This window comes from Fundulus heteroclitus, chromosome 18 (genome assembly GCF_011125445.2).
Source record: "Fundulus heteroclitus isolate FHET01 chromosome 18, MU-UCD_Fhet_4.1, whole genome shotgun sequence".
Classification (NCBI taxonomy): domain Eukaryota; kingdom Metazoa; phylum Chordata; class Actinopteri; order Cyprinodontiformes; family Fundulidae; genus Fundulus; species Fundulus heteroclitus.
In genome coordinates this window covers 17,899,259-18,143,051 of record NC_046378.1, presented here as the reverse complement: position 1 = coordinate 18,143,051, position 243,793 = coordinate 17,899,259, and the positions used below count along the sequence as shown (strand labels likewise).

The 243,793-nt window shown below is 40.1% G+C and overlaps 8 protein-coding genes across 8 annotated transcripts in view; 3 read left to right on the top strand and 5 right to left on the bottom strand.

Annotated features, from left to right (window-relative positions):
• Nucleotides 1–2,455: 2,455 nt before the first annotated feature.
• Nucleotides 2,456–9,374, bottom strand: crybb1l3 (crystallin, beta B1, like 3). Its single transcript, XM_021323944.2, is given in 8 exon segments — nt 2,456–3,307; nt 5,098–5,240; nt 6,114–6,246; nt 7,356–7,474; nt 7,566–7,639; nt 9,236–9,265; nt 9,268–9,317; nt 9,319–9,374. Coding segments are annotated over 8 exon segments (759 nt in total). The 5' UTR covers nt 9,360–9,374; the 3' UTR covers nt 2,456–3,138.
• Nucleotides 9,375–12,047: 2,673 nt separating this feature from the next.
• Nucleotides 12,048–15,642, top strand: cryba1a (crystallin, beta A1a). The gene is made up of 6 exons (XM_012877370.3): nt 12,048–12,151; nt 12,470–12,536; nt 12,644–12,762; nt 12,871–13,012; nt 13,234–13,376; nt 15,114–15,642. Exons 2-6 carry the CDS (start codon nt 12,498–12,500, stop codon nt 15,259–15,261), a joined length of 591 nt encoding a protein of 196 aa, XP_012732824.1. The 5' UTR covers nt 12,048–12,151; nt 12,470–12,497; the 3' UTR covers nt 15,262–15,642.
• A 3,530-nt stretch (nt 15,643–19,172) lies between these two features.
• cpda (carboxypeptidase D, a) lies at nt 19,173–47,219 on the top strand. The gene is made up of 21 exons (XM_012877351.3): nt 19,173–19,980; nt 22,515–22,762; nt 28,340–28,482; nt 28,600–28,769; nt 31,728–32,128; nt 32,213–32,404; nt 34,149–34,316; nt 34,433–34,542; nt 35,201–35,303; nt 36,920–37,062; nt 37,151–37,320; nt 37,409–37,678; nt 37,862–38,057; nt 38,276–38,408; nt 38,511–38,657; nt 38,825–38,923; nt 39,020–39,084; nt 39,760–39,891; nt 41,260–41,445; nt 43,599–43,701; nt 44,585–47,219. Exons 1-21 carry the CDS (start codon nt 19,337–19,339, stop codon nt 44,809–44,811), a joined length of 4,050 nt encoding a protein of 1,349 aa, XP_012732805.2. The 5' UTR covers nt 19,173–19,336; the 3' UTR covers nt 44,812–47,219.
• LOC105936472 (uncharacterized protein C22orf31) lies at nt 41,514–43,592 on the bottom strand. The gene is made up of 2 exons (XM_012877354.3): nt 43,153–43,592; nt 41,514–42,947 (listed from the first exon to the last, which is right to left on the bottom strand). Exon 2 carries the CDS (start codon nt 42,936–42,938, stop codon nt 42,429–42,431), a length of 510 nt encoding a protein of 169 aa, XP_012732808.2. The 5' UTR covers nt 42,939–42,947; nt 43,153–43,592; the 3' UTR covers nt 41,514–42,428.
• A 2,153-nt stretch (nt 47,220–49,372) lies between the features above and the next one.
• Nucleotides 49,373–78,164, top strand: gosr1 (golgi SNAP receptor complex member 1). The gene is made up of 9 exons (XM_012877353.3): nt 49,373–49,491; nt 50,147–50,258; nt 51,685–51,772; nt 51,901–52,008; nt 54,505–54,596; nt 58,502–58,576; nt 73,002–73,031; nt 77,440–77,522; nt 77,689–78,164. The coding sequence occupies exons 1-9, from the start codon at nt 49,458–49,460 to the stop codon at nt 77,811–77,813; spliced, it is 747 nt and encodes a 248-aa protein (XP_012732807.1). The 5' UTR covers nt 49,373–49,457; the 3' UTR covers nt 77,814–78,164.
• Nucleotides 78,165–84,788: 6,624 nt separating this feature from the next.
• trarg1a (trafficking regulator of GLUT4 (SLC2A4) 1a) lies at nt 84,789–113,763 on the bottom strand. Its single transcript, XM_012877379.3, has 3 exons — nt 112,737–113,763; nt 86,698–86,830; nt 84,789–84,886 (listed from the first exon to the last, which is right to left on the bottom strand). The coding sequence occupies exons 1-3, from the start codon at nt 113,145–113,147 to the stop codon at nt 84,879–84,881; spliced, it is 552 nt and encodes a 183-aa protein (XP_012732833.1). The 5' UTR covers nt 113,148–113,763; the 3' UTR covers nt 84,789–84,878.
• A 3,545-nt stretch (nt 113,764–117,308) lies between these two features.
• aipl1 (aryl hydrocarbon receptor interacting protein-like 1) lies at nt 117,309–125,341 on the bottom strand. Its single transcript, XM_036150092.1, has 6 exons — nt 125,119–125,341; nt 123,621–123,800; nt 119,634–119,822; nt 119,314–119,490; nt 119,056–119,197; nt 117,309–117,853 (listed from the first exon to the last, which is right to left on the bottom strand). The coding sequence occupies exons 1-6, from the start codon at nt 125,221–125,223 to the stop codon at nt 117,654–117,656; spliced, it is 993 nt and encodes a 330-aa protein (XP_036005985.1). The 5' UTR covers nt 125,224–125,341; the 3' UTR covers nt 117,309–117,653.
• A 97,756-nt stretch (nt 125,342–223,097) lies between these two features.
• Nucleotides 223,098–243,793, bottom strand: part of abhd15a (abhydrolase domain containing 15a) — a 20,945-nt gene continuing 249 nt past the window's right edge. The window contains exons 1-3 of the mRNA XM_012877372.3: nt 243,176–243,793; nt 226,609–226,961; nt 223,098–223,864 (exon numbers count right to left, since the gene is read on the bottom strand). The exon at nt 243,176–243,793 is cut by the window's right edge and continues 249 nt beyond it. Coding sequence (XP_012732826.2) covers nt 223,228–223,864; nt 226,609–226,961; nt 243,176–243,664 — 1,479 coding nt within the window. The 5' untranslated portion in view covers nt 243,665–243,793 and the 3' untranslated portion in view covers nt 223,098–223,227. The remainder of the gene's footprint in view (nt 223,865–226,608; nt 226,962–243,175) is intronic.

The following is a 243,793-nucleotide window of genomic DNA, read 5'->3' as shown; positions in this document are numbered from 1 at the left end:
ACACCAACGTTGAAAGCAAATCATAAAAAAGCAAGAATGGAATTTGCCACAATGCATATTGACAAGCCTCAAAGCTTCTGGGAGAATTTCCTTTTGGACAGATGAGACAAAACTGGAGCTTTTTGGCAAGGCCCATCAGCTCTATGTTCACAGATGCAAAAGTAAAGCAAACCTAGAAAAGAACAATGTCCAGAATACCTGCTGACAGGTGCCCAGGTCTCGTTGACAGTAGCAGAGATGGTTTGACTGCTGTGATTGCGTCAAAAGCTATAACAAAATATCAAGTTACAGGTGCCTGTTTTTATGGTTTATGTTTAAAATGATTCTGTTGTAACACAATTCAAAAGCAATGCCTGATTTTAATTGCTTACTTTTCTGTAAAGTTTTATTAATTATTAATTTTGTCAATTTCAAGTTATGATCATTTCAAGTTATGACCATTATGGGATTTTCTTTGGTTAACACAAGGTTGTCAACAATTTTGTCCACGACTGTATATCCAGTCAGTGAAGGGGATTTCTACCCCTTTGTTGTGCACAGTTTAAGATATGTAAAACAAACAAAAAATTTACATTAGTAATGACTGATTTTTACGGTTTTGGGGGGACCTCAGGTCTGTGTTTGATCATTTAGGGTTCAAATCTGCAAGCAAGTCAAATCAGAACTGAATTATTCTTCACTGGACAGAGAAGCAATGACTTTAAGTTCCAGAGAGAGATTGAGATATTAATAAACACTTTTGATATTCCCTTTATTAATCGCCCCCTCAAAAAAACAAAACAAAAAACAAAAAAACAAAGCAAGAAACAAATATAGTAAGTCCTCTTTGCAATTGGATACTGCAGATTCATACCCTTGTGAGTGATGTCATCCAGGCTTGTTTGCAGTAGCCGCTTTACTGTTTTTCTCCAATTAGCGACCTTTTTCAATTTAAAAGCAATTCTGTTTCATCAAGCCTGCTGCAGTAAAGCATCCGCCTTCTGGAGCATAAATGATTCCTGAAGGGAACTCACAGGAATTTATTTATTTATTGTCATTTATTAAGTCAGTTGGTTAGTTATTATAATTGATAAGAGCTGCAGCAGTGATTTCAAAGATAAATCAGATGCTTTAGAGCTCTTTAGGCTGTGCAATTTGTGTGTTACGACTATTAAATAAGTAAATAAATACACAAAGTAGGCCTGATTTCACTAATTATTATTGGGTTATTATGATTATTTGTTCAGTTTGTAGCATTTTATAAGTTGACAAATGGACACATGTTGAAACACCACTAATATCGTTATGATTCACTTGACACCATCCTGGAAGAGTCTGGAAAACTCAGATTCTTCAAGACACCCTTTTTTTTTTTTAGAACTGACTTTAGAACCCCAGTTCTAAAGTCATTACACTGGCTCCCTGTATCTCAGAGAATAGACTTTAAATTACTTCTGTTAGTCTATAAATCCCTAAATGGCTTAGCACCTAAATACATCACAGACTTGTTATCAGTGTATCAACCCTCCAGACCACTAAGGTCTTCTGGCTCCAGCCTGCTCTTCATACCTAGAACCAGAACTAAAAAAGGAGAAGCAGCATTTAGTTCCTATGCTCCACTTATCTGGAACAAACTTCCAGAAAATTGTAAAGGTGCGGAAACCCTGAGTTCCTTTAAATCAAGATTAAAAACACATTTGTTTAGGATTGCCTTCAACTGTTCTAGTTAACTGAATCACCACTTTTTTGTTCTAATTTCTATCTACATTTTATTCCTACTTGCTTTTATTCTGTTTTAATTTGCTATATTTTAATCATGTAAAGCACTTTGCATTCTCCCTGTACTGAATTGTGCTATATAAATAAATTTGCCTTGCCTTGCCTTGCCTTGCCTAGAAAAAAGTAAAAAATACTAACATGGTGGGATAAAACACAAAGGATAGAATGTAGTGGCCTATAACTCGGGAGGTCAGTGATTGATGTTGATGATGGGATCTAGGAAAGGTGTTTGTGCCTCTTGGGTGTTTTATGTATTTGTGTCGTGGCTGAGATGAGCTAAAATGCAGGAAAAAGAAATGCAGAGTTTAGTTCAACTGCTTGGGTGAATCCATCATTTTGAGCCTTCTTGTTAGGATTTTAAACACTCCCTTCATCCACAGTTAATCTTTGATAGTTGATGTTTTATTTTATAAAAACGTGAAAAAGTGATAAAGCAACGTGTTGCTTATCTAGTGAATATAAATGACTTACATAAGACACTCAGATTATTAAAATAAGGCATATATGAAACAACACACTGAGACACACTGACAACCAAAACACAGCACAGATGGGCACAGATTGGTTGGAGCAGCTTCATTTTGTAATATTTAAAATTCTGCCCCCTGTGCTGTTAAGGTTTAATATGTGACCTCTTAGATCTGGCATTCAGACAAGAACATATAAACAGTTAAGCAAAAGGAAAAAAAAGAAAATGCTGGTTTTCCGATATTTTTATTTCTTTCTTTGGTTTTCATTGGAAAGTTGCTTTCCAGATGCCAGCATCCCTGAGAAAAAGTAAAATGCAAAACTTCAGGACAGCCCCATCAGTGGGCTGGAAAAAGGTTGTAGTTTCAGAACACCATAACCCAGCGCAGCCTCCTAGCTGCCAGATACCCGGGTTCATTCTTGGAGACGAGGAGACAGTGCCTCCCCCCTGCCTTGCAAGCTTACTGCAGTGCAGATCTGAGAGCTGTCCTTGGTAGAGCTCCGTACGCAGTGACATGAACTGACCGCAATAGAAAATTGGTGGATCCTTGGATACGGGGGAGCATAATCAAGTAGATATAAATTTAAATCAAGTAGATTAAATGCAAAAAAAAAAAAAAAAAAGCAACAAAAAACTTTGTAAACACATGCTACCAATACCCTTTAATCCCCCATTAACAAATAGGACACAATCGTTTTATATTTGTGCTCCGTTATGGGTGAGTGCTCCTTCCATTTTGTTTTTCTCTCTCACAAGATTCAGATTTATTCACTGACCTTCACACTTTAAATTTCTTTTTTTTCATTAGCCGTAATAAAAGAAACAAAACGAGTCTATTTTTCCTTTAGGAGAAAGTCCACGGGCAGCTCTTTTCACGTTCCTCCTGTTAACTTGCGGTCCGTCTCACTCGTCTATGCGGTGAACTCAAAGCAGCCTCGGCGGTGCGTCTGCATGTCTCTCACCCTGCGGATGGACTGGATCTGGGGGTGGTGGGCTCCCCAGTCATTCCAATGCTTGAAAGGGCCCAGTTCTAACACGTACTGATAGCCACGGTAGCCGGGGTATTGGTAACCCACCCAGCTGTGTGAAGAATTGAAGAGAATTAGATGTTACTTGCGTTCACTTTTAGGTTGTTAATTCATTTGGATTGATGTGTCTATTATGGTGCCTTGCAAAAATATTGATGCACCTCTGCCTTTTTCGCATTTTGGTAACATTGCAGCTAAAAATCTCAGTGTATTTTACAGGTGATGGACCAACATAGAGAATCATATCATTGTTAAGTGGAACATAAATGATGCATGAGTTTCTAAATGTTTTAGAAATAAAAAAATAAAACTTTGATGTACATTCGTAGGTAGCCTGCTTAACTCTGAAAATCCTAAATCAAGTGCAATAACACATATTGAAAAGAAATAGGACATTTTTTTTAATTCATTACACATATATAAGATTTACATGATCTTCTCTCAAAAGAAATACATACTTTTGCATGTATTTCATCCAAAATAAGATGATCAATTTCCTAGGAATCATGTGAAAACTATGTATGTTTTATAGAAGTAAATGATGTGTTAACATATGTTTTCCATACGTGTTTTGTGCATCTTTTTCATAGATGAAGAAAGATGATAATTGCGCAGTGCAGAAATTGGCCAGAGGTTGACTTATTAGTAATGCACACTATGTCCACTGAGCACCTCGACTGTATGTCAACTACTGAACATACAATACTGGAAATGATTGAAAAAGGGGGTGCATTCTGGGTTTCTGGGCTGATATGGAAACATCAGTGAATAAAATGTACAGTTGTTGTTGTGCAAAGCCATGTGCACTGCTAGTTATCAACATTGATGCATTTTGGGTAAAATTACAAAAGAACGGTTGTTCAGTGGTCCAAGAATCACTATAATGAACTCAGGTTATGCGAAAAGACAACCAAATATTGATATTTATTCTAAAAAGGTAATGTGCAATTTATGTAATGTGTTGATCATGTGCCAAATAAAAATTATTTCTCCAACAAGAATTGAATGAGTAGTCTTTTATGACATGCTTAAAATACTTCTAAAATATTTGGCAAAAATACTACAGTATTTTTAAAATAGTCAGCTGTCACCTGCCTTTTGTACACTCATGCATGTCCTTGTAATATCTATCTATGATGATAGATAGATAGATAGATAGATAGATAGATAGATAGATAGATAGATAGATAGATAGATAGATAGATAGATAGATTGATAGATAGATAGATAGATAGATAGATAGATAGATAGATAGATAGATAGATAGATAGATAGATAGATAGATAGATAGATAGATAGATAGATAGATAGATAGATAGATAGATAGATAGATAGATAGATAGATATTCTGTATGGGCATTGTCCTTTAGTTCAGAAGTCACCTAATTATAAAATTTTGTCTATTTGTGTGCTATTTATTATCAAAATGAATCCAGCTGTTCTTTGAAGGCCTCAGAGGTTTGAGAACATCAGTGAACAAGCAACATCTTGAAGACCACAACTGCAAACCTACCAAGACATGACAGTCCACCTAAACAGGAATGCTAACCCATTGTAATGCTTTCAGTTTTGAAGAATGTTACAAACAAAAATATTTTTCCTTTTACATTGCAATTGTGCACATATTTTTCTTGGTGTCTCATTTAAAACCTAAATAAAATGTCTTTAAGCTTTTGGTTTAAATGTGACAAAATGGGAACGTATTCAGAGAGCATCAATGTTTTTCCACCTGCACTATCTGACAAGTGCCTGAACAACAGCTAATATTAGAGCACAGATAATTAGTAGCAGTAAACTAAACAGACAAAAGCAGAATTTAAGAGAAAATCAGCGATGACCTACGTTCCACCGGTGACCTGAATGCTGCCGACACGATCCTGGAAGCCATAGGACCACAAGCTCGGGATGTCCTCATCGCACACTTCCATCTTACGGCCCTCAAAGTTTGCACATTCATACAGACAAATCTTGTGGTCTTGCGGATCCTAAAAATAAAAATTATAATAATAATTATATATATTTAAATATGGTAGATACTTTTGAGATCCGGAAAGTAAGATTGTACATTTTAAAGGTATACTATGCAACCGGGGTTGATTTTCCAGCGAGGCTCCCCCCAGAGTTTTCGCTGGAAAACAGTGCACTGTCATCTTTATGACAGTGCACTGTAAAAGTGCACTGTCATAAAGATGCTGAGCTTTTCTTGTTTCTTCGTCAAGCCAGGCGCGGTTGTTTTGAGGTTAGCAGACAGGCGAACGCAACGAAAAGTGGAAAAAATGGCAGTACAAACAATGACTAACACGGTGAAAGTATGAACATCAGGGTTTCCCGCAGCGCTATCTTGGCGAGGCGGCCGCCTAGCCAAACTCAAGCTGCCGCCTCGCCAACATAAAAAAATAAAAAAATAAAAATAAATAAATAAATAATAATAATAATAAAAAAAACTTGATATGCTTGCATGTTTATTTGACATTAACACGCGGTTCTTTGTTGTTGCTTTCGCGCGTGCATATAGTGAATGGTAGGGAAAAAACACATGGAGTTCTCGCCGTAAAGCAAGACCGACTCTCGCGGTTTTGCACGAGACTTCTGAGCCTGTGTGTGCGGGCCTATTTCCCCCACAGACCACCAGGGCGGCCGAGAAAACCTTTGTTTGACCTGAAATGACTCATTTAATCATCCAAAACGGTATGGAACAAATTAATTAACTGAAAAATGTTGCATAGTATGCCTTTAAGGCATTTCATTAAACGCGTAATGCGTCAAATAAAAATCAGACTGAAGAATAACAACAAAGGTGGTGGTGTAGATGAGGTGTCTATGACTTGAACATAAATGTTTATAAAATAGGCTGGTACCATTTGAACGGGCCTGACTGACATCATGCGGTCACACCGGTAGCTGTTGGACCAGGTATCCCAGCGGGGGTAGTCGCCCTTCTCCAGCATGAACATCTCACCGGTCATGTTCTGCTGCTCGTAGCCAACCCAGCTGCGTAGTCAGGAAGAGACACACATTAGCATGCGTTGGGAAAATCTACACTGTGTGGCCGCTTTATTAGACACACCTCTTCTGTTTCTGGTTTACACAAACAGTGAACCGGCCAATCACAAGGCAGCAGCTCAATGAATTTAGGCATTGAGCCATGGTGAAGATGACTTGCTCAAGCTCAAACTGAGCATCAGAACTGGGAAGTCAGGGCATTGGTTGACGGCGACACGGCTGCTGATACAGGATGGGAAATCCCAGTGGATCAGAAACTACTGATCTACTGGGATTTTCCCACCCGGCCATTTCACAGGTATAGAAAGCGATTTCTGAAAAACTGAAATTATCCTTGAAGCAGCAGTTGTGTGGATAGAAATGTGTCGAAGCCAGAGGGCAGAGGAGAATTAGCAAACTTGATTAGGCTGATAAAAAGACAACATTAGAGCAAATAACCAGCAGTTGGGACCACGGTATGTGGAACACCGCCTCTGAGCACAACAACACATTGAACCATGAAGCAGAGGGGTTAAGAAACACACCAGATAACACTCATGCCAGCTAAGAACACACAAGTGATAGGACAATTACAGGCACACCAAAACTGGACAACGGCAAATCAGAAAAGGATTGCCTGGTCAGATGGGTCTCAATTGCAGCAGTGGCTTTCAGACGGTATTTGGAGAGAACAGCATGAACGCATGGATCCATACAGCCCTGGTTCACTGGTTCAGGCTGGATAAGGCGGAATAACGCTGTGCAAAATCTTTTCCTGGCACACTTTGGGCTGCCTAGTACCAGCTGAGCATCATTTAAACACTGCAGCAAGTAATGTAACTAGTGCCGTTACATTCAGGCCAATAATTTAGAGCACTGTGAGAGGTGATGATAACAGGAGATTTCCACCATGAATGTGAGGTTGAACAATCTGCGGCCACAGTGTGAAGCCTTCATGTCAACATGGACTAAAATCTCTAAGGGATGTTATCCGCATTCTGTTGAATGCAGGAAGGTCTGAAGGCAAACAGGGTTCCAGCCACGTACAAGGAAAGCGTGTCTATCGAAGCGTCCTGTGGGTCAAAAGCAAAGCCAGAAATACGGCTTTGGAGACTTACGGTCCACACTCTACCCTGATGGAGCCAATTCTGTCGAAACCCTTCTCACAAAGGTTACGGCACTCTCCAAACAGGTCCATCCTGCGGCCTCGGAAGTTTTCATATTCATAGAGGTATATCTGGAGAAAAACAAAAAACAAAACAACAACAACAAATCAATAAAAACTCATCCCAACTTTGATTGTTTTTTTAGGACGATTATTTTAGTACCTTGTGATTGCGCAGGCCAATGGCAGGGTGACTGCCAATGCTGCCTTGAGCACCTGAGTGAGACATGATCAAATCTGAAGAGAAAAGGATTAACAAAAATCACTTTTACAGGCAAAAAAGGGAATAGAAAGTGGACTGTACAGTAGTCTTCTGTAAAAATCAGTATCTGTTGAAATTGGGGGCTGATAACAATGTTGTTAAACCATTACTTCCAGAAGATGATCAGGTTATTCTGGTGCATAAAATGGATAGGCTCACCACGTGGGGTACTTTGAAAAGAACCATAGTCAGCTGAGATAGATAACTACTACTACTAAAGTAAGCACCTATTAATCCATTTAAAAGCAGCAATATAAAATAAATGTTTCTTATCCTGTTAGAATTTTTGTTTTTGTAGGTATGCCACAATCACTACCAATTTATGCACAGAAGTGCTCAAACTTTAGTTTTTTTCTGCACCACCGCCTGCTAACGGTGCTCTGCTGCAGCTGCATACACACCCCGCAGAAGCAAAACATATTAATTACCCACACACAGGTTTAGCGCCTTTCCTTCTATTCTAGGCAGTGAACATTAATAAAGCTGAAAATGTTGTTCGTGCCTTCCTGAATTATGCTACACTGGACACTGCCTTTAAAAAAAAAAATACTACATTTGCTTCAATTCGCCAACTGTAACATTTCTGATGAGTTTCAGGAAGACTTTCCATTGAAGCGCAGAGAACTTAAACAAATAAAGGACAGAAATAATAGATATTCACTTGATCAAACAGGACCTTCCAGGAGTATTTTCTGCACTTGCATTTGCAGATAAATGTCTGAGACCCAAACCGAAGATGGCCAGTAATTATTGTCAGTGTGAAACGTTGAAAGTGGGTATTACTCATCCCTTACGCATATTCAAGATGTTTAGAACCGTTGAAATTACTCTATTAGAAGTGCTTCTGCATCAAAAAGGGATTTCTTAAATGTTTCCTGAACTTTCCCAGCGCATTCCCTGAAGTTTTTCTCTACTGCTTTAAAGCAGGCGCTGCAGAATCAAACTTGTCTTTCCTACCATTTAATTGCTACGGCAACAGATTAGGGTGGAATAATTCACCGCTGCACTTCATGTCAGTAATCCACCTACTGAGACCGAAGTTATCACAAAAAAGTCCGTTCCTAGGTTGGCTCTTTTAGTCCACCTACACAGTAACCCAAAATGTCCCTCCCTAAAATCCGAGCATTTCTACCAGAGACAGTTAGAAGACCTTGGTTTAGATTAGATTAGATTAGATTCAACTTTATTGTCATTACACAGGTACAGGTACAAGGCAACGAAATGCAGTTTAGGTCTAACCAGAAGTGCAATAGCAGCAAGTGCTGGATAAACAATGGTTCCATAAGTACAGGACATGGGTTTTTACTGAATAAATATAGAGATGGATACTATTATAAACATAATTTTACTGATAGATTTGTCCTATGAGTATAATATATAGATAACTAGTATTGTGAACTAAATTTACAGCTGGATATGTAGGATATGTACCGAATACAATATACAGGTGGATATTACTATGAATAGAGTTTTACAGATATGTACAATAGCATAATATACAGATGATTGTTATATGTGCAGATGGCTATTACTATAGGCAGAATTGCTTACAGTGTGGTGTGGAGACTTACGGTCACAACGGAAGGCTGAAACGGACCGACCTTGAAGACAGTGATGGACGGAGGCCTTCTGAGTGGAGATATATATATATACATTCACCTCCTGAGCCACTCTATAAAGGCGAGATTCTGACATCTCATTGGCTCACAGCTGCTGGGAGCACGGCGATGGGTCAAAGGTCATTTAGTTAATCCATTGGTGATCTGTGCTCCGTCAGCAGGAGGTTTTTATTGTATAGTCCCATTGTTGGGGGGGACCGAGGACAGCCACTGCCATCAGCAGAAAGTTGTGTGGCAAACGTTTCACACACACACAAACTCACTCTCTAACCTTTACCTTTAAGCTTTAAGGCTCTCATGCATTGGAAAACTTTTTTTCCATAACAAATTTTAACCTTCTGTCATCTTAAAAGGGTATTTTGTGATTAGATTCATATTTTTTTCGCCACATTTGTTTCTCTACATCTTTCTTGTTTGCTGCTAAGCCTTTGAGCCCCGGGACTCTAAATGTGCTGACTGTAGGAATGGCATCAGGCTGTTTTGTTCAGGGAGGGAGGGGAGTGCTGGACTCTTTCTACTGGTGCCGTTACATTCAGGCCAATATTTTAAAACGAGAAAAATATCATCATATATCAGACATATTAATTCCCACCAAAAGTGATAAAAGACAAATGACAAAAGACATTTAAGATAAAAGAAATACATGGAATAAAACATTTTAAAAAAACATCTGGTACAGTTTTTCCAGAAGACCCAAAGAAAGTCTTGAGTTATTCTATGTTATGACAGTCAAAACCTTTGTGATTATATCTCGTGAAACAAGCAAATGGCACATAAAGTTATTCATAATGTTCCTTATTAAGACATGAGGGATGAACATTAAAATGTTGCTTGTACATGTCCATTTTGAAAGCTTTTAAGTTGAGTTTCTTTTCAATGTGGCTTCATGATAATAAAGCCTTTAGTGAGCTGTATAAAAGAATGTTTAATCGGCTCTAAAAAGGGGTCCTTTAACATAATTTTTGCACAGGTAAAATTTGAGTGCAAACATCTTAGCTTGCAGGTACTATTCACAATACTGTTGTTTTATGCAATCTTTATAGCATTTGATATGGTATTTCCATTTCCATAGGTTAAAATAGCTCAGAAAGCAACACAAATGAATACCAAATGAAATATTTAAAATAATAAAGGCTTCACAGTGCAATGCATGCCTTTTAGTATCCATTTGTGAGGAATATCAATAGGTTTTATCTTTTCGGCTTTTCACGTTTTATAGCTCTACATCGTTGCTAATTTGGTTCACGTTTCTAAAATATCGGCTGATGCCGAAATTTGATCCGATTACCAAAATATTGCCACAGGCGGTACTTAAGTTGAGATCCTAGACTGTACAGATCATTCTTTAAATGTTCTTTACGATTTTCAGCCTGTTTCCCATAAACCCAAATGTCCTGTGTGAAGTTGTCGAACCCATGCACAGACAGGAGACATTGTTGGAGTGGGTTTTAAAAAACACCCACAAGGTGGCAGAGGACGCAGAGGGACTGCTGTTGAGGAACACGAGGGGGAAATACAAGATGGGTAACAGGAGGACAAAATAAAAATAAGACAGAAGACAAACCAGGAGCATAAAGACAGAGGAGGGAGATTACTGGGAGAAGGACAAGATGAGTCTAATTAAGAGAAAGAGCTGAAGCGGCAGGGAGCATGGGCTGAGGTTAAATGTGGGAGGCTGCTAGGGCAGAAAAACACAGTAAAGGAAAGAGCTTAATAAACATTAAACAAAAACATTGAGTTCTCTCCATATTTTTAGTACAAACAGAGAGATATCATCCACTCAATGCGTAGCACATTGAGTGGATGATATCCTTCCGGCCCATCTGCTCTGCTGCGCGCTTCTCTCCCACACTTTTGCTTTTGCTTGCTCTCAAATCTTGATAAATGATGATTTAATTTAAGCAAATAAATCTAAACTCCAAACCCTTCAGATCATTAAAAAGTAGTTATGTGATGTTTATTATTGTTACGTTTGGCCCTGAATTGTATTATTTTGCTGCTGGACATCAGAGGTTGCACCCAGCTGGTTGGCATGTCACTAGTTACCTACATTTGTGCTCATGCGTGCTTGTGTGTGTTTGTTTGTGTGTGTGTGTGTGTGTGTTCATGGGGAAGTGAGTGTATGACTGAGCATTCAGAGGTGAAAGGTCTGGAGAAGTATGACACGAGACAAACGTACCACAGGGGAAGAAGGACGCTTTAAGTTAAAGCAGAATTTTGTATTCTGGAAAACTTTTTTTTTTTTTTTTTTTTTTGGCTGTAGAATATTTCTTTTTTTTATATATATCTTTATTTCGAACATGCAGGACAAAGTATATACAAATAGAAAAAAACAAACAAAAAAACCCAATAAAACAATGTTTTATTGGGTTTTATTTCTTCAATTTACAATATTCATAATTATGTTGCTATATATATATATATATATATATATATATATATATATATATATATATATATATATATATATATATATATATATATATATATACATATCAAACCTGCAACGATTTCTATCGTATTTCATTGTTTTGTTTTGTTTTTCTCGACATGACCTGATCTGCTTCCTGGACTCTGCGGTGCCAGAACTCGGCCCGGCCCCTTGGACACGGATCCCCTGCAGCTTCTGCTTATTTGCACTGGGCACGGTGCCCTCGGTTCAGTCAAGCTGCATCTCACTAAAGCCCAACAGCTCAGTACCGAACAATGAAGGGGACCAGCAATGTGCTGACTCCTGCCCCGACCCGTACCGGTCCGGTTACATTTCAGCACCAGCATGTATAAAAAGCTCCCTTCAGTTTGGGTCAGGACCTATCTTTGAGAAGCTCCTGTGAGCGCTGACTTGCTATTCTTTTGGGGGTCGGTCAGGTAAGCCTTCTATCCCAGTCGTCAACTTGAAGATTATTGTCAGTTTAGGCTTTTTTTGTGCCTTATCCCTCTGCTGAGTCAGAGAAAAATTTTGACCGAAGGCAGACAATGAAGGGCACTGACATTCGGACTGTGCTCAGGCACAGACGTAGCGTTTACACACGATTTGTAAGTGTGAGGAAGATGTATAAATCCCAACATGTGGGTTTAGAGATCAATATTTATGTCTGATGGCCTCATTTTATATGAAATTGGATTGATGGAAAACCTTTCTATGACATAGCTCTAACTCTGGCTCATATCTTCTCTGCTCTGAAGGAAAATCTACACTGAAATCCACGGTAGCATGGCTCTAAATAACCCCACCCCTCTGGGACCATGGAAGGTGAGTCCGACGGTTTGTCGCCGGAGATTACCCCAAAGCGGGGTTTTGTTTTCACCGCCTAATAAATTCCCCCGTTTGTGTCACGCACCGGAAAACGTGTCGTCCAGATCACAGTGTATGACCAGGAGAACTTCCAGGGCAAGCGTCTGGAGTTCACCTCGGCCTGCCAGAACATCATGGAGTGCAGCGTGGACAACATCCGCTCCCTCAAGGTGGAGTGTGGGGCGTAAGTGGAGCGGAAACAAGACGAGTTCATCAAAAGTTTCCTTTGAACGATCTCCTTTAACGACGCATCAAACCGTGTCTGCGTGTCTGTGTGCTTGTCGGCGAACAGCTGGGCAGGATATGAGCACTCCAGCTTCTGCGGACAGCAGTTTGTGCTGGAGAGAGGAGAGTATCCTCACTGGGAGTCGTGGAGTGGCAGCAACGCCTACCACATTGAGCGGATGATATCCTTCCGGCCCATCTGCTCCGCTGTACGTTTCTCTCTCCCACGCCAAGCAGCTTTCGCTTGCTCTCAGATCTCCATAAATGACGATTTCATTTAAGAATCGCACGTCTGCACCAAACAAAATTTGGCCCTCGTTACTAAAATCCAAATTCCAAATAGCCTCGATTTGACACTTCGCAGACAAACATAAATAAAATTAAATTGCACTTTAGGTTTTGTCGCATTGACTGTTTTGTGTGTAAGCAGAACCACAAGGAGTCCAAGATAGTGCTGTTTGAGAAGGAGAACTTCATGGGCCGCCAGTGGGAGATAAACGACGACTACCCGTCCCTGCAGGCGATGGGCTGGGGCAACAATGAGATCGGATCTATGCAAGTTCAGAGCGGAGCGTAAGTCTCAGCTTTTAAATGCACACACTGCAATCGAAGCAATCACAAGAGGAACAAGCTATTTTAGCAGGATTGTGAAACTGAACACAGACTGATATCGAATATTGCACATCTTTAGAAATATGTTGTTTCAGATTTACAAGGTGTTTCTTAGGGCTAAGTGTGAGTAAATCGCAGTTGGCGGGTCCTTCTAATTCTGAAAATAGATCGGCCTCCAAAATAGTTTTATCTCGCAAATAGCACATTTCTACACTGAAACAGTTTGCCGACATTTAAATAAGGGAAGATGCCTGCATTTAAAGGGACGGTCCACCTAGATTTCTGCATACTTGTGCAAATTACAGTGGGGTAAGTAGGTGCTAATTCTTAAAGACTTACCATCTACTGAAAGTGGAGAAGAAAAAGCATGCGGTGACCTTACAAAAAGCGGGGCATGGAGGTTGGAGGTCTAAGGATGTAGACTTCAACCTTTCTTTTTGTGAGACCCGTGTTATATTTTTGTAAATCATGTTCAAAGTCAGACATGTTGTCTACAGTGTTGTTTACAATCGCCTCGCTGTTTTAAAAATAATAATAAATGAAAATACTAAATAGCAAACCTTCTGCTTTTTATTAATAACAAGGAAAGCCTTTCATGAGAGGCATCGTTTTCTTTTACAACTGGCAGCGTCTCTCGCTGAGTTGGAAACACCATTCCGACTTTAAGCCTCCAGTCCGATGCTGTTCTCACAGTTTTGATGAGATCTTTGTCGGGTCCGGACTTGGCTTTCTCTGTGAACTAAAACAATGTCAGTAAAGGGGAACTTTTCTCTCTTATCACACGTGCACCTGGTGTGTCGGTGGATGAGGAGGAAAAAGGGATGGCTTGATGTAAAAATAAGTGCAATGTTTTCTCATTAGCAAGACTTGACAGGTGTGTTTGTTGCAGAAAGGTAGACGCTGCTCTCATTATACAGTGTGCAGAGGGAATATTTTCACATTTTAACGTGAGTATTCACGTTTTGTAATACTCCGGTGAATCAGTAGTTTCCTGCTGCGCCCTTTGAGCGTGTTTGCTGGATTTACGCATAATGCTGTGGTGGATTACTGTGATCGAAATGTGAAGCGAAACTGCTTGAAGTCAGGTCGGATATGGCATCCAATTTATTGTTTGCCGGGTAGATGATGAAAAAATATAACGAAAGCATACTGTCCTTTGTGATCCCGCAAGCATGGTAAAAACCGTATGCTCAACCTGCGCTTGATTGACACACCTTATCAATTCTTTGAGCTGCTCCTTGTTGCATAACTGGTGCCCTAAACATGTCTCTCCATCTGCTTCCCCAAACCACTTTCACTAAAGGAAATTACTGAGATTCTGGGGCGGAATAAAATCGCACAAAGCACAAAACCTAATCTTTCTATTCTCACCAGCAGGCCTATGAAACCTACTCAACACGCAGCGTGTCAACCCCGCATTTACTCCACATGCATAAACGTGATAGAAAATCTATTCTTGGCACAGCAGACAGATAAGTTAAAATGTTGCACATGGTACTTGTCCATCCCCCTTTCGAATGCCACCCTGGGCAAGTGCCCATTTGAGCTGATATTAAAAAAGAAAAAAAAAAAAAAACACACACACACACACACAAAAAAAAAAACACTGCAGGGTTTTACTGTTCAGCATCTGAGCTCTAACAGCGGCCCTTCAAAATGCTCCGTCCCATACGCTATGCCTCTTCTTTCTTCCTGCAGCTGGGTGTGCTACCAGTTTCCAGGTTACCGCGGCTACCAGTACATCATGGAGTGCGATCGCCATGGCGGCGAATACAAACACTACAGAGAGTGGGGGTCCCATGCTCAGTCCTTCCAGGTCCAGTCTCTGCGTCGGATCCAGCAATGAGGCCTGCAGCCGCCTCTCCCAACCTCTCACTCTTTACCTCGTCCTCCTTCTCCTCCTCTTCTTCATCTTCCTCTATTCACCCTGTCGTTCCTGCGCCTCCTGGGGCTTGAGATGTTTATACAAAGTTTTGTTTTGTTGCCAAATTAAGAAAGCTGTGAAAAGGGATTGTGAAGAGACGAAACAGACAAGGAAGAGAAGCTGTGGACCGATCCCCCGTGAGAAAAGAAAAAGAGGGATTTCAACAGCCTCACAGTGGCTGGAGGGCGTTGGAGACCCTCGGGCATCGCCGAGGCCACTTCACGTGTTTGTGGGTAACTGTGGTGATGCCAGCGATTACTAAAGATGGAATGAGCAACTTAAAATAAACACAAACTGAAAGAGTCTGCTGCTAACCTGCAGGGTGTTGGGATTCCTTTTCTTTCACAGTTGCCTCTGGAAAGTTGAAGCTGCTCTGCATTTTATCTTGAAGCCTTTAATTGATTGTGAGCCTTAACAAACAAGATACATTTTTTTTATCGGGTTGTAATGCCTCCAAAAAACAAAAATCATCAGAAGTAAATAGGGAAGACAAGGAAAATGCAGCCAAAGGTGCCGGAAAAGACCTGGAACATACTGCTCACACTATAATCCATCCATCCATCCATCCATCCATCCATCCATCCATCCATCCATCCATCCATCCATCCATCCATCCATCCATCCATCCATCCATCCATCCATCCATCCATCCATCCATCCATCCATCCATCCATCCATCCATCCAACTAACTATAATAAGTCTAGAGTTTAATTAGCGTGTCTTATATCTAATGGCAGTAATGGACTGGAAAAATTACTAATTTTGAGAGGTATTTAAAAATATATATTTATTGCCAATGTTGAATTCAATTACACAATAGAATGGACAGTTAAACTTAAATAAGTTACATTTTAAAACGGGTAGTTTTGTGATTTATAGAAGATTGAAGTTTATTTCATTGTTATATGTTTTCCTGCAGTGGGCTTTTCTCTGTTCAACCGTGAAAAAGATCGTTTGGAGGGGTGCACAAAAACTTTCTTTTAAATTGCAGGGGGGCCACCAAGAAAAGTATGAAAACCACTGTGCTAGAGGATAAAATAGTAACATTATTTTACCTCATCCCTTTTTTGGCGCAGTGCTTTTCCAAACCAGGGAGAGTTTATTGTACAGCTCATGGTGAGTTTGTGTCTAGAAGAAGGAGGGAGGACAAATGTTTTTGCTTTAGCTGCAGATGTAGGATAAATACTTTTTCATCTAACAATAACATGTGGAAAATGTAATTTTTCCCACTTTGTGACATCCTGCACAAGTTTGTCAATGGGGTTTCACCTTGAAAAGGGTGAAATGCTCAAAAGGATGTTTAAAATAGACATTGTCATACAATCACTGTGCATGGACTTTAGAAAAAAACTACAACAATTATTTTGTTAAAATCACTGAAACGTTGTGAACGAGGCCTTCTTTGGAAAGTGCACCTGCCTACGAATCCAAAACAATTTTGTTTTAAGATAAAAGTCACAAACGGGACGGACCAGGAAATCACAAAAAATATGTGTTTCACTTCTGTGGCTAATATTTAACTTGAGTTACCGACGTTTGGCCGGCCAGTTTGAGATGTATAGAATATGATCCCAGCAATGATTAAAGGTTCTCAAGTTTCCTCCTCAAGCTTCATAGCCTGAAGTAAAGCTAGACTTCATTTTCCAAAAGCTTGAACTTTTTCTGTGCATTTAGCACCCCCACCCCCCCGTCTTATCAAATGGTTTCTTTGCATAATTGTGTTGTTATGGTAGATTTACGATGCGGTTTGTTTAACAGAATTATAAATAGATTACAATACGATTTTTTCTAGAAAGACAATTATTTTAATTGTTCAATAATCACCAATACTGTCTTGTAAACTAGGGGATTGAGCTGTTGTATTTATGGGAATTGTATACACTTAAACGCAAAAGGCATGTATTTACAAATACAGTTGAAGCCAAATGTTTACATACTCTTCAAAGGCCCGTAGCCTTTTTCACTGCCTGACTTAAATCAGACTTTTGCTGTTTTAGGTGAGCCGGAATTAATACATTAGCGCTAATAATTCATACGTGTATTAGTTTATCTGGGCAGTGCCAGAATGAGTGATGGATTTCAATTAAATTCAATTCAATTTTATTTTATATAGCGCCAATTCATTTAACATGTCATCTCGAGGCACTTTACAAAGTCAAATCAATCAGATTATACAGATTGGTCAAAACTTTCCTATATATGGGAACCAGTTGTATTGAGCTACAGGGAGAGTCGTCTGCATTGCCCACGGCTTTGCAGCAATCCCTCATACTGAGCAAGCATAAAGCGACAGTGGAAAGAAAAACCACCCAAAATTTTAGATTTTTTGTATTACTTTAGGTTTGTTTTTATGTTTTTGTCCCATATCCCCCTACCTATTTTTTTTTTTACCCTAATCAGAACTATTTTTCTTTTTAACCCCTATACGTTTGCTTGTGTATGAAATGGGAAGAGGCAAAGTGACCTGGACAGATGCCATGTAATTAAAGCTCAATTATACATTGAAATCAGGGATTCATAATGTGGCGTTGGGACCCCCCAGGGGGTCACGAGACAGCTTTTGGGGGTCATGAGATGATCTGATGCTGATGTAATAAAAAGATTTAGAAAAAAAAAACCTTGCTCAAAAAACAAGTCTCCGTTTCGTCTTAGGGTCACAGGCTGAAAAGTTTGGAAGTCCTTTAAAGGAGCTATATGTAAGACGAATCGGACAACAGCTTGTCAATTAAAACAATCTAATATGCCGTTTTTAAACGGTGTATGTTTAAAATGAATTTTTGCTTCCACAGGATATAATGTTGTATTTTCTTCTATTTCATGTCTCTTTCTCTTACTGGCTTCCATGTTTGCAGGATAGTGCTCTTTTTACCAAGATAAAATACCAAATGATGCACTCTGTGCTGGGAACCCTGGAAACTCTCATACGATTGGCTCAGGAACCAGGAAGTAAACATGGGCAACACTGTGAGAAGCTCCAGATCTTACCTGTAGGTTTGACAGGAGAAAAACGTGACTAAGACATTGTTGATGGAGAGGAGCGATTATTTATAGGGAATGTTACTTCCATCCCGGGTGACAAATGAGAATGATTTTGGTTGATTTTACAGTAAATATATTACTTATAGCTCCAATAAAATCTCCTGGTCGTAAAACTTGAAGATTGTTGATATTAATAAGGGCTTGCTCCTGCTTATATCTGAAGGCCTGTCTTACCCCGGTTTAAGATTTGACAGTAAAGGAGAAACAATTATCAGAGGCAAACATTTGAAATATGCATATTTAATTAATCTGGAATTCCAAAGAGACAAAACCTACCAGCTAGTTTGTTACTCACGTCCTTCTCCCAGGCATTGCAGTTTTTTTTGTCTAATCAAAGGTTCGCAAACACATCCTTTTTATCACATTAACTAACCCCTCCTGATTAGGTTGGGGGTTTGTGGGGGGGCCAGCACACACACACACCACACGGGACGAGGCTGAATTTATTATAACGTCTATGAGGAGTTAAGAGATGACAAAACATAAATAGATCTAAAAAAGTAGTAAGATGTTTTTTTCTTGCCTCAAAGAAGAAACAAAGTTTAAGAGTACCTTTTATAATTCGATACAATGAAAAAAAGTGGCATTTTTAATCAGAAAAAATTAATACAAAAAAAAAAAAAAGAATAATAAAAAATAAAATATATAATAGATAATATAAAATATATATTCTAATATATATATATATATATATATATATATATATATATATATATATATCTTTATAGTGGGGCTACATTTCACCCCCGGAACAACTCCACCGGTCCGCCTTAAAAAGTTGCGTCATCACGTAAGCCCCGCCCAGCGGGAGGTGAACGGAAGTGAAGCAGGCAGGCCACAGTGGCCCTGACAGCAGGAAAAACAGCTGTTTGGCGAAGAAAGAACAAACTACTCGTTTATCCTTTCCATTCTTCCGCGGAGAAGACCGGATGGTGGGGAAGTAGCTGTTGAGCCAACATGGAACCCATTTGTGAGCCGCTTTCGAAGACGTTGAAGCCGCTGCTGTTACTTTTCGCCTCGTTTCTTCTTGTTGTGTCTCTGGGTGACGGCAACAAGCAGCTGCCGCCACGAAGCCCCGGCGCTTCGGAAACGGCAGAAACTTACGACAAATACTACAATTACGTCAACCTAACCAATCGTTTGCGGGCTTTAGCGCAGAGCTACCCCCACATCGCCAACCTGTCGAGCGTCGGCCGGTCGGTGGAGGGCAGGGAGCTGTGGGTGATGCGGATCACCGCGGAGCCCGACAAAGACACGCCGGGGAAGCCGAAATTCAAGTACGTGGGGAACATGCACGGCGACGAGACCGTGTCCAGGCAGGTGCTGGTCTACCTGGTGGAGTACCTGCTCGCTAATTATGGGCAGGAAGAGCGGATCACCGAGCTGGTGAACACCACGGACATCTACATCATGCCCAGCATGAACCCGGACGGCTTTGAGAGGTCGGAGGAAGGGAAGTGCGAGGGCAAAAGCGGGGCCCGGAATAATGCCAAGAACGTGGACCTGAACAGGAGCTTTCCCGATCAGTTTGACGCGAAGACTGTGCAGCCAGATCAGATCCCAGAGGTTGTGGCGGTGATGAAGTGGATCAAGGAGCAAAAGTGAGTATTACTCCCCCCTAACATCACCCACGGTCCCTAAAAGTGTTCCTGGATGTTTCGGTATTCTGGCTACAGGAGGAACAGGCTGGTGACATATCTGATCAGTGTCTGGTTCACAGTGAGCGATCTGGAGAGCCTCTGGTAATGAGGTAGGCCTTTTTCTTCCGCTTTACCTCCAGCATCTCGGGGGTCTGTGTCACCTGCGCCAGGTGTGTCACCCTGCAGCGAGACGCCATCAAGCTGGCCGGGTTTGTCTTATTGGCGAACGAAATGTTTGTTTGTGGCGCTCAGACAAATGCAATCCTTTGCAATAGTGATGTTTTGCACACGTTTGTTTTGTGAAATTTGCACGCAGATAAGGGAAAATACCGAGGTAATGACATTTACACCAAACGTTGCAGGAATCAGTTGCTTGTATAAAAAAATAGGTGGGCCAGATCACTGATGCCTATTGGTTATGATCATATAACACACTGGTTATTACAGTGATATTACAATATGTCTGTATGGCTATTTTTTTTGTTTTGTTTTGATGCATTAAGCAAAAGTATAGATGAAGCAGCTAATAAATGTTATTTTTCAAGAGTTTATTGCTCAGGATATTAATATTTTTGTGGCTCTGCTCTTTGTAGAGAAACATGCATATGACACAAAAATAGGAAGAAAAAAAAGCCTTACAATACCTTGGTGCCAGAAACCTTTCAAGTTTGCAACTTCTGAAAAATGTACTATTTTTGAATTGTGCTCTGCAGGTTTGTTAAGTAGCTCCTTGACATCTGGCCTCAAGGAATGGATACCTTTGCTCCTGTATTTACTGTTTTTTTAGGCCTTCAGGTGCTAACCAGCAGTTCAGCTTCTCTGTTCTATTTCTTATAAAGCGAGTCTGAGCTGCACGTGAAATTGTAGACGTAGACTGACGAGCTCGTGCAAAGTTCAGTTTAATAAAAGCGGCGTTGCCAGTGACTCCGAAAAGGTTGCATCTTCACATTACATGATTGTTTTAGATGCCCAGATACCTGCTCAGCGGAATGTTTTCCTCATACCTCTCTAAAGGTTGTATGCAACTAATTAGCCACCCGTCCTGCAGTTCTTCATCTCTAGACAGGAAGTGGGGCACAACCTTCACAAGCCCGTCGGATTGCGCGACACCGAGGACAAAATCAGCCGTCGGAGTTGTTTAAATCAAGAGATATTTCCAGATTTCCCGCCTATTTTAGTGCCGTCTTTTTGCCAGCTGCACGCACGTTTCGTGTTGTCTGTTGGGTAATAGATACGGATTTATAAAACTGAAATGCATGGCTGTGATAAAAAAAAAAAAAAACAAAGCTGACAAAAGACAAGATGAAAGTAGATCAACATTTATTCACCTTTTTAATGTTTCCTTAAAAAATCTGTCTTTTAATGTCTTAAAAAACCATGGCGTGCTTCACATCAGCAGCTGGCGTGCAGAATGGAGCATCCACGTGTTTATGCTGAACACAGATTTTTTTTTTACTGCTGGTCAGATAACATGTAAATAAAACACCACCACAGTTCGGTAGTTAAGATACAAGTGAAAATGGCCAAAATGCTTTAAAATAAATGTGTGCCATCTTCCCCCACCTCGCCACACTCATAACGATAAACGACTCTCTCTCCAGCCTTGTTCCAGTTTTAGTTGTCTTGAACTTTTTAATTACCGCTCTAACCGCAGAGATCGGCGAACTTGTGCAATTAGGCGTTCTGTGTTGCCTCTACTTGATTTAATAGGGTCAAAATATGTCTGCTTCACCCATTTTGAACAGCGAGCGCTGTGAAATGGGCCTGTGTTATATTTAGATGCTTATAGCCCAGGGAAACAGAAAGCTGTGTAATATTAATTTAAAGGTTTATTTTTACTTGGCTTTTTCTTCTTCCTTACTAAACAAATGTGCTCAACTGAAAGGCTGGATTTTCTTCGCAATAAAAGATCTCTGGCCTCTGCACATCCTTGCCCCAGCTGGGTTCAAATAATTAGGGAGGATGGTGTATGAGCTTCTATCCATCTGTAGAGTTCAAAGCTATAATACTAAACGTACCGAACCACATACCTAAAGCTTGGTAGCATGCATTAAAATGAACGAAAATTGAATTTCAAACCACCAGAGGTTTTGTAAACAACCCTCAACAACTTTAATTGCATTTATTGTTTTTTCCTTGATTCAACAGAGGAAGTTTTCTACAAAGCAAAACAGCAACAACAAATTGTGGCAGTTTGAGTTTCTTTTTTTGCACTTTATTACCCCAGCACTGCGAAACTTTGCTAAAATGAAAAATAAAAAGTCAGGAGACTCATATTATGTGTATTTTCCCTTTTAATTTCCATGCTTTGCCACTGAATCGGTGGCCAACGCCTGGGAATAACCGAGCCTTTCAGATACTGTAGGCCAGAGCATTCTTCTCAAAATGTAACAAATCGGGCAGTAATGTTTTTTTCTTCACAGATGACCACATTTATAGTAACTCTTAGACATCCTCTAAGTCTGCCGCTAAACCCCGCTGCCGTCTCTCCGCAGATTTGTTCTGTCGGGCAACCTGCACGGCGGGACTGTGGTCGCCAGCTACCCCTACGACGACTCTGCCGCCCACCAGCAGGAAGGCTACTACAGCCAGTCGGCGGACGACGGCCTGTTTCGCTACCTGGCGCTGGTGTACGCCCAAAATCACCCCGTGATGAAGACCGGCCGGCCTAACTGCCCAGACACCCCCAGCGAAACCTTCGACGACGGCATCACCAACGGAGCGCGCTGGTACGACGTGACAGGTGGGTAAAATCAAAACGTTGGCCGGGTTTTGTTGTGAGATTGCTTCGACCCCTTTCGTTCTGTTACCGCCCAAGTCAGCTTGGCTCGGAGCTCGGTTTTCTGGGTCGCATTCTTCCTGCTTTCAAAGAGACTTTTCAGTCTCTTGATGTTGTTGTTTTTTTATTTTTATGATGGATATAATACTTCTGCTCTCTGCGGACAGCAAACTCTTCCTAAAAATGCTTGTGCGGGGAGAGTTTTGAGTTTAGCTGTTGGACATCGTCCCGTCTGTCTAAAAAAAAAAAAAAAAACCCCAAATAAACAAGCTTGTTTCTGGCTGTTGGCTTGTTAGCGGCGTATTCAGGCTTGTGTCAGCGCACACAAGCTGCGGCGCGTTTAACACGAATAAGGTTCAAGTTATTTCAGATTGCTTGATCGAAGGCGTGACTCAGTTTTGGCTTTGATCAGGATCATGGCGGGGGGATTAATGTCTATTTTCTCCTGAGTATAATTTACATTCTAGAAAGCTTTTTTTTTTTTTTTTGTTTAATCATATCCTGTGGCATTACGCCTTTGTTTTAAATCTCTCAGTTAAAGAAAGAAGGAAGAACCTCGACAGCTTCAGTGTGTAAGACGCAAAGTCGTTAACGCAGCAGGTCTAGCTCAAATTCAGTATTCTTCAGTGTTGCCAGGTGTTTAAATAGTATGGATATCACTTTTATTTTCATATTTTTATTCAAGGTCACATCCCATTCATTCCCATGTCGCTTATCAAGAACACATAAGGAAATGTACCAATGCGTCCAGCTTGAATTTGGTTTATTAAGCCAAAACGTCTATGTTGACTTATCCAGTGTGGAGGAGGAAGCTGAGACGACGTTGTTTGAGAGCAGTAGCCTCCAGACCTAATAAACCAGCACTCTACCCGGGAGTTTAAAAGCAAGTCTGCCTGCAACTAACCACAGCAGTGCTTAAATTCTGGGTGCGTTCAAGTGGACCACGCAATCTGGCAGACTCACTGACTTTATATCACTGGAGTCCAAATGCTGATGTAGCTTCAGACTGCAGTTGCAGGAAACCACTCTGTCAGCCAAACTGGCTCAGAAACAGCGAAAAAGAGGACAAACCACTGTTGGAGGAGCCATGTTGGAGAGGCACGATCTGTGGAAATCAGCAGACGTTTCAATGCGGCACAGAACATACGAACCTAAACACCATGATGGACTTCACGCTCAGAAACAGCTGCGGTACCCTCATGGCACAGAGCCATCTGCAACATCCTTTAAGCTCAATATCTTCCTAATGTTAAAAAAAAAAAAAAAGCCAGTGGTTTCATAATAAATAAGTGTTTTAAGGCGATAGAGAGATGATAGATTGTTGGTTTTCGGTCCGGTCCTATCTCAAGTTGGATTGCCTTGTGTTAAAAACATTTTTTTTAGCTGTATAGTTCTGAAACGTATTAATTAATAGAATAATATAGTTAATGGCTGTAAGGAGAAAACACTTTCACAGTGGAAAATGCATTTTTAAAAATTGATCTTTGGTTTCGTGAATCAATCTTTAGGAAGTGATATGAGAATCGATTCAGAATTGGAAAATCGATTTTCTCAACACGTCTTCTTTTCAAGAAAATAATTTGTCTACAGCTTTAACAAGGGGCAGTTAAATAAATGTCCATATATGGAAATACTTCCTGTGTTATTGGGCCTGACTCAAAATTTTTTCTTTTTTTTTGTGTCAGAAAGGTACTTTAAAACAATACAATCTACAATGTGATTTATTTATGTTTTATACTTTAAATATTCGTAGGCGGTCTGGCTCCTAAACCTGATAATTGCAGCATATCCCTGTAAGGTCGTTGATTTTTGTCCAGCCAGTAAAGCCAGCTCATTGCCAGGGATTTAACTCAAAAGTTAATCCCACATCCTGAGCCTGTTTAGATAAATAGATTTTTGGGTTCATGAATCTATAATTTCTTCACGCCTCTTTTTCACATCTGACGTTTCGATGCTGTGAACAGTAAAATGTTGCTGCCATACTGGACTCTCTTGATTGGTTGTCATGCGAAGAAGTAATTTTTAAAAGCTGAGCTAGAAGCAACTTCTGCTTTTATTTGTCTAGTGTTTCTGTATCCTTTAGGCAGAGTAACAGTTTGTTTGCTGAAAGCCTGAAACTGAACCAGCAATCATATAGCATGTTACTCCTTTGTTTAGTTTGCTTCTACCAGGGCCGTACGTGTGTGCAGCGTTGGGTTACGGCTCAGGTTTACTCCTGCGTTCTCGAGCGTTTTTTTATAAGGACAGCCCATCAGGAGGCGACTCCCTTATGCATCAGCTCAGCAAACGTGGCCTTAGCCTGTTTTTAATTGCCTTCATAAAAACATGGCTGTCTGGAACCAGTTTATCTGCTGCTCTCCATATTCCCCTTGCTTTTAGGTTAGTCAGATTTTGTGTTTTGACCCTGTTGTTCTTCTGTTTCTCATTCTTGATCTGAATGTTTTTGCCTAATTTTTAATATATTAGGTCAAGCTATCTCATAAAGGTCGCCCTAAACTGGCACGTTTAGTGTTGCAGCTCACGATAATATAATATTACATTTCCGTTTAATGTTGCAGCTCATGATGATATAATATTACATTTCCGTTTAATGTTGCAGCTCATGATGATATAATATTACATTCCACACTTTTGGAATTACTTCAAACAAACAACTTGAAGTGATATACAATAAATAAATAAATAAATAATAATAATAATAAAAATAATAATATATATATATATATATATATATATATATATATATATATATATATATATATATATATATATATATATATATATATATATATATATAATGTGTGTCTGCAACATTAGAAAGTTGCAGAACATACCTAAACACGTTTGCCATTGAAGGCCAAAAGTGCCAACACCCTACAGAATTTTTCAATTTCTCAAATGAAATTTTATGTTTAAATAAAGCTTAATGAAAACATAAAAAAATGCATCTATAATTATAAAATGTTCAATTCACAACTAAATGATCAGTGTATAAATCCTGAACTGAAACTTGAATGTTATCTGTTAAGATAACGTGTTATTTCAGTGTTCATTTAGTTGTTTCATATCCGCTGTGCTGCCGTCCATCATGAAACGATATAAACTGTGATTATAGCGCCACAAATAGACCCGAACATTGTGCGTGTATTTAGCAGTTTTAGCCCCACGCACTGACTTAATCCTATTGGAGCAATATTATATATATAGATACATTTATGCTGCAAAACACACTAATTAAACAGTAAAATAGACAGTGAAATAGTTATAGATAGCCCTAACATGTAACATTTTAATTGATTTCCACATTTATTTATGTTTTATCTTTTTTTTTGTTGTGTAAATTTATAGAAATTTTTTAATAGCCGTAGATTAGTTTCAGTTTGAACGCATTAAAACATTCCGCATCTTTGAATATTTGTTTGAATGACTCCATTGCTCATTGAGGTAGTTACTTTTGGCCCAGGTTATTCTCAGCACTTCTTTGTCCAAATGAACCAGCAGTCAGGCAGAGACGCAAACACTGTCACGGGGACATCGAGTGAGATCATGAGAAGCCGAGACCGACTGCCTGGAGGGAGAGTCGAGAACAGATGACGGTTTTGTTTGGCAGCCAGAGCCCCGAAATAATAACCCACCTTCATGTTTCACAGTGATTCCCATCTTATCCAAACCCATAATCTCTCCACCAGGTCCAAGCATGAAGATCCCATATTCTTTTTAACCGTGCATGAATCTGAAACTGATTTTTGTTTAAATAAGTCCCCCCTTTTTTAGATTTAAAACAAATTTAAATGTCAATGAAACGCGTAGATTTGAATTGTAAAGACTATCCACACAATAATTGATAGTGAACTAAAAGCCCAGAGGAGTCTGAGGTCACTTTTCCTGTTTCTGTTTCAGCTGCTGGTTTTATTTAGAAAAGTAGATGCACCTTCTTGCCGTTTTTGATTTTTATTGCTCAGCCGTTGCAGACTTCCTGCAGCCAAAAAACCAAAAAAAGGCATCCCGGTCTAGCTCGCGCTTGGTTGCATTGTCTGGTCGGTGGTTTCCTGCTGCATTCAGGGTGTGACACTGAATCTCCTGCTGAAACAGGATACTTAAAGCCCAGGCCTCCTCGTCTGTGCGTTTGTTAAGCTTTGTGGGTGCAGGATGTTTACTTTGGTGGTTTGCTTCAGTGACATTTTAAACGCCGACGGGGATCTTGGCCCCAGACAAAAGCTAATATCTCCCGCGCTGTGTAGTTGTTCTATTGTTGCAGGTAGCTAATGATTCCCCGTCGTTACCGATTTATAGAGCCGCTGTTGTTCTCGCCATCGCTGACAGGTGAGGTATTCTAACAGCCATGTTGGGTTTGGTTGCCCTGGCACCCTGCTGTGCCTGTTGTTACCCTGGTGCTTAAAGTCTCAAAGGTGTCCAGAGAGTAAATTTCAGGACACCCTTACTTCAAATAAGTGCCAGGGTCATGTTTTCTTAAGTTGTGGGCCTCTTTTATTTTTCCCCTTTAAAACCCCCCAAAAACAAACAAAAAACTGATGGTTTAGCAAGCAGGCTAAATTAGCCATGTGTGTTTAAACAGTGAATAATAAAAGAGTATGGTTTGTTTTTTTGTTTTTCAAATTATATGTCACTATACTGAGAATATATATTTGTACTGCATTCTTCCTTTGGAATAGTCCCTTTAAAGTAAATTCACCTGTTTAAATAAATAGTGGAAGGATGTTAAAATATGTCTTCAACCAAAAGGACAACGATGGATGGGTGGGATGGACGGACGGACAGATGGATGTCCTTAATCAGTCGAGTTAAATTGAAAATGTACTCCAGCAGGATTTTATCATTCTGTAATTTTCTTTCTACAATTCAGTCATTTTGAACAACACCCCCCCCCCCCAACCTTAGTAGCAGGTTTAGCTAATGCTTATAAATGCAAATAAAATGCAAGAAGCTTCGACTTAAAGGGCCTACACAGAAGACTGATATCTAAAATCTGTGAAGACTTCCTAGAAAGTCTAAAAAGTTGATCTTCTGCATTTCAAACCTTGAAAAGTCTTACTGCCAGATCCATCCACCTACCTACCCTCTTGTTTTCTTTGCTTTTTTTTGTTGTTTTTTTTTTTGCTTCTCAGTAATTGAGACTGGAGTGAGTTTGTTCCTTTGCACAAGTTATTTCCCAGTCTTCAGTGTTTGACCCCCTTGCACTCCGACTGGTTAATGAGTTTGTAATTGTTTGACTTGGTTCCTGTGGCCACCCAGCATGCAGCCTTGCAGCTGTTCCACAGACATGACTTTACCAAAAGGTCAAATGGCTCACAAACCGTGGATGCCTCCTTGTCACTCACAGTAATAAAAATCCCTTTCCAGACTTATTCAACAGACGAAGCAAACTCAGACCTAACCAGAGGAAAGGAGGCCCCACACCACTGGGGTCGCCATGAGAAAATATCCAGTTAAATTGTTGATTCAGACAATGTTCTCCCACACGTTCCACATTTTCTATATATATAATTAGACTGTTGTTGCATGCTTATGTTTGTCTTTCAGGAGGAATGCAGGACTACAACTACCTCCACGGAAACTGCCTGGAAATCACCATGGAGCTGAGTTGCTGCAAACATCCTCGTGCTTCTGAGCTGCAAAACGAATGGCGTCTGAACAAGGAGTCCCTGCTGGCCTACATGGAGAAGGTAACGCTGTAGATATGTTTATCCCTGCTAAGACAGTGCACTATGGCTTTATCCAGTTCTGAATCTCTGATCTCTTAGTAAGAAGCCTGTCAAAGTCAAAGTACTGTTTTCTTCCAGGTACACATGGGGGTTCATGGCTTTGTGAAAGATGCAGTGAGCGGTGCCGCCCTGGGCGACGTCAGCATCGTGGTTTCTGGTATCCGCCACAACCTGACAACGGCAAAATTTGGAGACTACTACCGCCTTCTGCTCCCGGGAACGTACAACATCACAGCTGTGGCTCCAGGGTGAGTCTCTCCACATACCACAGTCGGTCCAAACTGAGGCTATTCATTAAACGACAGCACTTAAAGCCACAGTAACAGGGCTGTGAGTGGTGAAAACACAGCAAACTCTGGTTGACATTCCTTATTTCTTAATACTGTCTTTAAGTTGGTGATGAAACTCTTTTCATTGGCCTTTGAAAATAGCAGACGTAGAAGTTCAAATTCTTGTGTGAAACGTTTTAAGGGATGGCAATCACATACAGCTTAATGCAGCGTGATGAACCATGTGACAGTTTTACAACCACATCATTATTTATATTTTTTTGGGATTTTATGATAGCCTAACACAAGGTTGTGCATAGTTGGGAAAGAAAAATGAAATAACATGTGCTTTTCAATTGCTTTCTACAAAAAAGAAAGCTGAAAAGTGTGATAGGCATCTGTGTTTAGCCTCTCTGAGTCTATACTTTGCAGAACCAATACCATTACCGCTGAAGATCATTTGGAGTATATCTCCACCAGGTTTGCACAACTAGAATAGTCTTTGCTCCATCTTATGTGCAAAATAGCTCAAGCTAAGTCAGGTTGGATGGAGAGTATCTTTGAGCATCACATTTCAAGTCTTTCAATGAGGTTTGATGCAGACATTGTATCACCTGTAAACCGTTTCATATCAGCACCGGCTGCTGTTTGTTTAGGGTCTGTCATACTGGAAATTAATCTGTGGCCCAGTCTCAAGTCGTTTGCAACCTCTAACCGTTTTTTATTGCACTATTGCCCTGCAATTGGCACGATCATCTTTCCATCAACTTTCCAGCTTCCCCATCCTTCCTGGAGACCCCCCCCCCTCCACCCCCTCACCATGATACTGCCATATGTTAGTTATCTAGACAAGTAAGTTAGAGTGAACAATTTATTAGTTATTTTATCAACATATTCTCCCAAACTGTGGATCTTTGCTGCTCCTCCAAGCGTTACCATAGGTACTCGCTGGCATACCAAGTATGCCAGCGAGTTTTCCTCCATCACCCACCTTATTGGTTTAGGTGGGCAACCGTGTCTAAGTTTGCCGTTTTTTCTCTCTCTTTCATTGTGTTGGATTAAATAGAGCTCTGTGAGATGTTCAAAGCTCTAATTTTGCTTTAAACTCCTCTATAACTTTCTCTCTGACCTTTCTTGGTCTTTGTGATGCTGTTTGCTTACTAATGTTCTCTAACAAACTTCTGATGCCTTCACAGACCAGCTGCATTTATACTGAGATAAAGTTACACACAGGCGGATTCAGAAAATCCAGTACACAGGTTGTATCAGAGTAAATGGACTGAATATAAATGCCTGCCACACTTTTAAGGACTTTAGTTGTAAAATATCTTTAAAAGCATGTATAGAATTTTCTTTCACTTCATATTCTGCACTACATCATGTTGGTTTTCACACAATGGTTCAAAGAAAATACGTTGACGTTTTGTGGCTGAAGGCTGTGAATACTTCTGCAATGAGCCACGTATCCTGTCTTACTTCCTCTAAAAGTTACAGAGTAACAGTAGTTGAAAGCGAAGAAGAATGTTAAAGTTATTAGATATTTAATCCATTAACCCTTGGGTATGTTAAGTACTGCCCTGTGAATAGCCCAATTTGGCACCGACAATAGATGAAAGAGATGACTAAGCTATGCCATTCTCAAACAGCAATCTCTTCACATATATGGCATAATTTGTGACTTCCTTTCATATAAGAATTCAACTTCAAGGTAAACTCATCCCAATCAACAACTCTTTGACTAGTCTTGTACAATTTCACTAAAACTATTAAGCAAAATTAAGATGATAAAAGGAGACTAGGGAACTATGTAGGCTACGCGTGAAAGAATAAAAGTACAAAGAAAAATCGTTACGAAATCATCAATAAAATGATGCAATGATATCAAAGTTCACTGCGGATGTTTATGTTTGAGAGCCAAAGTTTTTCACTTGGCGAATTAGAAATGAGGTCAAATTAGCTTAAACTAATTTAGGACAACAGTTGGTATGTGTTCAAACCCATTCACAATACACATCAAAGAGGTAGATAAAATATTATTTTGATAAAATAAATAATAAAAGCATGATTTGCCAAATTAGATTGCAGTAACATTTTATTCTTGATATTACACAGTCATTCTTCAGGAAATAATAGATTTGAACTGGTAACTCTTAAAATGGCAAAGGGAAACCTATTTAAAGACTAGCTGAAGCTTGTCAGTTTCACCGGTAGCTAACAACAAAGCAACAAGCCTATTGGCTTCCCTTTAAGTTTCACAAAATACTGTTAATCATCATTGATATTACTATTTATGTTTTATATGAACGGTAGCAGTGCATTGTAAACATAGCAAATGTATTGTTTATGGATATACTGGTTATAGCCAGACGCTAGCTATTGGCGTAACCAGCTAACATCAGGCATAGGGTTGCCAACTGTCCCGTCTTACCCGGGGGGTCCCGTGTTTAAGCCAAATTTAAGTGTCCCGGGTGACACTCATTTTCCCGCGTTTTGACTGCAGCTTGCAATTTGTATATATGAACACTAGATGGCACTCCACACCTTACTTTCCTAGACCTACTTAAGGAAGTCACATCGCCACCTAGAGGTTGTCCGAATAGGCGTCGCCTTACGGTAGTGCTTGCCAGGTCGGGGACATTTAGTGAGTCTGGATCTTTTGAAGCTCGCCTTCGCCCCAGGCATACTGGGGGAGCCTCTGTATGGCTTGACGATGTGGCTGGCTGTTTCTCTGCGTCTCTGTTTCCACTCTTTCATATTTATGTCATGGCTGTAGTGTAGTGCACAACAAGAACATTGCTAAGAAGCTGAGTGGAGAACGTCTTGGTAATGCAGAAACCAGAATAATATTTTTGTCCTTGACACAGTTGGGACATCTAATTTTGCAATTACTGTAGATATTAAGGCATAATCGTCCTCATTGTGTCTCTCTGTATGCAGGTACCTACCGATGACAGTCAACAGTGTCCAGGTCATTGATGGGAAACCCACTGAGCTTAACTTTAATTTACAGCCTTTAGTCAATGAGGCTGGAGGCAGTACCCCCCAATCCACAACCTCAGCTCCATCTACCAAGCATCTTATTATTCCTACCACAGAGGCTTACAACAGCACCCAGACTCAGGCTGCTCCCAGCAGCACTCCATTCCTTTCACCTGATCATAAACCCATCCATCCAAAGGAGTTTCGTCACCACAACTATGCAGACATGGAGCTCTTCTTGCGCAAGTATGCCAGCGAGTTTTCCTCCATCACCCACCTTTACTCTATCGGCCGCTCTGTACAAGACCGGGAGCTGTACGTGATGGTCATCTCGGACAACCCTAAAGTTCACGATCAGGGTGAGTGGCAAACGTGCATAATATATGCACTGCGGGTATGTATATTGTTAATAAATTCATTTTCTTTCTCTTTGTGTCTTTCAGGGGAGCCAGAGTTCAAGTATGTGGGCAACATGCACGGAAATGAGGTGGTGGGAAGAGAGCTCCTGCTCAACCTCATTGAATTTCTTTGTCGCAACTACGGCACTGATCCTGAGGTCACTCAGCTGGTGAAAAACACTCGGATTCACATCATGCCCTCCATGAACCCTGATGGCTATGAGATTGCTGAGGAAGGTAAGAGAAATGGATGCAAGCATGCGATCTAAAACTCCTGGAGACTTAACCCGTATATTTTCTGTAACCTAAGAACTTTTTATATGCATTTTTGGTAAATATATTGCTTTCAGATGGTCGAGGGTAAGTAATATTCCTCTCCCACTTGCACTGCCTAATGGCCTTGAATTTCAATGCTATACAAAGCGTAGCTATTGTCATATCCATTGTATCCGATATTGTAACATGCAAACATTAGATCTCCATTGAAGACATGGCCAAATAAACAGTGACATGATTGTTTTAACTCAGAGATAATACATATAATGCACATAGGTGCCCTGCTATCAAACAAATACATGCTACATAAATGCCATTGAAATGACCCAATAATTGCATGTATTAGTCTCATGCTACGCTATGCAGACACTCTGTCTTCACTGATGAAGATTTGCTCACCAAACTGAACCTGCTCACATGGCAGGGAAGTTGGGACAGTTTTTTGAGTAATTCAGCTAATAATTATTTGAGCACTTGAGGGAACTCATAGACTGTGTATAGAGCCCAGAACTTGCAGCACAAGATGGTCAGGTGGTTATTAAGTATGGAAATTGGGGGACTACAACACCACAGCACAAAGTATTTGCACTGTTCTTATGCAGGGGCATACTGTCAATTTCCTAACATGTTATTTCTTGCACAATGACACAAATGTAACCATAATCTACACACATACTTCCTAAATGTGACAGGACTTGATGCTTCCTTAAATATGCCTTATGTCACCTTGTTCAGACCCACTAAAGCATTTTTTGAGCAGTAATTGACTGTTCCAACAACTGCTGTCACTTTTAAAGCTTTCATGTAGGACAATTGCAAAACCTCTCAGATTGTAGTTGTATTTTCAAATGTTTTAGATTTCTGTCTAGCATTTTTTAAAACCAATCCTACAAAAACACATGATTAATACAACAACGCATAAGTCTTGAAGCGGGCTCCTGTTGCAACCAAAACTCTAACAAGCTCAATGTTTTTCATGACTTATCAAGCACGGGCATACGTTTAAAGAAAATGTAGGCCAAAAATAACACAAAGCAGCTTTAGCTGAAAAGTGTTTGTAAGTTTCCATACCTAATAAGATACCAGTTTGTAGTAAGTATGGAAACTTACCAAGGACCTGGTGGTTCTCACTCTTGGTCCTTTTGACACTTCTATTGAACAATTGTCAACTGGTTGACTTGGCCAATTCAGACCTTTAGCTTAATGTCTCTGTAATCTGTGTGTGTTCATGTCAGTCTAGATGCCTGGGATGTTTGACCGCTCTTTTGTTTTAAATTGGAGGCCGTTTCACCTTATAGACACAAAACAAATTTTCAATGTTTTTTTAAGCGACTCTCAAACAAATGTCTTATAACAAGTCTAAACCATAATACTGACATTGCCATGTTTCAACAGAGTTCTAGTAATTATTTTAAAGTTGGGTTTAAAAAAAAATCATCAATTTCTTAACAAACATTTGGCTACAAAGAAAAAGGTATTGGACAAATGTAGCTGTTCTTCATGCCCTTAAATGCTGTATCCCTTCTTATTGTGCAATTCATGTTCCCTCTTCCAATTTGTATTTATTTTTTGAGTAGTTCTCTGTGAGACTACATCCTTTAGTCAATAATTACCTCAGGTGTGCAAAAGGAAGTGAAATTGAAGCGCAAACCTTGAAGCAGGAACACGCATTAGTCACTCATTACCCGCGTTTGCTCCTCCGTAGGTGACGCAACGGGCGAGAAAGGACGGAACAACAGCAACAATTATGATCTGAACCGCAACTTTCCCGACCAGTTTGTCAGCATCACAGAACCCAGGCAGCCAGAGACAATAGCCGTCATGAACTGGTTAAAGAGCACCCCGTTTGTTTTGTCTGCAAACCTCCATGGAGGTAAAAAAAAAAAAGTCTTCCAGTGTAAAACCATTTGTTTATTTTAAATTTTGTATATTTTTTTATTTACATTTTTATGCTTCACAATTTTAAACTTTTGTTTTTGTGAAATTCAGGCTCACTTGTGGTCAACTACCCCTTCGATGACGACAAAGATGGAATTACTCATTATAGCCGGTCGCCTGATGATTCAGTATTTAAGCAGGTGGCCAAAGCATACTCGCAGGTAACCAAATCTCTTTCAGGCTAAAACAATATGTACTCCTATTTTTATCGGCATGTACAGTCTCTAGGAGAAGTATTAATACCCCTTCAACTTTTGCTGCTTTTGTCTTTTATAAATCCTAACAAATTTCATCAAAGTACGATTGTATTTGCTAGAAAAGACCAACACAAAGCAGGGCCTAATTGGGATGTGGAAGGAAAATGATAAGGTTTATAAATGTTTTATACAAATTAAAATCCAAAAAGTGTCACAAGCATTTGTATCGGGCCAATGTCCTGTTGGAAAGTGAACCCCCATCCTAGTTTGAAGTCTGTCGTAGTCTCCAACTGTTTTTTTTCTTCCAGGATTGCCTTGAATTTAGCTCCATCCATCTGTATCATTTGTAAAAAAAGAAAAAAATCTTTAAAACACTGTATATTTTCTTCTGCTTAAGAGCTCAGTGCTAATTGGTGTTGGTCTGTCATATAAAATCCGCATTGAATAGTTTGTTGTTACAATATGACAGACAAAAAAAAAAAAAGAGGTGTGAATACTTTTGCGAGGTATGATCTTTCTCTCTGATCTGGGGGAAGGGGGTGGGGGGGGGGGATCTTAGTTTTAAACATGAACACAATAGTAGCCATTGTTTTGTTGTGACTAGTGTTGAATTTGTGTGCAGGAAAATCCTCTTATGCACAAAGGACACCCTTGTGCGGACCTGTACCCTAGGGAATATTTTGCGGATGGCATCGTTAATGGAGCCCAGTGGTACACAGTTCCCGGTAGGCCTTTGGTCTCTGTTGCTCAGAGCCCCTCTAAAGCACTTCATTTAACATGATTAAGGTTTTTTTTCTAGATTTGAAATCTCACCATCCCACTCCAGTTTTTTTTTTATGTCTAAACGTTACCGTAATGAACTTAAAGATGCATTAATCTAGAAGGTTCAAAGATGGCTGCCATGTTTTGACCTCCCAAATTACAGCACTGACGTTGATGCACCCTGGTACTGCAATGCAAAATGTAAAGAGCAAGGACTGAAACACTTTTTTTTTTTTTTAGATAACCTGGTTCCTTTACAACTTTGACGTTGTTATATCATAGATACCAAAAATCCATAACCAGGTTGCAGTCAGTATGAAAGATGTATAAATACCGCTGTTTAGAAGCCACAACATCTCTATGTACTCTCACCAGCGTTGTATACGTGAACATGTATGTCCCCACTTTTATTTTTGCTTTTGTGTGACATCTAAACGTGTCAGATCATTAAACCTATTTTAATATCAGATTAAGATACTGTCTGAGAGTAAAAAAAAAAATGCTGTTTCAAATGTTCATTAATAGGATAAGGAAACCGCCCTAGCAAACCTGCCCCTCAGTGCGTAATTTTCCTCGCTTAAGGTCAGTGTTCATGATAAAAAGATAAGACAGAAACTTTGCAAAAGCTTACATCAGTGGGAGAGTTACAAGGTGAGAACCACAGCACATTCTGACCCGTCTCACATTCACCCCCCCCCCCCAAAAAAAAATACACAAGTAGACCAAAGTGAAACTTCTTAAGGAAGGTGTGAGACCTCATCATCCTTAACCTCGAGTTCACCGGGGTCATACAGCAGGTCGTTGATGCAAATCACGCCAGCTTTGCCACTTCTGAACGTTGCAAGTAAATAAAATTAAGGTTTTGGAGTGGCCTATTTAAAGTCCAGTCTTAAATCCATTACTAAAAAAAACAACAACAACTGTGGCAGAATTAAAGCAATTTGTCTAAGAAGATTTGGCAAAGACGTCTCCAAGCGACGTAAAAAGACTCGTTGCCAGTTGTTGCCGATACTTGATCGTAGTCGTCGCCACCACCAAGGAGGGCATCCAAACCATTTATTAGGTTTAGGTGGCATTTACTCAGTCACATAGGGCCAGGTTGGTTTCCATAACTATTCACCTTTTTATATGTTAATTTAACATTTGAAAACAGAGATTTGTATTTAATTAGGTTTCTTCTGTCTAATATTTTTTTGGTAATCTGACACATTCAAGTGTGACAAAAAAGCAAAAACACGAGTGATCTGTTAGAAGTATAATACTTTACAGTGCTGTACTCTCTTCCTCTTAGTATTATTCCCTTGCTAAATTGTGAATAGAACAATATTGCATCAAGCAAATAAGACCATAAACTCCCTAAGGAAACGTTTTTCTAGTCCTGTGAGAGAAATCAGTTATTTTCTTGTTAAAATGTGTATCTGACGTTTACATATTACCAAACAGGAGGAGTCCCTCTGCTGGACATATTGTGAAATGCAAGTTAATTTATGTCTGCACTGGGTTCATTCTTGGCTTTTGCCAGATAAACATAAATGATGCCAAACAAATATTCAGCACCTGTTTTTTTCTTTCTCCACAGGTGGGATGCAGGACTGGAACTACGTCAACACCAACTGCTTTGAGGTGACCATCGAGCTGGGCTGCGTCAAGTACCCCATGGCTAAGGAGCTGCCAAAGTACTGGGAGCAAAACTGGAGAGCTTTGCTGCAGTTTATGCACCAGGTAATAAAAACTGGTGTAAACGTCGGCACGTACCTCGCTTCTACAGTATTCTGTTTACTCCTGTTCACCTGGTTGTTTGTCTCTGTAGGTTCACACCGGAATAAAAGGCACCGTTTCTGATCAGCGGGACAGGATGGGAATTCCCAACGCCACCATCAGCGTGGAGGGAATAGACCACAACATCACCACAGCTCATAGGGGAGACTACTGGAGACTGCTGGTCCCTGGGAATTATGCAATCACTGCCTCTGCTGACGGGTAAGGTTTTTCGTTCCGAACACCTGAACGAAAACCTGAAGAACACCTCTCAACTAACTTCAGAATACCCTCCTTTTGATTTCTAAAGGTATACCCCTGTGACGATCTACGCCACAGTCACAAAGGATCACCCAGAGGTAGTGGACTTCCGGCTCACCCGCTTATACGCGAACAATAACGGCCCGTCCGACAGGGAGCTCTACAGCTTGATCAAGGAGCTGTCTCAGGACCAAGGCTTGGAGCAGCTGGTCAGGAGCACAGCCACGGATAACAGCTTCCGCTACCGGCGCCCGAAAGACCTGGACGCTTTCTTGAGAGGCCTAACCCTTAACTTCCCCCAAATTACATCTTTACACAGGTGGGTATGCTTTTACCTGCCAAAACCACCAGGTTAACCGAGCGCTTTTTAGCTAAACCTGCGTCTTTGGGTTTATCACACAGCTGCTCAGGAGGGCGATCACTGCAGTGTCTTGTAGATTTGACGTTGAAGGATTTAGATATTTCTAAAGCCATAATGTGGTTCTTTGTTTCCTTTGTTTAGACTTGGCCAAAGTGTAGAGTTTAGAAACATTTTGGCTCTGGAGATCTCCAACAATCCAACCAAACCTGAGCCGTCTGAGCCGAAGATCCGCTTCGTGGCGGGCATCCACGGCAACGCCCCCGTGGGCACGGAGCTGTTGCTGGAGTTCGCTGCCTGTCTGTGCATCAACTACGGCAAGAACCCCGCCATCACCAAGGTGGGTGTCCGGAGTCGCCCTGAATACTCACTGCCCTGCACAATTCTAGCTGGCAGAGACAAAATGTAAAAGACCATCCTAAAAGGCTCTATAACATAAGATCCCAATAAAATACAACTAGGCAGAATGCGGTAGAAGTTCTATGGGTATGAATACTTAAAGTGTTTGTATGCGTGTTAATATTGCTTCTCTGCCTTGTTTTTTTTACCTTTCTCCAGCTAATCAACGAGACCCGCATTTTCATCGTGCCCTCCATCAACCCCGACGGCCAGGCGCAGGCCGACGAGAAGTGCGCGTCCATCCGGGGCATGAACAACTCTCGCGGCAAAGATCTCGACAAGACGTTTTTCGGTCAGTCGTTCGGACGCGCGCCCGTTTCTCCCTTTTTCCCGTCAAACGCTGTCTCGCAGTGAGAGGCGGCTGATTTATCGCACCGTCTTCCTACTTCAACAGGCAACTCGTCGCAGCACGTGTCGGAGGTACAACCCGAGACCGTAGCGATGATGAACCTTATCCAAAGCAACGACTTCAGTCTGTCTGTGGCTCTGGATGGAGGCGCTCTGGTCGTCACCTACCCTTACGACAAACCCGTCCATACCGGTAACGCATCCTTGCTTTTTGTCTGACCGACGGTCCTGTACGACGTCACGCATTACGCGTCGTGCAGGCGTCGACAACGATCTTCCCTTCATATCACCGAATTGGATATTAGATGCGATTGTTGACTCGAACAGGCTGACTCTTTGGTGATTCTTTTGTTTTCGTAGTTAATAACGAGGCCACTCTGAAGTACTTGGCAAAGGTATACGCCAAGAACCACCCGAAGATGCACCCCGGAGATACTGCATGTTCCAACAACGGGCAAAGTACGGCTTTTAATTTAGATTCATAGATGCCTTTTTTTTTTTTTTTTTTTTTGTCAATGAGTGGAGTTTGTTAATTGCCCACTTTGTCGTATTCAGAGGGAAATGTCCCTGATGGAGTGATGAAAGCAGCACAACTCCAGAGTCACATGGGGAGTATGAAGGTAAGGGCGTTGTGTATGTAGGATTTAACGATGACACCAGTACAGTTTTATTTATTTTACGTCGGCGTGTTGGAGGAAATAAATACTAAAATAAATACTAAGTATTGGATCACTGGCCTATAGATGCATATAAACCATGTGTGTCTTAATCCATGATGTCGGTGCTTTGTAGCTATAACAGCTTCAGCTCTTCTGGGAATGCTTTCTACCAGGTTTAGAAGAGGGCTTTTTGGGAATTTTTGACCATTCTTCCAGAAACACGTTTGTCAGGTCAGATATTGCTCTTAACACAATGCAGTCACACTTTGCATTGAACTCGCAGCTGCTTGGCCATGGAAACCCGTTTCGTGAAGCCCTCCTCGTTCTGTTCTTGAGCTAATCTGAAGGTCTCAGCAGAAAGATGGCAACCTCTGCGCACTGTGAGCCTCAGCAGAGTTTACCACGTTCTTTTCCATCACTCAGGATCTGACTGAATGCACAGATGCCACCCTACCACGGTATCACGTAGGAAGTCACTGAAAAACAAGGTCTTTATTATATAGTGGTCAGGGAATACTCTTGGTGTTAAAGGGATGTTTGAACTTTTAAAGAATTTACAGTTTTAAAATGATTCACCTAAGAAATGAACTCATTAACCAACCTTTGTCTGTTATCACCTCATGTCCGTCCTTCCAGGACTTCAGTATGGACTTTGGACACTGCCCAGAAATCACGGTTTATACCGGCTGCTGTCTGTTTCCTGCGGCCGACCAGCTGGCCACGCTCTGGGCCGAGAACAAGAAGGCTCTCCTCAGTATGCTGGTGGAGGTAGGATCGTTATTTATGGTGCAATTTGGCAATTTTACTTTAATATTGATTTTTTTTTTTGGACATTTAAATTTATGATGTGAAAATTATTTGATCTAGATTTTTTATTTTTATTTTTACAACTGCTTAAGATTATCAGTCACCTGCTGCTTGCTATCGACTCAAGTTGAGTGTTGCCAGGTTGTTTTTCTTCTTTATTGAACCTTTCATGGTCTTTATTCCCCCCCATGTGTGCTATCTACAGACAATGTCCTGGAGGATAAAACAAGGATTTAGGAGATGGATCCTTAAAAAAAATTAGAAAAAGATCCATTACAAAGTGCATCTTTATGAGATTGTAGGTTACAACAAATGCAGGATTCCTAAAAAAACAAAAACAAATGGAGTTTGATGCAAGTATTTTAAATATTGGTATTTTAGGACTTTATTCCCTATCCAATTATCTGTTCATTTATTCTCCATCCATCCAACCATCCATCCATCCATTTATCCATTTTCTGACCCGCTTAATCCCTCATTGGGTCGTGGGGGTTGCTGGTGCCTATCTCCAGCGTTCACTGGGTGAGAGGCGGGGTACACACCCTGGACAGGTCGCCAGTCTGTCGCAGAGCAACACAGAGAGACAAACAGGACAATCAACCTTTCACGCACACGCTCACACCTAAGGACAATTTAGAGAGACCAATTAACCTAACAGTCATGTTTTTGGACTGTGGGAGGAAGCCGGAGTACCCGGAGAGAACCCACGCATGCACAGGGAGAACATGCAAACTCCATGCAGAAAGACCCAGGGCTGGATTTGAACCCTGAACCTTCTTGCTGCAAGAAGTGCAGCCCTCATTTATTCTCCATCTATCTATCTATTTTGCCCTTTTAATCTATCTATCTATCTATCTATCTATCTATCTATCTATGCTGATTGCGATGAACAACTGACTTTGCAGCAAATTGTCTTTCTAAAAAAGCACGTGGGCACAGTAGAAAGTAATGATATGCTAACCCATCCACTCTACCACTCTCATCCATCCACCCAACAATCTTGAAAAATTCCCTATAAATAGTTTACGTTTGCATTTGAAAATTGGCTATAAACCACAAAAAGTCCCGCCACCACCAAAATATAAATACATTTATTTGGGCTTTGTGACAACACTTTGTTCTTAAGAAATTAAGAGCTATGCACTTCTTAAAAAAAATATATATAATTTATTTTTTCATAGTCTAGGCTTATCATTTGGGTACTTTTTATTGAATTGCAATAGTATTAAAGTTTCAAATACCAACACAGTATAACCGCATGGTATAAGTACTGCTTCTGGTAAGGTGGAAAGTGGTTTCACAAAGCATGAATGTTCCTCTCATTCTCAGGTCCATAGAGGGGTGCGAGGAGAAGTGAAGGACAGAAGTGGGAAACCGGTTGTCGGAGCGACCATTTTTCTGAACTCGACACTAAAGGTGTTCACTTCTGAAGCGGGCTACTTCCACGTGCTCGTCCACCCGGGCACCTACACCATCGACGTCATAGCTGAAGGCTACGAGGGTCAACGTAAAGAGGTACGCAGGGTTTTACTTGCTGGTGTGACGGGTAAAGGCCCGAATGGCTATGATTTGATCAAAGAATCACATACAGCTATTTACACGTACCCATCATGTGGCATATATGCACAATTAAAGTAAAACATTATCTACAGGTGCCTCTTAATAAAGTAGAATATCATCGATTACTTCCTTTTTATTTTGGTAGTTCGATTCAAAAAGGGATGCTCATATGAATACATTAAGCACAGAATTATACATTTCTGTGTGTTTCTGTTAATTAATCTTAAGATTTAAGATCATGGCTAACAACTAATGAAAACTAATGAATATTCAGTTTATCACAGAACTAGATGACTACAGGCTAAAAAAAAGGATTTTTAAATACAGGAATGTTATGTTATGGCCAACAGAATCACGATTAACAATTGATAATTCCCAAAATAAACAGAAACACGCTTCAAACTTAAAGTTTTTTTTTTATTTAATTGCTGAAATAAAGGGAACTTTTTGGACGTTTTATTTTCTCAATGTACCTATAATAAAAAGGACCCAGCAATGGATTGTTATTATTTACTCACTGGAACGGCTTGGAACAGCAGAAAATGTTGGCAGCTGAGTTTATTTTTTATTAGTTTTAAACATAAGTGATAATCTCTGATCTTGTTTTTAACATCATTTAATCTGTTTCTATATATTTATATCCGTCGGTGAACATCACTTCAGGAATTTGTGCTCAGAAAGGATTAGACCGATACAAGACTTCAGACTCAGGACCTTCAGACTATTAGGCCTCATAAAGGTTCATAATAAGGGTTGCAATCTTTGCTCAATTTCATATTCTATTTCTCAAGAGATAATTTTTCACCCCCCTACATTTCAATTTGTACAGAGTTGGTTGAAAAAATGAAATATTAGTCTGCTACATTCAGCAAGAGAAGTCCATGTTAAGAAATGAAGTTTGGCAGACGGCAAACCCAACATGTGTCATAGAAAGTCTTTTACCACGGATCCCCGGTACAGTCTACGTCTATGTAAGGTGTTGGACGAAGCACACAGAACCTCTCCTTCACCTCCACCTTTCCGTCCGGACTCTGGGACATTTCCAGCGTCGGATAGGCCAGCTCCTCCAGCAGGCGTCCCTTGATGGTAAAGCCGAGCTCCTGGCTGTAAGGCCTGAGCTTCCCACAAGGTCTGTAGAGCAGGGGATCCACCACAGAGTGATACGTCCGCTGGAAGTCCTCCACCGAATAACCGTGGATCATCAGCTCACCGCCGGGGCTCCTCTCCTCCGTCCCGACGGCCGGCTGCCGCCCTCGCGGACGATCAGAGAGACCCGGAAGAACCGCGGCGTTCCTGATGTACCTCTCATCCAGGGGTCTCTGGGGGTCCCGCTCCTGGAACATAAGCTCCAGATCGAACGGCGGAGCCAACAAGAAGTTCCTCTCCTTAATAGTCTCCCCATACTTTTTAGGGCATCTAATGCTCTGCCTCAACTCATAGGGGCGCATCTCATTGGCCTGAAAAAGAGAAATGACATTGGTTTGAAGGATTCCCGTGGATTCGTCTGCGTCCTGCTATCAGAAAACGGCACAAACATGTCTGAATACTAGAAAGAAGAGACAGAGAACCACCGCTCCGCTAATAATCTCTCAGCTTGGGTTCAAATCTCTTTACTTAAACAAGTCCGCGTTGCTGTGGATAAAGAAGCAATAAACTAACAACCTAATTTTTTTTTTGGCTTGGTTCTTCTGATTTCTCACTCTGCTAAATATTTTTAGAATATGTTGTTTTTTTTCCTCCAGCACCTTGTGTTTTTTTTTTCTTCCAGATTTACAAGGTAGCCTGCAGCAGATTGTGCTAAACAGACACTCCTGCAGCAGATTTGTGCTGATTAGATCGTTAACCAGTTCTCCTCTCAGAGAAGTGCCAAACAGATGGGGTTTTTTTTTACCTCATTTAGAAAACCAGACTGTTTGAATACAAAAAATGTGACCTTTTCATTTCTCTTTGTTGAACTTGAATGTATGAATGTGTGTTTTTATTTCAGCTCAGACTGGGGGGAAAAAAGCCTCTTCAAACATAAACACAGTAGAGGGTTTGCATCATATCTGCATATTTAAAAATGAACCATATATAATACGTTTTGTTTTTTCTTTGCTGTTTTCCAGGTTGAGGTGACTTCCTATGAAGCTGCTGCTACTGTCAGCGTAGAGTTAGACTTAGACAACAGCATATTTGGATTGCAAAGGGAGTTTGTGGTGGCCTGCGCAGGTGGGTAACAGTAGGGCTTTATGTGTCAGATGTTGCTCTGTTGTTGACACAAGTCAAGTTTGTCCCTTGTGCAGATAGTGTCCCTCTTAGATGGAGCAGAGTAAAATGTCCATTGAAATGCATTAGTCTCTAAAGAAAAGAAATGCCCGTTTCACCAAAACTGCTGTAAAAATAATGGATAATTATTTTTTAAACCCATGGGGCCATCTAGTGGACAAACTGAAAAACTAACGCTTGTTACGTTATTGTTCAAAATGACGTCTTGCTATAAAGGAATGTATTAGTTTATGCTGTAAATGTGGAATCAAAATGTTGCTTTTTCAGTGTTTTTTTTTTTTTTTAATGGGATATATTTCTCCAAACTGGATTTTGGATTAATAAAGCAGACTAGCTTTAAGCATATGGAATGGCCTCAGTTGGACTGAAAACATGTAGATTATGCTTAAAAGCAGTTACTAATGGTGGCGTATATTTGATCCTGTGTGTGTGTGTTTTTTTTTTTTCTTTTTTAATTCTGACCCTTTACTGATTCAAAAGATCTACCTCATACTCAGACTTGTTTAGTAGATTCTTGTTTTTTTTGTTTATGGAAGTTCTGAGTTTCATCGTCCTACTTCTTTGGGAAAAGCCAGCAAAGAAAGTCAGTAATCCAGCATTAGCAATAAAAGCCCATAACTAAGACGATATTCTTGCCAATGGTGAAGTAGAACGTAAAGTTCTGATCAGAACTGTACTTGAAGTCGCAATTTTGCGATTTGTTATCATGCTGGAAGCAAAAGTTAGTTCTGTTCTTGGTGATAAAAATGTTTTCTGCAGGAATATTGGTGTTTGTTTTACGCTAGTCGACACGTTTAATTGTGCGTCTCTCCTCCTGCGTTTGCAGCTGCCTCCATGACAGCGCTGGTCTTGACGGCGTGCATCATCTGGTGCGTGTGCTCGCTGAAGTCCGACCGCCAGAAGGACGGCTTCCACCGCCTGCGGCAGCACCGCGACGACTACGACGACGAGATCCATCTCAACTCCATGGGCTCCAAAAAGTCCCTGCTCGCCAACGAGTTCCAGGACGAAAGCGAAAGTGACGAAGAGACGCTTTATGCTAACAAAATCTGAGAGACGTCGCGCTAGTTTGATTCAGTGTTTTTAAAAAAAAAAAAAGAAATCCCTCCAGAGTTGAATCCTTGACGTACAAGGAACTAAATGAACTCTTGATGTTGCAGCTTCACTTTCTCTCCCTATGAATGAGTGATGTAAAAAAAAAAAAAAATTTTTTTTTTTTTGTTACACCATCAAGTTCTAAGTGCTCAGTTATCCTGCTGGTGGACTTGTGCTCACCTTCATGACCAGCCAGCAGGTAAAGATGGAGGATGGTGATGAACACAGTGAATGAAGAAGTTCTTGTCCAACCTCACTGATCCTCCACAGCCGCTTCTTTGGTTCCGAGCCATTCGAGAAGGTCAACGCTAGTTTACAGGCCAAGCTGTTAGGACTCCTGAAAACAAATCTGCTTAGATGTACTTTACCGCCCAAAATTTACCTTTGAAATTTGTTGTCTTCTAGCAGTAATTTTATTCTGCCTCAACAATGAAATCAACAGTTTTTTTTGTTTTAAATCTTTCAGTCCGGGGTGGAATAGCTGCATGGAAACGTCCGAGCCTTTGGCAGAACGTCTCCAACTCTGTGCCTTGGCTTCTGTAGATTTATCAGTCCTGTCAGGCTGTGATAGGTGAGACAAGACTCCATTTTTGTTAAATAAAACCGAGTCTATGCTGGGAATTGATCCATCTATTAGTCAGCTGATTAGAAAAGGCGACTTACCTTGGAGTCTATCACGTTTGTATTTTTGCACAGTTGGGTTTCCAAGTTTAAAGGACACCTGGACTGGAAAGTGCACACTTGCACGAAGGGCTTTTTTTTCTCCCCCCACCTCAGTGATTCCAGCGGTACACTGATCTCGTTGCTCGCTTAGCGCCGATTCTTTGTATCCGCCGCCAGAAGCACCGTCTCTGGCTCTGATGAACCGGTAGTGACTCGGCACCAACTCTTAGCAGGGTCTAGCTGGAGACGGGTTCTTGGATGACAGCGTTTTTAAAGATCAAAATGATAGTGAAAACATTGGATAAAACAGGAATAAAGAGTCGGGGGTAACCGGGTTAAGATGAGCTTGCTTCGTCTTCCCAATGTTTCTTTTTTCTTTAAAACCAGATTTCTTTTTTTTTTCTTTTTTTTCTTTTTTTAACAGTCTGTCTATTACAGCATCTGTTTGCAAATGATGGGATCCGTGGTGGTCAGCTCTCCCTGCACTGCAATCTTCCTCTAAAATGTAAAATATAATGGAAGATCAAATATTTGCTGGTTAAGATGTTTATAGTGATGCAATGATGTGGAACCAAGCTGGTTCTCGGGCTTTGGAAAACACAGCCAGTTATTTTATTGAATCAGGAGCTGGCTACAGCACCGCTGGAACCACTTTGCTGGGGGAAAAAAAAACCCAACAACAACCCAGAACTGGAAAGCAAGGACCATGTTATCCCTGCTCAAAACAAGAAGCTACAGAGATATAAATATGTAGTGATGATTGTATTTATTATTCTCTTTTCTATTGCTTTTTGTTTAAGTATGATTGTGTTCTGAACGTGGAAAGTTGACATCGGTTTTGCCCTTTTTCTGTTCATAACCATCAGCTTGTTTTCTGCTGAACAATGTTTTTTTTTTTCTTGATGACTAAATACTTTGATTTAAAGTCAACCCTGTTTTATTTGCCAAGTAATTAAAATGTAAATGAGAGGTATTTGTGATCCATAACGTAAAGAAGTTGTTCCCAAGCCTCAGAAATTATGCAGGGGAATCCTGCTAAATTGTTTTAGGGTTGTAACTTTTCTCTAAGAAAAAGGGATCAGTTTCTCGGTGACTCATTCAGTTAGAAAGGTGAGTTTCTCCAAAGACAAACGAGTCGCATGGAAAGCTTTAAAATGGTAGAAAGCAATTATTTTTTTTGTTATCCCTCTCTTAGGGTTTCCGGTCTCAGAAACTTAATCAAAAGCATTTCAAAACAAACCTAAAAAATCACAAAATGGGATAGACTTGCTCACACCTGAAATGCTTGTAAAACTACTGTTGATTGCTATGAAATCACTGAAAGTGCATCTAAATGGTGGGGTTTAGTGCATGGTTTTAAAAAAAAACAAACAAAAATGCACTTGGAGTTTACCCTTACCTTCAGCTATTTTCACAAGAGATTATTTCTTAATGTCTGCTCTGGAGAGGCAGCTTTGTAAATTATTTTTCTTATGCTGCGTCTGTGAAGCCCCTCACGTATGAGCTTTTGAAACTGTCACACAGTGTGACTTTTATATAAACAAATTGGAACCATAAATGACGTTTTGCCAGTCGTACTTCTCGGTTACTGTGAGTCCACACGCGGTGGAACATTTCAGCCGAAACCTTGGTGTGATCATGATTACGCTAACATGCCCCATAGCTTCACAGAACTACACAATAAAACTTCTCACGGCAACATGTCTTGCTTCAATGGTTCATTTTTTCGCCCCCCATCCATCATCTCTCACCAGTCTCCACATCTTTGCTGGGGAAAAAAAAAGCATTTTTGTTGCCACCGCCATGTTTCACTCTTAGGATATTTTTCTTTTAGACATTGCCTTATTTCTATTGGCCATAACGTGCAGTTTTGATCTCATCTGACCAGAGTGGCGTTTTTCATGTTTGATTTCATGTTTGTGGCACTTTTAAATGGAACGTCCCATAGCTTTCTTCTTGCCGCTCTTACTTAAAGGCCAGTGTCCGTATTCACAAAGATTCTCATAGTCCTCTTAGAGAGCTTCTATCTTAGCCTAAAAAGTCTTACCTAGGAGTTTTAGCTAAAGAGTGATTAAGATGCTGCTGAGAGCCACTCTGAGTGAGGAGACGACAGATTTTTATCTTAATGAGGAGGTGTGGTTGACCCTGTTGCTCGGTGTGAGGCTGTTTTTAAAAGAGCTATGATTGGTTGAAAGTACAGGGGAAAAAAAAACCTAACATGAATGCGCTCCTAATGAAAGGAGATAAATGTACTGATTACACTGGATTTAGAAATGTTTGTCATGATGAGGAAACTTAGCTAAATTAATTGTCACACAGCATCAGAATGTTTGAACACTCCTACATCCTTATATTTTATATTTTACTCAACAGTGATTTTTTTAACTTTATCTATTTGATATTAATGTGCACTCACCTGTCAGCATTTCACTGGGACCGTCTGCTTGTGTAAAGCGGTAGGATTTGGCAAAACGACTGACATCAAATGGAGAGGAAAAAGGTGGAGAAAAGCGAACTGGACTGCAGCTCTGGGGAGAACAGCGTTGAAAGATTCATCCTTGGATCACAGCGCAAATACACGGACTCTGAAGCGCGTTACCACAGATCAGAGCACCTTTTTCACGTCTTGGTGCTTTTTTACGCACGAGTGAGAAGCGCTCACACATTCACAAGCGAGGAGATGGCATCACACAAGCTAACTTCTAGATGACCATTTAGGCCACTGACATAAACATGTGGGCCTATGATACAGAACATACTTTCTCTCCTTTATCATCTGTCCTCCTCGGAACTCTCTTAAGGCCTCAGATGCTTTGTGAATAACATTATGGCAGCTCATCGCATTAACAACAGTAAGCTGTGAAAAAGCATGTTTATTTTACAAGATACAGTAGTAAGAGTGCATCTAAAATCAATGTTACATGTAGCGGACTGAACCAAACAATCAGCATGTGTGGAAAGAACATAAACAAGGTTTATGAGAGGCTCTACAAATAAAACAACAGCTTTCCTGGCCGTTGCCAGAAATCCTAACATTTATTTATTTATTTTTTATTTTATTTTGGAATTCTGACTTTTCTGACTGAATTGAATGCTTTTTACTCGGGTTTACAAACTCCTATTTTCAATTTCCGAGGCAAATGGAATACAACGTCTGTAGCTGTTCCTAAAAATGTTCCGGCATCCTCCCTGGCCATTTTTAAAAATTCTCTCATAAACACCTTTCTCTCTGGCTTTTAATGCTTGGTGTTTATTTTTTTTTTTTTTTTGTCATCTTTATGTCCATGTATTTCCTCATTTTTTTTTTTTTTTGTTCTGTTGGTTACCAAACCCTGCTGGTTTTAATGCTTGTGTTGTTTTAAATGCTTTATAAATAAAATTGGATTGGATAGCCTTTATTTCAATGTCTCATTTAGATCCTGCAGGGGCAGTACATCCAGTCACAATAACTTGCAATGGAACAGTTAAGCAATGAGGAGCATATGTGTACAAATAAAGAACAATAAGCTACAGGGTTAGAGAAAAAAATAACCCAACATATAATAATAATAATAATAATAATATAATAATAATAATAATAATAATAATAATAATAATAATAATAGTAATAATAATAATAATAATAAATAATACATTTTATTTCAAGCGCCTTTCAAAACACTCAAGGACACTGTACAGGTAAAAACAATAAGTGGTAAAAGCAACATCGTGAATGACATGATGGATATCTAAAATTACAATCAAAATACAAAACCATTATTTACGTATATTTCATCATACATAAAAGTATACAGTTTTAAAACGATTCCATAACATATATATTTTTTTACAGATTAAAGCCCGGCCGTCATGCCTGACAGTCTGTACTGAGGGCGATAAAACTCCCACGAGCCACATCCTGTATGCTGACTCGAACCTGGTGACGTCACAGGAAAACAAAGATGGCAGGGATAGGAAGCAGCAACTACTGGGAGGGTAAGGAGCCCGCTTTTCTTTTAGCCACTTTCTTAGACAGGCAACGCACAGCAACGTCTACCGCTGTCCGCGCAGCGCCAGGAGTCAGCGTGTCCGCGTTGCTGCGTCATTCCTCTGCCTTTAAAACCGGGACGTGTGTCACGCAACAGTTAGTTAGCCCCCCCTCCGACAAGCTAGCGCAGGTCGCCGTGTGACTCAAGGCGATGTTGCGGAGGATAAGCCGTTAGATCTGAGACACGGCGCTTTAAACGGCTTATGAACTTCACGCGGTGACAACGCGTTTTTTTTATTAATTTAATTTAATTTATTTTTATTGGCGTGTTTCCTGTGAAACAGCCGGCAGATGAATGTGGCTACATGGATTTAGTTTGTTAGTGCGAGCTGGGAGAAAAACGCCAGTGGGGCTCGGCTTGACAAAAAACAGCTGTTTTGGTTTAATGGGGCAACATTTGTCTACGAAGTGCTCACTAAACTTATCCCGAGTGTGTAAATATACATAGTGACATTATTCCCGGTATGATAATGTAGTAGATACCTATAATGAGGAGTAGCTGTGAATGGTTTTACTCCAGTCAATGCACTCAGGTGTTTTTTTCTGTTGTTTTGTTTTAATTATGTTTTGCTGGGACTGATCAGTCACTGATTGCCTTAACAGATCTGAGAAAGCAGGCCAGGCAGTTGGAGAATGAACTTGACCTGAAGCTGGTCTCCTTTAGTAAACTGTGCACCAGCTACAGCAGCTCCAGGGATGGACGTCGAGGAGACAGGTAAACCCTCCGCCATGTCACATGTGTGCAGTCAGAAGTCCAGGTCCATAATTTTTTTCCCCACGCAGTTAAAGTTCAGGATCAGCGATTAAAATTCCCCCCAAAAAAGACTTCCCGAGGTTTGCTGAAAAATAACACGGTCATATGAACCAGTTGCTAAGCACGGAGGTGGATGTGTGATGATTTGAACTTGTTTTATATATGGACCTATATAGAAGCCATTAGATGTTTGTTGTTGACACAAAAAAAAAGCTTGATAATTCACCGTGGATTTCCTGCATCTACCTCGTTTGGGATTGTAGATCTCAAAAGACATCAGGTAATGGGGGTTAACGTGAGGTAGTCAGTTTGTCGCAGGGACAATCCAGAGATGTACTGACGTATAAGGCCAATTTAGGCTTAACGCAATAGAGAAGAGCTTTTGCACTGCTAGCCTCATTCACATTGTCTGGATCAGGGGTTCCCAAACTTTTCAGTCGGCGACCCTCCAGAATAACAGTGCCAGAGACTGGGGACGCCATTTTATTAAGCAGGTTTTTGTTGCTGTTGTGGAAATTACAAGCATAAAGGGATAAAATTCCGAGACAATCCCAATCCCAAAAAAGTGAAGCTGCCGCCCCGCGTTAAAACGAGAAATCTGGAGCAAACTTTGATATCGGTTTTACAAATAATGAAATGCTAAATCTTTTTATCACATCAGCATCAAATCATCTCACGGCCCCCCACTTGGGGAACCCCTAGTCTGGGGAGAGGTGTGGTAAGGGCCGCTCAGATGTAGTTTGGATTAGTAACATCCATCCATTATCTATGCACGCTTATCCCTCATGGGGTCGCGAGGGGTGCTGGTGCCTATCTCCAGCTGTCAATGGGCGAGAGGTGGGGTACACCCTGGACAGATTGCCACTCTATCACAGAGCACATAAAGACATACAAGACAAAAAACCATTCACACACACACACTCACACCTAAGGAGAATTTAGAGAGGCCAATTAACCTAACAGTCATGTTTTTGGACTGTGGGAGGAAGTCGGAGTACCCGGGGAGAACCCAAAGGCAGAACATGTAAACTCCGTGCAAAAGGTACAGGGTTGGAGTCAAACCCAGGACCTTCTTGCTGCAAGGCAACAGCACCACAGTGCAGCTCCCTGAATTAGTAACATGGTTAAAGCAAAAATACAGTTTAATTCTAGTGTCCTGTAAGACAGCAGTAGATTTTCTTTTTTTTTTTTTGTTAAATTGACCCATCCTGTTGTGTGAATGTGGTTCCAAGTTTAAAAGACTGACCACTCATAACAAAACTCTTTAATATCAACCTTTAGTATTTTAGGTTCTTCGTTACATGATTAATAATTGGAAACACAGATTACACACATGATCGGTCTAAGTAGCGTTTCTAACTGCTCTCTGTGCCTTGTTGCTCTAAAGTTCGGACACCACGCCACTGCTAAACAACTCCACCCAGGACAGGATGTTTGACACCATGTCAGTGGAGATTGAACAGCTGCTGGCAAAAGTAAGTCAGCCCTCTTTAACAGTGAAGCGTCACAGGTGAACGTGTTCAGTTTGGGTTATAGTCTGTTTTATGTCGCGGTTTCTTCATTTTCCACCAGATTGTCTCCTCTCACTTCACGTCTTTTTCAGCTAACAGGAGTGAACGACAAGATGGCCGAGTACACCAACACCCCAGGAACAGCCTCTCTCAACGCTGCCCTCATGCACACCCTCCAGAGGCACAGAGATATTTTACAGGTTGACCAGATTCTGCTTTTTCCCTCTTCATTGTTTTCCCTTTGTCCTGGGCTTCCTTCCTATTTTTCTCTCAATGCAGCAGGACAACTGCTAATAAATTAAAACCTGACTGCAAATAATTTCGATTCAATTAAATTTTATTTATATAGCGCCAATTCATGAAACATGTCATCTCGAGGCACTTTACAAAGTCAAAATCAATCATATTATACAGATTGGTCAAAAATTTCCTATATAAGGGAAACCAGTTGATTGCTTCAAAGCCCCGACAAGCAGCATTCACTCCTGGGGAAGCGTAGAGCTACAGGGAGAGTCGTCTGCATTGTACATGGCTTTGCAGCAATCCCTCATACTGAGCAAGCATGAAGCGACAGTGGAAAGAAAAACTTCCCTTTAACAGGAAGGAAAAACCTCCATCAGAACCGGGCTCAGTATGAACGGTCATCTGCCTCGACCGACTGGGGTTACAGAAGACAGAGCAGAGACACAACAAGAGAGACAAAAAAGCACAGAAGCACACATTGATCCAGTAATCTGTTCTACATTAGATGGTAATAGTGGGTGATCCGTCTTCTCTGGATGATGTCTCAGATAACAGAACGCCAGACCAGATGTACCTACTATGAAGAAAAAAAAAAAAAAAAGAGAGAACAAAAAGTTATAAGCAGAAATGATGACAAGCAATGCATAATTGAAGAACAGTAGAACTCGATAGAGTTAGAAAAATAAATGCTGATGTCCTCCAGTAGCCTAAGCCTATAGAAGCACATCCCCATAGGTAGGTCAGGGCAACATAAGCCACTCTAGTTATAAGCTTTGTCAAAAAGGAAAGTTTTAAGATTAGTTTTAAAAGTAGACAGGGTGTCTGTCTCACGGACCAAAACTGGGAGAGGAGCCTGATAGCTAAAGGATCTGCCTCCCATTCTACTTTTAGAGACTCTAGGAACCACCAGCAGACCTGCAGTCTGAGAGCAAAGTGCTCTGTTAGGAACATACGGGGTAATCAGAGCTCTGATATATGATGGAGCAACAGTAACATTGTTCAGGTGTTTGCAATAAACACATATGGACTATTAAAAATAGCAAACAAATAATGATATTACAAGAATTTTATCAAAATCCTGTAATAAGTTCTATTTTAATGATCACCATTATTCATCCCCCTGAATAGTCTTTAAAAAACACATTTGTTTATCAGATTGGGCATGTTTGATTGAATGATTAAACTTTATTAAATGCATGGGGTGGGGTTGAGCTATAACACCTCAAATACTAATAGTGACCTGGTATTGCATGTTAGGCATAAGGCTAAGTAATGATACTAGTCCCAAAAAAGATCAGAGAAGAGATCATTGCCCTGCAGAAACAAGGAAAAAAAGATGCATACAAATTTCACAGGCTGTGAATGTTCCTGTAGACACAGAGTTTGAAACAATGTTCACAAATTAAAAGTCAGTCCTTGAATATGGAGGAAAGGAGAAGCTTTCAAAGGCTGCCACCAGATCAAAAATATTTTGATTTACTGCTAAAGACTTGGAACAAGACTTGGTGGCGGCGGCCACTGAGATTTCCGTTTCTACAGTAAGGCATGTACTTAACAACGAAGGGCTCTGTGACTAAAATATGTACACCACTACTGACCCAAAAGCAGAGGAGAAGTCAGGTTCTTTCATCATAGAAATAATGCAAAGTGGTTTTGGCGTTCCTTTTATTTGGTGCATCGATTAAGCCTGTGCTGAGAAGAGCGACCTGCTCACAGCGAAGCATGGCGGTGGTTCAGTAATTCTCTGGGGCTGCTTTACTTCCTTGAACGTTGGGCATCCTGCCGCATGTAGAAGTAACATCTGAAACAAGTATTTGAAAAAAAAAAAAAGTTACGTTTTTTGCCACTCATTTCTCAAAGTGACGCTCACACATAGATCTTCCACCAGCACTCTGATCTCGAGCACATCTGAACATCCACCACGGCTCTGCTGAGTAACTGTGAAGCTGTAGCAGTCATTAAATGTGGCATTTTGTGTTTATTCTTGGAGAAATCACTTAGAATATTAGATGGGTTGAGCTGTTGTCACTGTTTGGCTGGGTTATTGCAAACAGCTGCCAGTTTTCACATCTTGCCAGTAAACCTAATTTGCATTGAGGACCAAATAATTTCAGTTTCAACTGAAATTCAATTCAGTTTTATTTTTTTATAGCGCCAATTCACGACACATGTCATCTCAAGGCACTTTGTAACGTCAAATCCAATCATCCAGGCAGATTGATCAAAAGGTTTCCTATCTAAGGAAACTCACAGATTGCATCATCTGTTGACAAGCTGCAGTCACTCCTCCTGGAAGAGCGTAGAGCCACAAGGAGAGTCATCTGCATTTTCCATGGCTTTGCAGCAATCCCTCATATCATGACAGTTTATGTGCTGTAATTAATCATTTTTGGACTTACAGACATGAATGCATGTTTAAATATTGTTCCTCTTTTCCTCCTGTTTCTGTTCAGGACTACACGCACGAATTCCACAAAACCAAAGGCAACTTTCTGGCCATCCGGGAAAGGGAAGACCTGTTAGGATCTGTCAGGAAAGACATCGAGTGAGCAATCAAACATTTCTTCATTCATTTACGTTTCAGCACTTTCAGCTTTCCCACGTTTATAACTCGGACCGGGCCGGATTATCGTGTCGCGGTGTGCCTGCGTCTGTCCCGGTTTATCATTAACAGAGCTGCGTTATCTGAACGCTGTTTGCAGTGATCAGGTGTGAATCTTAAGAGGGGTTTCTGGGTAGCAACAAGGGAGAGTTGTGCAAAGGTGAAAACATGGAAACGGTGCAAGCGTGTTATGCAAAAGCACACAAAGAAGAGTCGGTGATGCTTTGAATTTCAAACTGTATTCCAGTGATGGTCTGGTGACTTGTCCAGGATGCACCCCCTCACCACCACCACCATCCTACAGCCCTTAGAAACCACAAGATTGTTTAAAAGATGACTCACACATATAGTTTCCGAACACCTTACTTGAAATTTTTAAGAGCGCAATTCACACTTATTTGTAGGGAAAATAAATAGTTTATAGAAATAGTTATTTCATTATAAATGAGTATTCAGATCCATCCGTGTCTGACTTTCTCTTTTAAGCCTAACAGATTGCCGTACGAGTGCGAACGTTCTTGTGTTTTTGACCCGAGTGTCGGCGAGTAAAAGCTGTCGAATATTGTTTTCCCAGAGCTCAGATGCTTGTTGAGTTTATTTACCGAATAGGAAGATGAATCCTACCTGGCTTGCTCTCGGAAAAAAATGTTTGGTATCGAAGCCCTTGGAGATTTATCGCCTCGTTGGGCGTGCGTTTGAGAAGATGTGCCCCCCCCTTTTTTTTTTTCAGATTGGCTCATTTCTGAGAGAGTGTATTAAAACAAGCTGCACTTCCTCCAGCCCATGAATCTTAAAGCCTGGGTTTTTGTAATGGCATATTGATTTGTGAGACACAGCAGTAAGCTTACAGTGAGCACTGCAGGATTTCTAATTATCCCGCTCCATCTGAGATGAAGACATCTGCGGAGGTCTCTTATAAGCACACATCAACCACAAGCCATTAGGACACTTAGTGCTCTATATGTAAGGTAGCTTTAACATGCTGGACTACGGAAATGCTCGTCATGTTCCTCGGAAGAGCTCAGACCTCACTTCTAATTTTTTTTTTTTTTTTTACGTTTTAAAGTTTCTGGTGAGTTTGTCCTTGCAGCCAGATGAACTTTTCTGCATGAATTTAATTACAAACAATAGATTTTCAGCAGCGTCGCAAGCTGTTATTGAGTTTTTAAATGAAATGCTGAGGCAGCTGGCTCTCTGGCAATGTGTGCAGATATAAAACATGAATAGCAAATGGCTTCGCAGCTCTTTATCAGTCTGATTCTGAAATAAAAAGGGAACAAATATTCCCAATTTTCATTCAAATCATGTTTATATCCAGAATCAGTTTTGTTTTGATGGCATTGATAAATAAAATAGCTCACAAAGGAGGTGAGGAAACATCTTGGGGCCGACCTGTTTGACATGTTTGATTTGTTTCTAATAGTTTAGCTGCATTCAGAAGTCTTTCATTTGAAAAACCAGAACAATCTTTAATTTTAACGATTTTTTTTTTACAGTCACTTAATGGCACTAAGCTGAGATTAAATTGTATTAAATGTACATACCAGTGGTGTGCCATTGCAATTCTCGAGGTCCAATAGCCCTGCGTCTTTTAGATGTATTCCTGCTCCAACACAGCTGAATTTCCTCCTCATCATGTCATGTTCTGTAGATAACGACCCATTTATTTATTTTTAAGCGAATAGAAAAAGGAAAGTCATAAAGAAAAGAGGTAGCAGCCCTTGATATTGGTAATGGGACATTAAAGGAGTATACATATACTGCTGAGTTATGTTAGTGCTGTTGACAAATTATTGCTTAACTATATTGATGAAAATGTTTGGCTCTTTATGTGGATGTATATTTTTTTGTACACATAATCAATAACGCATATTAATCAATGTAACACTACACCCAGAAGAAGGGGGGAAAATGCTTGGGATTAGTTTTCCAGACCCATATGTCAATTTCCATTTTTACAGAATAACCATTTTTCCTACATGCCATTATCTAAAGTTTCTAAAGATACAAATCCCTTCTCATCAGTCCCAAATACATAATCTAATGATCTGAAGTATTAAAATGTAAAAATTGTCTTTTTAATATGCGAAAAATCAAGACCTAAGACACCTTTTTTAACTAGGGGGGAAAAGAAAGGCAATATAGAATAGTTAAATATTTTAAAAGTATTTTTTTCTCTCTCAAACTAGAATTTAACTGGGCTAATTTCTCATGCCTTTGCTTCTTAGACAATTTAGTTCCTTTTTAACGGGGGGCTCAGGATATAAAAACCTAGATTACCACCATTTTCTGCATCATTTAGGGTAAATTCTGGGTTTATAAGGCTTATTAAAGGTGAAGTTTTAGTAAAATGTTTAGTTTTCGTCGATCTAAAGTCATAAAGAAAATATGCTGCACTTGAACTTTTTCTCCTGCAGGTGGCAGTAAAGACCTTGTTGAGATGTTCGGCTTGACCAGAATGAAAATTGTTCATGCTGCAGAAATACAAGAAGGCATACTGATTAAAAGAAATGTACGCAAACAGAAGAAAAACCCCCCAAAAAAAACCAAAACAAGAACAGTGGAATTCTTGCAGTCATCGGCGTAGTGCGTTTGTCTTTAATTGCACAGTGTTGGCTCAACACACATTCTCCACATCTGAAAACACACAGACTCATGCTGGGCAGCTCTGCCACTTATAACGGCGACAGAAGCAGTAGTGGCGACCGGGCGAGCCGAGTGCAGTCGCAACGTTTCCCTTGCCGCTGCTTTGATTCTAAATGTCAGCAGTGAAGATGACAGCTCGTCTGTGATTTACATCGGTGCCCTTTTTAAAAAGCCTCGCCGGAGTGATGAAGCGGGCTGTCAGCACAGGCGGTTCTGACCCTACAAATACATCAGCCCTGCTGACGGGCTAGCCAGCCTGAGCTCAAGGCAACACTCTAAACTAGATATGTTTATTTATTTATTTATTTTAACCATTGGCTTTTTAACACTGTTCTTGGAATGAAGAAAACGAATTTATTCTTGGTCTACTTGCCGTTAGATGGGTGGGGAAGGAAGCTAATGGTATATGTGTGTGCACAGTTCTCCCTTCCTCCCCTTTGTGCTCTTTAGCTCATTCTCGCCCCAACAGGAAGGTGGGGCCGTGTTAAATGGACAGAAACTCGGCAGAGTGCGGGGGATTCGGCTGTTTAGAGATGATGTTAGCCAGAGCTGCGTCAGGCAGAAGTTGGATGGGTGGGATGCGTTTATGCACAGAGTTTGGTCACATAAAGCATAATAGTCAAGGAACGGCCATTTGATTCTACGTCTTCCTTCATTTATAGAATTTCACTTGCCAGCTCCTAATTTCTGATAGGCGAACAAGATGCGTTTGTTTCCTTTTTTCCTTGAATCAAAACCTTTTGGTTGGTCTAAAAGCCTCCTGTTTATTCTGTAGTTATTTTAGTGCCTTGTCATTGGATCAGATGCACGTTTCTAAAGTACTTTGCCTGAGCCTTCAGAGCTTCGCCACAGAGGAAAAAACAATGTAGCAATTAGTAAAAGCTTCCCTGATAACTATTGGGATTAAACTTTCCTCCCTGAGGGATTCACTGTGTATAAAGAGGACAGTTTGAAAATTCAAGGTAAAAAAAACAAAAAAAAAAACAGTTTCTTCAACATGACTTGCACAAAAGCATATATATATATATATATATATATATATATATATATATATATATATATATATATATATATATATATATATATATATATATATATATATATATATATATATATATATATATATATATATTCTGTCGTCCTGCGTACATTGAAAAAAATCGCTTTAATTAGTTAATGTTGTGTTTTTGCCTTCGTTTCAGAACATATAAGAGTGGTTCGGGAGTCAACAACAGAAGAACAGAGCTGTTTCTAAAGGAGCATGAGCATCTCAGAAAGTAAGTTCACAGCAGTTTTCTGTTCTTTTTTTTTAAGTCTACTTTCATCAGAGCATGCCTCTGAAAATAAAAGGTCTTTGTCTGTGAGTGCATTTTAAATGTAAGCTGGCTTTTTATGTTGCTTTTGGAGTATTGGCTTGCTTCTCCGTGGTTGGCCTTTTAAAGCTTTTGTTTTTGTGCAGGATTCCTTTAGTCACTGTTAAACATAACGCTGTTTCCAGCAGCAGCCGCCATCTTAGGTTTTTTTGTTTCGCTTTCATACCCACATTTGATCTTACCAAAGCGTGTCAATCTCTGGGACACAGAACCCATCTCCTTCCTGAACAGCATGAAGGCCAAACATTCCCATGTTGGTTTACACTTGAGGTATCTGGGAATTATACCCAAGGATGAACCAGATGGAGGTCCACATCTCTTCCTGATGATTTCTTTTGCTTTGTCCACGATGCCACAGAATAAATCTGTCAGTTTGTTGTGTCCCCTTCAAATACATCCACAGTTGTGCTCCGTTTTTAAGTTGTTGCTGCAGATTGTCTCGTGTTCGTTACTGCAATGTTTGCAGTGCAATTATGCCGTCGTCACCGAATCTTTTTATGACAAAAAAAGAATCTGTTTTATTGATGCAGATTTTCATATACCTTGCATTCTAAAACTGCTAAAATGTTATTTCTCTGTCATGACGCTGAAGGTCAAATCATGGTCTTCAGCTGTTGTTTTCCTGCTATTATCTGGCAGAGTACCGAGAACTGTCAAACAGCATGTGCTTTGTGAAATCTCTCTCTCTCTCTCTCTCTCTCTCTCTGTCTCTGTCTCTCTCCGCATTTGGGAGGTGTGAGATGCGCCCTGTGCAGAAAGGAAAATTAAATATCAGCAGGGCACACTTCGCAGTGCACAAACGTTCAAACCAAATGCAAATAAACAGCCAGTGATTTTTGCACATCGATCTGATTTCAGGCAAATTGGAGCTTATTTACCAGGGATCACCAACCTTTTAGAAATTAAGAGCTACTTCATCAGTACTGTGTGATACGAAGGGCTACCTGTTGTGACCTTTGAACTGGAAGAGTCAGAGCTCACCTTAACTTTATGTAATATAAACATGTCTTTAATGCATTTATCATTTTAAATCTATATAAGTACAAGTATGATTAAAAAGGAAGAGCAACTAAATTAAATAACTTTTAGATGCAGCTCAATCTTGATGGCACCACATGTGGTCCTCGGGGACTACCTGGTGCCCGCGGGCACCGTGTTGGTGACTCTCTGTTATTTAAAAATGATGGGATTTGATTCTGTCCCTTTTTTTTTCTCCTAGATCTAGAATAAAACTCAACCTTTTTCCCATCAAAGTTCTCGCATTATTTGAAAACAGTGTTTAGCTACAAGCCTGTTTTTGGTAATAAGTACCTGATTTATACAAACACACTGTGCCACATTTTTACATCATTATATTGAAAAGAATTGCTGCACATCCGATGGGCTGCAACTAACTATTATTTTGCATTGTCTAATCTATAGATTTATTTTTTTTGGATTAATTTCACAACTAAGCCAATTTTTTTTTGATAAACCAAGCAGGTATTTTGGCCATGTTGTGCTGATGCAGTAATTCCTTGAAATGCAGCCCTCACCACGTTTCCACGCCATATAATGTACACTAAACGGCTCAGGTTCATCTCAAAAATATATAGTATTGTACTAAAGTGCAATATTTTCTGTCTCTCATTTCAGAAAGTGATACTTATTGTGTAGATTGATTTCACACAGAGATATTTCAGGCCTTTATTTCTTGTAATTTAGATGACCATGCCTTCTTTTTTTTTTTATAGATAACAACAACCCAAAATTCAGTGGCTCTAAAAATAACAATATTGTAACAAAGTTAAATATTTCAAACTCACTGTGTCACACCCTGATCAACTAATAAAAAAATAAAAAAAAAACGGCCAAGGTCTCCGGAGCTCCTTAATGTTCTCTCTCTGGGTCATTAGGAGACACGATCATGGAGAAAACAGCTGACTTGACAGATGTCTTGAAGACAGCCATTCACCCCCTCCACTAGGAGGGTGAGCCATGCAAGGTCACTGCTAAAGAAGCTGGTTGTTCAGATTTTTGTAGCCAAACATATTGATAGAAAGTTGAGAGGAAGGGTAAAAGTGCACCAGCAGCAGGGATAACCACAGCCTTCAGAGGATTGTCAAGCAAAATCCTCTCAAAAATTTGGAGGAGCTTCATGAGGATTAGACTGAGGCTGTAGTCAGCTCATCAAGAGCTACTGTGCATGGAGGAATACGACACATGGTCTACAAGTGTCACATTTCATGCGTCAAGCCTCTTCTGAACTGGAGACATTGGTCTGAAGCGACTTGGGCTAAGGAAAAAAAAACAAAACTGAAGCTCAGTGCTCCAAAGTCGTCTTTTCAGATGAAAATAAAGGTTTGCATTTTGTTTGGAGATCAAGGTCCCAGAGTCTGGAGAGAAACAGAATCTTAGTTGCTAGAGGTCCAGTGTGAAGTTACCACAGTCGGGGATGATTTGAGAAGCCATGCCATCTGCTGGTTCTGGTCCAGCTATCTGCTGTCTGCCAGGAAGCTTTAGAGCACTTCATGGTTATTTTTACTGACAAGCTTTATGGAGAGGCAGATTAAATTTTCCAATTGGACTTGGCTCCTGCCTATGCAGCCAAGAGTACCAAAGTCTGGTTTAATGATAGTGGTAGTACTGTTCTTTATTAGGCCAGCAAACCGGCCTGGCCTGAGCCCCCATAGAAATGAGTAGTGCATAGAAAGGACCAACTTTCCTGTTTAAAATATCCTTTTTTATTGTTCTTTTGTAAACATCTGAGACATTGAATTTTCATCATCTGTAACCCATGATCATCAAGGGTACATGAAATAACTTTATTGAGCGAGCTTCTCAGTCCAGATAGATGCTTGTTCTTCAGCTGCAGCACCTCTTAATTGTTGAGTTCAAGGACCCATCCTAGGACCAGTCTTGTTTTTTTTTATGCATGTTGCCACTACGGTCGTCTGTTTTTAGGAAATGCATCTCTTTCCACTGCTTTGCTGATGACATTCAGATCTATCTGCCCATTCAAAAACATATCAACTCTTTGAAGCCGTTGAACCGCCTTGCTGGTATAAAGGCCTGGATAAAACTTTCTCAGCAATAGTAAAACAGAAGGTATTTTCTTTAGGAGATCAGATCTTTCCAAAACCATTCTTTTGATACATTTTACAGTTTTGCTACTGGTTTCTAAAGGTCTTAATGGTCTCTTGCACCATCAGATTTAAAGGATCTCATACGACGGCACATCTACAGGAACACTAAAGTCAAACAAGCAGTTGCTCTGTAGAAGTGATCATGCGGTCTCTGTGGAGTGACCTACAGATTTTTAAGACTTTTAAGAGGCTTTTAAAGACCCACTTCTGTTCCTTGGCTTTTGAATTATATAGAGCTTGATATCCTAAGTATTTCTATTACTTTAGTTTTTAAAATGGTTTGTCATCTGTGTTCTTTCTCTTTTTCCTTAATTACTACTTTAATGATTCTGTATTTGCTGTGTAGCACTTTGGTACAACATGTTTGTTTGTGCAGTGCTATATAATTGAAGTTGACTGACCTACTTTCTTGTGATATTCAAGTGTTTTTTCAATATACCGGTATATCTTGATCAAAAGTTCCTTTTCATTGGTCTTGTATAGTAATCTTTACTAAAATAAGATTGCTTTAAGGCAGGCTTGTTTGTGGGAGATACTGGCCTTGAGTGCACTTTGAGTTTTAAAAGCTTTGCGTGTTCATTTATGTGAGAATCAGATCACCAGACTGCTTCTTTCTGTTGAGAAATTATTGAAGACTCTGGGTTTGGTCTCCTCTGCGGTTAATCCACAGCACTTGCTGAGCATACATGCATACGGGTTTTAAACAATAGATGACGTGTGACAAAATTACGATTAGTTATGAACGATTGAGAGGTTGAATCTGTGGGTTTCAGGACCACCTTTGGGTAGATGAATATTACCTGATCTAGATATTGTGATATATATTTAGCAGTGAGGAAAAAAAGCATGAATAGCATTATGACATTAAACCTATTTTGTGTTCAACACACTTCATGTTCCCGACACTTAGCCTTTCCTGTTAATCCATCAGACTCCTCAAGATATTGATCGTAAACTGTACATTTACACCACTATTGTTTGGTAGGGAAAAAGGAGATTGAAGAAGAGGATGAAATTACATTTGACTGATAAACAAGAGGCTGTTGATTTTAAAATGTCCTGATCTTATACATTATAGAAACGACAAATGTTAATTCTAGGGTTTTCCATATAAATAATTCACTTTTTAGGTTCTAAGATTTCTTTAGCTTAAGTGTTCAAAACTAAACACCACTGACTTGTAATTCCTTGTTGCAAATATGTTGCCAAAATGTTTTCCACAAATGTCAGGGCGACAAGTCTGTAATCATCTAACCCCATGGTGGTATGTTTCTTCTTTGGGACCGGGATTATGATGGAGCCTCACTCATCTCCAGAGAGAAGGTTCGGGCCAGTTGGTCCGCGCAGCTTTCAGACAGAAGGGACAAATGCCATCGGTTCCTGGGTCTTTCCTTGACTTCTGATGCTGATAGACCCTGTTTACATCTTCTTCAGCAATGTTTCATGCAAGTAGGGGGCCAGAGGTGACACCAGCTGTGTGTTATTTACCCCATTTTTCTGGATTCTGGATGAGTGGCAGCAGATGCACCGTCCCTTCCCTGCCTTGTCTATTTGACCTATGCTGTCTCCTTGCCGCCACACGCTGGACCGGAGTGGCACTGCAGTTTTCGTCACAACTTCCCCATACATCATTGGGCTGTTTTACATAAACGGCCCAATGACGAGCCCAGGGTAGACCAAAGATTACCCTGGGAAACCAAATCCTGGGAATTTAAATCCTGGGGCTTGCAGTGGAAATTAGACTAATGCTAGTTTCTTAGATCTGCTTGTTGGGTTTGTTCCTGGCCTGTTTATAAAGGGCTCGGTCTCCACTGCTGTGAGCTTTTTCTTTGGTCCGAAGTAGCTTTCTCTGATGTGAGGAAAACCATGGTTTATTGTTGTTAAATTGTATGCGTGAAATGTCATGGTCTTCACACACAGCCTGACAAAAACTATGTCACAGTATCCATAATCTAACCTGTAATCAGGTGTATGATGCTTCAAGCACACTCCAATCTGTGCAGTCAAACCATGCCTGGAACGTCATCATCAGTCCCTTGTCAGAGAACACTGGAATTGGCAGTAGAAGCTGTGGTGAACCTATTGCTGCCTGCAATTTGCTTCTTGTGGTTTTCATATAGCTGAAACTTTAAAAGCATGTCCTTGTAGAGCTGCCACGAATACATAAGCAGAAAGTTATACAGCAGAGCTGTAAATTATACATTTTTTATACGTTTTTTTATGTTAGTTACTGTAAATGGATTCTCATATTCTTCCTCTGTGCTTTTCTTCATCCTGTTACATCTTTTTCTCCATGTCTGTGTGGTTAGTCCTTATGAATAAACTAGATGGAAGGAGGGGTTGGTCCATTAGGTTCGTGATACAACACTTCTAATTGAATGTGTTGACCATGACACTTCTAATAGTTATGGTCGCTCTAAGAACTTCCTCTGAAATGAGTTTTCCCCCTATTTATTTCTCAGGACAGTATGAAGTTGAGCAAAATTAGACTTGCAGAGTTCGTCGGCAGTGTGGGTTTCTGTATTATACTCCAGTGAACACCAAACTTAAGCTTTCTTCTATAGGTTTAAATTGTCCTCTTAGCTCTTGGTGAAATACTATACTACAAAATAGGAGCTTAAAGAAGGGGGTGACAATCATTTTTCACTGATTTCTTTGAAAGATGTGATGTTTTCGTTTTTCGGTATGCAGTGTTGCTTGTTATAGAAGTTGAATGAGAGCAGTATATTTTACTAACTTCTTAAATAAAATGTTTAGTAAAGCAAACAAAGTACATTATCTTGATACTTGTAACAGTAAAATATTTTAGCAGTGCTTTGAGTTTCTTTGCATTTCTTTGGAAGTAGTACCACTAAAGAATTGTTTGTTGTCAAAAAGGCTGGATGATGCTACAGCGCTGGGATTAGGTATGTGTCCCTTGGAGATTTCTTCTGATTTTGCTCATTTTGGCACACTTAAGGTCCATTTGTGGTCGGTTTAGGCATGTAAATAGGTCCGCCCAGTTCTTTAAATATGTTTATTAACTTAGTTTATTAGTCAGTGTGACCACTAGAGGGCGGTTCTGCATTAGTTTCAGAACTCAGTAACCTGGCCAGCCAGACTGATAAAGTGTGTGGGCTGCCATGTTTGTCTTGGTTTGTCTGTGGGCTCAGCAGCTCTTGCTTTCGTGGCATCGGTATGTCCCGCCTTAAACCACAATACTGCGACGTGATTGGCCCGAACCGTTTTTGGTTCAGACACAAACGGCTGAAGCCTAAGCGGCACAAGATGGAGTCTCGTGTTTGTGAAACCACAAATACCGTGAGAATTCATCTTGTAGGCAAGGTTAAGAATTCAGGGGAAATCCCCAAAAAATTAAGTATTTCCTGTGGCCGAATTCTTGTTTGTTAAAACGTTTCGTGTCTTCTCTATGAAACTTATTCAGCTCAACAAGTTAATTGCGACAAACAAAACTTGTGCTCGCATGCAAACGAGGGCGATCAGGCTAGTAACCGATAGTTAGTGCCCTGATGGCCGCCTGCTATTACAAGGGGTCTGAGTGATACTCGCAATAACAGCACAGTAGAGGTGAACAGTTGAAACCGGAGGCCTCCGCCGCTATTTAAACCGGTTATGAAGCGTTAATCGTTGAAGTGACAGATCAGCGAGATTTTTCTCACAGATGATGTCCACATAGTTATTCATTACTTCTGATAATTTTTTTTTGGTCTCCTACCCGCATCTCTCGTTTTTTGCATTTTTAAAATCCATGGAATCAAAACGATCTCGCTCGGCGGACTTTCCCAGTGACGTCATAGCATGAGTTGCTAACCTGGAAGCCGGGACCCGCTATACTGTCTGAGTACTAAATGGATAAGGTTGTTTTGCTTTCACGGCTTTTTTACAAGATGCCTCGTCGTTGTGTCGCTGTGTACTGTTCCCATGAAGATGGAAGATTGCATGAGTGGCCAAAAGACACACATAGAGCCCGTTTGTGGCTCGTCATTTTAAAGACGACTGCCTCGGTGCTCCGGGGGAGGGGTCTTTGCCTCTTCATGGCATAGACATAAGATGTCTGTGCTTCACAGCCGCTATTCTTCTTTAGATTTTAACGGCAGCTTGCATCCATTATTGTTGCACTACTGCCATCTATTGGATCCTAATATCTATTCCTCAAATTCGCTGATCCCATTACTTTTTTAAACCGAAGAATCTTCTTTTTCCCCTAAATACTATTTAGCTTATAAACCACATTCTCAATTTAAAATTCCTATTCAAACCTAATTCCGTTTTTAATAATCTTTGATTTACATATCTTCTACAATTAATAAAAACATGTTCTATTGTTTCTACATTATGACACCAACTACAAAAACCAGTAAGATGTTTCCCCATTTTACAAAGAGTTCCATTTAAAACAAACTGACCGGTTCTTATTCTATTTATAATTATTTCCTCCCTCCTGTTTATTCCTCTAATCCTTAGTACATCAACTGTATTTTGTATCCTATATAAGTGCCTTCCATTTATTTCATTATCCCACCTACTTTTCCATATCTTATTGCTTTCTCTCCAAACTATACTTTTGCCTTCAGATTTGGATAACTTTACTGGCATATCAATATATTATTTTTTATAAGCCTCCTTAGCCAACCTATCTGCTCTTTCATTACCCAAAAAACCTACATGAGCAGGAGTCCAAAACAATATTACATTTTTATTTTGTTCACATATTCTATGATGAACAGCCATAACCTCATATATTTTGATGATTATTTGTACATCCCTTTTGAATACTCAGTGCAGATAATCACTACAAATTATTTTATTTATATTAGTATCCTCCACCCATTCTCAAGCTAATAATATAGCACACTTAATTCTGCTGCATATATACTGAGATAATTAGGTGTTCTTTTTGAAATAATCTTTGTCAGGAATCACCACTGCTTTACTAGTTGCTTCACTCTTTGTCTTTTTATTTTCATGCATCTATGCCTTCCTGTGTTGTCTTTTACTTTCCTGTATCTGTTTATTAACTTGTGTGTAAATGCACCCCAGCAATCAAAAAAAATTGTTATGAGAAATTTTACCCACTGCTGCTTTTTTTAGATGCTGCTAGCAGAGCTGGAGAAAATAAAAACTAAGCAGGTTGATGCAGCATCAGAACCCCCATCACTGACAAGTTCATTTGTGAAACCAACAAAAGATGATGCCATCAATCTCTCATTCAGACCATGAAATCATTGTATTAGTAATTGCTTATATTACATATTTAACCACAACAATTTTGTTTACATGCATGTTTTAGATTTTATTCTTTCAGCTTGGGTATTTGTTTTAACTGCCATCAGGTGACCTCTAAAGGTAAAATCATCTTCATGTCCTGGGGGTGGGAAGTGAGCCCTTATCCAGCTGACTGCATACGAGGATATCACAGCCCTGGTATCTTTGCCTAAATAGTCCCAACACCATCTCACAAATTGTCTAAAGGTTATATGCCTATGCTGTTGCTTGTATTGGGACCAAGCAACCTGCAATGTCCAAACATTTAGACACATAGCTTCCATGCCAGGATGGTCTGAGTCAGGGATTTCTCCATCCATCTCCTCTGGCTTCTTCCATCTTAGCAACAACCAAGTCGATTTTCTGGCAACAGATGCACTCTCTCACAGAATCCATTATTGGCAGTGAGAACAGGAACACCTAAAAAATAAGATTGATTAATTGTATATTTGTATATGAATTACACACCATAACTGATTTGCTAAATTCACTATTAATGCATTTATGGTAAGTTGGAAATTGATTTACATTTCAGGAAATATTTAGGCCTCAATATTACTCAGTGTATATTTTTAATATGTTATTATTTTTGACTTTTGTTATGCTAGTATGTAGGTAGGCTAAATATTAATGTACAGAGACTGTTTTCAAAATGTTGTCAAGTGATTCTTTATGATAAGTAGCGCCTTATCATGGGGCCTTACTAGGCCATGGCATAAATTCATTTTTAGTTGTGAATAAATGCTAATTTATTTTAGTGATACATTTTGTCCTCATCTCTTTATTTAATAAGATAAGATAGACGTTATTGATCTAACAGTGAAGAAATTCGCTTTACACGTTGGCTGAATAAGTGACAAAAGTGGGAAAAAGACAGATTATCTTGGCGTTTAAAATAACACAAAACAGCGCAAGAAGACCTCGTTTATTTATTTTTATTTTATAATTTTGTAAACAGCTGCCGATTAAACTATATGTTACAACCTTGATATGATTATATGCGTTGTTTTACCGAAAAATCAATTATAAGCGCCGTGAAAACGGCAGCAATGCGCGCTCCCGACAAAGGGAGGGGGGTAGATTTTCACAGGGGAACTGAATTTCGCACAACACTGGCATTTTAGTCAATAAATATCTATGGTGCCTAAAAGAAAATTATGTCAACATACGAACAAATATTTGAACTGCGTAGTTAAAAGAAAAAACGTGTCCTACCATTCATCTAATCTCCTGACGTCCAATCTCCGCTCATTGTCCGACTCGCTGTTGTTCGTCCGCTGCCTTCTCTTCATCTGAAACGTCTGGGTCGAACATGTGAGGCTCCAGACACAAATATTCTTCCTCCGATACATCAGAATGGTCTCCTGGTAGGAATCGCTCGGTTGAAGTCGAAATTTCGCTTTCAGATTTCTCGTTTTGGCTACCGCATGTAGTGCAGTAATCCGCCATGTTGAGATGAACGTTCACGTACTGACGTCACGACTTCCGGGTTGGAGGGCGCTTGGAAAGTGATCATAATCTTTTCCGATTTTCTCTTAAATGTGAATTTTTTATAAAAAAAAATCGGTGGTATATTTATTTGTTCATATTTTGCTATATATATACGTAAGGTTAAGTCAAACTGACGGACGCTTCATAACCGGTTTAATGATGGCCGGTTTCTTTTCACAAAAATGGCTTCCTTTACTTCTCTTTCAAATCAACGTTTCTTTCTGTCCAGGATGCAAACATCTTCATCCTTGACTGCTGGCCCGCCGATGAGTGTAAACCACAGAATCTGGGCCTTTGTCTTTTGTCCAAATGTTCAAGAATCAATCCTTTGTCACCTCGTGTTAGCATGGTGAATTTTTTTTTTTTTGAGACAGACACTGGCTCAGGATGCACACAAACAATATATACAGGTAGACCCAACCGACATGGACATTTTTTCTAACAAAATAGAGCAAGAATTTGGGCTCGATTTTTACTGCTTTACAGCTTTGTGCATCACACTGTCACAGTTGCTAGGTAACTGAAGTTACGCTGAGGTAAGGTTTGGTTTCTTGTTACCGCCACCTGCTGAACTGGAGGTGTAGTGCATTTTTCTGCACAACTTCCCTAAACGTCATTCAGTTAATTTAAATAACATTTTTGTGGCCTTTCAGAGCAGTGGCAACAAAGCACAAAAATTACTTGGGATTCCTCTTACTCGTGTAAGAAAAAAGGTATTTAAATGTCAGGACTTTCAGTGGAAATGGGGCTATTCGTGACTGTCAAGGAAACAGTGATGATGTAAGCTTTGGAGTTTAATAAAAGGCACCACAATAGACATTTGTAGGTTGTGTTGCCATCGAATACACTGCAGCATGTGGATGGAGAAATTCCCTCATTTCTGCCATTGTCATGTACTTCCTTGTTTCTTTTGCTGAACCCATCTGAATTAAACTTTACCACACCACCTGCACAGTTACCAATGGTATTACTCAGTTTTTTGTTTGGAAACACACCTGCAAGCTTCCTGATGAGGGACTAAAATATAAATGAAGTGAACAAATAAGGCAGACAGAAAGCTTCATGCATATGCACCTGCTTACTTAAGATTGAGTGTAAATGTGCCTTTTTAAAGGGTTGATCAATTTAAATATCAGGATAAGATTTTTCCTATGATGATTACATTTATTTAAAGGGGACAAAGCTATTACAACCCAGTACTATTTGAAAAAGTAATTGCTCCCAGGATTTCCCCCAAAAAATGGTGGGTTGCGGGAGGTGCACCAATTAACTGGGTATCGTAATATGCGTCAAGCTAATAACAGCTAGCATTAGCTTATGTTGACCCGGAGGTTTTCTCCCAAATGGAAACTGTACTGACTGTTTAAATGTTGCTCTCGAACATCGAGTAAAGCCTTGCGGCCCCGCCAGACTTACAATACGGTGGGAGAAACCCTGGCTCCCTTCGTTAAAACATGGATTGACTGCGAGTAATCAAATTATTTAAAAAAAGTTCAATATCACATTACTCACCCAGGGCTGATTACTGCCTGACTTGTAGAATCAATAAATCAGTTTAGTAGAACCTCTCTGACAACATGAAGTAGACTACAAGATTTAAAAAAGAAACAAAAAACATTGTGACTCCAGTGAGATACAATGAGAGCCAAACATCGTCAAACAGAGAAAAACAGAACATAACCTTCCAAGTAGTGGTCGTCTGAAAAAAAATATACTTACAATGATTTAAAGTCAATTAAAATAAGTTATCGAAGAACTTTCCTCTGTCATTGGTATTGATTCAACAATTAAAAAAATTATACCCAAAACAACTGCTGATCACAAAGACCCATCTCACATTAAAAAAAATTAAAATGAAATGAAATTGAACATCCCCAAGACTTTTTGGAAATATTCCATGAACTGGCAATACAAAAGTGGAACTGGTTGAAAGGTTGTTTTTTTGGCTGTAAAACCAACACATTTCAGTTTACATAAGGAAGTAAACACCCTAAGTGGAAGCTTTTGTTGTTTCACTAAAAGCAGACAGTCCATTATGATCAGTTCAGTTCCATTTCCTTTTGAAGACATGGGACGAATGTTTACATTTCATTGCTTTATTAGCTGAAAAGTATTTTCTAAATGCTTCAAGTGAGAATGAAATGTGCTGGTTGTCTGTTTAAATCCTACTTTTGTTATATTTAGTTAATGTGTACTATGTTTGTCCTTAATGTGAGACAAACATAGTACATAATTGCACTTATCGTTTATGATTACATGTATATCTAAAAATATTAATATCATGAAAAGCTTTGTCATTTTGTTGTCATTTGTCACATTGTCATTTTTTTTTTATAGTAAATGACAACTCAACACTATTTCTGATCCAACTCACTTCTAAGTTACCATAGCATTTATTCTAAATCTGTCAGAATGTAATTTCCAGAAATACATCTTCTTTTTCCTATAGATTCCTATTATAATCCAAAACTTGTAATACTGCAAAAAACTATTTGACCCCTAGAGGATTTGGTTTTTGCTTTGTTGTCACACCTATTTTAGATAATCAGATTTTATAAAAAAAAAAAAAAAAGATAACCATAGGAAATACAAAGAGCTGTTTTCAAATTCTGATTTCATGTATTAACTGATTAAAAAACCTTTTCATACCAACGTGGTCCTATGTGGGGGGAAAAAAGTAGTTGCTCTGTTAACCTAATAACTGTCTGTGCCCCACACTTGCTGGCCAGGCGTTCTCCGTCAGGCTTTAGTGCTAGACAGCAGGATTAATGTTTCCACCGGTCACGACAAGTCCTCCGGGTCCTGAAGCAGCAAAGCAGCTCCAGACCATCAATCACTTTACCACCACCATGTATGACTTGCAGTATTAGTGTTACTCTCCTGAAATGTTGTTGGTTTTACACCAAATGTTGCGGGACGCACCTTCAATGTTTGTCTCACCAGTTCACAGAATATTTTCCCAGAGTTATCGGGGATTGTTGTGAGTTATTAGTAGTGTTGTGAGGTCTGTTGTGCTTCAGATGTTCTGGATTATTTTGTGACCTCCTGGATGAGTCTCTTAGAGTCATTTTGCTGGTCGCGATTGGGGAGGTTAACCAATGTTCCTTGTTTTCTCCATTTATGGATCAATGCATCTTGTTGTGGTTTGCTGGAGTCCCCTAGCCTCAGAAATGTTTTGTAACCCGTTCCAGACTCATAGATGTCAACAGACAAGGCAATAATCCAGTAAGACAGTAATCAGGCCTGGGTGTAGTTTGTGAAATTTAACCAAAAATATAGTTTTGGTTTTATGTACTAACTCAGGGTAGACTTACCTGATTTTAACTTTTGTTGGGTGTGAAACATTGAAGTACTTAAACTGTGGTTATTCCAAAAAAAGTAAAAAACAAAGCAACTGGACCTGTTTCGGTTGAATTTGCATGTTGTCTAAGCCATTACAAGGCCTTTGTTTGCCAGTAGTATAAAGCTTGGTACTCCACATTATTCCAGCCTTTTAGAATTGAGAAAGCTTCCTGAAGAGGAAACGAAACATCTTCAACTACGGAAAACAAGTCCAGTTGCTTTGTTTTTTTACTTTTTTGGAATGACCATGACCTGGATGACTGAGAATCTTCACCAGCAATTAAAATGTGGTTCTGTGTTTCTCACTAAACTCTTCCTAAAGATTGCTGCTTTCCACACCCTGTTTGTTTGACAGCGACTAAGTTCTGGAAACCGTAGTTTCCAGAACTTGAACTGCACAATCCCTGATCATATTGCTGCCTAAAAAGACACATTTTTAGACAAAATTTTTTTTACTCCAAACAAAGTTGGACTGATTAAAATAAAGTCCGTGCCCATCAGAAACCAGATTGTTAGATTCTGGGCACATTTGCTTGTGCGCGGAACAAGACTAGAAAGCATGTGGTTGGCGTGGGTTCATTCATCATGCTGGGAAAGGCAATTAGCTTGAAGCTAATGAGCAGTTTAATGACTGCAGCAAAACACAACTGGTGGGGTAAAAACGGAAGGAGCCCACTTAAAGCTAAGACCACAGAAAGTCTCATTTGAATGAGCAAAATGGCAAAAACCGATGGCTAAGGGAGCAAAGCAGAAACATTTTCACTGTTTTTTTTAATTATCTGCAGGGTGAAAACATTTTGCATCAGTTGTGGGTCACCTCACCTACTGACTGGTTTCCCCTTCACGTTCATTTAGATTTGTCATAAATAGGAGTGTGTTTATGTCTCAGCCTGGTACAAATCCACTAATAATGACTTTGTCCGGAAAGTTTCTGACCAGTCAGCGGTCTGTTCAAAGTGTTCATCACCAAGACAAAGATGAGGCTTCAGCTTTTAATCAAATTCTATTAAGTATATACCCTGTTATGTGATTGTGGAAGTTTTACATTTAAATTATGTGATTTATATCTAATCGGTGTGTATCTCTGCTCTGCTTCCAAACTTTAGCTCAGACCGACTGATGGATGACACAATAAGGTAAGCGTTACCATCTGTCCTTTCTTTGAAGAATTATTTGCAATCATAACCTCTCCACCTTCTCTGAGCTCTGTCTGGGGACTTGACAAATTTTACATGGTTAAAATGTTGCACTGCAAAAACGGATCTAAAAATAAGTAAAATGTTCTTAAAATTAGTGTATTTATCCTTGATTTGAGCAGGTAAATAAGACTATTTGCCAATGGAATGAGTATTTTGACCCCTAAAATAAGATATTTATCATCACTTGAAATAAGATGATGAAGATGAATTGTTCCTATTTTAAGTGCAAACATCTTATTCCATTGGCAAATCATCTTATTTACCTGCCCAAATCAAGGACAAATACATTCATTTTAAAGAATATTTTACTTATTTCTAGTTCCGTTTTTGCAGTGTGGTCAGGGTTGGGGTCGAGTAAAGCCTGGAGGCCCGCTTAAAATGAGCTGGGGGAGAAACCGTATTGTTGCTTGGGGTTAGCCTGGTAATTTTCAGAATGCCTCAGCTATATATTTTTGGTTGGGGCAGATATTATTCCAAATGAATTAGGAATAATTCATTAATACATTCAGGGAAAAAGCCGCTAAAAGGCACATTAATGATTTTATAGCTGATTTCCAATCTCTGGTTAGCTGCTTTAGCAGAAGATGAATTTGTGTTTTGGAACTATAAGAAACTATATGATTATGTATATTTTTTGTCCTTCGTGCTGTGAGTGATCAAAAGGTTTATTTAGAGCCGAAAGAGAAAACTGAAAAGGTAAAAAAAAAAAGCAGCTATGATGCAATCTACCTTCCTGTTATGTGTTGAAAGTGTTGCTCTCTCTTGCAGTCTCTGCGTTATTGAAAACAGTTTCCTTTAACATCTCTGTAACTCCACTGACTGCATAACACGTCAGCGACACTAAAACCAATTAACTTTGAGTCTCGTATAATATATCAGGAATCAGTGTGCAAAATATCAAGGTTACAAAAACTGCTTAAACTGCAGTAAATATTAGCCAACTGTATAACTACCTGGGATTCATGCTATAATTACTACTTATTGTTGTTTATTACATTAAAAACTGTTTTAACTTCACGTCTTACTACTACGGTCATTCACTCATGACAAACTGTGTTTAATGACATGCTGACATTCGGTTAAGCTCAAAATTATTCATACCTCTGGCAGATTTGAACCTAAGATCCTCTTCATGAAAAGAAGCATTGATCGTTTACATTGTTTTGTTGATAATAAAACAATATAAAATAAGCATCTACTTTGAAATTAAAGGTATTTTCACTTTAAAATAAGAGAATGCATGTTTTTTGTTTTTATGTTTTCACTGTTTTCACCTAATCTCTTAACTTGACAACAGCCAGATGCATGTCTCGCTCCGCCTAGCTTCACTCACATACATCTGGGACATAGCCCATAGAAAGTGATTTCTCCAACCAATTTTATGGTCTGGCCAATCAGGACGCAGGGCTGGCATTTCATAGATGTGACGTAGTGGAGAAGCGACCGTGACGTGAGACTGTTTTGATAGCAATGGCGGCTCGTTGAGGAAGCAAGCGTTAACATTGATGCTGCTATTTCTTCCGTGTTGTCCAATCTACCTAATATTGTTTCATTAAAAGAACATCAGAAAACGGCTCTGAAGGCTTTTGTTGCTGGAAACCATGTTTTCGCCCTTCTCCCGACCGGATTTGGCAAGTTTTGTTTTCCGGGGCGCGTCTGCAGCGGATGCGCAGACGCGCCACGGAGCGGTTAGCGGTTAGCACGTACCCATGTTAGGAGGCCTTCAGTCCTTAACGCGGTCGGCCCGGGATCGACTCCGACCCGCGGCGCTTGGCCGCCTGTCTTCCCCCCCCTTCCTGTCAGCTCACTGTCAATAAAACGCGTGCCACTAGAGCCGCAAACACATACAAAAAAAGTTGTTTTTTTCCCCTGCGTCGCTATCATCAGCGTCACGGGTTAGCTTCGGTGTGAGTGGTTGAAATAGCACGTCGATAAAGATGACAGACAAGTGGCTTATCCAATCATATGCAAGAAGTTTTGATAAGGCCCAGCCTTCAATAAAGGCAATTCCTATGGCGGTGTCCCAGATGTATGTGAGTGGAGCTAGGCGGAGCGAGACATGCATCTGGCTGTTGTCAGGTTACTAATCTCTAGCTCCCTGCACAAATCCTGTACTGGGTCCAGGTTGGGATCTGACCGGGCTTCCCCAAAACATTGTTACTTCCAGTAGGAAGAAACGTGGTTGAATTATAAGATTGCTATATATCTCAATCTGCCAGGGGTATGCATCATTTTGTGTTCAGCTGTATTCGTCATGCGCTTCTGGCTTGTTTGCTGGAAGCAGTGAGATTTGATAGAAAAGCGATGTTTAAGCACCTTTTTGCAGGCGGGATAATCATAATTCAAACATACAGTGGAGGCTAGAACGGCATCAGAGATGCCAATCTCCCTTTTTCATAGTCGGACAAAATGTTTTTCTCCGTAGAATTTTGCCTTGAGTAAAACCGAGGCAGAGATCTCCACTCTTCACAGATAGCGTACAGTGTCTCCTTATCCTCTGCGTCTCATGAGCCGGTTTACATCAGGGCCGGCCGAGGTCGCTGGAGTCAGCAGATATTTTCCTCCTGACCGAGGGGAACACGATCCTCACAACGCGTCTCCAGGCCAATGCTGCAGCGGGGGCCAGGACCTCGCCCACCCGTACTCCTACACATATCACCTTCCACACGCCCAACATTTTTTGCAGACTGTTTATTTCTCCTCTTAGTTACGACATACGTTTCAGGTAAACATCTGCAGTGATGTCATTTGTTTGGGCTCGTCCCGCTGTGTTGAGAGGCGTTCTGTTTCTCTCTACAGCGTTTCTCCACACTGTATGTTTACATTACTGAAATATTAACACTAAACACAAATCATATCTGAAGTAATTAGGAATAGCAGCTGGCTATAGCGGTAAGTAACATTTGTGGAAACTAATTCCTCCAACCCAGGAGCGCTAGTTAAGGATTCAAAGATGAGCTCGGAGTCTTTTATTGATTGCTGTGTGTAACGGATGCCAAAGACTCTGGCTGAAACTTTTCCTGCCAATTGCTCAATTGCACTTTTGTTCTTTGGAACTTGCTGAGGTCGGAGAGCGCGAGAGGCCCAACATCGCAGAGATGCACCGAGAAACCGCACCAAAAATCAGAGGAAATCCTACTTTTCATTTGTCAGGTGGAGACTCAAAGATCGGATGTTTTCCCTCAATAAGTCAAACCCGACATACCCGAGTCCTGTCATGTCGTGGTAACAGCGATGCTCTGTGGTGTTCTCGCTTTTGCCGAGGGAAGAATAAAAGGTTTTGATGTCCGTATTAGCGAGGTGTTTAAAGGCGAAGTTAGACGCGCCCAGACAGTCGTTCGTGTCCATTCAGGCTGAGAGAGAGAGAGAGAGAGCAAGACCTTGAGCAGACAACAGGAAGGCTAACAGAAAAGTTTTTAGTTTTCACTCTTTGTTTTCTAGAACACACAGGGGCAGAAGCTCAGTTATTATTAGATCCTAAATGTTTACAAACCTGGGTTTGCGTGTGATCTGCTCTTTAAAAAGCTTCACCAAGCAAGTGGTGTCACTCTGCCTGCATTTGAATTAGGGTTATTTTCACGTATATAGGGAAAAGCCCCTCTAATAAATCAATGTTTATGGAAATCGCAGCCAGAGACACTGCATAGCATTCCTGTTAGTTCATTTGTGCAGTAAAATGATCATTTGCAGAAAATGTGGGGGATGGGGTGAGAAATATTGTAATTTATCGGTTTAAAGTTGACTATAGAAGTGGTTTTCCAATCCTCGTATGTTTTTACCCTTTCATCAATAGTTTATTTCCTCCAAAAGAATCCATTGAAGCGATGAATCATTTCTCTGCTTTGCAATCTGCTGCGTCACTTATTGATTTAAAGGCACGATTCCAATGTTATTCCTTCAGTCAAACGCTTCCTAAAGTACGGAGGAATGCTTCATAAGATCTCTGTTAATTAAAATCCTAAAAAGCACGTAAAACATTTTCTCCTTATTTCTTTGATCGCTCTCACAGCTGCTATGTTTGCGACCTGACACACAAATATGTGCCAATTTCTCCCATCTGCTGGACTTAATGGGCAGGATCTGCTGCACGTATTTTCTACAATCTGCTTTGTGAATCAGAATCAGCTGAGATCTCGATCGGCACGTCAAAGACTTCCAAAAACCAAAGACCAAAAAACAATCCAAAAAAAATCTGATCCTCTGATCATTGCATCTCTGAGACAAAACATCTCACATTAGAGTTTAATTTCCATTCATATTTCTACTTTCTTGCTGTGAAAGGAAACTTTAGTAAAAGGTTGCAGTATTGCCCCCCCTGCTCACTTATCTTTGTATCTTTCTTTAGCATCGCAATGTCGACCAAGGAGAACATGACTTCGCAGAGGGGCTTCCTGAAATCCATACACAGCAGGGTGAACACTCTGGCCAGTATCCTTTAAACTCGGCCTGCAAGCTCTCTGTAACCTCCCAAGGCAGATGTATTGCTCTAAGATTAGTGCTGCTATTTGATAACCAGTTTTGTTTTGAAAGGTCGGTGGATATATGTCATAAAGTGTTTAATTGGTCATCTTCCCTAACTTTTTGACTCTCTCAGATCGTTTCCCAACTATCAACAATCTCATCCAGCGAGTCAATCTGCGAAAGAGACGGGACTCCCTCATCCTCGGCACTGTGGTCGGCGTCTGCACCATTCTCCTCCTGCTCTATGCTTTCCACTAACAACCCCCCCCCCCCTCTCCCAGTCAGATGAGTTCCAGCAAGGCGGGATTCTTCTGCTCCTTGTAGCATACGATCCGTCACCTCCTCCCCAGAGAGCGCGCTCAGTGGTCGGCGGGCCCCTGAGGTTCCAGAGCAGAGAGACATTTCATTGGTCCTGTTCTAGGACAGGAACCAAGTTTGACCATCAAGTTCCCACTGAGGTCGCGATTAACCGTGAGACAGATTTAGGGCCGGTGATCACTTCTTTTTCTTATACTCACAAGGAAATGGAGACCAAAAGTACAAGTTAGACCTTTTTTTTTTTTTTTTTGCTTTGTTTGTGGACAAGCTTCATGCTTTTTTTTTTTTTTTACAAGAGCAGAGAGACTAAAACTTTCTTGTTTTAATAAGGAGGTTGAAGGAATATTTTTCTTTTTCTTTTTTGGTTATTTTTAATGATTTGGGGGGAGAGAGAGACATAATTCATTGTAAACTGTAAAATGTGAATTAATAAATTATTCCTATCAGTATATGTTTTAAGTTTTGTGATGTTGCTTTTCATTTGTCACACTCTTTTAATGCAAAATTTGCATTTCTTGGAGGTAAACAGTTTTCTGGTAAGGTTTTAGCACCAGGACACCAGAGTGAGGCAACCAACGCACACTGCTGGGCACCAAAAAAAAAAAAAAAAAAAAAGGTCATACACTTTAATATTTCGTTGGACCGCCTTTAGCTTTGATTACGGCACACATTCCCTGTGGCGTTGTTTCAATAAGCTTCTGCAATGTCACAAGATTTATTTCCATCCAACGTTGCATTCATTTTTCACCAAGATCCTGCATTGATGATGGTAATCTCCAGAACATCCCAAATATTGTCAGTGGGGTTAAGGTCTGCACTCTGGTGGCCAATCCATGTGTGAAAATGATGTCTCATGATCCCTGAACCACTCTTTCACAATTCTAGCTCGATGAATCCTGGTATTGTCATCTTGGAATATGGCCGTACCATCAAGGAGGAAAGAACCCATTGACGGACTAAACCTGGTCATTCAGTAAATTCAGGTAGTCAGCTGACCTCATCCTTTGAGCTCATACTGTTGCTGAACATGGACCTAACCATCTGCAGCAACCCCAGATCATAGCGTTGCCCCCACAGGTACAGTAGTAACTAGGCATGATGGGTGCATCACTTCACCTGCCTCTCTTACCCTGATGTGCCCATCACTCTGGACCAGGGTCAATCTGGACTCATGACCTTCTTCTATTGCTCCAGGTTCCCAATATTTATGCTCCCTAGCATATAGCTAGGGAGCATAAATATTGGGAACCTGGGAAACCCTTCTTTCCCGGTTAGCCTCACTGATTAGCGGTTTTCTTAAGGCTACGCAGCTGTTCAGTCCCTTCAGTTCCCTTCGCATGGTGCGTGTGGAAATGCTCTTACTTTCACAAATAAACTTAGCCTGGAGTTCTACTGTTGGTTTTTCTTCCATTTGATTTCACCAAACGTTTAAGTGAACCCTGATCACGACCATTCAGGATTTTTTATTTTTTTTACCCCCTGTCTTCACTATCCTTCCAGTTTTTAATAATGCGTTGAGCAGTTCTTAACCCAATTGTGGTAGTTTCTGCAATCTCCTTAGATGATTTCTCTGCTTGATGCATTCCAGCGATTTGACCCTTCTAAAACAGACTGACATATTTTCTTACGACCACAGGATGTGTCGGTTGTTTAAGAAATGAGAAGCAGCTCATTGTACCTCTTGGGGTTAAATAACTGGTTGCCAGCTGAAACGATAATGGCCCACGCAGTAATTCTCCAATGAGAGGCTCGTTCCTATTTGCTTGGTTAAATCCAGGTGGTGACTTTTGTTTGGCCAGGCAGTGCATTTATTGATTGTATTTACATTTACATGAGTGGTGCTGGAGTTTAGCCATTGATCTGTTATGGCAAGGGCAGCTTGGTGTTCAGCCTGCAAACGATATAAGGCACAACCATAGTCTAAAAGGGGTTTAAGACCTACACATGGATGTTTTGAGGAGTTTTAAAAGGCTGTTAAAGCGTCAGTTTCTACAACAGCAAAGTAAAAAAAACAAAAAACATCCATAACTTGACTGTTAAATGAACTTTTTGAGAGGGCCCCATCACTCATCCATAGCTGCTATGCTAATAAATGTCCATCATCCACCCATCCATCCATCATCTGTTGCTGCTTGTCCTTGCTGGGTCACGGCGTGGGTGGGCTGGTGCCCGTCTCCTCCAGTCCATCACAGCGCAGCACAAGCAACCACACACTCACACGCTCCTACTGAAAGGCAAACCAGACAGACCGATTAACATAATCGGTTTTCGGACTGCTGGAGTACCTGGAGAGGACCCAAGCACGCAGAGGGAGAACATACAAACTCCAAGGAGAAAGAGCCCGGATCGGGATTTCAACCCAGGACCTTCTTGCTGCAAATTAAGTGTGCTACCGACTGCTCGGCCGCACAGAACTTTGACCTGTAACGTTAATCTGTTTGAATGAAGTTTAAATGAACAGCTAATTTAATAAGTGAAATGTTCTCCTAAAGAGCTGATGAAGCTCACAAAGGTCCACGACTTGAAACGGGTTAGAATCCATGGTGACCTGCCCTTCTGATTCTGTCTATCTGTCAGAGAAAATATGACCTAAAAACTGGACAGTACCGTCGATGAATACGCTGGTACCGAACGGCTCCTTTCTTAGGGAACGTCTCCAGGAACTTGGTTTCCAACAACTGAGTCCTGAGTACATTCTCAATCACTGATGGTAACCCTTTTAGAAGGTCCCGTCTCGGTTTTTCTACTGAAGGTTTTCAGCTTTATCCAATTCACTGACTTGCCAGCTGCTGATTGCTTTTGCCCTGCAAAAGTATTTCTGTATACTGACTGGCTTTGCTGTTTTAATCTTTACTAAAAGCATCCCTTTTCTCTTTTTTTTTTCCTGAGCTGTCTGGAGGGATTTGAAGTTTGAAACCTCAGGGCTGCGACAACTTCTGCTGCGCGGTGTTCTTTTTCTGCCACATGCAGGCCAAAGAGACTTTAGCGGAGGTTCCCCTTCCAGCAGAAAGACAAAAATGCAGCAACAGCTACAACCAATTGTTTTAGATCAGCATATGTTCATGAGTTAGAATGGCACAACCAAAGGCCGTACCTACATCTAATTGAGGATGCGTGGAACACAGAGGCTCTCCCTTCCAATCTGACTGAACGTGAGCTGCGTTGCAAAGAAGAATGTGCAAACTTTCAGTCTCCTAGACGTGGAGACCGGTGCATTTTAGCCGAAAAGGGAACAGCTGCAGACAGAGGTGCAACCTCGTTCGATAGAAAGACTTTAGCCGGGTCCTCAGAGGAGCCTGAAAGCCTGGCAGCTTTGTGAGAAACATCGATGTGGTTTTCTCACACTGCTCCAGGGTGCCGGCTGACAGGAATCCAAATAAAATCGGCTCGCTTCAGTCAACCAGAGAGGCTTAATCAAAGTTCTCGTCCTTATTCCATTTCTTCTGTCTCTATTGATGCAAATGAGAAGATAGACTGATCAGGTGTTATGAGAGGCTTTCTCTCTTCTCTTTGTTTTTTTTTGTTGTGGGTCTCTTATACAGCATTCACATCACGGCTGCCACTTATTCAGGAAAGTGCTCGTAAGACGCAAACCGTGTACCAAAGCCAGCTCTGGCGTTTGTACATGGATGCAGGATGACGGCGGAGGTGCAGCTCTTAAATATTTTAGCCGCTCGATGCGAACGTCACAAACAACTGCGGAAAAAGGAGAGAAAACATTTGCCCGAAGCAGCCGGAGGAAAAAGACAAAAGACTTGCTGGCTCTGAGATATATTCATCGCTTGTCCCGCCCAATATTTATTGATCAGTCAAACCCCCATTTTGGCCTTTTTTTTGTGTCTCTCTGAAACTTTACCAGTGAGGCATGTGGATGATTTAGTCGCTCTCCACACGGGACCACCGTTAATTCTTTATTTTTCTTTCTCCACCTGCCATCGGTAGGTTTTGCAGTGATGATAAATATTGTTTATCAGAAACGGCTGCATGTTCAGGGCTGTATATAATAGAAGCAGCAGCTTTGCGCTGTAGTGCAATCCATAATAATGGCCCCCGCAGCCACAAAACAGTCTGCAGTGGAGTTATATTGGATTTAACATCAAAACGGTTGCGGCGCTCCGTCTGAGCCTCTGAAAAGTAACCATGCGAATATTACGCTCTCGAATTTAGCGATGTGTTTTGTTGGAATGCAAAAGTAACGCTCTAACTTTGTTCCTCATGCATCTGAAAGGCGGGTGGAAAATGTTTTTTTTTTTTTTTTTTAATGGACATTCATATCACTTTGATCACATTATTTAGATTCATTTACTGTGATTCTCTATGACATAATCCTTGTGCCTTTTACATTTGGAATATTCCCTTCTATATGGGAAAGAAATATGTTTTTTTTCTCTTTATTTATGCTAAAAAGGTATTTCATTTCCCCTGAAATTATTTTAGGGTAGGCATTCATAAAACTTCATAGGCTGTGTTTTTAGTTGGGACGCGCAACTTTAGCAACCCTGAATTAATGTTATTTATGCGAAGCAGGGGCACAAATTGCCTTTTAGATTTTAAAGATTGCTCTGACCTAAACTTACAGGCCAAGGGTAACTCTGGCCTTCACAGAGGAAAGGAGAGAAGAAAGCCATAAGAAATCTCCATTTGCAGTTAGCTCGTCACAAACATGTGGAAAACTGCAAAAACAGAACTAGAAATAAGTAAAATGTTCTTAACATCTGTGTATTTGTCCTTGATTTGAGCAGGTAAATAAGATGATTTGCCAATGGAATAAGAATTTTGCACTTAAAATAGGAACAATTCATCTCAATCATCTTATTCAAAGTGCAGTATGTCTAATTATCTTATTGTAGGGGTCAAAATACTCATTCCATTGGCAGATAATCTTATTTACCTGCTCAAATCAAGGATAAATACCCTAATTTTAAGAACATTTTACTTATATTTAGATCCGTTTTTGCAGTGAAGAATGTCTCTTGTCAGCAGATCATGGTGCTGTGGGGTTATAATTCTTTAGCAGGGCCAGGGAAGCTGGTCAGGGAAGATGGAGGGAGCTGAATACAATCTGTTAGGGGCTGAAGATAACCTGAGACTGGAGCAGAGGTCCACCTTCCAGCAGAATGTTAACAGTAAACATTTGAACCTAAAGGCAGACACGTGAGAAACACTTCTATGGTGAGTGGCAGAGCGACAAGCCAACCTGGAAGTTATCATCAACAGACAAAACTTGGACCATGCATGGTAACATTTATTCGGCACATGCAAAAAGTACACCACAGAGATGAGAACCGTCACATACATTATGACAGAAAACAAAAAACCAAAAAACATATTGATAGTAAACATGGGGAGTCTTTGGATTTTTGCTGCTTATGGATGTTCGGATGGAGTATTTTCTTATTTTTTCTGCACAGCTGTGACTCATAAAAAAAAAAAATCAATCTGCAACTGAACCGCCTTTCATTGTCCATGTTCGCTTGAAGACTGAGATTATATCAGCTGCATTGTTTCAATTGTAAAAAGCTCTTAAATGACCATTAGAACTCAACAAATGGCATCCAGTTAAATGCATTTTAGTCTTAATTGGGTAAAAAATACACTTTAATGGCCACAGAAAAACAAATCTCTTGCATAATGCGTCACGACTCACTGATTTATGACTGAGCTTTGGAGCATAAGACTTTTTATGTCAATATAACATCTACATCTCTAAAGTTAACACAGTACAGTAATAGGTTTTCTCTTAAAGTGATAAATCCAGACCATTTGTCGTGCCGTGAGTTTAAGCAAGCCTTTTTAAATGCTAGTTATTGTTCTTAGGCAGAGTCGTAGACTTGCTCTTTTACAAAAATAAGTGCGCGTCAGGCTGTTTGGCCCATTACATGCGAAGATATTGCATATATATATATATATATATAATTTCATATAAATACATTACATACCCATACAAGGAGAAAAAGAAACATTCAGTGAAAGAACAGATTTTAACAGTCAAAGTATAGCAATGTAAAACGTGTAGAAAGTTTGTAAATGTAAAAAAGGCTTTGAAAGGATAAAAAGAGAACAGTGTTTATATTAGAGGCTTGATTTGTAAATGGTTGCAAGGATTGGCTGTTCGATGTGCAAACCTGTTAGTCCCTGGGTGATGGGGAAACGAACAATAACAGTCTAAAAGAAGGCAGAGTTTTGGGCTATTTACATTCGGGCATGCAGTTGGTCTCACTTTTTTTTTCTTTCACAAATGCTTAAATTTTCCCCAGATTTTGTTAGTTCTTTACCAATCCAGCCTTCAAGACAGACTCAACAAACCCAGCAACTCTTAGGAGACAAACATCTTATAAAATCAATACTGTCTATTCATGTATAGATTCCCATGTTTCAAATATATTATTTCTTGTATATGCTTCATATGCAAGGTGTTCAGTTAGGATACATGACAATTAAACATACTGTCCTGAACTTTGACAGAGCCTTACCCCAGACATAGAAAAATCCATCATTCATCCTCTCTATATATATATATATATATATATATATATATATATATATATATATATATATATATATATATATATATATATATATATATCTTCTCCCTAATGTCCAAAAGTCCATTGTTCAAACAAACAAAAACAAAAAAACAACAACAATGTGGAGGCTCCTTTAATAATCACACAAATCTGCATTCACTCCTTCCCCTTTTTTAAACTTGAACAATTGAACATCGGGACATTCTGTCAGGCAAATGTTACTGGGTTCTAATGCATGCATCTTTCAGCGATATACACTTTTATTGGTTTACATGGTGCAAGACAGTCATTCATGACTCGCCTAAATGTTTTTGCTACCTGAAGTTAATCTTGATGCTGTAACTTCATGGCGTAAAGTAAGGAATGTCACTCCCCCTTTTGTTTGAGCTTTTTTTTTTTTTTTTTTTTTTTGCAGTAGCTTCTGTGGTTTGGCTTTGACGTAACATTTTTATCTTCTCTGAGCTCCTCCGGGTCTTTACTATAAAGCTGAGAGAGAAAAAGGAGAGAGGAGTGTCAGAAACAAAGACAAATCAGTGCCTACTTGGCGATTGTTTTAGGTGAGATAGCATATTTATCAAATATCACAAAGCAACACTGTACAGTATTCAGATGAAATTCAAAACTACCCTTTATTTCTTTATGGGATGCTTCCAGTGAGTCCTGTGATCTTACATAGAAGTAGACAACACAGTTGTTTTCAACATTTTAAATCTCTTACTCTCTTCCAAGAGTGACGGCGATTTTTGTCCAGGAATTGTTAACGATTTGTTGACCACGGTCATCTTTATGGGCCGAATTATGAAGATGTCTATATATATATACGAACTTCCGCCGGATGGAGCTCTTGCTCGTCCGCCGTGTTTTTCCGCATGGGGCTTTAAGGCTCCATCCAAACTATTGAGTAAGGACTTTATAGCCAAAGCAGAAGTGTGTCAGCGGTCGGCATGATAAGTGCTAACTGAATAGCGCAGTCAGTGAGGAAGGAGGTAGGAAAAGGAGCCTACATGCTTCCCATCATTGTTCCTTTAGCATAGGAACCTTGCAAAGGTTCCTTACTAGCGCTAAGGAGCTTTAAGAAATCCCACAATCCATTGCGTGACACAAAGTATCAACACAGCCCCCTCATGGAAATCAACGAAAATGTCCGGAGAGAAGAGAGCGTTGACTAATTTTCGGAAGACTGGATTTGACTAGAATCATCCATGTCTGTCACTTAATGACGTCGAAGTTAAAGGCTGTCCGAAGTCGGCACAGCAGTCCAAAGCTCTTTTCCTCCCCACAATAGAGGTCTGACTATTGACCCCATGAAAGGTTACATAACAGAAGGTAGGAGCTATTATTAAGGGTGAATCCGAATGGAGCCTAAGATTTTTGCTAGGTGCTCAGAGCAGAAACCTTTGGCCACACGAAGGGGCGTCATACCCAAAAAAATGACGTAATATGGTCATGCAGACCTCACAGATGCATCAGGCATAAACCAGCCTTTAGACACCAATAACCCAGATATCCTCTACCAGAAGCTCACAGTACTGGCCTCCACCTGTCAGTGGATCACCTTTTTTTTCCCCCTGACTGACCAGTTGCAGCAGGTGAGGCTGGGGAGCATCTTCTCCTGCTTAAGGCTGATCGGCACCGGCGCCCCACAGGGATGTCCTCTCCCCTCTCCATTTCTCTCTGTATCCTAACGACTGGAGCTTAATCCGCTCAAGACTGTGGAGACGATGGTGGACCTTTAGGGTACACACCTCGCACACAGCCTCCCTTCACTGTCCTCAACAACACAGCTGACTGTGGATCACATCCGGTTCCTAGGAACCACCCTTTCTTGGAACCCGAGATGGTCTGCTATGGCAACTCCAGAGACCGTACGGAAATGGGGTCAGGAAAAGAGCAGCAGACATCTCTGCAGTCTTCACACATCCCGCACACAAACTGTCTGGACTTTTACTTTCAGGTCGGCACTACCAAGATGTTTTTTTTGCAAAAACCAGCCGCCGCAGAGAGAGTTTCTTCTCCCAGCCTGTCAATCTGATGAACACTTAGTGGACACAGGTCGATACCATGAATATTTGAACTTATTCAACCGTGTCTTCCTCTTTTGTAAAAAAAACCCACTGTATTTGTACATGTTTACATAAGAAACTTAGGCAGCTTTTATTTTTATTCCCTTTGTGTATATTTAAAATATCTTAATTGAGAGCAAAGTGGAACTAAAGTCAGATTCTTAGGTTATGATGATACTAGATTGCATCGAAGTGTTTCAAATTCTGAAACATCTGGTCATTTTTTTTGTGTACCTGTGAAGTGAACTGAGGTGTAGACGACGATGATGAGCACTCCCAGGAAGATGGAGACGATACTCAGCAGACGAGCGAGTCGACCCAGCCTCCTGGCCCCGTCTATATCCCCGTTCTGAAGACTGTTTCTGGACTGGAACACACAGAAAGAAAATGTAGAGACTCGGCATTAAAATTTAAAGAGCAGAGCCCTCATTTTGATTCTCAATGACGAATTTGTTTGGTTGTTGGTACAAAATGTTTCAGAGCAAAAAAAAGATATTTAATACAATATAGCAAAACACGGTCCCACGAAACTTGCAGACACCTAGAGACTGATTTTTTTGTACTTTCTCCTTTGCAAAATATCCTGAGCTCAGTCAGACTGGATGGACAGCTTCTGTCCCCATTGCAGCTTCTTACAGGTTTACATCCAGTGTTTTCCTGCGTTTAGCTCCAACCATCTTCCTATCAAGTCTGACGACCTTACCTATCTTGACTGCATGATGCCTTCAATGCCATCTTTCACAAGGGGATCATGTGCTTAGGGATGTTCAGACATTGTCAGAGCTCCCGAGCTTTGGATCGTCGCAGCTACCTCAGAGATACCACATACAGTCTCTCCATTTGCTCCTTTAAATGAATCTTGTCCTTGCAAGTCCTGCAGGGTTATGCACGTATTTGTTAGGCGCTGCACGCTTTACATTTACATGTTGGATTCTTATGACAAATGGAATCATATAGAGCTTACAGGAAGCTATGCTAAATCCAGGTAATGCTCCATCTTAACTACTGCTGTTCTACACTAAAATATTGATAAGGAGGATTTCCATCAGTTAACAAGAAGAGAAAATCGGGAATCCCACATAAAACAGTGCTGAGCTGTTTCTTTCCTCCACAGTCCTTTAAGGTAAAAATGGCAGTAAAAATTTTTCCCCCCCTGCCGTCTGCTATCGGTGAAAATTTCTATTTCAGATAGGCAAATTGGGATTGATGTTGGATTGTGCCTCGCAGAGCCAACTGGAATGGCTGAGAGCACGACAGCGCGAAGGAGCTGTATTTCATTTTTATGCCGCGCGTGCGTCGCCTTATTTATGCCACAGATATGGAGACAGGGTGATTTATGTGTGTGCATGTGAGACGTGATGAATGGGAAGCCTCAAGTCCTTGTGGCGTGGTTTCATTTGGGAGTCCTAAAACAGAAAAGCTGGCATGGGCAATTTCTCTGCCTTTCACTCCCTCTTATTTTATCTTCCGCTCGTTTTATGTGCTTCAGACTCGTCTCAAGAAGGACAACCATGCTCACTCCAAATGATGAATACAAGAAAAACACTCATACCTAAATGCACACATACACATAAGGGATTTTAGTAATGGTTCTTTCATTTATTGATTGGATACTCCATAGTTTACTATTTAACCAACATTAAATTCACATAAACTGACTACATGGACTGTGTTTTGGTTGTTGAAATGATCCAAAATGAAGAATATAATAAAAGAATTTTGCACTTAAAATAGGAACAACATATCTCCATCATCTTATTTCAAGTGCAGTATATCTAATTATCTTGTTTTAGGGGTAAAAAAAAGCTCAATCCATTGGAAGATCATCTTATCTACTACAAATACACTCATTTCAAGAAAATTTTACTTACTTTTAGCTTCCTTTATGAACTACAGAATCCACTACATTTCAATCTAAAATGTCCTGATATTTTAAGGATTACACGATTCAATGAACTCAAACAAGCTTTCCAAGCCCTTTGGAAGAAACACAGGCCCACAGCATCACCTTACTTCACCGTGGCCACGCTGTGCTTGTCCAAACATTCCTCCATAGTGCTTCTGCTGAAAAAAACTTAATCTTTAGCTTGTAGCATTCAGCAAAAAATGTTGATGTGTGTGATTTTAGAATGGAAAAAGCTTCTCCTGGCATGCCCCCTAAAAGTAATGCTAGAGCGAAGCCAAGAGTCCATTAAGCTGATCTCTGCTGTAAAAAAAAAAAAAAAAAATTGTTGACAAAAGTTAATCATCATTCAATCGAGTCTTTTCCTGATAAACGATGGTTGTCAAATCAAAAGGGAGGCTTAGAAATGTGAGGATGTTTCTGCTGAGTTGATGTAGAATTCCCTGGACACATTGTAGAAAATGAAGGCCGAGGCAGGTTCTGCGTTTTTCAGTTTTAATCAAAAAGGAAATTTTATACACTAGTGAGCCGCCACTTTGAGGGTTACTAACAGCCAAAAAGTGTAAACTCTTTCACAGATTTCTCATGCCACATCTTTCCCGATCAATCTTCAGCTCTTTGTGGAAGCTTGTCTTTGCAACACAACAGGAAACAGGGCTCTTCCACCCCCTCGTGTTAATTAAATTAAACTGCTTTTTTGTAAGTCAATTTCCTCATTTAGATAAAGTGATATTAAAACACTGGTGGGAGAGAAATTTCGTTGTTGGCTTCTTTCATTTTTTAATAAGAACGAGCTTTCATTTTTGCTTTTTTTTGCAATACATTTTCTCTTTTAAATTCTTAACCAGCAAAAAACATGGCTTAGGGTGCACCGTACCATAAAACCAAATCACACAGCACGTATGTACTGTCTCTGCGAATGGATGTACGTATTGAAGTTTGGCTTTTCTTAATGACAGAAGTGTTAGTGTTTTCTGTCTTCAGCCAGCTGATACTTGAGTCCACAGACCTGGGATTGCCCATGATACCGGTAGGGTTACACTGCAGAGGGACCGAGGGGCTCCTACCGGCCTCTGTGACTCCAGGCTGAATGTGGTATTTCCACCAGCCCTGGTGATGCTGGCAAACAGTCACAAAATCAATGACAATGAACACTGTTTACACCTTCCACTATTTTTTTTTTTACAATGTCTGCAGATTCAATATTTCTTCAAGGTTTTCGAATTAACCTGCAAGCATAAATCTACGCAACCTTCGACAAGCACTTAGTGTAGACACCTTTTAATTCAGTTACAGCCTTCAGTCTCCTGGAGTCCACACCTGCCATCAACAGTATGGAAACTGATGACGGTGAAACAAAAAGTTCAGCCGTCCCCAGTTAGGATTCCCTGGAGTCGGATCATTAGCATCCTTTATTTAAAGCCACAGTTTGCAGAGATGTTACAAAGAATTCAGATTATCTCATTGTTCAGAAGAACCAGTCAGTAGAAAGGTACGTTACAGTGAAAACAGCCATGGGGGGACTGGAGAAAAAAAAAGGCCCGGGGCTTTCTATTTATTAATAGACCCCCACTTTGGGAACCCCTGCCGTAGCACACCTGTAGTCCCTCTGAAGGCCTTTGAGCTCCTCCGATCTCACCATAGTGCTCACTTCCTTTCTTTTTTTTTTAAACAGATATTTTGAATTAAATCTTTTTTTCTTTTATAAACATACAAATAACAAAACGAAGCAACAACACACATCATAACCAACCCCAACAGTTTTTAAAGGGGTAACATCAAAAGTCCTCAAGCTTCCCTTTGGCAGGTGAGTTTCTCCAGTGCCATGTTATTGGACATTAGTTTGACCCATTGGTTTATCTTTGGCCTTTCTGTGTCCTTCCAGTTCAGCGTGATTAGATGCCTAGCCTGTAAAAAAGCAAAAACTAACAAGCTTCCTTCTCCTTGCAGCTCCTATAAAGCCACCGGGAAAGATGCGTACTAAGCAGAGTTTGCCGTCCCTTGGCACATCAAGTTCATTCAAGAGAGAAATAAACATAGTAACCTCCCTCCAACAAACATAAAAATCTGAAGCTCTGTACATTGTCACATACAGTGGAGGAGAGTGCCCTTACCTGTATCACATTTAACACACGCATAAGAAATATTTGAAGTGAAATGATGACGTTCTACAGGGGTGATATGGGATTACTATTTGTATTGCAGCAATCTAAACCTTGTTTGCGTCAATAGGCATGAGGTATTCCGCTCATCCTCTGACATTTCTGTTTGCAGGTCGGTTTTCCATGCTCGCTTAAATGAAAGTCTGTTTTTTTTTAGACTAGAAGTAAAATAATACATAATTTGAGAAGCAGGCCTCTACTCTGATGATGGTGAACATTTATATTTTCTATAGTAGTGAGTGGAGATTGAGCACACTGCAAAAAGGGAACTAAAAGTAAGTAAAATTATCTTGAAATCAGAGTATTCTTCCTTGATTTGAGCAGCTAAATAAGACTATTTGCCAATGGAATGAGTATTTGTACCTCTAAAAAATAAGGTTATTAGCTATTCTGCACTTGAAATAAGGTGGTGGAGATGAATTGTTATTATTTTAAGTGCAGAAATCTTATTCCATTGGCAAATAGTCTTATTTAGCTCCTCAAATCAATGAAAAATACTCTAATTTCAAGAAAATTTCACTTATTTTTAGTTCCCTTTTTGCAGTGCAGTAGATTTCATTACAGTAGTGATAAAACTTCTGGTCTGCAAATATTTAAGAAATGTTTTGGGCATACAATATTTTTTTTTAATTAATTGTTCAGGGGACATCACATCTCCCTCACTGTAAAGGTCCCCAATCTTGATCAGACCTTTATTCAGCCACAATCTAAACCCCGTGTCTGCTCTTCCTGGTTTGAATCTGCTGCCCCCCAGAATTGGTGACAAATCTGAGATTTTCGATACCTGACTTAAAGCAGCATGTGAATGCTGCCAAATGGGCGTAGTGTAGTGTTCACTTTCCCTCTCAGAGGACAACGAACAAAAAGTCTGGGTTCAAACAGGACAAACCTTCAAGATGCCGAGTAATGATGTCCTAATCATGGGGAGTTAATTTATGCCATTGTAAGCAGGAATATATGTGGGGGGTGCCCTAATTTATTCTTCTAAAAGAAACTGCATTTTATGTACCGTTTTAAGGAAAGATAGGACTTTTCTTCCGTTTTACTGTTTATCTATCTTATTGGAGTTTCTCAGTGTAAACATTTATATTAAATATCAAAATGGTGTTTCCAGCTTCGGACAACCTGTGATAGACCAACGTTTATTTTTTATTTTTTAGATAGACTCGTGTCAAAGAAGAACGAACGGTGAAACCAGGCTATTGCTGCTTTTTTATTTCATACATATTCCCCTAAAAGGTTTGCTTGTTTTTCAGCTGAACTGTACAGAACGTCCCATAAAGCATGGGAAACCCTGAAATGATTTATTACGCTCTCAAGTGTTTTACGCTGTTACAGCCAGGCATTTTGAACAGGACTGTGTGCACTTTATAGATCCACTGCAAAGTGTGATTTTTGCATTTCTTCCCCCCCCCACATTCACCTGCAGAGACACGGCACATGCTCACCGTCGGTGTCTCACCTCCACGACTGTGATGTGAAGCTATGGTGCAAGCTCCCCCCGGAGCCCGTATTGATCTGGACTCGCATCACAAAGGAGAGCAGCGTCAGCACCTTAAATCGATCGCAAGTCTCTTTCAGAAAACGCTGCCTATCTATCCTGCTTAGAGAAGAAAGCATCAATGAAACAGGGAGGATTTATTAAAGAAACTTTTCTATCCATCACCGAGAAAACGCAGAAACAAATCGAGGAAAGGCATCAGTTAAAGCATTCTTGTTTGATCCTTGTTTTCAGTCCTTGGGGCCACAACTAATTAGATTACGCGTGTTCCTAATTGATTTATTTTTATTGACTGGAATAAAAGCACAGCCCGTAATATTGAAACCATGACCTTAAAATGCCTTGATTTGTTTTTGTTATTTTGTGTTTTTGCTGTGTCCACACTGGGCACACATGCTGCGCTTTTTGCTCGATCGTGTGTTCAAGCGAAGGAAGGTGGAGGCGGGTAAGGCAGTAAGTGCTCTGTTTTTTTTTCTGTCTCTGGTCATGAATAATGAAGAACTACCAGCAGCCTGGTGAAAAGGAGCACTGTACAAAAGAAGCCATTTTTTGATATGACCATGTCACACGGTAAATCTGCCCAGGGAGACATTATTTTGTGTACACTATGATTTATTTGCAATATTAAAAAAACAACAACAACTGATTGATACTTTCGGGACTTAAACTTTACTTTTATTGGAACTTCCACATAAAAAAAAAGCCTTCAAAGGTTTAAGGTGGAAAGCAAGTCAAATGTAATTCTAATGGAGAAACAAAGCCTGTCGAAGAGAGACCAGATGTGTTTTAATCTTTTTTTGCCTGAAACCCTGTCCTCTGGATGTTTGGGACTTCAGGACCTACCGAGCTGCTAGCAGTTCTTTTTTCTTCTTCGATTTGGCCCTTTTACACCAGCCTCACCATTAAAGTTTTAAACCTCTTAACACGGTCAGATGATCAAATGTGTCAGATCCGTGAAAGCACCGCTCTCATTGCTGCGGATGCCTTGTAGCTGCTGAGGCAAGCTTGTAAGTTTGCTTTTCTCCTGTGGTTTAGTTTCTGAACTTAACATAGAATAAAAAAAGAACAGAGTTTGGGATTTTTTTATTCTGTTCTGGTCAAAGGTTTTGAGAGGTAATGATGCAGTAGATTTATCTGTTTGTTTCTTTATTTAGTGCTATCTAGATTAAAGTGCTTCAAAGGTTAAAGTTTAGGGTTAAACCGAGACCAACTACATCAGTCTCCCAAATTGAATCCGGGTTTATGCGAAGAGTTTTACTAACCCTCACAGTGTTGTCACTTTTGAATTGAGTAGTTGTTTATGCAGAAACATATAGTTATGGTTATTTACAGGGTAACTGGAGGTTGGAGGCTTGAACCACCAACGATCTTCCTGAGTGAAACGTACTCGGAAAGGCCTCTCGCATACCTTTTTAAGCTCACGATGGAAAAGAATGAAATTCTCTTTGATTAGAAGTCAGCTTTTACTTTGCCTTTATTAAAGGTTGGTGATCCAACAATTGTAACTAATTATGGACCTATATCTAATCCAGGGTTCACCAACCTTTTTTGAGACTGAGAGCTCCTTTAATGATGTTGTGTCATACGAAGGGCTACCAGTTCTGACATTTGAACTAGAAGGGTCTGAGTTCATCTTAACTTTATGTGAAATTAATAAATTTTTCATGATTTGTTATAGATATTATCATTTTTAAATCTGCATAAATGCAAGTGTGAACAAACAGGAATAGCAATGGAATAACACATTTTTAGATGCAGCTCACTGGTGGGTTGTGCTTTTTTTTTTAGAACAGGACACATGTGGTCCTCAGGGGCTGCTTGGTGCCCACTTGCACCATGTTCGTGCCCCCTGATCTAATCTATCATCATTTACTAAAATTCTTAAAACTCTTGTTAATGATAAACAAAATAAAATATTTTTTTTGAAATGGTCTGGACTTGTATAGCTTTTATGTAGCTTTATCAAATCCCAGGACCCTACAACACTTTATACATCAATCATTCACATGCTGGTAAACTACATTGTAGCCACTGTTGCCCTGGGGCAGACTGATAGAAGCAGGACTGATTTACCACTCTGGCCACCAACAACTGAGATTGTCAGAGTGGGGGTTTGAACCAGCAACGCACCATTTACAGGACAAACTTCTAACTCCTGGACCACTGTCATCATTCTAGTACCACATATCAGAATATTCATCAGGCCTTAGAAAACATTGTAGCACAATTGCTGCTGCAATGAAGGTGGTAAACCACATTGTTGCTGCGCCTGATAAGAAACAACATTGTGCATCACTTTTTGTAGATTGGTCTAAAGCCTTTGATACTGTTGACTGTGAGATTTTAAAATGTAGACAAAAATCAATTGCTCGGTTCAAAAATTCAATGGCAGATGTGTAAACGTGATGGCCTGTGATGTGAATTTGTCGCTGTCCACAAGTGGGGTGATGTTTGGGGGGTACCGCAAGGTTCACTACTCGGAGCCTCAAAAAAGCAAACCAAAGCAGCTATCCCCCTTATGTTAACATTTAATTTCCAGTTAACACATAAAAAATTTGTTTGTTATGTTAAACAGAAGTTTTTAACCTCACAAATGTTGTCATCCTGATGGTGTGAGTGAGGCATCTTCTCTTTTAGAAGATCTTAGCAAGAGAGCTCAGTGGGTGGCTGTTGCCAGCACACCTGCAATCAATCATCATCATCATCGGAGCTGCTGGTGTTTATAAGGAGTTGCCAGTCGCCCAATAAGTGCCTGACGATTATCCTCCATGTGGCATTTGCAAGCATCTCATGCCTGACTTATGGTTTCAGAAATACATGTGCTCCTTGTGCTAGAACTGGACTCCTCTTGTCTTCTTCCCGCACATAGACTGCTCGTCCTTATCTAACAAATCCACCAGAGCCTACTTGCCTGCCTGCCCTCCTCCGACTTGCTTGTATACCAGGCAAGGCAAATTTATTTATATAGCACATTTCAGTACAGAGACAATGCAAAGTGCTTTACATGATTAAAATATAGGAAAATAAAACAGAATTAAAGCAAGCAGGAATAAAATGCAGAAACAAAATAGAACATGGGAAAAGAAAAATTAAAAGCAAACATGTAAAAACAGTTGGAATACAAAGTAAACTAACTAGAATTCAGTAATACAGTTCAATTAGAACAGTCGAAGGCAAACCTAAACAGATGTGTTTTTAATCTTGATTTAAAGGAACTCAGGCTTTCAGCACATTTATAGTTTTCTGTAAGTTTGTTCCAGATAAGTGTAGCATAGGAACTAAATGCTGCTTCTCCATGTTTGGTTCTGGTTCTAGGTATGCAGAGTAGGCTGGAGCCAGAAGACCTTAATGGTCTGGAGGGTTGATACACTGATAACAAGTCTGTGATGTATTTAGGTGCCAAGCCATTCAGTGATTTATAGACTAACTATAGTCTATAATAGTATTTTAAAGTCTCTGAGATACAGGGAGCCAGTGTAATGACTTTAGAACTGGGGTTATGTGCTCTACTTTCTTGGTCTTAGTGAGAACGCGGGCAGCAGCGTTCTGGATCAGCTGCAGCTGTCTGACCCACTTTTTAGGCAGACGTGTGAAAACACCGTTGCAGTAATCAATTCGACTAAAAATAAACGCATGGATAAATTTTTCCAGATCCTGCTGAGACATTAGTCAGTTAACCCTAGAACTGTTCTTCAGGTGATAGAAAGCTGACCTTGTAATTGTCTTTAGATGCTTTTGGAGGTTCAGGTCTGAGTCCATCACTACTCCCAGATTTCGGGCCTGATCAGTGGTTTTTAGCTGAAGCTGTGTGCTAACTTTTGATCTCTCCTCTATTGGTCCAAAGATTATTACTTCAGTTTTGTTTTTATTCAATTGAAGAAATTTTTTTTATGTATCCATGCATTATTTTCTTCTAGGCATTTCCTCAGTGCTTGAACTGGTTCATAGTTACCTGGTGACATTGTGATGTAGAGCTGTGTGTCGTCTGCATAGTTTCGGTAGCTGATTTTGTTATTTTTTATTATCTGAGCTAGAGGGAGCATGTAGATATTGAACAGGAGGGGACCCTGGATGGACCCTTGGGGAACCTCACATGTGATTTTTGTCATCTTTGATGTAAAGTTACCTACTGATACAAAAAAAGCCCCTGTCCTCTAAGTAGGATTTGAACCAGTGGAGTGCTTTACCACAGGGGCCGACCCAGTTTTCCAGACGGTCTAACAGGATGGAGTGATCGACAGTATCGAATGCTGCACTGAGGTCCAATAGAACCAGCACGGTGGTTTTTCCACAGTCTGTATTTATATGGATGTCATTAAACACCTTGATAAGGGCCGTCTCTGTACTGTGGTGAGCACGGAAGCCATACTGGAAATTGTCAAAGCGGCTGGTCGTTGTTAAGAAGGTGTTTAATTGTTGAAATACAGCTTTTTCAATAATCTTACTGATAAAGGGGAGGTTTGAGATGGGCCTGTAGTTTTGGAGTAGAAGTTTGTCTAAATTGTTCTTTTTCAGCAGTGGTTTGATATTTGCTGTTTTCAGGGACTGGGGGAAAACACCTGACAGGAGGGACGTGTTTATTATCTGAGTCAAATCAGACGCTATGCCAGGTAAAACTTTTTTAAAGAAAGCTGTGGGTAGAACATCAAGGCAGCAGGAGGAGGAACTTAGCTGCTGAATGATCTGCTCTAAGCTTTTGTGGTTTATTTGGCTGAATTGGGCCATTTTGTCAGGATAAGTTCCAGCTGAATACGGCTTTGGTTCTGGAGTTGGTATGGATGTACAAACTGATCCTCTAATTTTTAAGATTTTCTCAGCAAAGAAGTTAGCAAATTCATTGCAGGCCCTGGTGGAGTGGAGTTCAGAAGCCACGGACACAGGAGGATTTGTTAACCTGTCGACTGTGGCAAATAAAACACGGTCATTATTAATGTTTTTGTTGATGATCTCAGAGAAGAAAGATTCACTTGCATTTTTCAATTGTAGGTTATATCTGTAGAGTCTCTCTTTATAGATATCGTAGTGAACCTGGAGTCTGTTCTTTCTCCACCTGCGTTCAGCTTTTCGACATTCCCTCTTTTCACTTCTAACTGATGGAGCATTTCTCCAAGGAGATTTTTTCTTCCCGTAAAAAACCTTCACTTTAACTGGAGCAATGCAGTCAATGATGTCTGAGACTTTAGACTGAAAGTTATCTACTAGCTCATCTACTGAGTTGCAGCCCAAGGTTGAAGTAGCAGAGTAAGCTGCTGAATAAAAGTTTCTGTGGCATTGTCCTTAAAATATGCGTTTTCTTACAATGTCACTTTGGTTAAATGAGTCACTGGAAATTATGCTTTGAAAGGTAACAGAAAAGTGATCAGATAGGGCAACATCAGTTACATTGACTTTAGAAATATTTAGACCTTTAGTGATGATCAAGTCTAAAATATGTCCACGTTTGTGTGTTGACTGTTTAACATGTTGAGTTAAATCAAAGTTTCTAAGTGTGTCACACAGTTCTTTTGCACTTCTGTCTTCAGGGTTGTCGACGTGAAAGTTGAAGTCTCCCACAATAATTAAACAGTCATAGTCAAAGCATATCACAGACAGGAGGTCACTAAAGTCATTAAAAAAAGTTTGATGTGGACTTAGGAGGCCTGTAAACATTCAGGAACATAGTTCGTACCTGGCTCTTTACCCGGAGAGCCAAATGTTCAAAAGAGTAAAATTTTCCCAAAAACACCTTTTTACACTTTAGTGAATCATTAAACAGTGTTGCCACTCCTCCACCTTTTTCTTTGCTGTCTGCTCTCACAAAGAAAATTGTACTTTGGACGAGTCGACTCCGACTCCACCAACTGCTTCATTAAATTCATGTAACCATGTTTCTGTTAAAAACATAACATCAAGATTATTATCAATAATGAAGTCATTAATTAAAAGGGATTTTCCTGACAGAGATCTAATGTTTGGTAAACCCAGTTTATATGACTTGGTGGTTGATGTCTCTGTGACAGGTTGCATCTGACGGTTTATGACTTTTAAGTTTTTGTTCCTGTTTGTTATCCTTCTGGTTTTCTTATTTCTGCCACGTATCATCACAGATATTCCATAATCTCCGACAAAAGGCCCAGGCTGATGCTGGAAACGGTCATGTCTGATAAACGTGTGGCCAGGGCCCTGTTTGTACCTCAGAGAAGTTATCTGAAGGTCCTGAACGGAGGAATGTTGTGTGATACATTGAGGGGGAGGCTCGGGGGCTCTGAGGCTTTTAGATGATGCTTGTTTAGTCACAGAGCTGCGGTTGTCAGAATGGCTATGTGGAGAAGATGTCAAATGTAGGCCAATCTTGAATACTTTGTTCATGTTGTGAGAAAATTCCAGAAAAGGAACATCTGGGCTTTGTGGAGAAGAAGGGGAGGTGGGGGCAGTATGGACCGGTGTTCGTGGCAATGGAGGTTTTTGGTTCTTTTTGGAAGATAAAAGGGGGTTCTCTCTCTGTCCTGCTGAGATCTGGGATGAATCCTCCTGTAATTCTGACTTAGCCTCTTTCTGTGACATCTTTCTGGCTATCTTTATCTTGGCTTGCTCGGGCTGCACTGGGCTTATCTTTTGTTTAGGCACTGGATGTTCTTTGTTTTGGGACAAAGCTGATGGTGCATGGTTCACAGAACAGAAGATGTTTCAAATCAGGCGTTTTGCACCTGACCTATTTAGAGAGAAACCATCTCTGTTGAACAGATGTCTCCTCTCCCAATAGATGTTAAAGTTGTCTATGAAGGTTACAGTTGTTTTGTTTGCATGTTTTTTCCAGCCATTTGTTTAGCATCAGAACTCTGGAAAAATCTCATCTCCACACTTAATGGGCACATGAGGGCCACTGAGAAATACGTTGACATTAAGGCCATCAACTAAATTCAGCAGACGAATGGAATCCTCTTTCAATACTTCTGATTTTCTCCGGGTGGCGTCGCTCAGGGCTTCAGCTTGTATTATGAATTTTTCCAAGGTCGGGCGTTCTTGCAAGATCCTTGGAAGGATGTCTGATACATCAGACACCAGGCCACAGTTTGAATCGTTATAAATCAACACCTCTGTGTTTTTCTTGTTACAGAAATGTTTAATCCCACTTACAGATCTATTGCATAAAATCAGGGTCCTCGGCCCTGTGGCATGTTTTTTCTCTGGTAGCTTAGAGTGAAAATTGTTGACATACCTTTGATTGTTGTCGTGATCCTCCTGGGTCACATCTTGGAGTGGAGCAAATCTGTTTAGTAATGGAATTCCAACATTTCCAGCAGGTTTACTCCTATCATTTGTTTTGAGAATGGCCCGTTGTTATTTCACTTGTATTGGGACACTTCTCTGTAGTATCAGGACAGCTTCCTTTGTCTAAGTGGGGGTTTCCATGATCCTTTGGTCTTGCACCCAGAGTGGTCCAGGGACTCTCATTTTCCTCAGGGATCTGTTTGTGCAATGAGTTGCTGGGCTGGTGGTCACCGTTCGGAATCACAGGCAGGGTTGTTTCATTTCCATACACTGCGTTTACATCATAATTCACTTCGAGTCGGCAGATTTTCAGTTCCATAACAGCTATCTTCTGTAGAAGCTTGTCAAAGTCCTCTGTGGTGAAGGTAGGCATCTTTTGAAAATCAAAATCAAAAATAAATAAAAGAAAATAAATAAAATAACTAAATCCAACTTTCTGAAGTTTTGGCTAAGAGATAAAAAAGGAGATAAAAAGTAAAAGGCAGGAAAATGCAAGCAAGCAGGGAGCAGAGAAAAAAAAGAGTTTTGATTTCCAACACCTTTTGTCAGAGTTCGCTATTGCTGTGCGACACACCCAGGATCACATTCCCTATCAGAGCCTCTGAACCACCAGAGCCCCATAAGACACTAATCTCAGATTTTTCACAACCCCCTTTAAAGACTGAAACTAACTCATCTCATCCTTAGCTATTGCTGAACAATAGTGTTCACCCTGTATGAACCTGAAAATAAACCTTCACATGATTCTGCATGTGGGTCAAATGAATCCCTCAGAACATGACAACAAACACCTTTTGTATGTGTAAACTGGTCAGGGAATTTTAACAAAGTGCCCTGGTTCGCTTTTCTGAGTAAACTGTTCATTACCTATATAAGTGATTTGGGTCTGAATGTGTCAGATGCCAATTTGCATCTTTTATGCTGATGACACAGTTGTCTACTATTATGCATCAGCTCTTTTTCAGGGTATTGATTCACAACAGAAAGCCTTTGTAGCAATCCAGCATTCATTATTAGATTCATTAAAGGTTGTTCATAATGCAGCTATGACTAAACTTATGCTAAATCGAGAAAGCACCCCCCCCCCCCCCCCCCCCCAACACTCCGCCCAGCAATCTCTCTGGAGAGAAATTAAATAGAAGTGGCAAGAGTAAAAGTTGCTTGGTGTCTTGATGACTCTTACTTTCAACCCCCATGTGGAACAACTTGTGAAAAAGCTGAGGCTAAAGTTAGGCTTTTATTTTCGTAACAAGTTTAGTAGGCTTTTTTTAAGTATAAAAAAGTGTCTAATAGCTGCAGCATTTTTAACTGTATTGGAATACAGTGATCTTTTATCTGTTTCTGCTTACTGCCTTAATATGGTTGAAACTGCTGTTCTCAGGTTTATCTCTTACTGCAAAGCCCTGACAAATCACTTTGAGTTACACTCTTGTGTGGGATGGCCAGCTGTGGCCACTAGAAGGAATTATTGGTATTATTGGTTTGTTTTTATATAGATCACTACTAGGACTACAGCCTTGGTACATAGAGTGTGTAACCTAATTGCACAGATAAATACTGTTGCTTACTTTTTCTGTTCGTGTGACTTTCTCTTGCTTTCAGCTCCATTTGCCCAGAATAAAATGGGATTTTTTTCATTCTGCACCTCGTACATGTTGAGAATGACTGGAAATTATAACACTTTTAAATTGATACTGAAGAGATTAAAGCTTGATTCTGTTACATGCACATGTTCTTCTCAGTTTTGTACTTTAGATGTATTTTATGTTATTATTGTTCGTGTTGTTTTTTTTCTATCTGTAACTGTGTAACTTCACGGTACTGTTGCTGCCTATCTTTGATGGGACTGCCTTGACAATGACATGTTCAACTTCCATGGGCTTTTCCTGGTATATATATATATATATATATATATATATATATATATATATATATATATATATATATATATATATATATATATCCATATAGTGGGCTGGCACGAAGAGCAGAGGAAGTGACATATGGAGGGAGGATAGTAGACAAGCAAGAAAGAAGGCCAGAAGAGGAGAAAGGATGAAAGACACAAAAAAGAAGGGAAGTGTTAAAAATGGAAGGAAAGAAAGGGCCCCAGCACACAAAGAAGGATGGACAAAAAACAAGTCTGATCGACCTTAGGCCCTGTGTGAACAGAATCTGGTCATATGTACTGACAGCACTCTCTATAGATGTGCAGATTTTTGTCAGAGCTGGCTGTAAGCACTAGGAGGCACAATGTTACTTCCAGCCAGAGGGTGGTGCCAAAAACAGCAGATGATAACATGTCAGATCATGAGAGAAAGATTAAAAACAACAAAATTAGCTTTCAAAGAAATATAGTAAGGAGATATCTACTGTTTTCCTAGCGTGGATAATCTATCTCTAATGTAAAAAAAGGACACTAACTGCATTGATATCATGAAGAAAATACTTTATTCTTTTTTGTCCTGATGAATCTCAATAATACAGGTGGAAAACTACAAAAAAAATAGAAAAAAGAAATTGTATAGGTCCTCTGGGTGGCTTCTTCTTTGTTAAAATGTTCTGTTTCTTCTCCAAGAGGAAAGTAGGTACACTCAGCTTTATAAGCAATGCTATTGCATAGCAGATCAACACGTTTAAGTGTGACAAAACGTGTTGTGCATATGCAAAAGAGGACCATCAGCCTGCCAACTGATCGTTAGTGCTCTGATAGGAGCTTTTTGTTCCCAGAGGGCTGAGTCATGCTTGCAATAACAACATTGTAAGAGGGGGACAATTGGACCCGGAGGCCACCACCCCTGCTTAACGTTGGACGGTCTTCACATTTTTGTGAGGACCATTTTTCTTCACAAAAATGGTTGTGTTTGCTCCCCTTTCAAACCAATGTTCCTCTCTATCTTTATTTGGGTGACACCATGGACCAGTCACCATTTCACCACAGGGCCTAATCCCACTAAATCTACAATTATACTAATTTGAATTGCCAATAGAGTTCTCTATAGCAGATAAGTTATTAACTGCTTCTAACCTTTTACCAGATTCAGGCTTCAAAAAGGTTTAACTTTCCATTTAAATGGGCTACCAAAGTGTAAACAACCACAAAACATGATCTAGGTTGTGATTCATTCTATTGGTAATGCAGTGAATCACTATCAGTATTATTGTTTAAACAGTCCTGGCTCAAGTTTCCCCTTTTCGCTTATTGCACTGAATGCTGTCATGAAAGTTGGTAGATCATGGTGGTTTGAATTATGTGCTTGTCAAAACAAAATTGGATCATTATACAGATTCACCTCTGGGATGTCCTTCCAGGCTGTCGCTGAGGAAATCTCTAATGTAAATGCTGGTTTTGTCTTGATTTTATAACCTTTAACCAAGTTAACATGAAAGAAATCCATTTAAATACAGTAAAGTAGAAAACTGACTCAATCGCTGTTGGAATTAATGAAGGGTTTTAGTTTTTTTTATGTGATGCTAAACTAAAATCTGTGAATAAGTTTGTTTTGATAGTTAAGAACCATCCATCCATCCATCCATCCATCCATCCATCCATCCATCCATCCATCCATCCATCCATCCATCCATCCATCCATCCATCCATCCATCCATCCATCCATCCATCCATCCATCCATCCATCCATCCATCCATCCATCCATCCATCCATCCATCCATCCATCCATCCATCCATCCATCCATCCATCCATGGTCTCTGAGTCATCAACTGTCTGTCCCCTATCAGAGGTCGGGTAGCAAAGAGAGGTGTTTAGAGCCTCTCGACTCACCTTAAGTGATTCCTGTTAATGCATAGCAGCAGTGGCTTTACTTTGAGCTCATCCATACAGAAGAATGCTTCATGGTCAGTTTTGGTTTAAGGGTGTGCACACTTATACAACCTGATGATATAAATAACTCTGATAATTAATATTATTAATTATTATAATAAAGATTAATTGAATTTTGGGATCATTCTTATTAAAACTGCACTCAGCTCCTTAAAATCAGTCCTATGGCCAGTGGCACTATGTATTTCAAAAGTAAACAACAAGGTTACAAAGCCCTGACCTCAGTCCCATAGAAACATGTTGGGCAGAGCTGAAAGTGTGTGTGGTCCAGTGGGACTACAACCTGACTCAGTTACACCAGTTCTGTTTGGAGGAACAGGCCAAACGTCCAGCAAACTATTGTGGGAAATCTGTGGAAGGATACCCAAAATGTTTAATCAGTTCTACCAGATTTTCCTTCCAAAAAACAAAACAACTGGACTTTTTTTTCCTGAAGTTTGAAGACGTTTTGCTTCCCATCCAGAAAGCTTTCTCAATTCAAAATGTCTGGAGTAGTGTGGAGTTCCAAGCTTTATAGGATTGCCCAACAAAGGCCTTGTTATGGATTAGATAACATGCAAATTGAACCGAAACAGGTCCACCCCTTAGTAATGGTTAAGTAATGGTCGTTAAGGTAATTGAATTGAGAGAGCTTTCTGGATGGGAGGCAAAACATCTTCAAACTTTGGAAAAATATAAATAAATATTAGTTGCGTTCTGGTGAACGGCGATCCTACTTCGTTGCCATGCCGCCTCTCCTGGGTCGCTCTAGAGCATTATGGTATCAAAAAAGAGCTGTCGCTGTGCAGATTAGGTGCTAAAAGAACCACTTTGTCTCAACTTTGAGCAGAAATGATGGCGCTTTGCCTCACATCACCGCTCCTGGCTGTGTTGTTTACTGGGCAGGGGAGGTGCGGTCATGGTAGGTACTTCCTGGAGCGGGCGGGTAATCAACGCCCTACATAGACTGTTGTAGAGTTTGATGAATGAATAACATCATAACATAGTTAAAAGCTCAGAAAAGTTGTTATTCCATGTAATAGGTCCAATAAAAATCTCTCTCATTCCTCTGGCAATTTTCAAAAATAAATAACTTTAGTAATCCTTCCTGACCTAAACCTTTAAAAGATATTAGCATCTTTTTATGTGGTGTATGTAAACGTCTTGGTTTCAACTGTATGTTTTTTATTAGTGGAATGAGAACATCATCATACATAGTAGTTAAAAAAAAACTTGTTTGCACATTTAACTTTTTATTTTACAGAACTGAGCAACTGCAGCGTAAACTGCTTCACAAAGCTGACATCTTGCAGCTACCAGTAAGAAGCCATTTACCCACCCACGCATGCATATGCACAAACGCAGTCATTCCTCCGGAGCAACATATGCGCGTCCATATTTTAAAGGCAAATCTGCAGAGCATGCAATAATGCTGCTACAGTTTGGACATTTACATTACTGGGATGGGCTATTCTGGGCTATAAAAAAATCCTATCACCTCTGCCTCTCCAATCCCAGTAATTGACTGCGCATCTCCCACATTTAGCTTTCTGCACCAGCGCATCTTTCAGGAATCTAGAAGGTAATTTCAGAGGGAAGAGCATTTACATTTCTTTCCTTTCCATTTCTATAGGAAAACGGAAGATTTCTCAAAGACATTGGTATTCTAGCTTGTAGTTTGTTTTCCGTGGATTCGTTGCATCGAAATGTTCAAATATACTGCCTAGTTAATCTGAAAGTAGTGTTTGGATACATTATTTTTAGTCCTTATGAGTGGGAATAGGCATCTAAACTTGTCTTTAAAGACTTTGAGTTGCACCAATCTACTTTCTCCTGTCTCCCTCCCTTGAGTTGATCCCCCCCACTCTTGCTGTACCTGTGGTCAGTGGTATGTGTAGGAATGGATTCTCTGTAATCCTCAGAACAACAGCTTCACTGAATTGAGGTAACGTATCTATGGCTGTCTGTAGATTAATAGTACTGATAAACTTCTAAAATAGTATAAAACTTCATGTAACTGAAGTTTATCCTCAATACTAATGGATTGATATTATATTTGCCATCTTTTCAGCTTATCAATTTTGGTTCTCTGAATTTTATTGATGATGAAGTTCATGAAAGTAACATGTGCCCTCTTTCCAGAGAGAACAGGCTGTATCCACAGGTAGTGAACATTTTTGTTTCATCCTTTGTTTTGACTGCAGGTACGAGTTGGGCTAAAAACCTTTTATGTTGTTGTTGATATTATATAGTTAAGAAGGTGTGGCAATGTTGAATAATTCTAGTTGGTAGAAACCATTGTTATATCAAGTATTTCACTGTTTTAAGTTTTCAAAAGGATTCTGGCTAATCTTCAGAGTGACAGCTTTAATGCATTAAGACAGAAAATAATCAAAGTACATTTTTTGACCCATTTTGTTAGAATGGGGGGGGGGGGGTGACCATTTTTCACTGAAGAAAACACTGAAGAACCACTGCTATAGATATTCAAAGTTTAGTTCATATAACTTTCACTTTAACAAGATTGTTGTCGTCATCTTCCATCCATCCATTTTCTAAGCCGCTTATTCCCTCTTGAAAAATTAAATTATCATTTTTAGTTTTTGCAGAAATTCAAACAATTCTGCAACATTTGCAAATGTTCCAGCATCCCAGTTGATGACTTCATGTTGAAGGGAGATGGGTAGGGAGGTTTTAGTCACTGCAAACACATACTCAACAAAATAAATCTACTGTTGCCCAGTTTACCCTCACACTCCTCTTCATGGTACCAGGGGGCTGAACTCTACCTGAGCAGTGAGGTACAGGCCTATATTGGAAAGCATTACCAGTCTGTCACATATGATGTGCATAAAATAGTAACAGTAACCATTGAGATCAGATATTTTCATGCATTATATAAAAATACACATTCCTGTTTTTTTTTTATTGTTCGACATCAAATCAGATTAAACTTTTTCTGTTTAAGGTCATTGAGGATTAACAAGATTATTTGGATTTACTAAATGTTAGAATGATGAGGATGGCCAATTTTATTAACCTGACCAGCTAGATTGATAATGTGTAGCACTCTACGTTCTGCACATTATCGTTCTGGGACTGTTCCCGTTGAATCCTTTTGGGAAAGGCGGGACAACTCTCCGAGCTGATTGGATGAAGCGACACCTAGTGCCCTCCTACAAAAGGTTGGTTTTAGCCAGTCACGGTATCAAGTTAAAACCTAAGCACCGTGCGTCATGAGAAACCGCAAGAAGGTACGCTGGTCAATGCATTTCTTCCTGTTCTTCTTTCAAAGAGGAAAATTATGCATTCTTACCAAATAGATGTGATAGCAGCAGCTGCGCATGCGTCCTCCTGCGCTGCCATGTTTGTTTTGGTTCGGCTGTGGGCTCGTCAGCTCTTGGTTTCGTCACAGCGGGTATGTCCCGCCTTAAACCGTAATACTGCAACGTGATTGGCCCGAACTGTTTTTGGCTCGAACACAAACGGTTGAAGCCGGAGCGGTACAAGATGGATTCTCATGTGTTTGTGAACGCACAAAGACTGTGAGACTTCATCTTGTAGGCAAGGTTACGTTTTTTATTACTTTCTTTACATTTATAGGTATATATACATCTCCTTAGTATTTAGTAGAATTGCCTTTAAACTGCATGACTTGCGTAAATAATTTTGCATATCCTTCCACATGCTTCTCACAGATAGTTTGCAGACATGTATGTATACGCAGACAGACAGAATCAAATTTGTTCCAAGTAATTAATAGCAATAAATAATTATGATTAATTTTGGCATACCTAACGGACCTAAAAAAGGAAATGTTTAGTGTGAGTTACTGTCAAACTGTGAGAAAACTTAGGGTTATGTGCTTTTTTTTATACTGTGTATGTAAAAGTCTGGTTTTAGCTGGATGGATAGCCGCTTGTAGCATTACTAAGCCGTTTCAAGTAATTTCCTAAAAAGTCCTATAGTTAGTCTGTCATTATTCTGTTTTCATCTTTTCCACAGTATCTCTGAGTCCAGACAGATTCCTCTGATCTCCCTGCATTGCTATTATTATAATGTTCCTCTATTAGAAGTATCTGTTACACCTCAGCTATGGGAATTTTAGAACCGAGTAGTGATCTTACATTATATGGCTACATCGCCTGGTAACGGCCACATTACTGTTTATTTGATCACAATGAATGCTCTGTTATATCTTGCTGTGACTCACTTGCACTTATCTGACATCACTGCAATATCCCAGTCAGTTTTTCTAATCAAGTGATAGGAACTACTTTATGGCCATTTGCTGTCTCTCTCACACCCATCTGCCCTTGCCGCGAGTGATGTTTTGATCTTCCTTGGAAGGCCCGTATCTCCTTTCTCATACCCTCAGGAAAGAGAGAGGATGCTGATGGCAGCCACAGAGCCGGCTAACTGCAGCAATCTGCCCTCTGCAGAGAAACTAAATTGACTTCTCTCACCATCTATTGAGTTAGCGGCCAGCTCCAGTTTCTCCCTCCTTCACTTTTCCTTCTTCTGCCCTCTGTCAAAGCCTCTCCTTCTCAATACTTTCTCCACGAAGCAGACTTGTGAATGTCAGTGGGTCTGTGGTGATGGCTTGGGGAAATAGAGGCTGCCTTTTGGATACTGCCTAATATTGCTTTAGTGTATAGTGCCCACAGGAGTGACATTAAGGAACTAATGGGTTTCCTCCATTGATTTTGCTTTGTTCTTCCATGTATTTGAATCTGGCTTTACTACTGCATGAGAAGTAAAAAGAAAGATATTGTTCAAGGACTTCAAACACCAACATGACAGAATTACTACGGACAGCACTGTAACGCCTGTGCTTGTGTGATTTTTGAAAACATGAATGAAAAGCCAAACTTGTATTTATATTTCTTTTTTCATATGACTGTTGACTCACAGAACAGCAAAAGGTAAAGCAGACGACTTGGATTGTTACACCCTCTGACACAAAGTTTTATTCCATGATTTCAATTTAAGTGACAAATCAAGCACAATTCTCTTTTTTAGCCCCTAAATACATTTTGTTGTGTACTTGGAGTCTATAGGAGAGCAGAAAGTTTGATTGTAGTCTGTCCAGGAGCTGCACAGATATCTTTATATTCTCTTTCAGTCCAATTTTTCAAGCCATTCAGTTTTCTCTATTATCTGTGTTTTTTAAACTATTACATGGCAGTATTTGCTGCAGAGCTGTTAGACAAAGGTCAAAGACTTCCAGCTAACCAGTCTCTAGAATCTGCCATTTTTATTTCTTGGAGTGATTTTGTAGTTCAAGCTGAAGGTTGACAAGTGGATAAGTAAAAATGTTTGGTTGTTCAATACACTGCCCCCCGGCATACTACAAAAATGGCTGAACTGGGTCGAGTGGAATGCTCTGTGACCTGGAGGGGGATGGGGTGAGAAGTGTCTCTTTCAGATTTAAAGAGACAGTACCAAAATTAGTTGCTCTCAGACGTACCTTAGAACAGGGGTAAAAATGGGGAACGTGTGGGCAAATTAATGAGGAATTCAGACCAAAGCATTGCTGTTTCACTTTATAAAGACCACAACTAAATGATTTCAATGTGAAAAGGAAGAATTAAAAAACATGATATGTCCCTTTAAAGCATAAAAATCTGTGTTGATTAAATATCCAGACTTCTAAAATGCACATTTAAAGGCATCCATCCATCTATCTGGTTTGAATTTAGTTGTACGCTTTATTAAAATGATATTATTTTATAAATCAATGTACTTGAATATTACAGTTCATCAAGTGTATCCATATTTTTTCTGTAAAAGGACTATTAATAGAATACAATTGCTGTGGAAGTATACACAAATAACTGTAAATAAGGCAGACTCTCCTGACAGGTACTTATGCAATTTGAGAAACACTCTACGACTGAATCCTGCAGGGGTTTTAAACCAAGACAGATTGAGATGCAGGGAATATAACGATTATCGGTAACTAGAGTGTTAACCTGTGGGAATGCTGAACTCACGATGCTGTGTCACTTTTAGCTAGACTAGTCCTCATTGTAATCATTGAAACAAGCAGGAATAAAAGCCAAACTAAGGAAAACAAATAAACACAGTGGTGTCAAGACCACATCTGAGCAACCTGTGACCTGAAGAAGCAAAACCAAAATCTGATGTTTGTCACTTAAAGCATCTTATAAGAACTTAGGTGGAGCAGCAGGGAGTAGAAAAGGTGCTCTCTTGTCTCTCTTGATCACATCCTCAGTAGCGGAAACAGTAGCTGATACAGCGATATTCCCTGACAGCTATTATAGCTCTAAAAGGATTGAGTTCCAAGAAGTAGGTGATTAATTAAACATATTGTGACACGAAAATACTTTTTGCCCTCTGATGGACAGGTGATCTGTCCAGGGTGTACACGGCCTCTTGCCCAATGAGCGCCACAGATAGGCACCAGCCCTCAACCCCCCCCCAACAGGAAGATAAGCGAGAATAGACAACGGATGAATGGACACACAAGCATATTAGGATCTCAATCAAGCTATATGTGTAACCAACAACATCCTGAAACATAAATTAAATGTAGTTCAAAATAACTCAAAGCTTTAGATGTTAAATTTTATTTGGTCATTTATAGTGGAAAATGGTAAAATGTTTACTAGACTAAATGTTTACTCAAAACCCTGTGAACCTGAGGTGGCTGATTTATGAAGCAGTTTCCTATAACTAAGCCTTTCCACTAATCACTGATCAGCTCAAATTGGAGAAACTTTATCCCACTTCACTGTATTAAATGTTTCCAACGCAATAACTTTATTTATTTTTTAAAACTGTCCTTTAGCAGGAAAATTGGTGTAAGAGTTTATTTGTGAACCTATATTTTCTTCACCTTAGACAAACATTGCCACTCACACCATTTTGTATTCTTTTCAATTAGCAATGAATGAGTTAGAAAATAAATTCTAGGCTTTCACGTTAATTGATGAACACTTTGATCCACATATTTTAATACCAGAGCAATTGTGAAGACACTTTCATTTGCTTTCATTATACTGAGTATAGGGGGGGGGGGGGGGGGGTTCCCAAGGTCATCCCCACTTTTAAGATCCTTTTTACTTCTGTTATGAAATGAAAACCAGGTGAACATCAGTGAAGAACAACCACATTAATCAAAGCTGGGTTGTCTCTCGTTTTAATGACATTGGAAAAAATATTAAATGATTACATTTTACACTGAAATACTTTAAATTACAAGCTCTCCTGGCCCATGTTAATGTGTTCGTCACCCTTGCTTTTCTTTAATGATGATGATTAGATACTAGCCATTGAAATGATCTACATTTTAACAAGGCATACTGGTAATCTTCAATAGTGGTTAATAGGTTCTAACAATTGCTACTTCTTTGGGTAACAAACCATACCTAAAAATCCATCCATCCATCCATTTTCTAACACATCTATCCCTCCTGGGGTCGCCAGGGGTGCTGATGCCGATCTCCAGCTATCAATGGGCGAGAATTAAGGCGCCGATCATAGAAGAAGCAGAAGAAGAAAACAACCACTCCACCTCTGTTCATCAGTGACGACTCCTACCTCCGGTTTCTGGGCGTGGAGATGGAGAACGGCCTGACACGCAGAAGCAACTTCATCCAAATCACCAAGAAGGCACAGCAGAGACTACACTTTGTTAGATTACTCAGGAGCAACCATCTTACACAAAAGCTGCTGGTGTTCTTCTACAGGTGCTCCGTAGAGAGCATCCTCACCCACCGCCTCTGTGTGTGGTTCTCCAGCTGCACAGGGGCAGATAGGAAAGCACTCCAGAGGGTTGTCACCACAGCCCAAAGGACCATCAAGTACCCTCTCCCTTCCCTGGAGGAACTGTACAACACTCTGTGCCTTAGAACAGCCTCGAAAATTGTCAGAGACCCATCTCATCCACTCCAGACACTCATTTCTTGAGCTTCTGCCATCTGGCAGACGCTACCGGGCACTAAAAACCCACGCAGACAGGTTGGAGAACAGTTTCTATGCCGGAGCCATAGCTGCACTCAACACAGCCATCTTGTGACATTATTTTACAATGGGAGTGCAATACCTTCTATACTTTTAGTCTGTTTGTGTGCCTTTTACTTGTTATTTAATTTTTTTTTCATAACTGAAATTTGGTCTTAAATTTGCTCCCTAAGGATTGCATCCAATTTTGTTGCACTTGTACAATGATAATAATAAAAAAAACATTCAGTTGAGTTCAACAAGTTCAACAACTGTAATGCCAATTAATGCTAAAGTCAAACTTACTAGCTGGAGGAACTTTTTAACTCTGAAGCAGTTGCTGCCAAGAAAAAAAACAACACACAATTTAACATTTGTTTGGGAAATGTGTTCATATGCATTGTGTTAGATTACATATTTTAATCTTTTATGCCTTAACTAAATGTTCTTGTTACTTTTTTTTTATCAAGGGAGCACATGCCCTATGACTAAAACGATTTTAATAATTATTTAGAATTTAATGAATTAAGTAGAGTTACACAGAAATTGTCTTATTTTATTTAAGATTGATTTAGCTTAGCCTATGTACATACTTTCTATTCAGAAATAGTGGCTAAAATCTACTAAAATAAAGATATGTTACTGTTTTAATCCTAATCATTTCTTTTTTTTGTGTGTGTATACTTTTTTCAAATCCAAGATATTCTTGTAAATGAGGGTTCAAATGTGCTTTTCACTTGCAGTCGCTGTCTTAGGGTTAGTGATGCATGCAATTTGCCACATAGTTTGAGGCTCAGATCTGGAAATCATGCCCCAATCCCTGTTTTCAGTAGAAATTATAGTAAATAAACAGGTATCAAACAGGTGGCCCTTATTTCAGGACAACTACAGCAAATGTCGCACCTGCTGGTTTCAGCGCATTCCTCTCTGAAAACCTCAACAAAAATATGTTTTTTTTTTTCCAGAAATTGTCCAGAAAAACTGGGTGTTTTGTTTTCAAAAGTTGATTAGAGAGGGGAACATGTAGGCCTACAAAGAAGTGCAGAAAATGACTGAATACTCAACCAAAATGAACCAAAATCCAAAATATGAAAACAAAAGAAAGAAAGACATGGAAGAAAAAAAGTTCTATAACTGTTCTTTTTTTGGTCTATAGGGGCCACAGAGAGTTTGCCATGCCTTAAACCTGGAGTTAAAGCCACAAACCCTGTGAAGTACGTTGGATCAGGCATCGTGTTAGCGTAACCCAGGAATCATGGTAAGGCTTGAACACATGAAAATACATACCTATGCCGTGCTGAACAGAAACTTCGCTTGAAATGTTTTTTTCAACAAGAGGACGACTCCAAAAAAAAAACAAAAAAAAAAAAACATTAAACCTGAAACATTTTGGCTCCAGACCTTAAGGAGTGACCAGTGGATCATCAGGTGTTATGCTGGTGCCAATGTGAGGAAATCATCTGTTATTTGGATATTAGTTTATTTTAAACACATTAACATTATTTTGAACCCAAAAAAGAGTTTAGATCTGACTCCTAATATGACAATTAGTCCTATTAGGAAATTCAGGAATGTCAACAAAAAGCCAACTACTCCACGATCAGCCAACCATGCGCTTCAGCTGGCTTTCTATGTTTTGTTTGCCCATAAATAAAGCCCAACTCACCATAACGGAGTACACCAACGCAACAATACTGACGGGCCAGACGGGGCAGAAGCAGGAGAGGATGACCAGGATGAGGTAATCCTTGGGCCTCGGGGTCTCCGGGACGGTGGCGTTCCCGGTGGAGGAGCGGCTCAGGCTGACCCTGGACGGGGAGAGGGGGGCGGCGGCGGACAGCTGTCCGACGGAGCCCGACCTCATGGCGACGCTGTGGCCGTTCTGATCGGCCTCCAGGGCCCTGTCGCCGGCCACGTTGGCGGTGAAGGAGGTGGACATTTTCATGCCGTTCCCCCCGGGCTCGGTGGTCACCGCCAGGAGTTTCTCCGTCTCATGCTGGTCCGCGGGCGGGGCGCCTGCTCCGCCCCCAGCGCCCAGGCTGGACTTCTGGAAGTCGGTATCGGTGTTGATGGCCATGGTCTGCTCTCGGTTTTTTTAATCAAGGAATGTCACAAAAATTCCCACCAAAAAAAAGAAAAAAGAAAAAAAGTGCAGAACAGACTGGACGCTTGTTATGAGTGCGTCCACATTCCTTAAAGGGAATTAAGCTTTTTATATAGACTCTCTCAGGCTGGAGTTAACTCTAAATGAAGAACTCCTCCTGCGGTGAATACATAGATATATGTTAATTAGTTTATCTGAAACCTGGTGGGCTTTATGAGCTCAGATGCGACGGGCTCAAAACAAATGAAATCGATCATCAGAAGAAAAGCAAATGATGCATCCTCCTAAATCAGCTTCCTTCACCTTCATTGCCATCCGCTGTTTGAGTCATTTCCAAGGAGCCCCAGATCAGAAACCCCCTCCTCTCCTCTCTGATACATCCACCTATATCCCGCTTTAATCCAGTCCCACCCCGGTTGCTGTATGAGTATCTGTTAATTTTCTTTAAAAGTGCCTTTAGGTATTTTCCTCTCCTTTCCCCAACATACAAAATAAAAAGAGATGGAGGTGACGCGTTTCTCTCAAGGCAGACCCCCTACAGAGTCCCTGTTCCCTGCTCTCTGCCCGCTGTCTGTCAGCGCTGCAGAGGCGCTGGACTCTACTTGGGACCGTGTCAGCCTCCCACATTTCTTCAGACTACTTCCGGTGGATGAGCTCAAAGTAAAGGCTCAGCTTACTAAATTACTTTAGTCGTTATTTTCTCCACAGAAGTGAAAACAAGTCGTGATATAGCACAGAATTTACGTTTCTTTTTAAATCAGCAACCAGCCTCTAACGCTTGAGTCCTGTTTTTAAAAAAAGGCACATTACAAGGAAATTTATTTTACTTATTTATATAATTATTGACAGTAATATGTTTTTTTAGAGTAATACTGAATTTACTAAACATTGTTTGAGCAGAAGTTTGCCCCTGGCACTCCTATTTGTGCAAAGATGTAGGTCAAAATCTTAATTTCTTTATTTCTCAGGTCAATTCATCCATCCGTTGTCTCCGGAGGCGGAGACCATTGTTTGGAGACACAGAAAAACACACGACAAACAACCGGATCAATCTGGAGAGACTAGTTAACCTAACAGTCGTGTTTTTTGGACTGTAAGAAAGTGGAGTAGCCGAAACTTTATCAAAAAAAAAAAAAAAAGTCAGTTCAACTGAATCATATGGAGATATTACAAGTCAGTCACATACATCCCAATTGAACTTAGTTATCAAACAATGCAGCCAAGTTATTTTTTTTCCTTTATGTTGGTTAAAATGTTTCTACTGTGGAAATCCAGCAAATCACTCCTCCTGGATGAGCCTGTAAAAGCAGTTGCTAGCATGTTGACTTTGCGTCAATCCCTCATACCAAGCATGCATGTAGCGATGGTGGAGAGGAAAACTTCCTTTTAACAGGAAGAAACCTCCAACAGAACCAGGCTTGTGAACGGGCATCTGACTAAACTGACTGGGGATTTGAGGAGAAAAAGAACTGATGCACTGATCCAGGAGTACCTTCTATATGTGAGAGATTAAAATTATTGAATTATTATTGTCTCATACTATTTACAGACAAAGTTTAATAACAAGAACTAACTAACTAAATGAACAAACAAATAAATTGATTTTATAACAATCAGTTTATTAAATTTCAGGATGGCACGTTTTGAGGTTTACTATGACAACGTTAACAATTATAGTTATTGCAGGAAAGGATAATAAACAAGTTTCAGATCCTGCTTTTTTCATCCCGAAACACTCACGATGTTGAGGCTTTTATTTTGAAATGTCACTGTTTTTTTTTCACCCCCCGGAATTGGAATTGTACTTTCTTCCCAACTTGTCCTTAGCAGAAAGGATGGAGACGCAGGGGGGGCTGTGTATCCCCTCCTCTCCTCCACTTCTTCTTCCTCCTCCTCCTCCTCCTCCTCCTCCCTTTGTTCTCTGCCTCCCAGCATCAGCACCAGTGGTTTATGGAGGGAGGCCAGCAGCCGGATTGTGCTGCTATGCAGTTTTCCCCCTGCAGTTCAATGTTCGAGCGAGCCTTTCAATAGATGGACGCCGCTCCCGCACCACCAGTCAGCTTCATCTGACCGTGCTCTCTGAGAGCAGCCCCGAGGAATTTCGTAACAGCAATCCCGCATAATATGCTGCTGTAGGGTTTAGTTTTTTCAGAGCAGCTGCACCCTAAACTGTAGCCATTAATGCGCGTTTCGGGCACGAAGCAGAGTTTGACTCTTTTTGTGCACCTCATAACAGTCAAGAAACACCCACACGTGTTTGTGCTGACTTTAGAAAGTGTGCTGGCGATGCGTTTTATTTGTTACGCCTGCAGCTCCTGATTCCCCTCATTAGATGATGCACTATGCTGCATTAACATGGGCCTCATCCCTCTGGGTGACTGCTGCTGCTGCGCTCCTCTCAGACCTGTGCGAGTGGATGTGGATCTGATGGAAGGCATGGGGATTCCCTGAATGAAACAAACGCAGTCTCATGCATTATACCGCACAAATTATACCCCCCCCCCCCCCCCATAACGACTCTTTTCCTTTTGTTTCGTTAACATACAGGCTACATCAGTTCTATGAAAGTCGTGCTGTAACATTGTGATGTAAATAAGGAAACGGGAAGGGCGATGGTTCAAACAAACAGCTCGCTGTCGAAATCTCAATCAGCCCAAAGTCCATTTAGAATAAAGCAAATGGTGCTGACTCTTGAGGAAAATCTGTCCCACAAACTTCAGGCCGATGTGGGCTTATTGCGGTCAGCGCGCCCCCTGGTGGTGAGATGGTCGCCGTGCAAGGCTTTGAAGGAACTGCTTTTCACGTTGTTGAAGTTTTTTTTCTCTCTCTCTCTTTTTTATATATATAGATTTAGTGCTTCCAGCGGTTGTTTTCCGTGGTTGACAGATCTCTCCTGCAGACAGGTGGCTTTCACTCTAAGACTTGGTTACGTTGCTCTCTAATGTGCGTAAAGGAAACATATTTCATTATTTCCTTTACCACTAATGATCCTATTTATTATCCGTAAAGATAACAACAAAAACAATCATGATCATATTATGAGTTATTATTATTATTAGTAGAATCATGGGCCAGTGTGGGATTTTCATATCATGACCTTAAGTAAACAAAGCCCAACAACACAATTTTACTGTATAATTGGAATAAAAGAAAAAAAAGAAAGAAAAGTAACAATATGTTTAATGCTGCTAAATTAACACCAACTACCACAACTATAATGATTATATTTATATTACCTTTCTATTTGTATTTTTTTATTCAGATCCCGCTCAAAAACTGTCCATGCTGTTTTTGAGAATTAAGGTTTTCCAGACACATTTGTTTTATCTAAAAATGATTATATTGAGTGGTATCCGTCTTTTAGCCAGCTGACTAGCAGTACACACCCAGTCTATGCACCGCACCAGAAAGCCCTGGGCTCGCTTTAGGTGGCATCTAATTAAATGACTTTAATTATTATTTTTTGTATCCTTTTTGATCCATTGTATATACGAAGATTCAGTGTATATAACTGAATGCACCTTTCCTACTCTGCAACTTCTTGTATGAACTGATGTGGCAAGTGAATTTCTCCATTGTGAGATCAATAAAGCCTATCTTATCTTATCTTATCTTAAACACTTGGAGGAGAATGATGGAATATTTTGAAACTGTAACTTTTTAATACCTTTATAAACCCTGGTGCTGCATACTGGCTCATGCCTAATGTCCAATAGATGAGACTGTGTTCCAAAACCTGCTTATTTACTAGAATTTCATAGCTGCTTCAGCTTCTCAGTTTTTTTTTTTTTAAGTTCATTAGTTTATCGTCACTAAAAGAGACTTGCACTTAAACTGCAAGTTAGAAGATGCTGTCCTGTTTAGGTTGAAAATGTATCTAAATCATGCAAATACAAGACAGATTTTTAATTATGTAAAAAAAAAAACACACATGTGACCCACAGAAAAAGAGTGCATTTACGGATTCTGTTACGGACCATTTGATCTTTGAGTGGGATTTTATGTTTTGTGGGAAAACGTAAAATAAAAAACTTTTTTTTACCACAGCTCACAATTTACAGTTGTATGCTGTCCTCAAATAAATTTTCTTTAATGAACACATTCTCCATAGAGCAATAAAACACCTCAGATTTCAAAGTTTGGTACACTTTATTCAGTCTTGAGGATGTTTTACAACGATTTGAGAACTACACACACTTTCTAAAACAAATAGTGTAATTAATCTTTTGAATTTTTAGCTAACATTTGTTACAAGTTCACAACCATTCTTTTTTTTTCACAACCATTCTGAATTGAGTAAATCAAACATTTAAAAAAGTTTTAAAACTGGACACCGTGAATGAAAAGTGAAATGTCTCACCTTTTTTTTTGTTTTTTTTCAGATATGGGTGGTGCCTTTAGATCTGTGTAGCTCAGGTGGACGTTGAGGTCAGCGTTCACAGCAGTAAAGCGTAAACAGCACAGCCTTCAGTCACTGGGTCAAAACATGCCTTTGTACTTGTCCCTGTCCTCCTGGTTCTTCTCCTCCATGCGCATGTTGAGCACTGCCAGCTCCTTCTTCACAGACTTCTTCATGCCGGGGTCGAGGTCCAGCACCCTGCTGAAGTCCTGCCGGGCCTCTGCCTCATTCCACACCTCTTTGTGGGCTTTCCCTCGCAGGTAGAACGCCTTTGCAACGCCTGCAGGACAACCGAGTGAGGCGAGCATTTATTACACAAGTACTGTAATAAAATCACGTCTCTGAGGAGGCAACAAGAGTGTTCAAATGCCAAAAATGGATGGGGTAGACAATGTTTTACAAAAGCGTTTATACTCTTTGAGTGTGTCCACATTTTGTTAGACTGCTGTTTCTTCATTAACACCGCCTTGAACAAGCAAACGTATTCACCCCCCTCCCACCCCCTTGGCTTTCACCTATTTTGTCACATTGCAAATTTAATTGTTCTTTGAATCTTATTTTATGGGACGGAGCTCCAAAAATAGAGAAGTATATACATAATATACATATAACAAGAAAAAAAAATTAAAACTGAAAGTTTCCAATCGCCTATGTATCCAACCCCTTTTGCTATGAAGCTCTTAAAAAGTTCCGGTGCAACCAATTAACTTTAAAAGTCCCATAATTAGTAAAATTAATCCACCTGTATGCAATCTAAGTGTCACACGATCTGTCAGTATAAACATGCTTTTTCTGGAAGGTCTCAGCGGTTGCAGCAACTCTCGGAAAGAGGCGTCACGCCATGAATACCAGCGAGCTCTCCAAACAAGTCAGGGACAAAGTTGTCGACAAGTACAAGTCAGGGTGGGGTTAAAAATCTAAATCTTTTAAGTTCCCCTGGAGCACCATCAGATCCCTCATCTTCAAATGGAAATCCCATGGTACCACAGCCAGCCTGCCATGAGAGGGCCCCCCACCCAAACTCACAGACCGAGCAAGAGGGGCATTAATCAGAGAGGCAGCACAGAGATGGAAGTAACCCTGAAGGAGGTGCAGAGCTCCACAGCAGAGACCTGTCCAGAGAACCACAATAAGCCGTACGCTTCATAGAGCTGGGCTTTATGGAACAGTGGCCAGAAAAGGCCTAATTAGAAACTATGATTCATTCTCCTTCTACCCCATACTACTGATGTTGGTTTATCACATAACATTTCAATAAAATACAGTAAAGTTCTATTGACCCATTGTGACAAAATGTTAAAAAGTTGAGCGGTGCGAATATCTCTGCACATAGCTGTACGCGTGTAGAAACGTCTACAGAAAGCATTCCCACAAGAGACTGATGAGAGCAAACCTGCGTGGGCAGGCTTGGTTTTGGAAATGTAGGGCAGAAAACTCGGTTTTCTAAAAGCCTTTGCACCACTCAGAGAGGATTTCTGTCACCTGGATGCTGATTGATGATATCCGTGGTGTGCTCGATGACCTCGTAGTACTCCTCCATGCGGAGCAGACACTGGCAGTAGTTAAGTGTCAAAGTGTTGGCCATCTTCTCCAGCTTCAGCCATGGAACATCCCACGCTTTCTCCTGAAGAGGAAAAATATCAGAACATATAAGAAAAAAAAAAAGCATATGTAAACGACGGCTAATCTTTTGGTTCATAAGGAAACGAAGACAGGTCCTCCGTGAGATTCATTAGCTACCTTGGTCTGAACGTTCTTGATGCAGATGATGGCCTCTTTGTATTTCTGTGTGGCTTCTTGGTAGTGTCCCTGTTTGTACAGCTTGTTTCCTTGGCCGTGCAGCACAGGAACAGCCTTCAGCCTCTCCTCGTCGCTCAGAGCCCAGGACTCCCTGTTGTACTCACTGGGCTGCTGCACCTGTACATCACATACATACACACCGAGCCAGCAGTCCTGTCATTTCCACTTTCACGCACTGAAATGCTGACCATTAATGAAGCTGCATTCGTTTATGATTTTACTGGGGCTTCAAAGCATCCGAGTAGTCTGTCTCGTCTCACCCTCAGCAGCTCCAGGACAAAGTAGAGCGGCTTTGGCTCCTTCATCAGCTCATCCAGGTCATCGTAGCCCAGGCTGTGGTACGCAAACATGTTGGCCATACCGCACGTGTGGACCTGCCACTCCACGGGGTCTTTGCCCTCTGCAATGCGGCGCATGCTTTTGGACACAAGTGGATAAACGCCGGTGTGCTAAAGAGGAGAGAGGATCACAAGATGGCACAAGTCAAGAGTTTCCAAAATGTCAGGAGAAGATCAATGACATCGACTTTTTACTGCTTTACAGTTATCTGTCAACAAAACAATTTGGCATTAAAGTTTTAATTTTTTTAATTTATTTTTAATTATGATCAAAACAAAGAAAAACATTTTATAATTCAGATAGATAGGTCACAAGACTCGCTCACGTTTAATCCCGGTTGAGCAGGATTAAATGACCAAAACATGGTCAAGACTCAGTTTTAGTGAACGGAGTGAGATTAACGTTGAGAGATGAAGGATACAACAGATCACAACTATGCTGCAACTGAGAAACATCTTCTCACAGAGATGATTAGATCATCTTTAATTATGTCAAAATGTAACTGTATAGTCCCAGGGTTAGGGATGACTGTCAATGAACACCCTAGAACTCACAAAAAGTTCATTTTATTGTCCTGTTCATTTGCTGGAACCACGCAGAGCAAATGTTCAGCTACACTCAGCGGGGATTTTATTCATCATAGATTTTCCCTGCCTTTTTTATGTGTGGAAATGAAACCAACAGTAAAGAATAACTCAAATGGAACAAGAGGCATGAAAGTGTGATTTCTGTCAACATAAAATAGGATACAAAAAGGAAACGATGGAAAAACGTGTAAATATGTCAACAGCAATGAAAAAAAGTGGATGGGATTTCATTTCACATTTCATTATAATATTGTGACATTTTGCAAATTTTCGATCAATGATACATAGCCAAACAAAAATGGCATTATTTCTAATTGCTTATATTGTTCAGGCTCAATGGGAATGTTGCCAACACGCTGCTCTGAACATCTGATCATTTTTCTTTTTGAAATGACGGTAAAGAACTAAATCAGGGTTTCAGACCAAGCCAATCGCACTGCTTTCACAATTTATGTAATTAAATTTAATGTTTGTGTATTCTGGTTACCATGCACATCCTGTTCAGGTTGACGCATTTCTACTAAAGAAATCTAAAAAAGTTATTTCAGATTGGAAAGATTATCTCAGTCAGTGTTTATTGCAAAAAACATACCTCATCAAAATTTTATACACCAGAAAAAGGTGTAAGTTTTCTGCTTAATTGTGAAAAGATTAAAGTTGAGTTATAAATTACAAACAGAAGAAACAGGAGCAGAAGACCAGAATCGGAATGTTTTCCAAATAAAGATCAGAAATTTTCAGACTATATTCCAAAAAACTTCTAAAATAGCACTTAACGGGGTCAACAATGGATTCAGAAATGAGGAGCTTCACTGTTTTTGTTGATCGCTTCAAAATAAATTCTTTTGGACAAGCTTAAACAGAGTGTTTCCAATAGGCTGTTGGTCAACACCACAGCATTTTGATGTTGAAAGACCAAGTGATCCCCATGTAGACGAGAGCCTCTGTTATAAGAGAGAGCGCTTCTGCAGCATCTCAACGTAGCAAACCAGCGCTGAACCTCTCTGCACATCCTAAAGAACCACCATCTAACCGAAAGATAAAAGCTCATAGATCACAGTCAAGTCTCTTCCCCCGTGTCTAGAAGAAAAGATCTCCACCTTGTCATATCAATAGTGTTGGAAGCCATCAAGACTTATCCAGATTATTATATTTTTGTCATCAGGGAGCGTGAGTTCCTTCAGCTTTTCCCATACTTGTCCCATATCACCGTTGAAATTTTATGTGGGTCTATCTCTTGACTGTTTTGTCCTGTAATCATCTGGATCTTTTAAAATCTTTTCCAGTCTTACTCAGCCCAAATTTAGCAGCGATGGATCCTTTAACAGAACCCTCGCCGTTGCGTCTCAACAATCCTGCAACATTTAGAGACGGAGAGCGTTTTTGGCTTTGCTATCAGGCAGCCATGACGATATACTGCAAAAGCCTGATAGAACATGACATGAAAGCCATATTGATGCAAAGATTTAGCCTTTTTATGGCTAATGGTCTTACAGTTTTTGACCAACTGATGAAGAGCTGGTTGCAGGTTTCAATAATTTGCCAACTCTATGCTTTTGTTCTCTAGATTCTTTTTTCACTTTCATGCTCTGCTTTAAACCTTGGGTCCCATGAATTCAAGTAAAACCATTTTGAAGTTTAAGAAGAGTTATTGAAAGACCAAGAAAGGGCATTTTGGATTTTTCCACACTGAAATTCTAGGATTTGATCAATGATGTGGATTAAAATTATGAATTTAGTAAAGACTGGAGTCTTTAGCAAGCATGCGGAGCAGATCAGAATGCTAAGAGAGCAGCCATGGGCATGGGACTTGTTTTAACAAAAGTAGACAATGGCTTTATGAGTTTATAACTTATGTTACAATTCTTTTTGAGTCGTCTAAAATTTCACCAAGTTTTTTTTTTAATACAATTCACTAACTTAACATAGACCTTAATTAGACAATGCCCGTTTAATTAAGAAGCCGTGTTATCTAAAGTTAAAAAGATGCTTTAAGCTCCTCCAAATCTAATCAGAGCGAAGGAGGGTCAGTAGTGCTGATTCACCAGGAGTCGGAGCCGATTAGAGAGTGAGATCGTTGTGGATTAATGACAGGAAGCCAGAACCCATCTGTCTCTGACAGAGTGCAGGACATACTTACACAAAGCACACTATGACAAGATATAGACCAAACATTTACCTGCTCGCATACAGAGGTAAAATATGGGACTTATGATGGTTGTTTTTTCTTCTGGACGCTGGAATAAATGCTCTGAATCAGAGATAACTTATGCCACTGATAACTCTGGGGTGGTCCCCCAAAATCCACATTTATAACAGAATTTCAGATGATCATTAATGTTGTGATAATTTAAAGGGAGGTGGCAGGTATTCAAAGGTGGCTCACTATAAAGGGTAAAATGTAATTTAGGCAAAGATAAGTTAATGAATAAATAATTAAATACCCCCAAATTTTGTGAAGCTAGCCCTGTCATTTACATAATTAATTAATTCATTAATTAATTAAGACATTATTATTTTGTAATTTTGGCTGTCAACGCCCCTGGAGGTCATATAGGTGCCACTTCAGTAATATTACAAAGAATTAGAACACCTAAATATATGCTAGGAATCAAAACATACCCTTGAATCTGTGTTTTTGATCATAAACATGACAGACATAAAAATATAATAAAACCCTTGCAATCTGCTGTTATATAAATATATGAAAATAAAAAAATATATGTCAATAAATTAAATGGAATAAAGTACCAAATGTGTTCCTGCTAGTATGCACTCTTAAATAAATTCATGTTTTTTTATACGTTTTAAAAGTAAACTGTTTATTTATACGGTCCCCATTCATTAAAAAATATTTATAAACCACTTTATGGCAAGAAATAGATTCAAGTAACTTACAGAAATCTAAAATCAAAACATCCATCCATCCATTTTCCAACGCGCTTATCCCTTAAAATCAAAACAATTAATTATAATAAAGCAGTCAAGTTCAGCTTAGTTCAGTTTTCTAGATCACACATTATATTCTGATTCTTAAGGATGTTTTATAATGTATTTTTTGGACCATAAGGCACACCAGATTATAAGGTACACCATCAATTTTTGAGAAGATTTAAAGATATTTACGTGCGCCTTATAGTCTGAAGATAATACGGTAAAAGTGTAATAAATCATACTGGTCTGATTACGATTTTATATCTGCATTATGATCTCATACATTTTAGAATCAATTTAGCAAACATTGACATGAAAATAATCAAACTTCATAAAATAACAAAGATTAAAACAAAATTCATTTATGCTTTTTTCCCCTTCACTCACAATGATGTCGCACCAGAACTCGGCGACTTCACCGATCCTCATGGAAGACAGCAGGGTCTCCCAGATGTCGAGTTTGAACATGTTGCCAATCACTATCTCCATGGGTGTCCCCACCTTTTTGCTGTCATCTATCACCGTACGTTCGTCATCACACAGCTGTGTGCGGAAGTGGAACGTCACCTAGAACCATAAGAAGCAACAACTCAGTCAGGAGACACAGTCATTAGTCAGACATGTGGGGAAAATGTTGGAAAAGTGCAAACAATACAAATAACTGCATTGACCTCAGAATATGAGCAGTAACTGTGCAATACCTGACATTACGTCACTAAATTCATGAGCTCAGATGCTAAACAAAGGGAAAAGGCTCAAAACCATATATAAGTGATGTAGAGATGCACTGGGTTGTAACAATTGCCACCTGTTTCATGAGCCTTTGTGATATTTAAAGATCGTACATTAGAAATTAGCAGTCGACACTTACAGGGAAATATTAAAGAAAATGTAAAAACCACACACTTATGCAACATCAAAACTAGTAAAAATATGTAATATGGAAAACAATTTGTCTGTGTTTTGAAAAGGCTGTTTCAACAATAAATATTATTTTAGAACTTGTTGAAGTTTTGTCAAATGTTAAACAATGTTGAAAACTGCATTTAATTTGAATTTAGTAATAAAGTACCCCCCCCCCCCGTCCCATTTTGTATTGAACTGAATTGCGCTGAATTTAATTTAATTCAAAAACAGCCCTAGAAACATTGCTCTTCCGACAGGCTTGTATGCCCTCAGTCAACACGCATTGGCTGTAACTGTGGGCTAAAATGAATTTAATGAGCATTTTCTTATGCATCTTAATGAGTTTTAGATCCTAGGTAAATGTTGGCTCACTTGACTTAGCTTTAGCTAATTAGAGTTAGCTTGTTGAACTACAACAAGAGCTTCAAAGGAGATATTTTGTAACATAATCACTACAACAGGATCTTTATTTGCTCTCTCTCTCTCTCTCTCTCTCTCTCTCTCTCTCTTTATATATATATATATATATATATAAATATATATATATATATATATATATATATATATATATATATATATATATATATATATATATATATATATTTGTGTGTGTGTGTGTGTGTGTGATATTTTCTTGTAAATCTGCATTTATCTCCTGATCCGATGAAATTTCAGACAATTATAAGTAGTTTAAGAGGATTATTTGTCAAAAACACACTGCACTGTTTTTGTATCACATTGCCAACTGTAATGTAATAAATAGTTGAATTAACTTACATTTTACCTGCTATTAGATCAAAAAGGCAATTAGTTTTATTACATTTCAATTCTCATTCATTACTTTTCTAATAAAAGGTTTTCCCTGTCTTTGATTTAAAGTGATTCTATACGTAAAGACATATAGATAAGGAAAAAATAGCATTGTAGCTGTATCCGATGCATTAGACATTGTAAATAACGTTCTCAAACCCAACAGTACCTTAGTTCCAGTGATAAATTTGGGAAGATCTCCAGTTCCTCCGTGCAAGATGGTCTTCTTAATTCCCTCTGATCCAGTCAGCATTGTATCTCGCATATCCGACATGTTTTTATTTCTCCTGATTTAATCAAATTATATTACTGAGAGTATGTTGTGTGTATTATATGACACCTGCAAATACATTTGATTGACTTGGAGGTATTGCTTCAAATGGATTAGTTTAGGGAGAGATAATAGGATTAGAAACTTCTCCTCCTCTCTTTTTGTTCCACCGTCCCTCTGCCATTACCGTTTCAACTGGGTTTATCTGAACATTCGAGAAACATCCAGAAGCCAGACGACAATTCAACGATTTAACGGTTTCATACGTTACAATGCCCCTATCAAAGTCCAGATCTAAAAATAATCGGTAATCTGTAACATGACTTTATAATTGCTATTTACAAACGCTATTATGACAATCTGACTGAGCTTGATGTGTTGAGGAAATGGCAAAAAAGTGTTGAGATATGATTTGCATTAGGACTTGTATCTTCACTTCACTTTCACTTTATTTTTTAGTAAATTATCCAACATTAAACACAGGAAACAGTAAAAAAACAATGATAAACAAACAAACCCACAATTTACCAAAAAAAAGGAATAGGCTGAAGCAAAGCCTACCCTATTTTATACTTATAACCTTTACAACCTACCAGTTTTTTTACAGTACATATTTAAATATTCAAATCTACATAACATAGGATTTTATAATTTTACATTTTAAAGCCCTTTTAAAATTCACCAAGAAAGGACATAACTTTAAATCGTCATTCAGTTCATTCCACAGTTTCACACCAATAACTGAAACACATCTAGACTTTATCTGGCTCTTCTCTTTTGCACATTCAAATATAAACAAATGTCGCAAATTATATTTATTCTCTCTTAACTTAAATAATTTCTGAATACCAGAAGGTATTGTTCACTGCTTTATACATTATTTCCAGTATTTTTATACAAACAATGTCTTTGAATTTTAATGTGTTGCTTTGAATTAAGAGTTTATCAGTTGGTTCACGGTATCCCACCTTATTAATAAGCCTTATAGCTTTTTTTTGCAACTTAACTAACTTATCAATAATTGTTTTATTTGCATTTCCCCATACTTCTGAACAATAAGACAAATAAGGCATGACCAAAGAGGAATATATAATATGCAGGCCTATCTTGTTGTAAAAGGTGATTCTACAACATGTTTTTAAATATTTTTGAAAACTGTTACTTCTTCCTTCCACTTCACAGTTACAGTTGTTAAAAAAAAAAAAAAAAAAAAAAAACACGACACCCTTTTAAATGTGATCATTTTACTTTTAGTGGCAGAATGACACAAACACCCACAAAGTAAAAGACAGCGAGGTACCTAGGCTGCCATCCGTGGCGCCATCTTGACAATTTGTGCATCTCCTCTTGATCGTATAGGCCTTTATTTTCATATTATCAGTCTCAAGAGTCTGCTGCAGATCCAGTTTTAGCGGTTTTGGAGACCTCTAAGAGGTTAGGTAGTAACTATGTTTACATTTACACAGAATTACACAGAAACTTCCTCACACTGAAACAAATGCTAGAACACACACATCTTTCTTTAATGTACATAGTGAAGACAGTGCCTTGATTTTCATTCATCCTCAAGCCTTTCTATGGCCCAACTCTAACCCTAACCATAGTGCTGAACCCAAACCCTAACCACAAAAAAAGGGAGGACCAAAAAAAGGCCCGCCCTCACTTTACATCAAAGGCCTGACTTTATTAGTGAAATGAGCAAAAAATGTTCTCACTCAGCTGTAAGCAGAACACACACACACACACACACACATACCCAAGAGTTAAGGCCTGTCTCAGTGTAGCGACATGTGTGTGAGTGAATTGAGTTTGAGAGAGAGCAGGACCAGAAACACAAACAGGTCGGTGAGAGTCGGACATGGTTTCCATTCCAGAGGAAATTTCCTGGATTTAAGTGGATGTGGGGATCTGAACAATGCAGGGAATACTGAAGGATGGTGGAGGAGACAATTACTGCATGGACTCCATGACCTTGTCTATTAAACATCTGTCTCCCATATGGTGTGTGTGTGTGTACGTTGTAATTCAAAGCTTCTTTGTTGTTGGCTAACAAAATCTGCAAACAGTTTTAGGGCAGTTTTTTCCAAACGTCGGCCATTGTTAACGCCTTATTCTTTACTAATTGCACTAAAAAAAAAAGAAACCTATAACTGCACCGTGGCCTACGATCCAAATTGTTTTACAGCTTTAGGTCGTATCTATGCAACAACATGGAACAATCAGTACTTCTACAGGAATTGTCAGGCTCGCCTGCTGTTTTATCACTTGTCAGACAGGACCTCTAAATCCCCCCCCCAAAAAATTGGTGCAGCATAACTATGAGTTTTGCTCATCTGATAAACAGGATCAGACAACAATTGAACCCATACTTCTTTGAAACCTCTCCAAAGCAATGGGAAGATTTAGCACCCTCTTGTGGCAAAGACTGGTAGTGCAACAGGCCCTTTCTAATCCTACTGATTTAAAAACACTGCTAAATGGTACTTTGACATGTGTAAGGTCCAGAATGCTCTCCTTTGAATATAAGCCTTTAAGTGTGAAGAAGCTGAAAATCTTAATTAATCTCTCCCATTAATAGTCCCGAATGAGATCAGTAACATAATTACTAACATGGTTTCTCACTTTTGGAGAATTTCTGGCCCTATTCTTCCTTTGTGGTTTGGATTCTGTGAAATACTTGCAACAGGAACATGCAGTGAGGGTGCTTTTCTTGGATGACCTGTTTGAGTTGCTATAGTTACAGCCTTTTGCATCATCATATCTCCGAAGAAGAATGGAAAATGGCTTATCAGTCCACGCGTCTGGACCTCCACCTTTATTTATATACCTGAATGAGATTTCAAGAGGATGACTGTACCAGAGATCGGTGGCTTTAAGTGACCCCAACCCCTACCTGTGAGTGGAGTAGTTGGAGAGGTCACACTCGTGACGATGGTGTACGGTGTGACTGGTTTGTGCCTGAATGACTCACATTTCTTGCGTCACACCGCCTACATGTTTCCCTATTGCTTTGCTGCCTATGCAAGTCTCGGTGCTTTTGTTTGTGTGCATGTGTGTGTGTGTGTGTGTGTGCATGCATTGCTTATTAATATGTGCATTTACAATGCACCGTGGGAAATGAAATGGTCTGGTTTGCCAAACCTCATCCGCACGCACACACTCATTTCTAAGAACACGTTCAGCTAAAAGTAATCTTGTTTAGCTGAATGCAGAGCCTGGTGACCGTTAATATATATATTTATGTTTTCTTTTTTTCATAATAGGAGTGTTTAATGTACTGGTTCTGCTTTAAGTGAGTAATATTCTATTTGTGGAAAGTACAGTCATACAGTCATGGGGTTCCTAGGGAGGAGCAATTCACCATGTTAAAGCAATTCATTCATATACAAAACACACTGCGGTGAGCTTCTTCCATGACGCACGGCTTATACGCACATAGAGTAATGTTTATAGATGCGTAAACCTTTTCTGCTTCTGTGTGTGAACACGGCAACTACAGAGGTACCTTAGAGAGAGACAGAGAATCTCTTTATTTCTCTTTTAGATTGCCTTTTATATTTAGATTGCCATTAAGAGCTGATTAAGGATATAAGAATAAAGAGCAGCTGAGCTGCTAATTGGGGAACAGTACAGGGAGCTGAACTGGATAGTTTTCCAAGCGCTGCTGGAAAGAGATTTCAATTTAATTTGCATTGCATAACTGAAAGCTGTAAGGATACCTCTAACAAAAACAGTTTAGATTACTCCCAAGTCTAACAATGATTGAAACAGATAACTAATATACAAATAACATTTCCTTTATAAAGTCTTTTTTAATCTTTTTAGAACTTTTGGTTTTAAAGCTCAAAATCTTGGTATAAATTTAAAGTGGATTTTGCACATCATAGAAAATTGTTATGCTACTCTTCCAGCACACAGGTAGCATGACATAAGCATAACAACAAATTACATTTATAATCTATTGTCTAATGTCTAATTAATCAATCTATCTACTGTTAATATCGAAAATCTAGATCTAAATTTAAAAACCTGCATTTTTCAGATATGGCTGGAAACGTATTTTCTGGTTCAGACTGGTTTCTATTTTACTATTTAGCAGCTGTATTGAAAAATGCATGCTAAGTGGGTTAAATCTTGAAGAAAGGAAGTAGGTTTTGAAAAAAACATCTGGTCTACGTGTCATCTTAAAGCAGATGGTTTTAAAAAATGAATGGTTTGAAATTGATAGTGCTCTGTGTATTACTTTTTATTTTACCGTTTATTTTTTCAGATTTAAGGATTTTTAGGATTCAGGATTTGAACCATTTGGATTTCTGCTCGGGTTTCCGTTACCTAACGCCCAGTACACACTGTGCGACTTTGGACCGTCACAGACGAAAGATGAGGACTGAAGGAAAATGGTGGCGAAATCTTTGGTAGTGGCGCTAAATCTGTGGTCTTACGTCACACTGAGACAGGTTCAAGGGTGGCCGTTGTTAGCGTCTTGTGACCAAAGATAACCTGCGATCAATATTTGAAAGTGTCAAATGTTTACAGTACCAGTAAAAACAGCAACCAGGCTTAAATCGGAGGCAGCCGGACTTTTGTTCGGTTCTTTCTGAAAACGTTTCGACACCTATCCAGGAGTCTTTGTCAATTCTGGTGGCTCACACTTGAGCAACCTGTAGTTCCAAAGAGATTACATCAGCAGTCTCATCATGATTCAGGTGACCAAGCACTCCACTCACACCAAGCGATAGCTTCTAACGACCCAGGACAGAGGAGGATGGGCCTCCATGCCCGTAAAAACAGCAGTGCACCAACCACAGGCTGCTCAAATATAAGCCAATTGACAAAGAGTCCTGGATAAGTTTTCAGAAAGAACTGATCGAAAGTCCGGTTGCCTCCGATTTAAGCCTGTTTGCTGTTGCGATGACCCGGATAAGTGAGAATTTGCACATGCATACCAGTCAAAAGTTTGGACTCACCTTTCATCATTCAATAGTTTGTCTTTATTTGCAATACTACCTCTGTGAATTCCTTGAAGACATCTGAAAAAAACATTTCAGGCGACTAACCTCATGAAGCTCGATGAGAGAAGGCCAAGAGTGACCAAAGCAGTAATAAAAAAATAAAAACGTGAGGATATTTAGAAAAAGCTAACATATACAAGATGTTTTGAGCTATTTCACAATTTTGTATTTGACACATAATTCTGTATACTTTGGAGTCACAGTTTTGATGTCACTGTGTATCTGCAATGTAGAAAGTTCTAGAAAAAAATAAGGAAAAGCCTTTGAATGACGAAGGTGAGGCCAAACGTTTGACTGGTAGTGGAGTATCAGTGTGACAGCAGCTATGAGCTGCTTCTAATAATCAGAGCCGTTACGATATGAGAGGCTCCACAGGTTCTGAATGGTTCTGCCCCGCAGATAAAGAAAAAAAAAAAGCTTTTGGATTTCTGGATCAAACCCTTTCAGGGATAACCTGTCCTGTTTGCTCCGATCAGAAGACTTTGTCTGATCAGAGCAACCACGCCGCCACACATAGCATCATTCAATCTTCATCAGCTGTGTCCATGTTTGCACACCAATCACAAACCGGTTTCAGCTTTCATTATTGTTGTCTTACTGTGGCAACCTAGACCAAGACTGATAAATGATTTGGGCCCCAAAGCATTTTTCTTTTTGTTGGATTTTTTTTTTTTTTTTTGCAGCTGATGATGTGCTGAACTGGGACATTTTTCCTATTTTAACATATTCAACTAAATAGAACTCTTTAAGTCATTGCCGGAATATTTTTTTTTTTATTAAACTTATTTGCTTGTGATTTTGTTTTGGAAGGATTTTGGATTGAAGAAAAGCTGATTTTGGTGTTGATATTAAATCCAGCCTGTGCTGTAGACGGATGGCAGACGTTGATGTGGCACCCGCCGATGAAGTGGCTTATTGTCGTTGGTCGTAAGCAATTTAGTAGAAAACCGTGATCGCATAATGTGCACATCTCAAACCAGACGCTGTAACAAATATTATTAAATCCACATCGCACAATGTGTCATGGAGTAGTCTTATAAGACTACTAAATCAGACGATATATCTCACGGCTGGAGGAATAGTCATCATTGGCTCTGAAAATGCTTCACTCAAAGCTGCAAGCAGTCCATGTCTCTTCTGACTGATGTCCGGAGCAGAGATGGCAACTCAAGTTTGAGAGACAGACTCAAGTGGCACTAAAGCCGCATAAATAAAAGACCTCAGACATAGACTTGTGCCCTAAAGACTACTGGCTTTAGATTTGTGTCTTAGTGATGGTATTTGTAACAAAACCGGTGTTGGTTGGGGCAGATCCAAACACAGGCAAGGGAGGCAGATGTGGAACAGAAATAAGGATTCAAACAGAAGCCAAAGTTCAAAACTCAAAAAAATGTGAACTGAAGATCATGGAGCTAATTAAAAAAAAAAAAAAAAACGTAGCAAGATTATGGAGGGAAGGCTATGGAGGGCAGAATTACACGGGGCGGACTACAGCAGGATGGAGCAGATGAACCAGCAGTGCTGAGGGGAGTTGATGAGTAGAACAAGAAACGGATGAGACTGATGAGCAGAGTGGAAGCAGCTGAGACAGGAATCAGACACAGAGGGAATCAAAGAGGATGAATGACAGAACAGGAAATGAACGCAGACCAGAAACTAATGAGCAAGACACAAACAGAACACTGTAAGAAAGACTCTAGACCAAAGGTTGAGGGCTACTTCATTGCTACCCTGTCATGCGAAGGGCTACCTGTACTGACCTTTGAACTAGAAGAGTCAGAGCTCACCTTAACTTTATGTGCTGTACTCATGTTTTAAATGAATTTATCATTTTAAATCTATGTGAGTACAAGTATGATTAAGAAGAAAGAGCAACTAAATCAAATAACATTTTAGATACAGTTCACTGGAGGGCTTTGCTATTTTTGAACAGGCTCTTGGGCATGTCATATGGTACCTGACGCTCGCGGGCACCACGTTGGGTGACTCTTGCTCTAGACCAACAGGAGACCGGCAAAGAGTACAAAAACAGGAAGTAAAAGAGAACACACGATAGAAATGGCCAGACTTTCTCAAAAATAAATGGTAAAATAAAACAGGAAGCCACTTCTAAGAACTTAACAACTCATACAAACAATAAATATTAATGATAAACAAAGTCCAATACATGGCAGCTTTGATCTCGTTGTGATGCAGAGTGAAAGGAAGCTGCTGAACGTGTTTTGCTGTGAAAGGATGCGCTTGATTACCTACCAGTGGATTATAAGCTGGTGACGGCTCGTGTGGGCCGATAGATTTAGCTCGTTAATGTTAGCTAGTTAGAAAAAAAAATCATTAACGTTAGCTACTCACATTTAAGACAGTAAGTAAAACTTTATTTATATAGCACCTTTTAAGACATAAAGTAACTCACAAGAGCCAACAATACATAAAAAAAACTTGATAAATTGATATAAACAGATTTAAATAGATGTGTTTTTAACCAGGATGCTTAGGTGTATTGTGGGGATTGCCGATTAACAAACAACTGGTAAATCTGTTTGGAAGACAGTTTTTTTTTTTTTTGAATTTTTTTTATAATTTTTTTAATTTTATAATTTTTTGTCTCTCTTGTTGTGTCTCTGCTCTGTCTTCTGTAACCCCCAGTCGGTCGAGGCAGATGACCGTTCATACTGAGCCCGGTTCTGCCGGAGGTTTTCCTTCCCGTTAATTGGGAGTTTTTCTTCCCACTGTCGCTTCATGCTTGCTCAGTATGAGGGATTGCAGCAAAGCCATGTACAATTGCAGACGACTCTCCATGTAGCTTCTACGGCTTCTCCCAGGAGTGAATGCTGCTTGTCGGGACTTTGATGCAATCAACTGGTTTCCTTATATAGGACATTTTTGACCAATCTGTATAATCTGACCCAATCTGTATAATATGATTGAACTTGATTTTGTAAAGTGCCTTGAGATGACATGTTTCATGATTTGGCACTATATAAATAAATTGAATTGAGTTGAATTGAATAATACTTGTATTTTTTATACATCTTAATTTATATTCATGCCCTGCTGTGTAATCATAAATGTCAGCTTTACTTTTGTTTTTTTATGACCTGCATCTGATCTGAATGCATCTTCTGCTGACACATCCTTCACAGACGAAGGCCTCGATAGCATGTCTAAACGTATCCATCAGTGTGGTGCATGTGTAGGTAGGTGTATGTGGCTCTGAAGCTAAGAAGTGACACGGTGGGGTATTAGACGGTGAATCACTAGTTCTTTGTTCAACTACACTTCCTGCCGTGACGGGAGAACATGCCTGAAAGTCTCAGGTAGGCTTCTGTGCTGCTCAGTACCTTCATGGTAGAAACAGATTTTTTTCCCCCTGGTGCAAGAAAAGCAGTTTTCTGTGATATATAGAAAGTAATTGTTGTTTATCTTCACTGCAAAAAGGGAGCTAAAAGTAAGTGGAGTTTTCTTGAAATGAGTGTAGTTGTCCTTGATTTCACATGCGGTATATATCTAATCATCTAATTTTAGGGGTCGAAATACTGATTCGGTTGGCAGATAATCTTATTTTACTTGCTCAAATCAAGGACAAATCCACTCATTTCAAGAAAAAACGTACTTTCATTTCCCTTTTTGCAGTGTTTTATTGTTGTTGTTTGCATTTCTTGACAAGCTGCCTTTCCTGAAATGATTCATAACACCCAAACTCCCATGCTCTGTTTTGAGTAGTTTGCGGAGCTCCGAGCTTTGAACCCACAGGAAGTCACACGGCCACACGAACATTTACTGGCTGGTGCGGTATTCACATGGGTGGACATAGCCAGCCTCTCAAGTGGTTTCAAGAGACACAACTATTACAAAAACACTTGTCCATGAACCGTCCATGAACTTCCTTGACATGGACAGTAAAAAAAAGTGGAAAGCTGAACAGTTTCATGAAAAAAATGTACAATGTGTGTTCCTCACTAAGAAGAAGATTGCATACTTCGATACATGCAATTTTGAAATAGCTCCTAACTAAATACTCATATTTTTTACAAAGGAATTTCATTTTTGTTTGATTAATCAAAATGATTAAAAGACCAGGAAATCACTCATATAATTTGGATAAAAAAAACAAAAAACACTGAAGTTATTTTGGTATTTAGTTTTAGACAATGATAATTTATACGTCAGCTTCAATGTTATGTATCATTAAATTATGAGTTTTCCAGTTTTTGGCATTAATTTAGAGAATAAATGCTGTAAGTAACATTTATTTGCTAATTTTGAGACCTTAAATATACTATATTAGGTCTTTAATATATGTTTAACTTCTGGTGTTTTCTTGCTTGGATCATAATGCTACAATTGTACTAAACGATCTTGCCTTTTTTGAATACATTTTCTTCTTTCCATCTTTTTTCCTTTCACTTATTGTTCAGACACAGATACATTTTCATCTGAAGGGAACATTGGTTATCCAGTGATGTCCAGTCCTGGAAATCTTTCCACACAGTTACCTCATTATTACGTCTTCTAAGTTTTTTTTAATGATATTTCTGCAAATATTAGTTTGGTAAATGCCATATACTCAGAATCATGCTTGGATTTAAAAGCAGAAAAATGTCTGGGGAAATTGCTCTAAGTCAAAAAGACATGCATGACTTTTGTTTTACAGTTAGAGCAAAACAAAAAAAGGCCAATTAACCAAAACACTAAGAATATAAACACATGTTTTACAAAATCAGTGAATATTTAATTAAAATGGATATCCTATGTGGTTTATGCAGTGGCAGCTGGTTTCCTATGTCATTGCTATTAATTCAGTATGAGCCAAGATGGCCGCTGAACCTTTTTCTTCCCAAAGAAAGGTCAGAAGTCATAAATTTTAAGACATCCACGTTTGAGTTGGAACTGCTGTAGTACCTTTTCTGACCAACAGGAGGACTGTAGGGGAGCTTGTTAAATGGGTTGCGGGTCAGTGTGTGTGCGCGTTTGTGTACTTTAGCCGTCCCCAGGGACAAAATTCTCCGGAACAGCGTGCACTGGGTGACGGCAGGCAGGAGGTTTCTGGAATGACACATAAGATCAGATTCCTGAGGTGTTTCCACTGATAGCCGTACTTAAATTACACTCATGACTTACTTATTGCGCCCTCTGTAGAGGATTTTAAGTATTTATTGCTGTGTAACAGATTATTTCCTCACACTTTCTAAAGTCTGTGATCCCTGAGCCTTTGCACAAGGATATGTATTGTTTTGCTGAGACATTCATCCCTCCGTACTAATCTCTGTCCTTGTTAGAGCCGCTGGACTTTGGCTCTGCAGCTCTTCTCAGCCTCGGCTCTCCCTGACCGGGCCCCTACCGTCCTGCTCACTCCCTGGCCTCGACCTTTAGTTACATACCAGAACACATAGCAGCAGGGACAAAGGGCAAAATGCACATGACACATAAGCGCACTTGTATGGGCTCTTTGGCTTTTATGCAATAATTCAAATGGACAGGTAATATTAACTGTGACAAATTAAGAAATGCAGAAAACTCACAAAAAACAAATAACAGCCGGAAATGTTTGCATATTTGTACACAGGAACCAAAATAATAAGGCAACGTAGAAAGTGTATAACACTGAGAAGTTAATATGAAATCACTTTTTTTTTCAATGGTTTAAAAGAGAAAAAGAATAAAGAAAACCAAAGAGGAATCTTTCAAGTAAATGCATACACCACCCTCTGTCCTAAATTTTACCCTGGGGACTGAGAGCAACAGCTGGTCTGCAGATCTGAGAGGATGGGATGAGAAGGTCGAAAACGTAGGAGAAGGTGAAACCTTTAAATGGTTTAAGAATGAACAACAAAATGAGTCAGATCTAAGCCCCACGGGGGCAATAAGGACAAAACAGAAGTAGTCACAACACAACAGAAATGATCGCAACACAATGATTTATTTAGTTCTTTTAAAGACACATGCGATATCTGAAATACTGGAGGGGTTTGAAAAAGCTATATTGCAGTCTGTAGCAAATACTCGAAGTTTGAGAGGAAACACAAGTTTGTGAACCCCTAAATGACAGAACTGATGTGTGTTTGCATCTTCACAGATTTGCCTGCCAGCTGACTTGGTGATTTGGGGAAAATGAAAGTTCAAATTACGCAGCATAATCTTCTGATATTAAACTTGTTCTGCAGACCTTAGGTGCTCATTTCACCTACCCCTGAAACGTACTTTGGAAGTTAAAATCATAATTGCATAATTAGCTTTTAATAATGTAATTTAACTGTTGACATACAGTAAATAAACAAGCAAAATGGTACTCAATAAGAAATTGATCCCTATTTTTTTATTGTTTTTCTTTTTATAGTAATTAAAAACAATAAATATACATTGTTGTAATTTTTTCGGTTCATCATCCAAGGAATTTTCACAAATAACTAATTTAGATATCTTTTTGAAACAATTTAGATTTTGCTTTTATTGACAAGTTCAAACCTAATTTCTATGATTTGGGAGAACTTTTGAACTTTTTGTAATCCTTACAGACCTTTAGCCTTAAACAGTACCTGAGCAACATGGCAGTCTGCTAAACTTGAAAAATTCAAAGCATTTGTATGAAAAGAATATGCTGTTTGTGGGAATATGATAGCATGCTTAGAACCAAAAAGCGTTTTTTTTTCAACCAACATATACTAGTGGCTTTAATATCTTCTGTCATCTTTATAGGTTGTGTTTATGCCACCCAGTGCAAGTACCTTCTTCTGCACTCCCAAACCACACCCCCACCAGCCCCATATATTTCATCCACACTTCTTTACTGAAGTCCTACGTCAGCAAAGTTTCCAGTCTAAACCCACTTGCAGAGAAGGAGCTCTACGTTTTTGGTACCTGGTCCGTCCCCCCTCTAATGCTGCCCTGGGCAACTGCCAATGCAACGTGTATCAAAACCTCGACTGGTTGCCAGCAAGATTCAAGCAACGGTTACCACATGAAAGAAAAGCCACATACTGCAGATTAAAAGGGGGAGGACATAGTAACAATTAGTTCTGTAGCAGCTTTCATGGGTTGCATTAAGCTTTTTTTTTTGGCAGGAAAATAGAGTGTATTGAGATAGTTTGCACTACATACTAAATGAGTCACGGTTTGCACCTTGCCTTGTGTTTTATATTTCATGTTTTCTTACTATACTTTTTCTGCTGCTGTTTGATTTTTACATGAGTTTTTTTTTGGTATAAACTTACTTTCAGATACAGAAAAAAAACACATCACCACACCATTTAACAAGTAACAGAAGCCGTGCCACATTTGCCAAAAGTTTAATTTAAATAAGCTCATTTCTGCAATATTACTCCAACCTAACTTCTATATTCATATACTTCTATACTACTGGGTATAGATGTACTTTAAAAAAATAACTGTACACAAGTAATCTTTAGACTAGTGTATTGTAGATGTTTTATATGTGTGTATCTGTGTACAAACAGGGCTTTAAAAGGTAATTCAGTTAGGTTGAAGCCTATATTATTGTTTTGTCCAATAACCAATTCCCCCATTTTCTACTCCAACAAACCTCTGAGATAGACTTTGATACCGCAGCTTTCTAGTGCCATCCTACATTCAATAAAATGTATCTCATATAAGATGGTGTGCTTTTACCTGCTGAACCTCCTCTTATCCCCTGGTTGATATGTGGCCCAGTAAAGTAAATACCTCTTATGTTGATTTAGCGATGCGAGGGAGTAGGAGTCTGCACAGGGCACTTTCCACAGCTCCTCCTCAGTCACAGGAGACATTATATAACTGAATAGTAGCAGAGAGTGTTGGTATAAGTGTAAAAATACAGAACAAATGAGTTCATTATAGCATCTAACACGAGCCTTTGCCTCTGAGTTTATGCCTTAGATGCTCAGTCGTTTTAAAAGCCACATTAAGGCGTTGATTTATTATCAAACTTATTCTTAAATCGCCTACTTCTAGACCGCATCTGCACACTGAAACCTTTTAGTGATCCGTGCTTGACTGGTGGTGGTGGCACTGCAAAAATCAGTGCTGTTTTAAAGAGACAGCTACTATAACACAAATCACAGAACCTACAACAAAGTTATTCAAATCAATGGCACCTATTAGAAATGCACAGAGAAACTGGTTGTGAGCGTAACCTCCTCATTTTTAGTTGGCCTGGCCCTGGATGCCTGGCCTATTGAAAACTCTGAAATCCAATCTTGTTATGATCAGTTAACTAAGTGTTACTAGATTTTGCTGACAACAACACTCTTCGGTCCGGACGCTGTTACTGAGTGAAGAAAACTCAAATATAGCTTTTTGTCCCTGAATCATTGAGACGGACAACAGGAATCACAGAAATGCAGGAAAATATGTTTAATTCTGTGAAAAGTGCTTCCCTCCATACATACGGTATGATTTTGCTACACTTATATTTCGTGTTGTCAAACACATTTTATAAGGCAAAGATAACCAGAGCAAATGCTTACAACTTTCAAGACAGGATTTGATTCATTAACAAATGCATAGACATGCAATGTATGGTGTTTGGGAAATATTGCACTTCTGCAAAGCTATAAATTAAGGCTTTATATGAAACACCATTGCTAAATAGTCAAATGTATTGTCTGGGCAGCAGAAACAGAAATGGAAAAACGTTCTGGTGGGCAAAATAAAGCAAATACTCTGCCTCAAAAAATGCATTCCCAACCCACAATCACAAACTAAGATGCTTTCTATTTTATGCCACAGTCCAAAAATATATATAATCCTGATAAGCAAGGAAATGTTACGTGGTTTTCTGCAATTTATTTTACAAGTAAAATTTTTAAAAAGCTGTGGCTTTGCAGAATGGCTTAAACTGGCTGAAATGAAAGTTTACAGACAATCTGTATCTGATTGTCTGTAAACATTCATTTGCAAGTCTTGCCGAAGTTTCTCAAATGGATTTAGTTCTGGACTTTTCCGGGTCCTTCTTACACATGAATAAGATTTGATGGCAACCACTTTGCTGGCTCTGGCTGTATGTTTGCTGTTTAACTATTGTTTCTAATGACAAAGAGAAGCAAACTGATATAAGTACAACTGATAATAGCATAAGTGTTCTTTAAGTCAAATAAGCATCATTAAAGTCTTGCACGAGCAAGTGACCTCTATGTTGTAAATCCAAACATGATCAACCTACTTAAATGATGCGTGTTGTGAATTGGTGCTGTATATAAATAGACTGAACTGAATCCAACCAATACTTTAGCTTAAAAGTAAGTGTGTGCTCAAAAAGCCTATTTATCTCAGCAAAGGTTTACTGAAACTACGAAAACTTCATAAATGTTAAACGCTGGAATCTAAAATAGTGTGCAATCAAGAAACGAGGGCCTTCGCCTACCTACTGCGGTACCTAACTCAGAACTCATCCTGTCTCAAAGGAGCCTTTGCTCAGGATGTGTTCTGCACATTTCAGCCGATACTTGGCTGAATCCAAGCCTCCCGAAATAGATGTCAGTTTCAGATAGGTGGGTTGTGAGGGGAAGGAGAGGATGGAAGTGTGGGATGTGTGATAGTATAACAAAGGATGAGAGGATGAGGATTGTGTGTCTTTCAGTCTGCGCTCTTCGGTCCTAATTCACTTTGTGTGCAGGAGTGAGTGTGTAGCTGGCTTTTCTAGCCTCTTTAAGACCTTATCTGACATAATCACCTACCTTGTAGAGACGAGTAGTCCTTTTGGTAACCAAAGCTTGGACTTTATGAAGCGGAACATTCATTTTTCTTTTGCGATTTAGGACCAAGGTGTGAATTGGGTTCAGATTAGGGAGCACAGCTGAAAGGAAGACGATGTCCTTATAGGGATAGACACAGAAATGTGTGTGTAATGTGCGGTGACGTCAGGAGCTGTGATCCTGTCTGTTTGCTGTTCTTCACTGAAAGCCCATTACGTAATTCTTTGGAAAGTCTGACCAGAGTGCTTTAACTAGACAATCTTGTTACATGGCTGTGAACTGAGAGCAGACAGACACAAACAGATTTAAAAAAAAAATGCACAAGGTCGGCATCAGGCTGTTTCTCGTTCTAATTTAGATTCAGTAAATTACACAAGCAGTTAGAAACGGAGAAAAGCTGCGTAAATGTTCGCACAGGGGTGGGCCCGTGGAGCGCCGAGGCTCTCCCAGCCGAACTATAAATAACCGGACGGTCTGCACCTTAAGACGGTTTTGTCTGGGCGCAGGCCATTCAGAGTTCATTGTAACCTGACAACTTAATCCCTTGTAAGACAAAGAGGGATGGAGACAGACCAGTGAAGGTAGGGCTGTCTCAGATTTCCCTGCTACTTTTGCTTATTATCACTCAGTGTGTCCTGTTTGTTTAAAGACCACTTTCTAGTACCCTAAATGCCTCTCCAAATCGGATTTTCTTAAATAGAAAGTGCTGCTCATTAAGTGATCAGTCATACACTGTGTGTTCTATGGGACCCGAGGGAGCTGTTGTCTGAAACGTTTACAACAAATAGATTTTAGCCAGCATAGCAGATTGGAGCTGATGGAAAGTCAAAACATCTCCCAAAACAGGGCTATTTCTTCCTTCAGTGCCAAAATACTCATTAAGCCTGACTGAACCTATGCTAGCGCATGTACACAGTACATTATAGAATTGCTTCTTGTGCATCTAATTTTATAAAAAAGAAACAGCAAATAAAACAAAACTTTGAAGTTGGATGTTTTACAATCATGGCAACCTGGAAAAAGACCAAAATGAATATGACATCCCTGTCTATGATGAATGCATTCAAACACCTCAGCGGAACCGTACAATTAAAATGCACCGGGATGTGAACAAAATCTGGGAAAACAACAACAAAGATTCTGCCTTTTCGTTTGACCAAAGAATTTAAAACTGTATTAACCCATTTTCGGTTATTAGTACAGAAAGAGATGAAATTCACTAAAGTGCCCTTTAGAGCAACAATAGCTTAGCTTTAGACACCTTTTTTCTGTCTCTCTACTAACCAAAGGATACTGGTACAGCTTTATTTTAATGTCACAGGAAATCTTCATTGCCGTCTCCTTGTACTTTTCTGCTTTTACTGTATTGCTCTCTGTATTATTATGGGAGTGCTATAAAAATTCTCACTGCATCTAAAATGATACAACGACGATACATTTCCCTTATATGTTCCTGCAGCTCTTCACAGGGCAAATCCCAACAATGAATTCAATAAAATACAAACAAATATCTGGTGTGGCGTTATGCAACACTTCTCTGTCCACCAGCAATAAGTCTATAGATTGCAATATTTGATAGGAGTGACCATTTAATAAAGGTGCCAATATCGTTTCCCTGTTAGCAGCTAATTTAGGCCGCCCCCCACCTTTCCTCTAATTTTACTTATCGAGCAGAGAAAATGCTCGATGCATTCCTCGGTGCCACGGCTTGGCCGGCTGCCAGTTACCAGAGGCGGCTCCACGGTTTGTGAGGCGGTTCAGCCAGATACATCTGCAAGCAGCATTCACATGAGAGCGGGCTTCGCTTTGATTCCAGCTGCATATTTCCTGAAATGGAAAGCAGAGTGAAGGTGTGCTCGTGGAACCGGGGCTCTCTTTCTCTCTTTGTCTCTCCTCTGTATGCGTCTCTTGCATACTTGAGGAAATTGTCAATAGTCGCTCATGAGGACCAGGAAGAGCTCGGCCCGGCCTGCGCTCCCAGAGCACATGGTCCACATTAAAGTTTGTCAGCTCCTCACAGTAGCGTGCTTCGCCACCATCAGGCTCTCCGGTCAAACGTCTGGCCGTCCCAGCGACTCTCCTTATGCAGGAAATGACATTTGGTTTGAAACAGGACTTCTGAGTGGATAATCTCTCCCGGGGTGTGTTAGTAGAGCCTCCCGAGTTCACTGGGTTTGCGTTCAGTCATGCAGACCTGACCGGTGAACTGTGATACTGTAAGGCTGCTATTGATGCATTATTCACATAACTTGGATTAGCTCCCAAAGCAATGCAGCCCGCTCTCCCTTTTTTTGAGACATGCGAGAACTTCAAAGTGGTCACATTTTAAAAAGTGCAACACCGTGATTTGTCATCACCTTCGGGGACTTTAGCTTAAATCTGTGTTGTGCAACAATATGTCTGCTGTTGGCTATGATGAATAACAGTCGGTAATTGTCAAAGGAAATTATTTCAAAATGTTGTGTTTTTGATAAAAAAAATTTATACAACGTAAATTAGTTAAACAGCTCTTAGTTTTTATGAATACCTCCCTGGTGAGTTGTGGTATTACAGAACAATAGATGGAGGAGTGAATTCACACGCTGGCGTTCTGAAACGGCAAGTGCTGCACATAAACAGATTAAACACAAACAACTCCTTTTCACTCAGATTTATCAAGAGAATACTTTAACTTCACAAGAACTTTTTTTTAACTAGGCTGGAAGTATTCAACAAAACATATAAGCAAAAATGAAAAGAATAAGGAAAACTCATGAATTACCACAAAAACAAAAACAAAAAAACCCCCTGAAAGAATAAGACTAAAATCATTATCTAGCAAATTGATGCTGGGATATCACATTTCAGCGTGAATATGTAGGGTGAAGAACCAATTTGCTTTGAAGAATATGAAGTTAAATTAGCCTAATAACTTACCCAGTAATTCCACATCCTCTGATGCTTTCCAATCCAGTCCGTTTTCATGAATCCATGAAAAGCTAAGCCTTCTCCTGTACATCCCCAGTTACGCCGTCTAGCTCTGCTAGCATGTGTGATCATTGTCATTTCACGCAGAATGCAAATCTATTTGGAGAGAATTACCATGTTTCAAATTAAATATTGAAATGACAAATCTGCTTCCTTAGTTGGTGCAAAATGAATGGTTTGCATTCGATATTTAAATAAAAGAGTAAACTTTATTGTGACTATTTAAAAAAAAAACATTTTTTGTGGGTGACGATCTCTTTTACACTCTTTTTAACTTTGACAAACCGGATGTTGCCATTCTTTTTCCTGTTTGTTGTGACTGGAATTGTGGAGCTTAACCCGTCCAGAGCCCAACGGACCGGAACGTAACAAAAAAAACGGTGTTGTTTCATAGTTTGACAACGAACGAATCTGATCTTTGCAAGTCCCATTTGAGCCACTTCCATTTGTGGTCCAGAATCCGATTCATATCTGATCTTTTTGAATGTGTCTCCAGTGGAACCATCAAGGTGGCTTTAATTTAATTTGACGTCTTTCAATCAACATACGTTACAACTTTGCGCCAGCAGTAGCAGTAGATGATAGCAGTTAGCATCAGCAAGACAGACTGCAGCTTCCTGCCACAGCACTGCGCAGTGGAGAGGCAGCGAGATGTTAGACCTCATTTATTTATCCAGTGAAGCTTCTATTCAAGACGGCTCGTATAACAATCGTTTGGATGAGTGGGAGGAAAATTCGGGTACAATCTAGCACAGGCAGGACTTTGCAGTTCCTGAAGAGGTTTTCACTGGTTGCAAATCCATTGTAACACATTTCAGCAGGGGCAGCTCTCTGTAATCTGCTCTCATTGCAAATCACTAAAAATGATTGCAACGAGTGTCCTGCCTTTGGAGTCGAGATGGGAGGCGCTAACTTATATTAAATGTTTCCCTCGACTTCCTAAAATTATGAATGAAGTCGGCCTATGAAGTCGGTAAATCCCTGCCCCAACAGATCTTTGAGCAGCCAAAGCTCTGTTTTTATTTGAGCGCTTTCCCCTCAGCACCCGCTGACACGTTAAATGGGTTTCGTTGGACACTTTAATCCATAAAACCTATTTCTTCCGTGTTTGCTGGACCAAAGTGGGCTGCGTGAACTCATTATTATTGTTCTTTTTCGCACACAGGTCAGTTTGGAGCTGCAGACAGTTCAGACTGGAGTCTGACTGGAGTTAGATAAAGGCAACATAATGGGAATCTCACAAAAATATTCAGATTTCAGAAAAAAAAAAATCAATAATTGAGCATTAAGACAAGCAGTGGGAACATTATTAAAAACATGTTCATGTATTCAAACAACCAGTTCACAATGAGAAACAGAAGGATAAATATTATTTTAATAAAACAATGTTTCAAAAATACTATTTTTGGAATTAGGATTCAAAAGCTGTTGCGTTAAATAGCCATGATCACAGTGACCTGATTGAATGGAGTGACTATCAACATAGCGACTTAAAACATGGACTGACAGACTCCATCCGAAAATGTCTAATTATAGTTATAGCTCCTGTTCCTTGACCTTTCAGGAGGTCAACATTAAGAACTCTATTGTGGGTAGGAATGGAGCTCCAGACTGCTTTGCCAATTTTGGACACCCTTTAACGCCGACGTCATTACCCAAACAAAATGCACATGGATGATTCCAGTCAAATCCGGGCCTACAGCCTTCAAAAAAACAAACAAACAAACAAAAAAAAAAACTACAAAGTGCACGATCTCTCCTGACATTGTTGTTAATTTCCATGAGGTGGGGTGTGTTTATACTTCATGTCACGTAGAGGCTTGTGGGACTCCTTACAGCTTCTTAGCGCTGGCAAGGGACATTGTCAGGTTCCTATGCTAAATTAGCTGCGAGAGGGAGCATACAGGCTCTTTTTCCTGCCTCCTTCCTCACTCACTGCACTATTTGGACGTTACTTATTATGGCGACTGCTGAGGCACTTTCACTTTGGCCAAAGAGTTCTTAGCCAAAAGACGTTTTTGGATACAGCCACATTTTGGCAGACGGACAGCAGGTGTGATAATGTCACATCCAGACTTAAATAGTTTTATCCCAAATTAATTTTCTCTCCCCAGCCACAACCTGTTAAGTGTGCATTCTGGGATTTTTTAACAGTCTGTTTTCCTTATTTTGGCAGCTTGGTTCTTGTTTCAGCCCAACATTTGTAAGTCGTTCACAGACTTATCTGCTTCAAAAAGATGCAAACAATTTGTCTAAAGGACTAGGCCAGGTTAATTCTGCAGAGGTCAGACAGGATGGTTGCTGAATGGCAAAGATTAATCCATTGACCTGGTCTAAACAGCAGATTAGGCCGGCTTTTTCTCCGGGAAATACTCAGGTTGATCCTGTCGCTTTCTGTCGGCTGTGCTTCAGTCACATTCAGCTTCCCACTTCCCCCTTTCACATCCCCACTGGCTTGGCAGAAAAGGTCAGTACGTCTCATCGCATTGTTGGATGACAGTGCAGGACTACTTTCAGCACTGACTAATGACAGTAGAGCAGGCAGGATTTGAGGAGAGAGTGACTTCATCTTTTGAGAAAAGCTCACATGCCAGAAGTGGGCAAATATTGTAAGAGACAATAATAAACTAAAATAAATGTGAATAAAAAAGTTATTTCTTTCTTTAAACCAAACAAAATCATATGATAATTAATTTTAAATATGACACCTGCTAATCTATAGCTTATTCACTATAAGGTTATTGGTAAAATCTTTTCAAAACATAAAAAAAAATGTCAGAGCCATAAATTGCTTTTCATTACAGAGCTTTTAATATATACTTTTTTCCCCCCTAAAGCAAACAGCTTGCAATTTGGGGCATAAATAGTACAGATTGCATTTCCGTGCAACTTCATCAAGTTGTACGGACACTGGACAAATTAAAATAGAATCAAGTAAAATCAAGTTTTAAAACTAATTCTGGCAATAAGACTTTTTTATTAGCATGGTAATAAAACATATTGTTGTGCAGTAAACAGTTTAAGTACGCATCACCTGCAACAGAACATAAGACATATAATACGTATGAACCCGGAATGAAAGAAGAAAGAATACAAACTATGGACATCCAAAGTTATGTTGGTTCCAATCATTATGTTTTTTAGTATTAAAGGCTGAAATGCAGCACTGAAAACGTCTCCGTGGTGAATTGGTCCCTCTGTGGTGTTGCACGTTTGAATCCCAATTGCATAAGGAAGGCCATTTGGTGTAAAAACTCTGCCAAGTCTGTGTGCAGGTAGTAATGACTTGCTGTGGTGGCCCCAGAACAAGGAAGCTCCTGGAAGAGCTCCCAAAACCGGCACTGAACACATTTTCTAAAGCCTCCCTGCCACGGGCAGTCATTACTTATAAATATTAGGAACAGAGGCAACATCACATAGCTGTGCATTAGAGAACAATCTGTGTAAAACAAGCTTTGTTTTTAATTGTTTTAGAGCAAAGACAAAACACGTTATGTTTCTTTACTTGGCTTTAGTAGCTGATATTACTATTTTACCGTAGTTAGCATGACACAACAGTACTCTCTGTAGGCTATGTGTGTTCTAGATAAAGCACTGACCCTGGCTGCAATCAACACCAGAAGCTCTTTAAAACTGTTCAATGGACTTTGCTTCATAATACTCTCCAAGCTGTGGTTGTCCAGGCTGCTTTTGCACCTTTTTTACTTCCATTCAACTTCTTAAATTTAACACTCTGTGGACTGCCATGTTTTTGGTGACTTAACTCCCGTATGGATGGTGTCATTTATTGAATGTCTGCTGTGTGACTTGTGGGAAGAATGCTGTCAAGTCAGCATTTTCACAACTGTGAAGGATGAAGAAATGGCTACCACATTACATTTCTGCATTTAAAATCCTTCTATATGTAATATTTAACTTATTCAAAACTGAATTTTAGGATTTTGTTATCTATATATGCTACATTTTTATTTACTGATATGCACCTACATAAATGTGTTTAAATTAACCCCAACTATAATCTTGACTTGTTTTATTCATTCCTTCGTTCAGTGTATTTTGTTGCTATTTCTTTTAGAGTAGAATAGAAACACCCTTTACTGTCCCACAGTGGGGAGATTCAGGTGTACCAGCAGCAAAGTGACAGGAATATGGAAGCATGCGGACACACACCAAGGTAAAAAATATAAACACAAAAAAGATTGCCAGACTGTAAAGTAAGGGCAAATTTACAACATAAGTACTTTATACTTTACAGTTATTAAAAACAGATTACTTAGATTAAAGAAATATGCAATTGAGTAGGGTGATTAAACATTTTACAAAACGTCTATTTATGCATAAAACAATTTGATTACTTACAACGATTAAAAAACTGCAAAAACAGCGGGGATATAAACACAACACACATTGAGTTTGTTGGGAGCAGTAATGGTTATAAAGTCTAATGGCTATTGCGGGGGAAGGATCTGCGCTAATGCAAATTTGTGTACCTGTCAATCTGTCACTGAAGGAGCACTGCGACAGCTTCAGCAATTGGGTTGGGAGGCATTTTCCAAAAGTGATGCTACTTTTGTCTCGGTACTTCCGTCTCCCTCCACCTGCACTGGATCGACGGGGCATCCTAGGACAAAGCTTGCCTTACTGATGAGCTTAGCTAATTGCATCCTCTCTGCTGTAGATAAGCTGCTGCTCCAACAGACTACACCACAGAAGATGGGCTGATGCCACCACGGAGTCAAAAGGGTCATAAGGAGCGCCCCCTGTACTTCAAAAGACCTCAGCCTCCTCAGAAGTCTGCTGTGAGGAGGATGAACATGGATGGCGCCAGCAAGGTTCTCTGCAGGGCCCCTGTACTTCAGACCAGACACAGTCCTGTGTACATACGTGGGTGGCCAGTGAGGTAGTTCAGTATCCACTGGGGCAGGTCATGGTCCATTCCTGATAGCCCCAGCTTGTCTGTCGAAGTCCTGGCTGGATGGTATTAAAAGTACTGGAGAAACCAAAAAACATGATCTCACAATGCTCCCAGACTTCTTCATGCCTATCAACCTGGCATCATCTACCCTGATGCCAGGCTGGTAAGCAAACTGCAGCAGATCCAGCAAAGATTTCACCAGGAGGCGAAGATGGTTAAGGACCAACCTCTTGAGGGTTTCCATCAGTCATTATGTCAATGCTACTGGCTGCTGAAGTCTTTAGGAGGTGTGGTCTTCAGCACTGGTACCACATAGTAGGTCTTCCACAGCTGTGGTAATTTGCCCAGATTCATATTGAACATGAATCACATGATGCCACACAGTTGATCTGAGCAGCGCCTCAGCATCCTGGAGGACCCGCCCCCAGAGCGCCGAGGCATACGTCAGGGGAACCAGAACCCCAGATGCCCTTAGTAACCCCCAGAGCAAAGGTGCCCAAGAGGGGCTATCACAGGGAAAGCTGGCCCCCTCATGCCAGAGAAGAGCAGAGAGGAGCCCAAGGAAACCCCCCAACAGCCACAACTGTGAAGCCCCCGGGAGCCGCGGGGATGACCATGTGGGCTCGGCTGGCAGCCAACTATGACGGAGAGGATCCAGCCAGGGGCCCAGAGACCTGAGGCACAGGGGAGCCCTGCCCCCTGGCGGGCCCCAGACAGAACCATGGGGGCCCAGGCCCTGTGAAGCAGCCGCCAGGAGCGATTCAGCACCTGTCCGAGCACCCAGACCAGGACACCAAGGACTACCAATGCACCAGCGGGCCAAGGCGCCAGCCAGCAGAGTACAGCAGGACAGGGGGATGGGCTTCACACTTAGTGGAGACCTGAGATGTCCCAAGAGAGGGGACAGTTCAAACCCAACCTGGCAAAAAGACGAACAGAAAACCATGTACACAGTCACATTCCCACGTTCCCTACCTAGTGCCACATTCACACTCCTCCACAGAAAAAGGGGACGCAGCACAGTACACACACTCATCACACACATCCTATATTCCCAGGTCCAGCCATCGGCACCCCAGAGGGGTATCCAGCCCCCAGACCTGGGAGGTGAACCCCCAACATAAAGACGGAGGGAGCAGGACATCACAACCCAACCTCCCCGGTCCATGCGCCGGTCCTAACCCCCCACCCCAATCCCTGCCCAGACGATCCACGGACCCATCCACCTGAAGATGGGACCAACATGAATCGAACGGTCCAACCAAGCAGAGACCATCGCACAAACCATGAGGTGCTACCCCCCAATGCAGCAACAAGGAATGCCTTGTTGCTGCATGTTGTTCTTAAGTGCATTTAAAACTGAGAGGGCCAAAAAGGGGGTGCCTGGCATAGCCTCTCCCCCCCTGGAAGGTAGCAGGTGCCAGTACACCCCCATGCACCCTACCCAGAACCCTCGATGTCTAAATGTGAATGGGGGCAGAGGAAGCCACCAGTCTATGTCAACCATATACATTTTCTCAAGCAAACAAGGTAAATACACTAAAATTCATAAAGCAACAAATTAATCTGCTTACTATAATTATTAATTTATAAGACTTAATTTTCCTAACACAGCGTAATCCCTTCATTGTATGTTGCTCTATGTATCAGTTCGCTCCATGCTTTCACATCTCCATCTCCAGGCTAAAGGTCACGAGGGGGGTGGATTGTAGAAGCATGCCGCACCGCAGGCTGTGTTTGCGTCACCACGAGTAGGCTATTGAGTCAGGTGCACTCCCAAGGATCTCGCTGCCAGCTGCCGTCGAGGCAGGGATAATCCGCCTAAGCAGCTTTCACATGATTTCACCCACAGGGAAGAATTTATGGGAGGTTTGTAAACCTCTTCAGACCTGGCCTTGGATCCTCTTCCTGCTTTGACTTAAGAGGTGAACAGGGGATAGATGGGAGACACTACAACTGAAAACACTGGTTACAAAATAGGTCTGATGTTTTAATCATCCTGATGCATACAGAAACTCTGGTGGCTTATCAGTGATGTGCACATTTTTTCCATTAGGTCCCCTAGTTTATTATTATTAATTATTTAAGCCTGACAAATGTCTCTCTCTATCTCTCTCTTTCTTCTGGCCATCTTACTCAGAGGACCACAAGAAAGGAAATGATAAAGCACATTGATTAGATCCTAACTAAATTAAATAAAGTGTCAAGAGGGATGTGGTCTGTGCAGTCGAAAGAAGACAGAGCTGGATTTAAGTGCTGGCAAAGATGAGAGGAAGTTTCGGCGACCTTCTCTGCAAGAGCCAGATAATTTGAAGTTAATCTACTAACAGCAAGGGGTCAAAGTCAGTGGCCAGAGGTCTGTACACGCTGTGCATGGATGTGACATGTAAAGCATATTCCAAAGTGCAAAGGCAAGCCTGAGCTCGAAGATAAAACAACAAACACAACCCCCCCCCCCCCCACAAAATTGAGCTTTTAGCAAAACTGCAGATTGAAACTGTAGTTTGGTTAAACCGATTTAACGATTTATGTCTGAAATAGAGTGAATTTGACACTTTGTTTCACACTTGAATACGACTTGGAGCTAGATGCTGTTCAGGCTTGAGTGAAAACCTTCCAATATTTGTTGAATTCACATCTATCTATCTATCTATCTATCTATCTATCTATCTATCTATCTATCTATCTATCTATATATATATATATATATATATATATATATATATATATATATATATATATATATATATATACTTTTTGCAACCAAACACATTATTTTGAAACCCCCTCCACTCCAGATGATCAGGAAGTGAGAATTATCACAACATTACTATTTAGATATGCCTCCTTTTTTATTTCCTACCTGTGGCTTGGTAGCTGAAATTCAGGGAGCCTTTGAATAATTAAAACAGATTACAGCCTGCAAGCTGTTTGACTGCAAACAAACCATTAGCAGATGCATGTCTGAGGTTGATTAAAAGACTACAACAATCAGAAGTATTCGGAAGATGATTGCTTTTTCAAACAGGAGAAATGGCCCATCTGTCATGTAATAGCATAGGTATAATGGATACCAATTATGATTGCAATCCAACAACATGTCTTGCCACTGATTGGGAAAACATACTATGTTGGGAGGTTTAAAAGAGCCATTGCCATTTTGCGCTATACCGTAAAAAATAAATACGCGTCAAATCAGTAAACATTTGAAATTATCTATAAATCAAATGCTCGTTGTGTCTATGTTGCGTGCAGATTGACAGTAGAGCACCAGCAGCCACTCACCGGTATAGCGCTCATCATTATCTCAGGTACAGATACTGTGATTTGCTTGAGTAAGGGCTTGCTATTACTGCCAACAGAGCAGCTCATACCTTAAGGAGATTATTATTTATGTTGCCCCTGGCAGTATAATGTATGTCTCCAGCAGGAAGTGCGTTAGCTAAGTCCATAAGCCTGGAGACAGGGACACTCGTGTGCTGTGCAGCAACTTCCAACATGTGAGTTGGAATCTTTAGACGCTGCATTCGCTCACCTCAGTGAAACTCTAAGGGACCCAGCTGCCTACAAAAACAATTTGTAGCATCATAAAGACTGTGGAACATGCCAGGGATAACGTTGTGAAGAAGCGAAGGCAGATATGAAACAATATGCTAAGCTTTGAACAACTTAAAGAGTGCCGATCAATCCTGCCCAAAAATGGTGGGAACAACATGGCATAACTGAAAGCCTACCAAGACATGGCATTCAGCTATCACAAACAGGCCAGAGAAAAGGAGAGCATTATTCAGAAAGGCAACAAAGAGGCACATGGTGACTGTGGATGAGCTACAGAGATTCACAGATCAGGTTGGAGAATCTGTTGACGTTATTAGCCACGCACTTCACAAATCAGGCCTTCATGGAAGAGTTGCAAGAGGAATGACACTATTGAAAGAAAGTCACAAGCCATGCAGGGGGCAGAGAAAACACAAGAAAAAAGTGTCACATGAGGCCAAAATAAAACTATTTGGTCTACAAGTAGTGCAAAAGTGTTGTTATATGAAACATCGCTACTACATCATACAACGGCTGTGGGGAGATGTTTCTCTAGAAGGGACAGGTAAACTGGTCAGAGTTTGGAAGATGAATGGACCCACATGCAGGTCAACCCAGGAAGAAAACCAGTGGTAAGCCACAGAAAGCTTGAGACCGGAGCAGACGTTCACTTTCCAAGCAGGAGAACCAAAAACATACAGGCGGAGCTGCAATGAAACAGTTTAGATCATGTGATTGGATGGCCCAATCAAAGTCCAGACCTACAGCCAACTAAGAATATGTGACAAAGTGTGAAAGTTGCTTTTCACAGACGCCCTTCATCCAATCTGGCTGAGATCCAGTTATCTAGCAATGACGTAGAAGCATCACACAGCCACCTTCAGGTCTGTAGAAATGGCTCCGTTGATTTGAATTTCAGGGTTCTCCTGAAGACAATCATCCCCATCTTGAGATTCTTAAAATGGTTTGCAAAAATCTCTGCACACATTGTTTCACTTGCCTTAATTTGTGCTCCAGTCCACATTACAGAAAGAAATATCCCTACAGATCCTCTGATCAGGCACAGGTGAAACGTTACCTTAGAAAAATGTAATGGGCCCCATTTGTTTTACTCAATTTGGAGGGTGCTTTTTCGTATAGGACCCTTTGAGTTAAACAGATACTTATAAAATCAACTGGACATCCTATGTAGCTGGGTCTCAAATTGTGTAAAAAAATAAATCTGTTTAAAACCTATAATACATTTTTGTTATATATTGTTGCCCTGCAGCACACCTGTGTACAATTACAATGGGTCTACTGTCAGATAATCCCATCTAAGTGGCCATTATTCATCCCATTTTCTACCAAAATGCAAATATAGGCTGTGAATGGCTTTTAGGGGGTCGATTCTGAATTTCTTGTGGACTTTCTCTTAAATAGCCCTTGTCACGTATTTTGATAAAAAGAAAACACAAAAAATATATATAATGATCTTCAAATAAAACAACATACGCCAACATTCGTCCTGAAAGTATTTACTTAGTCCTTTTTGAGCTTCAAAAGAATTTTGCACCAGGTGCGATCAGCAGAAATAGACATTGTTGTGCCACCGCAGTACCACAGAGCTATCAGAAAGCAAGATGGCGACAACTGATGCTGCTGCTGTTAAGAGCCAGTAGACCACCATGCAATGCATGACAGTAAAGTGACAACTTGCCGTGATTGAAGATCAGCCCGTTCTACAAGGTTAGGGTTACTTACTTTCTTTTTGCTCTTCCGCTGAATGTTGTTGACCTGCTCGACTCCATCACAGACATATAAACAAAGATGTCTTGTTGGGTGCCGAATGGCACGTCGACCTTATCGCAACACTAGTAGCGGCATAGTGGAGCGACTTGGACAAGATGCCTCATTCATGTGTTGTGTGGAATTGTACCAATAGTCACAGTACAAACCATATCCACTGGCAGTAGCTTTTACAGGTAAGAATGAACATATACTTATGGTTGTATTTATTCATTATACTTTCGTATAAATCTCTGTGTGCTCCAGTGTTTCCCTGTTTACTTATTGTGCGTATGGAAAATATTGTACTTCTGGCCACGTGGTTTTGTTATGGCAAATATACACAAAAGAGCTTCGTTTACTGACAGAGCAAAAACAAAGTGTTAATCAGGAATAAAATATAAGCTGACAGGGCGCAATAATTTAATCGGAAAACAACTGTCGTAGAAATTCGTAAAGTCATAGTATGTGACTAGGCCCCTTTAACAATTAAGAGAGCGTTGATCACTTACCAACAGTAGATAATTTTAGTAGCTTTTTAAATTTAGTGTCATCCTGGGTTAGTTAGACCCAGAAACTTTAGCTAACCGTTAATCTGAAAGGGACCAAGACCAAAGAGGACTTCTGTCATTCTAAAACTGCTCCAATCTCAAAAAATGTATCGTAGTTCATATGGAAGCTTTCTTATGTCCTTTTTAAACCTTGTCACGTTTACACTGGTTCAAAATTTAGAAAGAAGCCAACGATTATTTACACAAGCAATGGGAGGTAGCTGATGGTATGCCACGATCTTCAAACAGATGATGCTATGTGTTTCCGGTCAGAGTAAATGGAAAATGTTGTTTCAGAGCTCCGAGCTCAGTTTGGGAACCACTGGTGTAAAGGTTCATGAAATACCCTTAGAACAACATTCTGTGATGTCTTTTGAAGACTGGAATCGTTAGGAGACAGTAGAAATCTGCTTCGGCCGTACTAGCTATGGCTACTAGCTGTTAGCCTTAGCTTCCAGGAATGACTAATTATAATTTATATTAAAGAGAGTTATCAACTCCAGCTAAGCCACAAGTGTTTAATAACTTTTAAAAGAGCTTCCCTTTAGTATTTTCCAAACAAACTCTTTAAGTCAAATAACCCTTTCTTAAGCAGCACTGCACCAACATCTGCGTTTAGAAACGTACAGCAGCAGACCAGTTTCATCCGGTTAAATCAGGTGGTTCCATCTTAGTGCTGCTGCGTTCCTTGTGCAATCTCCTAATGCACTCAGTCCAATTCCCTCGGCGCAGCGCCGCGGAGCTGAAACAAACCTAAACACACAAGGTCAAGACGTGACCCTTATATGCAGTTTTATGACGCATTAATGCAGGATACTGGCAGCGCTACCTGAAGAGGATGTACAGAAGACAGACTGGAATAATCCCGTCGCTGTCTCCTGCGTTTGTGTGTTCCGCTAAGTAAAGGAGGATTGCTGGGGTAGAGAGGGGATGAGGATACGATCTGCCAACATAAGGATGTGTAGGTATACAGGAGCAGACAAGAAGATAAGGAGATTGGGCCACACACTCAGAGCAAAGGAGCCAGACCACATTAAGGTAGATGATGAAGAGGAAAATGTACGTCAGAGAGGCTGAGAAAGGAGCCTGCCGCTTCTTGGTTCCATCTGTGGTGTTAGTGAAAGCTCGAGGAGGGAGAGCACGTGTGCGAAGGGAGAGCAAAGCCGGGGCATCTGGTTTTGTTAAGACATCAGAACATTCCTTCCCTGTGTTCCACGCTGGCTGGCAGCTTTTAAAGGGACGTGTTTGCTCTCACATCCTGCTCTGGGCATTGCCCTCTCTATTGAAGTTCAATTTATGGCTGCTGGAGGTCACAGGCAAGGCGGCCGTTTTATGTGTACGTTCCTTGGCGTTTCACAGCTTTCAGAGCAAAAAACTCTTTAAAAAAAAAAGGCAGATTTTGTTTTAAATCCCTTTAATTGTCTCATTTAAACAGAAATTGCCTCAGCATTTAGCTGAAGTTCTTTCTGCAAATTTATCACCGTCGTAAACATAAATGTTAGGTGGAAAAGCTTTGAGTCCGCAAAACTGGCGTACACCCTTCACAATAAACAAATTAAAACATTTATTTCACAAGTAAACTTCTGAATAGAAATCTATCTGACCTGTTGGAATTTTTTTGAATTGCAACTAAATCCTATCCCTGAAATGAGTAAAAAAACAAAAACAGCAAAAAAAACACACACAACTACATGATGATGCAAGCCAGGTGCAACTTACAATTAATAAGTATGTTTTACAAAAAAACATCCCAATAACATTTCATTAAAAATGAATCCCGAAACCTACCCGACACGACAGCTAACCCAGAGTGACGGACGCCTTCCATGATGCAACACTGTCGTTACATGATACAGCAGGTGTCACGGTGCGAATTTGAACACGTGAACATGCTGCATAAGTGACATGGTTCTCCGGCTCGATGCTGAGGTTTTTATTCTGTCATTATCTCCGTTTTGCTCCTGGAAACGAGCCGATCTTGGAGGCAGGGGAACAGCTGACCACAACAGTTCTTCAGCTGGCAGCTTTAGCTGGTACATGAGAACATAAAGCTTGCCAGTGAAGAACTGCTGTAGGTCAGCCAACGAGCAGAGCTTCCAGCGAGCGGTCTCATAACCTGAGGAGACACGTGTAGAACAGATAAGCGGAGTTTAGTTTTTTTGAAATCCAACTTTAAATCCATTTTGGGCATGCTGTGTCAGACGGAGATGCCATCAGGATATCGGTCAATCAGAAGTAAACTTCTTGAGAAACACTGAAGTCGATTTTCAGGTAGCCATTTAAAATACCTGGAAAACTAAATATGTGCTAGAATATAGCTGGTGTAAAAACATAGGTGGTTTTTCTGGTATTAAATTACACCGAAGTTTTAAAACTGATGGGTTCAAAGACATTAAACAATGTAATCAATTGTCCAACAGTTAAACATGCTGTTAAGGACACTCAAGAGAAATCTTTGGAGCGACCCAGGTTTTCTCTGGCTGTAGAGAGCATAGAGAATCACAGGACCTCCCATCCCCCACTCATTACCATGGTTTCGACTCATTTCACATATTAAAATTACACGCTTTTTTCCAACATTCAGTCTCAGAAGATTAGAATATGACATAAGATCAACAAACAACCCTATTTGAATATTTATTGCTCTCAATAGTTAGTTGAGGCTCGTTTTGCATGAATTAGACCATAAACGCGGCGTGGCACGGAGGCGATCCGCCCGTGGCTCTGGGGAGGCCGGAATGAAGCCCAGGTTGCTGTGATAGAGGCCTTCAGGTCATCTGCATCGTTGGATCTGGTGTCTCATCTTCCACTCGCTCATCTTCCTCTCCACTGGCGAGTTCGCTGGTCTGTCGGGCACAGTGACACTATGGTCGTTGGACCAGCTTTTCGTGTGGGCAGGTGCCAAGTCCAGCTGGGAAATTAAATCAGCCCCCCCCCCCCATAAAGCTTGTCAGCAGAAGGAGACGTGAAGTGCTCTAAAGTTTCCTGTTAGATGGCTGCCATGACCGTCGACATCAGAAAACACAGGGGAACCAACACCAGCAGATGACACGGCACCCCAAACCATCACTGACTGTGGAAACGTCACACTAGACTTCAAGCTACATGGATTCTGAGCCTCCTCTGCCCTTCCTCCAGATACTAAGACCTTGATTTTCAAATAAAATACAAGCTTTACTTTAATCTGTAAAGAGGACTTTGGATCACTGAGCAACAGTCCAGTCTGTAGTTCAGGCATTGCCTGACATGAGGAATACAACATGTGCAGCCGTGTGTAGGATCGGGCTGTGCGTAGTGGCCCCTGACATGCAGACTCCAACCTCAGTCCATTCCTTGTGAAGCGTCCCCCAATTCCTGAATACATTTTGCTTGACAATTGTCTCAAGGTTGCGGTTCTCCCTGTTGCTGGTGCTCTTATTTCTAACACACTTTTTCCTTCCACTCAACCTTCTATGAATATGCTTGGATAAGCACTCTGAACAACCAGATTATTTAGTGATTAGCTTTTGTGGCTTGGCCTCTTTTAGAAAGGCGTCAATGACTGTCTTCTGGACCTCTGTCCAGTCAGCAGTCTTGTGTCCCCCACAAAAAAAGAAAATCCCCCTCAACAAAAAAGGAGTAAAAGCATTGAGAGAACATGTTCATCTTTGTTTTAGGTTACAAACAGGTAATCATCTTTATACAAATCAATGCCAATGTTTATTTAAAAGAAATTCACATTTTTATATTCTAAGGCATTACAATGAGAAAGTATGGAAACACAATTTCAAAAAGCCAAAAACGTCCCATACAAAGCATGGAATTTGGTTTCATTATTTTCCCCAGAATGCACAGCAGCCTTGTGTTTCTGTGCAGTTTGTGCAGCAGAGACAAAACAACGCACAAATGTTAGATAATTATTGTAACTGTAATCATCAATATGTCAGATTATTGTGGCAACAGTAGAAATAACTGTTGCTTTTCTGTTTTAGATTAAAAAAAAGTTAAATAATTTTTTATAAATTACTTTTTTGTGAATAATCCAACTTAGAGTTTTAATGTTCATGTAGGCACAAACAAAAATGCATGTGAAACACCATAAAACCGGCCTACGCCAGGAATGCCAGCTTACTGTTTTTAAGTTTTTTGCTCTAATTGAAGACAGAAGAATGTGCTGGCCCCTGCTTCCAGCCTGGAACCCCTGATAGAAAACAGCTCCGGTCCTTCGGGGAAGTTCAGTTTACAGCCGTCATAAAGGGCTGAATGTAGAAATTTACTTTGCCGTTTAGACACTTCCACTCCCCTGGGTGGGTGGCTGTTTCACCAACATGTCAAGTATTATCTCAATTCACCTTGGGAGAATCTCGTCAAGTCGTATCAAATTCAGTTTTCAGGAGATTCCGGTGGAAAGCCGAGAAATATCTGAATATATAATTATGTTCTGAGAGATTCAAAGCGACAAGAAGACCCTCATTATGATGTGCCACTATTACGTCCCCTTTTCGGCCGGCCACTGTGGAAGGATTAGTAGTCCAGGATTTGTCTTGCCTGGCTTCCACTCAGCTGGCCTGGCTTCAACTATTGCAGTCAGTCTGTCTGAAAAGCCTTTCCCTAGCAGCATATTCTCTCTCAGTTCAAGGACAGGACTTTAGGCAAACTAGCTCCCAGCAGCACAGCGAACTCGGCAACCCCTAGAAACTCTGCGAACCCCTCGCTGCTCTGAGCAACGCTGGAAAGCTCCGGACAGCGAGCACACAGACCCACACACACACACACGGTCCTCTTCTACTTAGGCTGGTTCGAGGAAGAATTGTGAATGGACTGTTGGCCTTGATCTTGTACTGAATCTAGAGGGATCCATTGTGAGAGTGTGATATTGGAGGTGGGATCCGGGGCAAAGGCCTTCTCCATACTCACTGGGGACATTTACAAAAAAAAGAGCACCTGATGCCAACCTGTGCTTTTGTTAAAAGAAGATTTCAGCATTTCTCAAATAACAAAAGCAGATAAAAGCGTGACAAGTGGTTGTCATAGACACATAAGGGAACTATACTGATTGGGAGGGTTAAAGGGGGGGGGGGGGTGAAACGATATAATGACCAACAAACAAAAATAAAGAAATGTATCTATCATCAAAGCAAGTTTAATGAAATGAGTTCTCTGTCTGTTTTTAAAGCAGAAAGAATTTCACTACAGATGTACTGCACATATTTCAACTGAAGGTCAGGATTATGTAAGGAACCTACAAAAACGTCAGACTGTAGAGTGAGGGATGGACGGATGGATGGACAAACAAATGAGTGGAAAAACAGATGGGCAGCTGAAAAGATGAAGAACTGACGGGGAAAAGATGGGCAGATCTAAGGATGGAAGGATTTATGTATGAATAATTGAGAACACTGACAGAAAGTTGGGTGGATGGATGAAAAGACTGATGGACAGATAAACGACAGGACTGGTAACAGTTGGGTGGATGGACAAGCTAATGAATGGACAGACAGATGGATGAATGAATACAATACACGCCTGTAAAAACAGTTCTTTTTTTTAAGTTCCCATTTTCTTTTTCCACACTTAAATCAGCCTTAGAAAAATTCTAAGCGTTTCCAGCCTCAAACCTTGTTAACAGCTTTAGTCAATTTAAGGACAATGCAGTCATTCAGTGTTGTACCCTTTGTATCAGTTCAGCAGCATACGGTATATTAGTCTCTTAACCATGTAACCTATTGGCTGTTCTCTGCACAACTAACCTTAAAAAAGGGCTTTTTTACTATAGTTCATAGCAGGAAGTTTGAAATGTACAGGAACGGCTTAAAGCAGCAGCGTCACTCTAACACAGATCCAATATGCAAAGTCTGCCAAGTGCCGGTGAGAAAAATAAAACAGCTTAGTGGAAATTTATGCCCTCAGTTTATGAGCTCCACACTCTGTTTGGTAATCTAAGCTCTTGAGTTTCTGCACAGGTATACACGCAGACTTCATCTGCTACTGAGCAAACTGGAACAGACTCACTTCTTGGATCAATAGCGAGAATCAATTATAACCTCCCTCCAAAACAACAATTGCAAGATACATTTAAATAAACACACAGAGCTGTGACTAAAGGTAGAAGGTGAGCACAGCAGTCTGTCTGCAAACCAATTGAAAAAAAAGAAGATATTTCAAGTTTCTAAGTCTACTTAAGCCAAAATTCAAGATAAAACCTTATAAAGCTGTTTTACACATTACCATGGACTGAAATGAGATTTAAATGACTTCAGGTGGATTTTCAGGTGCACTTAAGCCTTAGATTAGAGTACCCAGAGCAGCTGAAGGATGTCAAGGCTAGATGATCTATTTGGAGGTATATAGATAAAGATAGATATATTATATCTCTTTCTATATACATACATGTAGTTATATATTTTTCAAACTGGCAAGAAAAACTGAGTTGAGCAAGTATAAAGAGTAAGCAAAGAGTGAAACACTTAAAAAAAAAAAAAAAAAAGAGAGGGGCTGTGAAAAGAGAGCAGCGAGTTCTCCCTGGTTCAGAGGTCAGCGCTGCTAAAAGCAAACACACTGGTGAACATGGAGTGACCCTAATATGACACAGAACGAGACAAGTCTCCCTCTGGCAACGGGCTAAAATCTAGCGGCTTGTCGGATCAGATTAAAAACAGAAACAAGGCTAAAGAAAGTGACTCTCGTTCTGAGGTCTATAATTAATTTGTGAGCCGACTCTGGAGGGTAACCAGAAAGCGCCATCTGATATTCCTAAACAAATAGGAACTTAAGAGGATAAATGTTACCAGTTATATGCGTGAACAGTTTTTTGCGTGTGTGTGTGTGTGTGCGCGCATGTCTTCAAAGACAATGTGCATCTTCGGGAAAAAACAAAAAAAATAAAAAGGCTTGAGGTCACAGAGAGCTGTCGCCTCCTTCCCTCTAAACGTAATTTCCAACCCCTATTATTTCTTAGCTATGTTCCCTCTCCGCTCACATTATGTTAAGTATGCACACAACACGTACGCCGAAGCCATCCCACAGTGGAGAACAGAGTGTACCAGAGGGCTGATTTACTACAGCGCTGACGATTCCCAGGACAATTACAGCCAGCCTGAGCAACAGGCTGAAAATGGCTTCTCGCATCGTGCACGAACAAACACTCCAACAGCACCCGACGCTTGCGCTCGCAAGCGATTCAGGCACGCTAAATGCAAATTGTGCAGGATGTGGCCGACCGTCTCCAGATCAAGCCATTACTGAGAGGTTAGTGTACACCTTGCGAGGAACTCACGGTTGTGCTTGTTTTCAAGCTGTCCCGAGACAGCAAGACACCAGATTGTGTCAAACACAGACCCAAACCAAAACAGGGTTGCGTGGTGGAGTTGGATGTTGACGAGAAAAATATTCTTTCAGATGATCTGGCAGAAACTCCTTCGAGCCAACTTGTTTCAAGAATGACTTGATCTGGGCTTTAATCGTCTTTTCTGGCAGATCTGACATATTTAATTGTTTAAGCATGACTCAAAAAGGCAAACAGAAGACAGAGGGGACAAGAATTAAATGTACAAATGCTTGCCAGTAACAGCATATCACAGAAGCCAGTACAGGGAATGACTTGCCACATCAGCAGCATGGGAAGCCCCATGAGTCATTCCAAGAATGCGTTTTCTTAAAACGTAGTGCTGAAAAAAAGAAAGAAAGAAATGCAATAAGTCAATTATTGTAGTATTTGAACCGACTGAGTTATTCGGTTAACCCTTCATTTACCAGGTTGGATCTCCTTTTGACTTCTGAGATGCCTTAATTATTAAAATAGAGTCAACAAAAGATTCAGGAAACATTCTTTACCAATTTTGCTCCATAGTGACATCTTGGTATCAAACAGTTGCTGTCGATTTTTCGATTCACCGCATTCAAAAGGGGCTCAATTGGATTCAGATCTGGGAACCATGGAGATCAAATTGTCGTTAACTTATTATCACGTTCCAAAAAAAACAATTTGAGATGATTTGAGCCTGGTGACATGGTGCTTCATTCTGCAGGAAGTGGCCATCAGAAGACTGGTGCCCAGAGGCCATAGAGGGATTGATAGCAATACTCTGTTAGCCTGCAATGTTTGAACAATCCTTGGTTGGTACTGAGGTGCCAAGAACGTGCCGAGAAAATACGCCACACACCATTACACCTCCAGCAGCTGTCTGGTTTGTGGTGTTGTGTTTAGAGATGGCATCCCTCATACCCTGGTTGTAACGAGCTGATGTTTCCTTAACATCACCTCCAATGAGTCTGCTGAATTTCCTCTGGCAGGAGTTTTATTTTTTAATCCACACAACTGCCGCTCACTAGAAATGTATTTATTTTATTTTTTTTCGGACCATTCTCTGTATACCAGATAGTCAGTTTAGTGTAAAATTCCCAGTAGATCAAAAGTTTCTTAAATACTCAGACTAACCCATCAGGCACAAACAACAATACCACGATCAAAGCTATTCAAATGCCCCATCTTTCCCATTAATGTGAGTTTCACCATATCCAGGTGGCTAAATGCCGTTAGCTCTTATTTCTGCTAATAAGTCCCCAAGCAAAAGAACCACCTATATCTTAAATTGATATACAGTGAGGGTATATCAATTTAAGAAGCCAACAAGTTGAAATATTTCGCTGTGAAAGAAAGGAGTGGGCTTGGCATCGTTCAAGACACAAAAATACCAACACTGGATCTCTACGGTTTATGTGAGCTTAAGTTACTGAAACTACAAAAGGCTCATCGTCACACCCTCTGTTACTGTCGACGCTGTCACCATTACAATGGATTAGAGGTCATTCATGCGGCTTTCCGGTTTCCTTCTTTAACCAAACCAAGCCCCGTTTTTCTTTAATGTTACAAGAAATTAAGTTCGGCATCTCCATCATTTGTCAATAGCTTTCAGGTTCCCAGAGCTCAACATGCGGAGATGTCTGTGACGATCATTTACACTAGTGGTGAGGAGAGAGAGAATAAGGTTGAAGGTGATCCAGAACCTATTGTCCTGATCTGTAAGGTTTAAAGTCTATTCATGAGGCACACCCAGTGACCAAACTCGCACAGAGTTTTCCATCCTGAGTTTTATGGATGGATGCAAACATCCATTCATCCATTGTCTTTACCAGCTAATCATTGCAGGATGGCAGGGTGGGTTTGTGCCCATCTCCAGTGGTCATTGGGTGAGAGACAGGGGACTGGTGACCTGTCCTGGCAACACAGACACAGGATTGACATCCATGCACACAACAACACTCATATCTGAGGGCAAGTTTGAAAGAGCAATTAACCCAACTTCGTGTTCTGGACTGTGGGAGAATGCATGAGTACCTGGAGGGAACCCACAGATCCAAGAGAAGGGGAGAAGATGCAAAACTCAAGCAGTAAGACTCAAGGCTGAGACTGAAACCCATGACCCATTTGATGTAACAGCAATAGGTTTACCAACTTCACCAGTGTGTAGGAGTCGCATGCAAAAACATGTGAACCCAAAAAGTAACTGGACACAACTGATAATGAACGGACATGATGCAAGAATGCACTTTATCCAGATAAAAGAATAGTGATTTAAAAAAAGCAAAAAACAAACAGCATTCTGACCTATTTTTTTCTTTTACTAATTCCATCCCTTTTCAGACTCAGCTTCTGAGATTTGTCTGTTTTTAATTACCATATGGGTATATGTTGCTAACCAGACACATTTAAATCAAAGCCTGGAATATTTATGACAATTTTCCTAGATCAGGGGTCTATCGCCAGTCGGGAGAACCACAGTCGTGCAACTTCTAGATGCGTCACTTTTCCACCACATGGAAATCAGATGAATGGTTCATCACCAGACCTCTGCAGAGTTTGATGAGATGCTGAGCAGGTAATTCAGCAAATTTATTCAGTTGTGTTGCACCATGGGAGCATCTAAAAGTGACTCTGGAGGATTAGACTGTAAAACCTCTGTTCTAGATTAAATGCAGATTCTTCAAAAAAGACATTGTGTGATCGGTGATCAAAAGTCCACCCAAAAAGGACACTCTTTTAGTGCCTTGATTGGCACCTAAATCAAGGTTCCAAGAGTAGAAATCTCGAGACCAATTTAAAACCTAAAAGTAAAAGCTGACTGATTTTTCGATGTGTTTAGCAACTAAAAAAATGAAACTGATCAACAAATTTGACAAAAGTCAAGTTGTGATGAGCCAAACAATAAAGGGTATAAACAAAAATCAATGTAAAAAGCCCTGCAATTCTTCAGCTAAATTTCTATCTTTTATATAATTAATTAGGGGGGAAAAAAATCTAAAGAAAATCAGTGTGTTGGATACTTAATCATTTTTTTCCATATTTATCAAGAGTTGTAAAATGCTAAAAAACAAATTCCATACTTTAAAGACTGTGTAGAAAGCACAGCAGCATTGTTTAGAGCAGGCCCAAACGCCATAACATTACCAAGGTGTTTTTTTGTGAGAACTTTAGTCTGGTTCACATGCAGGAAACTTCCCGCCATGTTCCAAAAACAGCATAAATAAGAGGTTTTTCTTTAGGATTAAGCTGCACACACAATGTAGGAGATTAAATCACATTTTTTTCCCCCCCTCCAAATATGCAACCTGACAACAATTATGCCACAGACATTACTCACACTATAATAAAACTTTCATCCGGAGCACGCAGCTTGGCCGTCTTCAAAGAAACCGAGTTGTTTGCTAAAGGAAGACAATGACGTCAGCTGGCAGGAAGTCGGCAGGTGGGAAACAGGAAGAGGAAGCCGTCCTTTCAGTGAAGTCCTGTGCAGCATCTATCGGGATCTAATCCAAAGCATCTGCATCTCCAAACACGTGAGAACGGTTTGGCGTGTGTGCTGTGGGAGAGATCTTAGACGTAGAGGCCTCTGCCTCGCTGATGTCATCTCACAGGAACCTTCTCCAGGTGGTGAAAACGCAAACAAGATGACATCAAATCGGCGTGCATCTCATGCTGAGACACACACACACACACACACTGATTAAAACAAAACTCCCATCCGAAGAGGATGTAGAGAGCAGGGGAGGGAGATCCTGACACAGACGAGTGGAAGCTGGGAGTGTGAACACTGGATAAAGAAGAGCAACATAAAGAAAAGATTTGTGTGCTTCCTCCGGCTGTCATCTTCCTTCCTACCGCTGGGAAGAAGCGCGTCAAAGAGTACATTGTTCCTCCCCGTCTATCTGTTTGCGCCCATCCCATGCTCAGCTTTAATGCCTCTGTGGTCCCCATGAATACATCCTTCCTCTCGCCCTCTCCCTCAGCATATACGTACACCCTCCCCCTCAAACTAGCAGTTTAGCTAGTGCGCTGAGAGACAGGAAATGCCTGTCGGGAGAATGAATAAGAAGTGGCAGCTGCCCATGCATGGTACAAATCCAGAGTATCCCCACAGTATCGCCTCTTCACCCATGACTACACTTCCCCTAAAGGAAGAGTGTGTGTGTGTGACACAAACAGATGAGACACTTCTTCAATAATCAGTCTAATTTTGATTAGGTAGACAACTTTTAGAAACTGCAGAAAACTTGCCAAAGAGTCAAGCTCAACTGGAAATTCTCTCGTAGCACAGTTGCTTTACGAGTGTGGGCGAGTTAATTGGTATCAGGGTATAGCAAGGTTTTATAAGGTTTCGGTTCTAAAACCTCACATTTTCAGACACACCACTCCTACGGTTTGAACTCGTTTTAACGAGATGCCGGAGAAATCGCCGGACCGCCCGTAGTTTTCTGCTCCTATGTGACAAAATGTAGTGCAGTGCCCCCCTTCCCCCACCTGTTGCTGCCCACTGTCGGTCCTTTTAAGGAGACACTATTAAGCAGTCCTCTATAGGCTCGCTACGTGAGCAGATAGCCTGGCTAACCAGCCAGCTAATATCAGATTGTTAGAGTTCAGTTTTACTCTACAAAAGATATGGTAAGAAAACTTCTATATTTAATGGTTGTTTATATTTCGGTTAAAATCCATGCGTCAAAATGTATAAAAACAATCTTATGGCTAATATAACCACATAACCAGTTTAATTATTCTAGTGGCAGTAGGAATATCTCTTGGATCACGATATGGTGGTATATTTACTTAAACCTATAATACTATGGCAATCTCATACTGGTTTCCCATCTAAACAGGTCATTCATCGTGCTGTTATGGTGTTAAGCATTGAAACTACAAATCCAGCCATACAGTGCTCATGTGTTCTGCATTTAGCTAGTTCTGACTCCTAAATGCCAGAATTGACTAATTACATTAATGTTTTAAAAAAATGTCTTTGCTGTCGGAAACTTCTGACCAAATTACAGACTGATCATTTAAAACAGCACTTACAGAGAAAAAGATGAGTAATTACTATGCAAATTAGGGAAATTAAGCATATTTGCAGATAACTGAGATCAGTATATTGCAACCAACATAATTGTTGGTAGTGTGTCGAATATGCATCGTCAGTCATTAATGTGCCACCTTGGCTGTATGGTGGTTCGAGGTGAATTTACGACAGTCTATAAAAGAGTTTATTTACCTTTGGTGCCTACTTTTCACATCTTTGCAAAGAATATTTCAATTGGTAATAAATTATATTTAGCTATAGATCAGCACTTATTAAGCCTTACTACAAGGGGTCTAATGAGACATTTGCATTCACATTTGCAGGTTTTTGACATCTACATATTTAAAATGTACTGTTTAAGGCCGATAAGAAGCTACAAAGTAGACGTTAACTTTAGTGGAGTTAGCTATTAATACTTAGCTAGTCGCTGTGTTCTCGCAGCACATATGAATCATTAGTTTCTAGTCCATTAACACAGTTTCTTACGTTTTGCAAGGTACAGCAACACTCCTATTCAACGTACTCTTGCAAGACCAATAAGATGACTTTGTCAACCCTGCCTCTCAACAGGGCAATCCAAAAACTATTAGATTTCTGACTTCAAATAAAGTCTGTCAACCATATACACAACCAGGGTATACCACCTAAAGCACCAAGTCTCATATCTGGAGCCCACACAAATTGTTCAGCCCAACTTCAACAGATTAAGTCACTTGCTGAATACAACTTCACAAAGCTTACTTTAACAAGAAACGTCACATTTTGGTTGCAAGATCAAGATCTTGTTGCACCCATTTGCTACTATGCAAATGAAGGTAAGTCAATACACTGGAGAGAGAGATTAGATTTTTTTAAATGTTAATTCAAGGAGCTAAATTTAGGAAATTGCCATTCTGGCTCCAGGCAGAAAATGGCCTTAGGACAGAGAACGCAAAGCTAACCGATATATGGTGTCTATATACGCTTCAAAAGTAACTTCTGAAGCAAAGCTGTGATCTTACATAATACCATTCTATCATGTTTGACTACCGACAGACGCTGTGCAGGTGTGTACTGAATAGATCAGACATGACACGGAGTTGGTATCCAACCTCTTTTCGTCTGGAACGAAGCCTCTGCTGAAGGCGTAGGAAGCCTCATGACTAGACTGTAATTACTGACACATTTACTCTGACAAAAAACCACCAAGCTTGAGTCTAAAGTGTCTTTTTTGTCTCCCTCCAAATATCTGTTTCCTGCAACAAAACTGAAACTTTAGCCGGTGCCTAGTTCATTCTACACATTTTTGTTCAATACTTTTGAGGTAAACCTATACTAACCACACGCCAAATATATACAAAACAGGTTTGAATGGCACAAGAAAATAATTTAAAAACAGCAGGCTATCTATAGATTGTTCTTTTCATATTTTGGAGGTATGCATCTACGCTTACCTTCGTCATTTCAGGTTTTTAATACACCTAAATAAAGTCTTCTCCATCTTCATGCGCTTCCTTTGCCTCCAGTTCTCAGTTTACTTAACTTAGGTGTTCCTTTTGCGTGCCATGATTCACTTTGTCCATTTACATCATCCCTTCTGCACTACATTCATTTTCCCTCCCTTATCCAGCGCCGTGTCTTTAGGTTGGTCAGTTCAGCGAGGCCGAGTTACATTCCTAGGATGCCTCTTACATATGGTGCACATTCCTGCCGGTCTGATGAGAGGCCCACTGCTCCTCGCCGCTGGCCCGACCCTACGGAGACCAGCCCAAAGCGTGAGCGTGCTACCGACTTCTTCTGTCTCCAATAGAGCTGCTTTAATATAGTCCAGGCAGTGGCTGCATGATAAGGCCAGGGTTATTAAAGCATAGTGATCTAGGTTCACCAGGTTGTGTGGCACCCTTTCCTTGAATTTAATAATAAAGCCTATTCTCAGCCTTCTAAAAAGGCTTTTTATCTGCATTTGTGCACATTAAAAACAAATTAAAAAAATATTTGATAAGATGGCGATTCAAGAGGAGTCAAGCATAAAAAAATAAATAAATTCAGACCTTCTTGTTCTCAGAAAAATGACTCACCGCAAGGGGGGAAGTATTCAATCTGTTTAACCTATCCAGTTTACAAAGTGACCCACTTTATTGCCGTCCTCTAGCAAAACAACTATAATAATTCCACTCAACCCAACTAGTTGACCCACAAGTGTTAAGCAATTATCCATTTTATTCTCTAAAGCTGAAATATCCGCAAGAGCAGCTCTGCGTTGCACATCAGATGTGCTGCAGAGCACATTTGCTCTGCGAGCGTTTCAGGTTTGTCTGGTCATAATGTCATGCTATAAAGCAAACGCAACATAATCTGGGACAAAGGAGGAAGGCTATTTGTAGAGCTGCGCCAATGAGGGAATTCACCCCGTTATGGTTTTTGGGTAGATTTTACAGAGCAGCCGTTTAGCATAGCGGGTTGTTTTTGTTGTTTCTTTCAGAAACAAAAAGTCGACTCTTGATGTAAGAAACAGACCGCTATTAAAAAATGTATGGTCTTTTGTCTGCAGTTATAGGAATGCAGGCAACCCAATGTTAATTGCTGCAAATTCAGTCATCTGGTGGACAGGGGCCTACGCAAAGTCCAGACGGGAGCTGACGCCCTTACACCACATAAGGTCTGACAATAAAAGCCAAGAGAATCGAAGCACCAGAAGCTACGGACAGATTTGTTGCCGACTCTCAATTTCTAAGCTAAAGCAAAAAAATGCAAATATCAGATGCAAAAACCTGCTCCTAAGCTTGAAAAGAAAAAGAAAAACGCCGGATACACTCAAAAGTTCGCAGCATGAAGTTATCTGGGTGTGGCCGTGGGATTGTGCAACCTCTGTGGAGCTACTGCATTTCCACCGCAGCTCATCCCCTCATCCACCAGCCGTGGGCCACGGGCCGCTCGGCCGGTCTTCGGTTTTTTCCTTTGTTTCTCAGTCTGGTTGGCAGACTTTGCGTAAATTGTGCCAAAACGCAGAATACAAAAAAATAAATGCATATTTAGAGTATCAAATTAAAATGATGGCATTTTGCTTGACATTTCACTGCAGATTATAGATCAGAAACATCAAATGCAAGGTTTCCCTCACATGTCCTCTCCGTGTGCGTCTGTGTCAGGGGAGTGGTGCTACGGACGTCACCGCTGGACGGCTGCATTAATCAAATCCAGCATAGAGCGATAATGTCCCTGCCAAATAATTGCTAACACACGCACACACACACAAACAGGTTGATCATTTTAAACTAGCCAAAACTAAGCAAATATTTATGCAGGGTGTCAAATGCACGAAAGACAAAATGCAAAAGAGGATTTATAAAAAGACATCCAGGAAAGACTTCAAGATTTATCAAAATCCCCATGCTAAATCCATAAAAAAAATATCTGATTCATTTCATCTAAGTGTTTAATCTGTCACATAAGTCAACCAGGCTTTTATAATTACATTCTTACACCTTTATCAGTGGAACTACCTCTTAGCGCTGCACTTCCTGAATGATGTGTGGGTGGGAATTGAACGGGCCCCATTAACAGCACGGCTAAATCTTTTAAAAATATCACCCACAGCCTGGATGGGATGTCCCGGCCATCAAAATAATGCTTATTTCATGCTTCGCAGGTAAGGGAAAGCTGACTGCAGCAGGCTGGAAGTCAGACATGAGTCTTAAGACAGCTAAGGAGTGAATCTCCTTCCTGAGAAAGCGAATCGTTGTCAATAAGACATTTTGTAGAGGATCTGTTCAAAGGATGTCAGTGAAATGAGCTTTCCGTCGTGCCGTTCCAGCCGTTCCAAGTAATTTGAATGGCTTGTCAGAGAAAGGGATGTACCATGGAGCATAAGGCTGTACCATGGAGCATAAAGCAGCCATGCTGGCCCTCCCACATGTCTTGCTACACCCTCCAGTCAGCTGGCTGAAAGACGGCAAAGATCGTCTCCCCTCGCGTACAAATTCACGAAAAACACAGAAACTGACAGTCAAAAAAAAAGAAAAAAAGTCCGACTCGTCACCCCTGCTGATGCCGTAGCAAGTTATACTTCCAAAAAGCTAAAAGTTTACATCATACCACTCCTGCGTTTTGGAATGCATATAAGGCGATGTCAGAGAAAGTGCTGGAAGGACGGGCGTTTCCCCCCCAAGCTTAGATCAGCGCAGAGCTGATCGTTGCATTGGGCAGCATGGCCGACTACATGAGCAGATAGCTCAACTAATTAACCAGCTTATATCCGCTTCTTACACCTGTAGAACGTCAACGAGAAAAGCAAAAAAAAAAAAAAAAAGTCTGCACAATCAGCATGACAAATGAACGTTTTAAAGGAATGTAGCCTTTTCTATTTCATACAAAACCAGACAACTTCCCCGTTAAGCTTTTGCACAAGTACTAAGATGCTGTATTTTCAATCAAAGCTATGATAGGGTGAGAACGTCATTATTAACGTGTTTTTTTTTTTTTTTTGTGGCTCCAAGCAACAGTCTGGGAGGAAAAGGGTCAAGCGATCCAAGAAGAGAAATGAGAAGTTCTGAGCGGCACAGATGGGGTGCAGGTGGGAGGAAGCGCCCCCCCAATCCGCCCCGGCTGAGGAATTTGAGCTGCGAAAACGTGTAACAGGTGTGTTATAATTCCTTATCCAACGTCTTAATGTGTAAACTTTCAAACCAAGGTTGCATAAGGCAGAGTAGGAGGACTTAGAAGAGGGCCTTTAAAAAAAAATTACATAATCCCTGGCTCAAGAATTCGTAGAAAAAATGGGTCACAGAGTACAGAGATTCCAGAAAACTTGCAACAGGTTAACAGACAGTAGTTATCATCAATCACGAACAAATGTGTAGAGAGTGCGGCCGATTTAAAAAAAAAAAAAGTTTTGGTATACGCACACAGAACCGCAACACATTCTGAATTAAAACAAAAAAAGTGATTTAAATACAAGTCTCATTCTTACCTTTCTACCAGGCCAAACTAGCTGAGGATCGTTGGGAGAGGATCCCGCCTGCGCCTGGCTAAGGTCTGCTGCAGGCACCTGGAGATACTGAGAGGAAGGAAAAAAAAAAAAAAAAAAAAAAAAAAAGACAGAACACAAGCTTGAAAAGAGGAAATGACTGGCGCGGAGGGGAGTGAGAGACCAGGAGGAGGAAGAGGAGGAGGAGGAGGAGGTGGTGGGGGCAACCCTTCACATCCATGTTGCGCTACAAAGGGTGGGGCCTTTAGGAATGCACTCTATCTGCTTTCCTCACGACTACCGCGGGTCAGGCCGGACCTGTGCGCTGCTGGGACTCTGATAGGACAACTGTCAAATAGAGCAACTTCTACCCCCCCCCCCCCACCCACCCCCATTTAGATTCAGTCAACAGAGGCCCTTGTTCAGGACACACCCGCTTCATGTCACTTGACAGCAAGAGAGAGAGAGAGAGAGAGAGCGAAAAAAAATCATTGTTTCCAGCATTTCTTTGCTTCTACTTCAAGGAAAAACACAAATGACATGCTCTTTTTTTAATAAGCTCTCCAAGTCTCCCGTTTAACGCGATCGTCGAGAAGTCTCCGAAATCTACTTGACAGCCGCACTTACTTTCAGAAACTCAGCTCGATCCGACAGTTCCACGGTGGCGCATAGGAGTCTAACCCCACTATCGTTACAAAAAAAAAAAAAAAAAAAAAAAAAATGCGCATTTTGTGCAGCCCGGCGAGTCCCGACAGCAGGACCGGCTACAGTAAAGTTGCCACGTCTGTTGCGTGTGCCTCGCTGGTGAAGCGGTCCGGAGCGAATGACAGGACGCACTTCTTAACTACGCAACAGTCCCGGTTAATCACAGCGGCCGTGCGAGAGTTGAGCAAAAAATAAATAAATAAAAAACAAAGGTGCGCATATCATGTAATGCAGTCCTTGACATCTGGGTTATGTACTTTATATATGTGTGTGTATAAAATAAGCGCAGTTTTTAAAAGCCTACTGGGGTTGGTGATATTTTTAACCGGAACCTGCGCAAAAAAAAAAAATAAAAAAAAATCCTCAGCCCTCAGCCACACCTTAACTCTCAATCATTTTTTCTGTCAGTCCAGAGGTTTCGACGACACGCAGCATTATAAACCCCGACGAGACAGCCTCCCTGACCGCCGTAGACTCTCCGGTGTTAACGTTTAAAACCTCTAACAACGGCAGCTAAAAAGCGGTCCGGTGTGTGTGTGTGTGTGTGTGTGTGTGTATCCGGTTGTCCAGTCCCACCCCAGGCTCCTCGCCACAGCTCGACGGTCCTCCCCGGTCTCTCTCCTCGGTCCAACTCCTCTCTTCAAACCGGCTTCTCACTCCGATCAGCTGGCAGGGGCCTGACGTCAGCACAGCCCACCCACCAATCGGAGGCGAAGCGAAAACGGCGTCACCGCTCTTCGCGCTGCACGCGTGATGACGATCAGCCGAAGCGTCCAATGAAATGTGAGATCTCTGTCAGCACCAGGGCGGGCCTTAGAAATTTAAACCAATGATCGTACCTCCGCCCATAGTAGGCGTTTTATCCTTGGACCTATTACATGTTGGGAAATACTCTGAGATAACTTTTCTTTTTTCTTTCTTTCTTTTTTTCTCTCTTTTACAACAGATGAAAACATAATAACGTATAACTGAATAAATATGATGAAACTGTATTTAATTGAAGATAATACATAAATATTTCATAAAGGTTTAACTACTGTTACCAATTTAACCATAGTTCATAAACGTCAGAGGCCAGCCCCAGTGAGTTTAATTGTTGTCACTTTAGCCATGTCAATCTAGATCTTTTTAACATTTTCAAACCTGTCTGAACTTTGGTTCTTCTTTTTTCAAGTCTCTGCTGTTATAAGAAATCGCTAAAACATTCATGTCCTGGTGAAAGATTCAATGTACAGTACAGTGCTGCTAAAAGGTGCTGTATCCTCCGCTAGTAACCCTTTGTGCCATCCCGGGTGGCAACAGCTTCCCTTGAGAGTTTGCAACAACTGGCAATGGGTGTCTTTGCCAGTTGTTGCAAACTGTGGAAGAATTCTGGCCCGCTGCTGTTGTTTGCAAGATTGTTTTGTTTCAGCCACATTCAAGAGTTTATGAGCATGAGCCGTCAGTGTAAGGCCAATAGTCTGTGAGTGGGCAGAAACTTTCACAGGACTGTGTCTCTTGGTTATGTCATCCTATCTAGAAGAAATAGGCAGTGATTTCAGCTGTTCTTCTTCCACTCACCATTTATGCCTTATCTGCAGTCAATTCTGCCACCGACCTCATGTGCTCTCCATGTTTTTTCTTTCCATTGAAGGCAAACCTGGCCTAGTGATTCAGAGTCTTGGCTGTGTGACTGTCTCTTTACTGGATGTGGACTCAGGCGGAATAAGGGTTAACTTTTTAGTTCCCTGTTCTCTTACTCCTTCCTAGACAGTCATTGGTGGAGCTAAACTTGTTGTGCCTTCTCCTCTTTTTCTTGCATAAACAGTATGCTAATACAGGCTAAAAGCTTTGGGCTTTAACTGTGTCTCTTTCATGGATAGATTAATTTAGAGAGAGATTGCTGCTAACTTTTGACATTTTCTTTTTTCTTCTCTCATAAATAGTACTGCTGGCACAGAGCTTCTGGTTTTAGCTGTGTTTCCTTTCTAACAAAACCACTAACACGCCCATTGCTGCCATAAGTCTGAATACTTTTAACGTACTATAGTAAGTACTCTTGTCCTGGAGAGGTGTGTCTGTGCCTTTTATTTGTCAGGTTCCTGTCCTCTCAACTCACACTTGGTCACGGCAGATAGACAAAGTCAATGACTATTGAATTAGCTGAGCTTTCCCAAGAAATTGTGCATCAGTCAGCATTATACTGTGGTCAACTGAATTTGATGGTATTATAAAATAATAACTACTGAATTGTTATGTATCACCCTGGGTATGAGTCTGACTTTATGCATGGGTTGTATTAGAAAAATACTTTGTGTATATATAACTGGGTTGGGTTCTTATTATATTGTAGTTAGCGCTGTACTATTAAATACATTTGCAATATAATCACAAGTTTTAAAAAGAATACAACTTGTGAATCGCAACGGCATGTAATGTTTGGTCACGCGACATGTAACGAGAATAAGACATGTCCATTCTCACTCCAGCCCTTTGGATGGCGGTAATGCAATTAAAGTGTTTTTTTTTTTTTTTTTACCACACTGAAGGGAAGAGAGAGTTGCACCTAGCAAGCAGATCAATGCAAGTGAGCTAGAAGTAAACACTTTTCCACCTGACAGTAAAATGGATTCTGAACAAGAGAGCATACAAGGCCATGAAAACAGCTAAACCCAGGAACCAAAGAGAAAAGCTTTGTTTCTTGTCTGGGAACACTTTGGTTTTGAGAAAGGTGACTGCGTGCAGTCTGAGGTATTCCGTCGAAACAACAAGGGGAAGCACATCTAACCTGTATCACCACTTAAAAAAACACAACAGGCTGACTGTATGACAAAAATGTCCTCCAAAACAAAGAGGGGTAGGTTGTTTTGCAACTTCAGTCGGTTTAGTAATTTTATTTCATTTTTATTTGCAGTTCTACCTTCAGAAGGAGTATTTTTTTTCCAAAGTGTGCCCAGTATTTGTCAACAGGTAAATACTTCAGTTTGGTTGATTAGAAATCAGTGAGATAATTTCAGTATATCGATTGGTTTAGATTACTATTTCATTAAGTGCTAGCAAAACAGTTTAATACATAGTCTGGTTATTAGCTGCATTCTGCATTTGTGTTCAACAAGGATTGATGCTCAATTCAACATGCTGGTCTCTTGAATAACAATATTTGGATCAATAAAAAAGTTAAACTTCTTGTCTACAAACACATACACAATTTATATCCATAGGGCGCATTTGTAGATTGTAATTAATGCTCAGGAGAATCAAGATAAAATCGCAATTGCAATTCAGATTTTTGGTAAAGCCACACAGCCCTGATTGTAGTATGTTTTCTACTTTTCTTCCATTGAACTTTTATATTTTACAGCTTGTTTAGTTTTTCCTGCAGCTAAGAATTGCCGTAGCCTTATAACCTCACAGAACACAAATGGACTGATGTCCATCAGCAAATCCAAACAAACATCACTTCCTTAACTGAGTGAACTGATTGTAAATCCACGCATGAAGTATACTAAACTGGTTTCCCTCACTCTTTGTTTTTATTCCAACACCTGGAACATTCTGGGTTCCATAGCAGAATAATATGTAACACTGGTATGCGAATAACTACAACCCCTTAAGCATTTTCAGTTGTTTTTCATAGTTCAACTTTCCATTCTTTTTAAACAAACACAGCATTTCTGTGGTCTGGAGTGGAGCTGGAGTCGGGCTTTACCGCCACAAAAGTGACTGCTCCTTCTTCTGGGTGGAAACCTCAATTGGAGGCTTGCTTGTTGAAGTCACAATTCCACATTTGGAAAAGAGACTGGAATGTGCAACATTTTCCTTTTAAATCCCAGCAAAAACGAGACATTTGTTCACCAGCTGTGAATGTAGCCCTCTCTTGGGAACTGAAGCTGACATAAAGATGTACATGATGTGTTCCACTGTACATTCAGAAATCTGGCTATAGTAACAACAAAGCCTGGAAACATTGTTTAATTGATATGTACAATTAGACTTAAGTGATAAATCTTTGAAACTGAAACACATTGCACAGTGTGAAGTTTTTTTTTATACCATTGGAGCATATGCTTAAAAGAGCCAGATATTGAATGAGTTTCTATTAGGTTCTTGTACATTTTCCCCTGGTTTCTGTGTATTTTTATTATTCTGTTGGGAGATTTGCTGGGGCACATGTTGTAAATGAATACCAATACCAGTTTAGTTTTATATGACATAGTAAAAATGTTATTGTAATCATTAAATTCAGAAGAAACTCAAAGAGGACAATTTAAACAACTTGTTCGGCTGATGCGTTGAGCAGTGAGGTAATGAAGATGAAAACCAACAGCCTTTCGAAACTCTTGTTTTAAAGTACTTTAAAAGTGCTGCATCAGAGCCTAGACACAGCAAAACAGCATTTATTGCTGTGTAAATTTATATATCGTTGCTTCCATGGAGAAGGACAGGAATTCAGGGATGATGTTGCTTGTATAGACCCAGTTCATTTTCTGAGATGACAGTTTACTTCAGGAGCAGACTGTGTCTGAATCCTTCTTCTTTGACTCTTTTGACTTGAACTCACCCAGGCAGTGCACCACTCAGTCAGTGTCTGGGGTATTGGACAATTACACAAAAGGATCTGGGCTAAAGAAGTAATAAAACTGCTCAGAGGGGGGGTTACCTTAGAATAAACCAATCACAAAAAAATGCAACGTATTCCATCTTTATGTTGCAATCTCCAAATTAAGCAGCGATATGATATATCATGCCATAATGAAGGTTTCACAAGTACTTTATCTGTTACCACTTGAGATTGCTTGAATACCTTTGCTCAACTTATTCAGAGCAAGATGTCAACTATATTCATGCTGACACGAATTAATGCAAACCTCACAGAATGGTGTTTTTTTCATTGATTGATTCATTTCACTGGGGTCCGTAAGATGAGGGGGTGTGATGAGTTTTCCTTGATGGCTGAAAAGTTCCATTTTAGTCTCATTGGACCAGAACACCTTCCTTCATATATCTGGGGAGTCGCCCCCATGCCTTTTGACAAACTTAAAAAGTTCCCAAGTAATGCCTTTTTCGGGCTCCTCTACCATAAAGCCCAGTTCTATAGAGTGTACAGCTTATTGTTGTCCTACGGACAGAGCCTTCACTGTCTGCTGTGGGACTGTACAACTCCTTCAATAATGCCCTCCTTGCCCGGCCTGCGAGTTCTGGTGGGCAGCCCTGTCTTGGCAGGTTGGTTGTGGTACCAGGTGCTTTTCATTTGAAGATGATGCAGTTGGTGGTGCTCTGGGGAAACCTCAAAGATTTGTATACTTTCTATAACCCCACCCTGACTTGTACTTCTCAAAAACCATGTCCCTGACTTGTTTGGAGAGCTCCTTGGTCTTCACGGTATGATGCCTCCTGCTTAGTGGTATTGCAGCCTCTGGGGCCTTTCAGAAAAGGTGTTGCTCCATTCCCACTGCAGGCCCATGCGGGGGGGGGGGGGGGGGGGGGGTCGACTCTTCCCATGCTCTGCTGATGTTAACATAGGCAGGAACTAAAGATGCCCACCAACCTGTGAGAAGGAGGCGGGGCTTAGACTGAGCTCTGAACAGACAGTGCAGTGAATGGATCACTCACAGCTCATTCAGTATGGGCTTTGTTTTCTGCATGAGGAAAGTCATGTGTGGCCTGTGAAGTCAGGAACATGTGTGTGTCTTACATTGCATCAGACTTGAGAGCAGTGCACATGCCTAGTGCCTAAAAGCCACTGCTACTTATAAACCTTTGACATGGCAGAGAATAAAGTTCTCCTGTGGACAGACACTGAAGTTCAACTGTTGCTCAAGGTAGCTTTGAAATATATCCGTGCTCAGCGGTGCTCATATACAGAAGTGTCGGCTGCCAAAACAGTACTCTGCTATCAGCCATTTTTTTTTTCCTTCTGTGGTTTTTTAAATGGGCAGCAGCGATGTTGTGCCTATGCACCATTTCCTACCTATACCGTCATACTGCGCATGAGCCAGAGCTCCCCACTAAGAATAGTTCCATCTTTTCCTGTTTACACAACAACAGAAACCAGGACGTTTTTGAACCGTTACACACTGGAACCCGTTTTCAAATTGTGTCGTTCTAGGAAAAAAAACATTCGACATTGTCGTGTGGATGAACTGTACAAACGTAATAAAACTGTTGAATTTTTACCAGAAAACGTTGTCATGTAAACAGGATCTTTACATCTATGTTTCTATTTTCAGAACATTAAATTCAACATGTAAAAAAAAATATACATTGTTATACATTGTTAATAATTACATATTGCTCCAAATAATTTGACTCGGATATAATATTTACCTCACAGAAAATATAAATGCTTTATGTTTAAAGAAAATGTTGAATTTTTAATTGAATCAATGGGAAGTTCTTTTATTTTGAAGAACCAGATGTGTTTCTACCATAACTGTGAGAGAACAACATGTCAGGGGTAAGCTAAGTTTATTTTAATATGAGCTGAACTAATCTGTTGCAGAGTTTAAGAAACATATTTCAGTTTCACAAACATGTGTGATCATTATTAGATTGTTACAGCAAAGCATGAACAGGTTTTCATTAACCATAAATAGCCTAAAGCCTGTGAACGTCCCCAGCTAACAAATAACATGCACCCTTTAATAAGAGAATAATGTGCCTCATTGTCAAAGCTGTGTTCTACGGCTTACTTACCACAAATGCAACTTTACTCTAGCTTTAAATAAAAAAAAGATAAAATTAGGAGTGCCTTTTTGCTACTTTTACTGATACCATAGTACTGTACACCACAGTAATGTTACCAGTTAGTTGAATACCAGTTAGTTGGCAACATCACTGTAACCCAGAGAGCATAAAGTTTATACTTTAAACAGCTCAAATACATTTGGAAATGAATCGCAAGACAAAAATTACCTTGGTCTGCCTGGTTCTGAGTGATAAACTATTTTCAAAGTTCTTCAAGGTAGCTCTGCACTGACCTCAGTCAACCCCAATTAAAGATACCGGTCTGTTCCTTTAAGCCTGTGCTGTCCTTGGTTAAGGTGCTTTAATTCCTGGAAGTTGACTTGAGGTGCAAGACAAAAACAAAGTCCAAACCTTATGATGTTGGCATGTTTTGCAGCTTGGCATGCAGTGGGTTCCCACAGTTAAACTGCAAACAGGATACCTCACACTTCCCCGCCTCAAACAGGCCACACTGTCCTTAAAACAGTGAAGCCTTTGCCTGTATTTCTCATGAAATGGTAGTTCTTGCAAGTTAATGTCGTCATCAGACCATGTGATTATAATCGAGGAATTGTAAAGGAAACGTTTTTGCAGAGGTACACATAGGCTACATCAACATTGTTTAACCTCGCAGGTGACTGTTTCCAGCAGTCTCCAAATATCTATGTGGATGCCAGTGGCGTAGCCAGAAATCGCATTTCGGCCGGGCCAAATAAAAAATGGGTGGGCCAAATAATTATAGTTGAAACTAAGTTTATTTTATATTTGTAAGTTGCACGTTTGTAGGTTAACTTTGGAGAAGATACGGGCTGAGGAGAAGAAGAGACCTTCTCTGTTTAAGTGAACATCCTTAAATTTACAGCGGAAAAAAATAAAATAAAAATAAAAAAACAGGAAGCATCACCTCTAAGATGATTTAGAGCTACAAACACGGCGGCGTAGCTTCTCGATCATTTAAACTGTGGCAGCCTGTCAAAGTCATTATTTCCGTTTCTGAACGCAATGTTACTAGGTAATGGCCGCCGTCGCATCATCGATCCAAACGCCCAGGACACACAAAACAGTTTTTTTAAAATAGAAAACTTCTTATATATATATTTTTCTTTTACTAAACACACTATTAGAGTTAACAGACCCAATGTAGCTGTAAAGCAACTCTAGTTGAACAAAAGCGATTAATCTTCTCCTCACAACCAGCTTAAAGTTGCATTTCACCACCTACCCTGTAGGGGTGAAGTAATTTTAAAGAGTGTAGGTGGGACAAAATAAATGCAAACTAAGTTAAATAACATGTCAAACAGAAGTAACGAGTAATAAAAGCCTTCATAGAAACTTACTGGGGTAAAAAGTACAATTCTGTCGTTAAAATGTAGCCGAGTGAAAGTAAATGTGTTTAAAAAAATCGCTACTCATGTAAAGTGTAAATACTCAAAAATGCACTTGAAGCAGCATCGTGTTAATGTGCTGTGCTCTAGATTACATGAACCACACAGAGCATCTATATGCTGCAACTGCTGTATATTAACCTGAAAAAATAATTTAATATATCTCATAATAAGCTAATACTTGGGTGAAAACTTACAAGTGCTGCTTTAAGTACAGTACCTAAGTACATTTACTTCAAACTTACTACCCACCTATGTCTGTAGGAAATTTGAACACGCCTGTGTGTTTATGCTGATTTTTGTCCCTTGGATACGGTTCCATTATTGCTTCCAGTAGCTGAAGGTATTTACATAATTTTTAACTTGCAAAAAATACCAACTCAAGCTGAAAGTAGCTTATACCTCATCTTTCAACTACAACTACAGCATGAGTGAATCAAATAATTCCACTGGCACACATTGTACAGGTATTTAGTGCTCTTTTATTGGGTGTGTCAGTGGAGAGATAACAGTGCTCCTTCCCATGTCTCTCATACCCACACATCATTGAGTGATGATTTGACATCTCCTCAGACTGACTCATGCAGCCGTTTTCCGTGGCTCTTCCTTTCGTCAAACCTTTCTTTGCTTTTTGTCGGCCTGAAATGTGATTTTGCCCTTGAGTTCCTAAATACTCCTCTTAAATAGATTTCAGGAAGCAATTGGCATCTCTGTCGGGCAAGAGGCAATCGGGAACCTGTTCAAGCAGGGAAATGGCTCTGTAAAGCAGAACACATTGCATTGTCACACACTTCAACAGGTGGGGGTACTTTTTTGCTGTGACTGAGCTTTGGCTATGTCTCTCAGAGATGAAACTGTGAGCCTGAGGCTGAGTCACAGGGTTCATTCACTGACAGACTATGGAGGATATTACTGAGACCGTCTTGGTCATGCAGGATTAAAGTGATATGGTCCATGGAAGAGAGGCTTTGCCAGAAAAGGTTTTAGTTAAGATCTCAGCAGGCTGCTTCCACAACAGCTGATAACAATATTGTGGTTGTAAACCTCTTTTCATAAATTGTGTCTGAGTTTGTGTAAAAGAATTTGTGGAGATCCTGGAAAAATATTTTATGCTTGAGTCAGTTTAAAATTATTTCTCTGACATTGTAGGAAATAACATCGTAGAGCAAATGACTGGCTTACTCATTTTTAATCACACCCCCTCCCCCTCCAAGCCTGTGGACATGTACATGGACATCTGTAGACACCATAATTGCATAGTAGTCTTATACTCCAAGTCCAAAGGAATGTGCAGTATTTAGACAAAGCATCTGCCTGCAAGCATTGACTTCTGAGCAGTTTTTCTCCATCATTTTTAACACAATACACTGTTTGTATATTTTTTTCCACAGACTGGTAGCACTTACACAGAAGCAGCAATAAATGTTTTCAAAATGATGGTTGAAAGAAGTTTTCTAGTGTATGCACAATTCATGTTCTACTTATTTTTTGCAATCACAAACTTGTGCACTACACAAGGATTTAATGGACTCTCTGGACTGTAGAACATGTTCAAATGTTAAAAATGGAACTAATACATGAAAAAAAATCCTTTCTGAGTATCCATGCAAATGTCAAGTGCATTGATAAAGGTGTATGTGTGTTTGTGTGTGTGCGTGCGTGAGTTAGGGACGTGTCTCTTCCCCATCTTAAGGAAGCACCTGTTTTAAACACAATATGATGTTTTGCTTTAAACAGTATTACAAACTGGCTCATAGGCCATGACAAAAAAAACTGCTGAGGTATAGATTTAAAGAAAAATAATCCACATAATTTATTTGCTAAATCAATTAAATAAGCATTATCAGGTGTGTCTTCAGTTGTCTCAGCATGCCAACAGGAATCAGGATTGACAAGTCTCCCTCTGTCTCTGTGTGGGAGAAAGGTCTGTGGCAGTCAGCTTTATGGCCCTGAGAGGGCTGGCCAGATGCTCCCAGTAAGGCTGATTGCCACAGCTGATCAGGACCTGCAAAAATAAAGTGCAAGCACAAAGTAAAGAAAACAGGCACTGGGAAAAAGAGGCTATCCCAACATTTCTTTGTATACTAACCGAGGTGCTTTTAATGAGATGTCAGAGTGATTCAGAGGTTCTCTTTAGTTGTGTAGAATGCAGAAATTCCTTCTCTCTCAATTTTTGATGCACACTTCCCTAAGGTAAGATCACATATTTGTTTCTTTTATTTGTCTCTGTGATGGCTCTTTGATGGACTAGTGACAAGTTTAGGGTACAAATATATCCCTTACACTGTTTTAAAAAAATAACACCATACCCATACTGGAGTTTTTTTAGACATCCACACCAATCCGCCGAAATACACCACTGAGCATTTTTTTTTAAAATACGGCAGATGCATAGGGGGCAGTACACTGCAAAACTAAAACTTATGTCAGCCAATCAGAATCCTTCAAAATAACCATGACTTCCTGTTAGGAATGAATCATGGCGCTGGGTGGTTCGATCTTGTTGACAGATAAAGAAGTTAAGCTTTTTTAAACACCATATCAGAATATAAAGTTAATAAAACTCAAGACAATATTGATTGGGAATCGTTTTTAACTCAACCATATGGACAAGTGTATAAACAATGATTGTGTCGTACGGCTCAGGAATAGACTCAAATGGAAGACTCAACACAGTAGGACAAAGTTCAAGACTCCTTTAATACAGTCCCGGGTCAAACACCAAAAATCTAATTCAAGCAGAGGTATCAAAAACAGAGGCAGGTCCAAAATACAAGCTAGGTAAAAAACCCCACTAGAAGGCTAGTTTCAAGTCAAAGTAAGGCTGGTACCCTTGACACAAAAGACAAACATGAACTGGTAAAAGGAAGCTGCATGAGTGTGGAATAAATAGATCAACAAACAAATGAGGAGCATAAACCCCCAGGTGGATGGTGGGAGTGGTGGCTTTGAGAGCAGCACGCTTGCACTCAGAGAAGGATGCAAGTACCCGGTTCGATCCCCAGTGCCTGCATTCTGGGTCCCTGAGCAAGATCCTTATCCCCAGATTGCTCCCCGGGCGTCACGCCCGGGGAGCAATCTGGGGATAAGGATCTTGCTCCCCAAGGGGTGATGGGTTAAAAGCAGAGAACAAATTTCATTGTAATGCATGTTTCAATGACAATAAAGATGATATTACTATTATGCCATTAGGAAGTGAAGTAAAGTTGCCTAAAATTTGGCATAAAATAAGTACAAAATGAAACAGGAAGTGAAAAGAATAAATAACACATGTAAAACCTTTAACCAACAGGACTGCCCCTCACATTACCCCCTGACAAAGTCCGGCTCCAGACGGACCAGGAAAGTCCGGGTGCTGGTCAAAAAAGTCTTGAATGAGGGAGGGGCCTAGAATGTCACTGACGAACACCCATGATCTCTCCTCAGGACCATATCCTTCCCAGGAACTGACGTCCACAGCCACAATGCCTCATGGCCAGTTTCTTAACTGAATAGACAGGGTCACCATCAATAATCTGGGGGGCAGGAGGAACCTTGGTAGCAGGGACTAGTTTGCTCTCCCTGGCCGGTTTAATGCAGCCAACAGGAAACGTTGGATGGCATCTCCTGGTCCTGGGGAGCTTGAGTCTTACAGCCACAGGGTTAATAACCTTTGACACAGGAAATTGTTCAATAAATCTTGGAGATACCGTACGTGAGTCTATGCAAAGGACGAGATTCCTAGTAGATAACCAGACTCTCTGGCCCACTTGGTAGACAGGTGCTGGAGCCCTGCGTCAATCAGCAGTCCTCTTGTAGGTCAAGGTCTGTTTCTAGAGAGTGCAGCGTGCCATGGCCCAGCTCCTATGGCAGCGGCAGATAAGGGCAAGGGCACAAGGTACACTAACCTATTTTGAAAGGGCCAGAAACAGAGGAGGTTGAAAGCCATGGATGCAGTGAAATGGGGACAGGCCAGTGGAGGAACAGGGTAGGGTGTTGTGGGCAAACTCACCCACATAGGCTGCTCCTAAGAGGACACAAAAGGCCTTCCAAAACTGGGAAATAAACTGGGGACCTGTGTCAGATACTATGTCAGTCAGGAAACCTTGAATCCTGAACACGAGACATCAAAACCTCTCCCGTCACTTAGCTGAAAGCAGTTTATCAAGAGGGATGAGCCCAATGGATGGCCTGGGCTCTAAGTTCTGGAGATACAAAAAGCCAGTTCGAGGGACATTGAGCACCAGAGTTAGAATCATCTGTTCAACGTTCTTTTCTGAAGAGATGAGAAAAATATTGGCATTAGCATATTTGGAGCTAATAGAAAAAGCTGCAGCCACCTCGGGTCCCAAGCCCCGAGGTCTCCGACAAGCATATCCAGATAGATCTGCCTTGTGCTGCAGAACCTGAGGTCTGTGAGGTCTTGACCCCAGAGGACCCCAGCATGACAGGTCCAAGGCTTCTTCTGGGGTTCACTTTTGGATTCCTGTTAGAGATCCTCAGTGGTCTCCAGTCTTCTTCAGAGGTTCCTCCCAGTGGTCTCCAGTCTTCTTCAGAGGTTCCTCCCAGTGGTCTCCAGTCTTTTTCAGAGGTTGTTCCCAGTGGTCTCCAGTCTTGAGAGGAGGTTCTCAGTGGTCTCCGCTGACACCGTTCTCCAAGGTTCCTCCGACGCTGCCAACCTCCGGAACACCTGGTCGGCTCTGGGCTACCTCCAGGTCATCCGCCAGAACTAATTTTTTTGTGAACTCTTTCCCTCCTTTCGAGGCCCCTCCGCCTGCCATGGTCGGGTTCTTTTTTGTTTGGACACTAGTGGGCGTCTATAATCCGCCTTTGAGGAGGAGATAATGTCATGATGCTAAATTGTCTGTTAATTAGTCAATCCCACTCACCTGTGTTGAGCACTTTCTGTTGATTCATAATTGTATTTAAGTTCCCGGTTTTTGTTCCTCCTGTGTTGCGTTGTCTGTTTTCGTCTGTTTTCCTTGGCTGTTTTGATCCTTGTTCCTATGTTGTTTATTTCTTGAGTTGGCTTCATCAAAATATTATTTTCAGCATGCGCCTGCGTTGTCTTGTTTGGACCTTCACCCCAAACCATGACAGATATCCTGCTACGTGTGGACTAGGCGTTAGAGAAGCATGTTACCTTATTGAATGATTATTGGAATATGTAAGAGGTGGGAGGGATTAGGAAAGGTCTTATAAAGTACAGTTCTTATAGGCCGTGGGCCAGAATCTGTAGGATGACTTTTCGTATGAACTGTCAGGGGGCAACTTTATTCCACCGGGATAAGTTGCTACATATAGCAGTGATCTCAAAACACCAATGTTCCCACGTTTTCACTTGCACATTAATAGAGCGATCTGATTGGCTGAGCAGCAAAAATCGAATCACGTGACCTCTTGGACCGGAGCGCAGCAGTTTAGATTTTTTATCAGCAATAACTTTTTAATGTGCAAGTGAAAACGTGGGAACATTGGTGTTTTGAGATCACTGCTATATGTAGCAACTTATCCAAGTGCAAGAAAGTTGCCCCCTGACAGTTCATACGAAACTTCTTAAGGAGACATCCTACAGATTCTGGCCCACGGACTATTAGTAATAGTAATAGTAATATCATCTTTATTGTCATTGAAACATACATTGAAACATACATTACAATGAAATTTGTTCTCTGCTTTTAACCCATCACCCCTTGGGGAGCAGTGGGCTGCCATGTGTGGCGCCCGGGGAGCAATCTGGGGTTAAGGGTCTTGCTCGGGGACCCAGAGTGCAGGCACTGGGGATCGAACCAGGTACTTGCATCCTTCTCTGAGTGCAAGCGCGCTGCTCTAACCACTCGACCATGACCCCCCCAAAGTATTACTACTTTGATGCACTGATACTAACACAGGGGTAATCCCAGGGTGGTTGGAAGGAGACTGGTAGGTGGGGATAATTGAATTATCTGTGTGTCCTTTGTAAGCCTGATTTATGGTTGGCATTGAGTAATGCCATCTTGAGGATAGTGATAAGATTCCAGAAAATGTACAATTGCAATTTTCCCAAATAGGTTATTCTTGGACAAAAGGAAATGGTGGAAAAAAATCCTTAACTCAGATATTTACGAGAAGAAGGATTACCGCAACCAAGACGGACAATCTGGCACCGCATGGGATTTCTGCTGGTCCTTATATAGTCCAGACAGATAAAACAATAGATTGCAGGTAAGCGAAAAGCACATAAATAGACAAGGAGAAGAGGGAGCAACAACACAGTCTGAAACAACCAACCCGAGATCATCACAAGATGGAAGGACAGACTGATTGTGGGGTACGCCCTAGACAGGTTACAATTACATTGCAAGGCCACCACAGAGGCAAGAAAAAAAACACTACACACACACACACACACACACACACACACACACACACACACACACACACACACACACACACACACACACACACACACACACACACACAACTAGGAGCAGTTTAGAGTCACCAATTTACATAATATTCAGACTGTGGTAGAAAGTACCCAGAGAACTCACATATGCATAAAGAACATGCAAACTTCATACAGAAAGATCCAGGCAGCCAGTGGGGCAATCGTGGCTCAGTGGTTTGTTGCTGTGCACCTGGGCAAGGCACTTCACCCCAAGTTGCCTATTGTGCATATTGGGTGACTGTGGCTATGGTGTATAGTGTTTTTTGAGAGGTTAGTATGACTAGAAAAGCGCTATATAATGCTTACTGCATTTTTATTTTTATACTGTATAAAAGTACAGGTTACTATAATGATTTATTATGGAGACAGATCTACATTTTCTACATTTTGCCCAGATTGAGAGGGTTCCGACCCCTGTTCCAAACCGGTGGTACTGATCTTGCATTTGATGAAAACCCCTGAGAGGTTGGGCGTCAACTATCTTTGGCGCCTGGTTGAAGTTTTCATTGGATCTGCTGGAATTTGCCTACCAGCCTGGCATTGGGTTGATGATGCAATAATCCAAAACTGGAAATGCCAGGATTTGCTGTAAGAATTTTCTTTGATTTATCCAGTGCTTTTAATAAAATCCAGCCAGCACTTCTGATAGAAAACCTGGAGCTGACACTAGTGGACCACTGCATGTCCCAATGGCTACTGGACTGTCTCACTGACTGCCCACAGCTTGTAAGGACCGGACTCTTACAGGCTGGTCTGAAATACAAGAGCCTCACAGGAAACTGTGCTGGCTCTGTCCCTGTCCACCATCTACACTGCAGACTTCTCCATCAACTCCCCAGGCTGCCATCTTCAGAAGGTTTCGGGTGACTCTGCTATGGTTGACTTAGAGTACAGACAGTGGGCACATGACTTTGTGGACAGTTTGGCAGCCCTGATCAACACGGGGAAATCCAAGTAGCTGGTGTTGGATTTCTGCTTGAGTAGACCCACCACAATGACACTGGTGAACAGCCGAGGAACTGACATTTTGAGAGATCATTTGGAGTACAAGAGGACGCTCCTTATTACCTTTTTTGATTATATGGGAGCATCATCATTTTCTATAGGGTAGTTTGTTGCAGCAGCAGCTTAGCTACCGTTGGAGGACAAGGTTGGACAAGCTTATCAGGAAGGCCAGCAGTGTCCTAAGATGCCTACTCGAACCCGGTGCAGATGGTGGGAGACAGAAGTACCCTGGCAAAAATAACATCACTGTTGGACAATGTCTGTTACCCCATGCATGACAATACTGTGGAGCTGCTTCAGTGACAGACTGCCTCATCTTAGATGCACAAAGGAGCGTTACCAAATATGCTTTCTCTCAGCGACTGTTAGACTTTAAAACCAACACTCTTCCTAACAAACTCAACAAGTGTTTACATCCCCGCTGTTTTTGCAGCAAATAGGCTTCTTGTAAATAGACTTGGTGTTTTTATCATCCTACTCAGTTGCACACTTCTTTAATGATTACAGTGTGCCATTAGTACCTGTACTGTATATATATATATATATATATATATATATATATATATATATATATATATATATATATATATATATATATATATATATTCAACTCACTTGCAGGTACACCTGAGTCTCCCAACTCTGGGATGAAAAAAGATTTTTTTTCTATTCTATTCTTCTTAAACTCATTTAATTTTTACATAAAGGAATATGACAATGCATCAGTTTGACAGCCACTGCAATCAAACCTTAACTAGTGGGGTAAAATACAATTTTGAGCCTTTCTCTAATGTAGATTTTTTTTGAAAATTATTCCAGAAATAAAACCAAAGAGTTCACAGGTTCAATCTTCACAGTTACCAACAGCCCATGTAGCTCACACACAGATAAATACTCCAAGTCACTGATTTTGTGTATCTTCTCTACCCATCCACCATCTAGTTTCTCTTTCCCATTGCACAACACACTAAACTTCTCTCTTCCACAGCTAAACCCCTGATAACGTCTTGGATCTTGACCCTCAAACAGACCCTTTTTTTCCTGCCACCGATGACAGAAGAAGTGAGGAGAGCACCTCTGCCTTTTTAAAGAAAAGTGGCGAAAAGAAACTGATTTGTAAAGCTGGCTGCCAACTGTTCTGAGAGCCGTGTGGAGACCGAGGCCAATAAGGAGCACTACTAGACTGAGGTTACAAAACACTCTGAACCCAATGACTCAGCAAAAGGGAGATGCATGCGAGATGACACTTTGCAGTCTTTTAAAGGGGCAGAGTGCAAACTTGCAACACTCGAAAGGAAGGTGAAAAATGCAGAGTCAGAATCAGGCCAACTGGTCACACCCTCCCCATTGGAGAGATAAAAAAAATCTGGCTTATATTGCTCCATGGAACTGCAGGTAGGCAAGTGCTTCGTATATCTTGTTCATCTTTTTATCCAAAGGGCACTGTCTGACTAAATGCCAGTCATTGTGGTAAATGTCTGTTTGTTGCACGGTTACACAGGCATTTAAACTATTTTTAGACAGATACCTTTAGACAAGCATTGATGTAACGTCTGTATGAAAATGTCCAACAGAAGTCGTTCAATCCTTCCTCATCAGTCAAACAGCTTCTCCACTTCAAAACAAACTATTATTTTATTTCTAGGGAGGACAAAAAATATCAAGTCTTATCAACCTGATCAACCAATTAAGAGTAAGAATTATGTGTTCAAACAACCAGTTCACAATGCGGTGCAGAAAATAAAGAAAATACTATACATTCTTTTAATAAAATTGTGTTTGATTAATAATTTGTCAAAATCAAGAACATTGATTGTTAATGTGTCAGCAAGTCACAGTAGCTGATTGAATGGAGTGACAGGACTAGCAAGATGGGTGGCTTAAAAGCATTCACGGACTCACAAGATGACAAACGGACGGTTTGTAATTCGGCTAACAGGAAAATATCAGCTTTAGCAGATAGCAAAGACACAATTTATCAATTCAAAATACTTTAGTTTACTGTGACCAGGGGACTGGAAAAAACAGTCAAACCGGAACACGCTCCATCAGCGTTTAAACCTATAATTGAAATACAGATTGTATCACTCATAGTCTCAGCTCCGGCTTGCTCTATGGCCGGCACTGTTCAACCCATGAAAATAAAGCAAAACATGACAAAATGAAGAATATTTAAACTGTTTCATCCTAGACTAATTCTCCCTGTCCAGACACAACCCCTAACTGTACTTTAATTTTGATGAATATGATGGTTAATGTAATGTTTTTTTGCTTCAGCTGATTTGAGTTGTTTTTTTTTTGTGTGGAATGCTGTACAGTGCAAATGCCAGACAGTGGCTCAGTTGGTAGCATTTGGGTTTGAACCCTCGGTTCATCCTGGGATGTTTCTGCATAGAGTTTGTGTACTCTCCCTGTTCATGCGTGGGTTCTCTCTGGGTTCTCCAGCCAAAAACATAACTGTTAATTGGTCTCTCCAAATTGCCCTTAGGTGTGAGTGTGTATGTGCATGGTTATCTGTCCTGTATGTCTCTGTGTAGCCCTGTGAATGACCGGTGAGCTGTCCACGGTATAAAAAAAAAACCCTGAAAATAAATGATTGTATGGATGTATGCTGTATTTGATTAATACCAAATTTTCCTCTTTTCTGGTGTCCATGTAATTTTGTTTTATGCAGAAGAACCCTATTCCAGGAGTTTTGGCCTTTGTCTCCTTGGTACATTGCTGCCTCAGTATCAACAATCATGTTATTATTAGTTAGTCAGTTATTACTTATAACAATCAAGTTAGCAGAGGGGTTTTCTCTTCAGAACCTCCTATATTGATTTATTTATTTTTTGCTTTCAGAAAGTGAATGAATTACGGCTGAGTATGTTGCGGTATTTGTTGGTATATGGAGAACGTGATTCAGATGTTGATGTAAGTTGAAGCAAGAGGAAGATTTGGTAACTTATCTGGAGAAACACCAGCTGGCTACCACCTTTTTTCCAGAAAGTTATATTTAGAAGTTAGAACTACAATTCACTACCAACACAATAAAAACCAATGTCAACTTACTTCAAAAGGTGGGTACACAAAACTCTTCAGGCCTGTATGCTGTATGACATGTACAATGGATCCCGCTGTGTTCACCTCACAGCGGGGTCTTAATCCAGTTCTAAAGGTCTATCACTGGTCTTTCTTTCAGAAAGAGCCTAAGTCAAGTGTGACTGACTTGAAACTGTATGTCAATTTTTTTTCTTTACCTAACTCATATTTCTATTCTCTTTTCAATCACAATCTTATTTTCGCAGTGAGGATCCATTTCCTTCTGTTCCGCCTACTATCTATTTTCCCAATTCATGAACATCTGTGTCGTCCCTGCACAGATTTGCAGCTAATAATGAGTCTGCTCATTCAGATCTCTATTATAGATTGAATGACCCACATTATGGTGCGGTCAGGCCCCGTAACAAATGACCTCCCTCCCTGTACAGTAACACAGAGCTGCTCTCTGCAGAACTCAGCTCTATTCCATTACGCCTCAAAAGAAGTTTATTCCTGTGTGGTGTTCTGGAAAGGCTTGAAACAGTCAGAACCACATAGTATATCACAATATATTGTGCTTTCCAGACAAATGGGCAACTGTGCTAAAGATGTGTGAAACACTTTCATATAAATCTGTTTTGCTATAGCAGGATGAGCTCCCACTAAAACAGATATTTTATATTAGTACATTTTGGCAAGTTACAGCAAATAACTATTTTCTTTTTGTAGATTAGATTCATGACAATTTGCACATATGGCTTACTTAAATTACATGAACTCTTCTTTTTCAATTTTGAAGAGAAATTGGCCTCTGTGTCATGTAAAATTGATACACAAGGAAAACAGGAAGTCATTGATTAATGATTTAACATTGCTTTAAACATTGAACTAAAGTAAATTTGAACTAGGGGTACCAACAATGATAGCAGTGTTAAATTGTACAAAATAAATAATGTTTTATATAACTTAGGATTGTTTTCCTTAACTGACTAAATATACTTGTATCAATGGTTGAATTTTTCTAACATTATCAACATTAGCTCTTTCACATTTTGTGGTTCTAGACAGGGGCCAACAGGGGCCAGTCCCCCTTTAGAACTGGTCCTGGCCCCTGATTATAGCGTCTGTACAGAAGACTTAATTAATACTTAATCAATGTCTTATGATGATAAACACTGCAACAGAGACTGCAATTGATTGGTCCCTTGGAGCTGTTTCATTTTTTTTTACCTTGACAGTTTTATTTAAATAATGATTTAAACAAATAAGGTGTTGCGCTTTTAGCTTCAGCTGTATTGAGATAGTATCACAGTACAGGTATCTCCAACCTGCAGTTTCAAAGTCAAAAGTATCTCTTTGGCTCTTAATACATGAAATGATGAAATATTACCCTGTTTTTCTTTTTTTATTCTTTTGTTTTGTGCCCCGATTAAAAAATACTGGCCTCAACCTTTCCCCCTCTGGTGAATTTGGTCTAGAACTGCCACTGCTCTTTCATTACCTAACTAAGAGGCTTTTTTAAAGGCCTATTTTAAAGTTTTAAACTAATAATAGATTTGGGAGCTTTGAGGGCTGTAATTGGAGATTTGTGTGTTTTGGCTCCAAAAGAAATACTAATCTCTTTATTTATTTATTTTTATACTAATCTCAATAAATTAGAGCTTCCTTTAGACTACAGGTGATTTTTATTTATATTTCAATTCAAAGACTTAAGCCCATATGGATTCATTACACATGGTGATATATGTCAAGCTGTTATTTCTGGTAATCTTGGTGATTATGGCTTACCTCTAATAAAAACCTAGAATTTAGTGTCACATGAAAATCTTATATTAAATACGACCAATAAAAAAGGTTTTAACATGGAAATCTTATGACATGAACCAGTTATGACCCACATAATCTTGGAGGAAATCTGCTGTCTTGACAGTTGTCCAGCAAACAATCATCAACACGCTCCGTAATAAAGATAAGTCACAAAACGTCATTGCTTGCAAAGCTGGTTGTTCACAGAGTGCTTTTTTTGAAGTTCATTAGTGGAAAATTTAGCGGAAGAAAAAAGTGTGCTAGAGCCTCAACCAATAACTGAGGGCATAGGCTTGGCAGTACATTTTCTGGAAATCAGAAATTTAAGTTTTCAATTGCTGCAAGTTGTATCTATCTCAGGGATTATCATGTAGCCCCCGAGGACCACATGTGGTGCCCACGAGCCTGTTCTAAAAAAAGCACAATCCATCAGTAAGCTGCATCTAAAACGTAATTTTATTCTGTTACTCTTCTTGTTTAATCACACATGCATTTATATAGATTTAAAATGACAATAACCGTAACAAAGCATTTTTTTAACATAAGCTAAGTTATTGCATTTATTTTACATAAAGTTAAGGTGAACTCTGACTCTTCTAGTTCAAAGGTAGCCCTTTGTATGACACAACACCAATAAAGTAGCTCTCAGTTTCAAAAAAGCTGGTGAAGCCTGATGTTTCTGATATTAGCTGAAATGAACGCTTGAAATGTATAACCCTTTTTGTTATCAATCCATACATCAGGTTTGATTTGTTTAACCTGATCTATTGATTGGTCAATGCTATTCTGTTTTTGTCACCTCATCCCACTGGGGTGATTGTTCCAGGAAGTGTTCTGAAATCTTTGTGCCGGTTCAGTTTTTTTGTATCTCCAGCCAAAGCTAAAGAAAGGAATCAGCTGTTTCCTCATTGATTCATGTGATCCGTATCAAGCTGTTTCATAAGTTCGCTGCAGGTCTGATGTCAGCATCATTCATTCATCAAACTGTAACCAGGAAGCAACACAGACAGGTTTTTTTTTTTTTTTAATGCGCTCTGTGCTCAGTTTTTTTTCTGTGCCGGGTCTCAGGGTTGACTTGTGCATGTGACACGTTCCACCTTCGATATCATTAGTTTATTCATTTCCAGGGATTTGCCCTCAGCAGGGACGCGGCAGCACACTGCAAACTCTGATCTTTTTGCATATGATGAGCAGTTGTGCCTCTAGGAGAACAGTTTTTTCCACAAGGTTTTATCATGGTTGCCACACTGAGGGCCAAGGCCTACTCACTGATATGATTAACCTTGCTGGCGGAAAAGGAACACATTATCCTCAGACAGTCTGATCCAGCCTCTATTCTCTCCCAAACATCTTTACTTATCTCATCCTTGGAATGGCTAATAATGATAGTCCAGGGAACCCCACCCTCTTTTTCTTTTTGTTCCACAGAAAGAGAAAAACGAGGACAGAAGTGCTGAAGCTGATAGATACAGACAGCTTGGTGAAAGGGTGGCTGCTGAAAGCAATGACATCACTCTGACCGGGAAACTGGGAGAAGACGTGTTTGGGACAAGTGGTAACTATCAGAGCTGACAAGCCGCTCTCAGGCACTTTCTGTTTTCTAGTATCAAAGTGCCAGAGTTAGCATTTTTGCACTTGGGAAAGTTAAACATTACTGTCACAGAAATTGCTTGTGTCATTTCAACTCAAAGTCTTGGACTCATTGGATCAGTTATTGCTGATTAGGTCACCTCCAGCAATACGTTAAGAGGTCAATGCCGCGACACCATGTGACTGTGTTGCAGCAGAGAGCAGCCTCGGCCCCTGTCTGGCGCTCTGTTTTCCGACCTACACTCCTGCGGATCGATAACCTCTTACGTAACGCTCTGGTTTGGACTGGAGGCGAGATTCCAGCTGACTGGAACACGTGAAAGGACTTTAACTGCGTTGTTCCACATTCTCGCTCCTCGCCCTACCGCTTCCCTCCTCCTTCTCCTTCCTTCTAGGAGGTATGAAGGCAGTCGAACTCAGGCTTGAATGGGTTGGGCGTTTTGTGGCATGCTCAGGCGTGCATGCACACTTGTTAAAAGACACACTTGTGGGGAATTGCTGGTGGCTAAACTGTTGATTTTTATTAGTAGAGATAAAAGGAAAGAGCAATTCCAAAAAAAAAAAAAAATGCGTTTCTCCTTCTGGTATTTAGAGCACTTTTCTTTTATTTTAAGACCTTGACTTGGAATTACTGTTTGGATTTGGTTAATTATTTTGTTTCCCCCCACCTCATTTTCATCGATATTTTTGTGCTGTAGAATGGGTTGGTGTGGAAATATGGTTCATCTAATGTCAGCAGAAGAACAGAAAAAAATTTGTATACTGTCTTCAAAGTTACAGCAGCCAGACGATATTTTTGGGCCAATATTTGCAGATTTTTTCCCCCCGTATTGGCAGTGGCCGATACATGCATTGGTTCGCCGATCCATTATCTAAAAACCCATGTCTGATCCTTAGATAGGAAACTTTTTGACCAATCTGTCTGTATGATTTGACTGACTTTGACTTTGTAAAGTGTCTTGAGATGACGTGTTGTGAATTTTCCCTATATAAATAAAACTGAATTGAACTGATTTCCAGCTGGCATGCTGCCACCACTGTGTGTTTGTTCCTCCCCATGGAGAATCAGGTATGCACATTAAAACAATCCTCAATCACTACACGTACAACAGCATCTAACTTTACATAAAATAATGTCCATACACTGCAGCAGTGATTGGTGTTTTTTTTCTCCTCCTTCTTTACACTGAACTAAAGAAGCTCTTTTCTCGCTGCTGCGACACGTCCGAGCAGAGCGCTGTTGTAAGAGTTGTAACGTGTTTTTTATTTCTTTTTTTTTCTGGTGTACCTTTCAACATGTGGTCTAAAAATTATTGCTAATATCAGTTGCTGTAAGCCCAAGTTTTGAGGCTTGTGTAACATTTGTTCTCATTGTGTCATTTTTATCAAGTTAATGGAGGAAGAGCAATGTGGGCTTCAAGCATCGGATCGAAAAATCGACAGCAAATATTGGGTATCAGCTAGACTAATGTCAAAATAATGAGTGTCGGCATTGGCCTTAAAAAAGCCTGTATGGATCGATCTCTATAATTTTCAGTGTTCTGCTTTTTTGCATCCGGGTGTCATTAGTGCAGATGGATCAAACATAGTTAGCCCTGCGCTTTTCTAGGACTCATAGTTTGGGAATCTTCTCAAGAGATACATTATTGGTAAAATACACCAATAAAGCATGATATTCAACTCAAACGACCACTTTGTCTTAAAAATGGCTCAAATCAGCAAAAACAGGGGGCCCTGTCTGATTAGCTGTTAGCCTTACACCTCTCTGATGATTTCTTCACTTTCATACAAACTCACTGGGAAATGGCATCTATCTACCACAGCTTAGGGAATTATTTCTATTAATAACTTAACAGAACCTCACTTCAGAAAGTTTTAATTATCCTCTTAAGCAGTAAAGCTTTAAGATTCAAGCCTCAACATATCTCCGCACAACACCAAAAGAGATAAATGTTATGGCCACTTAAAATGCAAAGGCTTAATATGTTTGCTTTCCCCATGTACTGCTACTGTGGTGAAGTGTTCATTCCCAAAGAGTCAGCAAGATGTTATGTACCTGGAGGAGTCTGATAACGCCTGAAGGTTGCGCAGCTTTTCAAGGCTGTTCTAAAGGTGTTGAGATGGGATGACTAACTAATATTTCACTACACAACATAACCTTGTTGTGTCTTCAGGGATGAAGAGAGCTCAGACGGGCGTGTTTGTATGGTTGACACGTACGTGCAACGGCAACATCTTGTAAACGCATCATGTTCGGCAATCTCGTTGCCCATGCTGACTGTTACTCTAAATGTCTCAACAGAGACGGGTTAGTGAGACATAAACCTCCTCCTGGTTTCCTTGTCTCAATAGCCAGCCCAAGTTCACGTGACAATAAGCTGATTAAGTCACCACAGGTGTCCTCCTTAAGCCTTTGTTTGATCACAGCTTTCTGCAAATCTGAATCTTGTCAGTATTTCTGGCTAATCATCCTCAGCAGATCAGCGCCACGTTTTGCTTGAGCTCCCGAGGGGTCTTTAATGAAACCCTGGTCATTCTAAGCAACAACAGAACAAGCCGGTCGCGTGCTCTCTGACGTGACTCATTCGGGAAAAATAAAAAAAAAAACAGGAGTGGTTCCCATACCCTGATGTATAAAACATTTTATTGCTCACTTTGTATCTCAGTCATCTGCTTATGCTCAGTATGAGAAGAACAGAAAGAGTGAGACATGGATGGGGCATGCAGTCAGTTATTTAGGTAACAGTGACTCAGCAGAAGTTTGCTTCCTGTTTCTATTAATACTCAGCTATTCACATGTCTAAACTGGAATAGGGATTGTTTTCTGAAAATAGATACTGGCCTATCTGTTAGTTTCCTTAAAAAAAGGAGAAAAGTTATTTCTTTTCACAATGTGGTTTAAAGCAAATAAATGTCTTAGTTTAAGGAAATATAAATGTTGAGAAAGTTGTCTGTACTTCTTTGGTAGACTTGGACTATAATACTTTATTGTCATTCAACTGCAAATTCACAATGTACATTTCAGCAAAAGTTCATTGAAAGGCTCCAGGGAATTTGTCAGGAATGTTGTGCCATTACACACTCTTTTAAGTTATTTAATGTTTAATTAATGACTCTCGGCCTGTTGCATTCTTTTAACAGCAAATTCTGCACACACTAAACAACTGGTTTAATGTTTAAAAAATATGTAATTGGTCAGGCAAAAATATTAAATGATGTACAAATTCCTATATTTTAATGACTAACAAAGATTTTACAAACAATACCAATTACAAAGTAACAAATTCAGGCAGAAGAAACGCTTTTCTAAACAATGTTTTTTAACATAAAAGTTATTGAAACCAAGCAGTTAAGTTAGGACAGTGCAAAGTACTTCCAATAACAATATCTACTGTTCACTGTGGTTACTTGACCTGTTATTGGCTTAATGAGGTCAGCAGAAAGAAAATGCAACTAAAACAACAAAACCGGTGTACAAACAAGAAGTTTCACCCTAATATAAACTATACATGTGTGTCTCTGGTGTATTTTTGGTTGAAACTAGTGTGTTATTTATTTAGTAAAGTTATTCACAGTGGATAGAGTAGCCAGACATTTTACTCAGGTAAGAGTAGCAATACTTCTCCATAATATTTACTCAAGTAAAAGTAAGAAGTACGTTGCAGAAAACTACTCCCAGAAGTATATTTTATTCAAAAAGTTACTCGGGTGAATGTAACTGAGTAAATGTAACTGGTTACTACCCAGCTCTGAGAACAAATACGCACAAGGGTCTGGTCGAGGTGGTCGAGGTGGACGATAAATCATCTGAGGTGTGACATGGATGCTTTGGGTCAAAGGAGGGTGGGGTGTCTCTTTGGCTGTGGGCAGGAGACGAGGATGCCAAGCTTGTTATTGAGCTGAACCTGTTGAGGAATGCGTTCAGCTCGTTGGCTCTGTCTGATCCTCCTTTTGCTTAAAGCCAATGTCTGACCACACATCTCTGATATTGCTCTGCAGGAGCTTGGTCTCCAGCTTCTTCCTGTACACCTCCTTGCTGTCTCTTATCTTGACTTTGAGTTGCTTCTATACACTCCGTAATTCGTCGTTTTCTAGTTTTATCGTTTAGTTGCTTCAGGTCACTGGTGATCCAGGGTTTGCTGTTGGGGAAACATCTCCCTGTTCTGGTGGGGAGGGTGTTATCCACACAGACATTTATATAGTCAGTCACACACTCAGTCATGGCAATGATGTTTTCTCCATGTGTCACAGTGCATCCAAGTCTGTTGCCTCAATACAACGCTTAAAGGCTACCTTTGCTTCCTGTGACCATCTCCTCACAGTTTTCTTTACTGCAGGTTGCCTCTGAAAAAGGGCTTATATTTTAAGTGGAGCAAAACAAGATTGTAGTCTGATTGGCCAAGACGAGATCTAGCTTTAGAGATGTATGAATGCTTGACATTTGCATAACATGAATCCAGAGTTTTATTTTCTCTAGTAGAGAAGGTGACAAACTATTGAAAAGTTGGAAGTGTAGCAGAGGATGAGGCACAATCAAAATCACCAGATATTGCTACAGATGCATTGGGATGTTGTGTCTGTAGCTTATTCACAACTAAGCAGATGACTTCACATGCAATGTCGGCAATAGCAGCTGGTGGAACACCTTCACGTTCAGTGGAGCCTACTATAGCCCAAGTTGCTTTAATTTGCTCTAATAGTTTGGTCTATTATTGGTCCACGACATGCAGATCTGTATTGTAGGGTCTGCACATTTTTTGTTGTTGATGCAGTATTAGTTTCCCCCAACAATCTGAATGTTTTTAACCATTTACAGTGATCCTTATTGGCTGTTCAACTTCCTGTTTGTCTGTTTTATGAGACCTGCTCGGTGTTCCTCTGCTCCCTGTCTGGTGAAAGATGCACAGTGAGCAGCTGAAACGGTAGTCCTCATGTCCGAGCGAGGTCATTGTAAAGAAGCATAGTGTGCAGTGATCACCCATTTTCTAAAGTTTCAATGAGTACAGACATCCGAACTTCATGTGGCCTTCCGATTGGCTCAGAAACAATGATTAATGAAATCAGCTTTTAAGGGAGAGTGGCTACAATAAGGCATCCTATTACTGAGAGCAACACAAGCCGCTGGATGTGACCTACACATGTTGGAGGAATTAGATGGGTCCTCTTGTCCAACATCACTGTCTGACCTCACAAATGTGCCTCTGGAAAAAATGGTCCAAAAAATGGCATAACCATGTTAACCTTTGTGGAAAGCCTTTCCAGAAGACTTGAAGATGGTATCGCTGTAGAAGGTGTGCCAAAGTCTCTTTAAAACCTATGAATTGGTAATGTGATGTCACTGAAGATCAATGCGTGTGAAGGCAGAGGAATACGAGATAATAGCGAAATTATCAGTGATTCATTTCAAAACAAAGAGTAAACAACCTTAACGTTAGTCTGGCGCATCACAAACTGTCCCTCAGGAAAACATCGTCAGCAGGAGCAAGACGTGTGTTCCCTGTAGTCTTAAGCTGCATGTGTTGAGTCAGATATGTGTTCCCAAGCTGTCCTGCAGAAACTAATCTTGAGACAAAATATCTGTTGCTGGAAGTAAAGATAAATACTTCAGCATCCAAACCGTCACTGGTACGGTAAGGTGTGTTAACTGGAACACAATGTGGCAACACATACACATGTAATGTCAATTACATAGTGTGTTATTTTCTTGTACGTTAGACCTGTAGAAGTTTCAAGCATATCCATGCTAGTCATTTTAGAGAAGTATTGGACTAGGACAGGGTGTCGGCAAAAGACATTTAAAATCCCAAACCATTCAGATCAGTCCTGATCAGATACCTTCTTGTTTTTAAAACAGCTTGATATTAAAGTTTAGAGGCTAACTTGTGTCATTAGACACACGAGGAAAATATAGAGCTTCTTCCTTGAACTTTTCCAGTGAGATCTCCCTGATATGAAAGTTACCACCATTTACTTCAAGCATGTACATCTTTTGGACCGGTTTGCTATCTGTTCATAATCTTTACTTTCGTTTCCCTGCTACCTCCTTACCCACCCTTCACGACTAAATCTTTCACAGCCTTTATCCTCTGCTGTTTCACTTTGATAGTCCACGATTTGCCTTTCGCCCCTGTCCCCCTTCTCTCTCTCCCCCCCGACTTCCCTTTTGTCTGGGGCTCTTGTCAGACACATCCAGCCCAGACAAAGCACCAAGGGCATCGGAACGTCCTCTGGTAAAGCCACTCTGTCACGTACATGCACTGTACACACTGATATGACAGATTTAGACAGCAAAAATGTCAAAAGAGGAAACTTCCACGTACAATGTGTTGACCATCTTGAGAGAAGCGTGTCAGAGTGTTTATGTTTAAACATGCGTGTGTGTGTGTGTGTGTGTGTGTGTGTGTGTTTGCACAAGCTGTATGTTGACGCAAGTACATTTTGAAAGCTCCGGCTCAGTCTATTTGCTTATGTAAGGCAATACACTAAAACCCAGGAGAACAGGAGCAAACTGGCTGACCAAGGCCTTCTCTTTGCACATATTCACTGTCAGGCATGTCTGTTTATTGGTCTTCATTAGGAAGACATGAGAAGGAAAGAGGTAGAAAATTAAAATAAGACCTCTGCAGATGGAGCTTCAGTGGGGCCATCATGTACTGGGCCGGTGTAGAGCAGACGGAGGGAAGGAAGAGCCCCGCTGTGCTCCGCTGGTCCACCTGCTGCTCTCAGGGTTTCATCAAATGCTGCTCTGTCCTAAAGAATATCGTCTTGCACAACACTACGGGGACTTCACAACAGTAGGAAAAATACACCGAGCTGAATGTAGATAGCGTTGCAGTTTGGACTTTCATACAGAAAGAGAAAATCAGACAGATGTTTGGCTTAGCAACTCCGCCCGAGTGACCATGGGCCTCTTGCCTCCTTCGCTGATTAATGTTCTCCTTGCCCAGTCTGTCAGTGGAGGTGGGCGGCCTTGTCATCGTAGGTATGAAGCTGTGCCCTATAGTCTTTCCAGTTCAATATGATGGATTGAGGTGTGAGATGTTCAGAGCTTAGGATATTTTTTGTAATCCAAACCTGCTCCAAACTTCTCCATAACTGCATCCCTGACCTCTCTGCTGTGTTCCTCTGTCTTCGTAATGTGAAATTTCAAGCCACTTTGTTGCACTGGGATTTTATTCAGTGGTAACCAAAAAGAATGCCACACTCTGATTTTTGTTTGTAAGAAAAAAAACAACAACAACTTTACGTTAAAATGATGGAGTACTTTATGACGTTCAAACACAGAAGCTAAAAAAACAAACATGCAATGAAATATGTGGTTGTAAAGTGATAAAATGTGAAAAACATCAAGGATTATGGATACTTTTTGCAAGGCACTTCAGGCAATTGTATGATAAAACTTGAAAGTAAGCCATTGTTTATGATCGTTATGGAACACAGCCTGGTTTCAAACTGTTACATTTAAATGCACAGAAGACCACCAAAAAAAGAGGGTTCCTTATAACTTGATTTATCCTTTTACTAAATGATTTTTTTTTAAAAAACAAAGCAACAGCTGACAGTCTGCAGCTCACTCTCGTGTCTGACTGTGTGCAGAAACTATGGAGGACAAAGCCAAACTGTCACACTGCATCAGATATTTTGAGCATTGGCTGACTCTAATTTAGCCTAAAGCTAAGGTGGTTACCTACAAAAATTCTCTAATCACGCAGAGAAAAGGACATGCATACACATGCAACATGCACAGCCCAAACAGCAGTAGGAGCTAACACGCACACCGCCTTCCCTTGTCCCTCTTTGCCTCTCCTTATTATCTGCTCAGTCTCTTATTGTTCCTTTTTGCTTCTATTGGGCTCAGCTCTAAAAAGAGTCACATATTAGCAGGTGTATGCGTTGCACTGATCCGCTTCTCACCATCCGAGAGAGGCCACACCCTGTGTGACCCATGTAATAAGAGAGCTCAGGAATTTCGCTCTAGGCGAGCTTCGCATACTTGCTGGCTGAGTCTCATCTAAACGTACGTCACGGTGTTCACGGAGTGTCTGACAGGTAAATTGCGGTGTGGCGACCTGAAAACATCTTTGAGCGTGCTAGCTCCTTCTGGACTTTTGCAAATGCTTCAATAGATTTTCAGAATTTTTGGAATACTTGTGTTTACCTGTCACGGGTATGAGAGGGAAACATCAAATTATGGCACCCTGAATCTATTTTCTTGAAAGCACATAAAAACAATCCAGACCTCTGCCTCAAAACACAGAAATTCAATTCAGCTTCCACAGACGTAAAGGACAACCTGTTCAAAAATGGCTGCACCCATGATTAATTTGAAATGAGAAGTAAATACTTTGCAATTTTTTACTAATCACTAATCCAAATTTCTCTGCAAACCAGAGTCAGAGAAATGCCTTCAAAAACAGTAGTTTAGGAATAAGAGTAAATTTCGCTGCAAATGTCCAAAGCTAAAACCTGACAGTCCCTCAGCAAAGACGAGCCATATACTGTACTGCAGTAAAAACTATAACATAGTCTGTATCTGTTTTTGAATAACAGTCTGCATGAAATGATAATGTGCTTTTTCCAGTTAGGCAGGGATAATCTTTGCTTCACAACATCAAGATGACCAAAACAACCTAACCTGGCCACTTGGCATTATTCCCATAAACATACCTTCTGATAGCCGTCACTTAAACCGGTTTCAACAAATATTCATATTGTGAAATACATCGAAACTAAAATCTTACCAATCTGTCTTAGCTGAAAAACACATTTTAAACAACAAATAACTGAAGAACATTTTTATCTCATTATTATACAGCTGCGTCTCCATAATTTTTTATAATATTTAATTAATCAATGCATTAATTTTATTTACAGAAGTACTTTTGAAGTTTATTTCATCAGAGCTGAATTATTTACTCAATTCATCTTTACAGAGAATAACATATAATAGGCCTTTATACCTGCAAATTTGGCTATGGCTTACATCTTTTAAAAATAATTGTAAAGATGTCAGCTTAGAAACTTAGAATGCATAGGACCAGTAAAAATGATTTTAATATGAAGACGATGAATTTGGGCCAGTGTGAGATTTCTACATTCACTGCTAAGAATGCTAGAGGAGCCGTGTTGGTCCACTGTCCAGAGTAATTTTTCTAAGAAACAGAACTTCCATTAGATGTAAACCGTATCATCAACATTAACAGGATTTAAAATCCTTAATACGTATCTCAATGAGTGTAATGGATATTTATAACAGGAGTTTGACCTTTTCCAATTATTTCAATTTTAAATTTCTATGAAATTTTCATTTATTGAAATTCAGCTGTGGCAACAGTATACTAGAAAAATTTCTCACCTCTTTAGATGAAGAGTTTCATGTTTTTCTGGTATAACCTTCCTCCCATGTTTTGCCGTGACAAGCTTTTTAGGTTGCTATTGATCCAAACTTTGTTATGGCTTTTATATTTAAGAAGGATGACTGACAGGTTGATGAAGCTTCCTGTCATCACGACATCCATTATCTATTGATTTGGAGACAAAAAAAAAAAATAAAGTCTGTGATTAATAACCTCCAGATAGTTACCTTTTGGAGTTGGCAATGTTTGTTTACATGGTTAAAAATGAAATTACTATTGTGCATGCTAAAACTCTCCAGCTTCAGACAGCACCAGCCTCAGCCTGAAGAAGAAGTTTGGTTTGATTCAACGGCACACGTCCTGCAGTTCTGTTTTTGTTCACCTGTCATCACTTTTCATCGTTCAACTAATTGAAATGCAGTCATGTACCTGCAAGGTGTTTGCGGTTGCAATCGTCTAATCAGAGCGAGGTGTGGCGCTGAAAGTATGCAGAGAAATTCCTGCTCACTGCCTTCGACTCATTGTCACTGCAGAGTTATGTGGCACGAAGGAGCCCGATAAATCCTCATCGTTCTCATTTATGTTCCCAGAAGGTGGATTCCTCGTTGACATCTGTCTTGCACACACTCCGTGCTCGCTGTGTCCGGTCTGTGTGACTCAGCAGGTATCTATTTAAACTGTCCGCTAAATATATGGGCCATGTGCATGGCTCTAATTTTAAACAAGGTGCTAAATATACAGGCAGTTTCCAAGCCAAAAGCAGAGATAGCTGCGTCACTGTGTCTGTCAGAGTGCAGAGGCAACCCCGGAGGAAGCTGGCGCATGGAACATTCCAGGCTGAAGCCCCGAGATGTCGCCCTCTGCTGGCCACCGGGGCCACAGAGGAGGAGGGGTGGTCCACATCTGATATGGATATGGTTCATGGCTCAGAAGGCTTGGTTCATCACTGTGAAATCAGGTCACAGGGACACAGACAGGCCTATTTAAAGCGTGAGCGATGTAAAGCTTCAGAGAACGCTGTGGTTGGAAATCAAATCATTGCTAACAGAGTCCAGCTGATTTGTATCAGTATTTTGCTCCTTAAAACGCTTTATCAAGTTCATAAGATTAATTTTTTATTTTTATTTTATCAGAATATTTAGTTTTGTTTAGTGTGTAAATATGTTCAAATGGAAGTTAACCCTTCAAAGTCTCTGTCAACAAAAGCCACATTCTGGGTGTGAAAAGAATAATAAAAAAAAGCTCATCCTTCAACATAGCATCCATCTATCTATCTATCTATCTATCTATCTATCTATCTATCTATCTATCTATCTATCTATCTATCTATCTATCTATCTATCTATCTATCTATCTATCTATCTATCTATCTATCTATCTATCTATCTATCTATCTATCTATCTTGGGAAGTTTTAAATAAAAGCTCTACTAGCAAACTAAAAAGGAATTGTCTTTGGTTCTTTAAGCAGAATAATCATCAGAAACATATGACCAAAGGAAAAATGGGGCAAGACAAAGGAACATTAGAGAAGATCTACAGAAATTGGACAAAGAGGAATGGCTGAAGATCCCTCTCTCTGTTATTAAATTCTGTGGAATGTCATAGGAGAAGAAAAACTGCTGTCTTGTAGGCAAAGGGGGGTCAGCACAAAATACCACAAGGAAGGGTGCTGATAATTGTGCCACCTGTTATTGTTTTGTTAAAATCAATTATTTTGCAATAAGGAACTTTTAAATTAAATCAAATTTAAGTAGGAGTTTTTTCAGGGTGCTCTTCACTCCAAAAACATCTTAGTTTGTGTTGTTTCTTTTAAAAAAAAATATTTCTCTCTTTTATAATCTTTTTTTTTATCATTCCTGCATGTTTGCTGACGTGTGGTTGAACATACTGATTTGAAACAAGAACATTATACCTAATGCAATATTTCCCAACAGTAAGAGAAATATAGTGGAGTTGGTGTTGGACATAACACAGCCACAAGATGACGCCACTGCTCCAAAATAAAATTGCATCTCTACTCCTAAAGCGTTTTACTCATCCTGTTTTTCATACTTTAAAGTAGACAAGCTATTAAAGTTTAGTTGTTGTTTTTTTTTACATGGATGTATCATCTGTTTTTACACATCTCTTTTATTTGTTAATTTATAAACAACCCAATATTATTCAGGCTTTGTCTTTCACGCAGAAAGGCACAAGCATCTGCTGCACAGGCCAATGTAACACATCTGACCCTTACTATGAGTGGAGCGAAATAAGTTTCAATAAAGAGAAATAATATTATATATTATTTTAGAAGTTCAGTTCTCTTACTTTCTCTCTCATTGACTATTTAGGATATCTTCTTCTCTCAGTGTGCTTGAACAAAAGGACAGGTGCTCTTATTTTCCAGGCTCTCTGAGGAGTTTTACTCCTCATTTGAAGGGGGAGTTTCAGGCTGTGAAGTTGGGACATGCCCCTTCTCCAGCTGGCCCTTCTGCAGATTGTTTGAGTTGCTGGGAGTTGCCTGTATGTGTGTTCCTCATGAAGACGCTTAAAAAGAATTTAGAAGAAACCTGTTGTTCCTTCTAGTAGAACAATATCTCATAAAAAAATGCTGCATTTCTCCAATAGTGAGAACGAGACATTATTTAACCTTCCCTACCATCCTCGCTGTGTAGTGGCAGGTAAACCTGGGTCCTCATCAGGCCTTGCTTTTCATAGCTCCATCAGTGTTAAACTTTACAATTAGAACTCTGACTGTAGATTATTGAGAAGTTCAGGGGAGTAGCTCTTTTAGTCGTATCATTTCCAGACTCATGAAGAATGACAAGCATTTACCTTATTTGTGTGGCATGTATTGTCATTCCTAATTTGTAGAGTCTAAGAAAAACTGGCCTGTGTAAAACCCATATAAAAAAAAAATGCAATGCTTCTTTTGGATTTGAACCACCTTAAAGTTAGAGAAGCAGAAAATCGTCAGCAAATTAATAAGTTAAACCTTTCCTACAACGAGTAAAGATTCTTCCTAATACAGTTACCTATTTTTATTACCTTTATCTGTGAAAAACAAAAGAAACCCTGTCTTCCCCTAAATGTTGCTAAAATATAATCTCGTTAGTCTTGCCAAGCCAGTCCTGTGAGCTGTATGTATCATGTTACAGCTCAAACAATGACATATTGTTGGTTGTACTGTCCTGACTCTTTTTCTAAACGTTTGATGGAAAAAATTTTATCTTCCCAGGACTTCTTGTCACTGACTGTTGCAATACGAAGTGGAAATTTCTTTGTTGCCTGGCTGTGTTTTCACTCACGGCCTGTAAATCAGTCCACATCAATCTGTCGCTTCTCTCTATCTGTGAACACGCTCTTTGAAGAGTGTCTGTTTTTGGGTCAAATCTCCAGGACAGGCAACATTGTGGGTTGAAAAAGTTTATTTCCCGAAGATGGAACACACTGTTTCAGTTCTCCTCAAAAGGATCATGGTGAGCGAAGTATTATACACGTCTCTATTACAACGCTCCTATAAAGGTTTTATGTGAAAATTTCAGACATTTCCCAGACTAAAATGTCCAAAGATGAAACTAAAAGGCTAAAACTATTTGATGGCAGATATTTGTACAGCAGAAAAACTGGGAAAAGTTGGAAACTGTAAGGAAAGACCCGAGGGAAGAAGTGAAGCTAGACACAAAGACAGAAAACAAACGAGGAAGGTTACAAGAAAAAAGAAACACAAAGAAGGATGGAAAAATGAGGGTGGAATGAAAAGAAGGAAGGAAGAAAAAGGCACAGCATCTAGGCAAATGGGACATGGATAAATGGGACTTAGATCTAATTAGAATAATAATAATATTAAAGGTAAATTGGGACTAAACGCTCTGATTGCTTGGTATCACTGCCTTTGGTTTTCCCCTTCCTGCATCGCTGGGTTAAATGGGTGAAGATCTACAGTAGCTGTGAGAGGCGGGCGCGACAAGAGGCTAAAAAACAGTCCCTGCTATCTCCCTCCCTCTCTCTCTGGGAGGCTCCTAGCCAGCATAGGCGATGTTCTTCTTAAATGTTTCAACAGCTTGTACAAGTACGTGCGGAGAGATTTTTCAAGCCAAGAAAAAGGGCAACCGTCACCAGAATTAGTCATAAAATAAAAATCAGCATTTAACTTATATATTGATGTTGTCTACACAATGAATACACATCTAATCAAACGGAATAACTCAAATTACCAAATTGAATAGGTAAATGACTAACAGGCAAAACAAAGAGAAAAAGGTCATACACTGCTTCTATTAACCAAACAATATGTTAATCATAAAGAAATATTGTAACTTAAAACTAAGGGACACTTAACCATGAATAAATTTAATACAAATAAAACATCCAAAATACTTTATGACATACATCCACTTACAGAGGAAGGTAAGAACTGCCTTGCCTTTTTTTTGTCCAAAAACTCCAGACCTTCTAAATCCTTATAAATGTGACAACAGCGCCCCCTGCTGTTTGGTCTGTTTCTGCAGTCAATAGTATAACTGTAGGGATTCTCTGCATGGCTGTCTGTAGATGAATAATATTAATAAACTCCTGAAGTAGTACAACACTTAATATAACAGAAGTTTATCTTTAATACTAATGCCTTGATGTTTTTGCCATATTTTCAGCTCGTCTATTTTGGGGTCTCTGAATTTTATGTATGACAGATTATGCTATTTTAACTAGGTGGCTAGTTAAAACAAACATGTGCCGTCTTTGCAGAGAGAATGAGCTGTCTCCACAGGCAGTGAACATTTTTTGTTTTGTCCTTTCTTTTGACTGCAGGCATGAGTCGGGCTACAAACCTTTTATATTGTTGTTAATATTATGTAGTTTAAAAAGTGTGAAGTTGAAAAATTCCAGTTCCTAATGCATTAAAAACGTAAAACAATACAAGTTATATTTTTGACCTATATTGTTAGGATGGGGGAGGGGAGGTCTTTTTAGTCTCTTTTTATTGCCAATTTTGGGCAAAGCTGGTAACAACTGTGAAAAAACTAAATGCTTTTATCACTAAAATGCAATATAGGCATTGCCTTTTTTATGACATTCTCACAGTAGGGTTACCGTGAGGAAACAATAGCATGGTGCCAGTATATTTACATTAAATTGTCAATAAAATTCATGTAAAAAATGTACAACATGATCTTTCTTGCTTTTATCTCAAATAGTTGCCTGCTTTGATAAAGCCTACAATCAGCAGTTTATCATTATAATAACCGGTCAGAAGCTTTACATCAGCATTACCTCAATTTTTTGAGATAATTTCCTGACCCACATGCAGAATCACACACAGAGAGCAGACTGAAATGCAAAAGGATTTATTCACAACTGCCAATGATAGATGTGCACATTGAGTCGGGTTTCTGAGTCTGAGGTTCTGCTTTGTCTGGAAGAGGAGAGGACCAGATAGCCGGGGGGATGAGTAACCAAGACGATTAATTTTAAGCAGATGATGAGGAATCAGGTGGCTTTTGCTTTCCGAGAGTTGAAGGCTGGAGTTGAAGAGGTAATGGGAAGCCAGCAGTGAGTTGTTGCGGGAGGCTTGGCGAGAACCTGCGTTCCAGGGGTGAAGTGAGCTGATGGAGAATGAGCCGGAGAGCAGGCAGGCAGGTAAAGGCAGGGGATGCTGGAGCTGTAGTGGACGGGTGGAGATAGCGAGTTGCTGTTGTGGAGAGGGTTGTAGAAATAATCTAGAGTTTAGTTTTGAAGCTGATGTTAACTTCCACCTGGGTGACACAGATGGGTGAGCGGAGCCAAAATGAGCTGCTCAGAAAACTAACTTCTCCTCGGAGGGAAACGGAGATGCTCAAAGAATAATTGGCAGGAAATAACACATGGAGGCTGAACTCTTGCTGTACCGACAAGGCTGGTCGTATGACAGTCCTGAGGCACCCGACATTCCCAGCTATCTAATGAGGAGACTGCAGGTGTGTAGTCTGCAGTAGACCCGTCACGCCTCCCAGAGAAGATCCCCTGTTGTGGGAGAGGTCTCACACAAACACAAAAACACATACCCACAACGGGAATCACGACGCAATGAGAGCGACGGGTGATTCTTCGCCTGTTTCCACAGCGGTCGTCTCAAACTCCAGTCCTCGCGGGGCCGGTGTCCTGCAACTTTTAGATGGCTCTCTGCTTCCCTCAACACACCTGACTCCAACCTGAGCTCATTAGCAGAGCGCTGTAGAGCTCGACTGGATGCTGGGGAGGTAGTTTAGCCATCTGAGTCAGAGACAAGGACACAAGGTCTCGAGGATTAGCGTTTGAGAGCCCTGTTCCACAACGTAACGCGCCAATCATAGCTGTCTGTCTTATAAACAGTGGGAGTGCGGGAGCTTTCTTTTCAGTCTGCGGATCAGCAGTGCACAGGAACATATGAGTGTTACTCTGTGCTGGAAACTGCCTGAGATACTCCAGGTTACTCCCGCGCTTCCTGCCAGCCTAGTAGGAGGACTTCACGTCTGTGTGCGCATCTATTCTTTTTCTTTTGGGATAACTTGTACTCTAGGTTTTTGGCCTAAAGCGAAGCTAAGAGAGAAACAGACACGGTGTCACAATGGCCCTACACACATTAAATCAAAGCATTTCTTTTAAAATAACTCCATAAAAGGTTGATGGATTGTGAGATAGGCCACGACAAACAGAAAACTTGTTTTGCAATCTTTGAAAAATGGAGCAATTCTTGTTAAATCTCAGTCTTGGCTGTCCGCAGCGCTATCTCTGCAGTTTAATTCAAGTTACGTGTAAACGCCAGAGAGGGTCAAACTCCTCCACTATTAACAAAGGCTTTGCACCGTATGACTTTCTCTACAAAGAAACAGGTCCAACAAAAATACAGTAACAACTGTAACCCTTCGGTCCATTGCCATCCAGTCCCAGCGCAGTTGAAGTGCCACTGACCCCAAACCAAACATCTGTTTTCTTGTTTCTGTTGGCCTGCCGGCTGCTAGGTCCTGTCCAATTATGTTTGGTTTCTTTGGGTGCCGAGAGACTCAGAAAATGTAATGCTTTTAGGTAAAATAGCTCCAAGGTGAACTCTGTAGATATCGGGGATTCCTGCTGCCTTTTGTTAAGAACCACTCAAAGCTTTGTTAACACAGGCACAGAAAATACATTCCTTAGTAATGAAGCTTGGGAGAGACTCCAGACACTGTTTGGTTGGAGGTTTTTGTGGAGATGCACTGACTAGAACTCGGAGGCCAATTTCTGATTTGTGGCTTTTGACCGACCCAAATCTTATCTATCTATCTATCTATCTATCTATCTATCTATCTATCTATCTATCTATCTATCTATCTATCTATCTATCTATCTATCTATCTATCTATCTATCTATATATATATATATATATATATATATATATATATATATATATACCGTTTGATGACATATATATATATATATATATATATATATATATATATATATATATATATATATATATATATATATATATATATATATATATATATATATATATATATATACACACACACCCACACACATAACACACACATTGGACCTCTGCGACCTTGCACAGATAAAAGGCTGTAATGGATGGAGAGAGAGACACACACACATTGGAAGCAGAGGTTGTGCTAAACTCTGTGCCATTCCTGCAAAACAAAACTTTCCTAAATGTTTAAAGCAAAGGCAAAATAATTAGCTTGTCATCTTATATTAGCAATTAGTGCTGTCATCATTACTTAAACAGTAGCAGTCTCTGTGGAGATGTCTTAAAAGCTAACCTTTCCACACCCAGCTAGTTCCATGACAGACAGAAACGGAAATCTCTGAAGATTCTTCTTGTCTGCAGTAAGTCTTTTGCAGCTTGATTGAACCGCAGATATATCTTGACATGTCATGGAAATTGGAGAAGTTACTGTTTAAACACCAAACATAAACTGAAAAATCGTACGTCTTCAGCATTAACGTCAACCCTGAACTCACCGATCTGAAGTGGGTCAGTCGGTCAGTCGGTCTCTGGCGGTCAGGTCACTCAAGCTGAAGTGATCCCAGTTCTGTTCACAAGTCAAATGCTGAGTGTGTCTTCAGTTTCTCTATGTGAACAGGATATCTTGACCAAATCCAACCGTTTGATGACATTTTTTTTTTTTATGATCTTGATTTGCATTAAAGTTTCCAGTTCACTAACAGCTTTGTTGGTTGTACCTATGACCGGTTTGAAGTAGCATAATGATTTACTTTCTGTTTTAAATAAAACTAATTAGATAATTTTAGGGCTGAGCAGTTGGCATCACTGTTGCTTTATAGCAAGAGGGTCAAATCTGAAACATGCGGAAGACCAGCTCCTGAGGACTGGAGTTGGACAAACCTAGGTTAGATGGTTTTTCCAAAAAAGAATTGCCGCTAGGTGTGACTGTGCTGGATGGTTGTCTGTCCTGTGTTGCCCTGTGATAGGCTGGTGACCGGTCCAGAAGGCACTCCGCCTCTCACCCAATGATCGCTGGAGATAGGCACCAGCACCTCTATGACCTTGCACAGATAAAAGGCTATAATGGATGGACCAGTTTATACATCTTTTTTTTGTTTTAGTTTGAATCCCATGATTGTGTATAAGTTTGGTGTTTTTACCCAAGGTTATACCTTGGGAGCCTTACACCACCCCATGCCTACTCCAGAGATTAGTCCATTATATAAAACATTTGGATTTTCCAGACACACTTAATAATTTTTGCAGTTATACGTACACCGCCTGTCAAACCAGCTAAACTGCATTTTAACATAAAGCTTAACTTGGGCTGATCTTTGGCCCGTGAAGCTTTTAATTACTAAAAGTGAAGTATATTTGAACTCGTCCATGAAACTGAGAGTCCTGAAAAATTCCACTTTGGACACCAAAAATGAGCAAAACTGCACAAGGTTAAATGAGCTGATATTCCACATTGTGCCCTCTACCTGCTTTAGCATCAGTTGCTGAAAATTTGTCAGAGTAGTTTGCGCTGTTGCATTTATTTGTTGTGCGAATAACTCCTGTTGCTTTTGTGTTTGGCCAATTTCCAGCAAAGACGTGTGCAATCAGAAAATCTGTTGGCCTAAAAACAATCTTTTTGTTTTCCAAAAACACACACGACGAGAACAAGTGAAAGTGGCTACAGTACGTTTTACTGTCTCGTTTTCAGACAGAAACAGATTGCGTGATTTGTTGGTGCATTTCTCTCTGTTTAGATCATCTGTTGTTGTTATTGGAGCGGTGGTTCATTGTTAATTAAGGGCCAGTCATTGTAGTTAAAATCAGTGGCTGATCACTGAGGCAGACCGATGGCTCTGAATTGAATAAGCGACGTGAGAAAGGGCAATTCTGCCTCAATAGGTTAATTTGTTGGAGGCTAATGAAAGCAATTGTTTACTGAAAGGAGGCTGTGTATAATTCTGCTCATCAATTATGAGGCTTAATGTCAGCAAGAATAAAGCATCCCAAGCGTTTGAAACGCAACACCCCTCTCCTGTGTTTTTCCTGTCTTTTCTGGGGCCTATAAGCCAGATTTACTATGAGACACCAGCTTTCCACCGTGATGCTAAATTTACTGTCCAGTCTGACAGCTTAAACGGCAAGCTTCGAAGGCTATAAAGAAGATTCAGAGTTCAAATATTTTGTCTTGGACATGAATAACTGTGATCTTTAAGACTCAACAGCAGCATATCACATTTAAACTGTGTGCTGTAGCCATGCTGGCATGGGTCGCTAGTCCATTTTTTGAGCAAAGAATACATACACAGATTCTTTTACGATATATGAGCGTCTGCCGCTGAAATTCAGTCGGGAAATTGCCGTGTAACGTACAGCAAAAACGTAATATGAAAAATATGAAACCCTTCTAAAACTAACAAAACTGTTGTCACAGAAAAGATGCTAAAGCCTGGATTCCACCATTATTCATGATATTTATGGCCGCAGAAAACAAGTCTAAAATTTTTTAATTGTTAGACAACTGGTGTGCTTGTTTTTGGTGGCGAAAAAAAACTAAAAAGATCAAACATGACCACAAAGTTGCTGAGGATGACATCCAGAGATGCCTGCCCATGGGTTGCATGCCCTGAGGCAAACAAAACTTTCAAACGGCTTTCCACAATCAAGGCGGTGCCTTTATCTGTAGTTTGGAAAGAAGAGCATGAGAAATTCTGAGGACATTTGACAGGTACTGTTGAGGAATAAGGTTGCGACAGAGGGAGTGTAGTTATGCATGTATCAGCCAGAGATACGAAGAGAGGATCCACCTGTTGGACTACGGATATATACAACGGTAAAATTATCAGACTGAACTATTCTAACAATTAGAAAATTCACTATAGTTATTTAAATGTTGCCTGTAGTAGATGTCCATGTGGTTCTGTGTTGTCATATTTGTTATTTTTATACCTTTAATCACTTTTTAGGAGCACACACAGGACACACAGGACAAAAAAAAAAAAAAAAAAAAAAAAACATGCACACACAAACTCTCTCAGGTAAGTCCTGGTCGGGATTTGAACCGAGAACTTTCTTGATACATAGCAAGGATGGTTACAACTGCCTCACGCAGTTAAATAATAATGTAAAATATTGCATCTCATTTTAATTTTTAAACATGTCTGCTTTATTATCCTGTACACATTTTAAATAATTTTCTCACAGATACCATGTAACTGTGAAACACTGTTTACTTATACCATATATACTGCGTGCACTTTAATTAAGGGCAAATTAAATGTAAATAACGATAACCTAAATTGTTACTGATGTTTATTTTTTCATATTTTAGTCTCCTTTTAATTTTATTTTATTGTTGTAGATTTTCTCCTGTACTTTGAAAAATGTTGTTGTCTTCTTGACTCTGGAGCAATCCTGCTAAGTTGAATGTTCTTATGGAGATTGGTAAAGGAACGCAATTAGTAAAGGAATTTTAGATTTTGATCAATTTAATCCAACCTAATGATATCCAAATCCACCAGAAGCCCGTATCATTTTGCTTGACTCTGATTTATAGGGGTCAGCTGCATGTTTGACATTAGCGATGCCCCCATGTGTGATTTGTCCTCAGTTAAGTCGCGTGACTGTGACAATCCATCGGCTCCCTGAGCTTTTCTACACAACTTTCAAGGCGAGTGGGAACAGCTTTTTACTTAATTACCTGATTTTCCAGCATACCTGATGTTACCCTGTATGGTAGAGATGATTGCTTTCAAGATACCTGCTGAGGGATCTTTTGAGGGAGAGGATTTTTTTTTTGTAAATACTGTGTCCAAACACATTTGAAGTTTACTTATTCATGTTTTATACTATTGGCAGTTTTTTTTCCTGGTACAGTGAAAGAAAAAACATACACTGGGCATCTTCTTTAACCCACAGACTTGTGTCTGCTCTGTATCATTTTTATAAACTGTGTGCAGTTCTGTGGAGTGTTTTGACCCTAATGTATTTTAACAGGTTCCGCATTTCAACCCCGGATTTGTAGCTGAAACAACAGCACAGCTGACATGCTTTATTGGTATTTAAGAGGATTAGCTGAGGGGGAAACTAATAAAATATTATGACCCTCAGGCTGGGTAACCTTAACAAGACAGACCCTTTCTCTTTAAGGCACACATTTTCCTGTATCCACAGCTTCAATACAAATGAACATGAATGACATTTGGGAATATTGTCTTTATCGCTGCCTAAAAAGCAATAGCAACTAAGCTGCATATAAATGTAGATTTAAAGTTTGATTTAAATAACAATCATAAACAAAGTCCCCATTTACATATTCAGAATATACACAACATTACGTTTGTGGTATTATCTTTATCCAGGACATCCTTTATAGATTCCTTTGTGCAGCAGGTAGTTTCTGCTTTGTATTGGGTTGTAAATTCACCTTTAGATAATTGGAGCATGCAGAAAATCCTCTCTATGACAACTTGTCGTGTGCGTGCGTGCGTGTGCGTGTGAGCAGAGGAAGCGTGTTGACATCTGACGGCACACTTTTTACTGTGCGTCTGTGTGTACATTGCTGTGTTCCAGCTGTCTGAAAGGATAAGGCTCAGTGGGTGAATAAACACGGCGGTGAATGTCACACATACACCCACTCAGCATGGAATGGCTGTAGGGGTGTGAGCTATAATAAGAAGCATCTGTGGGCCCTGACGGCGACGCGTTTGATGAAGACCACAGATCAAAACTGCGCTGAGATCTGTTATACATCTGCCACGCAACATGTTTGCATTAATGAGGAACATAGTTTTACGGAGGGAGGATAATGTGCCGTATAGGCCACAGATATCTACAGAGAGTTATGCTCCTCATCAAAGACTTATTTCCTAAGCTGGTTTAAAGATATGCCAAATATAAGGACTAACATTCTGTGCCCGCATGCAAAGAGATTCTCAGAGTCGTCTCAAGGAGTTCAAACGTTAGCCTGAAAATTCCTACCTAGGAGTTTTAGTTTAAGAGTGATTCAGATGCTGCTGAGAGCGACTCTGAGCAAGGAGACCACAGATTTTTATCCTTGTGAGGAGGTGTGGTTGACCCTGTTGAGAGAAATTAACTGATTAGACCAGATTAAGAAATCTGTGACATGACGATGGGATTTAGCAAAATTGTCCCAAATCATCAAAATGTTTGAATACACCTTATTTACGTCTACATCATAATTTTGATCTGCTTATGTTTACTCACCATACTGGTCATTTTACTACTTCATCTATTTGATATTAATGTGCACTCACCTGTCAGCATTTTATTGGGATTGCCTGCTTGTGTGAAGCGGTAGGATTTGACAAAACAACCGACATAAAATGGAGAAAAAAGGTTGGAAAAAACCAAGAGGAGCAGCGGCTCTGATCCGCACAGTGGGAACAGAGTAGAGGAGCGTGGAAAAGTCAATGGATCCCGGCTCAAATAGGCGGACCTTGAAGCACAGATCAGTTTGACTTTTTCTCTGCACATCTTGGTGCTTTTACTCACCAGCCTGGAAATTGAGAAGCGCTCCATGCAGCAATCAAAAGCCAGATAGGAGATGGCATCTCACAAGCAAACATCTAGATGACCATTTAGGCTAATGACATCATCATGCACAAAACAGAAAATACTTTCTCACCTCTTTTATCTTATCCAGAGTGTATTTATGTCTAGATTTTTCTGCGACTTTTTTTTTTCCATTTCTTCTAAAATGTTTATTATTGAGAGCATATATTATTTGTACATTTCTCCAAGTTTTACTAATGGTTTTTCAATATTCTATGTCTATTATTTATTTATCCTTAATAAAATGAAGTTCCTAGAGCTCTTTTAACCCAGCGGGCCACCACAACGAATGAATTCCTCCCATGGAGATCCAAATCTAATTTATTTATAAACCACATTTAAAAAAACAACAGATTGTTGACCAAAGTGCTGTACATATCAATAACACAAATAATAATACAATAAAATAAAACAGACAGAAAAATTTAGTACACAGCTGACTCAAGGGAAAAACAAACAATTCAAGCTGTGTTGAAGGCCAAGGAAAAAAGATGAGTCTTTAAAAATTAGGCCGGCGAAGGTGTCTGCCTAACATGCATCAGTAACCTGTTCCACAACATACAGTAGGAGCTGCTACTGCAAAACTATCACCTCTGAGCTTCAGCCTCCGCCTTGGAACGGCCAGGATCAGCTGGTCAGCTGACCTTAGCGACCGTAAAGGATGAGACGGTGGAAATAAGTCTGAGAGATAGTGTGGAGCAAGGCCGTTTAAGCATTTAAAAACAAATACAAGAATTTAAAAATCAATTCTGTAGCTCACAGGGAGCCAGTGAAGAACAGCCAGTACAGGAAGAGGCTTTGTACAGCTGAGCCCCACTCTGCTTTGTTTGTAGTCATTTAAAGAGCTTCGAGGTGTTTTGTACTGCTAAGCCTATCTGCTCTGCTTAGCAGTTTGATTTTAAAACCGATTGCTTCTAGTAATGTAGCTTAAGTCTGCATTCGGGAAGTTTGATCCTTTTTGTATATCTTTTTGGTTCAGGGATAGTTTTCTGTTTGGTTTAAACTGACTTATCTGGTTGTTTTGGTCGGAGTGGATTCGAGCCACTCCAGTTTGTGTTTGTTAGTTAAAGTAGGTTTGTATGTTAATTTGGTTAAAGGATACAGTTTTGGTTATGGAATCTTCTTGTATTTGTTAATAAACTTTTTTTTTTTTTTTACTCCACCTTTTTCTCTGGACACACTTATGTTACCACCCTGAGACCCCTAGCTCCTAGGTCGTAACATAAGTTACGATAAAGTTTATATTATCTACATATTAACAATTGCATGATTGTTAAAGAACTTAATGTGCTAATTTTCTCCACTGTTAAGTTGTTGGATCAGCCAATCAGCTCTTTCTGTTTCCACCATCTTCCCTGCTTAAGACACCCTTATGCTCGCCAAAAGTCCTCCTCTGTACTTCTAACATTTCTTTCTCTTTAGGAGCTCTCTTGAGGCTGGGGATGCTTTGTGAATAACTTTTAATTTACAGACGTAAAATTATAAGAAAAATGTTAGAATTTGGGAAATTCTAAGATGTTTCCTAAAATGAAGTCACTAAAAGCTAATTTTAGTCTTGGGATTCTTTGCGAATACGGGCACTGATGTTTATGGCGGTCTCTGAGCAGAGCTGAATGATGAAGAGTACAGGGAAAAATTAATTGTGCTACATCTGAATTGACTCAAGAAGACATTTTTCCTGATGGCACGGTAAGTGAACTGCATTTATATTCCCCTTGGATGTGGGGCAGCGGGAATCAAACGTGCAATCTCTCAACTGCAAGTCTTACTCTTCCTTGACCAGACACAGCTGTCCTATGGTGCCAAACATTGTGCAGACTGTATGGTTGGGAAGTTTAGCCATCTCTTAACATCAGCTGGATGGCAACAAATGTTGCTGTGGCACAGCTTGTACCATATTTGTTCTTATTCAGAGTTACTGACACCTTTACAGATTCTGCTACGGTCACGTGTCGTTGTTGGGAGGAACTGCGGGAAGGCAGGAGGCAGAGTAATTGTAGAAATGGTACATTCAAGATAGAACAAAAACAATAGACCTACTTAAACCAAAACACAGATGGAGCCATTGTCAGAACCGACCGGTAGTGAAATTAAACAAATAATGGGGAGAAGTGATTACTGTAATGCTTCACGGGTTCGTCAAAAGCAGAGTGAAGGTCAGCTGCGCGGGAAACAGGACTGAGAGGCTGAGAGAAGCGGCTTAGTAGAGAATACATATAGACCACAGAAACTGGAAAAGAGCAACAAGCTAGAGCATGACCCATCATGAGAAAGAAAACTAAAAATGTGACAAAAAAAACAACAGAAGTAACAGGGAAAAAGGAAGCAAAAGTGGTGCTGAAGGGAACCCAGCTGAGGTTTAAAGGAGCGAAATAAAAGAGTATAACACACCAGAATTAAAAGCAGACTCTATCTATGAAGCAGCCCCTCTATTAATATGTCATGTTTTATTTATTTATTTTTTTGTTTTCTTTGTAATTGAACAAAATTTATTTAATTAATAATTTATTAAATCTGAAATTAGATGAAAGTAGATGTTGCAGAAGTTCTTATCCAAAATTTTAAGGGTGTCGTTGTAAATGATCATAGCTGTGGGCAGGGAGAATCTTCTGTAGTGGTCTGTGTTGTAGCGGTGAAAAAGCCTCTGACCGAAGACGTGTTGCTGAGTAACTGTGCTGTGAAGAGGATGTTCAGGGAGGATCAGAAAATTATAGTGTCCCATAAAATAATTTTATTAAGCGCGCTTCTTTCCACATACACCCCTTAGGGGCACCAGAGCAGTCTGTTACTGAAAGTCTCACAACTTTTTTAAAGAGAGAAGCACAGCGGGCAGACTTGCACTCATACTCAATAAATTATCGATAATTATAATTATGATGAGGCTCATTTATCAGATTAAAATTACTTTTTGAAAATAACACCTTTGAAGCAGGTACTGGGCATACTTTTCATTAAGCCCACATTTCTATATTAAAATGCTGTTTTTTATTGATCTGATGCAATATTATGGTCTTAAATGTTGTTGTTTTTTTATTAGCTGTAAGCAGGACTCAAAATCCTAATTAACAGAAATAAAGGCATGAAAACATCAGTCTGTGTGCAGTTACTATAATGCGTCTCAGTTAGTAACGCCGTTACTGAAATAAAACAAAATTTCAACAATAATCTAATCTATGGAAATACCTACAAATGTCAGATTCCTAATGCTCTGTAACTATATGGTTCTCTTTTACTTATTGAAAGCCAAATTTTAAATTTAAACTCTGAATGGATACAACACTCCCATCATAAGTCGTTTCCATAGAGTGACATGGTTTTTTTTTTTTGCACAATGCACAACCTAAGCATGGGGAAATTAGCAACAAGTTTAGAAAAGTTTTTAAATTACAGCGTTGAAATTGACAACATATGCAGCATACCATTCTTATTGCTTAAAATTGCTAAAGCGCTGAAGTTTTGTCAGCTGTACGGAGAACAGTCCCAGGGAAATGTTTCCCTCACTTGTTGCTGATCGCTGCAAGTCAGCTGGCTGAGAGAAGGCTGGCACAGCTTTCTCTTACTTACAAAAGGCAAAATTACTTGTTTAGAAATATTTCGATGTGGGCCACCAATCCCTTTTTATTAAGGTAACTCAAGTGGTTTGTTAAGTAGCCAACTGTGGGCCATTAACAGACGATCTGATTAACTTACCAGCTAACATCTGTTTTTTTGTGTCAGTATATCAAGAGCAAACAGGGATCGGAATCTGTGCGGTATTGTTTGAAAATTCCTGCTAAAGTTGTGTGTTTGTGCTTAAAGGAACTATACCTGATCCTGCATAAAATGAGGAAAACCGTTTAGTTTGAACTGTAAGTCCTGCCCCCATCTAGCTTGAGGGGCCAAATGCGCCTCAAGCTCATGCTCAATCCTCTGGAGGAAACAAGGCTCCATGGAGGGACTTTTCTTTGACCTAAATGGCTACATCTCGGGTGAACTATATCTTCTTATGTGAATTGTCAACACTTACATGCATGCCATGGTGTTCTGTTTACATACCCTGTCATGCATGCGCTGGAGAAGCTGCTGCTTAGCAACCCTGTCATGCCACTGGCAGGGAAAAGTCCCCCCCCCCAGTTTGCACCTTATTGCTTCTGAAAAAGCCTGGACTTGCACGATGGCGCAATCATTGAGTCAATTCTTATGATTAAATTATGTCTTTTAACTCGCAATACTAAATTTAGCTATAATTCCTTTGAGTTTTTGTATAAAAATGATTAGATAGTATAACCACAATTATTAAAATGTCATAATTTTAAAGTGGCTTCTTTGTTTTAAATAAAAACGTTTTAAATAAAAGAAATTAGTTTATGTTTCAGCTTTGTGTAAATATACTATTTACATTTAAGGCTATAAAAAGGGTAACAAAAACATTGCAAAAGTACTTAAATCATAGGCAAAGTAAAACTTTCTGAGTAAGGCATCAGTTAAGTGGAAGCTGACCTACTTCCCCACAACACCGCTCAAGCAGAGAAACAGGTGGAAATCTGCTGCAGGGCAAGAGAAAATATTTGTCTTTCAGCAAAACTGAAGGATTTGGGAATCCTTACAGTTTAAGAAGCATGATCTTTAAATACCACGGCAGCTATGATTCGGAATGGCTTTTGATGGCTGAGTAGTTATTAGTTTTATTGAAACTATTCAGAAACTAAACAACAGCAATCATAGCAGGGAGCAGGAACCGTAAAGCTGTCCTGTTACCGTCATGATTTTAACTTTTGTGTAGATTCAAATGCTGGTTGGCAATAAGAAGCTAAGAGAAGTTTATCGTTTCTTCTTCCAAGGTCCTGAGGGGAATTAATCAGTTCGGGGACTTTTCTGGCAGCGGGGAAAGCGGAGTCACTGGAGGTCAGGGGTAAGAATGAACGAAATGCGAGGTTTGGATATCGTCTTACTTGTTTTCTTTCATTTAGCGGCAGGAGAGAGAGAGGCATTGAATAATACTGGATGGGTGCAGGTTTAACCAAGGTGTGTTTATGTTTCTCAAGGGTTTTACATCTGGATTTCTGGGAGATGATCGTGTATTATTTACATTTTACAATAAAATAAATAATACATCTTCAAATTTGTAGGCATGTTCTGAAAACAAACCGACATAAACGCTCCAACATTTCATTTTACCTCCAGGTTTTGAGGCAACAAAACATGAAAAAATGCCAGGGGTGTAACTACTTTTTCAAGGCACTGAACTTTTCACTGTCAATTAGTGCTTCCCGATATAGCAAGTCACGGTCTTCATCACAATATCAATAACTACAATACTCAACATATTTTAAGTGCAATGCACTTCAGATGCTGCATGCCAGTTGGTCTTCTAATTTCCCTTGATACACAACAGATGCTTATTCTTAGAGGCAGAGATGTTAATGCTCACAGGAAATGATGAGGGAATCGCAGCGATGGAAACAAAAGATGAGTCAGGACTACGTAGATTAACTGCAATCCATTTAGCCGCTGCAACATTCAGCAACAACACCACAATGATGCGTTTCCTTGATGTGGTGCAGCCCTATTGCATTTCATAACAGAGAATAAAGCATACCATTGCCACATCATCTTACAGGGAAAGCTGGACCATTTAAAGTTAAACTAAGTGGATTTTTATATCCAATCCGTGTGCACTCACCTTCTTTTGTGAATGGCCGACAACCTCTGCCTCTTTGTTGATTAGGCAGTTTTAGATGGAAAAAAAAAGAAAGTCAGATTGCCACAAAGTGAAAGGAATACCACTGAAGAGGTTTGGGAATGACTTAACACTAACAATTAACACACATATAACATTAACCAAATGAATATATGCCTGTACTGATCGGCTGCCGACACACACACGTTGGGAATCTGGAGGCCAGCGAGTTATTTGGAGTCATTAGTGATGTCCCTGCGCAAGATAGCTCTTATATACTTTTCTCAGAGGGAAACCAATAATGTTGCTTAAGTTTGTGAACTGAATAGGTCTGCATCTTCAGACTGCTTATCTTTGTACCATGCTCGCTCCTTGCCTTTGCCTCTAGTCCTCATCATCTACAAATATACAGTTTTATACAGTCAGTCTCTGGTATTTACTTGTTTCAGGTACATTTTTGGTTTTGGTGATTATTGTAAACTTTGCATTCCCCTTACGTCCTGCTCCTTCACCTCCTCTCCAGGGATTATTAAAGTTTAAAAGCCGGTCAAGATTTTCTCTCATGTGATGTCATTTGCATTTTCACTGTCACATGAACACTCATCTGTTTTTGCTGTTTGTTTTTATTTTCTCAGCACAAATTTTGTAGCCTTTCAGAATTTATTATCTTGATGTACAAAAACAATACACCAATCAAATGTATAAATAATAAAAAAAGAATATTTCTATTACGTTACTTTGAAAAGTTTGAATGACACATGATTAACTGATGATAAAACAGCAGAATTAACAGCAGAAGCAGTTTCTCTGTAGAAATGACACATCCCTGAACACGAGGACACACAAATAAACCGTCTTCCTTGTGTACAATATTAGCACTATTATTAGACTGAGCTAATGTGAATTATTTGAACATTCCTCCCCTTAAACAAATACTACAACAGGTGCAGTCAAGATAGCAGGAAAAAACACTCTTTGTATGTATGAATATGCATCATTACAATAGTAACGGAAATAGAAAAAAAAATAGTATGCCGTTAAATAACTCAAAAACAAGCTGTAGAATAAAAAATATATACAGCAAACACACAACACATTTATTTTGTATCATCACAGCTGTTAAATATAACAAAAGCATGTACTTATCTGGCCTGTTAGCACACATTAAGAGTTTGAGGAAAAAAAAAAAAAAAAAAAAAGGTTCCAACCCCTTCATCCAGGTCCCGTTTCCCTGACCTGCCAAGATGGCCGTCATACGGGTATGAGAGTAAGTTTACCTGACAACCTGTGGAGTTTTTGACTTGTAGCTGTAAGGTCTTTAAAGTTTGTTTAAGTGTGCACCAACACAAAACTGTAAAATTGTGACAGGATATGCAGTTGTAACAATGTCGTGATACTTTGAAAATTATATAGTTATTGTGATGCATCAGGCAAAAGGGTATATATATATATATATATATATATATATATATATATATATATATATATATATATATTTTTTTTTTTTTTTTTGGCAAAAGCAGACACAGAAATGCTAATTATAAAAAGAAAAAGAAAATCAGCTTTGGAGGTCTGACCATACAAACATAGTATGAATTTCCAAAACATTCCCAATAGTTCCATCTTTAAGCTTTACTCATCGAGTATATGACCTCTGCCAGTTATAAATTGCATGAATATTGTGGGAACATGCTGGCATTTGCTTACAAGTACTAACGCTGCGGTAGCGAAAGGCCCTCCCTGCCGCTGCCCCTGCCAGTCCCCTCCTCCTCGCAGCGAGCTGCTTGGCTCTCTCCTCTGCGTTGAAGAAGTCCGTGGTCGCCCTGAAGAACTCCAGCACGACTTTGTGACTCCAGTTGGTGACATGGTTGCCCGCTGTATCTGTTGCAGCCACAGAGCCATCTGCATCCAGCGCACCACTGGCCCTCCTATTGGACTGGGTGGAGAAGCCACAGTGACCTCCACGGTCTGTCAGAAGGAGGAAAAAGTGTGGGTTTGTCTCAAAGAGCTCCATTGGCAAGGAGGACTGGGTGTCTCCTCGCACCGGGTCGTCTTTAGCGCACACGCTGAGAACAGGAATAGCCACTTCGTCCACGTCTCGCAGGGGTTCGTTGCGTTCCCAGTAAGCATCCCAGCCTCCGGTAGCGCTGCAGCCACTGTTGTTCCCTGATGTAGAACCAGACTGACAGAACAGGGCCTCCTCCACGCCACGCAGGGAACAGCTAGAGAACAGAGCATCTGTGTGCACGACGTTCCCCAGTGCCGTCCTATACCTACGACATGAATATACAGGACAAAAAGCAGGACATGAAAACAGAGACGATGAGTGGAAAACTGTGATTCAATGCTGAAGAGCTGCACAGGTCTCAGATCCTCTAATAGCCTTGATTTGGGAAACTTCACCTGGGTCACGATGTCTTTCAGAATCACTAAGTTGACAACAAGCAGGCCATCTGTTGCTGTGGCAACATAATTGCTTCCCCCAATGGCCCATGCCTCTGTAATAAACGGTTTCTGAGCACCTGTATCTGACAATCCTTTAAGCTAAATTTTTAAATGCCCCTTTTGGCTAACCAGAAGGAAAAAAAAATCTATTTTTTTTTTTTAACAAAGAGATTTCTAGTGCTATTAAGGTATTTTCTCATGAGTCAAGTCAAATAAAAGGTTGTTTATTATAGTCCAACAGGAGCTGGAAAACCTGGGTAAAGGAAAGCTATGTGTTCGTTTACTCAAAGCTGTTTAAAATATATTTTATCATAGATTTCACCGATGCACTAGCCTCTAGACGGGTCCAACACTGAACCAGCAGTTGCTTTGGACTTTAATTGGTTGTTTAAATAATTCCTAAAATACATAGATTTGCCCACCGGGTGAGTTGGTCACATTTTCAGATTATTTACGCTAATAGATATCCGGCCACTGTGTAGAGAGCATTCAATTCTCAAGATGCTCATAAGATAATTACACCAAGGTAAAAAAGGACCCGAGTTTATCCTTATAGAGTAGCAGATTGTATATTTAACACCCTGTGTCTAAACACATTTGTAACACTTAAATTTTCCAATGCGCTTTAGGACATTAAAATTGGAGTGGGACATGGCATGGCACTCTGGGAGCTGAGGTTACCTGCCCCTCGCTGCTCTTGTGTGGTAAGTGCTACGAGCTTTCTACTTTTCTCCCCTTTGCAAGAACTTGGCAGTTCCAAGCGGAAGATAAAGTGTGACAACAGCTCGACTGTGACTTGAGAATAAATTACGTTTTCACAATTATGCACTGTCAATTTTTCTGGAACAATATCTCACATTGTCAGAACTGCACAGCATTTCTCAACAAAGTGAAATCTTTCTAATAAAACTTTGTTGTTGTTAGCATGCAGTTACCTCTGGTGAGATAAATGTAAACTATAATGGGCTATGTGTATAAAGTAAGTCTTTGACACTTTGACACTATTTTTAACCTAAATAAATTAGCTTAAGATATATTTTTTCAATATCAACAACTCTTGTAATTTCAAGCTTTGCAAAAGTGACCAAAAAAAAAAGCATTTAAACATCTGGTGTTGTTTTCACTAACAGATTAAATGTTTCATTTTTTAAACTGTGTTTTAAAAAAATATCTTTGCAGAGGGAAATATGGGCTGGGAGCCCTGTATAGTGAAGCAGGGGGTTGAATTTCTCAGGCTGTGGAACCGTTTAGTGCGTTTACCCGATGATAGACTCACTAGGATAGTTTTCAATTGCGATAAAACCCAGAAATATCCCTGGTCTAGTGAGGTCTCTGAAATATTTTCAAATGTAAGTTCACAATCAGTGTAGAATATTAAACCACAGACAGAAAATGTTTGACATTTATAAGGTGCAGTGGAAAGCCGAGTTGCCAAATAAACCTAAACTAAGGAAATATGTAGAATTTCAGGATTGCTTTTCCACAGCGCTTTATGTCAAATGTTTTCTTAAAAAGAGGACAGAGGTCTCTGTGCGCTCAGCTCAGAGCTGGAGTGTTACCTCTAGAGAAGTGGGTCGTTATAAAGGAATTCCTTTAGAGGACGGATTATGTAATGTGTGATGACCTTCGTTTAGTGGAAGATGAATTTCATTTTATGTTCTATTGTCTGTTTTACAGTAACTTAAGAAGTGGTTTGTTATAAAAAGTTCAATAGAGTAATCCCGATTTATTTTGGATGGCTGAAGGGGAAATGTTGGGCTGGTTCTTTGAAAATGAAATATTTTATGTTGCACGATATGTGGGGAAAGAATGGAAAATGAGGCTGACATCTCTGCATCCTGTTAAGTTGTAAAAAATTATTGGTATATTGGAAATGGTGTTGAACATATGGTCCATCCTTTTGTGTTTGTAGAATCTTATAAGCCCAGGTGTGCATGACAATTAAATAAAAATATTTCATTCATTCTTATCTTTCAGTGTACAATTATCCAGTTCAGGTTTGAGCGAGCTGAGTATGTACGATACACACCAGAGATCCTAAAATGCAGTCTCAGTTCATCATAAACTATGAAATACTGATAGGAAGCCATGAAGCACTGTTTAGTTTTTCTACTCAGTGCCCAAAATGCTGCCAAACAAATGACTTAAACACGGTGGAGGCTTATGCAACCAATGTGTTGTCAGTCAACCTGATGAGACGTTCCTGCAGTGACTCTCAACACAACGGGGGTAATTAAAGAAGTATTTCCTTTCTTACTTTGAAATAGGAGTCTCAAACAATCTTAAAGCCCTCTCTTTAAATATATAGGCCTGAGAGTAACCTCACTCGCAGATGTAACATGGTGGCAGCAACATATTAACTCTACAAGACGAAGACTTTATTTCATAATATCAGCTGAGCCTGTGCCATAGGCTCCCGTCACATGCTTGCTGATTTTAAATTCTTAAAAAGCCAGATTGCTTCGGTCCTGTCTCGCCTAATGAACCCCATTTGGTTTAACATCTTGCCTCGTGGGCTGGATGTATTGTAAAAGCTCCCTAATTATAATTCTGTTCATCTCTCCCTCCTTACCTGCTGAGACATATCTTTTGGTACAGCGCCAGCAACCACTGCAGGGGCCAACACAGCCCGTTCTCGAACCAGCTCTGGCAACGAAACACGGGTGAGAGGCAGACCGCTGCCGTCACGTAACTGGAGGATCCGCACTCCCCCAGGTAGGACAGGAGAAGGCCCGACCCCGAGCTCTCGCTAACCACATACAGCCGTCCGGCGGGCTGTCGGTAGCGAATGTAGCGCACGGCCTCTCGCAGATCTGAAGGGTCGCCGAACTGCTGCAGTTTCAGGGTGGTTAGAGGGGTGCCATTGTGGCTGCGGCGGTTGAAGACGGCAGGCAGGTATCCGTGGGACAGAGCCGATTCACATAACTGTAGAGAAACAAAGCAGAAACGGGATAAATAAATGAGCCAATGTCTCAAAAATGTGAGGCTGGAATGGTCGATAGGGAACAGTTCACAGGCTGGAGTTATTTAAAGTAATCCTCTTTTGTTGTTTTTGTGAGTATGTTCCTTATTGAACGAATGTGGCCTGGTCTCTTTGAAATGTCAGAGAATTAAACAATCCCTCTTTATAGAGCGCCGTCCCTTTTGAAACCACTAACTCAAAACAAAGTTGTAACATGCTCAGATAAAACTGAAACCAAAACAAGCCCCAGTTGCTGAGTAAGATAAAGCACATATAGTCAGAAAGAGATTATTTCTACCTTTTAAAATACATTAGCTAATTCGTTCTTGCTGCATTGTTGTTGGTCAACGTCACACAGAGCTAGAAGCCTTCGTCCTTTTGACATCATTTTATCCTTGTTTTAGTTAAGCCCTGGTGAACAGTTCAGGTTCTGGAGATACGCACAAGCCTTCCCCAGGAACCCTACAAGTTTTAATTTAAAGTGTTCAATCCCACCGCCATTCTCCTCGCCTCTGTTTGTTGTTTACGTTGTTTAAATGAACATACCTGCCACCTCTCTGCATATGTTGGATGCTGTCTCTCATGGCGCAATATGGTTCACGACTATCTTTCACTCATTACTTTACCTGATATTCTCAGGTCAACTGGCCAACATTAACAACCTGTAGATTCAGGCATTGGTACATTTTTATCTATAAGGCTATTCTTGGACTGTTCCGCCTTATTTATCCTCCTACATGTCCCTTACACAGCCCTGCCTCAGAGTTTACTCCCAGGACTTTATCTCAGTCAACACTCTGCTAGTACCATTACAACTTGGGGAAACAAGTTTTTTTCCCCTAATGGGTTCCCATTAGCTTGGAACCCATTGCAACAGGACCTGAAACTATCCATGTTGATTCCTTTAGAAGAATTAAAATGTATTTCACAGAAAATGAAGAAGTACTCCTTTAAAAGTTGCTCCTGCTTTTAGGTCATATGTTATTAGCTTATCTAATTTGAATCAAATATTTTTATAATAATAATAATAATAATAATAATAATAATAATAATAATAATAATAATAATAAAATGTTTAATAATAATAATTATAATATGGTTAGTGTTTTTGCAACCTTTTAGTTGTTTTCAGTTTGATAAAAACAAGTCTCTCTTGTAAATGAGATCTTGGATCTCATTGAGACAAGCTGTGTAAATAAAGGTTAATTTAAATAAAACAAGATTGCTGTTCACAAGCAAAAAACATCTAACATGCAAGAGCTGGAGCAGTTTTGCCAAGAGGACTGGGCACAAATCCCAGTGGCAAGATGTGGCAAGCTCATAGAGACGTTTTCAAAGCAACTTGCAGCCAACAAAGGTGACTTTCGAAACTTTATGGGGGGATGAACAGTTATGCACACTAAAGTTTTCTGTTACTTTGTCCAATTTGTTGTTCGCTTCACAATAAAATAAATGTTGCATCTTCAAAGTTGTAGACGTGCTCTGTAAATAAAATGATTAAAACTCTCAAACAATCCATTTTAATTCCAGGTTAAAACATGAAAAAAAGGCACGAAAAAGGGCCAAGGATGATGGATACTTCTGCAGACCACTGCATAATTAACATCACAAGGATTTCATCCAAATGAAACTGTTAATACTGTACTACTTGCAGTGACTACTACAGTCTGAAAAATTAGTCAATCTCCTGATAACAAGTCCTCAGTATAGTCAACATTTCCTCATGAGGCGTGGTCTCGTCTTTGAGACAGAACACCTCAAGTATCACCTCAAATAGCTGGGCTGTTGAGGAGAACGATTAACTGCACATAAAAAAATGTGGCAGTGTTGAACAGTGACTCTGACCACTCCTAGCGGCCGTAAGGGGGAAAATATCTCAACAAAATCCCAAAATCTAAAAGAAAAAAGTGTTGTCTTCCAGTGTTGCCAGACCGGACTGGTTTCTGCCCAATTGGGCATCTTTTGGACACAATTGGCTGGAAAAATAGCATTGGGCGGGTGGTTAACATTTGGGCTGCTTTTCACAACATTTGGTGAGTTTTTAGTAATAATTAAAAGGAAAATTATTGTAGTCATTGTGTGGCAGAAAAGTTAAAACTTCTACATTTTAATTAAATGTGATTTCCTTGCACGCATTTTATTAGTTCATTTATCTTGAAATGTGTGGAATCTGTCGAACCTGCATCATCAATGATTAGGCTACAATTCACAGGTTAGTCAAGTGTCACTCTGAAATGGTCAGTGTAGTTGTAAATGCCTCAAATGGGGATGAGTTCTACTGATCAGCTTAAAAACATTTCATGGCTGTGTGTGAAATACAAATGTTACATTGGGCACACTGTGAGAATTGTGCAATGTTTTCTCTCTACTTTAGGGCTCTTGAATGCTAATGGAGTATTCTTTATTATGTGTGTAATACTTTTTTTTTGGGGGGGGGGTATTTTATCTTGTCTTTGGGCTGGAAAATATCAGTCAGATTTGGCAACACTAAGTGTAATGCTGTGTCCATTCAATTAACTCAAAAGTCAAGCGTAAGCACTGTGGTAAACTGATGTCAGGCTGAACACCGACAGAAGTAACCATTCATACTAGGAGAGGTAACTACATCAGCTGAGGAACACAAGGATCAGAACAAAGTAGTGTTCCCTTCTGCCTGCAAGTAACCTAAGTTTCTTCCATTTGGCTGAGTTTCAGTGCTCAGTTCTGTTTGTTGTGCTCCTAGCTGCCTAGTTAACTCTTCTAAGCATGAATGTTTACTCCAGTGTTGACTTCAGTGCTCATGTTACCAACAGAAAGTAATGGCTGCTTCCTGCTCACTGTCGTTTTGCTCCGTTGACATTTGTATTTGTTTGGAAATAAGTGTGAATATCCATGCTGCAGCAGTCGCACTAGCGGCGGTGACCACAGCCGTCTCTGAATAAGTAGGCTGCGCTACGAATATATGACTCAGTGACCCACCCCCTTCTATCCGTAGTTGGCTAGCATGTCACCTTGACAACCCGAGATAGAAATAACACAAAGTTGGTCACTCTGATGTAAAAAAAAAAAAAAAAAAAACCCAAAAATAAATAAATCACAGCTTCCAGTCCAGCATGGGTACGGCCCCCCAATGGCCGTGTGTGCATGTACGTCCACATGAATAGCTCCCACTCAGGGCTTAGCCCCTCCCCGCTCATAAAATGCCACTGATATGTTCACATGAACACGATCAGAACCCATTATTGCCACAGAGAAAAACAACGGTCTTTGGCAAAGAACTGGTGAGACAAGGAAAGAGACAAAATGAAGGATAAACATTGGCCTTGTGTTTCCAAAGTGGAGAGCATTTCGAGGGCAGAAGCAGCTCCAGTTTGACTCAGAGCTAGCTTTTGTCCTCCTGGACAGGTAAGTGACAACATGAAGTGAAATGTTGTGTTTTGTGGGTATTACAGTCTTGTTAGACTTGTGTTGCTATGCTGGTCTGATTCAGTGTAATGCTACAATTGTGACATGTGGGTTAATTGGTGGAGTTTGACCAGCAATGGGTCAGGCATTGCTGTTATGAGTGGAGAGTAGCTGCTAGCCCAGCTAACAAAGATAGCATTGATTAATGCAGCCCGGCGTGAGCCTCGCGTACATTCAGGGCAATCTTTCTTCGACAAAAAATTTAAAATTAGGTGTGGCTTATCACACCTCTGGTTTTGGTCTACAGACATTGCTCAACACCTAGAGGTGAAACTTCGCTTATAGTTCCCTTAAGAGTTGCTCCTACACTCCTGGCGAGGCGAGGAATCAAAACCGTCTGACAAGCTGTCAATGACCTGCAGCAAAACATGGTAGCTGTAGCCAGTGAGTTTTCAGTTTTTACAGTAAGGTACACACTAAGCACTGAAGAACTGAATTTCTGATCAAAGCGTACACCACTTCTGACCCAAAAACATAAGAAATGTCAGCACCAATTTGCTTCTAAACCAATAAGCCAAAGAAGTTTTAGGCTTCTGTTCTGTGGACTTTTGAATCAAAACTAGAATCAGCAATTTGTATGGAGAAGGCAAAGTGTAGAATGGGTTAAAAAACAACAACAAATAAACAAAACAAAACAAAACACTATCAACAGTAAAGCATGGTGGCTCAGTAATGCTATTGAGCAGCTTTGTTTCCGCTGTCACTGGAAACCGGCAGCATGTAAAAGTTCAATAAAACCATGATGAATATATCTGATGAGATTTGAAAAAGGTGACTGCAACTTGCAAACCCAAGAGTTTAAATGAACTGGAGGCCTTTGCCAATGCAGAGTATCTGGCTATTCATAGCTGCAGCAAGTCATAACAGCAGAAACTGTTGTTGTTAATGGCAAACAGCTGCTGATCTGTATATTCATTGCCGAAGACACCTGGGTGGTTGAACCATTTTAATTGGACTGTAGCTGGATGACTTTTATTTCAACACTTAAAATTTAAGAATTCCGCAAAGATAACTGCATAATGGGTGTCTGCAGTTTATTAAAACTATAACCTACTTTAATACAATGCATTTCTTATACTTTATAACTAATTGAAGAATTACGAGCTGATGGTTGCTCATACTAAAAACTGTTCTGTTGGAGGTTTCTTTCTAGTATAAGGGAGTGGTTACTTTGAGGATATTACACGTTAGACAAGTCCACAGTCCATCGCAGGAAAACACTAAAAAAAAATCAGAGTCAGACCTCAGAGCAATTTAGAATAACCTTGTGATGTGCTGGCCACTTGTTCGGGGTGTACATGCCTCTGGCCCTGGAGATGGGCATCAGGTATAGACAGTGGATGGATGGAAGCAACAACACATTATTTTACATATTTTTAGACTGTGAGAGCTAGCTGGAGTACCCTGAGAAAAACCCTGCATGCCAGTGGAGAACATAACTCCTGGAAGAAAGATCCCAGGACAGATGTTCTGGCTGAAAAGCAAACAGTGCTAATAGCTGTGCCACCAAGAACCCCTAACCATCTATCCGTCCATCCATTGTCTATATCTGGACAGTTTATCTTTACCTAGGAATAAGCCCATCCCCTCCAATCATTGAGCAAGAGGTGGGGAACCTTCTGCACAGGTCCCCAGTCAATCACAGGATGGTACTACCCCAGTGACAGATTATATGCACCATACACCTTTTTTTTACATGTACGAAAAACAATGTGAAAAGACAGTATGGACTTATTTGACACACTGTAACTATGTGTGTAGTTTTCATTAAATTCTTATCACTAAATAAAAAAAAAATTTGATCAAAAGCCATATTCACACTTTAAGCCCACTTGTGGTATAGCCCCCCCCCCCCCCCAAAAAAAAAATCCTAAAGAAAAACAACTACAAAACTTTTTTTTCTTAGATTAGAGTTTGAGAAAACTGCAATTTGATTTTGAAAAGGCTGCAACATTTTGCTTCATATTCAAACAGAGGAGGTGAAAAATTATAACCTGGTATTCTGTAATAAATTACACGTCATAGTAGGCCGCTATCGTTTTTTGTAATTCAAGCCCACAATAAAACAAAATAAATTAAACTGACTTGTGCAGATATAAAAAATGTAATTTCAAAGCCATTTACAAGAAAAACAGGTCCAATTTATATCCAGTGATAGATAATCCCATTAAGTCTAAACATTTTTTCAAATCCATCAAATTTTAATCAAAGTACAATCTCACAGTCAGAGTCATATCTACCTGTACACAATCTTTTTTTTATTCACCAAAAGTGTGTCATTAACAGGATACGGTTTATTTTGCGCATATCAGCTGACAGATTTGGGAAAGAAGTTACGCTTTGCTTCGTTTCCACATAAATAGACCTGAATGATGGGGAAGCAGCAGAATCACTGGATCAAACACTGACAGCAGAGATCAACTGCAGCAACAACTAATGCTTAGAAGGAGATTTACTCTGCTCGCCACACGACAAGGCAGGGTCAGTAATGCGCAATAATAAGCTGTTATCATCGATCATATACTCACTCATTAGCTTCTTTTCCCTGAGTAGGAGGAAATCGTTGTTATTCAAGTGCATCACATGAGCAGAAGGCATATATGAATATGAATCTCTGCAGACTTCAGTTTGAATTCCCGAAAATGTGGAGCAACATTATGTCACAGTTTTGACAGTCTGCTTGAATCTGCTGGCTGAGACGAGACAAGAAATCCAAGTGTGAGCTGTTCCGGTCCTGCTAATGTCTGCCAGCTGAGGTATTAATCCAGCCACACAAAGGAACACCCAGCACCAGCACACTAACATGAGCAGAATGAGCGATGAGTAAAACCAGCACCGCAGTGGATCCAAGGCATACCTAGAGGATGATTTGTTCTTTGACGGGGAAAAGAAACTTAACCCCCAACAAGAATCTGGTCTGCATATGCAGACACATGAACCGTGAAGATCCTTGCACATTTCATGCAATTTTAATATTTATTCATTTTAAAATTGGAAACCAAAAAAAAAATTAACACTTTTATTTAGTGCACCACGTTTGGATACTAACTTGAAAATAACACTGGATTCAGCAAGCAAGGTTGGTTCCATTGCAGAAAAAGTCAAAATAAACAGCAGTTGCTTCAGCAGTTTTCTAACAGAGCTGATTAAATGTCAGGTCAGTGATACATTCCTGAAGCAGAGACTCCATACTGGACCAAACTCCCTGCTCTGACCATACAGCTACAGAAAGTTACCAGCGGCTTCCTTTACAGACTAGTAATAACTCTTTCAGTTCAGGTTTAATATGAAGAGTCATTTCTTGCAAGACCACATTTTTAGAGTTTAAATCAAATGACATCAACAAACCCTTGAAGGCAGCAAAGCATCAGAGAGCGAAAAGATGGGCTCAGTTCACTTTGTCTAAATGCTCCTCCATAGGCACATATTTATTGCACAGACTGTTAATAGTCATTTCAGAACTAACAGACAAGATTTATTTTATTGTGCCAGTAAACTGGATTTGCTAAGATCCATCAAGGAACCCATCAAGGATGGATCCTTGATGGGTTCCAGGTTATTGACTCATGGGTGAGACACACTAACTTGGTTTGAATTTTGAAGGCAGTTATGTTCTTCAAGATGTTAGATTATCCACCTTTCGTTACCTTTATCAAAGGCTTAAGGTTTACTTGTCAGTATAAACAAAAAAAAAAGACAAATTTTCTGTCTTATTTTGCTCTTTAGAAGCATTCCAAGAATGCATTTAAAATTAGATGCACCCAGTTGACATCATTTGTTGTCAATTTGTGATCTCAGATTTTTGTAAAGCTTCCACCTGCTGATGTGGATTTTGGTTGATTCAAATTACTATTTGAGAGCTATAATAAGAGGCACCAATAAATAAACATAGGATTAATTTTCATTCTTGAAATGAAAGGAAAAGAAACTACAAAGGATAACCATTGAAGTTGTCATATTAGTTAGCACAACAGAGTGAGGTTTAAGGCTCAGAAGGAAACAACAGAGCACCTTGGCTGTGAGTCAATCAGCCTTTCCAGCCTGAATTAACTGCATACAAGTCAACGTGACAAACAAAATCCACTTTCCTTTAAAAAGTTTTTTTTTTTATCTCTGTGCTTCTTCTCGTTTAATTTTTAAATGCCTTTGTGACTGAGAACCTGAGAACCTTTCAGACTTCTTTTCTCTATAACTTCCACACTGAAGAGCATTGCTGTCATTGTAACCCAGTAAACTGCATTCACCGATCATAAAAAGGGTCTGGGTGATCAAGCCAAAAAAAATCAGCAGTTTTGCATTACCAACCAATTTCTTTGGCTCAAATTGCAGGAAGGAAATTGATAAAAGGCTTTCCCAAAGTACAAAACATGTTCAACAAGTCTGTATAGTATTAGTCTTCAATCATAGATTTTACTACATGTTTTGTTATAAAACTGACCAAGGCAAAGGTGACATACTGTCAACCAGGTGGTTAATGTAGAATTTTATTTTAAAAAAAGATGTTGTTCTTGTTAAAAAAACAATAACTCATACTTAGCATCTGTTAAAGGTGTGGTTAAATATCTTTTGATCCATTACACTCATTAAATAGCTGTGCCAAATATCCGGCCACGTCCTGTTTTTAACAAATAGCATAAAAAATAGAAGTAAACTGTAATTTTCCCCATGTCTCCAAAAGCAAAATTCACTGCATTCTGGTGCCATTCAGTCACATTATTTTAGAGACCAAACTGTGACCTTTAGAAAACTAACAACAGGAAATGACAGATTGTGAATCTTGTTTCTGGTTTCCATGTGAAATATAGACAACAGGAGGGATTTTGTCACATTACAACCAAAATTCAATGTATTTTATTGCCGATTTATGTGGCAGACAGACACAAGGTAATGCATAACGGAACTGGAAGGAAAATAATGCATCAATTTAAATACTTTTATGCAAAGATGTCTACAAAGTGTGGAATGCATACAGTATGTATTGAGTGAATATAGAATAAACAATTTGAGGCACCACTATTCACTGCAAGTATTAAGCAATACGTTTCAACCTTCTTCGCACATAGCTTTAAATTTGCACTCATTCGTTTTTGCAAACTAACTCAAATTTAGTCAGATTGAATCAAAACTATTGCCTCGTATTCTTGATCGGAATTAGGTCTGGACTTTGACAGAGTCATTTTAAAACATTAACAAGAGTTTTCCTTTAAGCCCTTAATTCTCTAACCAGTTCCAGTCTCCTGGCAGTATAACAGCATTATTACACTGTCACCACCATGTTTGCAGATGGAAATGGTTTGTTCAAGGTGACATGTTGCATTCGTTTTCTGCCACACAGCATTTTTGGGTATAGGCCAAAAAGTTTTATTTTGGTCTCATCTGACCAGGGCACCTTTCTTCTAACCTGACTCCAGCCATATGGATTTCGCTCTGCTTAGCAGCGACCCACGGCGCTTTGCCGCCTGTCTCCCCCCCTCTTCCTGTCAGCTCACTGTCAATAAAACGCGTGCCACTAGAGCCGCAAACACATTTAAAAAAAAAAAAAAAGTTTATTTTTTTCCTGCGTCAGTCTCAGCGTCACGGGTTAGCTTCGGTGTGAGTGGTTGAAATAGCACGTCGATAAAGATGACAGACAAGTGGCTTAGCCAATCATATGCAAGGATTTTTGATAAGGCCCAGCCTTCAAAAAAGGCAATTCCTATGGAGATGTCCCAGATGGATGTGAGTGGAGCTAGGCGGAGCAGGTTACCTTTCTTCTACAGCTCAAGTCAAATACCCTTATAGAGTAAAGACTCTCTATTGAAAGCAGAAGTGTATCAGCGGTCATCGTGATAAGTGCTGTCTGAATAGTGCACTCGGTAAGGAAGGAAGTAGGAAAAGAAGCCTGTCAGCCAGTTTGGGACTTTGAGTGGACTGTAATGCCTTGGTGTGTTTGAAGTTCTCCTTTCCACTGGATTGAATGTTGCATGTAACAGTTCTCTGTGAGAAGTATAACGTACAGGTTTATGACCAAACCTATAGAATCCCAGTAAAACCCATTGAATGTTGTGGTTGTTGTGACAAAATGTGTGTTGAATATCAAGTGGATCTAAATACCAGTAACCTGGTAAGCCAGACGGATTTTGTGTAGCACTCTCCGTTCTACACATTATTAATCTGGGCCTGCTTGCATCGAATCCATTCGGGGAAAGGAGGGACATTCAGCGGAGCTTTTCAAGCTCATTGGGCAAAGCGACACCTAGGCCCACCTACCAAGGGTTGGTTTTAGCCAGTCACGATATTAGATGAAAGTGTTGTAAGCAGCAGGCGTCAGGCGAAACCACAACTAGTTACGTTGGTCAACGCACTTCTTGCTCTTCTTCTTTCAAAGAAGGAATCGTGCGCTCCCATGTTAATTTTGGTTTCGGTTGTGGGCAAGGCAGCTCTTGCTTTCATCACAGCTAGCATGTACCGCCTTCAACCATAATACTCTAGCGTGATTGACTTGAATCGTTCTTTGGTTCGGGCCGAAACGATTTAGACAGGAGTGGGACAAGATGGATTCTAGTGTCTTTGGGGGATGCACAAATATCGCGAGAATTCAGCTTGAAGGCAAGATTAAAATACTTGTGCAAAGCATTGAATTGGATACCCATAATTCGTGGTGACTAATGAGACAGGTATATCATGCCACTTCTTGTATTCATGATGAAACAAGCCTGGAAGGTTTTTTTTCCCCTCTAGAATTGCATCCTGGGGTGATACACTTATGACTACCAGTAAATCTTTCCTACTTTAACTGTACTGAAGCCAGGCTAAAACTGCATCCCACTAGAGATGCAATCAGTTAAAGCAGCTTTCGCTCCGCTTGGACTATGAAAGGACAAATAGTTCAGGGGTGCATTGCAAAAGATCCCTACAATATACAACTATTATTGTCTGTGCCTTTAACAAGAAAACAATGCTTAACAAGAAAAGCACAAACAATGGGTAAAGCACATCAAATTCATCTTAACTAGGTCATGATGTGCTCAACAAATCCACTCTGTCAGGAAGGGTGTTAATAATGTAAGGTGAGACGGGTACAACAGCTGGATGTCTGCTGGCAGGGACATTTGAAGGTTTTAAAATTACTTCTCTCAACAGTGAACGCTTGGCTCCTTCCTACATGTCTTTCCACACCTTCATTATAGCGCAATTCCTCCAGTGTGACGTCTTTAAAGATGAGGATGAAAAAAAAAAGATTAAAAACTGCTGAAGAGAATGTCTGGGAAAATTTATAGCTTTTTTGGCCCCACAGTCAAAGTTTATGAGGGTAATGGTTTTCCATTATCTCCAAATAAACACAAAACATCAAGGAGCTACACAAAATTGTGACACATCAAATTATTTCTGGCAAAGAAAATTGAAGAGTAACTGCTGGCTGCATTGAAACTATTTTTGAAGGGTATGACGGTACTTCAGAGAGATAGTGACATTATGGTTTAGCTGGTTTGTGGGTTCCTTCTGCAGTTTTTGTCTCGCTTCAGGTGCAAGATGCTTTAGGCTTTTTTTTAATAAGCACTGGACAAATTCTCTAGCTTCAAGCAGACACACTTGCATATTATCAGCGACCCGCTGGTGAACTGTGCATTTAGGAATGTGAAAACCTGGGCTGGTTGTAGTTCTAGAGGTTTAGTGGTTGTCCATCAATTGGGTAATTTTTTTTTTTTTTAAGATTAACAAGACTTTACCCAACCGCTTCTTGTAAAAGGTCATTATATTAATCTGTGTTATATAGGACTTCTATTAACGCATACTGATAGCATTGAGTAACTTATTGTCATTTCTGGCAAATATTATGACACCTTTGAAAAACGAGCACCACATCTTTTGGTCTGAGCTCCTTGAGACATTACCTACAAAAGGAAAAAGTAAAATCAAAAACTAGAACAAAAAAAAAAAACCTGGATTAGCAGTGATTAAATTGTTTTGAAAAGTGGCTACATTGCAATAAAGACTTTCCTTCAAAAATGCACTTCTTGATGCATGTGTGGCTTGGGTGTACATGTGTAAATACTTGTAATTTGATGTTTTGAAGTAGACACATCTGCAAATCGTACCCAGGGAGGAACCAGACTTGTGGACTGTCCAAAATTATCTTCTATACATTTTATCTATATTTTGGCTGATTTCTTTCAATGTCCTCATGTCACACAAGGACATAGTGTGTTTGCTGCCTTAAGATACATCCAGATTACTATGGTTAACGCAAACGTTGTGAATTACCCTATCAGAAGCGTACAAAGCCATGACATCATCACATGGGCTTTCCTAAATTGTTTAAATGTGTAGAAATCTTGGTATTTTTACTATAAACTTCTGACTCTGAAGAAAATAGTCAGACTTATTAATACCTTTCATTTCTAATTATTCTTGCATTTATCTTATAGAAACAATTGAATCTTGACATAAACCAATAATATTTTAGTCTGATCTAATGTCAAACACTGAGGACAAAGGGAGCTTATGCCATTTTGCACAGTTTATGTAAACAGCTGGTTTCCGCTGTAGCTCAGCAGCACTGAGTTGTATCCTGTGAATGACAAGGTATGTCTGTTCATCATGGAACTATGAGCTGTTTCAAGCACCATTGTGATGGAGAGGAGGGTGTCCGAGGTTATCCAAAATCCATCTGCCTGAAGGCAAAAACAATACAAACCCTAAATAGACTTACCCATAAGGGAAATTAAGCATAAACAGAAGAATAACTCCCTATATATTAGTGCAGACCTGGCATACTTGTTTTACAGAGGTAAATACAATGTAGCTGCAAATCTAATGTCTCATCTGGCTCTAAGCCCAACAGCAAATTCATGTATTTCCTTGGATTTTTTTTAACCTCTTACCTTTATCAAGGTGATTATGACTACAGGATACATGCCAAACTGTATTAAAGTTCTTCTCTTCTGTCTTCATTTGTTCAAATTCAGGTTCGTACTATGGTGTTTCCTCAAACTGTTATGCAGATAACCCTCAGATTTATGTCCCATTAACAAAGAAAAATGGATTCTGTGCTACATAACTGGTATAGTGTCTTTACGTTACAAAGAACTGGATGGCTCTCCACCCCATAAAATGCAATGAAAGTAAAACTGAAGTTGTGTTTTTGGTAGCGCAGGTGAAACTCCACTGAGACAAGCATCACTAACCTTGGCTTAAAGGCTGCAACAAGCTTGCATTTGATAATCGGATCAGGTCAGTCGTCAGATCAAGATTTTAACATTGGAGACTACAATAAAACAATTTTTTTTTCTCAGAAGCACTTTGAGATTGTAATTCACGCATTTGACACCACTCGCCTTGATCCCTTTACACTTAATGTAGGAGTTAGTGAATATGAGCACATTACCCATATTTTAGCTTCGCTCCTCTGGCTGCTGGTACATTTTGGGATTCATTTTAAAATCCTTTTACTTGTTTTTTAAGCCCTCCATGGTCTTGCCCCATCCGTTCTTCCCTACGCACCCTGCCATTCTCTCAGGCTAGCTGATCAGCTGCACCTCAGAGCTCTAAATACTAATGCCTCTTTTCCACAGGATCCACTTGGCCGGGCACTCGGCTCCGCCTGCTTCAGCTTTTATATGCAGAGGGGCGTGCTAACAACCAATTATTCTCATTTTACACACAATGAAAGCTCTTATGCATTACATTGAAATGACTGTTGTCATTTCAGCTTTTAACTTTTTGCTCTCTCTCTTTTTTTTTTCTTCATAGTAGGGACAACTGTGACATCATCCAGAGAAGACAGCTCACCGGCTATTATCATCTAATGTAGAACAGATTACTGGATCAATGTGTGCTTCTGTGCTTATTTGTCTCTCTTGTTGTGTCTCTGCTCTGTCTTCTGTAACCCCCAGTCAGTCGAGGCAGATGACCGTTCATACTGAGCCTGGTTCTGCCGGAGGTTTTCCTTCCCGTTAATGGGGAGTTTTTCTTTCCACTGTCGCTCCATGCTTGCTCAGTATGAAGGATTGCTGCAAAGTCATGGACAATGCAGACGACTCTCTCTGTAGCTCTACGCTTCTCCAGGAGTGAATGCTGCTTGTCGGGACTTTGATGCAATCAACTGGTTCCCTTATATAGAAAATCTTTGACCAATCTGTTTAATATGATTGAATTTGACTTTATAAAGTGCCTTCAGATGATAAGTTTCATGAATTGGCGCTATATAAATAAAATAAAATAAAATTTAATTGAATTGAATTAAGGTTTGTCTCTAAAAAGTGTTTTGGTTGAAAAAGTTGTTCACGGCCCCTGATAGAACCACTGTGTGCGGGAACAAGGAGAAGGCAGAGAGCAGCTGCTCTGTACAGCAGATTGCCAGCATCAGATTTAACCCAAGGAATACTCCACCCAATCAGAGCAGTGTGAATATCCAATCTTTAAAATTAGTTTCACTGCAGTCAAAAGTTTGCGATTCTGTGCTTCAAAATCCCTATCGTCGTCATCGCCATGCCTGAGGCAAAAATAAAGCCCTAAATTTTCACTCCGTGAGGCAAACTTTGGAGTAGATTAGACACTGGATTAGAAGTTGAATAAGAAAAATATGTATGCAAAATTATGAATCGCTGGAGTTCAGACCGGTCGTTCTTTAGGAAATTCTTGAATTCTGTATTAAAATGGAGCAGAAGATCGCAGCCCACATATCTCTCTGTCTGTAACAGACAGACACAAGTGTGTATGCCTACACAACACGAGCCCCCTTTATCTCTGTGCTGCTCGTGCACTCGCTTACGCTGATCCCTTTTCTGCACGGTGAATCTCACCAGTGATAGACGCAATCTCAATTGTTTCTCCAGAGTCTTTCAAATGTGACCGGATGACAACATCACAAACAGAGAGCACGAAGAACAAAGAGGCACGGATCTGTCTGAATGAGAGGTTTCTACTGCACCAACACATTTCCTCTGATTTTTTATAGCTTAATTTTGAGCACGTCCACGTTTAAAAACATCACCCATGTAAAGCTGGCTCTTTTTTTAATGACACGGAGTTGACAGGGAGCCTGTGACAGATATGCACATAGAGGTTAAGAGCATGAAATGAGGCATGTTGCCAGGTGCCCTGAGCAGTGAAAGCGCCCAGCCGGTGCACTCCTGGGCTTCGCAAGTCAAGCGATGCTTTGTAATCCCTCACTCAATTACCTCTGTCGGTCTATTGAAAGGAGCTGTTGAAAGACTGTCGCTGCATCTGCTCTCTTTCCTCCAAAGATGCTCGGCTTCATCCAGGCAAGCTGCCGTTTGCCCAAATGGCAGCTTGGGATGCTGGCATCTTTCAGAGTAGCTTCGACAAGATGGCATGAGTCTCTATTAAATTACGCTTTTCCATCAGTCAAATAAAAAACAACAACAACAACAACAACAACACAATTTCCTGTACTGCTGTTTTTTTTCCCTTTCTTCTATTTCAACAGTAACACATTCGACTGTGCAAAAATGTAGACATGATCCTGTTAGAATTGACAATAACAAAATTACACTGAAATCAAACATATTTTTAACATTATGTTGACATGCCATTTTCAGCCCCTTGCAACAGTATTTACACTCATTAAATTAGATTTAAAAAAAAAATCCAGACTTTAGTCTGATACCCCTATCTATAATTGAGTGCAACCAATTATTCAGCTGTTGCCTAATCAGTAAATAGACCACACCTATGTAAGTTAATCTTGATATAGCCCACAATCATATTTATTAAACTAGAATACACATTTCTGAGAGTTTATTTTTTATCAGATTAAAAGTACTTTCTGAAAAAACAACAACCTTTAAGCAGCTTTTAAACATACTTTTCTGCATAAAAATGTTGCCTTTTTATTGGTCTGGAGCAATATTCTATACTTAAATGCTGTTTTTCTTTTTTTTTTGTTAACTGGAGGTGGGAACACAAACAAAATGAACAGAAATAAAGGCTTTTAAACATCATCAGCCTGTGTTAGTCTATTTTATGTGTCTCCCTTAGTGAACTGAGTTACTGAAATAGATCAACTTTTCAATAATATTCTAAGTTATTGAATTTGACTGTTAATGTAGCTGTTCTGTAAAAGGCCTCGGCATCTTGAAGAAAGGGAAGCGCAACAGAAAGGTCAGGGAGAATATTGTGGAGAAGTGTAAGTATAAAACAATATCCCAAACTTTGAATAGCTCACAGCCATCTCATCAGTCAGTCCTCTGTAAATGCAAAGAGGATGCATGAATTGCAATGCCACTAAAAGCACAGAGCCCAACTAAACTGACAGACTGGACAAGCAATGTATTAGAGAAGCAAAAGCCCAAGATAACTCTGGAGGAGCTGCAGAGATGCACAGCTTCTGTGGGAGGATCTGTGGACAGCCCATCAGCCTGACAGCAGTCCACATATTTGGACTTTATGGAAGATTTGCAAGTAAAACAAGCTGTTAAAAGAAAATCTCACCAAACAGTCGTCTACAGATAGTCCTTTAGGAGAGACTGAATATGTAGAGAGTGGTGCTCAGGTTAGATGAGACCAAAACTTTTTGGCCTACATGCAAGACGCAATAAGTGGAGGAAAAATAACACCGCAAAGCTCCCTGACGCGTCACGCCCTGCGCTTCAGTTATTTAGCACAATCTGTCGGTTCACCTCATCAACTTTTAACCTGTTGTTAGTTTGAGACACGGTTGCAGTCTAATTTAGTCAAAGACCGAGTGTTTTATCGTTGTTGTGCAACAGAAGTGTGGCGTTTTTTTTACCTTAATCACATTCCTGGTGATCTTCCCGAAGGAGTTGGGGATGATGAGCAGCACCGGGCTGGTGGAGTGGCTGGAAGTCCGGCGTCTCCTGTGGTAGGACGGCACAGCCCAGTCCAGGGACACCAGCCCGTCGTCGCTCAGCTGCAGGTTGTCCCGCACGAACTGAACCGGGCTCTCGCACGGCCAGCACGCCTCGTAGGCGCTCTGCAGGAAGGCGCTGGCTCTCCACGTCCAGCCGTCGCAGGGAGAGAACCGGCCGAAAGTCCTGCAGTGCTTCTGGAGGTACTTGGCCAGCGCGGAGGGCTTGCATACGAGCGCCACGGTGCGTGTTTTCTCATCCGCGCCATCAGCCACCTCCGCGCACACCGAGCCGACACTGTCGCCGTCGGCTGGCAGCTGCGAACAGCCCGGTTTCTGACGGAAAGCATCGAGACCAAACACATAGACCACCAGGATCGCAACACAGAAAGCCACAAGCCATTCCAGCATTGGCGCGGTCTGGAGTAGGAGGACTACGCGAACACTTTTACAGCTCGATCTTAAACTGAAGTCTACATTCACGACTATTTCTTATATGCAAGGCAGCTGTCATTCTTTCACTTTTTTCCCCCCTAATCG

Excerpts from the sequence above, each read along its gene's own strand:
- cryba1a (XM_012877370.3), top strand. The coding sequence starts at position 12,498 with ATGGCTCTAAATAACCCCACCCCTCTGGGACCATGGAAG. Across the intron at positions 12,537-12,643 it reads CCCCTCTGGGACCATGGAAG|ATCACAGTGTATGACCAGGA; the intron begins GTGAGTCCGACG and ends CGTGTCGTCCAG. Across the intron at positions 13,377-15,113 it reads ATGCAAGTTCAGAGCGGAGC|CTGGGTGTGCTACCAGTTTC; the intron begins GTAAGTCTCAGC and ends TTCTTCCTGCAG.
- cpda (XM_012877351.3), top strand. The coding sequence starts at position 19,337 with ATGGAACCCATTTGTGAGCCGCTTTCGAAGACGTTGAAGCCGCTGCTG. Across the intron at positions 34,317-34,432 it reads GTCTGCAAACCTCCATGGAG|GCTCACTTGTGGTCAACTAC; the intron begins GTAAAAAAAAAA and ends TGTGAAATTCAG. Across the intron at positions 34,543-35,200 it reads TGGCCAAAGCATACTCGCAG|GAAAATCCTCTTATGCACAA; the intron begins GTAACCAAATCT and ends ATTTGTGTGCAG.
- LOC105936472 (XM_012877354.3), bottom strand. The coding sequence starts at position 42,938 with ATGCGCCCCTATGAGTTGAGGCAGAGCATTAGATGCCCTAAAAAGTAT.
- gosr1 (XM_012877353.3), top strand. The coding sequence starts at position 49,458 with ATGGCAGGGATAGGAAGCAGCAACTACTGGGAGG. Across the intron at positions 51,773-51,900 it reads TTGAACAGCTGCTGGCAAAA|CTAACAGGAGTGAACGACAA; the intron begins GTAAGTCAGCCC and ends CGTCTTTTTCAG. Across the intron at positions 54,597-58,501 it reads TCTGTCAGGAAAGACATCGA|AACATATAAGAGTGGTTCGG; the intron begins GTGAGCAATCAA and ends CCTTCGTTTCAG.
- trarg1a (XM_012877379.3), bottom strand. The coding sequence starts at position 113,147 with ATGGCCATCAACACCGATACCGACTTCCAGAAGTCCAGCCTGGGCGCT. Across the intron at positions 86,831-112,736 it reads CGTTGGTGTACTCCGTTATG|TCCAGAAACAGTCTTCAGAA; the intron begins GTGAGTTGGGCT and ends TGTGTGTTCCAG.
- aipl1 (XM_036150092.1), bottom strand. The coding sequence starts at position 125,223 with ATGTCGGATATGCGAGATACAATGCTGACTGGATCAGAGGGAATTAAG. Across the intron at positions 123,801-125,118 it reads AATTTATCACTGGAACTAAG|GTGACGTTCCACTTCCGCAC; the intron begins GTACTGTTGGGT and ends TTATGGTTCTAG. Across the intron at positions 119,198-119,313 it reads TCAAGAACGTTCAGACCAAG|GAGAAAGCGTGGGATGTTCC; the intron begins GTAGCTAATGAA and ends TTTCCTCTTCAG.